General features: G+C 46.1%; 1 protein-coding gene across 1 annotated transcript; it reads left to right on the top strand.

Moving 5' to 3' along the window:
• Window positions 1-142,613: 142,613 nt before the first annotated feature.
• On the top strand, window positions 142,614-274,448 carry LOC138481643 (heat shock transcription factor, Y-linked-like). Its single transcript, XM_069613812.1, has 2 exons — window positions 142,614-143,289; window positions 273,604-274,448. Exons 1-2 carry the CDS (start codon window positions 142,729-142,731, stop codon window positions 274,306-274,308), a joined length of 1,266 nt encoding a protein of 421 aa, XP_069469913.1. The 5' UTR covers window positions 142,614-142,728; the 3' UTR covers window positions 274,309-274,448.
• Window positions 274,449-288,358: the final 13,910 nt, after the last annotated feature.

Below are 288,358 nucleotides of genomic sequence, written 5' to 3'. Positions count from 1 at the left end.
AGAACTGGGTGAGGGACAGAGGGTCTTTTTCAAAGAAAAAGTATAGGGCAAGAAAAGGGAGGGTCCTTGTTATGTGTTGTACGTTAAGTTTTTGTTAGATGTCTATTTTGTGTTAAATATGCTATGCTACTTAGGTTAAGAAAAATTGCACTGCAAACTAATAATGTTGAATTAATGATACAAGGGGTTTCTGTGGTATGGTCATTGTAAGTGTGACCCGGTAAAACCCAAGACAGATGTATTGTGAGGAAGCATTTTAGCATCCGAGAATTGTTAGTGATAAAACACACACATGCACGTGAAGCCACACCAATAGTCACAGATAACACAGGAGGGTGAACAACTAGAATACAACATGGGGGCAGAAACACCCCTAGCCCATATTTTTAAAAATCTACCTGGCTATGCAGAACGCATAACAAAGTACCATGATCAGTGGGTCACAGAATTAAAAGGAGAGGGGGTACCCCAGGTATGGCCACAAGGAGGGTCGTTTGATAAAATTGTCTTGGACATGGTTGCCACATGCATATTCATACAATATAAACAAAAACAATTCCATAATAGAAGAGAGATACTCGATCTGTGGAGGCTGTTTGAAGACGTCCCCCCAATTAAAAGAAAAGACATGCCACCAGAACAGCCCACAACTACCAACACTCCCCTGGTAGCAAACGAGAGTGAAGATGAGGTTAGGGGGAAAGAAGGGTCAATAGAGGTAACACGGCTGTAGCCTCTCCTAAACAAGCCAGTGCCCGCCGAGGGGTATAGTGATCCTGTGTATGTGCCCACCTCTACCCCGACAGCTATCCCATGGCCAACTGCACCGCCACCATATGATTGCCCCAGGACTAGTGGGCAGGTAAGTACTTCTACAGTAGACATTGAAAAACTAACAGAAGACTTAGATTCCCGACTTTCGTTGGCTAGAAATTAGCTATCTAGAATACAAAAAATATGTGAACAGAGTGGAACGAGCATGTCAAGAACAGAACAACCGCCGAGGGTACAGACACTCGACAGGTCCTCCGAGGAAGGGTGGAAAAAGGGGGAAATATTATTTCGGATACAGGAAGAGCCAACTAGAATAATAGAATTGGAACCACATGACCTCGGAGAAAACACAGGGGAGGAAGGGATGGCCACTGGGGGAATGGAAGAGCTGTGGTGTGATATAGAGGAAGATGATCAGGAAGCTGGAAGACTGGGGGTAGCAGCAGGGGGAGGGTCGGGCAGGCTGGATGAGACACCCCTGGGAAGGGCCATGGAAGAAGAGTGGAGAGGGAGGCTAAGAAACAGGGTGCAAATAATGGCCACATTGGGGAGAAAAGGGTTGAAGGTAAGCACTGGAAAAGGAATCAAAAATAAACTACAGCTTCCATTGATACACAGAGGAGGTGGGAGGCCAAACTACATACCCTGGGCTGAGATGGATAGGGCAAATTTATTAAAATGATTGCCCCCGCTGTCGGGAGGGGCAAGTAAGTGGATAAATGCATTGGAGAAGCATACCACGGGAGTGCCATTAGCAGTGGATGATGTCAAAAGTGTGTTGGTACTGGCAGTAGGTGAACAAGCAGATAGGTTCTGGGCAAAGGCCGGTTTTCCGGGAGTGACACTGGATTGTGACCACCATGATGGAGCCTCCTTTAATACAGTAGGTGCAAGAATATGGGATGCCTTAAGAGAAACGTTCCCGGACACGCCAGATTTACAGTCAGTAATGCAATCTACCATGAATGATGGGGAAGAGGCTATAGATTTCATTTTTCGAGTGCAGGAGATGTGGAGAGCGGAGAGAGGTACGGCCTGTGATCAATCAACGTCCCTATTTTACTTTATAATAAAGAGAGTCCTCCCAAAAGAAGTTCAAAAAGCACTCAAAAAAATAGCAGGGATTGAAGTGAAAGGCTGGCCAGAAATTCAAAGTATAATAGTCCACCACTGCAAGAGAATTAAAGAAAGAGAGAAGGAGCAGTACCAGAAAAGGTTGGCAGATGAGGTGAAATTAATACAGACGAAACTGGTGAAGGTCGCCGTAGCCGTAGCAGCACTCCACACAGATAAAGATGCAGAGGGGGAGGAGGGATTAGTAGCGATACAAGGGAGGATGGCAGCAAATTGGGCAGGCACTGGGCAGGCACGGTGGAATGGACAGGAGTAGTACGGAGGACCGCAGTGGCAAGCGTGGAGTCCCCGGGGAGGAAAAGGTGGGTACAGAGGGCGCAGAGGGGGTGGTCAACGGTACAAAGGAAATGGCGGGTACGTAGGGCAAGGACTTAGAGGAGGACAAGGGAACTGTTGGAACTGTGAGAGGTGGGGACACTTCTCATGCGAATGCAGTAACAGGCCAAACAATAATTACCAAGATGATCAACCTTATGGTCACCCGCACCCAGGAAGTCCATATGGGTTACCAATGGGAGGGGGGCAAGGACAGCAGGAACAAAGGTACCCAGAACAACACAGGGAGCAACCACATAACTTCCAGCAGCACCCACAATGCCGAGAACATATACCATACACACAAGGCAATCCTTTCGCCACAACAGCAAACAGTGCACCTGCGCCGTATGGGGGAGTGGCAGTTGCATCGGGCAATGTCTTCATCCAAGGGGGAACCACGAGACATCCAGCATAGGACAGCCCACAGAGAGTACTTGCGTGTCCAGTACTATCGACGACCCTCAATGCAGCCGAGGAACCATTGATAGGGGCAGAGATAGGGAACAAACACTTCATTTTTATGGTGGATTCGGGAGCTGAGAAATCATGTTTGCGTGAAGGCCGGTTTCCGCTATCTAATCGTAAATTGGAGACGCAGGGGTTCTCTGGGGTGGTGGTCGAAGTCCCTTACACAGAAGAATTAGATGTCACGTGGGGGGTAAAACAGTAAGGGCACCCCTATTGTACTATGAACCGTCCCCGATTAACTTATTGGGGAGGGATCTCCTCAGTAACTTAACATGACCATATCCTTTACAGAGAGAGGAATAGTATGCTCAACAACAGGGATCTGCCCTATGCACGTAATGTTGGTGGTGCATGGGCGAGCTACAGCACCAGAAGTGCGCGGCATACCAGTGGACCCCGACATGTTCATTCAAGGGTTGAAAACATTGGCACGGGTGGTCCCAGAATTGAAGAACTTAGAATGGAGGGTGCCCGCAGAGTTTATTTTCCGCCCCATTGCATGCCCGTAGATAGTGCCTGGCACAGTGATGTCCTTGGATATACACGCAGTTCAGATCTCAGCCAAAAGAATAGCAGCCATTGCAATGGACATACACCGCTGTGAGTGGCGCACAGTGTTGTGCATCAACGCTGACATTGCACTGCGAGATGTATCAGATGAAGACCTCTTCACAGATTCAGATAGTGATGGGGAAATAATAATGGAAATAGCCATACCCTGTGATATCATGATACAGGAATGACAAGTGCCAGTGCAACTAATGGCTCTGGTGGGAGCACCACCTTCCTTCTTTGATGATGACATGCAATCAGTGCCGAGTGACCTGTGGACCACCGGCCCCCATGATGTAGGACTATTGCATGAGGTGACATCAGTTAAAATAAAACTCAAACCAGGAGCTATACTGCCCAGAGTGAAACAGTACCCCCTATGCCGGAAAGCAGAAGAAGGGATAAAAGAAACAGTAAGCGCATTATTAGCACAAGGAATAATAGTGCCCTCAAACTCACCATATAATACATGTATCTTCCCTATTCAAAAAGCGAAAGGAGGGGCTTGGAGGATGATCCAGGATCTACGCCCCTCAATGATGTCATCCAAAAAGAGTTCCCTTTGGACCCCAATCCTGCATCTATCCTGTGCAGCATCCCAAAAGACGCATCTCACTTCACAGTGGTGGATTTGAAGAACGCATTTTTCTCAATACCACTTGCAGAAGAGTGCAGATACTTAACAGCATTTACCTTGGGAGGAAAACGATACAAGCATTTCAGACTACCGCAGGGTTACTGCGAAAGCCCCAGCATATTCAACCAAATTCTACATGAAGATCTAGGGAACATGACAGCAGACAGTGCAATTATTCAATACGTTGATGATTTGTTGATCTGTGGAAAAAATAAGGAGTGTAGAAAAGACTCTACTACTCTCCTGACATTGTTGGCCCACAAAGGTTACAAGGTTGACAAAGGGAAGTTGCAGTACTGCCAACGAGAAGTGTTATACCTGGGACAGCTAATTTCAAAAGACGGCAAGAAAATATACCAGGCAGGTTAGCTGCCATTACAGCTGTAGGAAGACCAAAAACAGTGAAGGAAATGCAAACATTTCTCGACATGTTTAACTACTGCCGAGCATGGATACTAGATTACGCAGCATACACAAGGCCCTTATTGCAGGGACTCAAAGAAGCTCAAAGAGAAAACACAGACATACAATGGTCTGCAGAACTAGATGATGCTTTCACATCACTCAAAGAACTGATTTCAAGCGCACCAGTACTCGCGAACCCAGATTATGAGAGCAAGTTTTACTTGTTTTCACATTGTAAGGGATCCCTCATGATAGCAGTACTGACACAAAAGACATTGCTGGGACACAAGCCCCTGGCATATTAAAGTGGCACACTGGATTCAGTAATGCAAGGACACTTCGCTTGCGAGCAATCTCTCGCAGCCGCAGCTTTCGCCATTGAGAAAAGTGCAACGATAGTGATGGGATGCTCTGTTACACTATTCGTGGAGCACTCCCTATTAGCAATCCTGGAAAGATCGAAAAGCACACTGACAACACGAAGAGCCACCGAGTATGAAATTATCCTGTCCAATGCCAACATACACATAGTGAGATGTAAGACAGTAAACCCTGCAAGATTCATTACAAACCCATGAACTGTAGAGGACAAGCAAGCACACGACTGTGCAACATACAAGGGGGAGGAAGGGGAAACAACCATGGTGAGTGAAAATGCACTGAATGAAGGAGAGGTATTCTTCATAGACGGGTCAGAATCAATACATTCAGAGACAGGTGAAAAACACGTGGGAATAGCTGTTGAAAGTTTAGAAGAAGGTGAGTACGAAGTACTAATACAACAGCGCCTACCCGCCCATTACTCAGCACAAGCAGCAGAGTTAAAAGCACTCATTGAAGCATTGCACACAGTGAAGGGGTGTGCAGTCACAATTTACAAAGATTCAGCCTATATGACTACTACCGTGCACGGGGGATTGGCAAGATGGGGACGGAGAGGGTACCATCGAGCAGATGGGTCACCTGTACAGCACGCAGAGTTCCTAAAAGAACTGATGGAGGCATTAAAAGACCCCACCGTGGTAGCCATAGAGAAGTGCCAGGCCCATACAAACAATACAGATGTGATTTCTTTGGGAAACGCGGCAGCGGATGCTGCTGCCAAGGAAGCTTCTTACTTAGTAAAAGAGAGAGCAGGTGAGTACCTGATAAAAAAACAAGTAAAAGAGGATCTTCCAGATGGCTATAACGCCATGCCCGTGTCACAACTGCTAGAACTACAAGAAGGAGCAGCCAAAGAGGAAAAGGAATTGTGTGAAAAAAGGGGATGTAGCCAGTCAGCAACAGATCTCTTATGGCGTAAAAACAACACTGGAAAGGTGGTGATGCCAATCAAACTATTGGAAATAGCCTTCCAACAACTTCATTTTCCAGTGCACAATGCAAAACAGCATATTGCCGCAGAAATACAGGATAATTGGTCCATACCAGGGTTACAGGAGCAACTCTCAAAAATGGCAATGGAATGTACAACGTGCCAGATATATAATTCAGGAATGACATTAAGAACACTGCGGGGAGCAATACCAAAACCAATAGGCCCCTTCAGAGAGCTGCATATTGATTATGCAGATATGGGAGAGAGGTGCAATGGATCAAGGTACCTGATAGTGGTAGTTTGTCCATTTTCAAGGTGGGTTGAGGCAGGGCCCTGTGCACATCCGGATGCCAAATGTGCTTCAAAGTTCTTGGTGAGGGAAGTATTCCCTCGCTGGGGAATTTGCGACGTAATTCGCTGGGATAATGGCACAAATTTTGTCAACGATCTTTTCAAGGAAGTAACAGCATTGCTAGGAATCAAACACAAAGTGTGCTCGATTTATCATCCGCAAAGTAATGGCGTGGTTGAGAAAATCAATGGCCTCCTGAAGGGGAGGTTGTTAAAATTATGTTTTTCACTTAAAAAGAACTGGGTGCACTGTCTGCCCTTGGCCTTGTTCGAGCTGAGAAATCAGCCCAGCAAGGACCACCATTTGTCACCATGCGAAATAGTGACAGGAAGGCGCATGCACACAGCACACTCCCCACTCTGCAGACATTCAGACGCCCATAGAAGCGTCACGGTACTAGGTGAAGAGTTTAATGAATACTTGACGAAGTTCACCAAAGCAGCTCGTATGATAGCAAGACAGCTCGTGCCCCCATTTTGTTTGTTTGTTTATTTATTTATAATGCGCAGCAGACCCAAGGGTATTAGGGCGCAGAAGAAGGAAAAGAGGACGGTTCAGCTTAGGTTACATTGCTGTGCATTGCAGTACAAAAAGTTGATAAACAGTTCTGGCCTATGTCATACAAATGAACATCAGGCAACAGTTATATACAATATATACAATTATATGCAGTAGTGGGCAGTGGTAAGGCAGTGTGGTAGAGGGTCAAGGGTCAAATGTCATGCTCCTTGATCCATTGGATAAGGTTGTATCTGAAGCGTGGGTAGGGCATGTCTTCTCTTAAGGAGGATGGGAGTGAGTTCCAGTTCTGGGCGGCTTTGACCGGGAATCTACTACCACCTGTCTTCATGCGTTTCAATCTAGGCACTTGAAGTAGGTTGGTATTGGCTGTTCTGGAAGGGCGGTTAGTAGATTGTCTCTGGAATTTGGAGGTAAGGTACTACGGGGCGGCCATATGTAAGCATTTATGAGTTAGGGAGGCTGATTTGAGGAGGATTTTATCTTTGGTGGCGAGCCAGTTGTTGGCTCTTCTAAAGTCTGATATGTGGACTTTCTTGGGAATGTTGAGGGCTACTCTCAAAGCATTATTTTGTAAGATCTGGATCTTGTTGGTGATGTATTTGTTGCAGCCTATGTATAGGGCGTTGCAATAATCCAGTTTGGATAATACCAAGGCTCTTGCTAGGGTAATGCAGTTGTTGGGGGTAAGGAATGGCTTTGCTGCTCTAATTAGCTTGCACGTGTAGGCGGTGGCCGAGGCCATGGAGTTGACTTGTAGTTTGAATGTGAGAGTGGAATCTAGGTAGAAACCAAGAGTTGTCACTTCCTTGGCTACTGAGATGTTATTGTTGTCTATGGTGAAGTTAGAGTAGAGATGGCCGAATTTATTGAGGTTTGCCGTAGTGCCCAGAATGAGGAGTTCCATTTTTTCATCATTCAGGCATAGTCCATGAGAGGCCATCCATGCCTGGATGATGAGATATACTCTGTTCACAAAGGCCAAATACTTGTCATAATCTCCCTTCAACGGGATGAGGATCTGTGTATCATCTGCATAGTTAGTGTAGGTGATATTCAGGCCATCTAGATCATCAAAAAGGGGCTTCGTGAAGATGTTGTACAGAGTGGGCGAAACACATGAGCCCTGAGGCACCCCACACGTGATAGGAATAGGGTCTGCGGCTGCTGAAGTTGCGAAGACCCGCATGGTTCTATTATCTAAGGAGGATTGAATCCAGCCTATGGCTTCTTGTGAGAAATGGGTGGAGGACCCATGACTGTTTCAAATTGTTGGGAACGGTACCGGTAGAGAATGAGGCATTTATAAGTTTAGTTATGAAAGGGGAAAGGTCCCTTGCGCCATCCTTTATAATTTGTGCAGGGCAAGGGTCGCCGTGGCAGTTGGAGGGTTTGAGAGTTAGGATGACTTTTTCAACTTCTAGAGTGGATACTTTCTTAAAGTTGAAGAGGGGTTTAGGTGGTTCAGACAGGATGTAAGGTAAGGTGTTCGAGGGTGCAAGGGCCGAGATACTGTTAGAGTTGGAGGCGAGGAGGAGGGATTCTTTTTTATTGTTAATTTTGGCCTGTAAGGTCATTATTTTATTAGCTAGGGGACTCTGAATACTGGTACACCAGGTTTTGTTCTTAAGGCAGGTGTCAGGGGCTTGGATAGGTGTTTCCAATTCTTTAATGATTGTGAATAGTTCTTTTGTATTGGAGTTAGCTTGGGTGATACGCAAGTTGTAGGATTCTTGTTTAGCAAGGATTATTTCTTTTTTGTATAGAGAAGCAAGTTTAGTGAGGTTGTTTTTGTTAGTTTCAGAAGGGTTTGATCTCCATATTTGTTCACATTTACGCTTCTCAAGTCTAATGGCTTTTAAATGGGTAGAGAACCTTGAGTTGACATGTTTTTTCTGTTTGCATTTTCTGATTTTCAAGGGTGCTATGGTATCCAAAGCGGATAACATTACCTTATTATACTCTTCGACCAAAGGTAAGTGTGTCTACAGAGTCAGGGAGAGAATTCAAGGTTGGGACGATCAGAGGAATAAGTTTGTCAGCTGTGATGTTCTTTTTATTCCTTGTAGGAATAGCAGGAGCTATACTGATGGTATGATGGGGGCTGTGACTTCAAGGGAGAAAGAGATCAGGTGGTGGTCATACCAGGGCAAGGGGGTTATGGCGTTGATGGATGTTACACAATGGTGTTCCGCTATCCAATCAAGGGTTCTGCCCTTAGTGTGAGTGGCGCCTGTTACCATTTGGGTGAAGCCTAATTCCTCGATGGACTTGTTGATCTGAGTGGAATTGGGATTGGAGGGGTCTTTGTAGCCACACACACTATAGGAGGAAGGAAATGAAACAATAAAATTCACAGAAGAGAACCCAACAGGTCAGCTAACGCCAGGAGATATGGTGTATGTGAGGAGTTTCGTGCGTAGGTGAAATGCCCCAAGATTTCATGGCCCGTACGAGGTAGACTTTTGTACACCAACGGCAGTGAAGGTAAAGGGCCTGAGATATTGGATACATTTACAGATGTATGAAAAGCCTATGACAATGTCACACAGAGGGAGGACGAAAGGGTACAACAAACAGAAGAAGTGTAACAATAGATGAAGAGAAAGAAATTTAGCTGCATCCTATCATTAAATAGTGGTATAGATTGAAAAGAAATAAACTGAATAAAATGACTGTGTAGCATGGAAAATGTATATAATTTTGAAAATGTGACATGAAGCCCTCACTCTTTCTCTTTCTCTTTCTCTCTCTCTTTCTCTCTCTCTTTCACTTTCTCTTTCTCTTTCTCTCTCTCTTTCTCTCTCTCTTTCTCTCTCTTTCTCTCTCTCTTTCTCTCTTTCTCTCTCTTGAAAATGACATATATATATAATTGTTGTGAGGATGCTTAATGCACTTTTATGTTTTATTGTATAGGAGAAACCATGGCAACAAACGGGCAGGCCGCACAGAATAATGTTAGGGCAGACAGAAATGGCAACAAGAATTTTGATTTGTGCAGATATTCATATGAGCGTTGTCTGTTTGTGTGTGCAGTTATATTTTTTACAATGATGTTCGGACTAATATTCTATTGGGCAATTACATTCATCTCGATAGAGATGAATGAGGGGGGAGGGAATGGAACCAACAATAGAACCAGCATGGGCAATGGGACAAAGATGGTTAAAGAAGGGGCCTATTTAATATGGTACAGCTTCTAGCTCGTATGGGGTTATGACATTCACCCTGATCGTGCACAGCAACCAAACGAAACCAGCAATGGTCTGACCCCACACCCAACTCTCCCGCACAACGCTTCTGAATATAGTATTCATGGTTTAAATGATCAAAACCCCTCTGTTTTATCATGGTTATATGACACCACTGCCACCCCGCCCTCACCAACAATCACTTCATTCTTACAAAATGAATCACCCGTAAGCAGAAAGGAAGAAAATGATGAGACGTCCGAAAGATTTCTGGCCCTATATGATGAGTGGGAAAAGGGAGGGGGCGGGCAAACGGGGCACAACACTGCAAGCAGCAAGAAATGCAAAGAGCTACCTCAAAAGCAACCGAAGGAGGAGGGAAGTTGGGAGGAGAAAATATGAGTATTCTGGCCTGGGGCTAGACACAATAGAAGACCCTAAACTTCCACATCAGTCAAATAGATGGTATGCGGATATGAGCTCCACCGCAAAACAGACAACTAATGAGTGTTATTACGTATGTTCCTTGATTCCCCACGCCTCAGGCACACCTAAGGTACTACTGCCTCAAGAATTACCTCTTGCAGACGCCCAGTGTCTCCTTCATCTCACCCTATGTAGAATTAAGAACACCTTCCAGGCACACACAGTGGGCCTCATTACGACCCGTGCGGAATGGGTTAACGCGTTACGCTAATGTATGCGGACCCGTTAACACCATTCCGCACGATTACGAGGTCCCCTCGCGGGACCCGGTAAGGACGCCTGGCAAAACCAGGCATTGTTACCGGGTCCCGCAAGGGGACCAGGGAGCTAACAACGGGCCGGTCGTAATCGGCCCGTTGTTAGCTCAGTCTCCCATTCCCATTGAGCCCTATGGGGGCTCAATGGAAATGGGGAAGGTCTGGACCCGGGTTCCCTGAGGGAGGAATTACCGGGCCCTCTGAACTCGGAATGGCCCGGTAATTCCCCATTCAGGGAACCCAGTAAAGGAGCCCGGTTTGGCGGCATCCAATTGGCTAATAGCTCCATGGCTGCCGCCAAACTCGTAATGAGGCCCGGTGTATTTTGAAATGCTGCAAAACGTGCTACTTGAGAGCCAAAGAAGTGATATGTTTGAAAGAACCTTTTTTCATGATTAAAGGAACATTGTTTTCAGAAAATAAATGGAAAGACGAAGTAATAAAATGCAAAGCAGAAGCACTACGAGGTTTGCCAGCAGAGAAACTACAATGGATCGAGAAAACCTGCACACCTGTTTGGACGGAGCATATCACAAAGTTAAAATGGGTGACAGCCATAGAAAAACTGTTCAAACTACAAAAAGAAATATCCTACGAACTATGCTTCCACGGTGAGGGGAAAAACAACATGGGTACAAATAATAACTGCAATCGAACACTTACTATCCCAGACATGAAGAAAGGGACAGCAGCACTTATGGACACTTACTGGGTCTGCGGTAAACAGACATACTTGCACCTCCCACAATCTTGGAGGAGCACATTTTCTCTGGCGACGCTGCACTCAGCCCTGATGGTGATCCCGAGAGTCATATCGAAGGAGGAAAAGGATTGCAAGCCGTCCGTCGCCCAGAAAATCCACAACCAGCAGAAGAACCACTTCTGTATGCCCTGTCCACGGACAATGCACAAGGTGTGATATCACGAAAGCAGAGATCGTCCAACTATATATCCAAAGCCTCCTCAGATCTGTTGGCACAGATTCCTGACAAGTACCGGCTGTTCAACACTCCTGAAACATTCTTTGCCTCCCTCGTCCCGAGTATCCAGGCACGAGCCAATGCAAAATGGCTGCAAATAACGCGCTGGGAGCTAATCCAACTGGCCAACGACACTGAAGAGGGGTTCAACATGATCAAGGTGGAGCTAAGGGCTCTAAGGCTAATGACAATGCAGAACAGGTATGTCCTAGACCTGTTAACGGTGATGGATGGAGGTGTTTGCCGAAAAATCGGGAGCGCGTGCTGCACATTCGTGCCTTCTGAAGACGCAGATAATGGAACACTATCACACGTTATCGCGGCAGTGCCCAATTTGGGGGAACGGATGAAGAAAGAAGGTGGAGTGGACCCGAGTTCTTGGTTCGACAACATTTTTTCCTGGATACCATCCTGGCTGGAATTGACTATCAAGATGCTGATACCCATCGTTGTATTTTTACTCCTGATTTTTTGTGTGTGCCAGTTAGGTCTTTGGTGCTGCGCAAACACAGTCCCTAATGGTGCAATGATGATGGTGACAATTATGGAACAGATGTATGTGGGGGAATAGTGCCAAATTGCTTATTAGTCTAACAAATGTTTTAAAAATATTAGTGCAATGTATTTCATTATCAAATGAACTGTGATGAATTGAAATTTCTTTTAGTTGTTTTATCTTAGATTCTTTAAAATGTGTGTGGTATATTTCAGTAATTGTTGTATTTTATGTATTTTTATATTATTAAGAAGCAAAAGAATTTAAATTTTGTATTATATCGTCAACTTTGAATCAAATATAATATATACATATATATTATATTATATGAATATAATATAATATAATATACCTAGAAGTGTTCCCAATAGCCTCGCTGTGAAAAGTAGAATTTAGAAGTGTCCCCAATAGCCTCTCTGTGAAAGTAGAATTTGAAATGTGCTCAATAGCCTCTGTGAAAAGTTGAACCTAGAAGTGTCCCCAATAGCCTTTTGTGAAAACTGTCTTTAGAAGTGTGCCCAATAGCCTCTTTGTGAAAGTAGAATTTAGAAGTGTTCCCAGTAGCCTCTTTAGAACATTTTAGAAAACATTCAAATGACCATTTAACCCACCATATGCTTACTCTCTCCTTACACCACCACTCAACTAGAACACAGAGATACTATGACACCGTTCGGTATAACTGTTCTCATACCAACATCCGTCACATACTCCACATCACTCTATGTAAACACTGCTGGTTACACACCCCCAGCCAGGCGTTCTCCTCAGGCCTAACGCAGCCACATCCGGTCTGAATAAATCCTGCCAGAACGAACACATAATCCTGACCCCTCAACCACCACACCTACCGCTAAGAAGCAGCTATTACACGAATACCGCACAAGCTGCACACATACATGGTGCCCACACGCACCTTTGACTCTCTCTACTCCCTCTACTGATCTGAACTTCAGTTCCCAAGGGCGTTCAACCTACCAGCGCCTTCAGACCATACCAATGGTATATAAGGCGCTATATAAATGCAAAATAACAATAACAATAACAATAAATAATAATACAAATTTTAAAAAAGATGATGTTGACAATGGGCAATGCTAGAGGAACAGCACAGATCATGCAGGAGGCGCAAGTACAGACAGGTGAGGATCCCGAACCCAAGTATAGAATGGTACCGTTATACTATGACGGAGATATAGTGGACAGATTATACCATAACAACAATAAAAGAGCCCCTGGAACGAGAATGGTATAAAGAGGTATGGGTAGACCTGGAGGGAGATGGGGATGCATATACATGACCTGCATGCCAGACGAATATGCTAGGAGGGGGGAAAGTCTCCGAGGGGTGTGCAGAGCGTGGATGCCGATAAAGGGGACACCGGCATGGGATGAAGTGGTTGTAAATGAAAAGGAACGCCAGAGGTTGGGCGAGTTGCAGTATTCGTTACTTAAGTAACGAAAAGGGGGAAATGTATGAGAGCATAGGTCTGAAGGACCCTCCTCCCCTGCACTGCCCGCCTATGCCCGCCTATGTGAGGCTCATGACTCATCGGCAGCCCCCCACGCAACTGGGCCCAGGAGGCAGGGTGGTTGCAGACCGACACGTGAGGCTGCACGGCCAGTAGCCTGGCATAACATAAGACACCATTTTGAAATAAGCAAGACTCCATTTTAAGTGTGCTGAACCCAGGCCTATGCAGAATAGCTGGCGTACAAAGCTGCAGCTTGGCCCCCACTTGACCGCACACAGAGAGGCCTGCACTTCCCCCTGCCTCCACCCCATGGCAGATCCGCTGAAAGCCCGTTCTCACAATCAACTAGACACGAACAAGTAAAAGAACAAAAACTTTATCATTTACCTTCTGCAGTACATCATTGCCCTAGGAGTGACCGGACTTGTAGTTGGAGTCTGGAAAAGAACAAGAACCATCCCTCTCAAACACACCCCGACCCCGCGCCTAACCCCTGCACGAGTAACATATGGTGTCCCTGACACCCCTGCCCAGTTCCCCAGATGAAGTGTTAACCATAAATACTAAACCCTTGAGTCAGCCTTATTCCTGTTGCTAAAGAATGTGTAGTGATTAATGGTAAATGTTTAAACAAACTACTAATATTAAAGCAAAGTGACCCCTACATACTCAAGGTGCCTTCATGTTCGACAGCCCAGTGTATAACTGTAACGCTCACCTGGTATCCATGGGGACGTCACTCAGCCTGTTCTGACCTCTTACGACCTCAAACCCTTCCCTGGAGTCTACTCGACTGATGACTGGGCCTGAAACACAGGATTGGTAGAGTTTAACTCCCTATTGTCTCTGTGTGCTTGAACCCCTTCTTCCCGGGGTCCAACCCTTCCCTTTGATCCACAGCTCACCATGTTTTCTTGGAAAGTGTGTGCTCCGTCCTGCTTTCAGCGCAGGGGCGTGTTGATTGATGTGGGCTTGTTGCTGCCTAGTTACTTCACTGGCAAGAGTCCGACAGGTAAGTATAATGAGTCTTTTGAACAGTTCTCTAACTTCGTTCCTTTCCTTCCTTAGATGATGGCCGGCGTCCGGGGATGGCGACGTGCTGCTGAGATGAGTAGCACTGAAGGTGAGTGAGAGCGCGATGCGACCCTTTCGTATTTGTATTGAACTGAGTTCTTTTTCTGTGTCTTTTGGGTGCCGCGAAGTTTTCAGCATGGATGTCGGTTATGAAGAAGAAATGCGGTGAGTAAGCACATTATGCAGCGCCTCTAGAGGTTTCCACGCTAAGCTGGAGTGTCTTTTCCCTCTTGCAGATGGATCAGATGTTCCGGAGACAGAGTTCCCCCAGAGCGGCTGGGATTCAGGTAAGCGTTGAAGCTCGTACAGTCTTTAACAATAAGCAAAGATTTGCTGAATGCTTACTAATGCCTTTTTTCTGTTCTTTTCCCTTTTCCTTAGGAAGCGGCGTGCCGGGATGGGAATGACACTGCCGAAGATGCCTGCAGAACAGAAGATGCGATGATAATGGGCAGAAGTGACGTAAGGTAAGGCTGTTCCTAACGGTGTTCTTGTTCTTGCAGGAGCTGAGCGCAGAAGAAAGATGCAGGCCTACTGCAGACCGATCTGAACACGGTGAGTGTCACGCTGCAGATGCAGAAAACACAAAGCATGTTTCTCAGCCTGGGCGTGGCTTAAATAGTCTCTGGGTATCCCAGGTGGCTCTGGGCTGAACCACACCCAAGAGACTAGACTGCACATGCAGTTCTGGGAACCAAAATATGTGTGGGCATCCATCTTGTCCCCATCAATGCACTACAAGTCCAATCCCCAATGTTATCCTATGGGAGTGAGTGAGTCTGGTGCCACAAGCACCAGGTTTGACTCCAAGTGGCTCTTTGGAGGGATGGAGAGGCCCTTGAGGGCCATGTAGGTGATCGTGGCCTGGCTCCAGCCTGACATCTTGGAGGGCTGGGCACATGAGGGGGAGGAATCATGACAATAACTACTCAATATATTCACTCTGTGCCAACCAATGTTTGCTGCTACTGCAAAAAGGATATATAAAATGCTTGTGTATGATGTAACGAAATATGTCATATTACATGTAAGCTACACAGGGTATCGAATCAGTTTGTAGTATAATTGAAACGTTAGATAAACATGTTGTTTTCATGCTCCTGAGTGTATGACCCAACCTGATACTACCTCATGTTTTGTTATTCGTTCGCCTTTCTCATGAATTACAAGTATTAAGACCGGCTAATGTTATGTACTGCATGGGATATTGAAAAATCTCCATTGTCATGAACTTAGTACTGTAAACATATGTAAACGGCAGAAATGTGTAATTTCCCTAATGCTCCCAGCTTTAGCATTTGTCCCCTGTAATGGCATATTGTGCAGCCCCGTGAATAGAGAGTTGCCCAGAGTTACAAGGCCATCTCTCCCTCCTCCCGCCAAGGCCCGCAGGGGCTCGCTGGTGTTCAAGCAGCACAGCCTCACCTCCCCACATTCCTGCTGGACCCGCTTCAAGTATTTACCTCCCCCACTGCAGAGACCGCCATGGCCAGGCCAAATGAATTATGAACTACCTGGTCCTAAATCCCACCGCCTTTGAGGTGCCAGCTAGGTGCCCCCTCTGACCCGATTGTATCCCAGTTCATCGCAAATTCAACAGACCCCAAAGGCAGTTATCCGTCCTTGAGCAAACATCACCCAGAGTCATCATTTGCTACATCAAACAGAGTAAAATGATGAAGATAGCCGGACCCATGTCCCCTGACAAGACACCTGGACCCACGAGACTGAATCCCTTGCTACTGACAACTTTATGATGATGTATGGAAACAGCCTCGTATTGCATATTGATTTCCTGTGTCCCCAGCCAGGTATTAGATTAACGTGTTGGAAGTTTAAATAAGAGCTTGATATAGATGAGTGTGATGAATGGGTATGAAAGGCCACAAGGGCAGGTTTCTAGAACTATCGTGGTGAATCTCCATTGACAGCCAGCGCCCAAGAGCTCCACCCCGATGAGCCCAGCTGACCCAAGCACGTCGTGATGCCACCACGTGGATCACCGCCAATCATGGAGCACTGAACCTGTATTCTACATAGTAGCTAGACATCGCCATCCAATCCCCAAGACTGTGTGGCCCCTATATCTTACCTCATGCATGACGTGTATTTGTAATATAACTGACTGTCTTTGCCATTGTCAGACAGAGCGCTCTCTGAGTTTACAGAGTCCTTTGCATGCCCTATTTGATTTAGATAAAAACCTTTTAACTTCACCCGCACTTGGTTGTGGTTTCATTCCCTCCTGGGGTGTGTCCTTTATTGCCTCTCAGTAAAGGGGCTTTCTGCCTTATCGGGGGACCCTTACTTTCACTATCTATCCTTTCTTCTGCCACGGCCAGACCTTGAAATCACTATTGGTTACTACATTAGTCAAGTTTTTCATAGCTAATATGGTTTGCACATTTGAATCAGATTCTCCTGTAACCACATTAGCAAAAGCCAGTACAGATAAGCAGATCAACAGAGGAATGAAACCTACACCACAGGGGTTACCATCCTTTTGGGTTACCATTTTGGGTGCCCCCAAACATTTACTGCAGATTTTGAGACTAGAAGCATAATGAATGCACCTTCCCATCTCAGGCCTGTGCAGCCTAACTCTGGTGGACCTTCATCAGTACACTCTCACCAGGCTTTAGGGAATTACCTGGAGAGTCTGGTTCCTGTGGCAGAGAAGCTTGAATCTGATTATAAATGTTTTCAACAAAAGCAAAGGTGGAGCCCTAGTCACATCGGTGCTAGGTGAGCAAGTGGTTCAATGTGAATTTGATATGGTATCAAGTTATTGACCCTGTCTATGTTGATTATAAAGGTTATTTTCATTCAAATTCCATCCAACACCTGTTTTGACCTTCCTGGGTCTTTGTCAAGGTGTCTGGTCGTCAGTTGTGTTTCATTGGTCAATGCAATTACAATTTCAAGGTGAGATTCTGTTGAATCCCAAGTGAAGCGCAGAACTGGTTGTGCACTAGAACAGCTGATGAGGCCCTGAGCGGGCATGGGTTGATGGCATCCTGGGAAGTTTTCCTGGGAGGATGCAGATCCTTAAAAATTAATCTAAAATTAATCTAAGTGCAATACATTGGCTACCCTTAGAATCTATCCAAATGCAATGCATTGGGTACCCTAACAAATTCTTCTAAATGCAATACATTGCCTACCCACACAATTGTTCTATGTGCAATACATTGGTTACCCTCAAAATTCTTCAAAGTGCCATACATTGGCTACTCTAAGAGGTAATCTAAGTGTACTACATTGGTTACCCTCAATAATTCCTCAAGTTGCAATATATTGGCTACCCTCAGAAATGAATATAAGTGCAATACATTTGCTACCGTAAGACTTAATCTAACTGTAAAGTATTGACTATCCTAAGAAATTCATCTAAGTGCAATACATTGGCTACCTTCAAAATTCTTCTATGTGCAATACATTGATTATCCTCAAAATTCTTCAAAATGCAATACATTGGTTACCCTCAATAATTCCTCTATGAAGTATGTTGGCTACCCTCAGAAAATCATCTAAGTGCAAAAACATTGACTACACTTAAAATTCATTTAAGTGCAATACATTGGCTACTGTGACGATTCATGGGATCTCATTCCTTCTCTCCAGGGGGAGAGCCCTTCCTGTGAGGATAGCGAGGTGAGGCTGCAACCGAATATTCCCTCTAGGGGTGGCAGAAACTAGGTCAGGTGACTGGTGTGGTAAAAATGAAAGTTCAGCGCGGTAAAAAGGCACACACTTATCAGCTGCGGGATTAGCCCAATAAGATGGAAAGGGGCTTTGTTGATATCCACACATTTCTATGTACTAGGCTGGAGAAAGCTCTAAATAATTGTGTTTTAAGCAAATAACATATAGGAGATAAAGATGGGGTACAGGTAAGTATACAGGGTTTAACAGTAGACGAAGGCACTGTAAACAGGCCTCATAGCAAGCTTTACACTAGAAACAAATTCACATTTTATTAACTTGCTTAGTAGCCGCAGAGTATATGTTCTCACGATCATACGGTAAGAAATTAACAGCCTTTGATACTTTTGAGGTAAGGAAGCTCATGGGTGCCGGAGAAAGGCAGTGAATGCACAACCATTTTATAATTCGGCATATTAGTTTCAAAATATCCCACAGCGGTTGCAAATTGCCCCTTTGCACATGTGAGCCTGTGAAGATGATCGAAGAGTTCCCAAAATGCTAAATTAAAACAGTAACTTGTCAATGGTTCGAGGCTCCTCCAGTGTCAGGATCGGTTGTATTCCCATGAAAATGGATGGAGATGGGAGATGACCGGCAGAAGATTAATAAAGATTTGCTGGACTTATCTCAAATGTCTCAATGTTTTGGCACTATGATGTGGGAATTAGGGGTTGGACTGTGACGTCACAGAGGTGGTCGAGGGTGGTGTGGCAAAGTTTGCAGGACCCAGTCATTTCAGGATAATGTATGTCCCACTAAAGGGGAATAACATAGCTCTACCAATTATCCTTACATGGAGGAATAACCTAATGTTGCAATGGGGTTTGCTGCTAATAAGTTTGCATGATTATAAAAGCTCTTGTCTTAAGGGTGTATTTTGGACGGCACCTTCTATGCAGTTCTGTTCCGCATTCTGTGTGAATTTTGCATTCCCAGCAGTGCCTGGGCCCAGAATAAAATGCGTTACTTCCTGCTTCGTGTACAATCCTTTGGAATACTTTTGTAATTTTTATTGGTGAGTTCTGAGGCAACCCGCAATACACTAGCAAATATACCAGGAGCATAGACCTTATGAACAATTAGATTTGTTTTTTGTATAGCCAAGGACCAAAACACATGCAAATGGTTACTCAAATGTATATGTTATATATTTCTGCATTATTTGTGTTCTTTGCACATATTCTGGAATTTAGCAAGTCTCTGTTGAATTTATGTAACTGTTTCACTTTACACACCACATGCTCTGTAAAGTTCACCACACTTCTATGTATTCACCTGGTTTCTGAATCCTAAAGTACATGATTGACTAAAATAGCATGAGACATTCAATGCTCCATTGATGTTTATTAGTAATGTCATTCATGGCATTTGTTTGTCACTATATGTAGAAAGATGTTGAGAAAAATGATTACTCTCATATCTGAAAAATACAAAATACAAAATAAAGAAAATGAAACAGGTGGTCAAATTATAAACCCCCTTTAAGAAAGTTTAAATCACTATGCAAGTTATTGTTGCTGGAAAAGTTGGTAACCAATAGACATTTATTGTGAATGCTATTTAGCAAATGAATGCACACCCTTGTGCACATGGAATTAACCTATTAGGAGACCTAATGTTACATAGTATTCTCAGACACCAGGTCCTATTATAGAGTGCCTCTCCCTTCTGTTACAATAGTGGCAGAAAGCGGGACCTCACAGGAAGAGACTCCCCTCATGGGGACAAGGACTACCATTCCATGATGGAAATCCCTAACCCACTTGCCTGTGAATCTCTGAAATCTATAAAGTTTGCTGAGAAACCATCTGGAAGCACTACTGTATGTTATGGCAATACTTCTTCCTTTCTTCCTATAAATACTGTTACAACCAAGATCAGGAAGACTAAAATGGACATACAGTATGCTCTCAAGTCAACTTCAAGGAGTACTGTGAAGAAGAGGATTATACAAATGTAGAGTAATCCTTCAACGCACACCAGAAAAAATACAACCCACTAGGGAAAAAGGCCCAGCACACCTCTTGCAAGCAGAACAAAGTTTAATCTCACAAAAATACAACTATGTGACAGCAAACCCTGCCGCCACAGAGCGCTCTGACAAAAACAGCATAAGGAATGGGTTTTAAAGATAGACAATGTCACAAGTGACGTACATTACATAGGTTACAAATCCGTGTAGCTGGTTGGTGCAACCCTATACACATATAGCCTGCTCCATATGGGATGCCAGACGATTGGTCCCAGCATCTTCTGTCCATCTCCTTCTTCCATCATCGGGTACAAAGACTGTAATTGGCAATTTAGTTACACAATTCATTATTTCATAGCCCTACGGTGCACCTGGTACTAAGGACATGAGCAAGGCGAATATACTTTCGAGGTCATGATAACTTCCCAGAACTACGCGAACCACCACTCGATCTCGGACATGCTGGTGCCTCTACAACTTTCCCACCCGCAGTCTCAATTTGTTACCTTCTCCCCTGGCACCTTGCAGTACATATCACATGAACCGATGGTGGGGGCAGCCCGTAACCGCTCTCTGATCTTCCAGATTGATTGGCCACTTTACGGGTTTTTGGCAAGGGGTCTTGGGCTGGTCAGTACACTCAAATGCTTGGGGCCTCGGCTCAGGGTCCCTGGCCACTATAACTTAATGATCTGGACTGGCAAAGGCCTAAAGCCCTCACTCCCCCCCCCTTCTTGTGGGATAGCTCTCCAAACATCAATTCAGGCCCTCTCTTGGCCTTGCAGGGCACATTCATTCTGGGTTATATGCACTAATGATAAGACACAATCGAGAACAGTGTGTCTTCAGAGAATTAACCTTCTGCAGGGCTACCAGGACTGCGAGTACAAGACACACACACACCCTTCTAACCCACGGGACAGGATTAGGCATACTGGAATAGCTATGGCAATAGGCCTCAATTTCAAGATGGCGTGTACATTCTAAAATGGAGGCTCATTACACATGTGATATTAATAATAATTAATAATTATATCTGCTTATTTATAATGTGCTTAATACCCAGAGGTTTCTTTGTGCACAACCAGGGGGTTGATCCTGTGTTGCTCCGCATCATCTTGTTTCCATGGTGAGCGCGTTGCCCCAGAGCTATTCTCCTGGCCCATACCAGGATTCACTACGTTACCACTACAATCCAGCTTCTATGGGTGATCCGCTTCTCCCTCCATTCCCACAGCTCCCCTACACTTCTACAATCGCCTCATCCTAAATCGCAGAGAGGCCTGGGACTTCTGCCCCCACTCAGCAACAATCCCCCCTTTCGTTAATTCTATAGTAACAAACTCCCTTGCCATACTCTCAGCATCCTCATACCTCCATGTTCCTTTCTTGGGCACCCACACTCTACTTACTGAACTCAAACTTTCTGCTGCCTGAGCGTACTGCTCCGGGGTGCAAGTAAGATACATACAGACCCCATCTCTTCCTAAATCAACCCACTGCTCCTCATAGTTTCAGGATCAGGTGGTGCTGTAGTATCTGTTCCGGGGAGGAAGGGTCACTTATTTGCTCTATTCTCACCATACGGGGCATATTTGGGTCATCTGTTTGTACCAGCCCATCTTCTTTTGAAAGACAAGGTGCACTGCTTACCCCAATTGGGCCCATCATCATCGCACAATTAGGGAGCACTTTATTACAGCAACGAAGACCCAACTGGCAAGTGTAGACAATCATCAACATGAACACCACCACTGGCACTGGTATCTTCAAAACTGATCCCATCTACGACGGTGCCCATGGGAAGAGATCATCAAACCAATCACTCTTATGAACCCCTGCGTCCGTCTGCATTTGTTCTACGAGGGTGTGTATGGCCTCTATTGTCTGTGTGAAAGACAACTTGCAACATTGTTTGGGGATCTTAAGTGCAGCAGGATTTTACTATTTTTTTCCGACACCCCCTTCCATGCCGGTTCTGCAACATCATTAACCGGGTGGCTCTCAGTTCATCTTGATTGCGTCAAATCCTAGTATCAGTTCCCATCTAACTATCTGTAGCCATTTAGCATTGGCCACTGTTTCGATCACTGGCCCTAACAGAGAAGCAAAAAATGTCTCTTCTTTATTGTACAGTTTATCTTGATTGGGTATTTCTCGAAGCAATTGAGTTTTTTCCTTGGCAAAATTTGGAAGACAGGGGGCTGCGGTAGCAATGCAGAGGCAGTTGGCCCTGGCAGTGGCGTGGGGGTAACCAAGCTCCCTGGTTTCATAGTAAGGTGTGCTTCAGGAAGAGCTGAGTGCAGCATGGCCAGCAAACATATGCTCCTCCATGATGATGGGAGGTGCAGGAACACCTGCTGGCCACAGACATAGTACAAATACATCACTGTTACTGTTCCTTTCTTGAGGTCTGGAATTTGTATTGTCACATTGTACTTGGCATTTGTACCCACTGCGACATCTCCTGCACTATAGAAGCACAGTTGATTTTCTTCTTGTTTCTTCACCTTCACTTGCTTCTCCTTGGCTTCAATCCATGTTAGCTTTGCTACGTGCTTCCCCAAGTACTCTTGATATGACCCTCGTTCACCCTCTGAATCACTTCTTTTTTATATCATATGAGTCCTCCTGCCATATAGCTCATCACAATCTCTTCCCACTGATTGGCCACAAACTTCACTCCTTCCAACAGCATGTATGGTCTTTGTAAGCACTGTGGTCTTTTGGCATTATGGGCATGCCGCTGTTTATATGGGTCCATCATCACAAGGTGTATGCTGTGCACTGGAACGTGCTTCGCAACCTACATAGTGCTAGATGGACAAGGCATTGAGCATCCAAGAGTGGAAACCTCTTGCGGTATTAGTACTTTGGGGACTCCTGTCGTGTGTTGTATTAAGGAGCAAATATAACAACTCCCATTTACCCTCTGTTTCCCCACCGAGCTCAGATCCGCATACCAACTGTTACTCATCTCTGGGTGGTGCACATCCTATATCATGTGAAAACCTAATCATCTGTATTCATCACACTTTTTGTTTTTGGTGTGTCTTCTAAAATGTTTTCATATGCTTGCATAAGGCACATATTTCTTTGCATCTGGTAATATTTTTATATTTATTTTTCGTGTCATCACATTCCCATTTTTTGGTGTATTAGTGTCAATTCCCAGTATTGTGTAATTGTCCCCATTGTGATATGTACACACACCCATGATACACTTCCCTTGGAACCCTGCCGCCCTTTTATATGTTCCAACCATATAAAATGACATACTAAATATACTCCAAAGCCTAACATAAAAATACAAAATGTGTTCAATGTCATAATGCACCACACATATATATGCAGAGAAAAACTCAGTATTATCTGGTCTCTTCTTAGCTTCATGTCGTACATTAGTAATAGGTGCATCGATAAGTAATGGTAATTTCATTATTAGATAAAAAGGGAATGGGAAGAGATGAATTCCCTGAAACAGTGGGAATATACTAGTGCATAGAGTAAAAACAAAAATCAACACTGCATTCAGTTTAAATAGACTATTTGTATGTAGTTCATATACATATGTTCATCTGGGGAATTACTTTGCAAATGTATGCTCATTATTATTAGGCCCTACCCATGTACGACTTGTGTGTTCATGAACGAGGGTCTGTGGCATTTGGAGACTTTCGGACATCAGAAAGGTGTGCCCAGTATCATATCTCCAGGACCTTCACCGCAAACAGAGTGGCATACACAACGTAAAAAGGGGCGTTGTAGCTTGGTTCACTCCACCTGTGGACGAAGTTCCCAATGAATAAATGATCACCCAGAGACAAATGAAGAGGCTGTGGTATCGCCGAAGCAAGTGCGGCAATGGCTGTTTCTTCATATCGCTCTGGAGCTATGTGTTGAGAAATACATTTAATTGATTTAGTCAAAACAGTCAAATAATCCTTAAATTCCTCACCCAGAACAGACGGTGCCCTGTGAGCATCAGAGGCCTTCTGTTACGGAGACCCCCAGACAGGCAGAGCCGTGCTAGGAGTCCGTGGACACTCAGCTCACGGAAGGCCGTAACTACTTCCCTTGTCCCAAAAAAGTCGAGGTCCACACAAGTCGCAAAAATCTCACTGTGGTTTATTACGGACAACAAACACACAGGGGTCATATGCATAGAGGGAGGTCCAGGCACATCTTGCTGCATTCAGGCTTGCAGGCCCGTTTCTTCTTCCATTTTAGCGTGCATCTGGACCAATTGTGCTACTGCTTCTGAGAGTGTCCCGTTGTCCTTGTCGTTGGCTGGAATGAACGTGCAGCGGGTACTTCCTACATTAGCACACACTCCTCCTTCCATGGCAGTGAGCAGATCTAGAACATATCTGTTCTGTAGTGCCACTAAACTGATTGCTCTTATTTCTTCTTTTATTGCGTTAAATCCATTCACTGTCAAATTTATTGTCATCATCGGCTCCCATCAAGTAATTTGGAGCCATTTTGCGTTCGCATATGTCTGTAATCTGGGATGTAATAGTGATGCAAAGAACATTTGTGTCCTGCTAAATAGTCTGTGTGATGCCGGTACTTCATCCAGCGCAACTTATGATCGTCACTATTTTCAGCCCCTCATTCTTACCAGTGTTGTTGTGTAGTTGGCGTGTTGTCTGCTGCAGTGACCTCTTCTTCCTCTTATTTCCTTCTTTCATTTTCGTGAACTTGTGAATCTTAACATCTTTTCTCGGTACGACCAATGCGGGTATGTTGACGTGTGCCAGGGAGCATATTCCTCTCCAGTTTGGCGGAGTTTGTCATATGCCATGGATCCACAGGCCCAATAGTGGTCCATGAGCACTGCGGTTCCTGTTTTCATTTCAGAGATCTTCTCTATTCGTCGTCACCGTCATGTTGGTAACACAAGGCCGGTGTCATTAGTGGAATTATAGTGATATGATATGATTGGTTATTTATACCGCGCTTAATACCCAGTGGTTTCTAAGCGCGGAGCCAGGGATTCAACCTGTGTTGCTCTGTGTCATCTTGCTTCCAAAGCAAGCACATTGCCTCTGAGCTATCCTCCTGAGACATAGTGAGTGATCCTTCTTCCTTATCCACCCAAGTCAGTAGGCCTGCACTCTTGTCCCATTCTTTAAGGCACTTGTCATTTTCTTCTTGCTTGCACCTTATTCACTGCCACTTTCGTTAATGTCAGTGCTTTACTTCCCACTACTCCATCCTCCCATTCATCCTTCGTATACAACTTTCCATATATCAATATCTGTGGTTACTCCCATCAGCCGGGTTCTCTCCCTGTCTCTTTCGCTCTTCACTTGCTTGGCAGGTAGTCTAACGTGCTACTCTTCGTCTCTCCCTTTTCTGGACCTTCTAAAATGTATTGTAGAGATTCTGTGTGCGACCAGTAGTTGTTCATCATTGGTAATGTTTTAATGTAATTATCTTCATAAGGGAAGGTTGCCCTAGACATCCTTGTCTTGGAACCTTCCTCGTTTCTGAAACATTGCAAGGTATAGGAGACATTGTGCTGTTGCTACTGGTACTTCAGTTGATACAAATGTTCTGGAGGTACTCATGGCATAGGCGATCAGTGAGCAGACATAACAGCTCTCCCCTGTAGTGTCCCTACCAATTTTGGACCTGTGCTTATAGCACATGTTGTTTGTTACGTGTGCAGTGTCAGTGAGGTATATGTCAACGCCCTTAATGTCCGTGCCAACACTGCTCTTACCTCTCCTTACCTTGTCAGCATTGTCTTCTGTACCACCTGACACAGTAGGCCTTGCAGCTTGGGTGGGGGAAATGTTAGTGTTGGATATAGCAGAAACATGCAAAGCAAGGTATAACTGCCAGAGGGAAGTAGCTAAGAGGCCAGTGGATAGCAGTAACAACACAGTTGTAAGCAATTTTATGAACAATGCCATTCTTATTTTGTACTTACTCTCCTTTTTAAGCAGCTGATGAGATGGTAAAGTTGCCCACCGGAAAATCGCGATAAGAGAGCGTTATTGTGTCAGTATTTGTAAGTACTCTTAAGCTAAACATACTAAAAAAACACACACTTAGAGGAAGCAACCCTAACACCTCCTCCTCTTGCATAAAGAACAACACACTCTTTCACAACAGCAAGACACACCTCACTCTCAGCAGAATTCCGCTAATCCCAGAGATTGAACAAACAGGCGTAACTAACATCCTATGATAGTCCCAGCGCCACAACTAACATTCCTAACCAATCAAAACATCACAAATCACCTTCCGTTCCCCCCTGCCACAAAGGAACCTCGAACTGCCACTTTCGAGCACTAAACGCCCACCTCGGCAAACAAACCACAACACTACCAAGACCAACCAAACACAAAGCTCCTTCCGTTCCTCTCTGCCACAAAGGAACCTCGAACTGCCACTTCCGAGTACTAACTCCCAAAACCGGGAAAAACCAGGTACTGTCATAACTGCGCAAGATAACAACCCAACAATCTACCCGGGTCACCAAGAAACCACAGTCACAACTCATGCCGCTGTCAAATCCAATCCAAAATTCAAGCAACACAGACACACCTAATCACCAGTCACTCACCTCATCACACCAATAAAGAAACGCAACCAGCTGTCACTAAACAACCACCATCAGCATAACGCTACAAATGTTGGCCAGACAAATGAGCCCTTCAAAACCAAATAAACACCCCAAAGTGAACACAGCTGCAGATGAGACGTTGCCAGGCTTCTGAAATTAATCAAGAGCGGACTCAAGAACAATTCCAAAAGTCACCTAAAGTTGAAAGAAAACACTAAATGCAATGTCACTTGCATCTTCAGAATTCCAAGAAATCCCTGGACCTTAACAACTCCAAGGTCACCAAAAACATCAAACTTCACACAGCTTCAAGTAAACTCTGCAGAGCTACACACCATCAAAAACAACATAGAAGCTTCACACAGCTTCAGGCACTAGTCCCCTGCTAGATTCCTCTGGACTGCTCCACAGAGCCACAATCCAAAACAACATAAAAGCTTCACTAAGTCAGCCACCAAGTACTGCTTTAGTCAGCCCCCAGGGCTGTTGCAGGCGGCCACCCAGGGGTGTCAGAAGCACCATGCCCCATGGAGCCTGGGGCAAGGATGGCCTGTTGGAGTCTGCCAGGAGCAGGCCCCCTGGTACATGAGGAGACATTGGCAGGGTTGCATGAGGCTGCCCAAGTGTGCCACCATTTCCTGAGTGACTATGCCAGCATTATTTAAAAAGGGGAAGTGTAATTTCCATGCCAAGTAAGCGTAATTGTGCCTTTTATGCACCTGGAGGCTAAAGGTTTTAATGAGAATAGACGCTATGCTGATTTGGTCTGAGGTGGGGACCACGCAATGAGAAAATGGTTACTGTTTGGGTTTGGGTATGATAGTAGTTTTTGGGAATGATTAGTTTATGCTTGCAGAAGAAATTTTGGAGTTTCATTTAAAAGTAAAGTGTCATAATGGATTGAGCAATGATGTGGCAAGTAGTGACTGAGGAGTACTGTTGTGCATTAGTAGTGAATTAACATGAGAAGTATTAGTGAGAATGATGTTGCACTGAGAATAGGAGATGCATTTTATTTTAGATGTAACCATTTTGAGGCATTGCAGGTTGGTTTTAGAGTTGGCCCCAGTTGACAACATGGACGTTTAGGTCTCATTTAAAGTCGGTTTCCACATTTGTGTTGTGACAGGGGTTGTGTGTGAGAGGCACATATGACAATCAAAGGGTGTTGATCCTATTATGCTTAGTATAACGTTTTGAGGCATTTTAGCATATTAGGTTGCCTGTTTAATGGCGACATGGACTTTTAGAAAATGTGACTTGGATGTACTATGTTTCATTGTTCTGATCATCCTAACACTATGTTTTGCTTGTGTGTGTGGTGTGAGATTTGTGATCTTAAAGCACAATAAGAGTGATGTTGGTCATTAATGGTTACCACAATCTTTGAGGCATTTCAGCATTTAGAGTTGCCCATGCTCACATCAAGGTCCTCCTTCACCATACCTTGGACCATCCTCGTCGCCAATTGTTATGACCGGCACTTGGTCATAGGGTTCACTCCAAGGGACACTCAGGATACACAGGCCAGGTATGCATAGTGGTTACTTTATTGGGGTTCTTCTGTTACAAGGATCAGATGTCATCATAGTTATTAGGAGATAAAGAAGAAAGGGAAAGGAGCCCACTGGCTCCCACCACCCAGGCTCACATAATCTAACTGCCTGGGTTAGAACCCATTCAACTCCAAACATTCTAATCTCACACTCCAGACTCACAGCCTACATTCTGATGGTGACATCAATCCTGGCTCAGCACACATGCAAGTATAAGACCCAACCCTAACACCTCCTTTCCTACAACAAACAAACACACCTCAAACACACACTTAGAGGAAGCAACCCTAACAGCTCTAAATTGTCTGGGCCTCCTGATGGCATGGACACATTGGTTGGAAAATGCTTGGGGACAGTAAATAGGGGGCAACATTGAGCACCTTAAGGAACTTCAGGTAATGACAAATATCCCTTGCTATTTATATAACAGTGGCAGAACCCTGCATGTGTGAATAAAAATAATGTTAAGACAGTGTTAACACAGTGTGGTGAACAAAAAGAACTGCATGTGCAGAATGGTCAAGTTAACGCTGGGTGCTACACTATTTTTACTATACTTTGTTTGAGGCAGTGAAAAGGATGTTGGATAGGATAATATATTGCCCTTTAAGTATTGAAAGTCCTGGGGACCACATTCTTCTATGGGTCAAGTTACACCAGTGTTGCAGTGGGAATATCAGGGACTTTGGAACGTCTGACCATTGGGTGGCCAGTATTCTTTTGTTCACTTGTACTTGGGATATTATCAAGTTCAGGAGTGATTGGGCACTAGTACTTTCTTGTATGTTGCTTGTTGCTGTACCGTTGGCCCTGTCGATTTCTGTTGTAGCGTGTTGGGATGAGGCTGATGATTTGTAGGGTTTGATGCCTTGGGACTGGTACCAAACCGAATTCCCTTATAGTTTCACTGCTCTCTCTGTGACTGCCTCGGCAGTGTGGGGACCTGTGAAACAAGGTACGTTCCAGCATCTTGTAATTTATTTAGGAGAACCTGGTCCCCTATTGTAATGGGCGGTTCCTTGTGTATTTCTGGAATATTGTCGTCTACTTGTATGCTGTCTTCCGACCTCCCCTGTGTCCGCTGTATCTGGCAAGCAGTAAAAGAAGCACTACAAAAAAGTGAATTCACATATTAATTTCCAAAAACATCAGATAAAGATTCACAATCTTTGATGGCCCTCGGGTGTGGAGCTAAAGGGAGATGCATCCTGCGTTCTGTTACCACCTCGTGGGGGGTTAAATGGTGGTTGGACCCATGTTTGTTTTGTAATTTGAATAGGGCCTAGGGCAGGCAGTCGAGCCAATTCTTTTTGGTGCTCTGCTGAGTTTTGGCTATGCTTTCTTTCAGGAGGCCATTGAGGCATTCACACACCCCATTGTTTTGTGGGTGATATGCACAGGCAAATATGTATTTTAGTCCTAACAGGGCTGTTATGTGTTGGAACATTTCATTGGCGAAGTGAGGTCCGTTGTCAGATCGCAGGACCTCACATACTCCCCATCTTAGAAATACTTCTCGGACCAGGAACTTGGCTGCTCTGAGTGCGTTGGCATGGGAACGTGGCCCAGCCTCTATCCACCTTGAGAAGAGACAGACCACCACAATCATGTAGCGATAACCTTCACATACTTGGTTCATGTCCACGTAGTCAACGTGAAGGTGTAGGAATGGACCTTAGGTTCTGGGGATTGTTTCTCTTACGACTCTTAGTGTGTGCCAAGAAGTGAACTGCTGGCACATCAAACAATTGCTGATGAAATTTGCAACGTGTGCATTTAGGTTGGCACAAAACCATGATTCTCCAATGCGTGTTGCAATGACCTCTTTCCCTGTATGTGGGATGATGCAGTTGTGTCAGTACTGTTTTTAGTAATGTAAGAGGCATCTCTACCTTCCCTGTATTATTTTGTTGCCATAGGGCATCAGTAGGGGACATAGAACACCCTCCTTTTACCCAGAGCCCTTTTTCATTCATTGGCGTAGCTGCCTGTAGCTCCATTATCTGAGTTTCTGGTAGATAATTGTATCCCTCTTTGATCAACATTTGTCTCACCCCTCCCCTTTCTTTTTGTTTTTCTTTTAAATTCCACATTTTTCTAAACTATGATGCACCCTTTGCATGATAGTCTGCTGCTTCATTCCCCTTTGAGATGGGGTCCTCTCCATATTTGCTTGGCACTTTACTAATGCTAGTTCCGTTGGATATGTTACAACCTCTATTAGTTCATCTAACAGTATTGCATGCTGTACAGGTGTCCCATCTGCTCTCCTGAACCCTCTTCTCAGCCATCTTGCTATCCCTGAATGTACTTTTGATGTTACGTAGGCGCTGTCTGAGTAAATTGTTACCCTTGTCCCTTCACACTCCCGTAGGGCTAGTATCAGTGCCACTAATTCTGCTGCCTGTGCTGAATACTGTGGAGGTAATCGGACACTCGTCACTACTTCACTTGTCCAGTCCTCCTTCAATCTGACCACTGCTGCTCCTGTTCTCCTGATGCCATCGCCTTGATCAATTGTTGAAGACCCATCAATGTACAGTACCTCTCCCCTCTCAATCGTATCTTCCTCTACCTTCCGTGTTTCAGTGTAAAACTCTATGCTGTCAGTGCAGACGTGAACCCATTCTCCAGGTTGGTGGATATCTGCCAAGAACTGTGCTGGATTTACATTTTTGCACCTTACTATCTTTAATTCTGGCCTTAATAGGATGATTTCATATCCAGTTGCTCTTTGTGTTGTCAGTGTGCTTTTAGGCTTGTGCAGGATCGCAAAGAGGGCATGTTCAACATGAATGGTGATTGTGTGCCCCATGGTTATTGATGAAGCCTTCTCTACGGCGAAAGCTGCAGCAGCCAGGTGTTGTTCACACGGGAAGTGGCCTTTCATTACTGGATCTAATTTCCCACTGTAATAGGCAATTGGCTTGTGGCCCATGCTTGTTTTTTGTGTCAGTACTGTTAGGGAGAATTCTCTGTTTAGGCTGAATTTCCTAACATAGTGAGTCCCCCAGCAGCTTTGCTGGATTTCTGGAGTTTGTTTTTTCTCCTGCCAAGAGTGAGTCTCTTTTCCTCACACTCTTGGACATGATTTGAGGGGTTCCTTTGACTGTTAATGTGTTTTATGGGCTATGGGGTCCTTTACTCCATATGGTCTCATGTGTTTTTACTATGTGTGTTACACAGCACCCTCAGTGCAGTGACACAGGGGTGTCATAGTGACACCCCACCATAGACTCCATACCCTGGGAATGACTACTGTCTCCCAGGGCATGTAAAGTCACCATTGGCTTTACTAGTCCCAAATTATGAACAGAAACCAGTACAAACCATCATATTGTGGACGTACTGGTCGGGGCAATTCGATTGCCCCGGGGTCTGTTATTCGAGGGGGCACGTCTCCGTCCCCCCTGATCGAGTTTTGGCTGGTGGCAGTGGATACTACTTTTTTTATTCGACCGCAAATATATCTCTATGGGATTTTCCCATTGTTCGAGGCTACCAACTTTAATTATTTAATTCCTATAGCCTCGAACATACTGCCAGGTTATTCATTTAATATTAATTCACCGGTTGGTATTTTTTGCCAGAACTCGATTCTAAAATGGCGTTTGTTTTCTCTTCTATGACTCCAACACAAGTCGAGCCCTTTGTTCCACTTTTTGGCAGGCTTCTCCACAGAAGCCTCCAAAAGTGGTGCCACTCTATCTGGGTACCACAGGGGGTGTGGGAGGGGGTTTAGGCACCCTGGACTGAGTTGCCTTGGCAACTTAAGTCGCACTCTTTGATGGCCCAAGTGGTGAGCCGGCCGGCTCACCACTTAGCATGTGTGATTGACAGCTAGGCTGAATGAATGGGGTTTCTTGCATAAAAGCAGGGCTTTTGGGACTGGAACTTCAGAAGTCGCCACAGGACCTGAGAATCCGAAGAGGGAGAAGCTGAGCCAACCTGCAACGACGACACCACCGGTGGAGCCCTGCTGAACCTTCTCACCACTTCCCGACGACAGAGGAGATCTTCTTGCCGGAGAGTCTCTTCCCCTTGAGCTGGTGGGGACAACCAGTTTGCTTTCCTTTTCGCAAATGTATGGGAGGATTGGTCCAAGAGACCCTCCCTCCCCTGCGTCCTCTTCCCCCTGTGAAGTCCATGGCTCATCAGGGGTTCCCCCTGCCACCAGGGCCCAGGTGGTGGGTGGACCACTGGCTGAAGACATCGACCAAACATGCTGTATTAAGCTAGGCCCTGGAAACCATCTTGTGAAACCAAAATGGCTGAAATCAAAATGGTATGAGCCCTGTGCGCCGCAGCGCGGCCCCCACCCTTGGAGAGTCTCACTTGTCCCCGTGGCCGCAGCTCCCTGGCAGATCCGCTGAGAGCCCGTTCCCACGAACAGACGGACGTGAGCTAGTGTTAGATGCAAACACTGTAACATTTCACCTTCCGCAGTGTATCACTGTTCCCAGTATGACCCGGCCAGCAGGGCCGGGGTGGAAAAGAACTGTAAAATGGTCCCCTGACAAAAGCAGAGCCCCCAAATACTAATGAGCAAACTACCTGTGAGGAAACTCTTCTCTCCATGACCTTTCTGACTAAAAATATGTAACCTCCATGAAGATGGCAGAATGTGTATTTATATGGCAGTCGGGTTGAAGTACCCACATCCCCGTAGCTATGTGCAAATGGTAAAAGTATCCCGGGGCTTTCATGTTATATGTTTCGCCTAGAAGACTGCATCCCAAGGTCCCATGCCATAACTGAACTAATGCTGCTAGAGTGCAAAGGAAGACAAATACAGCCCTATTGGGAGCTCATGTAAGTGGTGCACGAAAATGCACAATATGTATGTCCAAGCTCACCATGTGTCACTGCCATCAGTCTTATTAGCGGTTGTTCCTGCGTGCTCCACCAACCTTACTACTACCTCGCTCACTGCGCATGTATAGAAATGTAACAAAATGTTGTGGTTGTTAAATACTTAACATATAGGCAACGCATTTGAAATGGTCATGTAAAAGGCACTAACAATATTAATAACATAAGCTTTGAAAAGACTCAATGAGTATTGTATATTATATGAATGTTTATGCCTCTCCCACTTAATCTGCAACACACGAGGAAAATACCTTTGTGGGCATATCCAAGGCCATTCCCCCTTCCTCCCCATTGAAGCCTGCCAGACGAAAAAGCAGAGGCCTGTGCTGCTCTGCTCCACCTCCCCCAATTCGGCTGGAGCCGCTTCAAACATTCACATCCCCCCCCCGCAGCACCCAAGGCCACGGCCTGCCACCTGAATTATTTACAACCCAGCAGTAAACCCCGGCCTTAAACACAGATCCAAAGGCGCCCTTTCTTAGGCTCCACGACCCACCGGCTCACCTTAGGTTAATGGCCCCTGTAAAATTAGGACACCCAATATTATAGCAACACTACAAGAACATATTCATAATGACTTCTAACGAGACATGATAGTTCGGGTAGCCCGTCCCTTGCCCTGAGACCCAACCTCGCGACCTATGATACCCGGTCAACAGGACGATGGTAACCATGTATTGATGTATCACTAAAAGACCCCACTCTAGGTGCATTCCTCCTGTGTTGCATTAACCTGTAGAATAACCTATTGGAAGATTTATTGGGGAAGATAATATTGCAATGTTGAATGACTGCGGTGTGCGTGGCCTTAGGGCGGAAAGCCAGGAAAGACGTTCGTCACTGACACTGGTCACGGCTGGCACGACAACACCGTCCGGATGAACCCAGCTGACCTGCCCGGCCCAGCCCAGCCCACGAGGGTAACCAGTGACGTCCACCAACCACGGCAAACCACATCGCAGCAGCACCTATAGTTAGTCGTCGCCACCCAATCCCCAGGAACTTGTGCCCCCTATAGTATGTAGGTTCATATGACGTTTTTTGTAAATATATACGCCTGTCTTTGCTATTGTCAGACAGAGCGCTCTCGGAGTTTGCAGAGTCCTTTGCATGCCCTATTCTGATTGATAAACTCCCATTTTAGCTCACCCGCACTTTGTCTTAGCCTTATTCCCATCGTGGGAGAGTCCATTATTGTCTCTCATTGTGGGGAGGATCGTGCTATCTGGGGGAAGCTCGCCTTCACCTACCAGGACGTCTAGAGGTCGAATTGCCTGTGCCAAGCACCCCGGCAACCGGATAGCCACTTACCACTGAACCGCGAATAAAAGGACCACTTCTTTGAATCGAGAAACTCCGCGGCTGGTTTCTTCCCTGGCAGTACAACGACCCCATGCTTTCCTCCCCGACGAGATCTTCTCTTCTGTCGGACGAAGCACCAACTTCCAACCGCTGCCAGGAACAACTGCCCCCGCTGGAGTGTTCTCACCATTTCAAGGTACTGTGTCCGCCTGGCCTCCCTATAGATTGCTACAAGGTGACAGTAAATCCTTAACCTTCTAAACTGGGCTGGCCTCTTCACCATCTAACTGGTCCCTTTCTTTTGGTCCAACTGCTTCTGAACCTTTTCAAGACTTTTGTGCACTCTTCAACTGTGTGACCTTGGACACATTTCGCTCTGATCCTCTTAAAGTGGATCCGGCTTTCTGAACTCTAACTTCGCGGTTTGATTCTGCCTTCCTCTCTTGCTGTGTTCTTTTGAAAGTGTTGGGATCTGTTTCAATTTATGCTCTGTCTTTCTCTCCCTTTTAAACCGAATTATTAGAGTGCCATCTGCGTTAAGCGCTCACCGCTGTCTGAAAATAAGTGGGGCTTTACTTAAGACTTGTCTAAAATTCTTTTAAGGGAGTGTATATACTTTAGTGACTGTGTTTTTGAACTTGCTTGAGATTAGTGCCAGTGTGTTTTCTTAGATGTGTTTTTAAATAAATAATTATATATCTTTCACACCAAAGCTCTGGTCAGTGTTTGCTTGTTCTACTGTGTGTACCTGCCCTATTGTGTATGCTCTGTATACTGCCTAACTCTTCTTGAGAGAAGTCTGACTGCTCAGCCACAGCTACCAGGTAAATCTGGGTGGTGCAGACTGCTACCAATTGGGTTTACTGCTGACTCCTGTAGTCCTAAACGTTTTGCAGTGATCCCTAAGGGAACTGCACAGGTTTCTGCCTAACACTGGTGGCAGCGGTGGGATTTGTATTGAGTATACACTTTAGTGTGCTTGTAGATACTTTAGGAGAACTAACCACAAAGCTTAGCACTAAAAAGCTGAGTTTCTAAACCTGTCTACTATGGAAAGTTATACCCTAGAATCATTGTCTGCCAAAACTGCTGATTGCTTGAAAGTATTGTGTAGACATAAGAACCTCTCTGGGAAGGGCAAGAAAATCGAACTCATAGAAAGATTGTTAGAAAATCAAAGTCTGGGTGGTACAGAGGAATCTACCCCCCCCCCCAGCAAATTGATAATCTTGATAATGAGTCAGAAGAGGAAAGTGAGCCTAATGCAGGTAGCCACCCTGAACCTCTGTCTGCCTTACCAACTGTACCTACTGGACCTATACCAGGTCCCACATGTAATCCTGAATATTTTGAACTTGAAAAAATTAAGCTGGGATTAGAATACAAACATTTTATTGCTCAATCTGAACGGAATCAAGAGTTAGAGTTCAGGAGAATCAATGCCCAAGCTGAGAAGAAGCAAGCTGAATTGAAGCTCAGAGAAATAGAGCTTAATCATGAACTAGAAATGAAAAAGTTGTCTGTGGGAACTGCTTCTCTCTCTTCTGGTTCCTCTAGGAGTTCCAGTCCCAAAAGACCATGGATGCCTAAGGAATTAGTGGGTATGTATGAACCTAAGTTGGATGTGTTGGATTGGTTGAAAATGTTTGAATATAATCATGGGCTCCAGGACATCACAGGGAATGAGCTACTTCCTTGGTTGTTCTCTAGGGTCCCCCCTGTTGCAACTGATGTGGTAATGGAGTTGGGGGAGGTGGATAAGAAGGATTATGAGTGTGTGAAGCTAGCTTTAATAGCTAGATTTGGGAAGACCCCTTCCCAGTACCTTAAGAGGTTTAGGACCCTCAAAAGCATGATGGTACCCCTTGGGCTACCTGGGTGAGTGAAAGTTTGAAAAACTTAGAGGGATGGATTAAGGGTTACAGGGTTAACACTTACGAGGGAATGACGAATCTTGTAATGTTGGAGTCAATTTATGATGCCTGCTCTCCTGAGCTCAGACAGCACTTGGCTGATTCAAAGGAATTGGATTCTAGCTAAGGCTGCTGACTTGTGGGTTGCCAATAGGGCTACTCACAAAGATTCTGGGGCTACTCAGAAGAAGGATGAGGGGAAACAGCCTAAAAAGGACTCTAAAGAGAATTCGAATAATTCCAATCCCAAAGAGGGCCCCAAACAAAACCATAAGGGTAAACCACAAGGGAAACCGAATCAGGCTAGTGTACCTTCTGGTGCCAAACCAGAAGGAGGTCAGAACAAGCCACCATTCCAAAAAGCATTTGGTAAATGCTTTGTTTCTGGCTCTACTGACCATGTGAAAGGAGATCCGAGATGTAACGGTAAACCTTCAGGGGTCCAGCTTGTCTCCTTAGCCTTCGCTCCAGAGGAGGAAGTACAAATGGTAAGTGAAAACTTTCTATTACTGGCTGACGAACCCATTGGAGTCTCAGCCAGTGTTTCTTTAGTGTCTCTGGGTTTGTGGGAACAACAGAAGTTAGATGTCTATAATTCTATCCCAGATAATACTAAAGAGTATTATAAGGACAGTGTCCAGGTGAATGGTCAGGGGACTCCTGCCATTAGGGACACTGGGGCCAGCATAACTGTGGTGGACAAATTGTTTTTTCAGGCTGAGGATGTTGCTAAGGTACCCAAACGCCTCACCAAGTTAGCGGGAGGGCCTGTGCAGATGCTTCCCCATGTACCAGTTCTCATCCAGTGCAATGACATGACTGTGAAGATACCTGTCAGCATACAAAGTGAGGTACCAGGAAGGGTTCTGTTGGGTAATGACTTGAAAACTCTTGGAGTAGTGTCACATACCCCCAGACCTCCTAGTAAACGGTTACAGGAGCTCACCAGACCTGCAAGGGAGAGAACCATGAGGGGTACTCCCAAGGAGATGATGAAGAAAGAGATCACTCCTACTCCACTGGAGCTGTCAGTTGCTGTATCCAAACAACAAGAAGAAAAGGGGAAACCTAAAACTTCTAAAATGAAACCAGCAGTCAATACTCCAGTGCAGCCAACAAGGACTTCCCCGAGGTTGTCCAAGGTTACACCTGTTACTCCCCCTCCAGCTGAGCCTGAGAGAGTGGTACAAGCCTGTGTGGTTGAACTAGACTCTGAGGAAGAGGTAGTGGAAGGCCAGGAACTCATTGGAGATCTGGATCCTGTTGACCATCCTGAGCTGCAGTCTTTACTGGCAGAAGGTGGACCCAACAGGGCAGACTTCAGTAAGGGACAGAGAGAATGTCCAACTCTGGAAGGTCTTCGCCACCAGGCAGATGCTCAGGCTGAAGAGCAAGAGCCTGGGAAATATAGGTTGCACTGGGAAGATAGCCTCTTCTACAGTGAACCAACAGTGTCTGCCCCTGGGGACTACAAACGACTTGTAGTACCCCAAGAGAACAGACAACAGTTCTTGCAGTTAGCCCATGAGATTCCTTTGGCTGGTCACTTGAGTTTCAAGAAGACTAAGGAAAGGCTCTCACTCTACTTTTATTGGCCAAAGATGGGGGCTGAAGTAGATAAGTACTGCAGGAGCTGCCATACCTGCCAGACTTCTGGTAAGGTTGGCTCCAAGAATGTGGCACCCTTAGTGCCTCTCCCAGTTGTGGGAGTCCCATTTGAGAGAGTAGGGATTGACATTGTTGGTCCCCTTGATCCTCCAACCTCCTCAGGCAACAGGTTTATTCTTGTTGTAGTAGACCATGCTACTAGGTATCCTGAGGCAATTCCTATGAGGACTGTTACAGCTCCGGCTGTGGCTAAGGCCCTCTGTGGCATTTTTACCAAGGTTGGGTTTCCTAAGGAAGTAAACTCTGATAGGGGGTCAAAGTTTGTGTCCAACTACATGAAAGCCATGTGGAAAACCTGCGGAGTTACTTACAAATTCTCAACCGCATACCACCCTCAGACAAATGGGTTGGTTGAAAGGTTCAACAGAACCATGAAGAGCATGATAGGTGCTTTAGAGGACCCCCTTAAAAGAAAGTGGGATCTTCTTCTGCCATGCCTTCTCTTTGCTTATAGAGAAGTCCCTCAGGAGGGAGTAGGTTATTCTCCCTTTGAACTCTATGGCCATCCAGTCAGACGCCCCTTAGCCCTGATTAAGGAGGGGTTGGAGAGTGCTCCTTCCCCCAAGCCAGTCAGAGTGACTGACTATGTGATAGGTCTCCGGCGGAGAATGTCACACATGATGGCAGAAGCTAGTGATAACCTGAAAGCTGGTCAAGCTTTGGTCAAGCACTGGCATGATCAAAAGGCTAACATGGTTGAGTTTACTCAAGACCAGCTAGTTCTAGTTATGATTCCAACAAGGCAGAGGGCCTTGCAAGACAAATGGATGGGACCCTTCAAAGTTGTGGGTAAACTTGGAGAGGTCAACTATCTGGTGGACTTGGGCAATCCCAAGGAGGCTCCCACAGTCTTCCACAGCAACCGACTTAAAGCGTATGTCTCCAGACCTGATGCAGGAGCTTTGCTTCTAGCATCATCAGAGGAAGAAGAGAGTGAAGCTCTTCCTGATCTCCTCAGAGGCTTACCTTTGGACTAAAAGATTGAAGGAGTAAATCTTTCTTCATATCTGACACCTGAGCAACAAGAAGAGTGCAGATCTATGTTGAATCAGTTTGCCTCTCTGTTCTCACTTTCACCAGACTTGGCCCCTTGGGGACATCATGACATACTCACTGGTGACTGTCTGCCAGTCAAAAGCAGAGGATACAGGATGTCAGAGAATGTCAGAACCCACATCAAAGGTGAGGTCAGCAAGATGCTTTATCTCGGGGTAATAGAGCCCTCTACTAGTCCATGGTCTAGCCCAGTTGTGTTAGTACCAAAAGCAGGATCTAAGGAACTTAGATTCTGTGTGGATTATAGAGCTCTTAATGCAGTCACAAAGACTGATGCCCACCCTTTGCCGAGGACAGATGAGTTGGTGGACAGCACATTTGACTTGACGTCAGGCTACTGGCAAATAGCCCTGACAGACCATGCCAAGGAGAAAACTGCATGTTCTACCCCTGTTGGCTTATACCAGTTTAAGGTTATGCCTTTTGGATTGAAAAATGTACCTGCTACATTTCAAAGGATGGTAAATCAGGTTCTGACATGGATGGAGGACTTCCGCATGCCATACTTGGATGACATTGCAGTCTTCAGCCAAACCTGGGAAGAACATGTGGACCACCTGAGCTATGTTTTGCAGGCTCTCGGGAAGGCCAATCTGAGCATAAAGACAAGTAAATGCCAGATTGGACAGAGTAAAGTGGTCTACCTTGGACATGAGGTAGGAGGTGGAGAAATAAGGCCTTTGCTCAGTAAGATTGAAGCTGTGCAAAATTGGACAACACCTACTACTCAGACCCAGGTGAGAGCCTTCTTAGGTCTCACTGGGTACTACAGGAATTTCATAGAGAACTATGGGACCATAGCTTCTCCACTGAATGTCATCTCCTCTCCTAAATTCCCAAAAAAGGTTAGATGGAATGAGGAGTGCAATCAGGCCTTTGAAAACCTGAAAAAGGCTCTTTGCCAAGCCCCAGTACTCAGAGCTCCTGACTGCCACCAAACTTTCATTGTGCAGACAGATGCTTCAAATGTAGGAATAGGTGCAGTCCTCAGTCAACTGGATGGGAAAGGTAGGGAGCACCCCGTTTGCTTCATCAGTAGAAAACTGAAGGATACTGAAACAAGGTGGGCAACCATTGAACGAGAGTGTTTTGCAATTGTGTGGGCTCTGAAGAAGTTTAGGCCATACTTGTATGGTTCTACTTTCGTCATTCAGACTGACCACCAACCCTTGAGATGGTTAATGCAAATGAAAGGGGAAAACCCAAAACTATTGAGATGGTCAATCTGCCTGCAAGGGTTTGATTTCACCATTGAGCACAGGTCAGGGTGTCACCACCAAAATGCTGATGGTCTCTCTAGGATGTATGTCATCGACTAGAGGTATGAGATTCATCCAGGAGTGGATTAAATCCTCCTGTCCCTTAGTGTGGGAGGGGCGAGTGTTAGGGAGAATTCTCTGTTTAGGCTGCATTTCCTAACCTAGTGAGTCCCCCAGCAGCTTTGCTGGATTTCTGGAGTTTGTTTTTTTCTCCTGCCAAGAGCGAGTCTCTTTTCCTCATACTCTTGGACATGATTTGAGGGGTTCCTTTGACTGTTAATGTGTTTTATGGACTATGGGGTCCTTTACTCCATAGGGTCTCATGTGTTTTTACTATGTGTGTTACACAGCACCCTCAGTGCAGTGACACAGGGGTGTCATAGTGACACCCCACCATAGACTCCATACCCTGGGACTGACTACTGTCTCCCAGGGCATATAAAGTCACCATTGGCTTTACTAGTCCCATATTATGAACAGAAACCAGTACAAACCATCATATTGTGGACGTACTGGTCGGGGCAATTTGATTGCCCCAGGGTCTGTTATTCTCCGTCCCCCCTGATCGAGTTTTGGCTGGTGGCAGTGGATACTACTTTTTATATTCAACCGCAAATATATCTCTATGGGATTTTCCCATTGTTCGAGGCTACCAACTTTAATTATTTAATTCCTATAGCCTCGAACATACCGCCGGGTTATTTATTTAATATTAATTCACCGGTTGGTATTTTTTGCCAGAACTCGATTCTGAAATGGCGTTTGTGTTCTCTTCTGTGACTCCAACCCAAGTCGAGCCCTTTGTTCCACTTTTTGGCGGGCTTCTCCACAGAAGCCTCCAAAGGTGGTGCCACTCTGTCTGGCTACCACAGGGGGTGTGGGAGGGGTTTTTGGCACCCTGGACTGAGTTGCCCTGGCAACTCAAGTCGCACTCTTGTGTGATTGGCCCAAGTGGTGAGCCGGCCGGCTTACCACTTAGCATGTTTGATTGACAGCTAGGCTGAATGAATGGGGGTTTCTTGCATAAAGCAGGGCTTTTGGGACTGGAACTTCGGAAGTCGCCACAGGACCTGAGAATCCGAAGTGGGAGAAGCTGAGCCGACCTGCAACAACGACACCACCGGTGGAGCCCTTCTGAACCATCTCACCACTTCCCGACGAAAGAGGAGATCTTCTTGCCGGAGAGTCTCTTCCCCTTGAGCTGGTGGGCACAACCAGTTCGCTTTCCTTTTCGCCTACCAGGACGTCTAGTGGTCGAATTGCCCGTGCCAAGCAGCCCGGCAACCGGATAGCCACTTACCACTGAACCACGAATAAAAGAACCACTCCTTTGAATCGAGAAACTCCGCAGCTGGTTTCTTGCCTGGCAGTACAATGACTCCCTGCTTTCCTCCCCAACGAGATATTCTCTTTTGCCGGACGAAGCACCAACTCGCAACCGCTGCCAGGAACAACTGCCCCCGCTGGAGTGTTCTCACCATTTCAAGCTACTGTGTCCGCCTGGCCTCCCTTTCTATAGATTGCTACAAGGTGACAGTAAATCCTTAATCTTCTAAACTGGGCTGGCCTCTTGACCATCTAACTGGTCTCTTTCTTTTGGTCCAACTTCTTTCTGAACCTTTTCGAGACTTTTGTGCACTCTTCAACCGTGTGACCTTGGACACATTTCGTTCTGATCCTCTTAAAGTGGATCCGGCTTTCTGAACTCTAACTTCACGGTTTGATTCTGCCTTCCTCTCTTGCTGTGTTCTTTTGAAAGTGTTGGGATCTGTTTCAATTTATGCTCTGCCTTTCTCTCCCTTTTAAACCGAATTATTAGAGTGCCATCTGCGTTAAGCGCTCACCGCTGTCTGGAAATAAGTGGGGCTTTACTTAAGACTTGTCTAAAATTCTTTTAAGGGAGTGTATATACTTTAGTGACTGTGTTTTTGAACTTGCTTGAGATTAGTGCCAGTGTGTTTTCTTAGATGTGTTTTTAAATAAATAATTATGTATCTTTTACACCAAAGCTCTGGTCAGTGTTTGCTTGTTCTACTGTGTGTACCTGCCCTATTGTGTATGCTCTGTATACTGCCTAACTCTTCTTGAGAGAAGTCTGACTGCTCAGCCACAGCTACCAGGTAAATCTGGGTGGTGCAGACTGCTACCAATTGGGTTTACTGCTAACTCCTGTAGTCCTAAACGTTTTGCAGTGGTGCCTAAGGGAACTGCACAGGTTTCTGCCTAACAAGTACTGCTTTCATAACCACACTGTTGGATTATGAAAACAGGAAAAATTGCTTTTTATAGTCTGGGGCCCCTAGAACTGGAGCTGCAGATATCGCTTCCTTTAGTTCGTTGAATGCTTCTGTCATTTCCCTAGTCCAAACTAGTGGTTTTCCTTCCCTCTGTGCTTCCTTCAGTGTTGTAAGAAGAGGACATGTGTAGGTGCTGTAGTCAAAGACCCATGCTCTGCAATAATTGCATAACCCGAAGAATCGCTGCAGCTCCCGTATAGTTTTAGGTTGTTGTGTGTTCAGTATAGTCTGTGTTCTTTTTGGCGCTATGTGTCTGCTGTTTTAGGATGTCAACTGCCCAATGTACAGTACTTCCTTTTGGCAGTACTGTAGCTTAGCCTTGTCTACCTTGTACCCTTTTGCCAGTACAGTGAGCATGAGTACCGAGTCTTTCCTACATTCTTCCTCAGTAGGGCTGCATATGAGGATATCACCTACATACTGTAAAACTGTGCTTTCTGTTTGGATAGTGCCTAAATCCATCTGTATTACTCTGTTAAAGATGGATAGTGACTCACAGTACCCTAGTGTGTTTCCATTTCTTGTTGCGATACATAAAACTTGTCAAATCTTGTGAATCTGGATGCAAGGGAATTGAGAAGAACGCATTTTTGAGATCAATAACAGTGAAACATGTTGCTTGAGCTGGGATGCCACGTAGGATCATGGCGGGGTTTGCTGTAATGGGGTACTCTGCTTCTACAATGTGATTAAGGGGGCGTAAATCCTGGATGAAATGCCACGACCCCCCATTCATCTTGCAGACAGGTTACACTGCAGTGTTGCATGGTGATTCTAATGGTAATAGGATGCCTCTGTCAATGAGGGCATTGATAGTTTCATAAATGCCTTCATCTGCTTCCTTAGGCAGAGGGTATTGTTTAACCCTTGGCAGAATTGGTGCAGGGTTTAGATTTATCTTCACTCCCTCTATGCTTTTTATGCACCCCACATCATAGGGACTTATTGTTCATAATGTGTTAGGTACTTTTGCTAGATCCTCCTTGCAGAAGCGAGATGGTGCTTCTAAGGCCATGGCCATTTTCTGTGCCACTTTTCTGTAAGTTATATGCAACCAAAAGCACACGTACATCCCCAACATCATCTCTGCTTCCCTTTTGTTGAAAACAGTTCCTCATCTGATACTTGTTTTAACCTACATTCCTCTGCCACTGCAATGATCACTCTCCATGCCTTACCATTGTCGTAAATTGCATGGACAGCAACCCAAACCTCTCTTGCCATAATTCCCTCTATGTCTATCGATACATGTTCCCCCCTCCTTCTCATCTGCTGGTGTCTCTGGTCCGAATAAGTACTCACCTGGCCTCCACCATACCTTCCCTGAGATGCTGGGCAGCCATGCGAGGGTCATGTCTGTCCTGTACTGGAACATTTGTGGGTCAACTGGCTCCCCCCTCTGTACCATTTTTCCACAATATGCCTGAAGGATTTGTCTAGAAGTCAGCATGTACATTCCTGGTGTGGAGCATTCTATGCCTTTGTTGTGAATGAGATTGTCATGTTTAGTCTGCTGAGTATGTCTCATCCAAATATGTTTATAGGTGCTTGTTTGGAGTAAAGTAGTGGTAAAGATAAATTGTGATCTCCTATAGATAAGGAGATGTTATCGCTAAAGGGAACCACTTCTCGAGCCCCAGAGAATCCTTGAGTGCTCATGGCATCACCTAATGACGCTAATGTCCCCTCCCGTATACATGACCTAGTGGCCCCTGTGTCAACAAGAAAGGAAAGCATTTTGTCATCTATCGCCACCCTTATGCGAGGTTCCTCTGCAGGATTGGGTGTGACAGCATGATTGGACACAACAAGTTTGTCTGTGGGCTGTCCTATTGTGGGTACAGTGACTGTCCATTCCCTGTGTATGGGTTGTGCCCCACTATGGTCACCCCTCCCATCCTTGTCACTGGTACGGTTGTCATTGTGTCCATGGGTTCTGGTGGGTGGTCCTGTATCTGAGTTAGCTATTATTCCGCTTGCAACTGGTGTGGTAGTGGTGCTGCCATATGTGGTGTCGTTTGATGGAGTATTGTCATTTGTGTGCACTGAGGTTGTATCTGTGCTGGGGGCTTCATTTGCTATTGTATGCTCTGTGTCTGTCCTTGTTGCTGCATGTCTTGGGGGTAATACCCATCTTGCCCTCCCTGGTACCCTTGCTGCCATTGTTTCCCCATCCTAGTTGCATCCCCCTATGTATGCATGTATGAGAAATGTGACCTAGCTGCCCGCAAGTTCAGCACTGAGGTGGCTCCCTTGCTTGCCATTGGTGACCTCCTCCTCCCTCCTACTCCCTCCTCCTCTCTCGCCTCGGCCCTGTGACAATTACTTCACGTATCCCATAAACCCTCCTAAACCCCCCCTAAACCCCGCATGGGTTGGTGTCAATGCAGGCCAATACCCGGTCCTCGTTCGAACCCTCCCCTGCCATGATAGTTTTGTTGGTATCCGCCCTTTCCCATGTATCCTCCTCCCATGGGCGGTACATATTGCTGTATGGTGTTGTACTGTTGTTGCTGTTGGACCTGGGGCTGAGGTTGGGAGATCACTGTTTGCGTTTGCGGGCCTAGGCTCGTCAGCAATGCTCTTTCTAATGCATATTTTGACAGTTTCTTTTGAACCAGTTTTGCCTCATCTGCCTTCCTTTCTTCTGCCTTTTGCTTTACCTTTTCTTGCCATAGCCTACAGTGGTGCACTAGGGTGAGTTGTATTTTTGCTCCTATGTCTTACGTGTCGGGGTACTGTGTCTGCAGTGCCTTCCATACTGATGCCCTGCAGTTCGCAAATGATGATCCGTCGTGTTCTGTGTTTTGGGTAGTCACCCCTGGTAACCGTGCCCTCTTCCAAATGTTGCCTGCTGCATCACCCAAGATTGAGACCAGTAAACCCTTTACTCCACCCACGGCCTGCCTGTGTCCCGTCGTCATTTTTTCCATCTCGTAAATCCATTTCCCCACTCCTCCACTTAATGAGGGTAGCCTGCACTTAATATTCTCTTTGTCTGTGTGCTTCCAGTGTGCATGCTGTGGTCATGCTCTCCCCCGCTCTAATATCGGCATCTGCGAGTATGCAGCCTGTTCTTCAGGTGTCCCCCTGTACTGTCTTATCTGAATGGGCCCCCTCTCATCCCCAAGTTCCGTAGCTATGTCTGTAGGCTCTATTGCATGTGACTGTTGTGGTACGTACTGTGCCCCTGCCAGCTCCCCCACCCCTGTGGGCACGAGTGTTCACTGTTTTGTACGATCGCGACCCGTCACTCCTGTGCCCTGGGAGGTCTGTAAGCCTATGGTGTTGTATGGCGTCTGTGGGGCTACCTCTTCTGTTATATTTTGAGTTTGTTTGCCCATGTCCTGTCCTCTGTTCTTGGGGCCTGCACTCCCACGATGTTCCTTCCCTTGTTCATGTTAGATAGAGTTTACTGGGCCCCTCTCTCTCTCCATCACTGCCGCTACCGTCCTCATCCAACTCCTCGTCCATATCGCTACAGAATCCAGTAGAAAAACTTAATTTGCGTGTAATGGGGTAGCGTACCGTAACTGTGTTAAGATCAATGTCCGTTAATTTACACATATTTCCTTCCTCCCGTACTCCCATGTGTGCAATGCAACTTCTTGCTGTACTTACCTTAAGTGTATTTGCACTACCTACGGGGCTTCCCTTAGACGTGTTTGTATTGTCTTGTCTTCCCCTTTCTTCTTCATCTCTCCTTTTCCTTCCTAACTATGCTTTTATTGCTTCAGTAGCCCTTTTATTTTCCCACTCATGCTTCTTGTCCTGATCATGTTCTCTTACCATCCTTGCCAACTCCTTCAACCTCTTCTTCTCATACCTACGTGTTGCATGTAATAATATTTTTTTTTCCATAGTGCCATCTCACTCTCCCTCTCTTCTTCTCCCATTCTCTCTTTTCCTCCCTCTCCTTCTCCATCTCTCCCCTTTGCTTCTCCTCTCTCATGTTTCTCTCCATTAAGTCTCTCCCTTCCCTCTCCAACAGTTGCACACGCTCCTTCTGACCCTGGTCCTGTAATTCTAGTTCCTTCGCTATCTCCCTCTTCTGCTCCCTGTCTGCCTCCTCTAGTCTCATCTCCTCGTCTCTCTGCAATTGCTCCCCCCTGTTGTACCTGCGTTGCCCTCCCTTTGCACCCATGTCCCAGCTCTGAGCCTTCTACGGACCTTGTTGCACCTTCCGCCTCCCCTGTGCTGACCCCTTTTAACTTCAAGAGTATCTGCGCCGCTACCCACTCTTCTGGGCCTATTCCTGCAAATTCTGTCTTTATGCGCCTAAGCCCTTCCTAGTCAAGGCCGGGGCTGTTGGCTACCTCACTCGTGCCTCACTGTTGCTCGCTTTGGGCATATGGGGGCGGTTTATATGGATGGTTTGAGTATCCTTCTGCTGCTTTTAATTCTCTTAACGGATAAATGCCTTGCTCCTCCTCCTCCTCTATGCCATCGGGTGTTACGCTAGGCGGTGTGGAAGGCGGAGTGGGGGTGTCAGTTCCTTCCTCCTTCACCTCCTGTAAACTCATCATCCATGGCCTGTCCTCATGGAACATGCGCCACAGTTCGAATATCTCCATACAGTTAGCTAATTTCTTTCATTTGTATGTGCTCTGCAAGTGGCTCAGTAGTGATTGCAGCACGTCCTTCAGAAACTGCCATTAGACGGACATGGTCTGGCTATTTTTCCTTCCGCACTTTTGGACCATTGCATATTATATTTGATTATTTTATCTTTGTATGGGGGCAGTGTCTTGTACAGGTGCTGGATGAGAGTCACTGCCCGCTGTACATAACCCCCCCGCATTTTACCCAAAATTTGGGGAGGGGGGAAAACCAATTTTGGGTAAGATGTGTGTGTTTGGAGGGGAGTTAGTTCCTGGTCTCCTGAACAAAACATTGTGCCATCACTACAAAGACCAGAATTCCTTGAGACTATAATTAAAAAAGTAATTGGCAACAGCTGAAAAGAAACACAGCCTCCCTGAAGAGAGTTGGAGACTCGAAAGTACTTGGAGGAGCAGAACTACTGTGTATTTGAACTGGCAGTTGGGATTTAACCCTTGTATATGTTTTTAACATTTTGGGAGAAGCAGACCTACTGTGCATTTGAACTGGCAGTTGGGATTTAACCCTGATATATTTTTTTAACATTTTGTGGGATTTAACCCTGTTACCACTCATATTTGGCATTTAACGCTGTTATTTTTGAACATTGCTGGGATTAAACCCTGTTATTACTAGTTTAAGGATTAAAAAGACTGGGAACTAGAGTGCGCGCCTGGCCTTTTCTTTTTCATTTAGCATCTGGATGTGCACAAGGATCTACCTCAATCCACCGAGAGAAGGGACACCCTACGACGATCATATACCAACACCCATTGCACCGCTCTCTCATATCAGCGTAATCTATATGGAGCTCCCGAAATGCCCCAGTAGGGCGAGGTAATGCACCTCGTATCATTCTTAGGGTCTGACCAGTACTGTAGGTCTGGCATGTGATACAATTTGTTTCCATTTTGGTAATAACTTCCTGCAGATTGGGGACAAACCAGTCGTCTTGATTATCTGCAGTGATATGTTGTTTTGACAAATGAAACGGATGATACAACTGGTCGAAGGCGACCAGCAACAGTTTGTGCAGCATGACAATTTGACCTGCACTTCTGTGTCACCATAATAAATCCGTGGGGAATTGTGTGCGCCCTCTTTTTCTGCCATATCCCCTTCTCTTGTGGGACACGTCCTTGCAACTCAATAATTAGTGCTATCGGAAGTGAAGTTTATGTGCTACGCTCACCTGCTCTCTGTGGAAGCATTGGGGCTCGGTTGCAGTCCTCCCTAAACTTGAATCACCCCCTTCAGGCCTCTCCCTCAGTAGAAAAGCTGTAAGTGGTGGTACGTGGTGATACTGCTCCTGCGTGGAGATAACAGTGTGTGAGTGCGCCAATCTGTGAATGTTGTACCTCTCGAACCCTTCCCCCCAAAGCACGGTTTCTGTGAGCATACGCCGGCCCATAAAGCTCACCTGTGAATTATGGAAGATAAGCTCTCCGTCCTGCTACTTCTGGCAGGGGTGCGTCGAATGGGATCTAGTTCCTTCACTGATCCCTGATAAGGATTAGTCCAGTCCAGCTGCAACTATGCTTCTCCTTATGATTGGTAAGTCTTTCTTGAGATCTTGTGATGCTGTTCGTTCTGTTTAATGTCTTTATATGTTGCTCCTATTTATGCACGCAATAATGTCTCTCTTATGTTTTCTTCCCTTAGATGGAAATGCGGCCTCAATGCAGCTGTGAGACACGAGACGCGGCCGGGTGGAAGATGGATGCTACTGCAATATTCGATAGCAGGTAAGTGATGGTTTAAGGAAAAGTGCAAAAGTATGGTGAAGCACAACCTTAAACTGACTTTTTTTCATGTCTAACATTGTCTTCTGTTTTTCCTTGCAGGCGCTGCTGTCGACGATGGAGCATGTCGTGCTGCGGTGCCAAGCTGAAGATTTCGGCATTCCGGAAAGTGTAAATATGAATACTTGATTCGCCTAAGAGATGTACAGGTAAGAACAGCTTCCCCTAGTTGGTAAGTGTGCCAGAAGGAAGCAGGTTGTCCAGGAAGCAAGATCTTTAAAGGTAAGTCTGACCTCAGTCAACGGTGAGCGTTACGCTGCTTGCAAGTGCAGAATAACTCAACGTCCGTCTTGAGGCTCGGGGCAGCTTATATAGCTGAGATCGTTGGCACGCCCATTAGGGCCGGCTTACCAGCCACACTCTGCCACTACTAGAGAGTGAGCACGTGCAAAGGCAATCCATTAGCAGCCACACCCAAGAATACACTTGGGGCTGCTTAATGGATGGAATGTTCCAGGTTAATGCATCCTGCTTAATGAATGGAATGTTCAAGGTTAATGCATCTGAAGTGTTATGTCCATAATAAAAGCTTTTTGGTGTTAAATGGATGTTCTTGTTTACTTTTGTTCATGAGCCTAGCGCCAAAGGCGTCAGAACAGTGTCCACCCAGGTCTCCTGTGCATGCGACCCCTGCATGCCTGTGCCCTTGACTTCATGATCATGACATTATGGTGCTGGCAACTGCTCTCATCCCCATGCTATTACTGGATTCTTAGAGATGTTAGGCACTGGGAGATACGTGGCCTATTTGGCTACCACGTCTGCAGCAGTGTTGCCAAGTGAAACTTTGTAACATTTGTATGGGCGGTGCATTTAAATATCGCCATCATGGAGGACTGGGACAGGGCTTCAATACGTTTATCTAGCAATGTTGCATGTTGGAGTGGGGAACCATCAGTCCTCCTAAACCCTTTCCTTGTCCACCTCACAAGCCCCAAATGCACCATTGTTGTTACGTAGGCCGAATCTGAATCAACGGTCACCAGGTACACCTGGGAGGCTATACATGCTTCAATACGTGCTATGAGCTCTGCTGCCTGGGCTGAATAGTGCATGGGCAGACTTTTTTGTACCAGTACTTCGTACTCACCATCCTCCAGGCGGACAACTGCTGCTCCCGTATGTCTCAGGCCTGTCCCCTGGTCAATAGTCGCTGAACCATCAACAGAAAGTATTTCCTCTCCATTAAGATGGCTATCTTTTGCTTTTGGTATATCTTGCCCCTTCCCCTTAAATGTCACACAGTCATGCCTAGCACTATCTTTCTAAGTAAACAGTTCTGTCAGGAAAGTGGCGGGGTTTACTGTCTTGCACTGCACTACGTGGATATGTGGGCTGGATAAAATGAACTGATATGCGGATGCCCGCTGTGTGGTTAGTATTGATTTAGATAGTTCTAGTGTGGCAAATAATGCATGCTCCACATACAATGTTACCAAACACCCCATGGTAATTGTGGAGCTTTTTTCTATTGCGAACACAGCAGGGGCAAGTGCTTGCTCACAAAGAACTGTCCCTGCATTACTGAGACTAGCACTCCACTGTAATAGGCCAAAGGCTTGTGGCCCATGGTGCTCTTTTGAGCGAGTACTGCCGTATTCATCTGACCATCAAAATGGGAGAACAAATAAAACTCTTTCATATAGTCAGGGGTTGCCAACACCGGGGCTGTGGAAATAACCTCTTTTAGTTTGTTAAAAGTTGTGAGCATGTATGCTGCCCATGTTATATTATTGTCTGTCTTTTGTGCTTCTTTGAGGCCTTACAACAAATGTGTAGTGAATGCAACTTAATCTAGGATCCACACTCTGCAGTAATAACACAGCCCAAGAAACATCTGCATTTCTTTGACCATTTCTGGCTGGGGAGCACTACACACTGATGCAGCGCATTATGGTGTTATTTTCTTCCAATGGACAGATATCAATTGGCCCAAGTAAAGAACCTCCTCGAGGCAATACTATAATTTAGCCTTATCCACTTTGTACCCCTTATGTGGTAACAGCTGAAAGAGCATGATAGATTCCCTTCGACACTGTTTTTCACTGTCACTGCATACTAACAAGTTGTCCACATATTGAATGATTGTGCTGGGTACCTGTATGTTCCCAAATCTGCATGTAGTATTCTGTTGAAGTTACTATGGGATTCACAATACGCCTGAGGTAATCTTGTGTGCTTGTACCGCTTTCCCCTGTGCGTAAACGCGGTGGGATATTTAGAATCTGAGTGTAGGGGTATGGAAGAGAAGGCATTTTTTAAGTCTACAACAGTGAAATGTGTTGCTTGCTTTGGGATGCTAAACAACATGGCTGCAGGGTTAGGAACTACTGGAAATTCTGCCTGCACAATGTCATTCAAGGGGCAGAGATCTTGTATCATTCTCCAACTTGACCCTGTTAATAAGTAAATGACCACACTTCACTGCAATCCTTGTCTTTAGTGAGGATTTATTTAGTTAGTTCATCCAAGAGAAAGGCCCCCAGCTGTGGGCTGTCCTCCTGCTCTCAATCCTCTCTCTGCTGCTCGACTCTGGAACCCTTGCTTAATCATAACAACAAAGATTCTTTGGTAACTATGTTACATGGCAGCAGCTGAAATGATGTAAGTATAAACAAAATGATGTAAGTCTAAACACCTCCTAACACCTCCCTTCCTTTTACCAAAATATAAGTGTTTGCCTAAAGTAGATAAACAAATTCATTGAAAATCAAACAGTTCATTATTTACATAGTATCTGATACAACGCTATGTGGAGGAATAAGTAAAATGCAGTAAATACCGTGCAGTGCAGTTACAAGGTGTTGTTTACCTTTTTGCAAATTGCTATCCTCTCCTTGTTCCAGACCCCACCTCCTTTAACAAGAACCGAAGATCCAAAATCTTTAACAACTTGTTTGGGCTGGGAAAATATGGATGCGCCTTTGCGCACCTTGGTGGGAAGTTTGATCTTGATCCAATCACCTTCCTCAAGACTGAATTCTCTACAAGCATTTTTCCTGTCATATTGCTCCTTGGATCTTACCCCTGATTCAAATATCTTCTCTCTCACTCCCTCCAGATCTATTCCTACAAATTGTGACCTTCCCATCCAGCCTGGACACATGTGTGAGTTAGGTTTCCTCCCTCTTAATAATTCAAATGGAGATACACCCGTAACACTGTGCGGTGCTAGTCTATATTGGAATGTTCTCTCCATTATGGTCCTGACCCAGTCACCGCCTGTGGCTACCGCAATTCTAATGGCATCCATGAGTGTACGGTTGAAGCGTTCTACGCACCCATTGGTCTGGGGATGATATAATGAGGTAGTTACTTGTTCTATGCCATGGTTACTCAAAAACTCTCTAAATTCCTTGGAAACCAATTGGGTGCCATTATCTGATAAACACTTCCTGGGGAATCCCTCTCTCCAAAATAATTGCTCCAAACATTTAATGATGCTACTGCTGGATATATCTCTTAGTGTAAATATTTCAGGCCACTTGGATAATAAATCTATGACAACCAATACATAGGTGTCTCTCCCACCACTGATATTGAAAGGACCTAGTAAGTCTAAAGCAACCTCATCCCAGGGAACCGTGGATGGCATCCTAACAGTCATGGGTACTTTCTGAATTCTGAGACCCTTATTACCTTCAATGCAATCGCAGCAATTGTTGACCACTTCTTCAGTGTCTTTGTCAAGATTGGGCCACCAAAATTCTGCTCTAACTAAGCCTTTGGTTCTAGGCAGTCCCAAATGCCCAACATGAGCTAGCTCAATTATTAATTTTCTCATTTTGATAGGTACAACCATCTGATGTCCCCTATGTAAATATCCTTTATCAATCCAGAGTTCTTCCTTAACTTTGGCAAACCCACCTAAATCACCAAGATAATTTCTTATTCTGTTCTGTGTCACCAATGTTAAAACTCTCTGGTACAATTCATCCTCAGAACATGCATTGTCCCACTCCTCTTTCTTTACTGACTCATGAACTTGAAATATTTCAACACCTTTCTCACGAGTCAGAGAAGACTCCTCAGACACAATTTCTCTCACTACTGATCTAGATAGGGCATCAGCAACTACGTTGATTTCACCACTAACGTGAAGCATGTCATATTGCAGGCCTTGTACGGACGTCACCCACTTCATGATGCGTCTGGAGTCTCCCTCCAGACCACCTTTGGTAAATATTCCTATAAGGGGTTTATGGTCAGTACATACTGTGAATTCTCTGCCCCATTTTTCCACTCCCCAGACACAAGCCAATGCTTCCTTTTCTACCACTGAGTATCTGTTCTCAGGTCCTTTGAGAGATCTAGATGCAAATGCTATGGTGTGTAATCCCTCCTGATCTTCCTGCATCAGGACTGCCCCAATACCATAGTCACTAGCATCCACAAATAGTAATGAATGTCTACTTTCTTCAAACGTTTTCAAAATGGGTGCATTAACTATGGCATCTTTAATCTCTTCCTCACATGATTCATTCCACTTGAACGTAACACCTTTACGAGTCAACATCCTCATATTCCTTGACAAATTTGACAACCCTCTAACGAACTTGCCATAAAATTCAACCAAACCTAGAAAAGACAGTATGTCTGCTTTGGATTTTGGTGCTTCCATCTTGCGAATGGCTTCTATGGCCTTTTCTTTGGGTTTGATCCCTTCACCTGTAATTTCATGACCTAGATATTCAACTTTGTCAGTTTTAAATATGCATTTCTCTAACGATACTGTAAGGCCAGCCTCTTTGAATATGTTCAACACTCTCTCTAACCTTTTATCATGTTCTGCTTCATTTTTCCCACATACTAGCACATCATCCTGGTAGCACATGACACCTCTCTCTCCTCCCAGTAATCTGTACATGATGTTCTGAAATACACTAGCTGCTGAAATCAATCCAAATGGCATTCTTATACATCTGAAAAGGCCAATAGGGGTAATGAACGCTGTGAGATCTCTAGAATCAGGGTGTAATTCTACTTGGTGATATGCAGATTTGAGGTCAATAAGAGAAAATACTTTGGAACCAGACACACCTGCCAATAAATCATCTATTCTGGGTAAAGGAAATTTGTCAGCCACTACATTTTTATTCAGGTGTCTAAGGTCTATGCATATCCGCAGAGATCCATTGCCCTTTCTCACTATTACAATAGGACTAACCCACTCTGAGGAATCAATTCTCTCTATCACTCCTTCACTTTCCATTTTTTTCAATTCACTCTCTACATCTTTTCTCAGGGCCAAGGGAATGGTCCGCAACTTGGCAACTTTGGGAATAGCATCTCTCTTCAAACAAATTTTGTGCACAAATCCCTTCAAGCACCCTAACTTAGTGACACTCATTTGCCCTCTGGCCCCTTCCATAACAGTGCTCGAGACCGATTTTCCACCAGATTTTTCACCTTCCACAGTCAACACCTGTTCTGGGTGGCTTGCTTCAAGTCTTATCTTGAGCTCTGCCTGATCACTCCAGGACAACAGCTCTCCACCTCTGTTGGCCACATGGACAGTCCCTATCGCCTTCCTGTCTTTGAATTGGAGCTCGGCTTTAAAGCACCCTAAAATGTCTATGGGCACATCTCCATAAGCATTTGCTCTGACTACATTCTCCCACAATGTTCAACATCCAAATTTCTCCTTCCACACTTGCACACTTATCAAAGAATAATCTGCTCCACTGTCCATGAGCATTGATACTGGCACCCCTCCAACTAACACAGTTGCATATGGTTTCTTTTTCCTGACCTTCCCATCGATGGCATTGACAGAAAAAATAACTTCCCTACCAGCATCATCAATTGATATAAATTCTTGATCTGCATTGACTTCATGTATTTGACCTGAGGCAGTATAAAAATTCCTACAGCATCTAGCCATGTGTCCCCTGACCCCACATTCATTACATACAATGTGTGTTGCATAACAATCTTTGTCAGATGCTTTGTGAGATAGACTCCCACATCTGAAACACCTCCTAGTTGATGCACCTCTAGGATAACCAGAGTCCCTGCCACCCCTGAATGTAACATTCTCACTGGGCGACCCTCTGGTAGATGATCCTTGTCCCCATGCTCTGGTAGAGGGACCTTGGCGACCCTCAGGTCTCCTACCCATTTGCCAAGGGGGACGCGAAGTTGCCGCACCTCTCTGCATCACTCTCGAAACCTTGTGTATGGCAGCTTCATTGTCATCTGTTTTGGGCTTATCTTGAGATGTATTATCCAACTGAAGCATTTGTATACATTTGTCTGTGTGTTCTATCATTTTCGCTATCTCAATTGCTCTATCAAGAGAAGGATTTCTTTCCTTCCATAACTCCTTCCTGATGTTATCGTTAGAACACTTAATCATGAGTTGATCCCTGACATGCTCATCTCGACAATGATCAAATCTACATTTGATGGCTAAACCTCTGAGAGCAGTTACAAATTCCTCAATACTCTCTCCAGTTTTCTGAGCTCTCGTAGCAAATTTGTACCTTTCAAGAATTATATTCTCTTCAACACAGTAGTGTTTGTCTAATTTTGCTAATGTTTTCTCATATGGCCCCCCATCAGGAATGTCTGGAGGTTCTGGTAGTTTAGAATTGCGGTAGCCACAGGAGGTGACTGGGTCAGGACCATAATGGAGAGAACATTCCAATATAGACTAGCACCGCACAGTGTTACGGGTGTATCTCCATTTGAATTATTAAGAGGGAGGAAACCTAACTCACACATGTGTCCAGGCTGGATGGGAAGGTCAAAATTTGTAGGAATAGATCTGGAGGGAGTGAGAGAGAAGATATTTGAATCAGGGGTAAGATCCAAGGAGCAATATGACAGGAAAAATGCTTGTAGAGAATTCAGTCTTGAGGAAGGTGATTGGATCAAGATCAAACTTCCCACCAAGTTGCGCAAAGGCGCATCCATATTTTCCCAGCCCAAACAAGTTGTTAAAGATTTGGGATCTTCGGTTCTTGTTAAAGGAGGTGGGGTCTGGAACAAGGAGAGGATAGCAATTTGCAAAAAGGTAAACAACACCTTGTAACTGCACTGCACGGTATTTACTGCATATTACTTATTCCTCCACATAGCGTTGTATCAGATACTATGTAAATAATGAACTGTTTGATTTTCAATGAAATTGTTTATCTACTTTAGGCAAACACTTATATTTTGGTAAAAGGAAGGGAGGTGTTAGGAGGTGTTTAGACTTACATCATTGTGTTATACTTACATCATTTCAGCTGCTGCCATGTAACCTAGTTACCAAAGAATCTTTGTTGTTATGATTAAGCAAGGGTTCCAGAGTCGAGCAGCAGAGAGAGGATTGAGAGCAGGAGGACAGCCCACAGCTGGGGGCCTTTCTCTTGGATGAACTAACTAAATAAATCCTCACTAAAGACAAGGATTGCAGTGAAGTGTGGTCATTTACTTATTAACATTTGATGCACCTCTATATGATGCACTCGATATGATGCACCTCTTGTGGTCAATAAGAGAAAATACTTTGGAACCAGACACACCTGCCAATAAATCATCTATTCTGGGTAAAGGAAATTTGTCAGCCACTACATTTTTATTCAGGTGTCTAAGGTCTATGCACATCCGCAGAGATCCATTGCCCTTTCTCACTATTACAATAGGACTAACCCACTCTGAGGAATCAATTCTCTCTATCACTCCTTCACTTTCCATTTTTTTCAATTCACTCTCTACATCTTTTCTCAGGGCCAAGGGAATGGTCCGCAACTTGGCAACTTTGGGAATAGCATCTCTCTTCAAACAAATTTTGTGCACAAATCCCTTCAAGCACCCTAACTTAGTGACACTCATTTGCCCTCTGGCCCCTTCCATAACAATGCTCGAGACCGATTTTCCACCAGATTTTTCACCTTCCACAGTCAACACCTGTTCTGGGTGGCTTGCTTCAAGTCTTATCTTGAGCTCTGCCTGATCACTCCAGGACAACAGCTCTCCACCTCTGTTGGCCACATGGACAGTCCCTATCGCCTTCCTGTCTTTGAAATGGAGCTCGGCTTTAAAGCACCCTAAAATTTCTATGGGCACATCTCCATAAGCATTTGCTCTGACTACATTCTCCCCCATTCTCATATGGCCCCCCATCAGGAATGTCTGGAGGTTCTGGTAGTTTTTTGACCACTTCCTGCCCTGCGGCACCTAAACAGTGAAATAGGAGCGCCTCTTTGCGCTCATTGGAGAAGTTGGGTCCAAATGCTGCCAGTGCATATTTTTGAAATCCCTCCTTCCAGTCTATCCAACGCACTCTAGGCTCACCCGGTGTAGGAAGGAAGAAAACTGGGGCTGGGACATTTGCCATGCTGTGAATTAAAGAATGTCACCCCCAGACAACAAACCCTGCACAGCCACAATGTCACTCAACTGTACTTAATTTTTCAAGGTGTGCACCCACCAGGTAGATTCCTGTGTGATCCACCGTTCCAGGTCCGGCGTCCAACTGCACAACCAGTTGCTGTGTGTCAAAGTACTTGACAGTCTCGCTTGTTCGAAACGTATTATTGACACGACGTAAAAATGGCTGCCACGTTTCCACGTCCCTTAGTCTACTTGCGTGCTGACGTGACCCCAGGCTGCAACATTCCAAGAATTCCTTGCTCGCTTGGTCGACTATTCGTTCACCTGACAGCCGGGTTCCATTCAAAGATAAACAACTGCAAGCCACAGCCGTGTGTGTAACGGCCAGACAGTGAGTAATCAAGGCAATGGCAATCCAAATAGTGAGTGACCTCAGGTGGGACCTCTGCTGGTGTTGTCAGCGCAGTCTCTCGTAGTTGCAAATCACAAACCACAAATCAACCTCCTCAGTATTCGTGCTCTGCTCCAGGATTCCTTCGTGGTTCACTTCACTCCCAGGCACTGACTTCTTCCTCAGAATTCGTACTCCGCTCCAGGATACACCTTACTGGTTTACTCCGCTCCAGGAGAATGGCCGTGTTTCTCGCCTGCTATTACACCTGTAGTGTGCCGCTCCGTCCGGTTGCATCCAAACTGTAATCAATATTGCTGCTGCTGGGGGCCTTTTCTCCTTGGCCCAGTCCTCGTCGCCAATGTTAATAAGTAAATGACCACACTTCACTGCAATCCTTGTCTTTAGTGAGGATTTATTTAGTTAGTTCATCCAAGAGAAAGGCCCCCAGCTGTGGGCTGTCCTCCTGCTCTCAATCCTCTCTCTGCTGCTCGACTCTGGAACCCTTGCTTAATCATAACAACAAAGATTCTTTGGTAACTAGGTTACATGGCAGCAGCTGAAATGATGTAAGTATAAACACAATGATGTAAGTCTAAACACCTCCTAACAGACCCCTTTGCCTTTTTGATTGGGTATGGTGCAAAAATGGTGTCTCTTATCCTCTCCTCTGCTTCTTTGGACAGTGGATATTTTCTCACCTGGGGTAACACTGCACCTTGTTTGAGTGTGATTCAAACGAGTGCCACTCCCTGTAAGATTGTCCATAACCTCCCAGGAACCTGTGTGAGGTCATTTTCAGTGAAAGGGGGTGCTTTTACAAAGATCATCATGGGACACTGTACTATATGGCATTACACCATTATCTCGCACTATTTCTCCATCATCAATCCTGTCGTCAAACAATTCTGCATCTGTTACTTCTTTCAAGGGCACTGTTGGCTCGATGCACAATAAGGTGCACCACTCACACCCATCTGAATCATTCCCAATTACCACAATCCTCTTCTTTGACACCACCAATCCTTCTAAGTCCAATGGAATGACTGTCCCTGCCACAAGCTCCAGGGACACAATGGTTCTAAAGATAAAATCAGATGGTATCCACCAACACACTTTTCTGACCTGAGGTACTGCATTAAGTTAGACTGTAATCCCTTACGGCACATATGATTGTGTATGGAATGTTTCGATTTATCATTGGAAAAAATAAATAAAGAGAAGTTTAAAAAAAAAGGAAGACTGTAATTCCATTCACAAACATATCGGGGTGAACAGGAATGTCGCAAACCACCTCCTCCCCTCCTATGGCATGTATTATCATCATGGCTCTCACAGCACACATTCTCGGGGTAGCACATACTATTCCTCAATCTGTAAAGGAGATGATCATATTAAGTTTGGTCCAGATGTCACGCCCTAACACATTTACTGGTGAGGTTTCTGAATATAATAAAGGTGCACGCACCACTTTTCCTGCTATTTTGATGGGTACTTCTTCTGTAAAAGTGACCGTTGCCACAGCCCAGGAGAAGCCTTGCGTGTCGAGAGTTTCACCTGATATCGGGACGTTTCCTTCACTAATGCATGATTTAATGGCATCGGCGTCAACCATGAAGGTTAATTGTATATTTCCTATCTCAGCGCCCACTAATAGTTCCTTGTCTGGATGGGTAGTCATCGAAAGGACTCGGCACACAATAGATTTCTGTGGGCTTTTCTAATCAGGATATGTATTTGTACCTTGGAACATGAAAGGGTTGCTTTCCATGACACTTGCTCCTCCGTATTGCGTCACTGTCCCATTAGAAATGGCATTGCTACCGGGTATTTGGGCACCATATGATTGGCATGGTGGGGCAGCTTGTGTTGAGATGCCGGGTGGCTAGCTGTCACTGACGGGATAGAGGTGGCAACTGTGTATATGCTTGCTGTATCACATATGGTATTGATGTGGGCATTGGGGGCACTCAGAAGTGTTTCTGCTGTGGTGTTAGGACCACCAGAGTGTACAAATTGTATACCACCCGTATCATGCTCCTGCACTCCCTCACAAAATGATTTTTTTTCTTCTGCATCCCCAACACTGAACTGGTCCTGATCCCCTTCTCAGCCCTGTCCTTCCAAATCCACCTCTGCCCCAGCTTCCCCCTTTGAACCCTCCTCTTCCTTGCTGCAGACCCCCCTTTGTACCACTGATGGTACTGTGACTGTGGCCCACCATTCCATTGCCCTCCGCCTGGCCAGAACACTGCTATTCTTGTGTTCGCTCACACCACTGCCTGCTCTAGTGAGTCCATTTAAGTCACTAACACAACCACTCCTTCAACTGATATCTTTGCTAACTTCTTCTGAACTAGTTTGCTTCCTCAGCCTGCAACCTCTGTGCCATTTCCTTCTCTCTTTCTTTGATCCGCTTACAGTGATGGATAATTATAGTCTGTATTTTGGCCCACCCTTTCGCCTCTATACCCACTATCTTATTGTACTTCCTTGGGCAAGCCCCCTTTTTTTTAACCACTTTTATTTTCCGTAAAGACCATAATATGTGACAGTTGTGCTTTGCACTATCATATATCACTACAATTAGTTTCAATTTTCAGTTTTAACAAAGGCATTGGTAAAGTCTTCAATTTACTATCATTAACTTTCTTTTCTCCCTTAGTCCCTCCACCCTCCCCTACCCCCCTTTCCCCCAATTTTAAACAAGTATTCAATCTCGCTCCAGCTCTATTCTCTGAGCTAGGCTTTTGGGCACAGGTGCTCCATGTCTCTTAGCGAACATGTACATTCTTGAGTAGGCGCGGTTTGAAGAAATGGGCTTCGCTCTTCCCTACGTAGTCCTGGAGTGGTTCGCATATTGCCAGAAATTTCAGGTTATTTCCGGCATGGGTGGCGCAAATGTTTTCCATCGCCATGACCCACCACACTTTGACGCACCACCATGGGGTGGTCGGGCCTTCGGTCGTCTTCCAACATTGGGCAATTGTCATTCTAGCTGCTGTCAGCAGGTCTGTAATCAGGGCCGCCCTATTCCCTGATGGGGCATATTTACCTTCTGCCACCACACCTAGTAGTATTAACTTTGGGGACCATGGCAGTTCGGATCCTGTTATGTCCTTGAAGAGCCCTAAAATTTATTTCCAGAATATAACCAGTTTTGGGAACGTACACCACATGTGAAATAAATTACCCCTATCTCCACATTGACGCCAGTACTCAGGGGGGTATGCAGGATTCATTTTGTGTAGGCGATTAGTGGCCATGTACCACCCGTAGCAGATTTTGTACGTAGATTCTTTGATTGACGTCGATTTAGGTAGTTTATGCACTCTGGCCCATATTTGGCTCCATTCCTCTTCCAGAAGCTCTTCCCCTGTGTCTTTTTCCCAGTCTTTCTTATATTGTAGGGGGTCTGCTGCTTGTGCCTTGTCCAGCAGTCTATATAGTCGAGTGATACCTTTCGTAGATGAACCCTCTCGTATTGTAAGTTCTAGGCCCAGAGGCGTTCGCAGATCAGCCTTCTTTACCTCTGGATGGGAAAGCCAATAGCGCAATTGCAAGTATTTGTATCTGTGGTTTTCTCCTATTCCAAATTTCTGTTTGCATTTCTCAAATGAGATCGATGAGCCTTCTTGATACATGTCCCTTAGCATCAGTGTTTTGGCCTCGCTCCATCCTTCCCAAAATGTTGGGTGCAGTCCAGGGGAAAAGTCTGTATTATGTGCTAGCAGCGAAAGTGGGCTTAGTCCATTATGTATCTTACCCTTGCGGGCTGCCTGATCCCAGCTTCGTAGGCTATGCTTGGTGGTTTCTAATTGCGTTCCCCCATTCTTGCAGGCTCCCAGCTTAAAAAATTGTTAGATTTTTAATGGGGTCGTTGTAGGTGCTTGTTCAATCTTACTCCAACCAGTCGGGGGGTTCTGATCCGCCCACTTCAGCATTGGTGTTAGGTGTGCTGCTAAAATGTACCTCCCTATGTCCGGGACTCCCAGCCCCCCAAGTAGCACTGGACGCATCATGATTCGACATTGGATTCAGGGTTTCTTATTTTGTCATATAAATTTAAAGATTGCACCCTGTAATTCTGTAATTAGTTTTGGTGGAATATCTATCTGGATGGAGCTCATTACATATAGGAGTCTGGGGAATAATGTCATTTTCGTAGCTGCTATTCTTGCAAACCAAGAGAGTTCCTGGATATTCCACTTCTGCAAGTCCTCTTGAAGGCATTTCCAGAGCCGCACGATGCTTGCTTTAAATAGGTTCCCCAGGGTTTTGGTGATGTGAACCCCTAGGTAGCTCAGGGATTGCTTTTCCTATTTTAGGGGGAAGAGGGTCTCCAAAGGTATTAAATCCTCCCTCCTCTCTGTGATGTTTAATGCCTTAGATGTTGCGTAATGTATTGGGAATCCTGATGCCCCTGCAAATCCCTGTAGTTTCACTATTATCCTGGGTAGTGTACTTTTAGTATCTGTCATATAGAGCATGATATCATCTGCATAGAGCACAATCTTATGTTGGGTCTTCCCACTAACCACCCCCTTAATATTTGGGTCATTTCTTATGTGGGTTGCAAATGGTTCCATCACCATTGCGAAAATCAGTGGGGAAAGGGGACAGCCATGGCGTGTGCCTCTTCTAATGTCAATTTGCCTCGAGGTATAGCTGTTAACAAGAAAGTATGTGGACGGGAACTGATAATTTGCCAAGACCATTCTAATGAAGGCAGGTTCACATTCAAACCCCTCCAGCACCAACTTCAGGTAATCCCAGTTCACACTGTCAAAGGCACGCCTGGCATCTAGGGCCGCTATGGAGAGTTTCCGATTCATTCTTGTACCCCAATCAATGACGTCTATTGCCCGCCTAACGTTGTCTTGTGTGTGTCTCCCACTTATGAAAACTGCCTGGTCTTCGTGTATTATACCCGGTAAGGCGGTCATCAGACGGTTTGCTAATATTTTAGCATACACTTTTGCATCTGTGTTAAGGAGGGCAATGGGTCGGTAGCTGGTGCAATCAGTCGGATTCCGTTCTGGTTTTAAGGTTAATATCGTGGGTGACTGTAGTGGAAAGGAAGGTGCATTTTCACCAGTGCATTAGCCTGCTGAGCTAACCATATTACATATTAGGTCCTTAGATGTCTGCATTAACAGCTAAGACTAATAGCTTATTCAAAGTATGTGCTAAATGCTGAAACAGATCTTTATAGATGGATTAGTAATGTGTTAGTAGTGCCTACATTAGCAGTATGAGGAGCTACATTTAATGTACAGGCATCAAAGGGGTGGAAGGTTATATTTATAGCTTGCAAAAGGCAGGGCAGAGGCCCAAGTTTAGTAGCTAATAGAGACCTGTATTTGAGTGCTTAAAGCATTATGGCTCTGAGATAGCCAGTCTTGTAGTATCAAGACACTAGCTAGCAGAGTGCAGGCCCAGTGAAGCTTGCTCACTGGGGGTTAATGCAATGCATAATTTTACAGCTTCTATTGGAATACTCTTTCTTTGCAACTGTGGCACTGCCAGCCTTTGTAAACAAATCCTCTTTCGCATGAGAAGAAATGGCACGGCCTTGCTCGCACTGATAAGAGACATTCCTGTACTTTCGCAGATGAGCTCTGAGTCTCAGGGAGGGGTAAAAGGGAGCGCTTTGGAAGCTGGGTTTTCCCATTGGTAAACTTGTTTTGCTCTGAGCAAGTTCTATAATCGTCACACTGACTGACAGCACAAAGGTACAAGTATGCATGCACACATGACCCAGGGGGGATTCTTCCGTGGACTGCTGTGTGCCCGGAGATGGATGTTGCCCCTATGGCTCCTTGAAGCGCTGTCATCTAAGAGCTGATTAAATGATATGAGGGAAGCCACCTGGTTGATGGGCAGCAGTTCGTTAAGAGGACCAGGGTCCTCCAGCGCTAATTAGATCATGGAACATGAAACTGTGTTCTAATTATTTGTGATCTCGCATTTTCATTATTTCTAAATTGCTGCTAAATGTACTGTACTTTTATAATGTGCTTTCTGTCTAATACATGCTAAATTTATGCTCAATGTGTCATCTCTCCAACCATTGTGTTCATGGCTGTTGCACAGAGTTGGACCTGTATGGGGGCGTTTTATTGCAATCAGGGGTGGTCCCGCGGTGAGCAAATGCCCTTTCTACTACACAGATTTCCCCTTATCGTGTGATACTGTTCCGTTATCTCTAATTACATTGAATAATCGGGTGAGGGGGGTTATTAGTTGTGCGTGGAATGATTTATAATAGCCACTTCCTAAGCCATCTAGACCTGGGGTCTTTCCACTGGGGAGGGCTGCTATCGCATCGCTAACTTCTTGGGCTGTAATCGGGTCCCCTAGCCTAGTTTTGTCTTGTTCATTGATTTGTGGCAACCGAATTGCAGACATATAGGCTATTTGTTTAGCTTTATCTAGGTTTTCATTGGATAGTAGACCCTCATGAAATTGGACCATTAATTCTAATGTTTCCTCATCCCCCATATGCAGCACCCCTACACTATCTTTCAGGCCTGTAATGTTGTTGCATACTCTTTGTTTGCGTAGTTTGGCTGCAAGGAATTTATTTGCCTTCACCCCGTGCGTGTAGTATGATTGTCTGGTTTTTAGTAGTGCCTGCGCTGTTTTGTCTGCTGTGTGGTTCTCTAATTTAGCTCTAATCTTCCTGAGCTCTCGCAGTGTCTTTGTTGTTTGACGGGTCTTATGTATCTTTTCAGCCTCCCTCAGGTCTTCCTCTAGTTTATGCGTGATAAGAGCTTTCTCCCTATAGAATTGTGCCCCTTGAGCAATAAATTCCCCACGGACCACTGCCTTCCCAGCGTCCCATACTACCCTCCAATCTACATCCCCGTTGTCATTCTCTCTGAAATAGTTGTTTATGGTATTTTCCAAGTGTGTTCTGAGGGCAATATCCCTCAAGATTGATTTGTTTAGTCTCCACTGGGGGCGTGCTCTATTTCCGCCACTCATTAGTTATATTGTAATGGACACTGGAGCGTGGTCGGAAATGTACTGTACCCCAATCTCTATGTTCGTGATGCTAGGGATCAATGTGGAAGAGACTAGAATCATGTCTATTCTCGAGTAGCCACCATTCACTGCCGAGAAATGCATATATTCTCTATTTTCCTCCATGATGAACCACCACGTTTCAATCACCCCCAGATCCCAAAAGAGCTTTCCTAGGGCTTGCCTATTCCCCTGGTCTGCCGTTGTTGGGGGGAGCTTCTTATTGAGCTTTGGGTCCATTACACAGTTGAAGTCTCCCCCCATGATTATAAGCCTTCGCACCACCCTGCCACTTTCTGGAGCAGTCTAACTATGTACAGGTCTTGTCTTTCATTAGATACATAGACTGCCAAAAATATGTATATCTGCCCCTTGATTGTGCTTTTAACCCCCACATATCTGCCTTCCTTATCTTTAAACACGTATTGTTTCTGTAACCCCAGGTCGAGACTGCACAGGATGGCCACCCCTTTTGATTTTTTCCCGCTTAAGGAGAAGAATTGCTGCAGGTAAAACCTGTTGCGCATCCTCTTTTCGTCTTTCTGCAGGAGATGTGTCTCCTGAAGGAGTGCTATCCCTGCATGCATCGCTCCTAGTCAACCCAGGATCGCCCTACGTTTAACCATGGAGTTCAGCCCTTGGACATTAATTGAAATTATAGTCACTTCTTCCATCGCGCCGGGATTTACGCCATTGTATTCTTATTCCTTCCTGCTTCTTGTACTGCGACCTTCTATGTCCCCAACCCGATACCCCTCCCTTCCGCTGGACCTCTGACTCGATATTCTTCTGTGTCTCTTTGTTCTTTTCTCCACCGACCTCCCTCCACCAACCCCACTCCCTCCCCCGCGCCCGCCCACCCCTTGTCTTGGGATACATGTGGCCTGGATTCCGAGGAATCCACCCGTCTAACCTCTCTTAGCATTGGGCCTTAGAATGTCCCCAGTCCTTGGTCTGCCAGGATCTAACCTTATCCTGATGCAGCTTCCAAGATGTATTGTCCTCCTTCCTCCGTGCAGACACCTCCTTCCAGATCAATGCAGCGTAGTCCGCAGCAGTTGTTTCAAGACTATTACCACTTTTGTTGGTTGATTATCATGCTGTTCTTTCCCTACCAGTTATTCTTGGCTCTGTTGCAAGTCCTTGGTCACTTCTGCTTTCCTCGATTTCTGCTTTCTTTCAGATGTCCAGTCCCATGGTTTACCCGCTGTGCCGGTGGCATTGCGCGGAGGTCTGTCGTCAGCGCGGGTTTGGTCCTCCTCCAGTCTTAGTAGCGAGCGGCCCTCGTCACAGTTGTTCATTTTCCTCTGCTTGCCCTCCAACGTGAATGATAAGCCGAACGGGTGCATCCACCTATATTGTATCTGTTTCGTAATTGGTTGCATCACCCTTCTCTTGTGTAGGGTGACCAATGCTAGGTCTTGGCATAATTGGATGCGACAGCCGTTGATTGTAAGATCATTATGGGACCATGTCGCTCTCAGGATGTAGGACATTAATGCTATCAGGACATCTCTATGCCTTGCTCCGGGGTCATTCCTTTTGGGGCTTACTCAGTATATTCGGTCGAGCCCGATCAGCTCAGGGTGAGTGTCCGGAAGAAGGCTGCTAAAACATTGTTGCATGGTGTCTCTGTGGTCTTTATCTAGGACCGATTCAGCCAAGCCTTTGACCCTGATATTAGATTTTCTTGAGCGGTTCTCAAGGTCTTCAGCCTCTAGTTCCAGGTTGGTGTTTGCATTAGCTAGCTGGTCCAGTAGGATGCTGTTCTGTTTAGTTTCTTCAGCTACATTTGACAGCCAATTTTTGACAACATACACTCTTCCCCCCAGATCCGCCATTTCTCTGCTTACCTCCTGGAGGGAGGATTTCAGTTCCTCTTTCATCTGTTCCAACTGATTGTGGAACGTATTTGTGAGTCTGGCCTCCATTCCCTTCAAACAATTCAGGAGTTGTTCCTTGTCTGATGCCATTGTGCTTAGGGTAGAGTACCCTGAGTGGTCGGGTAGGTCCTGGAGGTGGGGGGGGTGACTCACTGTCCGTTCGCCGACTCTGTCTCCAATACTTTTCTAGTTGACCTCTTTGGGTTTTGGCCGGTGTTCTCGTTTTTAACTGGCCGGATCCCGCTTTGGTACCTGGCATCTGAATTACTTCTGTTGGGGGTGGTAAGTAGCAATCGGGATAAGAGGAGTTATCTCCAGGACATCAGGGTAAGAACGGTCTTGTTCTCTTGTGCCTCTGATTCCTTCACCACTGCCTTCACCTCTTCCACCCCCCATGGGAAGGCCCAGGTCACAACTCCACTATTTTGGTTCACGCCAGTTCCCTGATGGGTCACTTGTCCTTGCTCTGAACTTTATTGGAATGGGCCTGCTCCCCTTCTCCTCTCTTTCTCCAGCTACAGTTCACTGCCCTATTATCCAGAGACTGTCGTATGGGATCCTGGTCGCCTGTGAGGGGCTTCGGCGCACCTGTGAACAACGAGGTCCAACACTGCTCTTCCCGCTCCTTCCCTCACTCCGTTGGTACTCTGTCCACCTGATCTTGGGAAGCCTGACGTTGGATGTTGTTCCTTACAGACCCTGTAGCTCTGTGGGCCCTCCTTATAGTAACTGGTGTCCTGCGTAGGAGCACAGTACATCCATTATAGCAACCTTCTGCCCCCTCGGTCCAATGAAGACTCCTACCCGGCTGTTTAGTATGGGCCCTGCGCACTTCAGACTTGTTGTGGCAGGCGCCCCTGGTCTCCAGCGCCCCCTCCTCACCCTCCGCCCCAATCTGCTGCTTCATGGACGGATATCAAAAGGGGGGGAGTCCCACCGCGGACTCGACTCCTCTCTTCGGCCGACGGACCTCTGCAATCAGCTACTTGCTGCCACAAGCAACCATATGGGGTGGAGGTGGTTCAGCGGTCTCGGTGGTGGGGCACTCTGTTGTGGGTTGCGGGCCCTCTTCCTAGCTATGCGCCGACGCTCAGCGCCATTGCTCTGGGGTACGCGCTGTCAGCTTACCATGTCTGATGTTCAATGGAGTATTCTGGCTGGAATCATCGCCCTCACCTCCAGGCGGCCCCACTCCGGGGACCCAAGGAAGGAGCCAACAGGTACCTTCAGCTGCCGATGTCCAGGGGGTTCCTCAATACTACCAGCGAATTTGTAGCTTGAAGACCAACACCGACGGCTCTTATCTCTCCGTCCGGGGTGGATTGCACCCTTGCATCCGCTACCAACCACGTTATTGCCGCTGGTGCTATTCTGTAATAGAAGCTGTAAGGGGGGGCCGGTACCTCCGAACTAGGCTCCACTGTGCGCTGCCAGTTACCACCCTCTTTGACGGTGTATCGTCTTTTGCGGCTAATCCTTCTGTCATCAATCAGCCTCCTGGGACGGCAGGGCCCCTGTGCAGGTGACGACTGGCACGGGGCAGATACCCAGCAGTGGCTCCATTTTCCTCCCCCAACCACCTCAGGGTTCTGTGGGGGGATCTTGGGGCAAGTCGGTGATCCTCGCGGTTCTCTCCTGCCGCAATGTTGCTGGGCTATAATGACTGACTTACATCGGTCGTCGCCTGCTCCGTCAGACCCTGTGGTCTCGGGCCCATGTGAAAACCTCCACCGCAGAGAGCTCCAGCTCCGGTGGCACAGATGCTACAGCCGGGACCCTGCACGCTGCCTGGTCTATGCTGGGTCTGCGCACAGTCCCTCCATGTCGACGTCTCGGTGGCCAGAAGCGTAATGGCCAAGAACAGAAATCTCTCCTCCCGCTACACTGCCAGTCGCTAGGCTCCATCAAATCTATCACCATATAATAGTGACAGTTAGGGAGCCAGGGGCATCCACGGGCCCTACAGTTCTCTAGATTTCCAACTTTTCATCTCTGCATGGAATTGCTTAATGTTGCTTTTGTTATCCGCACGGAGGACTTGAGGGGCACGTCCTCACAGTCTGGCGGCCATCTTGGAATCCTTGGGCAATCCCCTTTTAATAACAAAATAGAAAAATGAACTGACCGGTGTGAGGAACTCATGGTGACAAAAAGTAAGACAGACACAAGTGATCACAGTTCAAGGGTGTTTATTGAACAATGAATGCTGCATGCAGGCTGGAAAAATGCCTAATCGTAACCTGTATCTCAGAGGGGATCAAGCGTCGACCATCGAATGAAAAATAAGGCAGGCCACTGGCGTTGTGTCAAAATAAAAGGGGCTTATACTAAGAAACCTATTGCCAAGCCGCACAACTAATACAAAAGGGGTTGTGGATTGGTTCTCAAGAAAAGAAAGAAGTCTTCTCAAAATAATATGTCAGGATGCGGTAGCTTGAGTCTTCCTTCCCCACGTTTTGGACACAGGGTAAGATGGGAGCTTGGAGCACAGTACAGTCTCGGGCTTCTCCCACATGAGACGACAGTTCCAATGGCAGTTCTCAGGACAGTCGATGGCCAAGTCTTGTTTCCTGTGAAAGTCTCTTGCCTTCGAGGCCTGATGTGGTCAAATAACAAAAACAAAAGTTCCTTTAACAAATGAAAGTTCACTTGCAATGTTTGCTGGGTGACAGGATCACCCCTGGTTCCCCTTCTTCTAGGTGTTGACCCGTCACAATTGTCTATCACAGTTTCACGCAGGGTGCTAATTTCACCCCGGGCCGCTGACCCTTTACATATTCTATTCCAAAAATATATCAAAGTTCCATTTTCAATCAACTTTGGGTGATAGCTTCACCCCTGGATCTCCCTCGGTCGTGCTCAGACCCCTCTTGACTTCCTTTTCAGTTTATTCTCAAGTGTTACAGGATTCACTTCCCTTGCTTTCTCTTAATGTGGGATTCACTTCCCTTGCTTTCAAAGTGCTTGTAGATCAAAGTCTTTCAATTGTACAGGGATTTTGCTGGACCCTCTTTATGACCTTCCGGTACTTGTAGTTTCTCTCTTATGGGGCTCGACCAGAGTCTCTCGAATTAGCACCCAGGTGGTGCCGCTTTCCCTTTGCACTGGCTGTGATGAAACGCATAGCTGTTGTCTCCCCTTCCACCTTTTTACAGTGGTTTATAGTCATTGCATCGAATGCCAAAGCATGGAATGCCTTACCATCTAAAAAAAGCATAGAAAAAAAGCATCAAATGCATTTTTTAAATTTTTTTTTAATGGGGGGCTCCCCACCAACCCCCCTTTTTAACCTTTAAAACCCCAATACAATTAAAATAAACCCTTTATCTTAAAACAAAACTGCATTAGATGCTTTCTTTTAACACGTTTTTTTAGATAGTAAGGCATTCGATGCTTTGGCATTCAATGTTATGACTAGATACCTTTTACAGTTCATTCAAAGTTCGCTAAACTTGGTTCAAACTTGCCACTTTGTGCTTTTCATTCAACCTAGTCCGGTTCTTATCGATTCTCCACTTGGCTCACTGGTTGTGATGAACCGCATAGCTGTTGCCTCTTTGGAGTCAAGGCCGGTGCCATGGGCACAGGGGCTTCCCTCGCTGCTGCTTATCGGCATAGGTTTGCCCCATGTGCCGTTGATATCTGCTGCAGGACACTTGTGCTATTGTTCATGTTCTTAGGCTCTCCTCCACAAAGGCTAGGTGGGTCTGGGACAAAAGGGCAAGTTCACTTCTCTTCTCACCACCCTCTCGATTGCTGCCGCCTTTCTCCTTCTCTTGAACTGCTGCGTGTTAGCCTTCTCGTTGTGCTGTCTGCCGTGGTCGCCTTGCTCATACTGTACCCATTGCTTAAGATATTTCCCAATTGTATCCCCATAGAATGGCAATGCACTACACATGTACTCTAAGGCGTAATTACCCCCATGTTGAAAAACCTTACATCTGAAAATGTCACACCATACACAAAATATAGTTTGTCTAAAGCATTCCTACCAGTCATTCGCTCCCTCTCCCCTGTCGCCCCCTACCCACACCCCTTTTTCTCACTCCACTAATTATATGGAGCCCCTACTTCTGTATTCTCTGATCTTCTTTCAAAATATGGTGCCATCTTCTTCCTTGCCTCGGAAAGGATCCCACTTCTCCATTTCTCTTCTCATATACTTATACTAATAATACACATCTATATTACAAGGCCACAGTAGTGGCCGTGTAGTTATGGTTAAGTTGCTGTTTCCATAGGAAGAACACTTTTTGGGCGACTTATAACTCCGCTCCTCCTGGACGAATCCACACCAAACTTTGCAAAAAAAGTGTATGGGCAACTGTGATGTTCTTTTTGCAAATTTTGGTGATGTTTGGTCTGGGGGGGAAAGTTTTAGGGGGGGGGGTCCCAAAACGTCTTTTTTTCCCATAGACTGAATGGGGGAAAAACTTTGCGCACGTCTACAGCCCAAACGGCTGGACGGATTTTCACCAAATTTGCGGCAGGAGCTTGGTCCTGAAAGCATGCTTTTGTAAATTTGGTGCCAATCCGTCCAGTAGTTTTCTTTAAAACGACCAAAAAGTACATCTGAAAAAATGAGTGATATCTATGTCCGCTCCGCGGACACACTTCCCTGTTTGCTCCGCGGACAAGATACCGATTGGCTAATCCATAGCGTCATGTTCGCGGACATGTGGCGCGTTCACTGATTGGATGTTGAACGGCGTGAAGTGCGTCAGATTCTGTCGCTGTGCCCGCCATCTTTCATTTTCACATCGCCGCTAACACATATAAAACAACACACCATTGCACTTGTTAACCGAGGCAGGCACCTGCACTGTTTGATGGAAACAGCGGTTCTGCAAGTGTATGGGAGTAGCTGTTCTCATGTATGCATTCAGATATGTTGTTGCAAAGTCAGAATGTATTTTCATTCTGAGTGAAGGTCACTTGGTTTGCTTTGTTGGTTGCGAACTCAGTAGGCCCAGGCATCCGACTGAACCCATAAGGGTCAATTGGTTTTTGGACTTGAGCGAAAGGGAAAAATTCAGTAAGAATGCAGGGAGTGCAAGTTTGGAAAAAATACCATTTGATAAGGTTATGTATTCAAAACGTTTGTAAGACACATGTAATATCCGGTGAAGAAGATTCTTTGTTGCAAGTACATCGCTGCCTGGGTTTAACTAAGACAATGGAGATGGTAAATATTGTGTAAGTTTACTTTTGATGACTCTACACCAGAACGATTTTTAATTTTTTATTACCAGAACAATAATTTTGGCATTATAACTGAGGTACTATCTTTCTGTGTAGTTGTCGTTTGTAAATGTCATGTATGACCACATCGATTTGTGTATCAGTTTCCACGCTCTTTTTGTCTTTTTTAAAATTGTTTGGTAAAGGTTGGGTATTGATATGTATTTTCTGTTACGTTTTGGCATTGTAACTGAGGTACTATCTTTCTGTGCAGTTGTCACCATGTTGAACGCTATTATTTCTTTAAAATGTCATGTATGACCACATCGATTTGTGTATCAGTTTCCACATTCTTTTTGTCTTTTTTTAAATTGTTTGGTAAAGGTTGGGTATTGATACGTATCTTCTGTTAAGTTTTCCGAACAGCTACATTCTGCCGTACTGTGATTGCCATGGATTCCAGATGCCAAGTGATGGATTCTTTGGACGCTAAATGCACGTACTCGTGACCGGCTGCCTAACCGTCACTGTATTGTGAGATGACCGTCCCGTCCCCATTTGTCCATATGCTGGAGTGGCCATTAGGAGTAACATAACATGTTTTATGGTGGTGTAGGCCAAAGTTCATGCTGACGTCTTGGAAATCACTGTGCGACCGAAGCGGTTGCTTTATCGAAAGCAAATACTTTGTGTATGCGAAAAGATTAACGGGTGCCTCACGATTAACATTTTCGATGACGACCGAACAAAAAAAGTTACTATTTGATTGTAAATGGGATTAGTTTAATGGTCTCGGACAGATTATTGTGAAATTAAAGTACTTTACAGATTTTGAAATTGTTAATGTTTTCCTTTAAAAAACACTTTATTATTTCAAAATGTAACGTGCTACGTTGTACGTCGCTGTGTGTTCATTTGGGTACGCTGGAGAGGAACGTCATCCAAAAAAGTGTACAATATCATTAGGGTTGGTTATGTGACGAGATGTGGGAGTGTTTTCGTATTACATAAGTGTCGTAATGTAGTTAAAAAACGTAGCGGTATATGTTTATTGACTGAGGGGTAGGCTGCAGCCATGGGGAGTGGGCAGAATGTCGGGGTCATTGTATAAGGTCATGATCCGCACAATGTGGCTACTGGCCATAACCAGAAGGGAGAAAAGATAGGATTACAGTGGCCATGTCCACCTGGGACTGGCTTTGTGGTAAAGTTGTTCGACATTATGATACATTTGAAAGGGAGGAAAAAAGTGCTGGTGGTAATATGTTAACAGCGTTTTGTTTTTGCTTTTTGCAGGCTGCCATGGAAAGCGAAAAGGGGCCATGTATGGAACAACCGCCTTCCCTTTCTATGGTGGCCATCTTGGAAAAGGATTTTGTTTTCTAATCCGGGGCGCCACAGGCGTCTGGTGTTAGAACGACAAATCCTCTTTTTCAGTAGCACATGTTACTGCTTTGCAAATCTAGATTGTTAATGGCAAATGTTATTGCGTCCATGTCCTTTACTGAGAAATATAAAGTAGATGGAGTGTATGCGATTTTTTTTTTTGTTAATATTTTTAAACTGTGAAAGGTTGTTCTTAAAGGAACATTTACTTTGTTTACGGATGGCTTTTTTTTAGTAGGACAGCTAAGAAGGAAGGTTGCAGATGGAAATGAGCAGACAGGCACCAAACAGTAATATGGGGGGGTAGGTGGAAGGGGGAAAATGTTGTGCGTGTGTTATTTGTAAGGTAGGGGCAGTGTTTCTCATGCTCCTTGTCATCAAGGATATTTCTGATGTCATCTTTGATATCCTAGGTGTTAGTGTTAGCAGTGCGCAGTGGTGACACGAGTTATGGTTGCTTAGCTCACCATAACTGGCGAATTTCAAGGATTTTTCGGTTTTACTTCGAACCATAACGTCCCGTTAACAAAGTTTTTTTTGTGTGAATTTCATAGGTTTTTAGTATATGTATACATATATATATATATAACTGCCACATGCTATTTACACACTACTCAACTCAGTCACACACCATTCCACCATGCACTCTGTGGTGTCTGGCATGTTTATCTGGCATGGTTGTGTGCTGAGTGAATGATTCCTAGCTCTCTGTGTGGTTGAGCTATCTTAGGAATGTCAGAGGGAATGTAGAATGTTGTGGCCTCTTGGAACACGCGAGGTTTTGCACACCTCTTTAACACAAATTGGCTGGAGGGTTTGACAGTTGCATGTCTGCAGGAGACATGGCTTACTGAAATGCCATTAGTGAATAACTTCGAAGTAGCCATGAATCCAGCAATAAAACTGGCGAAAGGGCGACCAATGGCTGGGTTGCTAACACTGATAAATAGGGCCTCGGGCTTTAGGATTTTGAAGTCCTATAACCATTCTCCATTCATTTAGGAAACCACTATCTTAAACCGGAATTTGGGTTGTTGGGGAGAAGCTGGACCCCCCCCCAGGGCAGTGGGGGGCCAGCAGCCATACCCTCACCAGCTATGGGAGGCCCCAACACCTCCCATATGGCCCCCAGAAATGCAACAGAGTCCCAAGCAGGCAGCAGCATGTTTCAAACTGCATTTATTTCTGGTCAGCAAAAAAAGAAAAAAAAAACACAGAGCATCGTGCACATCACGAGTTCAGGTGCCGTCTCCCCCGGGGCTGGCTTGCAAGCCAGCTTTGTAATCACACTGCAGGCTGACCTCACAGAATTGGATCAGCTCCCAGAAACCTATCTCCTCCTGCTATTGGCTGCTAAGTGATAGGTTACCTATGTAGCCCTTATAGTGAGACTGACAATTGGATATTAACCTTTTGCGTCAGTGGGTTGATTTAGCTGTGCCAGCCCCCATTACCTAATTCTACCTTGTTACAATATGACCTTGTTCCCATAACTTTTTAGCTGAACAAGCAGTTCGCACCTGGGCTCTGGGCGCAGATTGGCTGGGCTGCGCCATTCTTGTTACAATTTATGTTTCAAATGTTGTGCAAGTCCTTGAGAAAATGTCTTTCTTTCCCAGAAAGAAAAAAAAAACACACTGGGTTGCCGTGATTTATTCGCATTTGTGGCAGTCTTATCTTGAATGTGTGGCCTTGGCAGTTCGGGGGTTTTGCGAGGAATGTTTGTCTGCAGAAAGCAATTTTATCTTGAATGTGCGGCCTTGGCAGGTCGGATGTTTTGCTGAAGGCTTCTGCAGCCAGTGTTCAGTGAGGGAAATTAACTTGGCTGTAATTTTCCTGAAACATGGCTTTACACTGTGCAATTAGACCATGTTAATTCATATAGGCATTTGCAAGCCTTTAAACAGGGATTTTTATGTTTGTAGATTCTGATATTGCAGCATTGATTCTAATGTAGCATGGAAGTTGCACTGTTGGTGAAGTGGGTGTGTTTCAGCATATTTGTCACCCATGGGTGCGCTGGGGCCTGGTTCAAATGATAAGTGAGCACCTTGTTCTTCCTGCTGTTCTTCTATATATGCGCTTGGGGTGAGGGGGCATGGGTTTGGTCTCGATTTTCCCTCTTCAGGGTCTTGAGCCTGACGATGAAATAACACTTCTAAATGTGTACTGGAACCATCACAAAGTAGGCAACCGTGAATTTATGGAGAAAATCGCTGAAATTCTGGATACCCTCCTTGAAGGGAAGGTAGGGGCAAACATCTTAATATGTGGGGACCTGAATGTGGACTTCTTTAAATTAGCAACCAAAGACAAAAAGGTGGTAGCCAATGAATGGCTTGAGGAGATGGAAATTAGACAACTGCAAATGCTGAATGGAAATACGATTGGGTATATGCCACTTGCCCCGACGTGGCAGCGGGCCGATTCTGCATCAATAATTGACTATGTCTTCGTATCAACTGATTTTCATGCCAGAATAAAATCATTTGAGATTAAGATTCAACCAAACAGTGATCATAACATGTTAATAACAAAACTCCTTAGTGCTTCAAAGGATGGATCCCTGAAATGGCAACACACTATCTTAGCAGTAGCAAACAGGGTAAGACTGCGTCTTGAGGAACAAGAGGTCACTCAGATATCAACAGCTTATTGTCAGGACAGTATTGAATTGGAATATGACTTCCAATTCAAGATCAAGAACACTGGTTTGAAAAAATCAAATTCGGCTCGAAAACATTGGTTCGATCCCGAAATTCAGAAACAGAAACGGAAGATGCGACTGGCAATTCGTCAGGCTCAACCATTGGATTCGACTACTAGAAAGCTGCAAATGAAAACAGCTAAGCAGTCTTACAAGAACTGGCTGAAGGCCCATGTTCACATGACTTTGCAAAACGATGCTGAGATAATGCTATCCATCCTTAAGAATGAAAACACAAGAGAGTTTTGGAGGATCACAAACAACATGCAGGCCCCACAAAAATCACTGCAAACATGTTTGGTGACGGAAACAGCTTGGATGTCCCACTTTAAGGAACTTTATAGGGATTCCACATTGATGGGTGACAAGACAAAGCTAATATTGCCACCTAGAAGTCTTATATATTGCAAAGATGAGATAGTGGACATAATACATAGGGCTAATAACTCAAGAGCTCCTGGCCCGGATGGCCTAGCGAATTACACCATAAAAGAACAACCTGAGCTTTGGGCTGAGGTATGCATGGTTTTATTCGACAGGATAAATAACTTAGGCAACTCTCCCAAATCATGGAAAACGGCGATCATTGTGCCTATTTTTAAAAAAGGGGATAGGTCAAATCCGAAAAACTACCGACCGGTGGCCCTGTTAGATGTCCTGGGCAAAGTTTATGCGACCACCCTTCAACAAAAACTGGTCCAATGGGCTCCGGAATCGGGCCATGTCGACGCTAGACAGGCAGGATTTGTCAAACAAGTGGGCTGCTCTCTGAATTTACTTCTATTGAACCTGGCAAAGATGGAGGCCATAAAAACCAACTCTGCTGTATATTTAGCGTTTGTAGATTTTTCCAGCACTTTTGATACGGTAGACCGTGTCCTCCTGTGGGCAAAACTGCGGCGGTGGGGCTGCCCTGAAGACCTTGTATCTGCGATCCAAGAACTACATACGGAAACATCAATTAAGATTCGCTTGGATCAAGCTGGAAGGTTGTCAACGGCAGTAGCTACAAGCAACGGCGTAAAGCAAGGTTGCCCGCTCGCTGCAGCCATTTTCAGCTTATTTATATCAGACATTGGCATCTCGATAGATGCAGTAAGTTCTTTTCCGCCGAAAATAAATGGAAAACACATAAATTGGTTGCTTTATGCCGATGATCTTGTTGTGATGGACTTAACGCCAATTGGTGTGCAAGGAAAACTAGACGCCGTCCAGGGTTATGTAAACAAGAACCGGCTGTTGAGCAACTCAAATAAAAGCGAAATCTTAATATTCAAGAATCTGCAAGTAGGTTCCCTGAAAACAGCTAAAAAATTCAGAAGATCCTTGGGTGGAATTCCACTTAGGACTTCGCAAAATGTGAAATACTTGGGAATGACACTAAGTTCTTGTATCAATGACGGTCCTTGGATAGCTGACACCAAGAGGAAATGCGTTCAATTAGCCAGTCAAGCTGTAATTATGAAAAAGAAATTTGGGAAGTTCTCTCTTGAACCACTAAGATTGTTTTATCAACAGAAGGTCATTCCAGTATTGATCTATGGGGCCGAAAATGCGCTGGGCTGTACATACGAACTATGGTCCTCATTAGAGAATCAATTCTGGACGAAAGTTTTGGGACTCCCAAGAGGAACGAATACGGCTTGCATCAGATACGAACTTTCCCTTATTTCACTCCAGGCCAGAATTACCTGGAATCTGTTATCTTTATTTCATAAGACCAGAGCACAAGAAAATATTCTGCAGTTCGAAATTCTCCATAGCGCATCGGAAAATGGTCAGAATTTGGTGGCTATGTGGAAGCGGAGATGCAAAAGCTTATTAACTGAATTCGACATGAAGATTGTCACATTACATGAAAATCCTAACGCTGCAAAAATAAAAATATGGCGCATAGATTGGGAGCGAACATGTGCACAAAGAGCTGCAGCGAAACTGATGATAGATGTCCCAGCTGAGGCTCGTGCATTTAACAAGGCTCAACGATATATCACTCTTTTCCCAGATCCATAGGCACGTAAACGGTTCATGTTGTTTCGCATGAATTTATTTAAAGCCAAAGAGAGATTACAGAAGTGGAAAGGTAACAATAACATGAACCTTATGTGTAGATTTTGCACAAGTAAACCGGAAACACTGAAGCACCTGGTTCTTTTTTGCACCAAACTCCGTAATGAAAGAACTTTACATCTGGGCCCTTGGAGTGACAATCATCCCTCTTTCGATGCGGATGATTGGTGGGGTCACATGTTCAATGGAAATGACTTCAAATTGTTAATTCCTCTGACACTCTTTTTAAGAACAATTGAAGAGCGTCTAAGTCTGGTTGATGTTGTTTAAGAAATAAGATACGGCTAAAGGAGTATTGGGTGGATGATGGAGGGAGGAGGAAGGGAGGAATACGTGTATCCTACAAAATGACTCATGTTACATGTTGTCTTGTTAATGTGTTTGTAAAATTTTAAAGGTTTGTATAAACTGTATAAAATAAAAAATAAATAAAAAAAATAATGTTGTGCAAGGGGTATTCTGATGATGACCTTTGTTGGGGGACTTGGAGATGGGAACCTGTAGTAGAAGGATGGCTAGCCCTATCTCTCCCCTGTAACCTTCTAACTGAGGTCTAAGCAATAAAATACATTTCATGTTTGTACTTACCTGAGTCCTGGGTGGTTCCTGTGTGCCGGCTGACTTACCTGAGGTTCCCAGATGCCACATTTTGGAAATAAGGATGCTTTAAATTTAGGCCAGAGGGAGATTAAAGGAGTCAAGTGGAGTGGTGCAGCCCAATGCCTGTCCAGCCCCTCGAGGAAAGCAGACCATCTGAAGAAGAGTGGTCTGTCCTGCCATCTTGACCCATGGAGGATGGGAAATGCAGTGCCATCCATGGATCATTTGAAACGTCTTGTAGAAGTCATTAAGGACTGGTGGTCCTTCAATGAAGAGTGCCAGGATTGGCCAAGTGCAGTGGTGTGTCCCACAGTTTACAGCCAGAGAATTTGGCACACAGACTGTAACTGTTGCAAGGATGAAGAAGTTGCTGCACGTTGAGTGCTCAGGAAAAGAGACAGGGGATCCTCGGACATGAAATCCAGTCTCTCCTGACATGCCGCACCACTGGTAGTACAGGTAGTGGATGCCCAGAGGGACGATTTGGGTCACTTGGCGAGGGTCCCTGGGGGCCGTGGTTGGCACATGCCGAGCATAGCCCCTGCATTCCAGTGCTTCCATTTGGCAGGAACGCATGCGATCAGGGCCGGTGCCATTGTCCCTTTGTCATGAGCTTGGCAGGAGTGGAACATTAGAGGAAAGGCCCTGCTAACGTCCTTTAGCGTGATTATGTGGAAGGGAATGGTGTCCATCGAGTGATAGAGCATCGAGGTGCAAGCATTGTCCCAGGTGACTCTGCACCGCAGGTATACTGATAAGGTATGGTGGAAGCTACCCAGCATTGACCAGATTTATAATTGCTATGCAGCAACATTTTCTCCCAGTATTTGAAAACACAGGATAATGGCTTGGAATACCAAGGGAATTCCGGCTGTGCAGACTGTGTGAGAATTATGTCGAATCCCAAAAGGCATATTCTTACTAACTGTGCAGCATTAGAAGAGGAATACAAAAAGGTTATATGAAGTTTAGGATTGTGGCATCAGATCAAGTTTGGGGCATGATTTTGGCAGCTGAATCCCTGGTGACAGCCTCAGCCGCTTTCCACATTTGGCAAAACGCACTGATTAAGTTGAACAATTTTAACAATTATAACTGAATGATTTAAACATATTTTAGATTTTAAGTTAATAATTTTAAGCTAACGTCATGTAATGAAGTGATGAATTAAATGCTTAATTTCTTAACAGTCAACGGGGCCGGAGAAATTAATGAGTGATTGTATAATTGGATGCAGTGCTTTAAGTGGGCTGTGGCCTGCCGGGGCTGGGCCCCGGCATTCTGCAGAAAGTGGGCCTGAACTGGGGCCCTACCGGGGCCCCCGGACCCACACAACATTGGAGGGCGCATTATCCCACCGCGGCTGCAGCCGCGACGGGAGATGCTCCTGTCATTATGTCGGGCAAGCTGACAGAAGTGCCAGCCATAAGAAAGGTATATAGAACCTACGGGCACACCTATTTATAGTGATTTCTTAGTCAAGTAGTTGGTGGAAGTGAAGAATTTGAAGATACTTTTGAGGTGTGGGGGGAGAAAGGCTCAACCTTGGCATCTAGGTTGGGTATGAATATGGAAAAAATGTGGTTGTTCCCAAAGAGATTTTGGGAACTCCCGTCCCCTGCACACTATCGAGTATCTGTAAATACAGATCAATAACTAAAGGGGGATTTTAGATACTATTTTTGCATATTAGTTCAAGCGAGATTTAGCAATCAGTTATTCATAGCAAACAGTTTTCACGGTACAAACACCATTTTCATTGAGCATGTAAAGAATATTATGAAGAAACAAAGATTCTGATGAATATCGTTTTGTTTATTGTACATAGTACATGATGGTGCCCAACGCGTTTCGAGTAAATCAACTCTTCTTCAGGGGCAATGGCACAGTTTTTCAAATTTTCTATAGAAATGAATAAAGAGGAAATAGATCATATTTTTAGCCCGTTACATAAATTCATAGCACTTATGTCTGTTATTACACTCACAACAGATGGTGATTGGTTAAAACAAAACATAACGACTTTAGAAAATGTTGTTGGGATACAAATGTCAATTTTCAAGGGAATACTTGAACAACACATTGTAATAGTACTAGCTTACACCTTCTTATTATGTATGTCACTCCGATTATAACCATATTGTCAACTAAAGCCTTAGCTACAATCTCCAGGAAAGTTTAGGGATAATGCACGTATGTGGAACCATTAGATTTTAAACAAATAGTGATGCTAATTCTCCAAGGTAGAGTGGTTTATAAGAAAAAATACTTTCTAGTAGGGGGGTTCAAAGTGTCCTATATTCTAAAGAATAATAACAACGAAATTGGTTAGAAAACCATATCTGGGTAGAGGAAAGGAAAGAAAGAACTTACATGTCGTAAAGTAATCGAAATTGCATTGGATGCAAGGTATTTCTGGCGACTGTCTCCCGATTGGGAAGGCTGCAGAGAATGCTCAATGGCCTCAGATAGCTGTGAACTAAGAAGCAAGGGGTAAAGGTAAGTGTCTAAAAAGGCCTGAGGAGCATGGGTCGAAAGTTCGGTAGTAAGAGGTAGAGGCGTACTTACGTCTATTCTGTAAAAAGTAGCTTCACGGTAGGTCACATCTGCCAAGCTGGAGATGCGACTGTACCGTTGCAAGTCTCCTTTTATACTGGCAGCCTAAGGTATTGTTCGAGCCATGCGCGGCAATCCGATGGAATGCGCATGTGTGAATTAGCATCGTCATGCTTGTTGACGTTGCTGCGTGATGTGCGTCAGGCGAAAAAATGAAATGTAAACAAATAAGTGTCCACCGCGGGCGTGCGCAAGCTCAATGGAGAGTTTACAAGTGGAATCGAATTAAAAAAATAGAATTAAAGAACCTGAAGGCAAACTAACACATAATGCTCGCCACAAAGGGGAGCTCTCAATAGAGGGGTATTCCTGATAAGAGTATTCATGAGAGAAGGAGCGGGTGTGCTCAGAATAGAGAAAATGTTGAGGAAGTCCAAGACAGCGAAACTATGTTGTCATGTCATGGAGACTAGCAAAGGGTGTCCGATTAGTGGTCAAGGATTGCGTAATGTCAAGGGGTATACATCTGTATCAATAAGTACATATGACGATTTACATATTAATGTAAAACAGGCAATGTTGAAAAAGCACAACACCAGGCATTAGTATCAAAAGAAGTTGAGTGGGTGGTCACATATCTCCTGTTCCCAATTGGATGCACATTCTTAAAATTCGAACAAGAGGTAGAGGCTGAAACATGGTGCGGATAAGTTATACAGGCAATACAAGTGTTAGTATGGTAGTCTGTCTTGAGAGTAGATCGTTTTTTTTAAAAAATTAAAAGAAATGACAAATTTAACAGAGGGTGGTAAGTTACAAGTAGGGGCCTAAATAATAAGCTTCATTCATCCCAAACGGGGTAAGTGAGTCAAGGCAATGTATCCAGTAAAATTCTCTTTGTGACAGAACTTTTTGTAGATCACCTCCTCTAGAGAGAGGATGCACAATTTCAAGAATAACAACTCTCATTTGGGCCACAGTGTGTTTGTGGTCTCTGAAGTGTCTGTATACTGGGGATTTTGCGTTTTTGGTACGGATATTAGATTTATGCTCCGTCCAGCGTTCTTTTGCTTTTCTGTTTTACCCACATAATATAGTACACGGACAGCGTATAGCATAAATAACATTTTTCGAATCACAGGTGGCATATTGTCTTAGTGGTATTTTTTTACCTGTGTTGGCATGTCTAATATGGTCTCCCTTTATTACATTTGAACAATGCTGACAATTTAAGCAGGGAAAAGTACCATTTTTTGGTTTGTTTAGAAAGGTCTGATTGGTAATCTTCCGTTTTTTCTGCTTTGATTAGCTTGTCTCGAAAATTTCTACCCCGTTTGTAGGCCAACATTGGTGGTTCCGGGAACAGTTTATTGAGCTGTGGATCTGATTTAATGATATCCCAGTTTTTGTAGATTATCCGTTTTATCTGAAAACTCTGGCTGGAGTATTTCAGTGAATATATCAAGTTGGATTTAGTTTCCTTCGGTTTAGTCTCCAGTAGGTCAGTCCTGCTCTGTGCTTCTGTTCTGAGTATGGCTTTGTCTATGAGTTCAGTTGGAAAATGTCGATCTTCGAATCTGGACTTCATTATTGAGTATTCCTCCTGAAGTCTGTCGGCCTCTGAGGTGATCCTTTTCAGGCGAAGGAGTTGGCTATATGGTAAATTCTCTTTTAGATGTTTCGGGTGAGTGCTGTAAAAGTGTAGGGTGCTGTTGACATCCGTGGGTTTTCTATAGATTTGTGTCTTCAGGCCAGAGTTGGAAATTTCTATAGTTACATCTAGAAAATTCACGGATGGTTTTCCAATTTCAATTGTCAACTTGATTCTGTCATTGCATTGGTTCGGATAGTTCCAGAAGGTCAGTAGTTCAGATTCGGTGCCCTTAAAAATGCCAAAAATATCATCTATGTTTCTGTACCATTTTCTGATGTTACCTTTCCATGTTGGATTCTCCAAGACATAGGTCTATTCGAAAAAGTACATAAAAATGTTGTCATAGGAGAGTGCCACAGGGGACCCCATCGATGTTCCAGAGGTTTGTAGAAAATATTGACCGTTAAATCTGAAGTAGTTATTGAATAAGATGATATTGATTAAGTTGAACAATTTTAACAATTATAACTGAATGATTTAAACATATTTTAGATTTTAAGTTAATACTTTTAAGCTAACGTCATGTAATGAAGTGATGAATTTAATGCTTAATTTCTTAACAGTCAACGGGGCCGGAGAAAGTAATGAGTGATTGTATAATTGTATGCAGTGCTTTAAGTGGGCTGTGGCCTGCTGGGGCTGGGCCCCGGCAGTCTCCAGAAAGTGGGGCTGAGCTGGGGCCCTACCAGGGCCCCCAGTCCCACACAACATTGGCGGGCGCATTATCCCACCGCAGCTGCAGCCGCGACGGGAGATGCGCCCGTCATTATGTCGGGCAAGCTGACAGAAGTGCCAGCCAGCCACAGAGACGCTGAGGCTGGCGGCACTTCTGTCAGTCAGTGTAACTTCCTCTGATGACCCCTCATCAAGGTCATCAGAGGAAGTTACTGTCCCTTTGTTTTCCCTCCCCAGCTCAATGACCCTCGCGAACCCGCGGGCATGGAGCCTGCTCAGAGCAGAGATCACTGAGCCCAAGGCGCCTTTCTCCATCGACAAAGCTTTATAAAAGATTCCTTGAATTGTGTACGTTTCAAGCCATCTTTTATAAACGTAGAAATATTTATATGTTTATTAAAGACGGCTTGAAATGTAAACAATTCAAGGCATCTTTTATAAAGCTTTGTCGACAGACGAAGCCACTGTGGGTTTTGTCCATCATCAACGCTTTATAAAAGATGCCGTGAATTGTTTACGTGTCAAGCCATCTTTTAGAAACATAGAAACGTGTTACAAATGTCTATGTTTATAAAAGATGGCTTGAAAAGTACACAAACTATAGTAGTACGCATACAAACATATAAATGCTCACTTACGTTCATATATATTTTTGCACACCTTACTATGATTTGTGCACTTTTAGGCCACGCCCACAATGAAAGCCACGCCCCCAAACAAGCCCCACCCCCTCAATTTCTTACCCCACTTAAAGCACTGATTGTATGTGTACTGGGAAAAGTGAATAAATGTTTTCTAATGTTGGTACTATATTTTTAATGCGTTACTGTATTAGGAAGTGTGAAAGGTTGACAATGTTCTACCAAATGCACTGATAATAAATAGAAAAATAATTATGGGGGCAGCCTTGTAGCAAAGGGGATCTTCAGATACTGTGGTTATCACTGGCAATGGCACAGGTAAACATTTAGTGCTGCAAAAGTGTCGCCGAGTGATGTAGTATAAAGCCGCCCCAAGGAAGACAGGAGCCAGGCAGGCTTTTCAACAGGGCTTTATTACCAACAGGTCTGCAATCATGAGGCACTGATAATGTCCTGGATTAGCTGGGCCAACGTGGCCAACAAGGGTTTGGGTGCCGTGTCTTTGGAGCACCGTTAAACTAACAAAAGACTCCCGTGCTCGGAGGAGCCGGGAAGACGCTGCTTTCCGCGTCCTCAGCTCGTCCCGTAATGCGCGCGTAGCGCGCGGGGGCGGAGCTGGTCGCGCGGGCGAGATCTCGCGAGAGCGGTGCTCTCGCGATGCCTCTACACACCTCCCTTTTCCCAAAAGCAGAACGAGTTCATTGTAGTGCATAGTCATTGTATCTCACCGGTCTTCTGCATACCCTTCGGGGCCTCTCGCTGATTTCAGGGCATGGTCTCTGCTGTTCTGGTTCAGGACTTTCACATGGTTCTTCCCGTTCCTCTACGCTAGCATCTTTTTCTCCTTCGCTTCCTTCTGCTTCTTGCTCCTCATTTCTCCTAACGTCATTTCCGGTTTCTACGTGGGGTGTCTCTTGGGTCCTCGCTTCTTCTTGTCTTCTCTGGTATACTGCTACCCTTTCCAAGTTCCACGAACGCCCGTCTTCCGTGTGGACGTGATTGGTCCCTTGGTGAGTTACTTTTATGGGCCTACTGTATCGGGATCCCGTGTCTGGGTCCTTTCTTGGCAATTTGATTTTGACCCAGTCCCCTTCTCTTATGTTGGGAGCTTGCTTCGTCCTTCTTCTTTCATCACTCCACACTTTCATGCGTTTCTTGTTTCTCTCCATGCGCCATACTACTTCAGTCATGTCGACTGCTTCATCTTCCCTTACTTTCGCCAGCCATGGAGGAATGAGGGTGGATGCCGCACTCCTCCCTCTCAACATTTTGAATGGGGATATTTGGGTAATCCCATTTGGCGTAAGTCTGTGAGCCGCTATGGCTTCTTTGGCAGTTTTGAGGGGGTTCATTCCTGACGCTGTTGCCAGTTGGATGGCCCCTTTTATGAACCTATTGGCCCTCTCCACCAGTCCATTTGCTTGGGGGTGATACAAGGCCGCCTTCTTTTGTTTGATGTGGTTCTTTCTTAAAAATGCTTCCATATCTTTGGATACTAGTTGCACCCCATTGTCCGTGACGACTTCTTTGGGGAGGCCTTCCCTCTGGAAAATTTCAGTGAGTACCTCTATGACCGTCTCTGTGGTTATATTCGGGACAAACTCGGCTTCGACCCACTTGGATAAGTAGTCGACCAGCACTATGCCGTATTTATGTTCCGTTTCCATCGCCTCCAGGGGCCCTATGAAGTCAATGCCCACTTTGGACCATACCGCTTCTGGTATCTCCGTGGGAATGAGAGGCGCTTGTCGGACCTTAAGTCTTTTGTCACTGTTCAGGCATTCATGGCAGCGCTCTATCATGGCGCGTATTTCCTGGTCCATAGACGGCCACCAGTAAGCTTCTCTCACCCTGCGGCGAGTCATCGTGTTCCCTAGGTGCCCCGCGTGGGCCCTGCAGAGTATGGTGCGCCTCATTCCTGTGGGGGGAATGATCTGATCCATTTTCATGATTATTCCCTCCGTTTCCGACAACTCATCTTGCACCTTCCAGTATGCTCTCATGCCTTCCGGCAGCATTTTCTCATTGGGCCAGCCCTCTTTGATCCAATTGCGTATCTTGGCCATGATTGGGTCCTTCCCATCTTCTTCTTCCCAGTGTCTTTCGCTGAGTTCCAGGTAGTCTGGGGTCCTTATGTCTGATATGGATGCGACTATGCATTCCCCCTGTAGGAATGTGGTAGCCCTTTCCTTGTTCTCGGGCAGTCTCGACATGCAGTCGGCTTGCGAGTTTTTCCAACCCGATATGTGATGAATATCGAATGTGTATTCTTGTAGCTTTGCTGCGATGCGAGCTAGCCTGGGCGTGGATGTTTTGGTGCCTCCCGGGCTGAGCATGTGGATGAGTGGCTTGTGATCTGTCACCAGTTTGAACTTTGTGCCCCACACATATGTTCTGAAATGTTCGACTGCCCATGCGCATGCTAGCATCTCCTTTTCAATCGTTGAGTAATTTTGTTCTGCTTCTGATAGTGCCTTAGACGCGAAGGCCACCACATGTTCGGTGTCACCTCTCCTCTGCGTTAGCACTGCTCCTAATCCGTACGCACTGGCGTCCGTGGTAATGACCGTGTCCCACTCTGGGTTGAAGGGTTGCAGACACGGAGCTTTCATGATGTGGTGCTTTATGGTGTCCATTGCCCTCTTCTGAGGTTCTCTCCACGAAAATTCTGTTCCCTTTTTGAGTAGATCGCGTAGGGGTGACGTGGTTTCCGAAAACTTGGGTATAAATTTCGCGTAATACTCAGCCAATCCCAGAAACAACCTCACCTCTTCTTTGGTGGCTGGTTCGGGAGCTTTGGTGATGGCTTGCATCAGATTTTCTTTCGGGCTGATCCCCTTTTCCGAAATTTTGTATCCCAGATATTCCACTTCTTTTACTCCAAACGAGCATTTCTCGTGACGTAAACGCACTCCTGCGTCTTGTAGTTTGTTAAGAACCGCTTTGAGGGTGGTATCATGCGTCTGCTTGTCCTTTGCATAAACCAATATGTCATCCTGAAAATATACTACATTTTCGACTTTCCTGAGTAGGACGTCCATCATGCGCTGAAAGGCCGACGCAGCTGACGACAACCCAAAAGGCATTTTCGTGAATTGGAACGTGCCAAAGGGCGTGATAAAAGCTGTAAGGGGTTTCGACTCTTCATGGAGCTGTATCTGATGATATGCATTTCTCATATCAAGCTTCGAGAATATTTTGGCCTCCTTCATTAATAATATGAGTTCGTTTATGCTTGGGAGTGGGTAGTTGTCCGCGATGACTTCTAAATTTAGACTGCGCAGGTCTATGCATACCCTTAATTCCTGTGAGTGGGGTTTCTTTATCAGGACGACTGGGCTCAGCCATTCGGACGCTTCAATTTCTTCTATCACTCCTTCCCGCTTCATTTTGTCCAGCTGTTGTCTCAGGGTGTCCCTTGCTGTGGCTGGTACTGGTCTCACCCGATGTTTGACAGGGACGGCATTTCTTTTGAGCACGATCTTGTGAATGAAGCTTTTAATGTGTCCCGGCTCCTCCGAGAAAAGTGTTGGGTAGTCGCCCTTTACCACCGATTCACTCTTCATATTGACTGATAGAACTTGATCTTCTGTGCTGGGATCCAGTCTGATTTTTAACTTGTCTTGATCATCCCAGCCCAATACTGCCGGCCCTTCATGGCTGAAGTAGACCCTGGTGATGGTTTCCCTTCCTTTGAATTCGACTTTTCCGTTGATATACCCTAAGAGTTCGACTGAGGCCCCCCCAAACACTGTGGGCTTGTGTCGTGTGGTGAGCACTTCCACTTTCTCTTTACCCACCATGTCTTTATATGTCTGAAGGGGTAGGATGGTGAGGTCCGACCCGGAATCTGCCATGACCCGAGTCTCTCTTCCGTCGATTCTGATGACGCAGTGAGGCTTCTCTCTCCTGGCTCGGGTGCTGTTCACCATTATGACCGTGGGTCTCCCCTCCTCATCTGACGAGGATTCTCTTTCTTTTGTGTGGTCCGTGGTGAGGCTCGCGACTTTCTTGTTCCTCCATCGACACACTGTCGAGAAGTGTCCTATGCGTCTGCAGATTGAACACTCCTTGTCTCTGGCTGGGCACTCTCTGTCATAGGCCAGGTGTTTGGTGCTGGAGCACCTATGACACTTGAGGGGTTCTCTCTTGCTGTTTCTTGACTCTCTCGTGTCTGGTGCGGATTTCTCCTTTCTTGGACGGAATCCAACTGCTTGTATTTCAGTGGGGACTTGGGCTCCTGTAAACTCTTTCCTTCTCCCCGCGGTTTCTTCTACCGCTCTGGCAATTTCCACAGCTTTTTCTAACTGTAATTCTTTTTCGAGGATGAACTTATCCTGGACTTTGCGACTGTTGGTATGGACGATTAGCATGTCGCATATGCGGTTTTCCGCGTCGGTACCAAAGTTACACAAAGCTGCCAGTTCCCTTAACTTCGTGACGTAGTCATCGACAGGTTCGGACTGTTCCTGTTTCCGAGTGTAAAACCTTATTCTATGGAGTACAGTGTTCTCTTTGCTGGCGAACCTCTTAATGATTCTCCTCACGGCCTCCATGAACACATCGTCATTGACGTCATCTACTGGTATCGGGGTAAGGCCTTCAAATATTCTTTGCCCTTCCACCCCTAAGGCGTTAAGTAACATGGCCCTGCGTCTCACCGCTGAAAATCCAGATCCGCCCATCGCCTCGACGTAGGTCGTGAACAGGGGCTGCCATTGTGGCCAAGGAATGGCAGGCCTACCTGGTGTCTGTAGAAAGGGTGGTGGCGGTGTGGCTCCCTGCATGTTTCTGCGCGGTTTCTTGTGGTGATCCTCGTCGCCAATTTATGTAGTATAAAGCCGCCCCAAGGAAGACAGGAGCCAGGCAGGCTTTTCAACAGGGCTTTATTACCAACAGGTCTGCAATCATGAGGCACTGATAATGTCCTGGATTAGCTGGGCCAACGTGGCCAACAAGGATTTGGGTGCCGTGTCTTTGGAGCACCGTTAAACTAACAAAAGACTCCCGTGCTCGGAGGAGCCGGGAAGACGCTGCTTTCCGTGTCCTCAGCTCGTCCCGTAATGCGCGCGTAGCGCGCGGGGGCGGAGCTGGTCGCGCGGGCGAGATCTCGCGAGAGCGGTGCTCTCGCGATGCCTCTACAAGTGACTGTGTTAAGGTTTTTGTTCGCAATGTTTGGTAGGTGTGGTTTTTATATGGCGTATTTCGCGTTTTCATGTTAACGATCACGGCGCTGGAATAGAGCAAGCACGCAATTTGGTTTATGATTTTATTTGCCGCTTTCTAGCAATACAATGAAGTGAAGATGTTATTCTTAGGGGATTTGTGTGCTTGTGACTTGTTTACGATTTAAGGGCTATCTTGCGGTTGTGTGAAGAGCTGTATGTGTGAAGTGGTGTGTTGGATGTGTTTTGTGCAGATGTATGGCAGTGAGGATTTGAGCCGATTTGCAATAATAATGCTGTTTCTCATAATGTCAGGGCTCAAGTTGAGGGTACACGCTGGGGGACGCAGTCCACCCCCTTTTTTCAGGCGATGGACTCAGCCCCCCACACCACCCCCAGCTTAAACGAGAAACATTGAATGTCCTCTTTAAATTTATGCTAGATGCAGGGATCGAACCACAGTCGTCAGGTTGTAGGCGGACACTTCACCATTGCACTGTAAATAACCTGATGAAAAATGGCAAACAACTGAAGGTGAAATGTGCCATTTCGGTACTGCAAGTTCCAGGGAAAACATTTGTAGTGTTTCTTGGAGTTTAAAACATGCACGCCCTTTAACATTTTCAAAAACACTATTAGAAGAAAATATTCCCTCTTGGTTTCGTGTGTGTGTGTTGATTTTATGAAAGGCAAATGCCATTCGTCCTGGCCAATATTGGTGGTTATGCAAGGCCAATTTAATGAAAGGTGCATATTTTACCTTAATATGCTAATTTCTGGTGACATCGTATCCCATTGCATTTGTTGATAAGTCCCCCCACTTTAATTGTTAGGACTTAACCCCCTGCATAATGATGTTGGTAAAACATGTTCACAGTATTTAGAAAATGGAATGTTTTTCTCAGAATTTGACACGAGAGATGTTCTGTATGGTGAATTTCATGTGACGTATTTGTAGTTCAGTGCACAAGTACAGCTGTGTTTTGTGCACCATGTTGTGTTGTTTTTCGTTATGCTCTGAAAAGAAAAACATAGAAAGTCAATAGATGATGAACTGTTTTACATATTGATTCTCATGTGATGTGTTTGGTGGCGGGTGATAACAGTGTTTTGTGCACCAGGTAGTCGAAATGTTTTTGTGGGTTTCGGGTGTATATGATATGCCATGTTGATGAATAATGTTAACGTTTCGTTGCCATTTTTTAAGATGCTGCTGTGTCATATGTAAGGTAGTGCCTGATCACCACTATTTTTGCATGATGCAGTCGTATTTCGATCTATTGTAAGGTATTGTTGTAGTGTTTTCATTTGGCAGAGTGTTGTAGGTTGTATGCTGTGGATGTTTTCATGGACGTATGTTGCGGTTATCGCTCGAGGAGAGCTGATGTGTGAAGTTGTTGATGAGTGTTGTAGTAGCGTTGCTGTTGTGTAGCACCAGTGGTAGTATTGTCATAGTGGTGCAGTTTTGTAGCGCTTGTCGTGATGTTTGTAGTGATTCTGCAGTTGTGTAGCACCATGGTTGAGGAGGTTGTTGTGCACCAGTTACATGTAGGTGCATCAGATCACTTCTTGAGGGTGTGATGACATCACTTATGAGTAGGGGTCATGAGTATAGCCATTGTAAACTCCCGTCCAGCTGGTGGACTAGCAAAACACTGGTTAGGCCCGTTATGATGTGGTAGTCCTGAGGTGTAGTTTGGTTACCAGGCAAGAGTAGGAGTTGAGTATTTTTAATCCAGCTTGTGGCCTCGCAAACCACTGGTCAGGGTTGAGACATTCCCGAGGTGCAGTTTTGGAGTTTATGCACCGGCTATCAGTAGGGGTTGTTTGAGGAGCTAATGCCAGGGAGGAGGAATTAGTGCACAGTTGTTCCGGAAGATTTTGTTGTTGATGTTGGGGAGCTAATGTCAGGGAGTAGATATTAGTGCATGTGCAGGACGTTTTCATGTAAATAATGTCAGAGAGTAGATGTTATTGCACTGTTGCGCAAATAGCTTGTAGTTGTAGTTGTGTGCTTCTAGTCGTTCATAAGTGTCTTGTGGTAGGTACTAGTGCACTGTTGGGTAGGTAATTCACATTTGGTGTATGCAAGCAGAGATATTCAAATATTAACTTAGTGGAAAGTGACCTGGGCATAGGATTGACTCCCCTCTGTCTAGACAAATAGTTCCAAGGTATCATGGACTAGTCATGGACATGTACTGCGTAGTGTCTTGATGTACTGTTTCTCTGCAGTACATCTGTTTTGATGTGTCCTTTGTCTTGTGAGTGGCTTTTCTTTCTTCGTTCTTTATGTGTTCTTAGGGAGAAGTGTGTGTGGTTGTGTTGGTCTTTTGGTTTGGGAGTGTTAGGTTTGTGACTGGTTGGTTGTGTTGTATTCTCAGGATGTATTTTTGTGTTAGGGACAGGACAGGTTACGGTTTGTGTTGTTGGTTGCTCCGGTTTGTGGAGTGAGGTTTTTCTCATATGTGGCAGATCTGAGTCTCAAACGTGGCAGGTTCTGGCAGAAGGAGGTCTGTTTTCTTTGAGGATTGCATGTGTGTGAGTTACATTTACAGGCAGGAGGATGAATAGTTTATTTGTCTGTAAGTAAGCTGTGTTGCATGACTGGTTGCAGTGTTTGGTCCTGAATGGTTGGTTGTGCTGTGTGTTAGGGTTGTTCTGTTTCTTTAGGAAGGGATGTGTGTGGTGTCTGGCATCCTTACCTGGCATGGTTGTGTGCTGAGTGAATGATTCCTAGCTGTCTGTGTTACCTGACTCCTGCATGGTTCCTGCGAACTGGCTGACTTACCTGAGGTTCCCAGATACCACACACTCTCACCCCCTCCTCTTCAACACACACAAACCCACACACAGTTTCCCCGATTGCCCCAACTTCCCTCTCAGTGTTCTCCCCCATTGTTTTCACCCACAAGAGGTGTACTTAAATCTGGTTGTTCATCCAAGCTCCTTTGTCATGGGGTGCCATTAATGGCTGCACCATCCTAGGAGCTCTGCATCGCTCCAAAGAGCAGACAAGAATTCTGTCAAAACGGCTTCTGTACACCAGTATGGGTTGTGTGCTTGGGGCTGGTCGCTTCAGGTGGGCACGGCCCCTGCAGGTGTGCGGCCAGGAAACATCAGTTGCTGCTGAACCAATTTGTAGAGTAACTCTTCAATGCACACACCAGAAAAAATACAACCCACTAGGGAAAAAGGATCAGCAGACCTCTTGCAAGGAGAACAAGATTCAATCTCACAAAAATATAAGTATGTGCCAGCCAAGAACTCTGCTGCCATGGAGCGCTCTGCCAAAAACAGCATAAGCAGTGGATTTCAAAGATACACAACATCACAAGTGATGTACATTACATAGGTTACAAGGAGTGTAGCTGGTTGGTGCGACTCCATTCACATATATCCTGCTCCATATGGGATGCCAGGCGATTGGCCCCAGCATGTTCTGTTCATCTACTTCCACGTGGAGATCTTCATGGCACATCGCAGCACAAATCACATAAACTGATGTTGGGGGCAGCCTGTCACCGCTATTTGATCTTCCTAATCGATTGGCCAGTTAACAGGTTTTTGGCCAGGGCTCTAGTCTGGTCAGTGCACTCAAATGCTTGGAGCCTTTGGCTCGGGGGCCCATGGCCACTATACCTTAAAGTTCTCGACTGGCGAAGGCCTAAAGCCCTTGCCCCCCTTCTTGTGAGATAGCTCTCCAAAGATCAATTTCGGCCCTCTCTTGGCCTTGCAGGGCACATTCCTTCTGGGTTTCATGCACTAATGATACAACACAATAGAGAACAGTGTGTCTTCAGTGAATTAACTTTCTGCAGGGCTGGGAGCAGAAGCAACATGCACACCCTTCTAACCCACGGGACGGAATTAGGCGTACTTGCATTAGGACTCAATTTCATCTAACTTCTAAAATGGAGTCTCATTACACATGTGATATTAAAACCAAGATTCACTAACTGTCCACTACAATCCAGCTTCTATGGATGACTCCCCTTCTCCCTCTTTTCTCCAAATTCCCCTACAACATCTCCTTCTACAATCACCTTGTTCTAAATCACTGAGGGACCTGGGACTTCTGCCCCTGCTACCCAACACAAACTATGCCTTTGGAAATTACAGAAGGCATTGGGAAGAGGTACCCAATGGACACAAATAAAGGTCTGTGACACTCCACTAGGGAGGAACTAGTTGAAGGAAGAAGCTGGCATAGCAGGCAAAGCAGGTGTGGAGACTGGCAGACCTGGGAAGTTCAAATCTGGGTACAAGAAGCAGCGTGGTGGAAGCAAACCTCCAGTTGGGAGGCCACTGACAGCAGATTGAGGAGTCTTTTTCAGACCAATTCCGAGCAGGCCTGATTGGTAGCTGGAAACCGACCCATCAGAAGTACCGAATGGGAAGAAGACATCAGGAATAATCTCCCTCATTTCAGTAACTGTTTCAAGAGTATTGAACGAAGGGAAACACTCTGGAGAAATCTGCCTCGTCTCAGCACTTGCATCAGAAGGACCGAATGGGAAGAACACATCAGGAGTATTCTCCCTCGTCTCAGTCATTGGATCAAGAATATTGAAAGAAGAGAAAGCCTCTGGAGAAATCTGCCTCATCTCAGTAATTGCACTAGAAGTACCAAATGGAACAAAAGACTCAGGAGTAAGTTCCCTTGTCTCAGCAATTGTAACAAGAGTATTGAAAGTAAAGCAAGCCTCCAGAGTAATCTCCCTCGTCACCAGAGCTGAGACAGAAGTATCAAGTGTGAAGATGACATCATTAGTGATCTTACTTGCCTCAGTTGTGTTAACGAGACTGAAAGAGAAGAACACATTGGGAGTACTCCCCCTCAACACTCTACCTACCACCAAAAGAGACATTTAGGCTAGAGAGTGCCACAAGAATAATCTCCTTTGTCAAAGTGTCAGAAGAAGTCAAGGACACTATGGGAACATTTCCCCTTTTGTCAAGAGGATGGGAAAGAAAGAAGACAAATAACTGTTGGTTGGAAACATCAGGAGTTTTTGACTTTTAAACATGCCCTAAGAGAAGCCTAGAAGAACTGCAAAGGTTGATAAAAACTGTTGCAGGAAAGTGTCCAATGTTAGCCAACGGATGAACCAACTAAACCGGTACAATGGAGCCATTCTCCTGGTTCTATCACCTAAATTGTTGAATCAGAAACTAAGGCAAAGGGTTACTAAACAGAAGCTCAGAGCCTGATCATGTTGACCAGGAGGAGATGGCAGTAACTCTGGGACCAGAGAAGGGAGTCACTCTCCTGGTATTCTCTACAAGTGCAGAACATGAACATTTATCAGAGACTAACAGAAATATGCCCCTAGGTCTTATCCCATTACACCATGAGAAGGGATTTATTCTCCTGGATCTGTTTATTTTAATATTGTTTGTTAGTGGTAGGGCTAGAGTAGGTCAGTTTGGAAAGAGGACAGATATTTTGATTTTGACAACCACCCTGATGACGAGCACCCAAGTTCTTCTTTAGTTAGGTATGGAAAACCCCTCATAGATAGGGGAAGATGGGCCTTTTCATTATTGTTTAAATAAAGATTGTTGTAAACATGCCAACCCTTTGTCCACCTCCTTAATCTAGCATGCCACAATACCCTCAACGATTCCTCTAAGTGCAATACATTGGCTACCCTCAATTAATATTCTAAGCGCAATATGTTGGCTACCTTCAGTCATTCCTCTACATGCAATACATTGGCTACCCTCAAAATTAATTAAAGTGCAATACATTGGCTTTCCTCAACAATTCATCTATGCGCAGTACATTAGCTACCCTCAATTAATATTCTAAGCGCAATACATTGGCTACCCTCAATAATTTTTCTATGTGCAATACACTGGCTTCCCTCAATAATTCCTCTATGCACAGTACATTGGTTACCCTCAAAAATGCTTCTAAATGCAAAAATTCAGAATGAAACTGACAGACAACATTAATGTCGTGACATATTCCAACAGTCGATCATCTGACAATTGCAAGTTATCAGGCACAATTTTCATTGGTGCAATCTCATAGGTCTTCCAAAAAGGATTTCATATGGGATCAAACCAGTTTTCTTAGCAGGAGTACTTCTCATACTAAACAAAACCAGTGGAATGGCTTCTGGCCAGTTCATCCCGGTCACCTGACACAGTTTAGCCAACTAATTGGTTAAAACCCCATTTTGTCTCTCAACTACAAATGGGATTGACTTGGGATGCTGGGGGCAACGTAAATGATGCTTAATTTTCAATGTGAATAACGGTTCTATGTTGAAAAACTGCAAAAACGAGGCCCAAAGGAACATATTTTGTTTTTTTTGCATTTTTATTTATTTAAATTGCGGGGGTCCCCTCTGCCCCCCACCTTATTGTATACCATTACCCAAACCCCCATCTATTTAATGTAAAAAAAGGTGCAAAAATCCAGCATTTCTTTGATGAAAAAAATTAGTTGTTTTTATCCTCATTTTTGTATTCCTTTTTTTCAGGTGATACCTGAATAACAAGGATTTGATGATGTTATTTACAAAATGGGTTCACTGGTCACTATTAATTTCGCACAGGAATTCCAAATCTAGGCACACATTTTCATATAACTATGTTTGCAACTGTCACAGCGTCAGCCTTTCTACAGGGGTAGGATTCAACCCACCCAGAAAATTGATATTGATATTGATATTTTATTTCTATCGCGCTCATACACAAAACACATGCACTATCACTAGCAGAAACTGCCATTGAACTTAGGCAATTGCAGAAAATCTAACTGTAATCCTACAAAAGGGCCATAAGCGGGAGGATGTGCCCCTTGTCTGACTCACACACTTTCCCCATGTTATTCTGAAAACAAATCACACACAGCTGACAATACTGCCATTGTGGTGAATTCTGACTGTTCCACCAACATTGTCATTCCATCCTAACCAGATGGGATACTAAGATGATTTGTGCTACTAAACTCTTCATCTCGCCACAAAGTAGCTTCATGCAACCAGCAAACTTTCCTAGTCCAACTGACCTTTTCACCAGGTGGTGCTCTTTTCTGTATACATTCAATTTCTTCCATTTTTATGTGAAGTCTCTTTCTGCATCATTTGAACCAGCAATACATATACCTTGCTGTCCACTGAGGCAGCCGCTAACTTGGCTGTTCGATCAGCAATGTCATTTCCAATACAGATTGGGTCATTCAGTGCCTGGTGGGCAGCACATTTTATAATAATAATCTGCGCAGGTAACATTATGGCATCCAAAGGGCTAACACATATTGGTTATTTGCAATAGGTGTGGCCAGTTAATGTCATGAAACCCCCCTGCTTTCAGAATTGATCATATTCCTAAGCTACACCAAATGCATATCTCAAATCTGTGTGAATGTTAACTGACTGTTGAGCCACCAGCAGGCAAGCTTGCATAAGGGTCACTAACTCAGCTACCTGGGCTGATGTGACTTGAGGTCATTTACCACTTTCCATTACATTCTCAGGATCACAAACTGCATACCCTGAAACCACCTGCCCCTCTTGATTTCCGAAACTCGATATGTCCATGAAGTATTCGAGGTCCAGAACAGTCAGTGGTACAGCTCAAAGATCTGTACGGGGCATTAAAAGACAATGGGCCTCATTCCGAGGTTGGCGGTAAGTATTGGTTTTTACCGGCATGGCGGAAAGACCGAGTCCGATCTGGTACCACGCTGCTATTTACAGGCTATTCCGACTTTGCGGGCACAAGCTTTCCGCCATGCCGGTAAATCCCCTAGCAAAATAACACCATTGATCCCTAACTGCTATGTATCAAAGTCAACGTGATTAAATTGTTCAGAAAAGTACCAAACTATGGTATCATGCACTTTTGTGAAATTCTCTGAAAACAAAAAGGGCAAATTTCTAGAAAGTTATTTGAAATATTTATTTTTTAAACAAAGAAAATCCTAATAACACAAAAGTTGTAATAACGGAGAAGTATAACAAAAATTATAAAAACACTCAGAATTGTAATTCACAGTGGAAAATTTGGTTTAGTTTTAAGAACAAAAAAACAATCAATTATTCTTTTTGTGAAACAGAAAAAATTTTTTTGTTTTTCAGAATTGTAATTCACAGTAGAAAATTTGGTTTAGTTTTTAATGACAGGTCTGCCTACGTGTAGGTGTCAAAAAAATATTTCAGAAAAAATCAAGGTTGACATCATCACAACAACGTTTCGGCTAACATGCCGCCTGTCTGGCCATAGTTTCTTTGCATAGTTGAAAGTTGCCTTCCTCAGGGCGAAAGAACCTCACAACAGTTTAACCCTGTGGGGAAGCAGACATGAAAGAAAATGAAATTAAATTTAAAAGCATAATAGGAGCGAACTCCAAAGTTTAAGTAAAGTTGCCCTTGTTGTTTAAAAGAGAATAAATTAGGAAATCAATTAACTCAATTTTGCAGGCTGTGGGTAAGTTAGAAATACAGGCGTGAAAAAAGGGGCTCAGGGGCCCACGACAGTAATGCCTGTAAAGCGGAACCGACAGGGCCCTTGGTGTAACTGCATCGAGTAAGGACTCGTATTGGAAAAAACAACAACTGAAATGGAAGGGGGAATTTATCAGAATAAAGATTAAGAAAGGACAAATTGAAGTTATCCAAATGGGGAGAGGAGTAGAGAGGTGTGTACTCACATATGGATTAAATCCTGTAGCTAAATAGCATACACAGATGAAAGGTGGAGTATATAGTGCGGAGAGCACATTCCTCGGGTAGCCTGGTGTGGTCCCTTATCACTGGCATAAAAGGTGTACAACCTCTGAGTGAAAAAAATAAATAATGAATAATATTAGAAGAATGGACAGATGTGTACAATGAACACTAAGTGTGTGTAAGAAGGAACCCGCGAGAAATTGCGTCTTACCTATATCGGCTTGACCAAAATATGATGCAGTCGAGCGAGGGGAACAGCCATTCTTGAAAACCTCTCGCAACACTCTGCAAAGCGAGCACGAATGTTCATATAGCCTGAAGAGGGCAGGAAGCCTAACTCGCCATTTCATTGGGCCTAAAAACGAGATGTGTGGATAGGCTGAGAGCTGCCCCACCTGCATGTCACTCACTAGGGTGGATACAAAAGGACGCCATGACAGCGGCCTCTGTAACATCAACTGAAAGAAGCTGCAGCGCCGGAAAGCAGACACGAGCCTGCGAAGGAGCGCCCGGCAGGGGAGCATAACACATGCTGCTCGAAGGAGGCAGCCGCCTGCAAGGCAGATCCCAGGCAAGGGAAGGAAGCCAAAACATGTTAGATTGGACTGAAATCCTCATTGAGTCCATTGATGTGAGTGGATAGACGGTGGATCCAGCGAGCCTCCTTCTGTAGGAGGCAGTGGGTTGTGTTGGGCGTGTTTTTAACCACATCCAGAATCCACCATAATATGTCATTAGCAGAGTGCTGTAGCTCAATGTAGTGACTTACTAGGGGTGCGGTAAGTATTTTGCACCTGATTCTAGATCGATGTTCTGATATTCTGATATGTACCGGTCGTGAAGTTTGACCAACATACCGAAGGCCACACGACATTGAATGCAGTATACCACATGTGCGGTTTTACAGTTTGTCATAGTGGTGAGTGTCCATGTTTTTGGCCCAATTTTGAACTCCTTCATTTTCCTGGTGAATTGACAGACAGAGCAAGATCCACAAGGGAAATGCCCTGTAGTGGTCCTCAGGTCCCACAGTCCTATTCTAGGGGCAGCTTTCTTAAGGGAAGAGTGCACAAGTTTGTCACGAATATTGCTGCCCCTCTTGAAAGCGAAGCGGGGAGGAGGTGTGTCGGGCATATTTATTTTGACAATGGGCCAGTATTTCGAGATAAGTTTTTTGATCTCGAAGGTCTGAGGCCCATGGGTCAATACACATGTCATCTGTGGATTGTTCTTGTCCAGTACTGAATTGGAATTTTGTTTGGGCGTGAGCAAATTGTCACGGTCAGTAAACCGAGCCCTTTTGTACGCTTGTGTGATCATTCGTTTAGGATAACCTCTGTCTCTAAGGCGACTACTAAGCTTATCTGCTTGTTCATAAAAATCAGATACCTCGGAACAGTTTCGCCGGATCCGGAGAAACTGACCATAGGGTAGATTATCCCTAATATGCCGAGGGTGATTACTAGAGTAATGTAGGAGAGTATTCCGGGCTGTAGTTTTACGGAAAAGCGAACACTTCAATTTTCCAAAATCATCTTTAATTATTAAGTCTAGAAAGGGAATCTGAATATTGCTAGACTCTATGGTGAACTTGATATTGGGATCAACATTATTCAGCCAATTGAAAAAGAGTGTTAGCTCAGCTTTTGTGCCTGTCCAAATAAATATGATGTCATCGATATATCTCTTCCATTTGGTTATAGAATAGCGGAAGGGGTTGGTGGAAGATAAAATGTGACGGGTTTCAAATTTAAACATGAAAAGAATCGCTAGGCTCGGCGCAAAAGCAGCCCCCATAGCCGTACCCTTTACTTGTAAGAAAAACTGGCCATTAAATTCAAAATAATTTTTGTTGAGAGCTATGGCCATAAGTTCCAAGATGAAGTTGTGTGGAACGCGATCCTGAGAATCATATTCCAGGAGAACTTCTCGCATGCATTCTATCGCTTGATCTTGTGGAATGCTGGTATAAAGGGATTGGATATCCATTGTCACCAGTAGTTGGGTAGTGTTGTCAAATTCAAGATTTTCAAAAATAGTAATAGTGTCAGTCGTATCTCTGAGGTATGTCTCAGTTTTTACGCGAATAGGTTTCAGAAATACATCAATAAATTTGCACAGTGGTTCTAAAATCGAACCACAGCCTGACACTATTGGTCTTCCGGGTGGGTTTTCCTGATTTTTATGTATCTTAGGTAAAGAATACATAGTCGGAATACGACTTTGACTGGTAATGAGAAATTTGGATTCTTTTTCCGTAATCCATTTGCGATCTAAAGCAAATTGTACTACGCTTTCAATTTCTGTACGAATGTCTCGGGTGGGATCCTTCCTGAGTTTCTTGTAGCTGACATCATCTTGTAATAACGTGTCCATCATGTTGATATATTGAGCCTCAGACATAACTACAATTCCACCTCCCTTGTCTGCAGGTTTTATGACAATGGAGGGGTTGTTGGATAATTCAGTGAGAGCAGAGTTTTCTAATTTAGAGAGATTATGTCTAAGAGATTTCTGTTTTGAATTACTTTTGAGTTTGTCTAAATCTCGAAGGACACATTTTTCAAAGGTCAAAATTTCTCTTGTGACTTCATTATCTTGGGGCTTGAAAATTGAAGGGGCTCGTAAGCCAGTGTCTAATTCCTGCTCATTTCCTCCATGCTCATTAAAGAAAACTTTGAGGCGCACTGTTCTAAGGAACCGGCGAACCTCAAGTTCTGTTTCAAACCAATCCGTTTTTTGTGAGGGCACAAATGAGAGCCCTTTCGAGAGAACTTTAATCTGAGGAGATGTAAGGTCAATTTTAGCAAGATTAAAAATTGGTATGTCGCTTTGTTCAACTACCTGTTCAGACGACGCCGTCCGCGAAATTGGCGGCGCGGTTGTTGATAGGGGGGAAAAATGTGTCCTTCGAGATTTAGACAAACTCAAAAGTAATTCAAAACAGAAATCTCTTAGACATAATCTCTCTAAATTAGAAAACTCTGCTCTCACTGAATTATCCAACAACCCCTCCATTGTCATAAAACCTGCAGACAAGGGAGGTGGAATTGTAGTTATGTCTAAGGCTCAATATATCAACATGATGGACACGTTATTACAAGATGATGTCAGCTACAAGAAACTCAGGAAGGATCCCACCCGAGACATTCGTACAGAAATTGAAAGCGTAGTACAATTTGCTTTAGATCGCAAATGGATTACGGAAAAAGAATCCAAATTTCTCATTACCAGTCAAAGTCGTATTCCGACTATGTATTCTTTACCTAAGATACATAAAAATCAGGAAAACCCACCCGGAAGACCAATAGTGTCAGGCTGTGGTTCGATTTTAGAACCACTGTGCAAATTTATTGACGTATTTCTGAAACCTATTAGCGTAAAAACTGAGACATACCTCAGAGATACGACTGACACTATTACTATTTTTGAAAATCTTGAATTTGACAACACTACCCAACTACTGGTGACAATGGATATCCAATCCCTTTATACCAGCATTCCACAAGATCAAGCGATAGAATGCATGCGAGAAGTTCTCCTGGAATATGATTCTCAGGATCGCGTTCCACACAACTTCATCTTGGAACTTATGGCCATAGCTCTCAACAAAAATTATTTTGAATTTAATGGCCAGTTTTTCTTACAAGTAAAGGGTACGGCTATGGGGGCTGCTTTTGCGCCGAGCCTAGCGATTCTTTTCATGTTTAAATTTGAAACCCGTCACATTTTATCTTCCACCAACCCCTTCCGCTATTCTATAACCAAATGGAAGAGATATATCGATGACATCATATTTATTTGGACAGGCACAAAAGCTGAGCTAACACTCTTTTTCAATTGGCTGAATAATGTTGATCCCAATATCAAGTTCACCATAGAGTCTAGCAATATTCAGATTCCCTTTCTAGACTTAATAATTAAAGATGATTTTGGAAAATTGAAGTGTTCGCTTTTCCGTAAAACTACAGCCCGGAATACTCTCCTACATTACTCTAGTAATCACCCTCGGCATATTAGGGATAATCTACCCTATGGTCAGTTTCTCCGGATCCGGCGAAACTGTTCCGAGGTATCTGATTTTTATAAACAAGCAGATAAGCTTAGTAGTCGCCTTAGAGACAGAGGTTATCCTAAACGATTGATCACACAAGCGTACAAAAGGGCTCGGTTTACTGACCGTGACAATTTGCTCACGCCCAAACAAAATTCCAATTCAGTACTGGACAAGAACAATCCACAGATGACATGTGTATTGACCCATGGGCCTCAGACCTTCGAGATCAAAAAACTTATCTCGAAATACTGGCCCATTGTCAAAATAAATATGCCCGACACACCTCCTCCCCGCTTCGCTTTCAAGAGGGGCAGCAAAATTCGTGACAAACTTGTGCACTCTTCCCTTAAGAAAGCTGCCCCTAGAATAGGACTGTGGGACCTGAGGACCACTACAGGGCATTTCCCTTGTGGATCTTGCTCTGTCTGTCAATTCACCAGGAAAATGAAGGAGTTCAAAATTGGGCCAAAAACATGGACACTCACCACTATGACAAACTGTAAAACCGCACATGTGGTATACTGCATTCAATGTCCGTGTGGCCTTCGGTATGTTGGTCAAACTTCACGACCGGTACATATCAGAATATCAGAACATCGATCTAGAATCAGGTGCAAAATACTTACCGCACCCCTAGTAAGTCACTACATTGAGCTACAGCACTCTGCTAATGACATATTATGGTGGATTCTGGATGTGGTTAAAAACACGCCCAACACAACCCACTGCCTCCTACAGAAGGAGGCTCGCTGGATCCACCGTCTATCCACTCACATCAATGGACTCAATGAGGATTTCAGTCCAATCTAACATGTTTTGGCTTCCTTCCCTTGCCTGGGTTCTGCCTTGCAGGCGGCTGCCTCCTTCGAGCAGCATGTGTTATGCTCCCCAGCCGGGCGCTCCTTCGCAGGCTCGTGTCTGCTTTCCGGCGCTGCAGCTTCTTTCAGTTGATGTTACAGAGGCCGCTGTCATGGCGTCCTTTTGTATCCACCCTAGTGAGTGACATGCAGGTGGGGCAGCTCTCAGCCTATCCACACATCTCGTTTTTAGGCCCAATGAAATGGCGAGTTAGGCTTCCTGCCCTCTTCAGGCTATATGAACATTCGTGCTCGCTTTGCAGAGTGTTGCGAGAGGTTTTCAAGAATGGCTGTTCCCCTCGCTCGTCTGCATCATATTTTGGTCAAGCCGATATAGGTAAGACGCAATTTCTCGCGGGTTCCTTCTTACACACACTTAGTGTTCATTGTACACATCTGTCCCTTCTTCTAATATTATTCATTATTTATTTTTTTCACTCAGAGGTTGTACACCTTTTATGCCAGTGATAAGGGACCACACCAGGCTACCCGAGGAATGTGCTCTCCGCACTATATACTCCACCTTTCATCTGTGTATGCTATTTAGCTACAGGATTTAATCCATATGTGAGTACACACCTCTCTACTCCTCTCCCCATTTGGATAACTTCAATTTGTCCTTTCTTAATCTTTATTCTGATAAGTTCCCCCTTCCATTTCAGTTGTTGTTTTTTCCAATACGAGTCCTTACTCGATGCAGTTACACCAAGGGCCCTGTCGGTTCCGCTTTACAGGCATTACTGTCGTGGGCCCCTGAGCCCCTTTTTTCACGCCTGTATTTCTAACTTACCCACAGCCTGCAAAATTGAGGTAATTGATTTCCTAATTTATTCTCTTTTAAACAACAAGGGCAACTTTACTTAAACTTTGGAGTTCGCTCCTATTATGCTTTTAAATTTAATTTCATTTTCTTTCATGTCTGCTTCCCCACAGGGTTAAACTGTTGTGAGGTTCTTTCGCCCTGAGGAAGGCAACTTTCAACTATGCAAAGAAACTATGGCCAGACAGGCGGCATGTTAGCCGAAACGTTGTTGTGATGATGTCAACCTTGATTTTTTCTGAAATATTTTTTTGACACCTACACGTAGGCAGACCTGTCATTAAAAACTAAACCAAATTTTCTACTGTGAATTACAATTCTGAAAAACAAAAAAATTTTTTCTGTTTCACAAAAAGAATAATTGATTGTTTTTTTGTTCTTAAAACTAAACCAAATTTTCCACTGTGAATTACAATTCTGAGTGTTTTTATAATTTTTGTTATACTTCTCCGTTATTACAACTTTTGTGTTATTAGGATTTTCTTTGTTTAAAAAATAAATATTTCAAATAACTTTCTAGAAATTTGCCCTTTTTGTTTTCAGAGAATTTCACAAAAGTGCATGATACCATAGTTTGGTACTTTTCTGAACAATTTAATCACGTTGACTTTGATACATAGCAGTTAGGGATCAATGGTGTTATTTTGGTCTTCTGTCCCCTCCCTTTCTGCTCATGGGACAAATCCCCCCCCTCTTCTTTGTATTGGTAAATCCCCTAGCGGCATACCGCTAAAGGGCTCGTTAAACCCCTTAGCGGCATGAAGCGAGACGTTCTTTACAACACCGCCATCGAAGCTTCGCCGTCTGTAATTAGCGGATACGGAAATTACGTCATCGCACAGGAATGGGAACGAGCGCTGCGGCCATCTTTAAAAACACAATCCGTAGCCATCCTTTTCATACAGGACCCGGAGGCATATTTGGATCTGGAAAATAGCCATTAGAGACCAGCATCATGCCGAAAGCACTGAAAAAAGGTGCCGCCCGCATAAGGAAGGAGCGCTTTACGCAGGACGAGCTCCAGGTCCTGGTGGACACTCTGCACGAACATGCTGAGATAGTATTCATCAGTGACATGCGTAGGCCCACCGTTGTCAGGAAGAAGGAGATCTGGGACTTGGTTGCACAGAGGATGAGCACCGTCGGAAACACCCCCCGCACCACGAAGGACTGCAGGAAACAGTGGGATGACCTCCGTCTCAGGGTGCGGGCCATCCTATCGGCCAACCAAACTCAGGCCCTGGAGACAGGAGGAGGCCCAGCTTCTTCCATCAAGATGATGCCCTGGGAGCAAACGTGTGCGGACATGATGGGCACAAAAGCCATAGAAGGGGTTGGCGAAATGGAGTGCGGTGCTCCGTCATCCGCTGATGGAGGTGAGTGTCATGAGTCAAGACAGTAAATGCATTCCCAATGTAAGGCACCGCCAAGGGCTGGGCAAGCTGTCACATCACGTATGGGAAACCCCCCCCAATGAAATCATGCCGTAACAAGTGGGACCCAGGCTGATGTCAGGTGCAAGGCTCCAACCCATATTGGCCATAGCACACAAAGAGGCAGTCAATGTGAGTCAGCACAGTACTCCGCCAACATGAGTGACCCAGACATCTGCATGCATTTTCCATCCAAGCCCAGATCACTGTCCCACTCACCACCCAAATGTCAACAAAACGCTGCAATCCCATTGTTATACCATAGGCTTGAAGAAATGCTGACCCCCAAATCATTGCTCATGCCATCTCTCTCTTCCCCCCCACAGGCAGCGGGCATGAAAGTGAGGACCAGGAAGCCACCCAGCCCTGTACCTCCAGGGGCACAGCCAGGGGACACTGTATACCTGCAAGAAGGAAGAAAACACAGGCAACACCACCTGCCCCATCAACCCCCATGGAGGGTGCACAACCCCCACCTGCACCGCTACCCATGCCTGCAGTGCCGCCGGAGACATGCCCCACGGTGCACTCTGAGGAGTCCAGTGTGGCACGGGAGAATGCTGCCATGTGCCTCCTCGATGTGCCCGATAGCCCCACATTAATTTCCGTTTCCAACGTGGAGGACCCCAATGACATTGGACATAGCCCAGACACTCCATCATGCAGCCAGGGGCACACAGCGACTCCGGGGAGAGTGACACCCCAGGGCTCACAGGCCAAGGAGTACCACCTGCCTGTCCTGGATCCACCTCCCCTGCAGAAAGTCCCAAAAGGGCTGCAGGCTCTACACCAAGCCTGCCAAGCACATCGGCCACACCGGCCATGGATGCATTGCGGTCCCAGCACCTCACAGGCCTGATTGAGGACTTTATCCAGGACAACCGCGAATCTAGGTCGGAGTGGCACAATAACCTTCATGCTCTGGGCGAGGTGATCACTGCCAGCACAAACTGGCTCTGTGAGGTGCTGGGCCGGATCGCAGATGCCCTGGAGGCAGCAGCCCCCAGACCACAGCCCCAGTGGGAGTACCCACCCTCCCAAAGCTCCTCCACACAGACCAGCCCTGTCCGTCGGTCACTGCGTACATTGCGCCGCCACAACATGGATCCCCCTGGCTCTGGAAGTGCACATTCACCATACTGCCACACACATGTGGCCTATGTTGCACTGATGGGACTATTGTGGGGTTGTTGTGGGGGGAGGTGAAGGGGGGTGAGGGTGTGTGTGGGAGTTGGAGGGGAGAGGGGGAGGGTGTGTGTGGGAGTTGGGGGGAGGGGGGTGAGGGTGTGTGTGGGAGTTGGGGGGGAGGGGGGTGAGGGTGTGTGTGGGAGTTGGGGGGGAGAGGGAGGGGGGTGAGGGTGGAGGTTTTGTTGTACACGTTTCTACATTATTGTTCAATACACTGGTTGATCATCCCTAAAAAACAGAGTGGACATTTATCATTGTGCATGTTTCTTTTAATGTCGCACAGTGCATGGTGTACATGTATCCCAACACCCAGTGCCCAATGTCCTGTCATCCTCACACCCTCAGCTGACTTGTGAGTCAGAAATATTGTCCGATCAATGATTGCCGCACTGAACGTCCCTCCTGTGCATCGGCACCGTGATGCTGTCCTGCCATTCCTTCCTCCTCCCCCTCATCATCATCTGGTGGTAGCAGTTCCACGTCAGGGGGCAGTGGCATGTTCCGACGGATGCACATGTTGTGCAGCATTACACATGCCATGGTGATCTTGGACACCTTCTCGTGGCTGTAGATGAGTGCCCCACCCGACCGGCTGAGGCAACAAAATCGTGCCTTCAACAGGCCGAAGGTCTGCTCTATCACCACCCGTGTACGGGTATGGGATCTATTGTAGTCCTCCTCGTGCCTGTTCTGTGGGTTGCGGACCGGGGTCATGAGCCACGTCTTCAAAGGGTAGCCAGCATCACCTGCATGAGAGTGTGCAATTCTCATGGTGGAGAATTGTACTGGTCTTACATGGCCGCCGGTGATTACTGGCCATACACACATGTCCCAGCATACAGTCACCCCATTACTGGACGGGCTATGTGTCATGTGCAATGGAATGATGGAGGGGGTAGCTTCTCACTGATGGGTCATGGTGTGCACTCACGTTGTGTTGCATGTGCATCGTATATGCATGCAGCAGTGCTGGACTGCATTCATTGATGTCTTGCGCGAGACTTGGTGAAAGGGGGTGTTGGCTGTATTTGGTAGCATACTCGTCATTCTGCACGGATCCCTACCATGGTGACTTGCAAAAATCCTATGGGGGTGCAGGACCAGTGACACGCTGTAGGATCCCTGTTAGACTCACTTCTATGCACTCCCAGGGATGACTGTCCTGTGTGTTGAGATGCAGGAGTCAGCGATATTGCACTGCATGGTGCAGGATGCCGCTACGGTGTGTAAGGTCCGCCGATGAGTGGTGCATGTGTTGTGGTATCTGGCCAGGTTTCCTGTTACTCATGTAGTGTTAGGTGTCGGCTCAAATTCATCACTGTGTGGTTATGTGGTCATGTGCCGTGTCACTTGCCTTGGGGCATAGTGTGCTGTGAGGTGAACATTGTGCACTGGCATGGACATTCCCACCCAGGTGGAGTATGCACCCCCCCCCTTTCACACCCAGGTGGAGTATGCACCCCCCCCTTTCCCACCCAGGTGGAGTATGCATCCCCCCCTTTCCCACCCAGGTGGAGTATGCATCCCCCCCCTTCCCACCCAGGTGGAGTATGCAGACAACCTACTCACAGTCCCAATGCACTGCCATGGCCCATTCAAGTTACTCACCAAGCAGCCAGGCACGTCGTCCAGCATGTCGCTCCATGTAGCGTGGTAGTGTTGAGTTCCGTAGGACCAAGGAGTCATGAGTTGATCCGGGGTATCGGGCATTGCAATGTTTGATGGCTTTACTGGCATTACACACCATCTGGACGTTGATGGAGTGGTATTGCTTGCGGTTGCGATACGGCACCTCCATGGCATGCAGGACCACCAATTCAACGTGGGTGCAGTCGAGGGCACCTATGCAATTTGGCATGCCTGCCAGTGCATGGAAGGCAACTTTGGTGTCATATATCTCCTGGGGAGTCTGGGGTAGGGATATGTAGTCCCTTGTGTGGGTGAGGAGGGCATCCAGCACTTGGTTGAGTATCTGGGAAAATATGGGCTGTGAAATGCCATGCATGTGCCCCACTGTATGCTGGTAGGTGCCTGTGGCAAGGAAGTGGAACACAGACACTACCTTCAGTAGAGGGGGGATGGCAGTGCTGATTTCTATGCGGCTCACTATATCGTCATGTATCAGGTCCACTCTGGTGGTAATGGTGTCCCAGTCAAGCCGGTACAGGGTGAAGATCTGCTCTGGTGTGAGGTTGAAGGGGGTGGCTCTGATGCAGGGGATTGGGGGCTGCCGGCGTGGTAATGGTGGCTGCACCGGTAGGGCATGCTGGGCCTGTCTCACCCTCCTTCTCCTTCTGTATATCCTCTGTGGTGGGGGCTGTGGTTGTTGCTGTTGCTGTTGTTGTGGTTGCTGCCTTGCAAGCAGGGCCTCCAGCTCCAGGAATGCTGCTACAATTGGTATTATCTTGGTGTGGGAGGGGGTGTGGTGTGTGGGTGTGCTCCTTTTGTGCTGTGCCAGACTCCATTGCCTCCACCTGTGCTGATTGAGTGCACCCGTTCCTCTTGGAAACACTGCTCAGGGTTCTTTACACCTTCTCGGCGATGCCGGTATTTACTCCATGGCGGTAAGGTCCTTTGCGGTCTTGTGGAGGCCGTTTTTTCCATGTCCGCTTTACTTGGGATCAGCTCCGGTTTACGCCATGCCGCTAATTCCGGCATGGCGTGTCGGGCGCGCGCCACTAAACCGCTATTTTCGGCCTCATACTTTACGGCACCGTAAATAACGGCCTGGTGGGTCAGAATGGGCCGTAACGGGAAACGATGCCGGTAGTTCTTTACCGGCATCGTTTTTCCCTTACCACCCAACTCGGAATGTCCCCCAATCTGTCATCAACACACATGTCGTGTGGCATAATATCATGTGGCTCTCCCTCCAGTGAAGTTGTCAACAATGATGCTGGATTCAACAGAACACCTCGTCAGAGTGGTATTAGACAAGTTTAATAAGAGCATCTCATACTTGTTTCCTCTTGAAACATACACATTCTGAGTCTTGGTCTTCAGCAATAATGACAAAACATTGTGTGACAGCGACACCTCTAAAGGCAATCCTAGCACTATATTCTCACTCTGCTCCACCAGCACCTCAAAAGGCAATCCTTGCACTATATTCTCACTCTGCTCCACCACCAGAGTGGCAGCGGCCACTGATTGCAAGCACGGTGCCATTCCTGCTACAACCAGATTCAATTCCTTGCTATAATAGGCTACAGGTCTATGTTGGATTCCATCATTCTGGGAAAGAACCATCAAAGCAACCCCATTTCTTTCTTCTAATCCAGCAGGACAAATGCAGGGGCTTCGGCCAGTTGTAGTTAAATCTTGATAAAATCCTCTTCGGCATCTTGTGTCCATTGCAGTGGCTCAACTGTGTTTAGTCGAGTATAATTCTGGAGTTGTTTCATTATTTCCACAAATACTGGTATCCATTGCTGGCAGTAGACAACAGCACCGATAAATGCACACAATTTCGGTTACAGTCTGAGGTTTCAGCATATTATAAGCAACCTAATTTTGAGAACTGGATATCATCCGACATCCTTTCAGAATAGCATGTCCCATATAATGTACCTTATGGGAACACAACAGTAGCTTCTTCTTTGAAACATTATGCCCTTTCTCTGACAAGCCAGTCAGTAAAACTCTAGTATCTTCCTTGCAGGCCTTATATGAAGGTGGGGTGATCAACAAATCATCAACATATTGTACTAACCATTATTTTCCTGGAAGTTTAATATCATCCAAGTCTTGTTTGAATTGTTGTGTTGAATTGTTGAGAAAAGAGGGTTGGTACATCTTCATACCCCTAGGGCAAATGGGTCCACGTGTACTGGACCCCCTATGCAAAAATGCAAACAGATTGTGACTATCCTTATGTATAGGAACAGAGAAGAACGCTGAACACAAATCAACTACAGGGAAATGTGTGGCCTCCAGTGGTATACAGGACAAATGGTAGCCGGATATGGCATCACAGGAAAAGAAGGTATCACCACCGCATTGATAGGTCTTAACTCCTGCACAACATGTTAAACCTCCTTCCCAGGCTTCTTCACAGGGAAAATAGGAGTATTGCATATTCTACTGGTCAGTACAATAATTCCCTGACTCAGCAGGGATTCAATGAATGGGGTGCCGCCTGCCTCCACCTCTGGCTTTAAAGGATACTGGGATATATGGCGATCTTTTAAATGGGTCTACGCTTATTTTTACTGGTTCAGCTGTGTGAATATATCACACCTCATTGTTGTGAGTGACAAACAGATACTCAAGTATAGAGTCAATCAATTCCTGTATATCCTCTGACCACTGCTCATCTTTCTCCACTAGATTTCCTCCAGTTTCTTCCCTTAATGCAACCAATCACTGCTCCTATGCTATCTGAGGGCACACTTAAGAATACCCCATTCAGTGTGAAATAGATAGTGCACCTCATTTTGCACAACAGAACTCTCCCCAAAAGATGTACAGGTGATGTAGGGCTTAACGGAAATGCATGTTGCTCTGTAATGGGTCCCAAAGTGACAGTTAAAGGGTCCGTCACAGGATGTAAAATGGCGGTATTTAATATACCCACTGCTTTCACTGTTTCTCCAGATATCAGAACATGGGGGAAAATATTAATTTGCAAAGCAGAACTATTTGTCCCTGTATCCACAAGACATGGCACTGGTATCCCTTTCACACAGCTGTGTACATAGGGGCCCTCCTGACCCACAGGAATCATTAGTGCTTCCAAAGTCACCTCCCCTTCTGGTTGTCAGAATCCGCTCCAGTCACCACTCACCACGAAAGGGTCTCCGGGATGAAAGGATTAGAATTTGGGTTTGGAAACTGAGGCATTGGTCCAGCCGGCACTGGTTGCCTTTGAACCTGTCCTCCCTGTTGTGACACCAGCATATTATTTGGAATGTTATTACCTTGATGTTGTAGCCTCTGTGGTCTGAATGGACACTCATTTTTCCAATGACCTTCCTGTTTACAGTAGTTACAAGTCAAAGAATTTGGTATGATGGCCTGTGCTTTCTGTAGCTTCTGTAATGCTTAACGGATTCTCTTTTACAGAACAAAAAATAAATAAATAAATAAAAATAAACTGTGTGAGGCTGATGTTTCTTTGTCTTGACCCTTCTCTTTATTTTCTCCCCTCAGTTGAGTATGAATTTCCTCTTACTCATATCACTGGTAATCTTCTCTCTGTCACGGTCGGGGATTCTCCCTTTAGCGTTCATACCCCTCAATTTGAATTATTCACCCTCACGTTGAAGACTGAAGGGCTTGTAGGATTTATGCCACACTCTGACCAGCGTAACGTTATTTCAAAACAGTCTCTGTATAACGGTGGCGCAACAGCGCTTACTCTACAACATTTAGCAAACAAACTTAACCACTGTCCCTCTTCGAGCTACCAATAGAAACGCAACAGCGCTGACTTCGGTAGACTTTACAACTGGGTTCAATACGGTTGAACTTCCTTTCTCTTCCGCTCCCTCTCTCTCTCTCATTTCACTCACCTCCGCCCTTGTAGTTCCTGTCGGGTTTCGGCGAAGTCAATTACATGCAACAAAGTCAATTACATTCAACCTTGTAGCGATTCGCCGGCAACGAACGCCTCGCACTTTCACTCGTTCCCTTGTGTTCACGGTAAAGGCAGTCAGGGCACAGCACCTGAGCGGATCATCAAAGCTTCATGCTCGGAAGCCTCTCATTCGTCTGGGCGTAATATTTCTATCATTTACAGTTAGCGTTTCACTCCGCTGGGTGTTTCTCTCTCTCTTCCATCAGTATGCCCAGGACAAACCGTCGATCTCCCTCTCTTCCTCTCGCGGGGCGATCTTCTAGGTAACCAACAAGAACATTACAGGCATTAGAGGAAAGTCCCTACAGTAAAGACTTTCTGATTCTCCTCGTCTTAAACACGGCCTGGATGAACTTCTGTGAGAAGCTTCAGAACGTCACACCCCCTCTACTAAACCCTTACGTTCGGGAAGGGTTTGTGCCCTAGATAAATAGTCGGCTTGTGACAGCAGCTTCCCAGGTTTATGAATGGTTTTGAAGGAGAAGGGCTGAAGGGAAAGAAACCACCTTAGTATTCTTTGATTGGAGTCCTTGTTACGTGCTACCCAAACTAAGGGGGCATGATCTGTTATTATGGTAAACTCACGTCCCAGTAGATAGTATCTAAGAGCATCAATGGCCCAATTAACCGCTAAACACTCCTTTTCTATTGTTGGGTATTTTAGTTCGTGAGGCAACAATTTACGACTGATGAACAATATGGCCCTTTCGCCGTTCCCTTGATTCTGAAGAAGGACTGCCCCAAGTCCCGTTCCTGAAGCATCAGTCTGAAGAATAAATGGAGAGTTAAAGTCAGGGCAATGTAACATTGCTTTCCTTGTGAGAGCGTCTTTTAAAGCAGTAAAGGCTTTCATAGTTTCGGTAGTCTGCCACTCCTTCTTCGGTAACGAGGGCTTCTTCAACAGATTTGTTAGTGGAGTAGCTAAAGTGGAAAAGTGTGGAATAAACCTTCTGTAGTACCCCACAAATCCAAGGAAGGCCCGTACTTGTTTTGGAGTCTCCGGGAATTTCAGCTCTTTGATAGCCTTGACTTTCTCCTCTTGGGGTTTAATCAACCCTTGTCCAACATAATACCCTAAATATTTCGTATGGAATTCAGCTCATGTGTTTTCTTAGGGTTTACATGCAAACCAGCCCCTTTTAGCGTAGCGAATACTTTTCTTAGATGAACCAGATGGTCTTGCCAGGTATGACTATAGATAATGATGTCATCGAGATATGCGCCAACATATCCTTCATGTCCTTTTATCAAGTAATTCATCAACCTTTGAAATGTAGCAGGAGCCCCATGCAAGCCAAAGGGTAATACCGTAAACTGGTAGAGTTCGGTCGGAGTAGTGAAGGCTATTTTCTCTTTGTCGGCTGGTGATAACGGTACCTGCCAATAGCCCTTGATTAGGTCGATGGTGGTCAGGAACTTGGCCTTTACTAGATTATTCAAGAGATCCTCGATCCTTGGCATCGGGTACGCATCAAATTTAAAAATCTCATTCAATTTTCGAAAGTCCATACAGAATCTCACAGTACCATCTGGCTTCGGAACCAGTCCTACTGGAGAACTCCAGTCACTAAACGATGGTTCGATGATCCCCAAATCCAGCATTTCTTGTACCTCCTGATTGATGGCTTTTACCTTTGATTCAGGTATCCGATAAGGTCTAAGTCTTACTATAGACCCTGGTTTAGTATTTATATGGTGGCAAGTTAGGTTAGTTCTTCCTGGAAGTGAAGAGAATATGCCTGCAAAATCTTGTAAGAGATGATCCAGTTCAGATTTCTGTAGCATTGTTAACTCCATGTTGATATTTAACCCTTCCATACCTATTTTCTCTTTTACTTGTGGAAAGTTTCCTTCTAACGATACATCGTTAGTGATCATAGCAACATCCTGTATGGGAGGGATCCATTTTTTAAGCAAATTTACATGATATGTTTGACTCATGAACCTACTACCGGGTTGTTTTACTTTATATGTTAAAGGTCGCAAAACTTCCTGAATCTCAAAAGGTCCCTTCCAGCCGGCCAACATCTTGTTATCTGAGGTGGGCATTAAGATTACGACCTGATCTCCTTTCTTAAAAGTACAAAGTTGAGTCTTTTGGTTGTAATACTTTTCTTGATTTAACTGAGCTTGGAGAAGATTGTCTCTAGCTACAACTCCCAGCTTTTCTATCCACTCCTGTAGCTGAGATGCATATTCAGTTAGTGATAGTTCTTGTTCTGGTTGTTCCTCCCAATTTTCTTTCAACACGTCTAACAACATTCTCACTGGTCTTCCAAACAGTAATTCGAAGGGTGAGAAACCTGTGGAAGATTGTGGAGTATTTCTTAGTGTCATTAAAATCCATGGTAATACCCTGTCCCAGTCTTTGTCTTCTGGTGATGTTGTTTTTCGTATCATCTGCTTTATAGTTTGGTTATAGCGTTCTACTAGCCCATCCGTTTGTGGATGGTATACCTCTGTCTTCAGATGTTCTATCTTCAATGTATCGCATACTTGTTTCATGACATTGGACATAAAATTTGTCCCCCTGTCTGTAACGATTTCTCGTGGGATCCCCACTCGACCAATAAAGGGTATTAACACGTCGCATATCTGTTGTACATTAGTAGCTTTTAAGGGAAAAGCTTCTGGGTAACGAGTGGCATATTCCACCAAAACGAGGATGTATTTATGACCTCTTCTCGTGGGATCAATAGGCCCGACAATATCGATACCAATTCTGCTGAAAGGTTCTCGTACTAGGGGCATTGGTTGTAGAGGGGCTTTCTTTACGTTGGCCCTATTCTTCTTCTGACAATCTTCACAGGCTTGACAAAATCTAACCACATGTTGGTAAACCGCTGGCCAATAAAATCTGTCCAAAATTTTCTTAGTAGTTTTCTCTGTTCCGAGATGTCCCTCTTCAACTTGAACGTGAGCGACTTCTAGTACGGTTGGATAATATTTCTGAGGGACTAAAAGTTGCTTCAATTCATCCCCAGTCCGGGACTTACTCACTCGGTACAACAACACCTTCTCTTTGATGAAACGTGGACCTTGACCCTTGGTATCTTCCAAAGCTCGTTCTCTAGCATACTGAAGCAAGGGATCCAGACTTTGAGCAGTCCTGAAACTATCACCATCCTCTTCTATCTCCCAGTCCACTGCTATTGGAAGCACATTCTTGCTCTTCCATTCTTCTTTTTGAAGTCTCTTTAGCTTTTTAGTCTTAAATGGATTATCGATTGGTGGGTAGATTTCTTCTTCAAAGAAAAGGCAGTTTCCCACCAGCTCTTCTCAATTTCATGAATCAATTTAGGCAATTCAGGTATATCGGACCCAATTAATAATGGTTTTGGTAAACTGGGAAGTACAGCTGCTTTCACGCCCAAGGTCTCCCCGCCCAACTTAATCTGGATGTTCTTTGACGGGTAAGTTTTTACATCCCCATGTACACACCTTATCGGAATTTTCTCATAGGAATGATAAGCTTCACCTACCAACTCCTGTGTTATGGCGGTCTGTAGACTCCCAGAGTCGATCAACGCAGTTGTAGGTTTTCCATCCACCTCTGCTTCGCAAGTGTATAAGTATTGGGGTTGTCTCCCAGGTAGCTGTTCTACATATTCACTTTCTTTTAGAGAGTCGAAAACCCCCACATCCATTGGTTCGGCTTTCGGTTTCTTTGGGCAGAACCTAGCAAGGTGACCCCAGTCACCGCAATCAAAACATTGAGGTCCTCGAACTGTGGAGGTAGACAAACGATAATTGCTAGGGCCCTCACTGTTAGGTCGGGATCGTAAGACTTTCCCTTCAGGTTTCCTCAGCATAGAATGAGGCCACCTCGGTTGAGGTACAGCTTTATTCATAGGTGGGTGTAACTTGTTAGCTGTTGAGTATGCAATCATCCGGCCCTGTCCAGCTTTTTGATAAGCCAAAGCCACATCTACTGCCTCCAGTAGAGATAATCTATGGTGTTGTTTGACCCATCTTTGAACAGGTCCGGGAAGAGCCTCAATGAACTGCTGTGGGATGTATTTACCCATGCATCCGAGCCCTACCTCAAAACTGTGCAGTACTGACATGGAAAACATCATGATGGCCAGAGCTTCCCAGAAAATGCACAGGGAAATGCATGAAGAATAGGCTGCTACCCATTTTTGCCGATGTTATGGGCACATAAGGACACTGCCTAAAACCACCATTGGACTACCCACACAGTAGTCTGAAACCATTGGGAATGGCAATGCTGATTGCCAAAAGCAAACCCATAACGGTTGGGAATTCATTTTCTTAAATCCCAAAAAGGGGTGCAGTACCAGTACTCACCACTATCCAAATGCCGGCGTTTTAAAACAACACCAGATTTTACTTTTTTGTAGAAAACTGAATAAATGAACCCAAAACATGCCAAAGAAAGACATTTTAAGAGGTGGATCCAATGTAAAGTTATATTCTGAAGAGACTTGAAGGTTTATAACAAGACTGGCTGAGCTGTGGATTTCAGCAATTTAAGTAAATTTGGACTGAAAGACACTACAAATCTAAATGTTCAAATTGACTGAGTGACCTACTTTTGAGTGTCACATAGGTTGAAATTGTTTAAATGTCATAGTTTTAAACTTAGAATCAGCATTCTAGCTGCATATGTAAAAATGTTTAGTTTTATTTGAATGCAGAAACTGGGGAACAAAAAGTGACATTTTATCTGAAACTTGGCTTAAGGAACTGGATTCTGCCCACTAGCCACCCCCATCAGGAGTGAAACTTGAGTCACAGCTGTGTTCCCAGGCCTATATGCCTTTTGCTGCTCACACCAAAAGGGATATGACACTTCCCTGATTGAATTACCTGGGCTCTGCAGGAAATTGAACAAAGCCCTGTCCTGACTCAGGCAAATGTTTTATTGCAGATGTCGTAAAACAGCTTCCTCTTGGCAGAAGCTGGGAGTGGCAGGGTCTCTGAGCTTGGCAGAAACTGGAAAGACTGGTTTCTGTACCATGTGACCTGAAAAGACACACCTCTATAGCCAGAATATGGTTTTAGAAAAAGATGAATAACTCATAGTACGGACTTGTGAAAATTATTTAAATGATACCATAATTCTTGTGATTTTTCTGCCCACATTTTAAGAGGTTTTTCGAACCGGTGGCATGTTCAGGGGGTTTTAGCGGAAAAGAGGATATTACTCAAAATGTGTGCATGTGAAAAATCTGACACTTCATCAATTAATGTCCATACTCCTTGCGCACATATGTGTAAATTTGGGGTAATGTCCGGAATTGCAAACCAGTTAAAAAGTGCAAAATATTGCCATTTCTGAATGCAAGCTCCCAGGAAGAGCAGAGTTTGAACAGGAGATACCTCCTGTGATATGTGAGGGGTGCATATGATTTTAAAACAATATGTACCTCTGCAAATATGTATTTGTTTCAAATCTAGATTTGTGTGTAAGTTGACAGGAGGAGTGGACTTTCTGCAGGCTGTAAAATGACATCACTCTGACACAACTTAGCTCCCCCAATCAGGGGAGAAATGAAAGCGTGGCCAATGATAAGTGGAGAGGGGCTGGCTAGCGATGCTGCTCACACACACCCATTTTAAAAACACATAAAAGCAGAGAGACAGGACAGATAGGGACCTTCAAATCCATTTGCAGCTGGAAGCTCTGCCGGGAAAATCCATACTTTACCTCCATCAATCTCCAGAGAAAGCTGTGCAGAAAGATCCAGACTTTAAATCCCTCAATCTTCAGAATCCAGAGAGAGAGCTGATCCAGACCACTGTTAGCAGAACCAGAGAGAGCTGACCCAGATCACTGTGAAGTGCAGAGAGCTGAACCGGAGTCCAGTCCTAAACCTGACCAGATCCGTGGCAAGGCATATTTCTAAATATATTGTGAGTACATAGCAAAACTGTGCAGAACCAATCTCTTAGTTAAAATAATATAATCCAAGCTATTTTAATCTAAGTAGAACTGCCTCCTAACTGTCACCTGTCATTTGTAAAGCTGTCACGTGTCATTTTCTAGTTGCAAGCTGCACTTGTCTTTTTGAACTTTAAAATTTCAAATCTGAAAAACGACCTTTATTTAATCGCTCATATCTCCGTGACCGTTTGTGCTAGAGACTTGCAGTAACTTTCATCTGGAAGCTGAGATCCTAGGCTTTCTTAGGACCCCAAAACGATAGTGATAGTCCTTGCAGTTCCTCTGTAATCGCGCTCGGCGCATTCGCAAATTTAGCCGCAATTTGACATTTTACCGCGATTTGCAAATTTCTCCACGTGTGAAAACAGCAGTTTGTTTTTGCTTTCATTTGCCAAAAATTCGTTTAACCTACCAATTATTCCTAGATGCTTGCTAAAGTGAGCCTGGACTAATATTAACTAAATACCACTCACCCTGAACCTCTAGAGGGAATTAAAAGCATTTTAACATATTTTCACTCCATTGCCAGCACCTATCAAAGCATTTTGCCTGTGTTTTCAACGTCTGTAGTCTAAGTTGCTGGGTGAACTGAATCACATTTAATTGCATTTCTGAGAACTGTGTGCCTTCCTTCTATTTCCTTGCATTGCATAAAAGGGGGGGGTGAATTGTACAAGAAAGTGATTACATTGTCTTTGCTGAAATCCTATCAAGTGATTTTCTGTACTGCATTTCATTCAACATTGCATCCATTTGAACTCTATGAAGCATTCTCTATCACATTATTCTTCTGTCCCTATTTACCAGTGTGCTACCTTATCCATTTCATGTCAACTCCTTAGTGATTATAAAGAAGTGTGCTAGTGCCAGATTCTCCGTTGTTAATCTTTATCATATCAGATTAAGTGTGATATTTAATTATTAATTTATTATAAAGCGTGATATAGATATATATTGCTTTACTTCTCAAATAAACCTTTTAACTTGCAAAACAGAACTACTTCTTGGCTCAGTGGGGTCAGGAGGATTCCAAGAGAGGGGTGTTATATAGGGGTAGTCATCCAGAACGCATGAACTGGACATAAAGATATATCAATAAGGGTTTTCATTCAGTATTCTAGACTAGGCGTTGACTTGGCTGTAGTGCTGAATTGAATCCTCTTACAAATTGGGGGCTCGTGCCGGACGTTTGGGTTAGATCTACCATTTGTGCAGATTAATACAGCGTGCCAGCTGACCAGATACACATATCCGGTCGGATCACCACGCTGTGTTACGCTGTAAAGCACTCCTCATAGGAACGCTCCAAGGAAACGGTCTGTTTTGCAAGAATAAAATACTAACTCTTGTAAGTCAGGAAGGAAATCAAATTTCCAGAATGACGACACTCGTGGACATGAAAATAGCCAGAGAGCACCTCTTACATAAGCTATTTGTGAGAGGTGAATGGACCAAACAGGGCCAGGATGCCTGGTTGCAGGCCATCACGCGACAGGTCACTGAAACAGGGTCAGACCTATGGAGAGATCAGGGTCCATTACATGTGGCCCTGAGTGAACTATATATGGCTCCTAAAGCCAAAGATGAACACAATAAGTTTGCCAGGATAGCAGCATACCTGTACCTATATATGGGAGACATGCAGGATAAATGCACTGAAAGCCAAGATCTGGCAAATAGGCAACAGATAGCAGTAGAGAAGGCCCGATCTGATCTGGCCTCTTCTGAGCAGAGGCTGCACAGAAGCCAGGAGTCAGAAAATGAGACCAGACAGTACATCACTAAAATAAAGGAGGATATGGATGTGCTGCAAAAGGAAAAGTCAGAACAGGATACCAGATTTCGGGCCTTGCAGAAGGAACACCAAGAAGGTTTGGACTCCCTACTGCAAAGCCAGAAAAAGCTGGAGCAACAACTGGACTTCAACAGGGTATGTGCTGAGCAGGTAGTCACCCTGCAAGGCCACCTAGATAGGGAAAAGGCAGAAAGCAATAAACTGATTCTGAAAGACCTGGATACCCAGGCAGAGTTTGATGAAGAGCGCCGGAAAGCTGGTGCCCTTCAAAGGCAGAGGGACGACCTGGCAGCACAGATGCAGGCTCTCAGTCAGGAAAGAGACACTTTAGGCCAGGAAGTCTGCCACTTAAAAAAGGAAATTGAAAAAAATCACCTGGCCCTCCAGGGGCTGGGTGACCTCCAAAAAGGAAACCAGAACTTGGTAGAGCACACCAGAAGGGTGGAAGATGCTCTGGCAAGAAAGGAGCAGGCCGGTAGGGATGGGACTCAGGAGGTAAACCTCCTGCAGCAAAGACTGGCCCAGTTCTCCAGGACCAACCAGGAAGCACAGAGGGAAAATGAGGCCCTCTGTCAACACAATGATAGGCTCCAACAACAGGTAGCGATGCAGGAGAGACTGATAGAGTCTAGTAAGGCCTTGACTGAGGAACTGAAAGCACAAATGCAGGCTCTTGCATTGCAACAGGGAGCAGGGGCGGATAGAGATGAGGTCCGCTGGGAAAGAGAGACTCCTGACCATAACCTCAGGAGCCCTAACACCAGGGGCCTTCATCTCTCCCAGTCCCTGGACTCTACCACCCCCATGTCCCCTGGCGCACATGAGCACAGGGCCACAGGGATGGCAGATTACTATCCAGCTAAAAGTATGGGGCTCATAGGCCAGTACCACTCAGGAATGGAGGGGTGGGCATCCGGGTATGGGCACCCAAGTACAGTACAGTTCAGTGGGGAACCCCAGGAGAGTAGGCCCATTAAGGGCATCCTGAAAACCTCTGCCCAGTTAGGTCAGTGGAGGGGGTACCCATCAAATCCTGGCAGCAAGGAGGAATCTGAAGACTCCTCTGAACTGCGCAGGACACAGGAGACCAGGTCCCCACATTCTGCCAGCCATTCCCAGGCTCGCAGAATCCGGGAAAACCTGGAAGAGCAGACAGGAACCTCTGGGAGCAGTGCCTCTGAGTCAGAGGATGAATGGACAAGGGTTACCCGAACCAAAAAGGCCAATAAGGCAAAAAGGGCCTTGCTTAAGGACCCCTTAAAGCAGACTAAGGCGATCAGGAGCGTCATCACGCCTTACCATAAGAACGGTAAGTATTCTGTTTGGGAGCACTTAGAGTTGTTTGAGCAAATGATGGAGACTTTCCATTTGAAGGACAGCCAAAGCTGTATTCAATATGTAAAGTGGACCTTCTCCCCGGAATACTCCAGTTTCTTTGCGGGGCTGGAGGACCAAAATCATTTAAGATGGTCCACCTATAAGGCGGCCATCTTGAAACATTTTTCCATTCATAGAAATCCTCAAGAGGCTCGCAAGGCAGCCTACAATTTGCAATGTGGGGAGGATCAGGCCCCACAAGAATTTGTGCAAGAACTGAAACGTGCTTTTGCGCAGACCACCAGAAGGGTGCGCACAGACAGTAGAGAATTCATAAATACATTTTTTCATGCCTTGCCCAAATACATAATGACCCAGCTCGTGAGGGATTTTCACGAGAAAAGATCTTTAGACTGGGTCCTTGAACAGGCTACCCGGATCTATGAGGTGCAGAAACCGGTAGATAGCAAAAATAATGCTCAGAAAAACCCCAAAGCCAACAGCACCCCTGCTGCTGCCAAGGTGGCAGAGGTAAAGGTCACCCCCGTTTTAGAGTTGGAGATGGGGGGGCCTAAAAACCTACCTGCACCTAATAATGCTAGGCCCAGAAGGTCCTCGGGCCAGTCACAGACAGGGAGCCAAGGAGGCAGCCCCACAAATGGGGTCCCTCGCTCTCCTGATTATGTAAGTCCCCGTTACAAGGGAAATCGACCCATCCTGGGTTATGTGTGGACTCCTCCAGCCCAAGGGGGGGGATCCAGCCAAGCACCTAACCCAGGGAACTTCCCTCCCAACTTCCCACAGGAGGGCAGAAATTCTCCAAATCCTGGGCAGAACTTTTTCCCCAGGTATCCACCCAATTTCCAACCCCAAAATCATCCATCCTTCTTTCCCCAATTCCCTGAGCCCAGACAACCTAATCCGGGAGAGGGGAGGCCAAGGGTGGAGGGGTACCCAAATCTTCCCAACCCGGGGTATTACCAGAGGAGGGACAGCTACCCTTCCCGGGATCAGCCCAGGGGAGAAAACAGGGCCCCGTATCAGCCTGAGCGGGTTTCCCAGTTAGAGCGCCAGGTTCAAAACATGGCGCGGGATCTGGGTCACATACTGAGGGCTCAGCAGAACCCTCAGATTGGCATGCCGGCGCAAAACGCACCCAACTCTGAACCTGGTGCCCCAGAACAATGACGGGGGCAGCACCCCGATAACTCACCGGTTCCCAGGGAGGAGGCACAAAGGGAAGGGGGGTGTAAAGCCTTGGAGGAAGCTTCCTTCCTCACTTGTAAACAGCTCCTGGAAACCCAGGAACCGGAAACAAAATCTCTTGCCCCTGAAAGTCTGCCTCCTAAGGAGCAGAGGGGGGTAGGAGAAACAAAAGACCCAAACAGACTCAGTTTGAGGAGGAGGTACAGGTCTTCCAATTTGAGGGAGAGGGATCCTCAGAGGATCCTGGGAAAAGGATCTTCTCCTTCAGAGAGGGGGGAACTCCTCCCAAAGAAAAATGGGTCCCTAGGGATGCAAATCCAGACTGGGGAGATGTGGGGACTGAGCTACTGCCGCCCACCATCTCATCCCAGAACCAACAGCAAGAAACTCCCCTGGTTCAAACCCATCCTGGTGACTGCCTCCAAAAAGGGGGGGGCGGCCCAGAACCAGAGCCAGGGGAACCCACAATGGCTCTGATCTCCAGTTGCCAAATTTTTCTTTCAGATTCCCAAGGCTCTCCACAGCATTCTGCCCAAATCTCTTCGCTAGCGATGTCCAAAACCAGAAAATTAGCCCACCAGTTGTCCAAAAATGTACATTATCTGTGCCCCCTTGAGGAGAAGGAGGGAAGATATTATGCCCCGGTACAAGTACAGGGGCAGGGTACAATTTTGGCACTGGTGGACACTGGATCTCAAGCTACCCTTCTGTCCAGAAGGGCCTTTGACGAACTGAATGCAGGAAGGGGAGAGAATTATCGTATTCCTCTCACCTCTCTTCCTGGACAACTCCAGAACTTCGACGGGAAGGAAATTCCCGTTGAGGGGACGGCAGACTTGGACATTAAAATTGGGTGACACAAGTTGAAATACCCGGTCATAGTTGTGACCCCAGAGGGCACCCCTTGTTTACTAGGGAATGACCTCCTGAGAAGGTTGTCACCCCTAATAGATTGTGTAAACAAGGTCCTCTGGACCCAGACTAGCCGACCAATAAAATTAAAACAGAGTGTCAACCATGTTAGTTTAAACGGCACCTGCCACATGGTTGAACAAAAACCTGACCAAGTAGAATTTCACTTCCAGAATAGCCAAATTCCAGACGTGACAGTAATAGCAGTAGGACAACAGACTGGTGATGGAGGGTCCTCTCTATTTCTGAAAATCAACCTTCCTTCCAATCTAAAGTGGTATTCCACGCTGGAAGGAAACACTCTGAAATTCTATACCAATCCACAATCTGAAACTCCCACTCCTATAGTCCAGAAAGATGTGAAATCAGCTCAGAGCATGGCTGATATTCAGCAAATTGGAGAGCAGTTGTTCATCCCTGTCCAATTAAATGATGGGAAGGACTCTGTTCTCGCTCGAGTGTGTGTGAACAACGGTAAGAGCTTCATCAGCGAAGCCATGTTCCGCCAACTCCCAAAAGATCCAGCCATTCCCACATTCAAACTGATAGACAAATGGGAAATGGACCTGGAAGCACCTAATTCCAAACAGCTCCTGCCAAGCAGGTGTATGCTCAAAATCTCCATTGGCAACAAGAGCATAGTCCATAATTGTTGGGTCGTGCGAGACGTCACTGCTGCCTTTTACTTAGGCAGTGACATTCTCAATCGCTTTGCCATTAGTTTGGACCTAATAAACTTCAAAGCTTGGTCCCGATTAGCGGATAATCCCATGGGCTTTGATGATCCAGAAAAAGCATTTAGGTCAGCTCAATTGCTACCTTATGCAGTTGAAATTCAGATCAAAGAGGAAGTCACAATCCCAGAAAGGACCAGACAATTCTCCCTGGAAGTGAAAGTGAAAAGAGGACAACATTTGAAAAACCCTGATGCTTACATACCTCTAAACGCTTCTCTCCAACAGCAAGGGTTGGGGGTAAACCCAACTCCATTAGTCAACATAGAACATGACACCATTCCAATAGAGGTGGATAACAGCGACTTAAAGAGTATTACTCTAGCCGCAGGCACCATTATTGGAATGGCGGTTTATGACCGACATTTTTCCATAGATTTAGGAAATGAACTGTTAGGGCCAATCCCCAAGGACTGCTTTGACAGTGACAGTGATGACAATGCAACACCAGACAGGATTTTTACCCGGCATGGGGGGAACTTCCTGGTGTACACTTCTTGCCCTTATGGTAAGGAAGATGTGACTTGTGACTTCAGGAGGGATGAGGTGATTTTCCAGGTCCATGAGGGCTGCCTTTCCCACCTGAAGCCTCCAGTCCAAATCAGCACTCTGACCAGGGACTTCTCCACCCAGCTGGAGGAGGCCGCGGAGATAGCCAAACCAGAAGTCTTTCCAGGCTTCAGGCAGATGGTGGAAGAGAGAGTCAACCTAGCTGATGCCTGTGTGACTCTGGAACAAAAGCAAAAGCTGAAACAAGTTTTCTTGGATTTCCAAGATCTCTTTGCGGTAGACTCATATGACTGTGGTCGCACCGACATCCACACAACAACAATCCCCACAGACCCTGGCATGACTCCAGTGTTTGTGAAGCAATATCGTTTGCCTCTCGCATCCATGGAGTCCCTTACTGAAATAATTAAGAACCTTGAGTCCAGGGGAATAATCCGTCCAGTCCACAGCACCTTCAATAATCCGGTGCTGGGAATATTGAAGCCAAACGGCCAGTGGAGACTCTGTGCTGACCTCAGGGAGCTCAACAAACGGGTCCATACTTCCCGATGGCCTCTGCCCTACATTGACCAAGGGCTGGCCCAGATCCAGGGGTCACAGGTATTCACAGCAATAGACCTGACCAATGGATACTGGACCGTGCCTGTCAGTAGGGAGGACCAATACAAGCTGGCTTTTACCTTTGGGGGCCAGCAGTATACATGGACCCGGACTCCCTTCGGATACCTCAACTCCGGCAATGAATTCAACATTTTCCTACATAAGGCCATGCCCGACCTGGGTGCGAGGGGTAACCTGGCTTATGTAGATGATGTCCTCATCAAAAGTTCATCTGTGGAGGAACACATAGCGGAGATCCATTATGTTCTGACGCAGTTGAGGGCCGCCGGAGCAAAACTTTCCTTTCAGAAAGCACAGTGGTGTAGAACCCGTGTTAATTTCTTGGGGCATGAGATTACTCTTCAGGGCCTCTGTCCCCAGGAAAAGAAAGTGGAAGCACTTCAGAAACTGAAAGACCCCACAACTCTGCGGGAACTAAGGAGCCTCCTTGGACTGACTAATTACAGCAGAAAGTTCATTGAGGGCTACGCAGAGATCACCAGACCCCTGATTCATCTCCTGAAGGGGGGGGTCAAGTGGGAATGGGGTCCAGAACAAGCCGAGGCAGTAAAACAACTCAAAGGAAGCCTCTCACAAGCGCCTTGCCTAGCTTACCCTGTCAGAAACAAGGAGTTCTTCCTGGAGACGGGGTTCTCTAATACGTGCTTGACGGCAGTATTATACCAAAAGCATGACAAGGTCAATAAAGTAATCTCCTATGCGAGCAAAACTTTATCCTCTGTGGAGGAAAAATTCAACGATTGTGAGAAGGCACTCCTGGCAACGGTGTGGGCATTGAAGAATTACCGCCCGTTTATCCAGGGGGAACACATCATAGTGGAGACTCCACACCAGCCTCTGCAATATCTCCAAAGTGATAGAATCCAGACCGGAAATGTGAGTAGTTCCCGAATTACTTCCTGGATTCTGTCAATGCAAGGCTTTCCTGTGGAGGTCAGATATGGCCAAAACAAGAAGAGTCCCCTCACGCAAGGTCTGGCTGACTTGCATGATTGTGCCAGAGAAAACTGTCTCGAGGACGAAAGTCTAAAAATCAAGGACAACATGGAGGCATACCTTAATTCCCCACACAAAGTCTTTGAAGAGGACAAGTGTGAGGGAATGCCCACTGTCTATGTGGATGGATGCTCTTACCATGTTGACAACAACGGGGAGAAAGAACTGGTGGCCGGCGTAGGGAATGCATGGGTGAATGAGTCCCCAGAACCCTCCGCTGGATACAAAATTGGTCCCCGAAGTAGTCAGGTGGCAGAATTGATGGCTGTGCATCAGGCCATCCTCACTGCTGTCCAGCATCAACTCCACGAACTGGTCATAATCACAGATTCGGATTATGTACGGAACGGGTTCGTGGAGCACCTGGTTAATTGGAAAACCAGAGGCATGTTATGTGCTAACAACAAACCCTTGAAACATGGGAAGTTGATCCAAAACATTGATGATCTGGTCACCTCGAAAGGAATGACCATCTATTGGAAGAAGATCAAGGGTCATTCCAAAGTAGAGGGACCAGACAAAACTGGAAATGACTTAGCTGATCAGCTGGCCAAAACCGGGGCCATCCAAGGGGATCTAATTGAGATTGAGTCCCTGTTGGGGGAAATCCAGGTCACTGCTATCACTAGGTCCCAGACAAATGCTCACAATGACCTTTCAATTGCACAATGGAGTAAGGAGACCCCTGATGCTGATTTGATTACAGCTCAGAAGGGGGATCCAATAATTGGTAAATTTTACCAACACCTTGAGGACCCTGAGAACTTTCCCCTGACGGATACCGATTACATTGGGAAAGAGGACCTAAGAGTGTTGATGAAATGTCCAAAAATGTTCCGAATCCAAGACGGTTTGTTGGTAAGGAAATCCAAAGCTGGCCACGATCAGTGGGTGGTTCCTACCTCATTCCGAAGCCTGATGTTAAGTCACGCCCATGATGCGGCCACCGCCGGTCATAGGGGGTTTCACACAACACTGGAAATCTTAAGAGAGGTTGCATACTGGCCACACATGGGGCAGGACCTCGACCAATACTTGAAGGGGTGTCTTGTGTGTGCACAATTTCAGCCATCATCCCTCACGCACCGTGCGCCTCTCCAAAAGAGGGGGATGACACTGCCATGGTCAGATTTACAAATCGACTTTGTAGGCCCTGTGATTCGCTCTGCTAGGGGGAATAAGTACATGTTGACTGTGACATGCTTGTTTACCAAGTGGGTGGAATGTCTCCCAGCCCCAAATTGCAAGGCAGAAACGGCAGCTGCCTTGATGATTAACCACATCTTTTCTCGTTTTGGTCTACCTCAAAGGATTGAGTCAGACAGGGGTAGCCACTTCACCAGTGAAGTAATGACAAAGATGTGGGAGATACTGGGGGTCAAAAGGAAGTTGCATATTGCTTACAGGCCAGCTTCTTCTGGGGCAGTAGAGAGATATAACCGAACCATTGTGAGCATGTTAAAGAAGTTTGTGGCAGATTCTGGGCCAAGTTGGGATATCCGATTACCTCTGGTCCTAATGGCCATCAGATCTACCCCTTCATCTGCAACCAAAATGTCACCATTTGAGTTGATGACTGGACGCAAGATGGTGCTTCCTCAGCATTTGCTCTACAGGACCCAAGAGCAGACACTGATAAATGCCTCCACTACTCATGAGTATGTGGAGAATTTAAGGAAACACCTCCAACATGCTTTTGCTTACGCTCAGCGGAATCTAGAAAGATCGGCTGATAGCATGAAGACCCACTATGACCTGAAGACTTCCAGGAAGGAATATCAGGTGGGGGACCGGGTCTATTTATACAACTTCCAAAGAAAATAGGCAAAGCAGCGCAAATTTTTGCCTACGTGGAAGGGACCCTTTGAGATCATCGACAGGATCTCCCCTGTGGCCTACAAAATCCACATCCCCAAAGGTCCTTTGGCAGCGGGGGAAGACAAGTGGGTCCACATAAACCAGTTGCAGTGTTGCCATCCCAGGCACGCTCTGCAACAACTGGAGGAATCCTCTGGAATCCTAGCGGGTACTGTCTCAGACTAATTCAGTTCCAACCATAAAACATACCACATCTAGTCTCTAAAATATTGTGATTTGCATGAAACTGTCTCTTAGTTATACTGTTTTTTTTTCAAAATAAGAATGTAATGTTTCGTTATGATGAAATGCATATGCTGCCCCACTATATCAATGGTGGGGGAAAAATGTCTATGGATAGGTATTGCCGCTCTTCCTTTGTCGTCCTAGGAGAAAGAAAACCTGGAAACGGGCCAAGGAGGACGATCCGGAGACCGGGAGCAGAGACGCAATGGGCCCGGGGTACCGCCCAATATTCCCATCAGGACCGGCGAGGAGAACCGATCGATCAGTACCGGATGGAGGAAAAGATGCTGAACTGTGCCATCTACCGGAAGAAGATGAGAACTACATCCCAGATCTTGCGGTTCCCACCAGTGAAGGATCAGATGGCCACCGCAAGAAGGGGGGCTTGTGGGATGTATTTACCCATGCATCCGAGCCCTACCTCAAAACTGTGCAGTACTGACATGGAAAACATCATGATGGCCAGAGCTTCCCAGAAAATGCACAGGGAAATGCATGAAGAATAGGCTGCTACCCATTTTTGCCGATGTTATGGGCACAGAAGGACACTGCCTAAAACCACCACTGGACTACCCACACAGTAGTCTGAAACCATTGGGAATGGCAATTCTGATTGCCAAAAGCAAACCCATAACGGTTGGGAATTCATTTTCTTAAATCCCAAAAAGGGGTGCAGTACCAGTACTCACCACTATCCAAAAGCCGGCGTTTTAAAACAACACCAGATTTTACTTTTTTGTAGAAAACTGAATAAATGAACCCAAAACATGCCAAAGAAAGACATTTTAAGAGGTGGATCCAATGTAAAGTTATATTCTGAAGTGACTTGAGGGTTTATAACAAGACTGGCTGAGCTGTGGATTTCAGCAATTTAAGTAAATTTGGACTGAAAGACACTACAAATCTAAATGTTCAAATTGACTGAGTGACCTACTTTTGAGTGTCACATAGGTTGAAATTGTTTAAATGTCATAGTTTTAAACTTAGAATCAGCATTCTAGCTGCATATGTAAAAATGTTTAGTTTTATTTGAATGCAGAAACTGGGGAACAAAAAGTGACATTTTATCTGAAACTTGGCTTAAGGAACTGGATTCTGCCCACCAGCCACCCCCATCAGGAATGAAACTTGAGTCACAGCTGTGTTCCCAGGCCTATCTGCCTTTTGCTGCTCACACCAAAAGGGATATGACACTTCCCTGATTGAATTACCCGGGCTCTGCAGGAAATTGAACAAAGCCCTGTCCTGACTCAGGCAAATGTTTTATTGCAGATGTCGTAAAACAGCTTCCTCTTGGCAGAAGCTGGGAGTGGCAGGGTCTCTGAGCTTGGCAGAAACTGGAAAGACTGGTTTCTGTACCATGTGACCTGAAAAGACACACCTCTATAGCCAGAATATGGTTTTAGAAAAAGATGAATAACTCATAGTACGGACTTGTGAAAATTATTTAAATGATACCATAATTCTTGTGATTTTTCTGCCCACATTTTAAGAGGTTTTTCGAACCGGTGGCATGTTCAGGGGGTTTTAGCGGAAAAGAGGATATTACTCAAAATGTGTGCATGTGAAAAATCTGACACTTCATCAATTAATGTCCATACTCCTTGCGCACATGTGTGTAAATTTGGGGTAATGTCCGGAATTGCAAACCAGTTAAAAAGTGCAAAATATTGCCATTTCTGAATGCAAGCTCCCAGGAAGAGCAGAGTTTGAACAGGAGATACCTCCTGTGATATGTGAGGGGTGCATATGATTTTAAAACAATATGTACCTCTGCAAATATGTATTTGTTTCAAATCTAGATTTGTGTGTAAATTGACAGGAGGAGTGGACTTTCTGCAGGCTGTAAAATGACATCACTCTGACACAACTTAGCTCCCCCAATCAGGGGAGAAATTAAAGCTTGGCCAATGATAAGTGGAGAGGGGCTGGCTAGCGATGCTGCTCACACACACCCATTTTAAAAACACATAAAAGCAGAGAGACAGGACAGATAGGGACCTTCAAATCCATTTGCAGCTGGAAGCTCTGCCGGGAAAATCCATACTTTACCTCCATCAATCTCCAGAGAAAGCTGTGCAGAAAGATCCAGACTTTAAATCCCTCAATCTTCAGAATCCAGAGAGAGAGCTGATCCAGACCACTGTTAGCAGAACCAGAGAGAGCTGACCCAGATCACTGTGAAGTGCAGAGAGCTGAACCGGAGTCCAGTCCTAAACCTGACCAGATCCGTGGCAAGGCATATTTCTAAATATATTGTGAGTACATAGCAAAACTGTGCAGAACCAATCTCTTAGTTAAAATAATATAATCCAAGCTATTTTAATCTAAGTAGAACTGCCTCCTAACTGTCACCTGTCATTTGTAAAGCTGTCACGTGTCATTTTCTAGTTGCAAGCTGCACTTGTCTTTTTGAACTTTAAAATTTCAAATCTGAAAAACGACCTTTATTTAATCGCTCATATCTCCGTGACCGTTTGTGCTAGAGACTTTCAGTAACTTTCATCTGGAAGCTGAGATCCTAGGCTTTCTTAGGACCCCAAAACGATAGTGATAGTCCTTGTAGTTCCTCTGTAATCGCGCTCGGCGCATTCGCAAATTTAGCCGCGATTTGACATTTTACCGCGATTTGCAAATTTCTCCACGTGTGAAAACAGCAGTTTGTTTTTGCTTTCATTTGCCAAAAATTCGTTTAACCTACCAATTATTCCTAGATCCTTGCTAAAGTGAGCCTGGACTAATATTAACTAAATACCACTCACCCTGAACCTCTAGAGGGAATTAAAAGCATTTTAACATATTTTCACTCCATTGCCAGCACCTATCAAAGCATTTTGCCTGTGTTTTCAACGTCTGTAGTCTAAGTTGCTGGGTGAACTGAATCACATTTAATTGCATTTCTGAGAACTGTGTGCCTTCCTTCTATTTCCTTGCATTGCATAAAAGGGGGGGGGTGAATTGTACAAGAAAGTGATTACATTGTCTTTGCTGAAATCCTATCAAGTGATTTTCTGTACTGCATTTCATTCAACATTGCATCCATTTGAACTCTATGAAGCATTCTCTATCACATTATTCTTCTGTCCCTATTTACCAGTGTGCTACCTTATCCATTTCATGTCAACTCCTTAGTGATTATAAAGAAGTGTGCTAGTGCCAGATTCTCCGTTGTTAATCTTTATCATATCAGATTAAGTGTGATATTTAATTATTAATTTATTATAAAGCGTGATATAGATATATATTGCTTTACTTCTCAAATAAACCTTTTAACTTGCAAAACAGAACTACTTCTTGGCTCAGTGGGGTCAGGAGGATTCCAAGAGAGGGGTGTTATATAGGGGTAGTCATCCAGAACGCATGAACTGGACATAAAGATATATCAATACGGGGTTTTCATTCAGTATTCTAGACTAGGCGTTGACTTGGCTGTAGTGCTGAATTGAATCCTCTTACACTGTTCTAATATCACTTTTTCTGTTATTTCGTTGGGAGAGGATACAGTAGGCTGTAACCATTTCTCTGCCAGTTCTTTAACTCGGTAGAACAACTGCCTAGGAGTTTCCTCTCCACCAAACTTGATATCTCTGAATTTGATACGATACGTTTCCTCATCGTGCCCCATTCTCTCCAATACCACCTTCTTCATATCTCCATATGTAGTATCTCCTGATGGATTAGCGGTTTGATAAGCTGACTGCATTTCCCCGGTCATCAATGGTGCGATGTAATGGCACCATCTCTCGGCTGGCCACTGTGCATTTCGAGCTACTCTCTGGAGTGTTGTTCCTGGTATTGGTGACTTCTAGTAATTGGGCTTGTTGCATTTGTAGCGCTTGTTGAAACGCTAGTCTGTCGGCCTGAGCCTGTTGGGTCTGCAACTGTAAGGCCTGTTGTAATAGTTGTTGTCCCTCGCTTAGGGTCTTGATAAGGTCCTCCATGGCGTTCTCACTATCCCACTTCTGACACCAACTGTGAAATTGTCACTTTTAAATCATGAATGAAACTCAGAGCCACTACGTAGGTTGTTTGGATTACAACGAGAACCCAATTATTTTATTAAAGTAATAACTGTTTTCTTTTCTTTTAGATGAATAAAAGGATACAGTTTTCTCTTGAGGTCATCGAACTCCAGGCTGATGGCGTTTGGACAAAGTTCAGGTAAGTGATTACAGGTTTGTTTCTCAGACTTTCGTCTCTCTTGTTGCTCTAGAGATTTTCTCTATAGTCTCTTTTCTTTATTTACTTCTTTCTTTTGACCTTTCCTTTGAAATATTCTTCCCTCTCTTGGTGGTCTTATTGTCCAACTCCCTACCTTAAGTCTCTTATTCTGAATAGATCAGGTTGATAGGAGCTGACGTACTCTTCAGGTTATGCTTTCTGTAGCTTCTGTAATGCTTAACGGATTCTCTTTTACAGAACAAAAAATAAATAAATAAAAAAAAATAAACTGTGTGAGGCTGATATTTCTTTGTCTTGACCCTTCTCTTTATTTTCTCCCCTCAGTTGAGTACGAATTTCCTCTTACTCATTTCACTGGTAATCTTCTCTCTGTCACGGTCGGGGATTCTCCCTTTAGCGTTCATACCCCTCAATTTGAATTATTCACCCTCACATTGAAGACTGAAGGGCTTGTAGGATTTATGCCACACTCTGACCAGCGTAACGTTATTTCAAAACAGTCTCTGTATAACAGTGGCGCTACGGCGCTTACTCTATAACGTTTAGCAAACAAACCTAACCACTGTCCATCTTCGAGCTACCAATAGAAACGCAACGGCGCTGACTTCGGTAGACTTTACAACTGGGTTCAATACGGTTGAACTTCCTTTCTCTTCCGCTCCCTCTCTCTCTCATTTCACTCACCTCCGCCCTTGTAGTTCCTGTCCGGTTTCGGCGAAGTCAATTACATGCAACGAAGTCAATTACATTCAACCTTGTAGCGATTCGCCGGCAACGAACGCCTCGCCACTTTCACTCGTTCCCTTGTGTTCACGGTAAAGGTAGTCAGGGCACAGCGCCTGAGTGGATCATCAAAGCTTCATGCTCGGAAGCCTCTCATTCGTCTGGGCGTAATATTTCTATCATTTACAGTTAGCGTTTCACTCCGCTGGGTGTTTCTCTCTCTCTTCCCTCAGAATGCCCAGGACAAACCGTCAATCTCCCTCTCTTCCTCTCGCGGGGCGATCTCCTAGGAAACCACCAAGAACATTACAGGCATTAGAGGAAAGTCCCTACAGTAAAGACTTCCTGATTCTCCTCGTCTTAAACACGGCCCGGATGAACTTCTGTGAGAAGCTTCAGAACGTCACATGGCCCCAGGAGCCTGTTGGCTATTACAGTGTCCCTGTGCTCCCCAGGTCTTCTGCTAAGTCTTTTGTCCCTACTATATTTGCTCTTTCGGTTGTCCCACATATCCCCCCTGTTGATTTTGATATCCTGGTGGTCTGCATGAGTCTCTGCCTTTTCCTCTTTGTCTCCCCCCTTTGGGCCTGATTTCCCTGAAAATGTGTAGCTCCCTGAAACTGTCCCTGCATCAGTCCCTGAAGACTCTGCATTTGGAATGATATGAGTTTATTCTCAAATGTCTCCTTCTTTTGTTCCTGGCAAGCAATGCAATGGTTTGCCACTACCACCAGCTCTTCTAACGGCTTGGTCTGCCATTCTATACACACATTCTTAAATTGCATTTGTACCTTCATCAGTAAACCCAAAACAAAAGAGTATGCTACAGCCTCCTGGGCTGTTTTCTCTGGCTTAGTAATGCCAGAATTCTGCGTGAATACCACCTTGTCCAAATAATCAGTGGTAAATTCACCCTTATTCTGCTTGCAGTTCATTATTTTGCCCAATCAGTGATTCTCGGGCACACCTCTGCAACCCCTGTGACTATTCTTTCCTTTGCTTGCACCAGGGCTTTTCCTGTGCCTGTATCAGTGGGGGGCCAGGCTGCCCGCTCTACCAATCGCTGTCTCACCTCCTGTAGCATCGGTATTCTCATAAGCTTTGGGTGATTAGTGCATTGGGCACTTTGAAACACAATTTACTTGCAATATAATGGGTTTACAAATGTGCAATAAATACATAAAATAAATAAAGCTGATTCATATCTACCCATGATGGAGTATTGCAAAGTATTACTGTCTGCAGCTCCTCAACAAACTGTTGGGGTTCTTCCCTTGTAATGGTAAACTCATTTGCCAGTGTCCGAAGGTCCCCCATTGTCCATGGTACATGGACCATCACCAAACCCTGTTGTTGCTCTCCGTCCTCATGACCAGATGATGGTATCTATCTGAAGGGGGCCTGTAAGGTGTGTCAATACCTTCCACATATCATACCTTCCCTTGTCACAGAGGGATCATACGAAGGTGGCGGCCCCCTGGGTGCTTGTGCCTCTGCAGATTCCAACCCATTTGGCCCTTGAGTACCTGTGGCTATTGACCCCAAATGAGTTAACTCTACCATGAGCGTCCCTTCCTCAGCCTCTGCCACCCCTGACTCTATGAATGATCTTATACTGGTGAAAATGTGAGTATGTCCTCCCATGTATCACTGTCATAATCCTCTTTGTCTTGCTCTGTCTTATGTGACTCAGTTGATCCTTTCTTCTCCGTTATTTGGGGGCACAATCGAGCCTCATCTTTTCCTTTCCTACCCCTCAAGAATTTGATTTGTCCCCTCAGTCAGTCATTAATTTCCCTCAATCCTCTGATCTTCCCATCACATTTTCTAGCTGCAGCCTCTTTCAGCCATGTGGCAAATACTCCGCTCTGTACTGCTGATATTTTGGTCTCTTCTGCTTCTAGAGCCCTCCTGAGAGTTCGTAGTTTGTCCAAGTTAAACGTGCCCTCAATGCAAAACTGAATCTGTCTGTTGCATCCAGTCAAATCATGGCAAATAGTTACAAGACTAACTGCTAAACTGCCTGAACATATAATGGGCAGGCAACCCCTTTAGGGGTTCTTCCACCTGTTTTGATTGCCGTTTGCTCATTTTCCTTTCCCTAATTGATTTTGCATTCACCCATAACTTGCCCCATTACCTAGGCACCCCTGCTCCTTTCGCACTTTGACTCCACTCTTTTGCAGTCAGAGGAGGGTTTATGTTTAACAACCAGAGACACAGCAGAGTCCTCTCATTCAGGTTTACCAAATTAATACCGTGCTTCACCCATTTCCCTAACCTAATACCACAACCTGTACGAAGGTCAATCTGTATTCTCAATATTTCACCAAATTGATTTCTAGATAAAAGAAAGACAAAACCACCAAAATCACAGTAATTAAACAAGCAAAAACCAATAACAACACTATTAATCCCACCCAAAATGTCCATCCCATTTCCATATAAGCCTTAATAAAATGTCCAATCCCATCCGGTCCATTCCCTGGTCCCAATTGGGACCCTCAATCCTCCTTGAGGCCTGCATGCTCTCTCACCAGCCTCGTTATCCTCCTACTGAAGCCACCTTTGGAGATTTGTAAGTAGGTCTCCTACCATATTGTCTTGAGCGTTCATGGGGGTGTCTGGATGGAGGCCCTCGGGAGTCGGAGGTGTTTGAATCGTGGTCACCATCTATCAATGCAAAACATCAAATAGAAGACTCATTAGTCTTATAGAGAATGGACAAAGCAAGACATTTTATTCCAAACATTTGCAAACTGAATAAATGGACAGCACCCCACTAGCCTGCCACCCAATCTAACCCAACCCGCCTCTAACTCACCTTCTCTTTATATCCCTACATGGTCTCACCCATTTGATTATACGCCACTTCCATTCGACCTTTCCCACCCCTAATGATGTTACCATTATTCGTATTGTTTATCAATTAGTCTGTCCTCAGTTTCCATTTGGATCCATCTAATCACGTAGTCTTCCTCTTCTGGGTTGGTCATTCTGGTCTGACGATACCCAGCATCCACCTCCTCAAATGATGGGCATTGGGCCACCTCCTCCCAAAGTATTTAGGGCAATGAATAACATCCCATTATTTTGTCCAAACTGGCTGGATCCAAGATTGAGGCCTAAGTAGCCTTCACCCATGAGAGCTTCTGAAAGCGCTGTCTCGGGAGTCCTACAGCACATACTTGGACAGAGGAGCCATCTGGACTGGGACAAGTACAAAAAAAGGCAATAGGTGGGTTTTCCCTATCCAATGTCCGCTATGATTTAAAGAAAAAGTATGAACGCTCAGACCTTATTCACATGACAAATGACACTTCAGATATTCAAATATTTTCCCATGTAAGCTCATATACCTTCTTATATGTTCATTGCCATCAAGCGCCATTATGGTGAATGTCACAACACAAACCATTTTCCCCACCCATGCAGTTCCTCAATGTTCACACATGTGACTCTTTGGATTTTACAGTTGTTACAGCTGGGACATTTACCAAATAAGGTCTGGCTAAAATGTATTGTAAACCGGCATTTCCTGTGGGTTTCTGTGTGTGCATGGGCTCTGTGTCACGTTTTATTTGGCGGGCATATTTGTTTATTCTCCCTTAGATGTGGGAAAGGTACACTTTGGGGAATCACCGTTGTCAGAAGGCAAAAGAAATCATCTACGAGACCAGCTGTCCCTGAGGGCCGATGTGTTTTCAACCAGTGACTGGGACTTGGGTGAAGCCAAGGGAGTGCAGCACCACATCCGTCTGAACGACATCACACACTTTTGAGAAAGATCACTAAGGCTGTCACCTGCGGATGTGGAGGACGTCCAGCATCCCATTGAAGAATTGCTGCATGCAGGTATAATCCAGGAGTCTGGAAGCCTCTATGCTTCCTCCATAGTGCTGGCGTGAAAGAAGAACCATGATGTGCGGCTGTGCGTTGACTAGTGGCGGCTAAACAGCAGAACAGTGCCAGATCAATATTCTACCCCCCGAGTGGATGAGGCCCTTGACTGTCTGGTTGGGAGCCAGTGGTTTTCCGTCTTAGATCTCCGGAGTGGATATTATCAGATTCCCATGTTACCTGAGGATAAGGAGAAGATGGCCTTCATCTGCCCATCAGAATTTTACCAGTTTACTCAAATGCCACAGGGTATATCGGAAGCGCCAGCCACATTGCAATGCTTGATGGAACGAACAGTGGGGGACATGAACTTACTTGAGGTGCTGGTTTACCTAGACGATGTGATTGTGTTTGGGAAGACCCTGAAAGAACATCACCAAAGGTTACTGAAGGTTTTGGATCGACTCCCGCTGCAGGGACTGAAAGTATCCCTAGAAAAAATGCCAGGTTTGCCGCACCAGTGTAAAGTATATTGGCCAAATGGTGTCAGCCAAAGGAGTGAGTGTGGATCCTGCCAAGATGGAAGCCCTCGAGACTTGGCCCCACCCGCAGAACCTGCGAGAGATGAGAAGTTTCCTGGGTTCTGCAATTATTACCGAAGGTTCGTGACAGGATTCGCCAAAATAGCCAGATCGCTCACTGAATTGACCAAGGGTTATCCAGCCACACAGAAGACGACGGCTAGCAGTACAAATCAGTCCACGCTCCAGTACCATCCAAAAGTGAACTTGTCTCCTATGGAGTGAGAAGTGTGAACAAGCCTTTGCCCAGCTAAAAAAAGACTCTTACCAAAGCACCTGTACTGGCGTACACTGATCCACACCTGCCTTATATCCTCCATGTGGATGCCAGCTTTGATGGGCTAGGCGCTGTACTCTATAAAGAACAACAAGGAACTGTCAGTCCTGTGGCGTTCGCCAGCCAGCGTCTGAACCCCTCCAGAATGAACTACCCCACTCACAAGCTGGAGTTTTTGGCCCTGAAGTGGGCAGAGTCTGAAAAGCTGCATGACTATCTATACAGAGCTACGTTCACAGTCAGAACAGACAACAATCCACTAACATACATCCTCAAGTCTGCCAAATTGGATGCTACTGGCCATCGATGGTTAGCAGCTTTGTCTATTTATAACTTCCAGTTGGAATTTCGCCATGGAGTCCACAACATAGATGCTGATACACTGTCCCGAAGGCCCCCCACTGACAACAGCTCCCAGTCCATCCCTCTCAAGAGGGCCTCTGTGGCTGTGATGAAAGCCATCTTCAGGGAAGGAACTTGTCAGACCGATGAATCAGCACGTTTTATCGACTGCCTAGAAAGGACAAAAAAAGGGGTCCCTGTGAGCTATTGTGATGCAACCAGTCTAATGGCTCCAGAACTGCCGCTCATGAACCAGACAGACCTGAGACAAAAGCAGTTGCAAGATTTGAAACTACGAGAAGTGCTGCAAGGTGAAGAGAATGGCGGCAAAGGGCCACCGGAAAGCAGAAACATGCCCAATCACCAGATCTATCGCAAAGAATGGAAATCGCTAGTGACGAAGGGAGGAGTACTGTACAAAGACAGTCAAATCCAAGGGCACCTTATACACCAGCTTGTGTTGGCACGCTCATTACGTCCACTGGCCCTGCGCATTCTGCTTGACCAACATGGACACCTGGGAAGTGAACGGACATTAGAGTTAGTATGCAATCGATTTTACTGGCCTCGCCTAGGCCCAGAAGTAGAAGAGTATTGCCACACCTGTGACCAATGCATAGCCTGAAAAACTCTCAGTCATCCAAATGCAGCACTTCAACATCGAGTTTGTTGTTTGTGTGGACTTCCTGAGCCTTGAAACTGACACCTGTGGGATTCAGAACATCTTGGTAGTGACAGATCACTTCACCCGATATGCCCAAGCATATGCCACCAGATATCAGAAAGCGACCACCATAGCAAAAGTGCTCTGGGACAAATTCTTTGTGCATTATGACTGGCCTGCTTGCCTACATTCCAATCAAGGGTGAGACTTTGAATCCAAACTCATCAAAGAAGTCATGCAGTTGATTGGGGTAAAGAAACCCAGAACCTCCCCTTACCACCCACAAGGGGATGCACAAGCTGAACTTTTCAATTGCACAATGTTGGGTATGCTGGGGACACTGAGTGCCAAAGAGAAACTGAAGTGGAGCCAACATGGGTCCGCTCTAGTTCACGCCTACAACTGTACAAGAAATGACAGCACTGGATTCACCCCGTATCAACTGATGTCCAGCAGGGATTCCAGGCTACCCATAGACTTGATTTTTGGGGTCTCCTCTGATGGAACAAGTGTAGATAACTATTGAAAGTATATGCGGGACCTTCAAGACCAATTGTCCCAAGCCTTCCAACTAGCGCAAGTCGCTGCCAAACTGAATGCGCAGCAAAACAAGAAGAGGTATGATGATAAGGTCTAGTTCCACAACCTGCAACCCAGTGATCTGGTGCTCATTAGGAGTTTAGGGAAGAGAGGGTGAAACAAGCTGGGAGACTGTTGGGAATCACATCCATATCTTTTTGATAGACAGTTGACAGGGTTGCCTGTGTTCAGACTGAGAAGTGAAGGCCCCCGAGGAATGTGAAGACCCTCCACAGGAATCACATCTTTCCCATAGGGGATGGTGGCAAATGGATCCGACTGTTGCTGAAGTTCCTTTTTCCCCTAGTAAGAGGATCACCAGAAGTCATCAACAGGAGTCCATCCACAGGGAAATCCTACAACCTTCAGGCCCAAGTACTGTGCTGTCTGTAGCCTCCAGCTCAAGAGAGAAGAGAAATGCGGAGGATAGAGAGCCTCCAACCACTCAAGTAGCCCAAAGGTCCTCAGACATTCGGACCAGTCAAGAGGAAGAGGAAGGAGATGAATGTTCAGAAGGCTTAACCATAGACTACTTGAATGGAAGTGAGGATACAACTCCAGGTCCTGCAGAACAGTCTGAGACCAGAAGAGAGGTATCAGTTTTTGGGGGCCCGACACATTCTTACCAACCCAAGAGGAAAGAATGCCAAGTCCAGACTCTGTGGGCAGACCACCTGCATCAATAGACCTTCAAGAAACAGCATCTGAAGATCATTCAGAGGCCATTAGTGAGCTCCGGTGATCTCAACGAGAGGTCACGCCGGTCATAATATTGAGCTACGATGCTCCTGGAGCACAAACTGAAGCTATCACAATGGGATTTCCTGGTCAAGCTACCACAGTTACTGATTCATATGCTCATAAGCTAAACTGTGATACTCAACAATGGTGGAATGTGCCGTTGTTATGGGATGGGAAATGTCAGTTTTTGTTGTCTGTGCCCTCGGCATAAAGTAAACCCTTAGGTACAAAGGTTTTTGAAGGAGAAGGGGTGAGTGTAAACCCGCATTTCCTGTGGATTTCCGTGTGTGCCTGGGCTCCGTGTCACATTTTGTTTGGCGAGCGTGTTTGTTTATTTTCCCTTCTCGCTGTTCGTTTCACCTTGCTGCGTATTTCAGGCATGCAGAATTTGACTGACAAACATGGTAGGTTCCACCAGCAGAGGGAGCAGGCCTGTCTGTGAGGTGATTTCACCTCAGGACCGGTGCAAGCCCCCCCTCAGCGGACACAAGTGGAAGACCCCGGGGAGCATAAGAGCCCCGAGGGGATCCTCGGGAGGGAGAGCGCCGGGAGATACGAGCAGAGAAGGAAGCACCAGACCTTCACAGAGGGCAGCCAGGCCCTCTGTTGTGTCAGGGACATCCCCCGAGGCAGTCAGGGACATCCCCCTTGCCTTTCTGGCCAGCATTTGTCTCTCCCCAACCCGGGGTCGAGAGAGTGTGCCGGGTACGTTAATCAGAAGGAGCACTTGGCGTGTGCTGTATCCAGCCCGCCAGCGATCGTGCGGGAGAGAGCTGAGTCATTTTTTCGTGCTGCGTCATAGCCATCAGGTAGGAGAAAGAAAGAGTGAGAAAGGGACACCGGGTCCTGCGTCTGCCGCCATATGGCAAACACGTGGGCCGTGGTTGACCATCCGGAAGGTAATATTCTCCACAACTGTCACAGTGACTCAGAAATGCTGTACGCTACTAGTAGCTCCGCGCAGCGTGGGGATGAGGTAACTCATCTAATAAAGGTGTGTGTTTGGCTGACTCAGGGGACACATTATGACCCTCGTTTTGGAAGTGTCCCTCTAATCTTCGGAGGCCCATTTTGGCCCGTTTTGGCATGTTAGTATTTTTCCACTTCTCTCAGTTAAATCCGCATGGGGCCTGTGATCTATGCATTTCTGAGCTTAGCACTTAGCCAGCACTGTGGGGAAACTGTAGATTCCCGCTAGGACAGATGCAAGGGGCTCGCCTAGCTCCGTGTAGAGGTTGATTACGGCCCGCTGGCCTAGCTGGGTGATTTGTGGATCTGTGCACTACGTGTTGTACATCCTAATGGTAATCTGCAGCTACCAGTAGTGAGGGAACACTGGTCTGGCTTATTGAATTACTATTTTACCAAATGTGAATGCACTTGCTCCCAGGTGACCCCGCTGATCTAGTCAATTATTTCTTTATAAAATGCGAATTGGCCTTTTTCCCAGGTGACTCCACAGATCTATTGAATTATCTATTTACCAAATGTGAATGCACTTGTTCCCAGGTGACCCCAATTATTTGCTCAATAATGTATTGATCAAATGTGAATTGCCCTTGTTCCTAGGTGACGCCACTGATCTATTTAATGATTTATTGACACACTGTGAATGCACTTGCTCCCAGGTGACCCCACTGGATCTCCTTAAATATTGCTGTAGCAAATGAGTGATTATTTAATACCGAAGGTAAAGGAAGGAGGACTTTTAAGTATTGATTTCTTTCATGTACTAGCCGAGAGCGCCTCCACCAGGAGCACAGTGGTGTAATATTACTCATGTATACCGAGGATTGGTTTGACAAATTCAATTGTATAAACAAAAGCAGTTCACACTTGTTATATGAAACCAGACTACGTCTGTTTATTTAGCCATGTGCACCAGTACATCTGTCAGTCATCTGGTCTCACCAACCATAGGCCCTCATGAGGGTCCATCCATAATTCACCTGGGGTTCCTTTTTTTGTACATGTGTGCAGTAAGGTGTTAGACTCCTAATACTCAGGTCTCCTACAAGTTTCTGTACATTCATTCCTACAGACAAAAATGGGAGAAACACCTTACAGTATGTCATGAGTACTCTGACTTACCCCAACAGAGAACCATTTGATTCACAAAGAAGATACTGGTATTAACTTTGACTTACTCCCGACTTACTCTTCTCTCTCCAGGAACAGTCACTCTTAAGCAAACCATGAGTAAGTCAGTTACTGGCAGGAATTTCTTTGTGGCTCAGCCCCAATGTTTCCTTACAATACCTGCATGTACAAAGATGACAAATGACATGAAATCAGAGACAGAGAATGTAAACAGATAGATTTGTTTTCCAAAACTTAATTCCCTTTTTTTGGGAACATCATTGTGATAATGCTTTGTCATTGTATTAGTTCGCCAGTTGTTTTGCATCAAAACAATCTTCCAGGGGTGAACCCCTGATTATTTGAGTAATGCATTTACTTCAAGCTGACCATAAGACCCAAAAAAAAAACATATACTATGATCCTTTATGAGAAGGGTATTTTTGACGCTTTCCTATGTTCAAATATCTGTCATAGCACCAAAGATAATTTTCTATCAATAACATGCAGGTGGTGCTGCTGCCATGTCATCAGCACAGCAACAAACACAATGATGTCACAACCACAGTGTTGCCTTTACCATCACAAGATTCTAGAATTCCACTCCAAGCATCACCTTTTGCTTGAGATTTTTTTCTTGTCTCTTATCCCAGCCTCAGCTTACATCCCATCGTTTGCTTTAAAATATCCATGAATACTATTTACATTCATGGATTCTGGGAATTCTTCAGAAAAAGGAGACAAGCTTAAGGTTAAACTTGACATGTCTATTGCTCTGGCAACAGCTGGTAGCCAAAATATGGCCACAGCAAAATCTGCGAAAATATTTCCTTCCATGCCTTTGACCTTTGCAGAAACAGCGCGGGACTCATCGCTTATGGATTTTTTGGAGGATAATTCGTGTGAGGCTATGCCGGAGAGTCCCGGTTTCCAAAGTGACCTTAGTCCAAGCAGCCAAAATAAAAGTGTGGCAGGAGATGATGGCCTGCTCTGCCTCTCCTTTCCCAAAAAACTTTGGAAGATAGTGGAAAGCGAGGAGTACAAGTCTATCCGTTGGAATGATAATGGAGACGTGGTGATTATCGAGGAGGATTTTTTCAAGGTGGAGATTCTGGAAAGAAGCGGGCCCTTTAGGATTTTTGAGACCGACAGCATGAAAAGTTTCATTCGACAGCTGAACCTATATGGATTTAGCAAAATTCGGCAAAATCAGAAATCTATTTCCGTGTCGTCTCAGTCAGGAAAACACAGACCTAGCACAAGAACAAAGGTAAGGTATTACAACCAGCTGATGGTTATTTTCAGTCAGTTGATCAATACCTATTGCGTTAACAATTTAAATATTTCATGTATACCTTTTGGGGAGAATACATTAATAATATGTGTTTGTAAAAGCGTAAGGTGTATGGAAGTAGGCCTTGTGAGTTGATTCAGAGACCTAAGCTGGAAAGTTAATTTGTGTCTTCCTAGAACTGCACTTTTCTTAAACAGCGCTCTGCAAGTCAAAGAGCCTTGGAGAGACTGAAGGTCTGATTCTGAACTCCGTGTAAAATAAGAAAAGTTATGTTCCAACACGGATTGACACTTTTCTTATTTTGCATGAAGCTCAGAATCAGGATCCCAATGGGCTTAAAATGCCTTTAAAATCTATCTAAATGTTTACTTGAGAAGCAATTAATAAAATTATAAGAACGGCAATACAAACTATTGTGACATTCCTTCCTCAATATTACCAAACATTGCTAAAGCCAAATGTTTTGACTTTCCTTTAGGTAGACCCCCGATTCAGATGTTGATAACATTGTAACTTTGATATGAAATACCTTTATATAAATGATTTGAATACAAGTAATAACTAAATATTACCGGCAGCAGCTTTGGTGTTCTGGGTGGGACAGTGCAGCACCGATAGAGTGTGCAGGGTGGAACCTGCAATGTCGTGTGTTGGAGGCCAGTTCTGTTGAGTATCAGCTGCACGCTGTACTTGTCCTTGACATCATTTACTGTTCGGGACTCCTGCTTCTACTAAGGACCTGAATAGCCTCTGTGCTATCCTTTCCTGCCTTCTGGAATTGAACTCACAGCAAGCTGGAGCAGGAACCGGAAGCTGGATAGCAACGCCTGGGTTTGGTCCTCACGTCTAAGGGCCTTAACCTTTCAAGCGGGGTCACAAGTAGAAGTGAGGCTGTGCAATGCGTGGCCCACAGGTGAGGAGCAGACGGGTGGGCTCGGTCTGGCACTAACATTGGCACAGCTGCGTGGTGGGTCAGTACCCTTCCTGTGTCTGCTGCTGTATGTGTGACCTAGATGCACAGTGGGTGGGACCGTGTCGCCATTTCTGCGGCCAGGCCTCTATGCCACTCGGTCTATGTGAAGTCCTCTAGGAGTAGTGTCACCCTGTTTAAAGGGATGAGAGAGACACCCAGGGCTCACTTCATGCATTGCCACACTGCCTAAAAGAATCTTAGAGCCGCTTGGAGCTTGCTTCGTGAAAGGGAGACGGATTGCCCTTCCTGCGTGTCAACGCACCCCAGACATAAGCACATAATGCAACCCACAGGAAGTGTTCTACAGATATAAGCCCACATACTTATCAACGGCAGCCGCGTACTCCTGAGCGCAGAAGTGCAGGGGCAAAGAGATGTCATCTCGAACCATTGTGCATTGTGGAACATCATTTTGGGTAGAGTTTTTGGACTGTGAATCAGTAAAACACAGGAGACAATAACATCGAACGATGTTTGTGGAGCAAGGACCAATAGTTTGGGAACAATACATTTGCATGTAGTATCTAGAACTGAGCACAAGTTAATTCCTGATGTATTTAGTTTGGGTCTGGAAGGCCTGGGCCCTGCAGCTTCTGGAGAACAAACGTGTCACTCTATCGCAAAGCTTGTGCTTTACTAACAATGCTAGGCACTTTTATATGTGCCGACTCCCTGACTCCTTGCAAGCATACAGAACAAGGAGGAGCCTACGATGGGCTTGGCTACACTGGATGAGCCCCCCATTCCATGGCAGTACTGGGTGCACCCATTTACATTCTATTTTGTTGCATCAGGCAGATCATTTTTTTGTGAGTAGTGCAAATATTCATCCTTAATACACTGTCTGTGGGCAGAGGTGGCGTGCACTTTGAAGCATTTACCAGATGTAGAGGTGTAGCTAGCGGAAGGTGAAGGTGCAGCATGGAACAGGGCAGAGGAGCAGGGCATGCATTCCAAACCATGCAGAAGTTAGACACTACATTTGGGAAGAAAATGTGGGGCCAGCATTCAGGGAGCAAGTAGATGTGTTTGTAACCAATTTAAGGGGGTTCATCACATCAAGTTCACGTGCGGTAAAGGATGAATAGATCCACACCCAGCTAATGTTACACACCTCTAATCATAAAATACAGGAAAGGTTGTGGCTGGAGAGAAACCCTACCCTGAAAACACCTCTAACAATTGTGAGAGGGATAGAATTGACCTGGGGATATGTGAAATATGTCCATGACAAACATAGGGGTGAGAGTGTGCATGAAGTGCGGAACAGCGGAAATGCTGGACCATCCCGAAACAATGCCCAGGAGAATGCATGTGTGGTAAAGCGGAGCGAGCGAAGACAAAGTGAACAGAGCACCACCCCCAAAACATTTAAAACTGATGTGTTTTTGTTGTGGTTTTAGGTGATTCCAAAGGGTGCCTCGCATAAGATGGCAGATATAGTTAAGGTGGGAAAGTGCGCATGCACGTAAGGTCACTGTTACCCTATACTATTGTATGATCCCATGAATCTAAGGAACATGTTTCAAGATAGTGATATAGAGGTCAAACCAAATGGTACAAAGCCACATTGTTGGGAAGATATACGTGGCACAGAAGGTTTGACAGTTGGTTGGGCTCGCACCACTAGTGAAATTTAGGGATGAAGCTACACCCTTTGAAGGCGGTCCAGATTAGACTCATAAGTAAAGATGTTGATGACAGCTTTGCCACTGGAGTGGTGCAATCTTTTCTCAAGATCTTCATGAGCATGCATGGGTAAGTCTAAAGGGTTTTGCTTGTGTCTCTCGCTTTGCCTGTTCGCCTCTCAAGCGCCAAACTCAAGCGGAATTCCAGTGACACACTCAGTGGCCATAAGGATGGCAAAGGGAGTGTGAGCCCAGCACCCCACACTCCTTCTTCCCCTCCTTAGGCAAGACAACCCATTGCAAAGTATTTGAACTTGTCCGGCATCAGGCGCAAGCGGGCTGACAGTTTGATTTACATGCTTAATACTGTTTCAGTCTTACGTTTAGGTCCAACCGGCTCCTTCTGACTTGTAGTCATCAAAGGCACATTCTCACCTGTGTGGTTGGCTGCTGTTGTAATGGTTCGGGATCAAGGTATCAATGCTTTCCTGTCAACTTGTGTTCCACTTGCCACTTGACAATCTTCATTCTGCCTTAGGATTGGTGTTTCAGTTTTGTGGTTACAATTAGGTAACGGTATGTGATTAACATCTTGCGTCTCCATGGGCACTTGGATATAATGGTCTTTGTCCAGGTTAGCTTTGTAGCACTTAACTAACTGATGTTGGCTCAATTTCATACCATCCTCCAAAATCAAAACAGATCCCAGGACCTGTACCCGCTTGTTGTGGCATATAAGAGGAACCCCTTTGCCACAGATGAGGGTGTTCTGGCAACGGATAATTGGAAAGAAAACTGTATGGCCTGACGCAGGAGAGAATCCAATTAACGATGAAACACTGCCTGCTCGGTCTGCTACCTGTCAAAAAAACAGAATAGACATACGATGATGTATAAAGTGATTTCTCTGGGCTTGATACTGGCTAAATGTATGATAGCAATGGCATGCAAGACAGCGGGCGTGCTACCATATACAAGCTGGCTGTGAGATATTAGGAAATGGTTGAGAGCTGAAATGGATAATGTCACACAGAGGTCTGATGCTGGTGGGTAGGTTGGACTTTATAGTATTTCAAAAAAGGTAGCAGGCGCTCCTTTCCAGAAGGAGCATGGCATGATAACCTGTTCTGAGATGAGAGTTTGCAGCACACGCTTTTTGCTCACTGTACCTTTCACAGATGGGAAATATCCATTTGCATATCAGTCTTTGTCCCGCCCACATGGCCAGTCCAGCACTGAAATGCTATGGCAATTCCTCTCTGAACAAGAGTACCAAAAGCAACCCCATGCACGTGTTTCAGCCTTGTTGGGCCTCATCAGTGAGGTGAAGCTTTGTCTCTTTGAGCACAGTGAGCAGGGAGTCCACGTCTGGTTGCCCCCAGGTAACTCAGGGTGACCAACCCCAAGTTCCTTGCAAATATTTCAAAAAAGGTGGCAGGCACTCCTCTCCAGAAAGAACATGGCATGATTACCTGTGTTATGGCATGAGATATGGGACATCCTACAGGACATTTCTGACCTAAGGCTTCTGTGAGCATACATCTTTTCAGGTATCACAGTGGAAGGGGTGAACACCTCGTGGTGGGGAGAGGGTGTATATATGACATGAGAAATGTGAGGGGTCAGAAATGTGAGGCAGACAATTTTGTGAAGGGTTTTCACAAGATGCCATTTTATTAACTCAAAAGGTTTGATAAATGCCAAACTATCCATACCTTGACGAGGATTTCCCTGCATATCAAAATAAACTAAAGGAAACACCCTAACAAAAGGTTTCTGTCCCTCACACTTGTACATACATCAACTTAACAAGGTAATATATGGCAATTCAAATATAACAGAAACAACAGTTATATTGACAACCTGATAACCTTATAATATGGGTGAATTCCCCTTCCACAGATTCAAGTAGGATTCCAATCAACAGTTCAAAGGAATAAGGAAATCCGGCCTTGCAACAAAAGTTCCAATACAGTTCTTTTTGTTCCAACTTGAACTTCCACCAACAGTTCACAATGTTCAACAAGTTTTTCCTCTTTCCACTTGTAATCAAGAGTTCAAAGCAACCTCTTCTCTATAAACCAAGAATGCTTCCAGAGTTCCTTAGGATCAACAAAAAATGTCTTTGTCAGGATAGTTCTGCAACAGTTCACAAAACACTTGTTTCAACAATGTTAGATGATTAAGCAGCACAATATTAATCTGTCATGATCATTCTGTAATGGTTCACAAAAACACCTTGGTGGTTCTGTTACTTCTCCAGGATGATTTGTAACCACACCACAGTCGTTCCATAATTTCCACGTGGTTCATGCACCTGCCAGGTCAATTACTACACAATCCCTTTCCCTGGTGTACTCTTCAGCCAGGACAAAATGAAACTATTAACTACTCCAAGTACTTCTGTGGTAAAGATTTCTTCCAACAAATTAGAAATGCTATTTGTTTCACACCATCAAGTTTAACTACTTCTTCTGGGAAAACAAGATACACATTGGTGCTGTTAGTTACACACTTTTGATTGCCACACGCAATGCAGGTTATGCTCCACTCCTTCTGAATATCTTCTGTCAGTAGGACAGCGTTCCTGCCACTCTTGTTTCCCCACTTCTGCATTAACCAACTTCTCACAATTGTTTTCTTTCACTCCTGCACTTCTTGGGCTTTGGCAATGTGGGTGTAAGCCAGTTACTCGTCGAGCCTCTTTCACACTCTGACAATATGATTTACAAGCACTTAGATTCTTAATGGCCCTCTCTTGGTTTTGGCAATGTCTGTTCTTTTTAATTTGCCTTTGTATTATACTCTTTTGGCTTTGGCAATTGTTATTTGCATTGGGTTCTTGTCCCACATAAATACAATCACACCTTTCTGGTTTGCTTTTCCAGTTATTATGTCACCTTTTCCTCTTAAACTAAAGTCAGCTTGATTTTCAAATGGTTTATTATTATGCTTTACATCAGTTTGGTATTCAAAATATTGTTTGTTTTGGAACTTCGCTCGTTTTATATTAGTTCCAAACTTAAAGCACCGAGACTTGGCCAGTGGGCGATCACGGAGCGATCTGGGGGTGACAATACAGTAGTGTACTCACCGGGTGTAGCATGCACATCCTCTCGCTCTGGTGCCTTCAGGTCTTCTGCTTCTACAGCTGTGCACAGCTTGGCATCCTGCTTCTCTCGGTCCCTGGCGGTACCCACCAGTGAGTAAAGGAGCATTCCTTACACCACAGGCTCTCTGGTGCTCGCCTGCCACTTAAGCCTGACTCACTTTCCGGGAAGCTTTTAAATGTTACACTTCCCGCCGCGTGACCACTGCAGCTTTGGTTCTCTGGGGGAAAGCTTTTAAATCCCACGCTTCCCGCGGCACGACCCCTGCAATCAAGGTATCTGGAGGCAGAGACCCTCTCAGGACCGGCTTCTACTCGACACACATCAGTGGTCTGGAGTTCCTGCTATCCTCCAGCTTCTGCTGAAATGTGAAGGTACCGTGATTATTCCACTTCCTGCTACTGATCTCGATTGCCTGCACCAGAGGGGGTCTTTTATTTATTTATTGGATTTGTATGATGTCTATACACATGTGTTTCCACGCGCCACAAGACAAGCAGGCGGGGCATGGGAACCACAAAAGTAGGACAACCAAATGTTTATATTGGCCTTGTGAGAATCCTACCATGCAAGTGCATGACAAGGTGGTAAGTGCGGGGGATGAGGTGGTAGAGGGAGAAGTACAGGAGTGGGGTGCCCCAAGGGTGGGGGCGGGCAAGTACTAGGTGGACCAAGGCGGCAAGCGCAAGGGAAGAGGGGGAGGGAGGATGAGCACGGTGGGCAGGGAGGGCCAGGTTGGGCTAGTCTGGATAAGGGAGCCCCAAGGCAAGTGCAGGCAAAGGATGCTGCCGGGACTGGCATGCCTTGGTCTGGTCCCTGTATGACTCTGAAGGGACCAAGCCCTAGTCACAGCGACAGAGGGAGAGTTAGCACGGGAGGGGGAGAGGGAAACAAGAGAAGAAAAGGAAAGTCTTGAGAAGTTTCCAGATTTTAAGAAGATCCGGCTCAAGTCTGAGGGAGGCTGGAAGTCTGTTCCAGAGGGAGGAACCAATCAAGGAAAGAGATCTACCTCCCACTCTCTGCTTGGAGAAAAGTTTGGCCTTCAGGGAGTTGGAGCCAGATGCCGCTCAGTCTCTCTCAGGTGTGGGTCATTAACACCATTAGTCTGAAGTGTGTAGTCTTGTGCCTCTGCAGCCCTATTCTTCGTCCCAGTACTTTGTGCATTGTGGGACTTGAAGTCCACAATGTCTGAATTATCTTTTCCCATAGCTTCAATTTTACAACAAGTTATTAGGGTGGTAGAGTCTTTGGGGAAGTTAAAAAAAGGGTTTTCCCATTCTTCCTGACCTGCCCCCCCATTTGATCATACCGCAGAACACGACCTCCAGGGTCAGGATCAGGAAGCATCTGCCTTTTGAAGGTTACTACCCAACATGCACGTATATCCAATAGACCAGAATAAAGGACACACCCCACTAGGGAATGAGACCCAGAGAGTAACTGCAAGTAAAACAAATTTATATAAGATATGAAATGCAAGCAGAGAACTCTGCTACCTGAGAGCACTCTGCCAAACAATACACAGGCTGCATATTATGAACCAAAATAACGTCACAAGTGATATCACCACATACAGTATGAAATAACAGTTTCAATTGGTAGACTCACATGGCGCATCATACACTATAGGTGATGTCAGGCTGCCATTGGCTGCTGTGTCTGGGTTGATCAGCTGGCACGTGGGTCAGCTGGGCTCATCTGCACGGTGTAAAGGTCGAACTTAGTTCATGAAGAGTTACATTTCTAACTAATCTAAGCTAAACAACCATCATTGGCATACAGAGAATAATGGTGGTCATAAATTATTATGTGGATGGGGGGCCTTTGCAAAGCATAGACATATATATGGGTGTCTTGACCCTTGCATTTATGGGGGTATGGTGGCACTGGGCCCTTCTCCCAGGTGCCTTATCCGTGGGGTTTGATCCGTGATCTTTGCTCCCTAGTGCCTCACGATTCAGACAAATATATATAGATAGATGTTAGTTTTGGGGAGGATATACTGCTGCACGGGATTCAGTATATGGTGGGTACTCTGGTGTGATTGTTAGGAGGGGTAATGCAGGCAGTTACCTTCAAAGAGAGAGAGAGTGAAGGACAGAGGGCTAGTGAACCATGGCCTGTCAGGGAGGGTGTAGAGAGGGTATGATCAGGTCAACTAAGATGAATGGGCCCATGATTTGGAGCTTGCCCCGGTGTCACACTTAAAAGTGAGCGCATTCTGTCGGCATTTGATACTAGCTAATTGCAACAATAAATGGCTGGACTTCTGTGAGAAAAAGGCTTGCGTGGAGCTGGCAGGGGGTAGAGGTGTTGTGGGCTGTCTGTACGCAGTGCTGGGAAAGGGAGAGCTGACATCTCAGTGGAGTGGATGTGGGCCTTGTAAAAGATGGGAGTTGACAGGACACAAAATGGAGTCTCTAAACACATGCATACATTAGGTTATTGGCATACAGAATAATGTTATGTTGTGTGAATATTTACGGAGGGGGTGGGGGTGACTCCCCCTTAGCTTACATGTGGTCTACCTGCTGCAGAATGCTAAAGGGGCATGGTATGATGCCACCTCTCCCACAACATTCCCCCCTTCATTACTACTAATGTAACAAATACTTTGTTCCATTCCATCTACGTTCCTCTGCCATTCTTACTGCCTCATCCAGGTGGGGGTACCTTTTATTGGCATCCACGCTCTGCACACATTGCGTAGGCTTTCCCCGCAGTGGGCATATTCTTCAGGAGTGCATTGCATTAATATATAATCCTCAGTCCAGTCTATGTCCACCCACACCTCCCTGTGATTTTCAAGATCTTGGGGCTGTTTGATTGTGGTGTGGTAATATTTGTCTACTACATCTCCTGTTTGGTATATTGCCACCATATGCTATTTGGGCTCATCACTTTCTCCTGTTTGTACTTGGGCTTCTCCAGTATCGTGAGGCACCTTACCAGTACTATTTTTGCTACCAATAGTCACCTCATCATCGCACTACTAGGAATCGCTTTAGCACAGAAACAAACCCCTAACTGGCACACACAAAAAATCAGCAGGAGGAAGACGATGATGGGTGCTAGAATATTTATCAGTGTCCCCAGCCATGATGACACCCACTAGAATACTGCACTGAACCAGTTGTTCTGCTGCACGCCACCTTCTTTCTTCATTCTCACTCCGAGTTCATGAACTGCTGTTATCGTATGTGAAAGTGTCCCGTTGTCAGCATCTGAAGAAGGCATGAACGTGCAACATGCACTCCCGGTTTTTCGGCAAACACCACCCTCCATAGCTGTGAGGAGGTTGAGGACGTAGCAGTTTTGCATTGTCATTAGTCTCAGTGCTCTTAGTTCCACCTTAATGACATTGAACCCCTCCTCAGTGTCGTTTGCCAGCTGGACCAGCTCCCAGAACATGATCTGGAGCCACTTGGCATTCGCTCGGGTCTGGATACTGGGAATCAGTGATGCAAAAAAATGTCTCTGCTGAGTTGAAAAGTTTATATTCATTGGGGATCTGTGCCAACAGGTCCGATGAGTCTTTAGAGAGGTAGTTGGATGCTCTCTTTTTGTGTGACACTATATCCTTTAGTTTGTCTTTCGGACAGTATGGCGAATATGGTGGGTACTTCATTCGTCGGTTGAGGTGCCTGTGGCTGTCTGCTGGGCACCCCTTCCCCCAAGACATGCTCTTCCGGAATCAACAGCAGTACAGAGTGCAGCATTGCCAGAGCACAGTAGCCCCTCCATGATGACGGGAGGTGCAAGTATGCCTGTTTGCCACACACCCAGTAGTGGTCCATTAGTGCAGCAGTTCCTTTTCGCATATCCGGGATCATGAGGGTTCTGTTTCAGCGGGTGTTTGAACCCATGGGTAGTCTTCCTTCCCCGTGGAAAAACAGTTAATATTTTTCTTCATGCTGGATCTTGATTGGTTTTTCGAGTGCAGTGACCCATGTCAGCTTTGTGATGCGCTGCGACCATGTCTGGGTATATGTGTCATCAATCCATTTCAACCTTTTATCTGAAACGCTATGCAATGCTTCAGCTTTGCACATGACGTTTGCATCTTGCCATTTAGTTTCTGCAAACATTGTTCCTTTTATTTGAAAAAATGGCTCCTTGAAACACATTGCACTTTGAGGCTTGTTTTTGATTATTTTCTCATCTGGAGGTAGCAGTTGTAGTTTTACTGTGTGTGCCTGGAAGGTGCTCCTGATTCTGCACAGTGTGAGATGAATGAGACATTGGGCTTCTACTATTGGGGTCTCCTAAGGCACTAAAACCTTAGGCATACCTGACACATGAGGTATCAGTGAACATACATAGCAGCTACCATTTGTGGCCTGTCTCCCATTGGTACTCATGTCGGAGTAGCACTTGTTAGATTGGTCCAGATGGCGGAGGTCCTCTACTTTATCTAACCCTAGTCTGTGATACTCATCATACTTTTGCTGTTGGACTTGTCTTCTTTTCCTACATTTTGATAGACGAGATTGGTGTCTAGTGAAAGACCTTTTACATAACTTGTTTGTAGTACAAGGTGACTTTTGTGCATTAGAGGGTGGGGTGGTGATACATTGGGAATGACTTGGTATCTATATCTACAGTGGGATCAGGATTTTGTTGCCAATATGGGGTATCCAATAAGACATTTGGAACAGTAGTAGGGAACATATCATACAATTCAGTAAGCCATTAGGTAGTTATGCTATCCGGTTGTGAGGTAGCTTGTAGTGTAAACAAGGTGGGCATTTGCCCCATAACTATTTCTATGTTAGAAACACTCTTATGTTCATTATATACAAATATTTCAGTCTATGCAGTTACTTTGGTTATGTTCTTGTGCAAAGTTGTGAGGTTAGGCAGCATTGTGCTATCCCAAATCAACTTTAACCCATCCCATATTAAGCTTCCTCCTTCTCATATTAGTTTTTCCCCCACCCCCCTTCTTTATGTCTCCCATAATAAAATATGTTCCCCATAAAATCATCAATCCTAACATAACAGTGCTAAATACAAATATTCCTACTGTTATCTATCTGAGGTAGTTGAGTTGTAAGTGGCGCTGTCTCCTCCATCATGGCACCTATAGAAAATAATAGATAGTGACTGGGGTAAATAAAAGATAGATGTTGAATAAGATGTAAGATCAGATAGGCAGAACGAGAGAGAAACATGGAAAAACAGGAGAGAAGAGATATTTTCACATAACAGTATAATAATTTATTTAAGTAGATATCATTGTACTCCTGTATTTTACACCTGTGTTTGTGTCAGTATCCTTTTGACAATTACTGATGGCCTATCTATTACTCCGTTGTGTCCTTTTCATTTTCCTGTGGTGCTTCTGTGATAACACTGTCATGGGCTTTCCTCACATCTGAGGGGTGCACCCAATACTTCAACGCCTTTACTTTCACTGCTAAGGGGGTGCAATAGATTACCTCGTAGGGACCGTGGAACATTGGTGAGTTCCACCTTCTTACCAACCTCCGGACATATACTAGGTCCACAGGCATTAGAGTTTTTGTTGGACTGTCAGGTGCTGCAGTGGTTGTATCTGTTCCATTCTCTCCTGTGAAGGGCGGGCAATTTGTTTAGCAACATCATATTGCTCTCATTAGTTGTGTAAGGTACTCCTTCAACTCTTCTCCCAATACTGTTGCTGTTATATGCTCGTCTGACAAACTCCTCACTGGTGACAGTGGCGTTTGCATGCATCTACCAGTTACTATTTCATGGGGGGACAAGTGTGGTCCTTGGCAAACAATACACCCAATTATTTTTTAGAGTGTGGCATAGTTTAGATAATCTTCTTTTGATAATCTACTTTGAGGAGGCCATTCATTTTCTCGACCACTCCGTTCACTTGCAGGTTGTAAATGGAGCACATTTTGGCCCTCATTCCGAGGTTGATGCTAGTCATGGCGCTATTAGCCATGACTAGCACCAATACTGGTACCGCCACCGACTTGGTGGTATGGGGACTTACCGGCCTATTCTGACCTTTGCGGGAGCAGTAAGTCCCCATTTGAAAAGCCATTCCCCATTCCCATTTGAGCCCCCATAGGGCTCAATGGGAAGGGGAAGGCGTCAATAACGGTACCGCAAATTGTGGTACCGTTATTGACCCCGGTATCCCTTTGCGGGTCCCGTCCATAATGCCTGGTAAAACCAGGCGTTAAGGGAGGGACCCGCAAAGTGACCTCGGAATAGGGCGCAAAGGGATTACCGGCACCAGTGTCATTACCGGTGCCCAGTATCCCTTTGCGCCCAGGTCGTAATGACCCCCTTTGTGTTTTATTCCCAGTAAGGTTGTTACCTCTTTGACGATATCATTTACAAAATGTGTCCCGTTGTTGGAGTGTATGACATCACATATTCCCCAACGTGGGAACACCTCTCTCACTAAAAATGTTGCTGCGCATTTCGCGTCTGGGTGGGCACAGGGCCCTGCTTTCATCCAGCGTGAAAAAGGACAGACCACCACAATCAAGTGTCTTGCTCCATTGCACCTTTCTCCCATGTCTGCATAGTCTATGTGCAGCTGTGCACTCTATTGTCATTTTGTTAAGATATTCCTGGAGGGTTAGTACAAACCAATCTTCCTGGATATCTGCTGGAATGTGCCGTTTTGACATGTGGGCTGGAAAGTGTATTTGTTGGAATGCTACTAGTCACAACTCTGCTGTCGTCACTACTTTTCCTGTGGTATTTTCTCTCCATAGGAGGTCAGTGGGGGATTGGGTGCACACTCTTTTTACCCATAATTCCTGTTCTTCCAGGGGCACTCTCTTTTGCATTTCTATAGTCTGGGCTGTGGGTAGTGCATTATATCCCTCCCACATGGGCTCTTGTTGTTTCCCTTTTATCACACATTCTGTTGTTGTTGAGTCTTGGAATTAATCTGCCTGTATGGCTGTGGCGTCTGCCGCTGCGTTCCCAAGCAATATTTCATCATTGTTGTTTGTATGGGCTTGGCATTTTACCAGGGCCACTACTGATGGCTCTGCAAGTGCTTCAATTCATATTGTTTAATAATTCTGCGTGTTGTACTGGGGACCCATCTGCTCTCTTGAATCCCCTTCTTCTCCATTAGGACAACCCAGCATGTACCATGGTGGTGACATATACTGAGTCAGAATATATTGTTACTGCACATCCCTTTGCTGCATGTAGTGCTTAAATTAGGGCTACTAATTCTGCTGCCTGTGCAGAATAGTAAATTGGCAAGCATTTTTGTCCCAAGAGCTCATACTCCCCTTCCTCCAACCTCACTACGGCAGCCCCAACATGCTTTTCTCCTGTTCTGAGTAAATAGATATTGAACCATCTACAAAGAATACATCCCCCTCCTCCAGTGCATTTTCATTTGCTGTAGGGATGTCATCTCCCTCTCCCCTATAAGTGGCACAATCACGATTCTGCATGTCTTCCACTGTACATGGCTCTGTGAGGAACGTGGCCGGGTTTACTGTTTTGCAGCGTACGATATGGACATTTGGGCTTGAAATGATAATTTCATAAGCCGATGCTCTCTGTGTGGTAAGGGTAGATTTGGATCATTCAAGGATGGCAAACAATGAGTGTTTGACGTACAATGTGATGAAACATCCCATCACAGTTGTGGAGCCTTTTTCTAATGCAAAGGCGGTGGCTTTGAGAGCTTGTCTGCACGCAAAGTGTCCCTGCATTACTGAATCAAGTGTACTGCTGTAATAATCCAGTGGCTTGTGGCCCAAAGATGTCTTTTGTGTCAATACTGCAGTCTTTATTGTTCCGTTTGAGTGTGAAAACAGGAAAAATTCTCGTTCATAATCAGGGGTTGCTAGGACAGGTGCTGTGCTTATTAATTCCTTTACTGTTGTGAATGCAGTGTGCATTTCAGGTGACCATTTTATTGGAACCTTGTCCATCTGTGCCTCTTATAGCCCTTGCAATAGAGGTCGGGTATAGACAGCATAATCTACTATCCATGCTCGAGATGCTGAGAAACTTCTATATTTGTTTTACAGTATGTGGTGTGGCTGAGGCACCTACTGCTGCTGCTCTGTCAGGTATTATCCTTTTGCCGTTCTTTGAGATCAGTTGGCTAGACAATACTGCAATTTGCTTTTGTCTACCTTGTACCCCTTATGGGCCAACAATGTTAGTAAGGTAATGGAATCTTTTCTGCATGCCTCTTCCCCTTCACTACATACTAGAAGGTCCTCCATGTCGTACTGAATGACTGTGCTTTGGACATCAATATTGCTGAGGTCTTCGTGAAATATTCTGTCAAAGATACTTGGGCTCTCGCAGTACCCTTGTGGCAGCTTCCAGTTTCCGTACCTCCTCCCTCCTATTGTGAAGGCAGTGAGGTATTGAGATTCTGGGTCAAGTGGCACTGGTATTTTTCAGGTCCACCATCATGAAGTGGGTGGCCTGTTTCGGGATGCTCCACAAGATGGATGCCGGGTTTGGAACTAGAGGGGACTCTTTCTGAACAATATCATTTAGGGGGCAGAGGTCCTGGATCATACACCACGCCCCCATCACTCTCTTAATCGGATAAATGGCCATGTTGCATGGGGAGCTGGAGGGGACAGTGAGACCTTGTTGCAATAGTGCGTGTATTGTATTTTGTTATTCCTTCCTCTGCTTCCCTAGACAAGGGGTATTGTCTTACCCTGGGCAAGACGGCACCTGATTTCAATTTCATTTTTTACTGGGGTGGCTTCCCTTAATAAACCTACATCATGGGGGTTCGTTGTTCACAAATATGGCGGTACTTGTTGTAAAACCATGTCACAGAAAGAAGACGGTGCACTGACAGCAGCCATGAGGGGGTCTGCCACCCGTCTTTTCTGAATCATTATAACATAGGGCATGCAAATCTCTAACATAATCTCCCCATCAGTGTTGTTGTCAGTAAACAGCTCTTCATCTGTTAATTCTCGCAGTGGGATATTTTGGTCAATACACAACACTCTTTGCCACTCACACCCATGTATGTCTATGTCAATCGCTACAATCCACTTTGCTGACACCTGCACTCTGTGTAGGATGAGAGAAATCACTATACCAGGCACTATTTCGGGTGTTGGCACAGGGCGGAAAACAAAATCAGAGGGTACTCATCATTCCTTTCATGTTAGTTCGGGTACTGCCCTTGCTAGTACTTGTATTCCGTATATGAACATATCTGCATTTGTGGGTACTCTACGCACAGCTGTCTCATTTGCTAAAGTTTGTATCAGTAATATTGCTCTGAGTGAGCACATGCCTTGGGTTGGACATTCTATCCCACTGTCTGTGAATGCTATTGTCATGTAGAGCTTGCTGAGTAAGTCCCAACCCAATAGGTTTATTGGGGACTCCTAATGATACAGTAGGGGTTCTGAGACTGAGTTTCCCCCTATTTTAACATCCAAATGTTCTGTATAAGGGACCGTGACCACAGCCCCAGAGAATCCCTGCGTCTCGAGATTTTTGCCATATAACGGAAAATCACCTTTACAACAACATTATTTCTCCAACCCTGAGTCCACCATAAAGATGAACTGTCTGTTTCCTATCTCTGCCCCCACCAGTGGTTCATCATCTGGCCGTAAGGTGGTGAATAGGACTGGACATACAAGTGCTCTCTGTGGGCTTCCCTAGTTGGGTTGGGTATCTGTTCCAGGGTAAGTGAAAATATTCTCATTGAGCACACATGTCCCCTGATAGGGTGCTGGTGCTTCATTGGCCATAATAACAAATGGATTTGCATGTGTATGTGTCATTTGATTTTGATGGGTTGGACGCAACTGCATACATTGCGGGGGTGTCTGAGCGTATTGTACCCTGGGATAGGCCTGCTATCAGGCTTCCCATCTGGTTCATAATTTCCTATGGCAAGCTGTACGGACTAGCCAGGTATGTGTGGCCATACTGCTGTTCATTACCATACATCTTGTTGTTTTGGTAATTAGCTACTGGCCTAATTTGGCATTCTCTTGAAAAATGACCCCACCTCCCACATGACCAGCATGGTCCGGGTCCACCAACTCTTGGTCCTTGTCCTCCATATCCCCCTCCTCCTCCCCGTGGTCCTCAGTACCCACCTCTCCCTCTTGCGGGTCTTCCTTGCCATTGGGGTCCCCCATATCATCCTAGCCTGTATAGTCACTGGCCCCTCTCCTTCCTCTCCCTGTTGCTTTGGGGGTGGCACTGCGGTTACTGCCGTAACCTTCACTAACTTGCTCTGTACCAGCTTCACTTCTTCTGCTAATCGCCTTTGGGCCATTTCTTTTTCCCTTTCTTTGATCCTCCTGCAATTGTGTACTATGATGCTTTGTATTTCCGGCCATTCCTTGGCTTCTATCCCAGCTATTTTATCAAGGGCCTTCTGCTCCTCCTTCGGGAAACCTCTTTTGATGATAAAGTAAAATAGGGAGGTGGATTGGTCCCAGGTCATGCCCGTCTCTGCCTGCACATTTCCTGCACCCAAGAATGAACTGTGCAGTATTTCCCTCATCCCCCATAGTGCATTGCATTATTGAGTGGACAGTGGGGGTGTCAGGGAAGTTCCTTCGCAGTACATCCCATACTTGTGTGCGCACATTGTTAAAAGACGCTCCATCATGTGTATCATTTCTTCTCTTTCTGCTTTCATCCACACTGTGTCGGCTTGTTCACCCACCACTGATACTAAAAGGCTTTTGATATCTCCTATAGCTAGAGGTACCCCTGCATTGTTCTTTTCAAATGCATAAATCCATTTCCCCGGACCCGCTGTTAGCGGGGGGAGGGATTTCAGGAGGTGGTTTTTATCCATCAGTGCCAAAGGCACATAATGCAGTCGCCCTGCTCCCTTGTGGATGAGGGGCATTTGTAATGTTGATCTCACTTTCCCCCTACTTACCTTCACTCCTTTTTTTGCCAGGGTTATTCTCCATATTCGGTTTCTAAGCCTTCCCTCCCATCCTTCTTCCTCCTCTGTTACTCGTGGGGTGACCCATTGTATTTGGGGTAGCCCTCCCACAGCCCCTTCCTTGCCCTCCTCAAAGTCGCTCCAGGATTCCTCGTCTCTTTCTGAGGCCACGGTATTGTATCTCACACTTTATATCTCACCTTCACTTTCTTCTCGTACGGTTTTCATTGAGGCACTGTCTATCCTAAAAAGGAAGTCACCTGATTTCCATTCATCTTCCGGCAACAGGGAAGAGCTTTTCAATGGAGGTTATAATGGTGGTTGCCCTCCCCCAGGTTGTGGCAGTGTTGTCTCGCATAAGGTATGTATTCGGGCTTATTCTGCCTGAGTTGATGTTAGTACAATTTCTAAGTCCCGCGTAGTTGGCATTGCGGGGACAGGGGTAGTTGTTAGTTGTACATAAGGAGGGTGTCGGGGTGATTCTCCCGGGGTCGGCTGGGCCGTCCGCGGACCTCCGGGCTGGGAGGCCCCAACTCCTCCAGTGCTTCCCAAAAATGAGTATGAGACACACACAAGGAGCAAGGTGGTTCTGCTGTTTATTATAACAACGGCAGGGATGGGTCTTGGATCGTACGCGTCCATCCAGACTGTCAAACTTAGTAGGGCTCGCAGGTCCTTTTTACAGCAGTATGACGTGCTACTTGCGTCACCTGGGAAAGTTAGCGAAAAACCTATTGCCACTTCGGATTGGTTCCTCGAGTGGTAGGGTTAGTATAGGATACATATAGAGAAGAATATTAGTGGTTAAGTATGCGTCAGGTGGTATACTTGGGCTGTCCCTTCTATTAGATACTTGAAAATTGTTAGACAAAGACCCCTGATGATTGGCTAATGTTAGTGGCGTCAGTAATGAGTCCCCCATGTTCTGATTGGTCCTCTCGCGAGCCCCCAAGCCTGGGACCATCGTCGTTCCCAGCTTGCGGTGTACCTCTTACTAGCAACAATGTGTAACTATGTGTTTGTGCAGACAATGTGCGGGCTTGCTCATAGGCTTGAGAGCAGGCCATTCCCATCGCCGTAGGTGTCCATCTTGCCATTTCGCTGTTGCAACCTGTGTCCCAGACGTGGGACCCAGGCGACTTCTGTCTCATGGGTCTGGCACCTTGTCAGATCGGTTTGGTCACGTGTGGAGAGACCGTAGCTGGAGCGGAATTCTGCACATTTAAAGTTGTATTTCGCTTCTGTGTGCTTGGCTTTGCTTACAGGTGTGACCTTGGCGCTGGCTGGTAGCATACGAGTTGCAACATCGCGCCCTTGGCTACGAGCTCTCGCTGGGCTCGTTCTGCGTGATTAGCACTTGTATTCTTGCTCATTGTCATGATCTCTGCTTCCAAAAGATCAGGACTTGCCCGACTCCCTTGGAAGCAGACCCATAACCCCGGTTCCGAGTGCCAGCCAGTCCCAATTGGGACCTTTTGGACCCTGTCCTGGCGCCAGTGGCACCAGGCTCATAAAGATGCCCAGTCCCAGCGCTGGAAGCGCCGGGCTCATAATGCTTGGGTGGACTTACCTGCAGCAGACCATGCTGCTTACTTACCTGCCAGTTGAACCCCTGATCCTCTTCTGTTTGGGACTACTTTTCCTGTTGGGTGGGGCAGGAGCCACTCCCTAGGTTCAGAACACTGGAACTCTTCTGGAAAGCAAGAACTCTTTTCTTACCTAGGCGTGGCTGTGGAAGGAGACACCTAAGCACTACAGGAGGCTATTTAAACCACACCCGATGGATGAATCTTGTGTTAAGAGTGACTCCCTGTCCTCTTGGAGTATGAATGATGAGTGCCTGAGTAGTGATGTCATGAATGGAGTGTTTGGATATGATTAGGTGGAATGCTGTGTGGTGAGTGTTCTACCCAGGGACAGTTGAGATTATGTAGCCTGGGTGGTGGGAGCCAGTGGGCTCCAATCTGATCCTGTAACTACTAAAGAATCTCCTGATGACACCTGATTAAAGTAGTACTTCTGGCCTCCAGCGTATCCTTTACCCAGCTGACCCCGCCTAGGGTCATAACATATATTGGCGAAGAGGCATGGTCTTGATCAAGGCGGACCCTGAGAAGAAGCTGGATAAGACAGGTACCTGCATGAATGGGGCCAGACATTGGGAGAAAAGGATGAGAGAGAGGAGAAAGGACTGCTGCGAGGGGTGCAGCACAGGATCACAGAGACTGAGAAAAAGGAGGGGGCCCACTGCCCCCATGATGAGTCCCACCACCCAGGGGAAAAGAGGGCGTCCCTAGTGGCTTTCAAAAGATGGTAACAGAGAATGGCACCCGGTAACATGACAGGTGGTGTTTTAGTTTCCACACAAGGTAACCCAAGAGACTGTTCCTGTTGGCACTACAGGGTTAAAATGTTTGTACCAGAAGTCGCTCTTGTTGTACCAGGGAGAGGCGCCAGAGACACATCTGTCACTGCTGGTGTAGAGCTGACGTGGAGCTGGGAAATGCAAGCTCTAAGGAGTGAAGTGAGTGCCATTCCTTGAGAGCCGTTAAGTCGATAGTATGCTGAGACTGTCTAAACGAACCTGCGTCCGTGGAAAAACACCCATTGCTGTAGGATGGCAGTAAGAGTGTGCTGCAGTGAAGGGTTGTTGTGCTGCAGTGAAGGGTTGTCAGCTTGCCAGCCGCCTAATAGATCACGATGTTATGTGAGTGAGGAGCCGTGGTACTGGGCACGTCCCACTCATGGGGATAACATGTCTTAGTCTCAGACGTCCCGTAACGCGCAGGGTGACAGTTGGAGCCCTGGAGCTCCATGCGGCCTCTTCTCCCATCCTGTAGTGATGATGTCATCAACCCAGCAGGGGGACTCAGCGATTGTGTGGAATGATGGATCATGAAGATTCTTTACTGTCAGAGAATGCCCGGTGCTTAGAAGTTCGTGTCTATCCAGTGAGCTGTATCAGGGTTTCGAATAAAGGACCCTGCAACGTCATTCAGCGTGTCCAGGAAATGAGTTTCCTTTCCGTGTACGGGGTTCCTAAATAAGCTGCGTCGTAGTGGAGACTGACACATGAATTCACTACCATTGCCTTTCAAGGGGAAGGAAGGAGTGCTGCGTGAAATGATGGGGCAGTGTTGCGAGCCTGCCTCTACTAGAGTGGCATTAAATTGAACTTTGACTCGAAGCAAGTAAGGTTCTCATCGTAATGCAGCTGAGCCTTGTTAATACCGTTACTGTTTTTCATGTCCCAAGCAGAGTCAGTCATTGCAAAGTATTTTATGGACGAGATACTGATTTAACGGAATGTTCCACAGCCAAGAAAATGCAATGTTGGATTTTGTGAGGTTGTACATTATTGTTGGAAATACCAAAGAGGGATTGTTTCGCTAGTTCAGTAGACTGAACTATAGTTTTGTGTGAATGGAGTGTGTGGACGGTTTCGTATGTTGCAGATTTTAAAAGCTTCGACCAGAGTGATTCTGTGCGGAGAGTGCAGCAATATAGCGAGCTATTAATAGTGGTTCACTGCATATTAGAATAACAGTTTGAGGATTTGCAGGAGGTTACGTTTCATCATGGAACCATGCAAAGTGGACTTTATAATGCGGCAGAGTTTGCCTTTGCACTTCTTGGAATTTACATTTGCATGAAGTGTGAATGGGTAGGTTAGCTTGTGTCAGTTTAACAACTATTTGAGGAATTGCAGGTTGTTTACGTTGCAGTTTCAGGCAACATGGACTTTTAGTGTTTCTTTTACTAAAAGAAGATGTTTAAAAGTGCAGACTTAGGAAATGTCAAAGTGAGTAAAGTTTAGGAAATGTTAAGATATTTGTCTACTTCCGAGAAATTTTCTGTAGTTATGATGTGCATCTTGTACATGTCATTAGCATGGGTCTGTGTGACCCATTCATGAGTATGTTGAGCATGGGTGAGTGTTGTCCATTCATGTGTGTTATGAGTATGTGTGTGTGTGTGTGGCCCATTGAGGTGTATTACAAGTATGGGTGTGTATGGCCCTCTGATGGGTGTTTCGAGCATGAGTGTGCGTTGCACACTGGAGCTTGTAGTGAGCAGGTGTGTGTGTTGTTCATTAAAGAGTATTATGAGCATGGGTGAGTGTAGCCCATTGAAGTGTATTGCAAGTACGGGTGAGTATGGCCCATTGATGTGAGTTACACTTGGTGTTCTCAGAGGTAACTGGTTTTAGGAATGGTTGTTTGGGTGTGTGTAGCCCATTGAAGTGTATTTCGAGTATGGGTGTGTATGGCCCATTGATGTGAGTTACACTTGGTGTTCTCAGTGGTAACTGGTTTTAGGAATAGTTGTTTGGCAGGACGCTGCCTGCATGCTGTTCGTGGCGCGAGAGTGAGGGGACGCCTTCATGTCTTGTGTCTGATGGTGAGTTAAAGGGTGTGTGTGTGTTTCACCCCAAGGTCACCTGGTGGCATTTTGTCCAAGTTGTGAGTTGGCTTGGGTAGGTTTTCTTGTTTCTTAAATTGAGTTGCAGAGAGTGTCATTTTTTCGGTGGCACTTCCCTGTAATTTTTGGGCTAATTTGACTTTTCCATCTAGTTGCCGGAGGTTTTCGTTGTTGTTAGATGTGTTGGGTTGAGACCTGACTGCTGATGGCTCAGATTGGAACGGCCGCCAATCTGGGATCGGTGTTTGGGTACTTGTTGTGGAATTCCTCTGGTGGGAGTGGCCCTAGTGTGTATGAGTTGTGAGTGAGTTGCTGACTGTCCGGTATCGTGTGTGTGGTATATGGGATCTGGTGCCCTTCTAAGATCGCCCTGTGGTGACTGTGCATAGTTAGTTATTGTTTGCTTTGTCAGAGCATGACCTGGTTTATCCCGAGCTAGGGAGTTTGCGCGTGGGTGTGGCAGCCCCATGATTTTGCCCGTGGCAGGGGTCAAATAAAAGGAGTCAAGAGTTCTTTGAGGGTCTGTGGATTTGCTTTGGCTTGTATGCCCACGGTGGGCCGATTTGCGCTCGCAGGTGGCAGCTGCGAAGTTCCCTGGTGGCGGTGGGGAATGGAAGGTGATCAGTGTTTTCTGATGGATTGTGAGAGTAGTTGAGGCGGCTGGGTCTTGTGCTTGTTTGGTTTGTCATGTTGGAGACATTCCCCCAGGAGCCTGGTACTGGCCATGGTGTGCTTGTGTGTGTGTTGCGCCCTCCCCTGCGAGTGTTGTGCATTTTAAGGAGGAAAGGTGTTGGTGTCGATTGAAGGAAGGGAGGTGTCAGGATAGTTAGGCTTTGAAGGAAGGGAGGTATTAAGAGTGACTCCCTGTCCTCTTGGAGTATGAATGATGAGTGCCTGAGTAGTGATGTCATGAATGGAGTGTTTGGGTATGATTAGGTGGAATGCTGTGTGGTGAGTGTTCTACCCAGGGACAGTTGAGATTATGTAGCCTGGGTGGTGGGAGCCAGTGGGCTCCAATCTGATCCTGTAACTACTAAAGAATCTCCTGATGACACCTGATTAAAGTAACAATAAGTACTTCTGGCCTCCAGCGTATCCTTTACCCAGCTGACCCCGCCTAGGGTCATAACATCTTGCTTTGTGTTATTCTGCATTCTCTGCAGCAGAACGCTCATCGTGTCTTCTGCTTCTGATCCTGGGCCTAAGGGAACAAAGGCTTACCATCCTGGAATCCAGTCTTCAGCAGCACCTGTAAAGACAAAGAAAGAACAGGTTAGCACTACGGTCTTCAGTGGCAGCGCATTTCTTACCTGGCCCATCGGCTGTCACCAACGCCTCGCGCTGCATTCCGGCATCTGAAAGACAAAGGCTTACCTACTCTTCGCATGCTCCGGAGGTCTTCGCACTGCATTCCGGCATCTGAAAGACAAAAACTTACCAGCTCTTGGCACGCTCCGGAGGCCTTCGGCGCTGCATCCCGCATCTGAAAGACAAAAGAAGGTGCGTTCAAAGACATTGGTCAACTTTATTACTCACGTGCCATTACTCCTTCCCACGCCGAATCCAGTGGGTATTCCAGCACCCTTCAGCTTCTCTAAAGCTCCGAACTTGTACCTGCAAGATAAAAGGGACAGTTAGTGCGCATCGTGAAGCAGGCTACAAGCGCTTACTTACGTGCTTCCAGGCGCTTCTATTCCTCACGCGGGTTCGATCCTCAACTCTCATCAGCCTGCCATCCGCCATCGCCGGAACCCTGCAAAACAAGAGATATCATTACAAAAGACTTTTAAGACATTTGAAGTGCCCAGAACTTACCGTTCGTGCAGTTAACGACGGACAGCAGTCCTCTGAGGTCAAGAGGCCTGCACCCTTATCCAGTGAAGAAACTGGTTACGGCACCCTGCCCCGAGGCAGATGGAGAGCTCTGCGTTCACTTACCTAAGGTGAGGGCGTTAACCTTTGGGGGTTCTACAGGAGAAGAGAAAGGGAAGAGGAGAGAGGCACCCAATAACCTCAGTTCATTAATCCCATATTTTCTATCTGCAGACATCTTACTCTTCGAGTCAGACATACAGTGCACAGAGGTCCAGCCCAAAGAGCCAACCGTGTGTTACACATCACCTTTGAAGATACGGCATTCACCCAGTCAAGACCGGCGCCTCTGCGGGAATCAGGTGAGCGTTACAGAACGCAGAGCCTACCGCAAAACTCCCACCCAGGCGCTATGGAAACCTCGGATACCGACCAGCTAGCCCAGTTACTTGGGGAACTAAGAGCAGAAGTGCATGCAGCCCGTCAGGAAACAAATGCTCTAAGAAGGGAACTGATTATTTCCAAGGAGCGAATAGACGATCTCGCTAGACAATTGCTACAGTCACAAGCCGGACAAACTCTGTTACCCGCATCAGGGGCAAATCTTCCTTCAACATCCTCTACGAACCCAGTGCAGATCAACCTACCTGGGAATGTACCTCTGGCTCCGCCCGAACGATTTTCTGGTGACCCAAAGAGGTTTGCAGTATTTATTAATCAGTGCCGGTTGCACTTCTTATGCCGGCCAGCAGCCTTTCCAACTGATCAAGCTAAGGTAGCTTTCGTGCTTTCGTACCTTAGTGGCAATGCGGCAGACTGGTCGATCCCTCTAGTTAATCAAGATGATCCGGTTCTCCATGATTTTCAAGCTTTTCAGCTCAGTATGGAAAAACTGTTTGCAAGACATTCACAGGGGCAGGCCTTGGACAATGAGCTCCTTTCATTGCAACAGGGTAATCAAGACCTTTTGGCTTATATTGCGTCTTTCAACAGACTGATAGTGGAAACTCGATGGCCTGAGGACAAAAGGATTACGCTGTTTTATAGAGGTCTACGTGGAGAGCTCAAAGATGTGTTAGCCCAAGTAGTGAATCCCCCGCAAGACTGTTCGGACTATATTGACTTAGTCGTTCAAATTGACCACAGACTGCAGAACAGGAAGGCCGATTGTTCCAAGTTTGATGCTCGAGTATTTTCCAAACCACCAACTCCTACCAAAGGAGTAGACTCCGGGGAAACCATGCAAATAGGGGGCCTGAAAGGACCACTAACACAAAAGGAGCGGGAAAGGAGAAAACAGCTGCAATTATGCCTCTATTGCGGAAACTCGGGGCACTTTCTTCGAGACTGTCCGGTGAAACCAGCCAAGAAGGCAGTAGGAGCTGCAGTTACCAGGGTCACAAACTCTGAGCAGGGAAACGACCTTGCCCGACAAGAATAGAGGTCCTCTTGCCGAGCGTTAAAACCAGTTCCGTGACCTCGCATTTTGTGATACCTATGGTCCTCATTAGCCCTGAACATCCGGATCGATTACATGCGATTGAAGCTTACATCGACAGCGGTGCCATCGGCAATTATGTGGATCATGAAATGGTTTTGAGGATGAATCTGACTCTTTGTCCAAAGGCTGTAAAGGACGTCATTACTACGGTGGATGGTACGGAGATAGCCTCCGGACCAGTAACGCATACCACCCAAGAAGTGACGCTAGTAAGTCAAGATGGACACCATGAGAAGATCGTGTTCGATGTGATCAAGGCCCCTCAGTTCCAGATTATTCTAGGAATTCCTTGGTTAGAGAAGCACAATCCTCAGATCGATTGGCGAGCAAGAACGGTTCAGTTTCCAGAATGTGTCTCTACTTGTCACCCTCGACCTGGTGTTGCACTGGCAGCAATTTCCTCGGAGGCTCCCCAGTTACCTCCTGAATACCTAGAATTCCAAGATGTTTTCCGGAAGGATCAGGCTAACTCTCTACCTCCTCATAGGTCTTATGACTGCCAGATAGACCGGATACCTGGATCTACTCCTCCTTGTAGTAGAATTTATGCCCTCACCGAGCCTGAGAATCTTCACCTCCGACAATACCTGGATCAATACCTAGCGAATGGGTTTATTCGTCCTTCCAAGTCCCCTGCTTCCTCAGCTTTGTTCTTCGTTCCAAAAAAAGAAGGGGACCTTAGAACTTGTATAGATTATCGCGCCCTGAACCAGATCACCGTTAAGAATAGATATCCGTTATCTTTGATCCCTGAACTCCTGGACCAAGTCAGAAAAGCATGCATATATACAAAGCTGGATCTTAGAGGAGCCTACCACTTGGTACGAGTAAAAGAGGGCGATGAATGGAAGACGGCCTTCCGCACCAAGTATGGGCTATTTGAATATCAGGTCATGCCCTTCGGACTTTGCAATGCCCCGGCCGCCTTTCAATATTTTATGAACGATGTCCTCAGAGAGCTCATAGATGTGTGTGTTGTTGTTTACATTGACAACCTCCTCGTTTATTCTTCATCGGAAACTGAACATCGGAAACACGTGAAAATGGTCCTCGGGAGATTGCGTCAACACAAACTTTTCGCTAAGTTGGAAAAATGTGTTTTCAACGTGACTGAAGTTGAATTCTTGGGATTCATATTATCACCTAGCAGAGTGCGTATGGATCCAAAGAAGGTCGATGCAATTCTCAAATGGCCATCGCCATCCTCCGTAAAAGGTGTTCAAAGCATGTTAGGCTTCGCTAACTTTTACCGCAGGTTTATCCCCGAATTCTCTCGAATAGTCCAGCCCATCACCGCCTTGTTAAAGAAAAACAAACGTTTTGAATAGTCTACCGAGGCGGAACAAGCATTCCAGGATTTGAAGACTAGATTTATCTCTGCACCGATCTTAAAACATCCTCGCCCAGAACTCCCCTACATCGTTGAAACTGATGCTTCGAGCCTTGCCATGGGGGCAGTTCTATCACAAAAGGACCCAGTAACCAATCAGTTGCATCCCGTGGCATTTTGGTCCCGCAAATTCTCGCCTCCTGAAATCAATTACACTATTACTGATAAGGAACTTCTAGCTATCAAGTCCGCCTTTAAGGCTTGGCCGCATTATCTTCTGGGGGCCCGACACACCGCTACGGTGATTACAGATCACCGAAACCTGCAATATTTGAAAACCGCAAAAGCTCAATCATCTAGGCAACTCCGTTGGGCACTATTCTTTGCCGAGTTTGACTTCATAATTACCTATCGACCTGGTACAAAAAACGGTAAAGCTGATGCCCTTTCTCGGATGGGAGTGGAAGAACATTTGATCAATCCTAAACCTGTACCTATCATTCCCGAACAAAGAATTCTAGGTGTAATCGCCACACAATCCATAGAGGAAGTTAAGGATAAAGCCAGGCTACTGGTAACTCCAGCAGACATACAGAATTGGCATCTGCAGGGAAAGGACTTTACGGTGAAGGACAACCTATTATATTTCCAAGAACGGTTATACCTGCCCAGCACAGATTTACAGAAAAAGGTAATCTCTTGTTATCACGATTCTTTAATGGAAGGACATCCCGGTATGACCAAGACCTCGGAAAAGATCAAGCGCTACTTCTGGTGGCCGTCTTGGAAAAAAGATATCAGAGACTTTATAATGTCCTGTGGAGTATGCGCCCAAAACAAGAGTCAAAAGGAAAAACCAGCCGGCCTCTTACGCCCTATTGACATCCCGCCTCGCCCTTGGCATACGCTTTCTATGGACTTCATCACCGATCTACCTCCATGCTCCGGATACAATACGATCCTAGTAATCGTGGACCTATTCTCCAAGATGGCGCATTTCATTCCACTCAAAGGCTTACCAACAGCAGCAACTCTGGCCCGAGAATTTCTCGAAAACATCGTCCGACTGCACGGTTTTCCTTCAGTTCTAATTTCGGATCGAGGTAGTCAATTTATTTCTCATTTTTGGCGAAGTTGCTGTCGGTCGCCTCAAATTGATGTGAGACTTTCGACCAGCCACCACCCTCAAACCGACGGACAAACTGAGAGGACCAATCAAACTCTGGAACAGTATTTGCGCTGCATGCTACAACAAACTGAAAAAACTTGGAAAGATATCCTTTGGATAGCCGAATATGCCTACAATAACTCTGTCCAATCGGGAACTGGGAAGACCCCGTTTTTTCTTTTATACGGTAGTCACCCTCGAACCTCGGAGTTGGATCCACTCCAAGATCTTGGAACACCAGCAGTAGACCACCTGCATTCTACAATCACCCAAGCCTTTAAGGAAGCCGTTTCTCACCTTCAAAGGGCTAAAGAACAATACAAGAAAGGAGCAGACCAACATCGGAAGGAAGCCCCCCAATATTAAGTAGGAGATCAAGTCTGGTTATCCACCAAATATCTACCTTTAAAAGGACCACGCACATTCAACCCAAGATACCTTGGTCCCTATTCCATCACTACCATAGTAAATCCAGTAGCGGTCAAGTTGGACTTGCCCCCTCACATGAAGATACATCCGGTCTTCCACGTCTCTCTATTAAAACCTGTGCAACCTCAAACCCGACTAACTACATCTCCAAAACCTATTCTAGTTGATGGAGAACTCGAGTTTGAAGTCAAAAGCATCCTGGATTCCAAGATCTCCAAATCTAAACTATTTTACCTGATTGACTGGAAAGGCTACGGTCCCCAAGAAAGATCCTGGGAACCTGCAGAATATGTCCACGCGCCTCGTCTAATCAAAAGATTTCATCAAACATTTCCTAACAAGCCCAAACCCCCAGAGAAGCCCGGTTTGGGAGGGGCCTTGAGGGGGGGTGCTGTCATGATCTCTGCTTCCAAAAGATCAGGACTTGCCCGACTCCCTTGGAAGCAGACCCATAACCCCGGTTCCGAGTGCCAGCCAGTCCCAATTGGGACCTTTGGGACCCTGTCCTGGCGCCAGTGGCACCAGGCTCATAAAGATGCCCAGTCCCAGCGCTGGAAGCGCTGGGCTCATAATGCTTGGGTGGACTTACCTGCAGCAGACCATGCTGCTTACTTACCTGCCAGTTGAACCCCTGATCCTCTTCTGTTTGGGACTACTTTTCCTGTTGGGTGGGGCAGGAGCCACTCCCTAGGTTCAGAACACTGGAACTTTCTGGAAAGCAGGAACTCTTTTCTTACCTAGGCGTGGCTGTGGAAGGAGACACCTAAGCACTACAGGAGGCTATTTAAACCACACCCGATGGATGAATCTTGCTTTGCGTTATTCTGCATTCTCTGCAGCAGAATGCTCATCGTGTCTTCTGCTTCTGATCCTGGGCCTAAGGTAACAAAGGCTTACCATCCTGGAATCCAGTCTTCAGCAGCACCTGTAAAGACAAAGAAAGAACAGGTTAGCACTACGGTCTTCAGTGGCAGCGCATCTCTTACCTGGTCCATCGGCTGTCACCAACGCCTCGCGCTGCATTCCGGCATCTGAAAGACAAAGGCTTACCTACTCTTCGCATGCTCCGGAGGTCTTCGCACTGCATTCCGGCGTCTGAAAGACAAAAGCTTACCAGCTCTTCGCACGCTCCGGAGGCCTTCGGCGCTGCATCCCGCATCTGAAAGACAAAAGAAGGTGCGTTCAAAGACATTGGGCAACTTTATTACTCACGTGCCATTACTCCTTCCCACGCCGAATCCAGTGGGTATTCCAGCACCCTTCAGCTTCTCTAAAGCTCCGAACTTGTACCTGCAAGATAAAAGGGACAGTTAGTGCGCATCGTGAAGCAGGCTACAAGCGCTTACTTACGTGCTTCCAGGCGCTTCTATTCCTCACGCGGGTTCGATCCTCAACTCTCATCAGCCCGCCATCCGCCATCGCCGGAACCCTGCATAACAAGAGATATCATTACAAAAGACTTTTAAGACATTTGAAGTGCCCAGAACTTACCGTTCGTGCAGTTAACGACGGACAGCAGTCCTCTGAGGTCAAGAGGCCTGCACCCTTATCCAGTGAAGAAACTGGTTACGGCACCCTGCCCCGAGGCAGATGGAGAGCTCGGCGTTCACTTACCTAAGGTGAGGGCGTTAACCTTTGGGGGTTCTACAGGAGAAGAGAAAGGGAAGAGGAGAGAGGCACCCAATAACCCCAGTTCATTAATCCCATATTTTCTATCTGCAGACATCTTACTCTTCGAGTCAGACATACAGTGCACAGATCTCCAGCCCAAAGAGCCAACCGTGTGTTACACATCACCTTTGAAGATACGGCATTCACCCAGTCAAGACCGGCGCCTCTGCGGGAATCAGGTGAGCGTTACACTCATACAGTGTTCATGGTGGCTCTTGCTTGCGGCCTACTTGGGCCTAGTTCATGGGTAGGGATGCATAATCCATGGTACCTATGTTGCGGTTTGACATGGCTTCATAAGCAATATTATGTCTACATTATAGTGTCATCACGAGGCGAGAGGTGGGAGAAGCTTCAGCAAGCGTATACGCGAGTTCTTCAGGCGTCTTGAGTTTCTGCATTACTATAAAGGGGCCTATGTGAAAAATAAGAAAGATGCGCGTCAGTGGGTGTGTCTGTCACCTATGTCATAGCACTGAATATGTTCTTTGTGTAGGCAGGTGCGTGAGTGACCAGTGTGCATGGTGGCACGTGTGTTCTTGGCAGTTGGCTAGGTCATTGTGGCATCTCTAATGATGTGGGTGCTCGTTGCTTTTGTCTTAGTCGAGTTCATCCATGCCGCAGGTGTCGGCTTGAGTCGGTCAGGCTGGTGGGCATATCCTTATGTTCTTGAACCAGGGTATTTTGTCATCTGGTAGATAGGCAAACTCATCTCGTGGTGGGTGCCTGGGCCGCGATCCTCTAGGCCATGGTCGCGATGAGATTGGGGGGAGCTTGTTCTCCCATTTTCCCACTTCAGTCCCCCCTCTGGTCGACTTGTCGACCACAAACATATCCTTTTCTTTATCTCCTCTTACTCTCCATATTTTAGTTATTCCACCCAAGTGTCCATAGAGGTTGTGTTCTAACTCGATGGGTCCGACTTGATGGTCGTGCAGTTATGTAATGCCTCCGTCCCCAAGTACTGCTCGAGCAGAATGTAAACACTGCCTAGCAATCCTTGAGGCCACAGGAGTGGAGTGTCGTCGTCAGCCTGGTACCGGGAACGCCGGAAGGACCCCTGAGTGCTGTAAGGCAAAGGGTTATAACCAAGGAAACACCCAAAAGGCAATTGGCATAGGGACCAAACAAGATACAGTGACACCAGCTTACCTAAAGGGGTGGAGCATAGGTAATAGACCTATACAGACAGCAGGGGAACCCACGGCAGGCTGAGATGATGTACTTGGCACTCCTGAAAACACCTGGTGGAGCAAGAACTTGATCCGTGGCAAAACTTGAAGCAATCCGAGGTTTGCAGAAACAGAAGGGTAATCCAAAGGCAAGTCCAGAGTACAAACAGGTGTCAGGTGTCCGGCGATCAGAGAGCACACCAGAGTCCAAGGGTAATCCGAGAGCAGGTCCAAGTGAAACATTCCAAGGTCGAGGTAAGGAGAGTAACAGGAAGCAAAAGGTAACGCCTGGCAGTCCTCTGGAGAAGTAGCTGTGAAGCAAAGTGTTGTGTTTGCTGGCTTCTTTTGAAGCGGCGAGCGGTGTCACGTGACCGCTCGCACACGTTACGTGGAGCGCAACGCAGCCAGCAATTGGTGCTGCCGGTACTTCCTGGTATACTGGCGTCGCCGGCTGTGCAGGAGGCACCATGGCAACCGCCAACGCGGAAAAGGACGAAAAGAGGCGGGTCCGCCCAACATGGTATCCCGCCTGCCGTGCTTCCCCAGCTGATGTGAATGGAGAACACGACGGCGAGAAGCGCCTGGTGGGAGAGACAGGTGTGAGGGGGGAAGTCCAAGATGGGGTGTGTGTGGGGGCGTGACAGGTTGACATGGTCTTCAAATGACCAGTACATACAAACGCAGCTCCCTCCTGGTTGCAGTATACCCATCTTCCAACATAGCTCCTCGGGTTTCTTGGGTTCTCCAACTTTACAGATGGTGGATCCAAGTGGTTGGTAATGATCTGTTTACGCAGTTTCTCTCTTTCCTTTATTATCACGTCTGTGTGCTGGTCATCATCAGTTGGCATCAAGGGATGCATGCCAACCATTTCGATCATTTCGTCTGTAGTGCGTGCCTTCCTGGCCTTCCAGAACCTTATTACAATCAACACTGCTGCAGCTAATATTATGCATCCAACTATCACTTTCAGCCTATCTGACAGCCATGATGGCATCCATGACCATAACAATGAAAACCAGCTAGTATTCTTCTTCACTCCTTTCTTCCATCATTTTGGAGTGAATCTTGGCCAGTTGTGATACTGCTTCAGTAAGTGTTCCATTATCTGCATCGTTAGCAGGAATAAATGTGCAGCATGATTGTCCTATTTTTGCACAAACTCCTCCTTCCATGGCTGTGAGAAGATCCAACACATATCTGTTCTGTAGTGCTGCCATTCTTACGGCTCGCAGCTCCTCTTTTATGGCGTTGAATCCGTTTACTGTTGAATTATTCGTCATCATTAGTTCCCATCGGGTGATCTGAAGCCATTTTGCATTTGCATATGCTTGTAGTCCTGGGTGTATTATTGACGAGAAGAACATTGCAGCCCTGCTGAATAATCTATGTTCTGGTGGGATGGAGGTGAGTGCTGTTTCCGACCTTACCCACAGGTAGTTTACCTGTCAGGGGTTCTCCTTGTCTTTTCATTCTCGTTAGGATGTTATTGTTGTTGTTCTCTCCCCCTTGTGATTGTACAGACCTTCTCATCCTCGTGTTTCCTTCGTCCATTTTGGGGAAATTGGCCATGTTCACATGTTTTTTGGGCACCACTAGTGATGGTACATTGATGTGTACCATGGTGCATATACCATTCCACAACAGAGGCAGGGTGTGGTATGCCTTATCTCTGCAGGCCCAATAGTGATCCATTATTACTGCCGTTCCAGCACCCCCCTCTGGTAGTTCTAACACGCTTCCGCAGTTGGTGTTGTATCCCACCTCCACATCTCATTTGTGTTGGTAGCATAGCTTGGGTGCGGTCAGCGGTAGTATGCTTATTGGTTCTTCATCCTTCTCCATCCATGTCAGCATCGGTACATATTTGCCCCATGTCGTCCAGCATCTGTCGTTGTGTTCCTGTATGGTGGTACTATTTTCTCTTGTTATCATGTTGCTCCCAACCACTCCTATTTCCCATTTATTGTTCATGTATATCTTCCCTGATATTGCTATCAGTGGCCTTTCCCAACATCCCTATACACCAGGAACTTCAGTGGCGTACCAAGCACATGGCAGGTATTCTAGCGTTACTTTCTTCGTTTCTCCTTTATCAGGGCCACTCGTCATGTATCTGAATGCCTCAGCGTGTAAGATGCTCTTATGGTAGCTCAAATATGACTTGAGGAAGTTGTTTTCGTATGGGTACGTGTCCCTTCTCTCCCACTGCATCCTCACCACCGTTCCTTGGAATCGTCCTCTCGTTTGGAACAGTGCCAGATATACTATGCATCGCGCTGTCTTTTCCTGTATTTCTGTGGCAACGAATGTCCTTGAAGCACTCATGGCGTATGGGATCAATGAGCACACATAACAGCTATCTTCTGTTGTCTGCTTACCAATTTGGGTCATGTGCTGGTACCACATGTTGTTTGAGACGTGTGCTGAATCTGTTATGTAATTATCGATATCTTTGTTGTCAGTATATGTGCTGCGTTTAACTCTACTTCCCTTTCCCTTAGGGTTGCTAGTACCACCTGACGTCATACCTGTTGCAGCCGTAGGAGGGGGCATGTTAGTTTTGGGTGCAGCCATAATATTGATAGCATAACTTTTCTGCCATACAGAGGCAGCGAACAGACCAGTGATGACCAACACTCCTATCAGTTTTATTACAAGAGCTAGTCTCACCAGCATTTTGCTCTTACCTTGCTGCAGTCCGGCAGCTTATTCTTGCGACGTTAAAGGTGCCCACCGGAAAATTCTCAATATGCTGGTTATTATTGTTAGCTGTTGTTATTAAGCTCTTCCTATCAAGTAATCGTTCAGTGCCCAGGCAAAGAGCTGTTCCCACGGTAATCGTAGAGATCTATCTCTTAGAGCCGGTAAGTGCTTGTGAAGATGGAGAAATGAGTGTTCTATGGCCAAAACAAATGCTGTGTAATATACACGTACCCTTCTTCTTTTTAGGTACTTCGGCCTTCTTATATGATATACAAATTGGTGTGATAGGGATGCAGGCTTGTTATCATCCGTGGGCAGCATCTACTCCTGGGCAGACCACACTGTTAGTTACTTGATTTTCTAAACAGTACAATTATATGTGGTACCTGCATGTGCAAGAGAAAAAATAGAGAAAACATACAAGTGTTTTATGTGTGTGTAACATCAGAGTTTGTTATATAATGTCATTCAATCGTTGGTGGCTTTGGAGGGGGAGGGCTGGGGCTGGATTGGGCAGAAGTTTGTTTACTTTGTGATCTCATGACGATGGGGTGGGCTGTGGGCAAGCATCCGATATCTATGGCAGTGGTTGTGTCTGGGGAATCTGGGGGATGTCAAGTGTAGTGATACTATTGTCCTCAGCAGTGGTCGATGTATCCTTCCCTGTAGCAGACGCTGTTGATGTCGTTGTTCTTCTGATGGCCCTGTCGTGAATGCTAGGGCGGGTCTGGAGTTTGTAGATCTTTACGTCGTGTAGGTGATTCCAGGCGCGCTTATCCTGCAGTTTCACTGCTCTGGGAGCCACCTCCTCTACCAAGTGTGGTCCGGTAAAGTGTGGGCCGTTCCACTTTCTATTGAAGTTGCGGAGAAGCACATGGTCACCTTCAGCAATAGTGCATAGTCCTTCCTTTTCCAGTTCCTTGCTGGTGTCTTCTTGTTGAGAACTCTTTGACCCGCCCCACGTGCGCTCGAGCTGTTGAGATACAAAGGCTACACTAGTAATCAAAGAAGACTCATATTGATACATTTCGTACCAAGAACAGTTGCAGTGTTTTCATAGTCCGTAAATGCTCTTGATGCTGGCGTTAAAGGAAGGCGCATTTGACGTCCTGTCACCACCTCGTGGGGAGTGAGGTGGTGATCAGACCCTGGCCTATTCCTCAGCTCAAAAAGAGCCAGCGGAAGGCAGTACAACCAGCTATTCTTAGTTGTCTGCTGAATTTTTGCGATCTCTTCTTTCAATAGGCCGTTCAGGCGTTCACATAGACCGTTGGCCTGCGGGTGGTATGCACATGCAAATTTATGTTTAATACCCAGCAAGGATGTGATGTGTTGAAACATTTCATTAGCAAAGTGTGGGCAGTTGTCCGACTGCAGCACTTCGCAAACACCCCACCTGGGAAGACCTCTCTCACTAAAAATTTAGCTGCTCCAAACGCATCCGCGTGTGAGCAGGGTCCGGCCTCAATTCACCTGGAGAATGGACATACCACTACAATCATATACCTAAGTCCTTGACATACATTGATCATATCAACTTAGTCAATGTGAAGGTGTAGGAAGGGTCCCTCGGGCCGGGATATAGTACCTTTTATCACTTGCAGCGTGTGACCAGCTGTGAACTGTTGGCATGTGAGGCAGTTGCTGATGAAATTGGTGACATGAGAATTTTACTCGGGGCAGAACCAATCTTCCCTAATTTGTGCTGCAATCACTTCCTTTCCTGTATGTGCTGGATGATGGAGCTGGGCCAGGGCGGTGTTCAACAGTGCCGATGGCATGACCACTTTTCCGGTATTATTTTGACGCCACAGTGCGTCTGTTGGGGACATCGTACATCCTCTTTTTACCCATAGTTCCTTTTCTGTCATTGGTGCGGCTGCCTGTAATTCCATTATCTGTATTGCAGGGAGATGAGTGTACCCTTCCTTCATCATCATCTGTCTTGCCATTCCCCTCCCTCTCCCTCTCTCTGATTCTGGGGGTTCCATAGTTCACCAAAGTATGCCGCATGCTTGGCATGCGCGTCTGCTATTTCATTTCCTTTTGAGATATAGTCATCTCCATTAACCAAAGCTATCTCTTGAGGGTCATTAATTACTTCAATTAATTCTGCTAGTGAGAGGGCATGTTGCACTGGGGTGCCATCAGCTCTTCTAAACCCTCTTCTCTGCCATTTTATCAGCCCCGAGTGGACGGTTGATGTGACATATGCGCTATCAGAATATATGGTAGCTCTTTTGTCAACACTTTCCTTCAACGCCAAAATCAGCGCAACCAATTCCGCTGCTTGAGCCGAATAATGCTGTGGTAATTGCACGCATTTCACCGGGACATACATCAAATCTTCTGTCATTTTTACAACTGCTGCCCCAGTTCTCCTTATCCCATCACTTTGGTCTATTGTTGATGAACCATCAATGTACAAAATCTCCTCCCCTTTAAGTGCATCCGCCTCAACTTTTCTTGTGCATGAGTATGTTTCAATAGTCTGTGTGCAATCGTGAGCATAATCACCTTCCTCAACAACTTCCACTATGAATCTGGCCGGGTTTACGGTACTGCATCTGACAATTGACAACTCGGTTCTAGATAAAATGATCTCATAACCTGCCCCCTGTGTGGTTAGTGTGGACTTGGGCTTATTCAAAATTGCAAATAGCGCATGCTCCACAAATAGTGTGGTGGGGCACCCCATTGTAATCGATGATGATTTCTCCACCGCAAATGCAGCTGCGGCGAGACCCTGTTCGCAAGGGAAATGTCCTAGCATAACAGGGTCCAAGTGACCGCTGTAGAACGCTATTGGCTTGTGTCCCATGCTAGTTTTCTGAGTCAATACTGCTTTCATTACTGCTGAGTCGCAATGTGAAAAGATGAAAAATTGCCGTTCGTAATCTGGGGTGGCTAGTACGGGAGCTGTGGATATGGCATGTTTCAACTCATCAAACGCCTCCTTCATTTCTCTTGTCCATCCCAATGTTTTGTCCCCTTTGTGTGCTTCTCTCAATGCCTCGAGCAGGGGTCCTATGTATGAGCTGTAGTCAAAAACCCATGCTCTGCAGTAGTTGCATAAGCCCAGGAACTGCTGCAGTTCCCTCACCGTTTGTGGTTGTGGCGTGTTGGATATGGATTGTGCTCTTTGTGGTGCAATCTTTCTTCAGTGCTGGGACATTAGTTGACCAATGTATAGTACCTGTTCCTGACAGTACTGTAACTTTTTGTTGTCTACCTTGTACCCATTTTCAGCCAACACTGTTAGCATTTTCAATGAGTCCTCCCTGCACCTCTCCTCAGTTGTGCTGCAAATTATTATATCGTCAACATATTGCAGCACCATACTTTCCAATTCAATGTTCCCCAAATCCATCTGTATTACTCTGTTGAAAATTTAGGGTGACTCGCAGTACCCTTGTGGTAACCTTGTATGTTTCCATTTTGTGTTCCTGTATGTGAAGCTTGTCAAGTCTTGTGAATCTGGGTGCAGAGGTATTGAGAAAAAGGCATTTTTGAGGTCAATCACGGTGAACCTTGATGCCTCTGCAGGTATTCCACATAGTATTGTGGGTATTGTGGCTGGGTTTGCTGCTATGGGGTATTCTGCCTCTACAATGTGATTCAAGGGCCTGAGGTCCTGGATAAAACGCCAAGACCCTCCTTAGCCTTACGCACTGTGTACACGGCCGTGTTACATGGTGATTCTGATGGTACCAATATGCCATTATTTATCAGGGCCGTTATGGTTTCGTATATGCCCTCATCTGCCTCTTTTGATAGCGGGTATTGCTTCACTCTAGGTAGTATTGCACCCTTTTTCAGATTTATTTTTACTCCTCACATACTCTTTATGCAGCCCAAGTCATAGGGACTGGTGGTCCACAGTGATGCTGGAACCTTAGCCATATCTTCCTCGTAAAATGGTACTGGGGTAGATGCAGGTGCCTCGAGTGCTATGGCCATTTTCTGTGCCACTTGCTTGTATGTCACTCTTAGCCGGATGTCTACACTCATCATAAATACCACCTCTCCTTCTTCCCTGTCTTCTGAAAAGAGCTCTTCATCAGACACCTGGATGAGCCTGCATCCCTCAGCCAGGGCTATCACTGCTCTTCATGCTCTCCCTTCCCTGTCTTGGGCATGTACTGCAATGTAAACAGCAGTTGCTATGATACTCTCGATGCTCACCGAAACCACCTTTCCCTCTGGTTCACTAGCTGGTGTCTCAGGCCTGAACAAATATGCTGCTGGCCTCCTTCAAATCTTTCCTTCTATTCCTGGCATCCATGCAAATGCCATGTCTGTTCCGTACTGGAACAGCTCGCCATCCACAGGCTCAGCTCGAGCTACTGTCTGGCCACAGTACGCTTGTAGTATTTGTCGTGCAGTAAGCATCTTTATTCCTGGTGTGGAGAAAATGATGCCGTTCTCCGTGAAGGAGATTGTCATATTTAACCTGCTCATTATGTCCCTTCCAAGTATGTTCACTGGCAACTCCCTTGAATACAGGAGTGGGACAGACATGTCATAATCTCCTATAGATAAGGAGATGCTATCAGTAAAGGGAACCAACCCTCTAGCCCCAGAAAATCCTTGGGTGTTCATGGCCTCACCTGACAGTTTAAATCTATCCTCCCTTATGCCAGACCTGGTTGCCCCAGTGTCAACAAGGAAGAAGAATTTTTTGTCACCTATCTCTACCTCAATGCGTGGTTCCTCCGCACTATTAGGTGTTATCGACAGGATGGGACACACCAAGGACGTCTGTGGGCTGTCCTATTGTGGGTACAGTGAGTGACCGCTTCCTCTGTAAGGGTTGTTTCCCAAGATAGTCACCCTCCCCAACTGTGTTTGTTGTAGCTGTGTATCGATGGGGGTTAATTTATGGTCCTGTATTTGAGTGAGCTGTTGCACTGGTTGTACTTGGTGTTGTTGTGTTATTGCCACCTGTTGCTGCGGTGGTGAGTATGTCTGCAACTGTTGTTGTGTTGCTAATTGCTGCTGTGTGCTGCTCTGTTGTGTTCCCTGCAGTTGTTGGTAACCTTGCTGCTCCCTCATAGGCCCTTGTGGTCCTTGTTCCCCCCATGCTGGTGGGGAGGGTCTCATTCTACATGTACGCGACATGTGTCCTAACATTCCACAAACCCAACATGCAGGTGGTTCCCTGGTCTGCCATGGGAAACTCCCTGCATTGTCTTGGTACCCTGGTTGCCCATTGGGGTAGTAACTCCGAAATCCTCCCCCTTGCTGTTGTGCAGGTTGGCCATATCCCCTCCCTCTCATCATTCCGCCCCTTCCCCTGGTGTTGTTATAATATCCATTTCTCGGTAGCATGTACCCTCCTCTTATGGGAGCCGTGTATGGTGGGGGTGGTGGCATCTGTTGTGTTATAAGTCGTGGTGGTTGTGGTAGTGGTGCTATTTGTAGTTTTGAGGGATCATGTGCAGCCACTACTTGCGTGGGGTTTGGTGTCATTGTTGTTGGTGTAGTTATTAGTGCTCCTTCCATTGTATACTTGGTTAGTTTTTTCTGCACTAATTTTGCCTCTTCTGCTTTCCTATCTTCTTCCTTTTGTTTCATCTTTTCTTGCCACATCCTACAATGGTGTACTATTGTTAATTGTATTTCCGGCCAGGCCTTAGCTTCCATCCCCACTATCTTCTTCAGTTGTTTTTGTACTGCCTCCGGAAGCCCTTGTATTAGTATGTGGTAAAAGATTGCCGATGTCTTGTCCCACTGCTCTCTAGTTTCCATGCGCCACTTCTCCTGAATCTCCTGGATATAATCAACAGGATGTTCATTATCACGCATCTTGCGTGATGTAATTGCTCCTATATCTGATGTGTCTGGATACTGTACCCTCAGGGCTTGCCATAATGCATGCCTGCAGTTCGCAAATGGTGCCCTGTCATGTGATGTGTTCATTATTGTAACTCCGGGGAATCCTTCCCTCCTCCAGATGTTGTCTGCAGTGTCCCCTAATATTGATATTAATAGGCCCTTCATGTCTCCTACTGCTAGTTTCTGTCCTGCGGTGTGTTTTTCCATCTCGTATATCCATTTTCCCGCTCCTCCACTTAGTGATGGGAGCCTGCACTTTATATTCTCCTTATCAGCATTGTTTCCAAGGGATGTATTGTGGTCTAACCCCTCCCCTATCCAATAGTGGCATTAAATTGTGCCCCATCTGTCCCCCTAGTTGTTGTGGGGTAGAGTCCGTATACTCCTCCTCTTCCTCTGTGTCAACTAGATCATCTGCCATGTCCATATTACCGCTGCTTGTTGTAGCTTCTCCTTCATTTCTCCCCCTTCTCCTATTGCTTTCTTTGTTTACTGCAGGTGTGTGTGTATCCGTTCTTCCTGCCTGCATCCCGGGAGGTCTCTAAGCCTGCCGGCGTATGGGGTGTGTTCAGGAGCAGGTGTGGGTGGGCATGTTGGGCGGAATGATGTGGGTGTAACGGCCCGTGTTTGCCCTCCCGCCACTTCTCGTTCTTGCTCCTCACTTCCCTTCACTTCTTCCTTCTTTCTGCATGCCTATGGTGATTCCCTATTTGTGCGTGTGATGTACAATTTGTCTAAGCTTTCCCTACTGCCGCTTCTTCCTTCTCCTTCCACTCCCTCTTCTTCTTCGGTACAAAATTCATCCAGGAGCGACAACCCCCAATATGTCCTTTTCCCCCTGATCGTCACCGTTTTTAAGTCTATTAAATCCGTTCCTTCCTGTTCTCCTTTACCAATTGCTCCCCTTTGCGCTGATGTTGTAGCTACTTCTGCATCCCGACGTACATATGTTCTTACCCCACTCCCCCCTTTCCTTTCTCTTCTTTCCTCTTCCCTCTTCTCCACTATTTCACCACCTATTTCCTCTCTTTTCTTTTTCAATTCCTCCATCGCCTCATTACTTACCTTCTCTAATATCCTTTCTTCCTCTTTCCTCCTTGCCCATCTCTCCCTTTCTCTCTCCAATATACTTTCTATTAATTTACCTTCTTCGTATTTCCTGGTGCTCTCTGAGAGTATTTTCTTCTTCCATAGTTCCTTTTCCTTTTCTTTCTCTTCTTCCTCTCTTTCCTGTCACGCTGTGCTGCTCGGGATACCCTTTCTGCTATTGCCTTCATTCTCTCAGCTTCCCTTTTCCTTTCTTCAGTTCGCTCCTTCATTCTCTCTAACTCATCCCTACTTTCCTTCCTTTCCCTCCTTCTTCCTCGTGCCTCTTTCTCGAGCTGTTTAATATGTGCATTCCGATCATCCCTTAATTCAGCCAATCGTTCCTCCAACATCTCCTCCTCTTCTTGTGACAGCTCCCCTTCTCTCGTGTTACCTTCCTCGCCTCTTATTCCAGTGCTACCCTCGTCGTCCTTGTTCATTCTCCTTACCACCTCTTTTTCTTCTCCCGTTAATGTCCCCCGCAACTTTAAGAGCACCTGCGCTGCTACCCACTCGTCGTGTCCTATATTTGGGATGGGTTCTTCGCTGTTTTTCCCTTCCCTTGCGCGCACCTTCGTGCAAGATGGGCCTACCATGCTTGTCACCTCCTCCCCCCCGGGTAGCTACCTGTAGCTGTATATGGTGGTGGGCTGTACGTGGGGTTGGAATATCCCTCAGCTGCCGTTAGTTGTTGCCTTGCTGCTTCTCGTAGCTCCGTCACAGGATATAACCCACCTTCCTCCTTCTTCACTACTTTCGCTAGGGGCATGTCGTCGGTCCCTTCCTTCTTTACTTCTACTTCATGTACAGTGCCAGGCCTTTCGTCCCCCTTTTTGTCTCTTCCCGTGCACTGTGCGCTACTGGTCTCCTTTTCCCCGTTTCCCTCTTCCTCTTTAATCTTCTTCCCCTCCTTTGTTTCCTCGCTCCCCTTTTCTTCTGTCGTCCCTTCCACAGCGAACATCCCGGTTGGCCCTGGTCAGGACCCCTGGAACATCCTCCATAAGTTAAACACCTCCACGTGATGCGCCAACTTCTTCCCTTTGTACGTGTTATGTATGTGTGTCAGTAGTGAGTGTTGGAAGTATGGGTCGAAACTGCCGTTAGGCGGCTAGGGTGTTGTCATTTTGTTGTCTGTCCCTTGTGTCCATTCTATGCTATATTTGATGAGTTTTTCCCTATGGGGTGATAGTGTTTTACAAATATGCTGGAGGGGGGTAGTCAGGGTATTCCCCCACCCTCCCGATCCTAACCCATATGACATGGTTACACTGTGTTTTTAGCTCCCTTCACTACAGCTGTCATTACCTGGCTCCGTAGATTGGGGACTTTCGACCGTCCGCAAAAAGAAAAACAGCCAAATGTAACAATTACAAATATACAGTCTTTTTCCTGTGTTGGTTTTCTTCCTTAATACCGTTATGACCCCCTGTGGCCACGGAGCACGAAGCCCCCTGCGGCTGCATGCCCTGTGTGACATGCTTATACAGCCGTCCCACTTTGTCTCCTCCCCTCCTCCTTCCACCTCACTCAGTGTGCCGACGTTCTCCATGCGCGGTCACTTCCCCCTTTCCACCTGTCCCGTATTTGGGGTAGCCGGCGGTCTCCGCGCGCACCCCTCCGTCCACTTCCCTCAACTCCGTTTTACTGCCCTTGTCCTCGGTTTACTTCCCCACCACCCTTCAACAACGCGATGTGGTCAAGGTGTCCTATGAAGGCCCTACGGGTGACGTCACCAACCTCTTTCAACAACTACCGGTAAGATCTTTTACACTTCAAGAGAGCGCGCACTAAGTTTTAACTGCTTGTCCCCGTTATTGTCATGATCTCTGCTTCCAAAAGATCAGGACTTGCCCGACTCCCTTGGAAGCAGACCCATAACCCCGGTTCCGAGTGCCAGCCAGTCCCAATTGGGACCTTTTGGACCCTGTCCTGGCGCCAGTGGCACCAGGCTCATAAAGATGCCCAGTCCCAGCGCTGGAAGCGCCGGGCTCATAATGCTTGGGTGGACTTACCTGCAGCAGACCATACTGCTTACTTATCTGCCAGTTGAACCCCTGATCCTCTTCTGTTTGGGACTACTTTTCCTGTTGGGTGGGGCAGGAGCCACTCCCTAGGTTCAGAACACTGGAACTCTTCTGGAAAGCAGGAACTCTTTTCTTACCTAGGCGTGGCTGTGGAAGGAGACACCTAAGCACTACAGGAGGCTATTTAAACCACACCCGATGGATGAATCTTGCTTTGCGTTATTCTGCATTCTCTGCAGCAGAACGCTCATCGTGTCTTCTGCTTCTGATCCTGGGCCTAAGGGAACAAAGGCTTACCATCCTGGAATCCAGTCTTCAGCAGCACCTGTAAAGACAAAGAAAGAACAGGTTAGCACTACGGTCTTCAGTGGCAGCGCATCTCTTGCCTGGTCCATCGGCTGTCACCAACGCCTCGCGCTGCATTCCGGCATCTGAAAGACAAAGGCTTACCTACTCTTCGCATGCTCCGGAGGTCTTCGCACTGCATTTCGGCATCTGAAAGACAAAAGCTTACCAGCTCTTTGCACGCTCCGGAGGCCTTCGGCGCTGCATCCCGCATCTGAAAGACAAAAGAAGGTGCGTTTAAAGACATTGGGCAACTTTATTACTCACGTGCCATTACTCCTTCCCACGCCGAATCCAGTGGGTATTCCAGCACCCTTCAGCTTCTCTAAAGCTCCGAACTTGTACCTGCAAGATAAAAGGGATAGTTTGTGCGCATCGTGAAGCAGGCTACAAGCGCTTACTTACGTGCTTCCAGGCGCTGCTATTCCTCACGCGGGTTCGATCCTCAACTCTCATCAGCCCGCCATCCGCCATCGCCGGAACCCAGCAAAACAAGAGATATCATTACAAAAGACTTTTAAGACATTTGAAGTGCCCAGAACTTACCGTTCGTGCAGTTAACGACGGACAGCAGTCCTCTGAGGTCAAGAGGCCTGCACCCTTATCCAGTGAAGAAACTGGTTACGGCACCCTGCCCCGAGGCAGATGGAGAGCTCGGCGTTCACTTACCTAAGGTGAGGGTGTTAACCTTTGGGGTTCTACAGGAGAAGAGAAAGGGAAGAGGAGAGAGGCACCCAATAACCCCAGTTCATTAATCCCATATTTTCTATCTGCAGACATCTTACTCTTCGAGTCAGACATACAGTGCACAGAGGTCCAGCCCAAAGAGCCAACCGTGTGTTACACATCACCTTTGAAGATACGGCATTCACCCAGTCAAGACCGGCGCCTCTGCGGGAATCAGGTGAGCGTTACAGTTATCCCCACAGCTGTCCTCTTGTTACGCCCGGAACAAGGTAACCAACAATACACTCTTATAATCGGATTGCGCATGCTGCGTTGCTTCGCGTGTGACACGCCCCTCGCCGGGAGGGCTTAACCAGCCAATTATCTTCCGTACTTGGCAACAATCTAGCTACCTCCTACAGGAAAACGTCATCTATCTATCGAGTTTCACTGCTTGATCAATAGGGATCCTCATCTATTAATTGATCGAAAACGCCAATTCGTAGGAAAGCCACACACACACACACACACACCCTTTACAGGTGGCCACGACCTAGGCCAATCAGTGTCTACGAGCAACCGCAGGTGGTGCCTTCTGGCTCCACCCACCCTTCTTCCGTGACGTGCTAGCGGACGGCTCTCGTGCCTGTCCCGTTACCACTCACTTGTCCATCAACACTAATTGATCAATCGTCGCCGCACACCTTAATAACGCCTCCCGCCGCCCTTATTACAACTCCTCCCCCCTCCCTCACAATCTCACATTGCTTGTTGGGTGTGACATAATCACCAAGTTCTCTTGATGCGGGGCTGCTCGACTGCGTGCACCCCTCCAAGCAGCTTGCCACCTCCCCTCGTCTGGACCACATCTGGACACTCGCCAACCGCAGGCAGGATACTTCTCAACCGGCTCCCGAGGGCCAATATCCGGATTGCGCTGTCCAGTCTTCTCGCAGTTCCGCGATCGTCCTGTAGTCCTCAAAAAGGGGGTAGTGGCAGAGGGGGCCGCGCCGCCGGGCCTCCTCGCAACAAGAGGCCTTGGAAAAATAAAAACTGAAAAGGTAGACCTTAAACAGATCTCAGCAGTGCCTCCAACTTGTCGGGGTGATTCTCCCGGGGTTGGCTCGGCCGTCCGCGGAGCTCCGGGCTGGGAGGCCCCAACTCCTCCGGTGCTTCCCAAAAATGAGTATGAGACACACACAAGGAGCAAGGTGATTCTGCTGTTTATTATAACAACGGCAGGGATGGGTCTTGGATCGTACGTGTCCGTCCAGACTCTCAAACTTAGTGGGGCTCGCAGGCCCTTTTTACAGCAGTATGACGCGCTACTTGCGTCACCTGGGAAAGTTAGCGAAAAACCTATTGCCACTTTGGATTGGTTCCTCGAGTGGTAGGGTTAGTATAGGATACATATAGAGAAGAATACTAGTGGTTAAGGGTGAGTCAGGTGGTATACTTGGGCTATCCGAAACCCTTTCAGTTATCCACCCTATCCCACTCATAATCGGGCGGCCTTCTGGTATCGAGTTGAATTCTTTATGTATTTTAGGTAGGAAATACATTGTGGGAAATACTTGAAAATTGTTACACGAAGACCCCTGATGATTGGCTAATGTTAGTGGCGTCAGTGATGAGTCCCCCCATGTTCTGATTGGTCCTCTCACGAGCCCCCAAGCCTGGGACCATCGTAGTTCCCAGCTCGCGGTGTACCTGTTACTAGCAACAATGTGTAACTATGTGTTTGTGCAGACAATGTGCCTGCTTGCTCATAGGCTTGGGAGCAGGCCATTCCCATCGCCGTAAGTGTCCATCTTGTCATTTTGCTGTTGCAACCTGTGTCCCAGACATGGGACCCAGGCGACTTCTGCCTCGTGGGTCTGGCACCTTGTCAGATCGGCTTGGTCACGTGTGGAGAGACCGTAGCTGGAGCGTAATTCTGCACATTTAAAGTTGTATTTCGCTTCTGTGTGCTAGGCTTTGCTTACATGTGTGACCTTGGCGCCGGCTGGTAGCATACGAGTTGCAACATCGCGCCCTTGGCTACGAGCTCTCGCTGGGCTCGTTCTGCGTGATTAGCACTTGTATTCTTGCTCATACAGTGTTCATGGTGGCTCTTGCTTGCGGCCTACGTGGGCCTAGTTCATGGGTAGGGATGCATAATCCACGGTACCTATGTTGCGGTTTGACATGGCGTCATAAGCAATATTATGTCTACATTATAGTATCATCACGAGGCGAGAGGTGGGAGAAGCGTCAGCAAGCGTATACGCGAGTTCTTCAGGCGTCTTGTGTTTCTGCATTACTATAAAGGGGCATATGTGAAAAATAAGAAAGATGCGCGCCAGTGGGTGTGTCCTTCACCTACGTCATAGCACTGAATATGTTCTTCGTGTAGGCTGTTGCGTGAGTGACCAGTGTGCATGGTGGCACGTGTGTTCTTGGCAGTTGGCTAGGCCGTTGTGGCATCTCTAACGATGTGGGTGCTCGTTGCTTTTGTCTTAGTCGAGTTTATCCATGCCACAGGTGTCGGCTTGAGTCGGACAGGCTGGTGGGCATATCCTTATGTTCTTGAACCAGGGTATTTTGTCATCTGGTAGATAGGCAAACTCGTCTCGTGGTGGGTGCCTGGGCCGCAATCCTCTAGGGCATGGTCGCGATGAGATTGGGGGGAGCTTGTTCTCCCATTCTCCCACTTCAACGGGGTGGTGATGTAGCGGGTGTGGCAGGAGCACTCCCCCCAGGGATGTACAATGGTGCGGTGTACCCTTCGGTGGGTCTCATGACCAATGGGTATAGTTTCTTTGGCTCCTTATTCAATTTTTAACCCTTCTACTCACCGTCTTGTATCTCCCCACTCACTCCCTCTTCCCTTCCTTTCTTATACGTGATTGGTGTTTCCTCAAACGTTTTCCACAAGTCTAGCACTTGTCGTCTATTTTGGAGCTGTTTCCCTTTGTATTTTGCTGTTAAATAGGTTGCCACATGGTCTAATGTCCCCTCATAAAAAGACCCTTCTTCTGGCCAGACATAGGGCGATCCCTCCCCCTTCATTTCTGTTACCCATTGACCATGGAACTTTTTTTTATCTTGTCTTGGTATAAAGGGATGTTCTTACAAATATGGGACAGTGGGGTATCCATCCCCATGTTCTACAAGGGGCCACTTTCTCCCACTTTCCCCTTTAGGTCTTACTTTCTAGTATCTCCAGCAATAACAATCTATATATATTTATTTTTGTTTTTCACTTCAAAACAATACTTTTTTCATGACAGACACATAAAACATAAACCATTGAACAATTTGGACAAAACACAACCAATAAAAATGTTTGACAATACCAAACATAAACCTTGGACCTTTGCTTTTATCCTGGACCCCCTTCTGTTAAACCCTACTCCGCTTCTCACAAATTCAACATTCACATCACCTTTGCCCCCTCTGGGCCTTCCTCCACAAAACATAAGAAAAATCACTAAAATAATAAACTACTACTTATTCCCGAGCCTACCAATATTACGAGGCTCCTACTTTTATTCTCGTTTCCATTTAATATCCACACTGGTCGGGACAGTGCCACGCGGTGCCACCTTCTACTCATTTGCAGAGCTACGTTCCCGTTTGTTAGGAAAGATTTCATTTTATATGTAATTTTCCCTCCAGTTGTACACCCCAAACTTTTTGTTGCTGTTTAAACACCTTAGTCTGACTTTGCTAGTAGAGCACAGCCTTCTGCTGAACTCCTCTGGGCTTTCGTTCACTTTTTATGGGGAAACTGACATGCCCTTAAAACAGTGAGTGCTGGGAGACTTGTTTCCCTTAGTCCTTTTCCAATGTTGCAACTTTTCAGCAACATGTAACAAATGCACAATGTACCTTACAGTACAGTGCACTTGGGTCTCATAGTCATTTCCAAAGACCCTAGATACTCTCGTAGGACTTTTTGGGAGATTTGCAGATGTGTAATGGACAGGGCTGGTGGAGCTTATCTTTTCATATAATTTTAACCCTTTCCTGCCATTTAAACCGCGCTAACCGCTGTTTGCGCCCTCCCTGACTTACACGTGTGAAATGAATAAAACAGACACTCCCTGGGCAGGGAATAAGGCACAAAGGAGCAGGCTGCGAGAGTTCAAGGAAAAGTTTATCTAGATCTCTGAGAGCGCTCTGACCACATCAAGGTTACAACACATTTATATAGTACATTGACATCTTTAACATATGATGCTACGTTGGACCTGGATTGGTCAGCCAGGGTGGTGTCTTAGTTGTGGGCATCATTTCTCCGGGTTGGTTGCTTGGTTGGCGGGAGGATTGACGTCAGACGTCTGTGCTCCGGATGGGTGAAGGTCAGGTCACTGTGAGTCACAGTGGTCACTATCTAAGCTAAGAAATACATTCTGAGTAATGCATGCACTAAATAATAGTTTGATCAAAAGACCCTCAGTAGTGTATCATGTCATTATACAAATCACTCAAGAGTTTATATCATTTACAACATTTGGGTCATACAGGTCACAGGTTTATGGGCCTTGACCACTATAATACTGTCATTGAACTATAGGTTTAGTCTCACAAGAATCTCAGGTATGTGGCACTTGTTAGTATTGGGCACGATATACTGCAGCAGGGGTCTAATGTTAGTTGGGGGTCTGTTGGGTGGGCTTCATAGCATGGTTTGCAGTCTGGCACATGAAAGGAATGCCTTGCAAGGACACAGGGCTAGAATAGCAATAGGTTTCAACTGGCGAGGGTAAGAGGGCAAGGACACTTTTGTGGAGATGGACGAGCTATGTGCTTGGCTCATGTTGGTTCACATGTAGGACAGTGATCTCAGAGGAAAAGGGATGTGTTACATTTATTATTTGTTGCAAGCAGCTCCGGCTTCAGCGTGAGAATGGAGCTGCAGAGTTTTCCAGTTGGAGTGCGGACGAGGGTGGGGGCCATGTGCTCCGAGCTACTGCGGCAGGCAAAAGGGAGAGATGCATTTTGTACTATCGCAGTGAGGCCTGGTTACCAAGATGGAGTCGAAAGGGGGTACAAAAACAATTTGCTCTGTTTAATCTTTTGGATGAACTGAGGGTGAAATCCAGTAGTATTCCCATTCAATCTTTGAAACCAACATCAAAATTTTTGCCACAGTTACCGGCAGACAACTTAATTGATACCTTCTACAAAGCAGTGTCTCAGGACCTGTATGAGATGGATGCACGGAGAAACAAACATCGTAATTCAAACAAGGATAAATCTGTCAATCTAACCCAAGGGGAATTAACAGCACTCAAAGGCCTAATGGCCGATGGACATATTGTAATTAAGGAAGCTGACAAAGGGGGGAACATTGTTGTTATGGACAGGGTGGATTATCCCAAGATGGCCAATAATCATTTGTCAACCCCCGACTGTTATCAAATAAGAACTGACAATGTAAAGAAAAAGGCTGTTGAGCAACTCGGAGAAAACATTCTGATTTGGCACAGGAAAGGCCTCATCACTGATGAGGAGAGATCCTTCCTAACAGTGAAAGAACCAGTATTTCCCACAATGTATTTCCTACCTAAAATACATAAAGAATTCAACTCGATACCAGAAGGCCGCCCGATTATGAGTGGGATAGGGTGGATAACTGAAAGGGTTTCGGAGTACCTGGATACCATCCTCAGACCTAGAGCAGCGGTACTCAAGTCTTATCTTCAAGATTCTACTAGTCTCATACGCAAACTGCACGACTTTGAATGGCAAAGCACCTACTATCTTGCCACTTTAGATGTAAAGGCCCTCTATACCTCTATTCATCATAAATGGGCAACTGCCTCCATCAATTATACCTATAGGAATGACTCAGCATCATACTATAACCAGATTCAAATGCTCAAGGAAATGTTGCAATTGACTTTTGATTTAAACTTTTTCATGTTCAATAATCAAATATACCAACAAACGAAAGGGGTGGCTATGGGCACCAAATATGCTCCAGCACTAGCCAACCTTGTTATGGGCATGCTAGAAGACAAAATAGTGTATACAGCCCCATTCTTCATTGATAAGGTTAAAATGTGGACACGATACATTGACGATGTATTTTGCATAGTTGATGGAAGTACTGATGAGTTTCAAGATTTTGTGAATCATTTGAACCACAATTGTTTTGACATCCAGTTTGTGGGAGAATGTAATGAATGGAGCATAGACTTTCCCGATCTAACGATACTAATAGAAGAAAATCAGCTATTTACTAGAACTTTTAGAAAAAAGACAGAGGTCAACTCCACGCTTCATGCAAGTAGTTGACATTATCACTCCACAATTCGAAACATACCGTTAGGCGAGTACATCCGCGCCAGACGGAATTGTCAACGGAACATGGATTTTGAAAAAGAATGCTTACTCTTAAGACATTGTTTCAAGAATAGAGGTTACTCTGAAAAATGTATTAAATTGGCTTATAAGAGAACAAAGGACATGCACCAACAAGATACTCTTCAACCTAAAATGGGTAAGGTTACCGATGAAAAATTTGGACCTAGTTTCATTACACAGTATTGTAAAGACCACCAGCAGATTCGGCGAATACTAGGGAAACACTGGTATCTGCTGAAACTAGATGACCACATCAGCAAATTGATAGATGAGAAACCACAAATGATCTTCAAGAGAGCAGGAACTCTCAAAACAATGCTCAGTCCATCTTTGTTGCCGGAGATCGAGCAAATTAATCGCACAACCTGGCTGTCTAACAATTCAATTGGTTTCAGGAAATGTGGTGGGTCCACCCAATGCAAATATGCGCACAACTCTACGAACAAGTTCATTGACTCTAATGGCAAACAATGGCTCATACAACAAGGGATCAATTGTAAAACTAAATTTGTAGTGTACTGTATTATTTGTATATGTAAGAAGATTTATGTTGGTAGCACCAAAAGAGAGTTACAAGTCCGTATTCGTGAGCACCTGGCAAAGATTGGCAGCCAAGATACTTCGTTGCCACTATCGGATCATTGGCAGAACTGTCATCAGTTGCACAATAAATCTGATATTAGATTCATTGGTTTAAAAAAAGTTACCTTGAGCAAACGAGGAGGAGATAGATTGAAGGCATTGCGGCAGTCAGATGCACGCATCATTTGTTTTTTTAATTCTACCAAAACAGGTTTGAACAATGACAATGAGATGGCCTCATTCCTATAGAATTCTGGTTACTCAGTGTTTTAGTGTTTTTTTACTGTTTGGAATCATGTCCAGTATCTTTGGCCAATGTATTTTGGGATATAGAAGGCCAAGGGGTTTTCTGTTACATGTATTTACGAATAATGTGTCTTCAATCATTCCAGTGTTTTTTAGGGATGGTTTCTTGTCTTATACATGGTTTCCGCTCTTTAGTTATAATGTAAATAATTCTTTTTCTCTCGATATTGATATCTTAGGATGTCATTCTAGCAATATATGTACTTAATAAAAGGAGTAATGCATTTCCCCAATTTTTCGAGCTGAAAGGCATTAGAATTAATTTGTATAAAGGCATTTCTTTGCTGTCTAAGCGTTTTAGGGTAACTTCCCCTTTAATTTGGATCATTGCAAGGCACTGAGCCAGGTTGCCGCAGCAACGGGTGCTAACGTTGCCGTGACAACGATGAATACTATTTAGATCTTTCAAGATGGCGCCTGCTGCATCTAACATTCGAGCAGCCGACGCGAGAGACTACAGAGCAGAACAGTGAGTTTCTTCTTACTCTAAAACACTCGCATATGCGAGGAGTGCTTTATAATGAGCACGGTTTCTTTGTGAGAATGTTTGTGATAAATTGAGCATAGTTTGTGTTTTACCCCCAAGAGTGATGCCACTTCCTTAAAGAGGTCATTCACAAAGTGCGTACCATTGTCTGATCTAATGACATTGCATATTCCCCATTGTGAAAACACTTCCCGCACAAGGAACTTGGCTGCACATTTTGCATCTGGGTGGGGACATGGGCCCGCTTCCACCCACCTTGAAAAGGGGCACACCACCACAATCAAATATCTTGATCCATTACACCGCTCTCCCTTATCAGCATAGTCTATGTGGAGCTCTCTAAATGGTCCTGTTCTTAGGGGCAGGGTACGGCGCAGTGTTCTTAATGTCATTCCTGAATTATATGTTTGGCATGTTATACATTCTACAATTAATTTTGACAGGTGCTCTTGCAAACTGGGGACGAACCAGTGTTCCTGGATATCTGCAGCAATGTGTTGTTTTGCTACATGGCCAGGGAAATGCAGCTGTTGGAATGCTATTTCTAATAGTTCTATGGTCATTACAACCTTTCCTGTTGTCTCTTGCCTCCAAATGAGATCTGTGGCTGATTGTTTACATCCCTATTTGCTCCACAGTTCTTGCTCTTCTGTGGGCGCTCTTATTTGTAACTCTATTATCTGCGCTATTGGAGTATTATTGTATGCTTCCTCTTGTGGATCTGTGGTGGTTGCTTTTGCAATGCAATCGAGTGTTGGTGTCAAACTGAAATACGAGGCCTCCTTTGCTGCCGCGTCGGCTGCCGCGTTTCCCAATGAGATTGCATCTGTGTTGTTGGTATGGGCCTGGCATTTCACCACTGCCACTACAGATGGTACTGCTAATGCATCTATTAGCTCATTCAACAATGTTGCATGCTGTACTGGAGAACCATCTGCCCTCCTGAATCCTCATCGACGCCACCGGGACAGCCCTGAGTGCACCGTGGTAGTTGCATATGCTGAGTCTATTGTCACCGCACAGCCTGTCTGCAGTGCTTCAATCAGGGCAGTTAATTCTGCTGCCTGTGCTGAATTATGGGATGGGAGGCACTTTTGCACAATCGTCTCATATTCATCTTCCTCCATGCGCACTACCGCCATTCCGACGTGTTTTTCCCCTGTTCCGGGGTTTATTGATGCTGACCCATCTATGAAATATATTTCTCCCTCCTGTAGGGCATTTTTGCTTGCTTTCGGGATGTCATCACCTTCCCCCTCATAGGTGGCACAATCGTGTTCCTGTATGTCCTCTGTCGTGCATGGCTCTGTAATAAATGTTGCTGGGTTCACTGTTTTGCACCTCACAACGTGTACGTTGGGGCTTGAAATTATTACTTCATATGCTGTTGCTCTTTGTGTCGTTAGTGTTGATTTTGATCGCTCAAGGATGGCGAACAGGGAGTGCTCCGCATATAGCGTCACTGAACATCCCATGACAATGGTGGCGCTCTTTTCAATCGTGAAGGCTGCAGCTGCGAGAGCCTGTTCGCACGCAAAATGCCCTTGCATTACTGGATCTGGTGTCCCACTGTAGTAAGCCAATGGTTTGTGACCTAGTGATGTTTTCTGTGTCAGTACTGCTGTCATCAGTGTCCCATTGCAGTGTGAGAACAAGAAAAATTCCCTCTCATAATCTGGGTTCGCAAGGACTGGGGCGTCAGCAATGAGGTCTTTTAATTTCAAATACTGTGTTATCATTTCCTGCGTCCATTTTAGTGTCGCTCTATTTCTCTGTGCCTCTTTTAACGCTTGTAGTAAGGGACGTGTGTATGCGCGTAATCAAGGATCCATGCTCGGCAATAGTTACAAATGCCAAGAAACTTTTGCATGTCTTTCACAGTTTTTGGGATTATTATGTTCCGTATAGCAGCTGCTCTGTCTGGGAGTATTCGCTTCCCATCTTTTGATATTAGCTGTCCGAGGTATACAACCTCGGCGAGACAGTATTGCAATTTCCCTTTGTCTACCTTGTTTCCTTTGGTGGCTAGCACATTCAGTAGTGCTATCAAGTCTTCTCAGAACTTTTCTTCTGTATGGCTACAGACGAGTAAATCGTCTACGTACTGAATGATGGTGCTCTCTACATCTATGTTTCCAATGTCTTCCCGTAACACCCTGTTAAAAATGCTGGGGCTTTCACAATACCCTCGCGGGAGTCTGCAATGTTCATTCCTGTTGTTCCCTAATGTGAATGCTGTCAGGTACTGGGATCCTGGGTCGAGTGGTATGGAGAAGAAAGCATTCTTCAAGTCAATTACAGTAAAACATGTTGATTCTTTTGGTACACTGCACAATATCGATGCCGGGTTAGGCACTAATGGGAACTCTTTTTGAATGACGTCATTGAGTGGGCGGAGATCCTGGATCATCCTCCACACCCCTCCCTTTGCTTTTCTGATCGGGAAAATCGCTGCATTGCATGGGGAGTTTGATGGCACTATGATGCCTTGTTTCAGGGGTGCATTTATCGTTTCCCTAATTCCCTCCTCCGCTTCTCTTGATATGGGATATTGTTTTACCCTCGGCAGTATTGCACCTGGCTTGAGTTTTATTTTTATTGGTGTCACCTCATGTAGTAGCCCTACATCATGGGGCCCTGTGGTCCAAATTTCAGGTGCTACTTTTGCCATCTTCCTCAAACGTAGTCAGTGGGGCCTTAATCCTAGCCATCAGTGGGTTATGTACCTCTCTGTACTGGATCATAATATCACATGGTATGCTTATTTCCATTATTATTTCTCCATCATTCTCACCATCAGTGAATAATTCCTCGTCTGTCATATCTCGTAGCATTATGTTTGGATCTATGCATAACACAGTTCTCCACTCGCACCCATGCGTGTCCAGTCCTATGACCACAATACGTTTGCTGGATACTTGAACTGCCTCGATGTCTATGGACATTATCGTGCCTGGCACAATGTCTGTGTGTGATTGGACGGAATATGAAATCTGATGGTGTTCTCCATTCTTTTCTCGTTATCTCTGGCACCGCTCGTGCTAACACATTGATACCATAAATAAACATGCTTATATCAATGGGTTTTCCTCGCACCACAACTTCGTTCATTACTGTGCTGATCATCAACATGGCTCGTACTGGGCATACTCCTGGTGTTGAACACACTATTCCTCGTTCTGTAAACGAGATCGTCATATTTAATTTGCTTAACAAATCTCTCCCCAGCAAATTGATTGGCGCGTCTTCGTGGTACAGTAAGGGTGCGCGCACGGTTTTTCCCCCCACCGTTATATCAAGGTCTTCAGTGTAAGGAACTTTTAAAATAGCCCCAGAGAACCCCCGCGTCTCTAAATTCCTGCCGCCCTTCCGCCCTTCATTAAGACATGATTTCTCCGCTCCTGAGTCTACCATAAAGATAAACTGCTTATTTCCTATCTCTGCCCCCACTAGTGGTTCCTCTTCTGCACATAGGGTGGTGGATAGGACTGGACACGCAAGTGTTCCCTGTGGGCTGTCCTAATCTGAATGTCTTTCTTGCCCAGGCACTGAGAAGACATTGGGCCTAATTACAACTGCTCCGGTCCGGAATTAACGCAGCCAGTATAACCATACCGGCACTGTTTCTGCGTCCGCCTAATCATGACCAGCAAACCCAGAAATAGCACCACTTCCAACCGCCACCGCGGAGTTAAAGCACCCATAAACTCCGCCTGCACGGAAACTCCTCCGTTGCCGGCAATACGAAACACCGCGAGCATCACAACTAGCGCGGACATGGAAACACCGGCAACAAAATGGCGTTAAAACCGTGATCACGGTGGCGGTACTGCCACCACAGCGAACATGACGTTAAACTGTGCCTGGTGTCCTGAATCAGGCCACAGGTGCACCAAATCAGCCCAGCTGGACCCAGCAGGCCACTGGGTACGTACAAAAAGGCCACACCCAGCCCAACTCAAAACAGAATCATGCAGGCAGCAGCTCTAGTAGCATTGGGACTGGGCCTTCTCAACCAACAGGCAGCACTGCACATGATGGCAGTAATGTTGCAAAGGAGGAGGAGGAGCCGGAGGCGTAGGAGGTGCAGGCGGCAACCAGCTAACCCTGTACCCATGGCAAACCCCATTGTCCCGCCGGCAGCACCCCGCAGGCAGCCTGCAATACCACGCATCAGGGCCTCACCCTGGAACCTCACCCCAGGACAGATCCACACATAATACCGGCTGGACCGTCCAACAATCCTGTACATCACTGGCCTGATAGAGGACGACATCAGCAGCCACATAGACACCCCCACCGCCATTCCCCCCCCTCCTCCTCAAGGTCGTGTCTGTACTGCACTTTCTTGGCACCGGTACCTATCAACACACAGTCGGTGAGCTGCACGGCCTATCACAACCCTGTTTCTCAATAATCCTGGTTCAGGTACTGGATGCCCTGTTGCGCCATGTGTCTGAACAGATTGCCCTACCCCGTACCCTCCCCCAGGTAATTGTCACCAAGTTGGCCTTCCATGCCATAGCAGGCATGCCAAATTCCATAGGTGCAGTCGACTGCACCCACATTGAGCTGACAGTACCACGTGCAATTGAAATGGTGTTCCGCAATAGGAAACAGTACCACTCACTGAATGTACAGATGGTATGTGATGTGATGCAAGTGATTACACATTGCTGCGCACGTTTCCCGGGCTCAACCCATGACTCAATGGTACTGCGGAATTCAACATTGCCACGGTACATGGAACGCTATGCTGGACAAAGCACATGGCTATTGGGTGAGTACAGCTGCCAATGCTCCGCACCTGTGGAAGTGGGGTGTGTGTGTGTGACCAGGGCAATGAGCCACGTGAGTGGGCTGCTGCGACTGCACATGCATCACCCCCGCCCATCCACTGAATAGACAGCAGAACCCAAACTTCACAAAGCAACACATGGCAGGTAGCCACAGTGTGGCCGTACACACCCTGCTATCTGACACACACAGCCTGAACTCCCGCTGGCGCACACACACCTAGAGCCACAGCAACCCCCCCATAATATGCAACACAGCACTCACAATGCACATGATGGCTGTACATGAGACGTCCTGCATCACTATATCATCACTGTGGAGTGACCCTGCCATGTGTGCACATCACAGCACAATGCCATACTCACAAGTCACATGCACACCAATGCATTGGTCAATGTCCAGCTGCCAACCCCCACTATGATGGCCATAGAAGATTAACACCCATCAGTGAAAACACTGCATGACACATACGCATGAATGAACAATGACACAAGATTGCACTGCATCTGATGAAGACATGATACTACCAACACTGACATGTCTCCCACATCTACATCCCATGTAGGAGATGCCGGATATGCACTCACGCCATGGCTGATGACGCATGTACGGAGGCCAAGGAACAGGCATGGGATGCGTACAACAGGGCACATGTCCGCACACGTGGCATGATTGAGAGGACATTTGGACTACTGAAGGCCCGGTTCTGCTGTTTAAGCAGATCTGGTGGATCACTGCTGTACAGCCCAGTGAAGACGGATAAAATTACGCTTGTTTGTGCCCTGCTGCACAATCTGTGCCTGCGCAGGAACATTCCAATGCCCCCAGACGGAGATGAAGAAGATGGGGATGGTGACGGAGACGGAGATGAGGATGGGGATGGGATGGCACAACCACCTCCTGGGGGTCCACTAGATGGACAACGAGCACGGGATGCACTGATTCGCATTTACTTTTGAGAGGCAGCACATCCACAGCATTTCAGAGCTATGGTGGTGCCACTAAATGAATAAAGGGTATTTCCGTGGCCATATTGTAATTGTCCCTACGGGTCGGCCATGTATTTTCAGGCATGGATTTGTCGATCGTAGAAAAATTTACTAGGGACCTTACCCGAATTTTCGTCCACTAAACAATCGATAAATCAGGCTGCTGTGCGCCGACATTAGATGATAATCCTATCACTTGCCCCATCGCCCTGGCTGACCTGCTTTTGCGGCACTAAATCATATCCCCCGCCCCAGAGCCTGACATCAACAAAGCATTCATATTCCCCGCCTCTCTCCGTGACGTTACTGGGCTGTGTAGCCAAACGCGCCGAGTCGACTTCTGCGCGACTTCACACAGAACCCGTAAAACAACCCAGATCATCTCACAACACAGCGCGCCACCATTTGGAATATGAAACTGTGGTTTAAAAGCAAACAGCAAGATTGTACAATTGGTAAAGTACATTTATTTGACGTCAAATGTTTAGAGAATATTCAGCGATTCGCATTTGTCTTTGCTCTCGATCCGCAAAAGTTCATCTTGAGTCACGCGCTGTTCCTTTCCGGTACACAGGGTGTTGGTTTACGATAAAAGAAGCACTATGGTCGCACTGATAATCACAGGCTGTTCCAACAGCGAGGCACTACACTACCGTAACGGTTGGTATGTTGCTTCTAGCCGCTAGTACCTCGTAAGGGCATATTGGTCCTTGCCGATTGTCCCATAAAATGGTCAGGGTGATGAAGAACCCGTCGGCCGGGGTCTGGAAATGTTGGCATTGGCAGTATGGAAGGATGTACCTGTATTAAAAACATAAATTAGTCTCTCCAGCCGATCTTCATTTAAATTATTATTTTTTTTTGGAGCCTGAAACTATTTGCTAGCGACGATAGTGCAACGGAGTATGTTACGTTATTCCCACTAACCCACCCCCTCTCCTCTGCCTTATTCAGAGCCGCCTGAGCGCCAGCCGTTGATAGTGCGCGGTACAAAATGCCACATTGAACGAACAAGTAAAACTTAACCGGCCTTTAACGCTACGCTATTGTTAATATATTCCGGTATAAAATCATCTAAAGGGTTACTTACATTAGATTTGCATTTTCCATTGTCTAGGCTTAGTGCAGTCTCTAAATACCACTCCGTCTGTGCCAATGATCTAACTTATAGTGAACAAACATGAAAATCGGTCTCGTTTCTGAATTTTCATCCTTATCATCTCTTACGTTATTGCACCCCTCCTTCAAAAGAAGTCTTTAGGCACGGTGCCTGTCTGTCAAGGTCAAAAAACAATAGAACCTTATACTGCGAGTCGTGGGCCACTCCGGGCCACGAGCAATTAATCGAAGCAGCTGACCTTCACTGTGAACGTGCATACATTCTTACTTTGCAACATTCTGTGTAAAGCCATCCCTGAGACCTTGATTTTTACACTCCATCTTTGTATATTGTCCGCGTGCTTTGCAGCCCTAGAGAACCACAAATATGGAGATAATTGTCTATTTATATAAAAGTGAGATTTATCGTTTGTTTAGTGGACGAAAGGTCGGGTAAGGTCCATATCAAATTTTACTACGATCGACCGATTAATGTTTAAAAACACATGGCCGACCCGTAGGGACAATAGAAATTTAGGACCGGAAATACCATTTAATTGTACTGGATATGAAATGACAGATGTCCACTCATTATGGTACTTTTCAAAGGTGTTGTATTTTCGATAAACCAGGTAAGAAAGTGCATTGGGTAGGTAAGCTGTACACCCGTGCCCACCCACCACCCAAACATACCCACCCCCCTGCACCCATGGTGTCCCCAAATGTCATGTTGACTGGCATCCCCACATGCCACTATTTGCGGTGGCGCTTATGCGGTGCCGTGTCCTTGCTGGCGGCTCCAGTCACCCCACTAGAACGCCTCCGTGTCCTGGCAGTGGCCGAGCTGGATGGGGTGGTGCTGGCTGAGGTGACTGTCGGTGTGACTGTGGGCAAGCGCCCTTGAAACGCCTGCTGGGCTACCAACATTGACTGAGCAATGCTGGATTGTACACTGTTCCCTTCCCTGACATGGCATGCCAGGGTGACAATGGTGGCCGCAAATCGTCCAATCGACCTTGAGAGCCGCCGCACCGACGTAGCATTGCTCTCACGCTGCAGCCTGGCCTCCTCCCGCTGATGCACGGCCTCCTCGTGCTGCAGCCTGGCCTCCTCCAGCTGACTTTCCACCAGCTGCGTCAGGGTGGCCTGTTGTTGCTCAAAGTGCTGCAAGCGTGTACTGAGCTCAGCCATGGAGGGAGTTGGGGAGCGCATGGGGCTGTGCAGTTCTTGGGGGCTGAACTGTAGGCCATGGGTGGGTGACACCTCATCCATGTTGTCCCCCTCACCCTGTTGTACTGCTTCGGCCTGCATGGCTGGGGCACTTCCATCACTTGATGCAGCCTCCTCAGCTGTGCAGATGGGCTGCGAATCATCATCCGGGGCTAGGGTGGGTGCCTGCATGGGGATGGTGGCGTATGCTGGTGTGCCTGATGTAGCCGGTGTGCCTGATGTAGCCGGTGTGCCTGATGCAGCCGGTGGTTGTGTGCTGGAGCAGCTAGCATCATCCTCCTGGGCAGAAGTGCTGAGTTGGGCACGTGCAGGTGGCCGCTGCGTTGCCTCTTGGCCGTCGCTGTCACTTGTCTCAACTGTGGGGATACAGAGGGCATGCTGTTAGTTGTGTGATGTTACTAGATGTGCCCATCACATGTATCCAACATGATAATCCATGACCACTTGCATGTACACACTTGTGACTATTGATGCACTCAGGTGTGTGTGTCTGCTTCCAGTCAGGCACGCACTGTGTGCATTTCCAGGGTTCATGCTTTGGGGATGTGTTATTTGTCATCTGGCCAGTCAGTGGGTCCATTGGGTCACTCCTGCCCTGTTGGGGGAAGGCATTGTGAGAGGGTCCATTGGGTCACTCCGGCCATGTTGGGGGGGCATTGTGAGTGGGTCCATTGGGTCACTCCTGCCCTGTTGGGGGGGCATTGTGAGTGGGTCCATTGGGTCACTCCGGCCCTGTTGCAGGGGGCACTGTGAGTGGGTCCATTGGGTCACTCCGGCCCTGTTGGGGGGGGCATTGTGAGTGGGTCCATTGGATCACTCCCATTCACACTTATGGCTTTGTACTATGTGCACTTACCAGTATGTGCAGATGGGCTCACTCCTGCCTCTGCCTCTCCTATGCTGTGGATGCCTTCGAGGTGCATGACACTGCTGCAGCGCTCCTCCCTCGGTTGCAGGGCCTCCACCAGTGCCAGTGCTGTGTTGGCGGTGTGCAGTCATGAGGTTGCGCACCCGGAGCCTGAGGTCATCCCACCTCTTATGGCAGTCTTTCACAGAGCGTGTGGTCACACCGACCGCTGTGCACTTGCGTGCTGCCTCCGCCCACACCTGCTTGCACCGTTGCTGAGTAGCGTGCCGCTGATCTGCACTAAAGAGCATTTCCGCATGCTCAACAATGTGGTCCACCAGAACTGTGAGCTCAGCCTCACTGAAACGTGGCTATCGCTGTCTGCGTGCTGGTATCCTGGATGCCATTCGATGAGTTGTCAGTATCAGGGAGGTAATCTGACCTGTGGTGTCTGAGGATGGCAGTGGATTGTGCTTTATATAATGGCCGCCTCTCTGTTTCCGTTTTTTTCCCGCGGTCATGCTGTTTCCGCTTCTGGTATTGGTGTTTCCGCTTCCGGTGTTTCCGTTTCGGCGGGGGCGGACACGGGTTTAGCCCCGTTTTCTGTGGCGTAAAGTCCATGTGCGTGGGTGTTTACATGACGGCGGTCACTCCGTTTCCGCCTCAGTGTGTTGCGCGCGACCCAAGTGCCATAATCGGCCCTTCTTTCCGCAACCTTGCGGTCACGGAAGTGGAGTAACAGTCGGCATGGAATTACCGGATTCCGGCACAGCCGACTCGTAATGAGGCCCATTGTCTCCAATCACGGTTATGCCATGGTATGGTGCGGGCGCATCGTTCGCAGATGTTGCATAGCAATTATTATTTGCGCTTCCCACTGCATTTTGTCTTGCCATAGGTTGTGGTGGTGGTTGCTGTCCTTGCTGCACCTGAGGTTCGTTATAGCATTGATCTTGTTGTCTCCCACTTCCCATCGGTAGTCCATAGGGGCTACCTGGGTGTGGGCACCCCCAACCTTGTTCGTTCTCCATGGGCTGTTGCCCTTGGGAATACCCTCAAGGCCACATTCTACAATCTCTGGAGTAGTGGCTCCATCTCCCACAGTTCCAGCATGACCCTTGTGGTCCACCTCTCATTCCCTGACCGCCAAATCCTCTGTTTCCCATACCTCCAAACCCCCCTCTGTGGCTACGGTACCCACCTCTTCCTCTTGCTGGTCTTTCTTGCCACTGTTGTCCACCGTATTGCTCTTCTCCGTTCCACTGCCCTTGTCCTCCTGTGGCCCGCAGTGCTGCTATTGTTGCTGGTCTGTTTCCCACTCCTTCGTCCCCCTCGTTTTCTCGGTCTGTGGTTGCGCTGGCATTGACGGCGGCGACCTTCACTAATTTGTTCTGTACCAGCTTTGCTTCGCCTGCCAGCCTTTTTTGTGCTATCTCCTTTTCTCTCTCTTTGATCCTCCTGCAGTGGTGCACAATTATACTCTGTATTTCAGGCCAGCCCTTGGCTTCTTTCCCAGCTATTTTGTCCAAGGCCTTCTGCACCTCTTCGGGAGCCCCTTTTTGATGATAAAATAAAACAAGGCGGTGGACTGGTTCCACGGCGTGCCAGTTTCGCTTCTCCATAAATCCTGCACCCGCAGTATGAATTGCGTAGGATCCTCGTTCTCCTCCATTGTGCACTGCATCACTAAATGTAAATCTGGAATATCTGGAAACGTGCGCCTCAATGCATCCCATACTTGTGCTAGAACGTTATTGAACGCCGATCCATCGTGGCGGTCACAACTCATCATGACTCCGGGGAATCCAGCCTTTTCCCACACGGCGTCTGCTTGGTCACCAATTGCTGACACTAATAAGCTCTTCACATCCCCTATCGCTAGCGGCACTCCTGCTGTGTTTTTCTCAAAGGCGTGTATCCATTTCCCAGCTCCTCCCGACAATGGGGGGAGGACCTATATCAAGTTGTTTTTATCCATTTGAGCCCATGGAATGTAATGTGGCCTACCTGCTGCTTTATGTATCAATGCCATTTGTAACTTGTGTTTCTTCCCTACCTTACTTACCGCACCTTTCTTTATTTTACTTACCATCATATTTCCCCCTCGCTGTCTTAGTCTACCCTGCCATAGTGGTGGCGATGGTGTATCTGGGTACCGGCGATTTTGGCAATGGGGACCCGGTCTCAGCAGCTGCCTCTTCATATTCGTCTAAGTCACTCCACACCTCTTCTAGTTCTGATTCTTGCTCATTGTTCCCTTTACATCCTTCTCCTCTCTCACTGTCTGGGGTGGGTGGGCGTATAATCCTCATGGGTTTGTCATTTAGATGGAACTGGGAATTCCCCTGACCGCCACTCTTTCTCTTGCCCTTGTGGTATGCGTGTTCCTTGTGATGATAATGACCACGCGGGCTCTGAGATCACTTGCGCCACTGCCCCTGCTGTGCTCAATGTTGGCGTTAGATCCGCTATAGATAATGGTGGCACCTCTCCTCCCCCTGGCAGCATTTGGCCCCTATCGCACAATGCTCTTAGCCGCATTATTTCCATCTGCGTATGCGCTAGCTGGCGGTCTAACTCTCCAGTGAAGTGTGCCAAATTCACGGGGGGTGCGCTTGTTGGGCCATACAAACCTCCTTTATCATAGGGTGGTGGTGCTGTAGCAACTGCTCCGGTTGTGGGTGCGGGAGTGGGACATGCTGGTATGTACAGGGGCTCACTATATCCTACTGCTGGTCTTGACATTAAAGGATATATTTTACTTGTATCACCTTCAGCTGTAGTGGTTGTGCACTCGCCCTTTGGCGTTCCGCTTACCTCTTCCTGTGTTTTCTGTGTTTCGTTCGTTCTTTCTTTATTTACCTCTGCGGTAGGCGTACCTTCTTTAAACATTCGCCACAATTCTAGTACTTCCCTTCTGTTTTGCAGTTGTTTCCCCTTATACCTTGCTAACAAGTGTGTGGATACTAAATCTAATACTCTTTTGTCGAATGACCCACCTTCTGGCCAAATTGGCGTCACACTGTCCCCTTTTATCTCCGTCAACCATTGGTCGTGGTATTTTTGTATTTTCTCACTGTATAACGGAAGGTGCTGACAAATATGTGCTAGTGTTGTTATTCCCCCCATGACAATGTGTTTCCTTTCCTCCCTTTGTCTGTACTTACCTTTCGACCTCCCTTTCCCCTTAATCACTTTATCACTAGTTGGATAATACACCACGAGTCTTCTCAATTACTTGTAATTTGTATGCACATATATCTATTAAGATAAATATATCAATCTCTTTTCAACGTTACCCTTATAGTTATTGCATGTTCAAATTCAACAGTTCATTGTTGCATATTTTGCCACTTTAACCACAAATTAATCACAGTACTTGGATATCCTTGACGAAAAATGGACAGAACACAAAAGCACATATAACACTTATCATGCACATGCACTACTTGCGCGCGTTTTCTCCTTGTTGCTCTTTTTTTCCACCCCTTTCCCGTTTTGCCTACTCTTCTCATTCACTCCCCACCTCTTACACCCCAGTCAGGCTCGCACCCCAACCAAGCCGTAGTCTGCCTCGGCGAGCAGCTTTTCAGTCTGATATTCGTCAACCGGGAACCCTTGACCCTTCTTCGTAGTGCGCACAGGCTGGTCGGCCGCGGAGGCGATGGTTTTGCTGGGGGCGTCCCGGATCTCGCCGCTTGATGCCGGCCTCGAGGCACCTCTCCGATCACGTCGCAGGGGGTCATCAAATGTTTGTGCCCTCCCTGACTTACACGTGTGAAATGAATAAAACAGACACTCCCTTTGCAGGTAATAAAGCACAAAAGAGCAGGCTGCGAGAGTTCAAGGAAACGTTTATCTAGATCTCTGAGAGCGCTCTGACCACATCAAGGTTACAACACATTTATATAGTACATTGACATCTTTAACATATGATGCTATGTTGGACCTGGATTGGTCAGCCAGGGTGGTGTCTTAGGTGTGGACATCATCTCTTCCTCCGGGTTGGTTGCTTGGTTGGCGGGAGGATTGACGTCAGACGTCTGTGCTCCGGATGGGTGAAGGTCAGGTTGCTGTGAGACATGGTGATCACTATCTAAGCTAAGAAAATACATTTACTTAGCATGCACTAAATAATAGTTTGATCAAAAGACCCTCAGTAGTGTATCATGTCATTATACAAATCACTCAAGAGTTTATATCATTTACAACATTTGGGTCATACAGGTCACAGGCTTATGGGCCTTGACCACTATAATACTGTCATTGAACTATAGGGTTAGTCTCACAACAATCTCAGGTTTGTGGCACTTGTTAGTATTGGGCACGTTATACTGCAGCAGGGGTCTAATGTTAGTTGGGGGTCTGTTGGGTGGGCTTCATAGCATGGTCTGGCACATGAAAGGAATGCCTTGCAAGAACACATGGTTAGAATGGCAATAAGTTTCAACTGGCGAGGGTAAGAGAGCAAGGACACTTTTGTGGAGATGGACGAGCTATGTGCTTGGCTCATGTTGGTTTACATGCAGAACAGTGATCTCAAAGGAAAAGGGATGTGTTACATTTATTATTTGTTGCAAGCAGCTCCGGCTTCAGCGTGAGAATGGAGCTGCAGAGTTTTCTAGTTGGAGTGGGGACGAGGGTGGGGGCCATCTGCTCCGAGCTACTGCGGCGGGCAAAAGGGAGAGATGCATTTTGTACTATCGCAGTGAGGCCTGGTTACCAAGATGGAGTCGAAAGGGGGTACAAAAAATGGATGCCCTGTGTCCTGCTTGGTGGTCCCATCTACGCGAATGTAACCCAAAGTTAACATTGCATAAGGGCGAGGGCCGTACCCACCACTAGAGGCACTTGGTCCGAGTCTTGTACTGAGAAGTGATGACATTGAGGGGCCCATTGGCCCCTCGCTCCCACACACCGCGTTTGGCTCGAATATGTGGCCTGGCTCCAAAATGGCCATGCCACAAGGTTCTTTGTCCTGTCCTTTGGCCATCTTGCCTCTTTGCCTTCCCCAGGTCGAGCCGACCTGGGTCTGTCCTTATTTGGTCATGCAGTTTCCCACGAAACGCCAAGCATTCACGGACTTCTGCATGTCTTGTGTGTTGCATGTCTTGTGTGTGTCTCTCCAGGATGTGGGTTGGGGTGTATGTACCCAATACACATCCTGGGTGCCAGAGAGTCTGGAGTGCTGTGAATGCCTGTGACCACTGCCGTCCATAATTGGTCCACGTATGGAGTGTGTTTGTGAGCAGATCTCCCATTGGGTCCTCTCCGTTTTGGCACAAAGGGAACTTTGGATAAGAGGAGGCTGAAGACACCCATACCATGTCGATCTCTGGAGTTCTCACTGAACGAAGGATAGGATCCAAGTATCCTGAAACTAGTAAGCCGAGTCGAGGAACCACTGGTGAACCGCTGGAAGGTTTGGCACCCTGAGCCCGCTGTTGTCCCGTGTGACCCCTCTGCATCTAGTCATTCTAGAAGGTCCGAGAAGACGCTCCACCCATTAGAATAGTGTGACCTCCTGTTCTCGGCACCTTCAACAAAACATGCAAGTAAGTCTTCTCGGAGGTGTCCCTGGGCCAACCAGTGGGCTGACCAGCTTATGCAGGACCTTTGCTCTGTTTCCACCATTGTTTCGAGGAGACCCTCGAAACTTGGTATACTGCTAGCTCTGTGTCCCCGGCACCCTCACACCAAATTTCAAACACTTGGCATTCCCAGGTCTGAAGTGAGACGAGTGCGCCAGGACCGGAGTAAACACGGTTACTGTGTTGCCCAGCCGCGGCAACAATCTTTGCAGGTGAAATGTATTTATGACCCTCTTGCCCCTGAATCCTGCTGCAGTGAAACTGGCTTGATCCATCCATCAGGAGCGCAGAAATCACCACTGTCCCGTTTGGGAATCATCACTGAATCTTCGGAACTGAAAGCCGCAGAGCCGTCATATTGCTGCAGTTGAACCTGCAACCGAAGTGGAAACGACTGGTGAAGTTTGGTCCAGAGTGCAACTGGGGCCAGTGAGTAACCCTAACCCTAACCGGTGGCCCCTAGAGCCTCCATCCATTATTACACACGAGTGGCCCCTGGGGGTCCCTCTCCTTTCCACTGCTAGTGCGAACTATTACGAACCTTGGAATCACCTCTGCCTTCAAGTGGAGGACCTTCTCAAATAGTGGGAATCTATTCTTCATCGCCTCACCCACCTTCCTGAGCTGCTAGAGACCCCTGAAGAGACCCCATTTTGCCAAGTGGAACAACCGCATGCGCCTGCACTGCATGTACTATGGAGCATAAGGCTCCTCTCTTCTTAGGGTTTGGACTGCCTCTAAATTAGGTGTGTGCTTGATGTTGAAGGGGACTAAAGACGATCTGCACTGTCTATTTTCCTTCCCCTCAAGGTTGTGAACATATTTAGTGCCTTTAACCCTTTAGAACCCAATGGTCTTATATATATCTTGTATTGATTGTGTTGTGTTGGTTTGATAGTATTGCTGTGTGTTAAGTTACAAAGGCCTTATAATAAATGTGTTTATATATACACCTGTCTGGGGGTAATTTGTAAGTGTCCTTGCTCTGTGTGCTCATTGAGGTCCTTCATCACCCTCACCTTTCCTGAAACTTAGTCTTGAGCGCAGACCATGGCTACATTGATTGGTCTGGCTTGTCCAGAGGTTACTCTGTTCCAAGAAACTCAGCTGGCCTTCTGAACATCTTCCCACCAGGTCAGAGTTTAGAAATCTGTCTTAACACTGTTTCTCCTCTATTCTTCACCTGATTCTTCTATATAAAAAACAATGGCCATAAAAAGAAAATACTTATTTTGATACACTCATTCATACCCTACCCTTGCGTGTTCCCTTCCCTTATTAAAAGACCTCATAAACAAATTCTCCCACTTATCCCTTTATTATTTCTCCCTTGCAATTACTCACATGCCTGCGTTCTTCCAAGAGCCTCTGTTCATGGTCTATCCACAAGTTGGGGCCTCCCCGCCGTGGCAATTGGGTATTCGCAAAGTCGGGAATGTGTTTTTGTGTATGTGTTCTTTTGGGGACTGGTCAGCCGTAGGTGGGGTGCAGCCTTTCTGTGGAAGCTGATCTCGACGCAAGTACAGGGGTGTCTCAAGGAATACCACGCAAGAGGGGTCACCACATGAAGGTTACTACCCAACATGCACGTATATCCAATAGACCAGAATAAAGGACTCAACCCACTAGGGAATGAGACCCAGGGAGAAATTGCAAGTAAAACAAATTTATATAAGTTATGAAATGCAAGCAGATAACTCTGCTGCCCGAGAGCGCTCTGACAAACAATACACAGGCAGCACATTATGAACCAAAATAACGTCACAAGTGATATCACTACGTAAAGTATGAAATAACAGTTTCAATTGGTAGGCCCACATGGTGCAGCATACACTATAGGTGATGTTTGGCTGCTGTGTCTGGGTTGATCGGCTGGCACGTGGGTCAGCTGGGCTCATCTCTGCGGTGTGAAGTCGAACTTAGTTCATGAAGAGTTACATTTCTAACTAATCTAAGCTAAACAACAATCATTGGCATACAGAGAATAATGGTGGTCATAAACTATTATGTGGTTGGGGGCCTTTGTAAAGCATAGACAGATATATGGACACCCTGGCGCTTGCATTTATGGGGGTATGGTGGCACTGGGCCCTTCTCTCATGTGCCTTTTCTGTGGGGTTTGATCTGTAATGGACGCTCCTTGGTGCCTCACGATTCAAACGAATAGACAGACAGATGTTAGTTTTGGGGAGAATATACCGCTGCACGGGATTAAATATATAGTGGGTACTCTGGTGTGGTTGTTGGGAGGGGTCATGCAGGCAGCTACCTTCAAAGTGAGAGTGGAGGACAGAGGGCCAGTGAACCATGGCCTGGCAGGGAGGCGGTCGAGAGGGTATGAGCAGGTCAACTGAGATGTATGGGCACAGGGTTTGGAGCTTGCCCCGTTCTCACACTCTGCAGTGAGCCCATTCTGTCATCATTTAATACTCATTAATTGGAACAATGAATGGCTGGACTTTTGTAAAAAACAAGGATCGCGCGGAGATGGCACGGGGTGGATGGGTTCTTGGCTGTCTGTACACGGTGCTGGGGAAGGGAGCGCTGACATCTCAGTGGAGTGGATTTGGGCCTAGCAAAAGATGGGAGTTGGCAGGACACAAAATAGAGTCTCTAAACACATGCATACAGTAGGTTATTGGCATACAGATTAATGTTATGTTATGCAAATATGTATGGAAGGGGTGGGGGTGACTCCCCCTTTAGCTTACATGTGGTGCACCTGCTGTGGGAATGCTAAAGGGGGTGGGACGATGCTACCTCTCCCCCAACACTTTCCCTGGCCACATGAGAGGAGTGCCAAGCCAGGTTTTCTGGGGGAATCATCTCTGATTCATCACAGAAGTGTAGGTGGGCGCGCATGGGGCAGGATACACCAGGAAGTGGAATTAGTAGGATTGGTGTGTTTGAGCCGTGAATAAGGATGGAGGAAAGGAATGGATGAATATGTACTTGCCTGTATGGAGATAGTGTGATTAAGGGACCACAAAGAAGTGAAGGTGGAATTATGCTACTTGTCCAATGGCTGATCATTGGTCATCCTTCATGTGCTTTTCCAGCTCCTCTAGTGAAAGATGTCCTAAACAGTCTGTCACTCATTTCTTTGGGACCTTGGGTGTATCCCACTGTAAACGTATACTCCTGGAGCGCTAAAGCCCACCTGCTTATTCATTGGGGACATGCAACTGTTTTTTAATGTACATACTAGTTGTTTATAGTGAGGCTTGATAGTGAATGGTATCCGCCACAAAAAGCTTAAATGTTTAACTGCCTATTGGAATGCAAGGGCCTCCCTCTCTCCAGCATAATAGTTTCTCTCCACTGCCTGTAGGTTATGTGATGCAAATGCTTCTATCACTTCTTGTTCTTGGCTTATCCGGGTGAGGGATGCCCATAGGCCTACATTGCTTGCGTCAGTAAAGAGCATAGTCTGGTCACTTGGGACAAATCTGCCCAGAGTGGGTGCTTGAGCAATACATTCTTTGTCATGATTTGGTATCTCCACGTGCTCCCTTGACCACTCAAATGTGGTATGATTCTTGAGTTGATACTATAGAGAGACGCATTTAGTTGCAAAGTTTTACACCCTTAAAGCATCCTAGTCCTCGAGGGTTGGAGATCTTTTTGCAGCTTCTGCCAGACTGGGTTTTGGGCAAATTCCCTTGTCACTCTGAATGGTATCCTCATGTGTGGTTGAGGATGGAATGATATCCTTGTTTGTGCTGGAGGATGGAATGGTATCCTCATGTGTGATTGAGGATGGAATGGTTCCCTCATGTGTTGTTTAATACGGAATGGTATCCTCATGTATGGTTGAAGATGGACTGGTAACCTCGTGTGTGACTGAGGATGGAATGGTATCATTGTATGTGGTTGAGGATAGATTGGTATCCTAGTGTGTGGTAGAGGATGGAATGTATCCTTGTGTGGCACATATTATACAGAGGTACTTGGTGAGAGTGGAATAGTATCCTCACAGACTTCCCACATACATCTATACAAGCACAGCCTTCACTTACAGACAGACAATAGGGTAGACAAATTATAAATCAGAAACATTCAAATCACTTGCCACACAAGAATACCATTCTTTCCTCAACCATTGTTACTAAATAGCATGCACTTCAAAAGATGCACCACATGAGGATGCGATTCCATTCTCTACCACACAAGAGGATACCATTCTGTCCCCACCTACCCATGTGCATACCATCACGTCCTCTTCCAGAAATGAGGCTACTTTATTGTCCCCTATCTTGCAAATACAAGGTACGTTTATTGAATATTTAGAAGGCACCCTCACAGATGGGCTGCTTTTTGCCTCTTGATATGCCCGTCCTCCCCGTACACACTGAGCGCAACACGCATCAATTCCATTGATGCATTGGTGGTCATGGGGACAGCATGTGGAGTACAAGCTCAGGTCCCCACATGAGGCTAGTAGTCCAACAGGTGAGGCAAGTAACCATGGGCATGCATGAGTAATTCAGGATGGATGTTAACATGTTACATACAGGGAGATAATTGAACCCATTTAAAGTAGCAAGCCACCCCCACCCAGTGCTTTTACCCAGCGTCCCATATGGTGAATATGCATGTGTGTGTAGACAGGCATTCTATTCCAAAAGTCGATGCATTACTCACCACTGTGGGAAAAAGAATTGGTTTACTACACTCAGCCTGTTGTCTGCCTTTCACTAGGTTGATCACCATGTACATTTTTCATAATTTATGCCCCATGGATTAGCATTGGTATCCTCTGTCTTCTAGCAAGTAATGGAGAACTTTTTCATGGTAAATTCTGGTGTCCACTGTTTCCAGGATGACATCATGGTGCATATTTAAAGCAAAAGAGGAGCATGATGAACTGTGCTCTACAGGGTTCGAAGCACTGCGAGAGAAGTGTCCTATAGGAGGGAGAGGAAAGGTTTTTCATTATTGAGAATTTTTTTCCAAACATACTTGTGTGAAATCCCATGAGTAGGAATGACTGACCACAAGACCTTGCAACATTGATTTACAACTCAGGGGTTGGCCTTAGCCACCTAGGGATCACATGTTGGTTGACAGGGGTGAAGGAGTGCAACTTACACTCCATTGGGGGGCATAGGAAACTGGTGGATTGGGTCTTGGTGTGGAAGAGGATTGGTAGAATGGATGGCATGGTCGAGAAGTGTGTGAAGGAGTGCATGAGAAAGGCAAGATGCACAGATATGTTCTCAGGTGGTGGTAGATAGCGACCCTTGATTCTCCATAGGAATGGTTTGTCTTCATATGTTTAGGCGAGATTTGTAGATGTGATCACAACTGCCAAATTGATTTGCCTCCTCAAGGATGTGTTCATGAGGGAGGAATGCCCAGCCTTCATAGAGTCGGGCAGTGGGGTTCTGCTCAACTCCTGAGTGCTACCACCTTACTTACCTGTCGGAGGGGGCGCGCCTATGGGTCCCGACGTGCCCCATCCTGGCGCTGTTATCCCCGATACCGGCTGGGGGGACCACGGTCATCCACGGCACTTGGCGCTTCCGGGGTTTCTGTATGCCGAGGTTTGCGCATGCGCGGAAGGCCGCGTCTCGGTCTTCGCGCATGCGCGGTCCTCAAGACGCTTGGGAAGCCACAAGCTTGCTTCCCAAGCCTCGTTTCGGGCACGGCAGCACTCGGGGATAGCACGGCTTGCGTTTCAAGCCTCCTGAGTGCTGCCGGTCCTATTTAAGGAGCGAGATCCCGAAACTCACCGCGTCTCAACGCGATTTGTTATTCGGATCGTGTTTTCGCTCCTGTAGCCTCCTGCGGCTCCAGTCCCCTGTGGATTCCTGCTACAGCCTTGCCCTTCAGCCTTGCCTGCTTCAGCCTTGCCCTTCAGCCTTGCCTGCTTCAGCCTTGCCCTTCAGCCTTGCCTGCTACAGCCTTGCCCTTCAGCCTTGCCTGCTTCTGCCTTACCCCTCAGCCTTACCTGCTACTGCCTTGCCCCTCGGCCTCAACATCTACGACCTGCCAGCTTCTGTCTTCCTGCATCCCAGCCACTTCCAGTTTCAAACTTTCTACTCAGCTCTACTATTGGGTTTCCAGTTGTTTCTCCTGGAATCTGGCATCATATATTTTGTGGACATTCACCTCACTCATCAGTCTACCTTTGAGTTCCTCTCTGAAGTATACCACAGCATACAGTTCGCAATACAACCTTGCAGACTGCTCCGGCGCCACAAGACTCAGGAAGGAGCACACTTGTGGCGTTGGGAGCTGGTCCATCCCTAACCCTGTTGACTTCAGGGAGAGGGCTGCACCGGTTTCTCGCGTTACATCATCTACAGTAACCTGTCGGACAGCCTGGCGACCTCACCACGAACAACTACCGGAAGCCCAGGTACTCTGCGCCCTAGAGACGCCATCTTTAACAGATTGTGACGCCTACCTTCCGACTCCGAGATGGACGAGGCTCAAGAACTCCGGGAGGAGATGCGTGTTCTTCGGGCCGAAATGACAGCACTCCGTCAAGAGAACATTGGTCTAAGACAGATGGTGCCAAAATCCTCTGGGGCAACATCTCAGGGAGAAGGGGCTATGTCCCAGACTACGCCCATCAAGTTTGACGTGTGGCAGAGTTTTGCAACCATTGCAGAATACATTTCCTCTTTAGAGCCTCTCATTTCAATTCCGATAAGGCCAAGATAGGATATATTTTGGGAAATTTGACTGGAAATGCCCTGGCTTGGGCCGCTCCATTGGTGTCCGCCAATAGCCCCATACTCAATGACTTCGCAGCTTTTGAAAAAGCATTTCTGGAGGTTTTTCAATCACCTAATTTGGCCTCCACAGCCCAGAATCAATTGATGGATCTGAAACAGGGTGTTATGGATATCATAGCCTACATTGGCCGTTTCCGTCAATTGGCAACCGACTCCCAGTGGCCTGAGATAACTCAAAGGACTTTGTTCCGAAGAGGTCTAAGAGAGGAGTACAAGGACGAATTACTACATATTCCTGAGCCAGACACCCTACAGCAATTAATTGAACAAGTGTTGCGTATAGACCACAGATTGGCAGAACGGAAGGGTGAGAGACGACGAGCTGAACGGATGTTCACAAGACCACCCAACGCTCAGGCTGGAAATTCCGGGCCTTCGGACTCCGGCCCCCGAACCCATGCAGTTGGGAGCCGTTAGGGGTCCGCTCTCGGAAGCTGAACGGAAACGCAGAAGAAATTTAAGACTTTGCTTATACTGTGGGGCCGCTGGGCATTTCTTGAGTACTTGTCCTCTACGTCCACAAAGGAAGTCGGAAAACTAGTAGGCCTGTCGTCAGTAGGAAGGGCAACGACAGGTCCAGATTCGTATTCAGTCCTTTCCAGTTCCGCCTCTCTATTTCAGCCCATGCAACCGGCAGTTTTACTGGTGGTAAGGATCAAGTTATCATGGTTAAACAAAGAGACAGAGGTGCTAGGCTTATTGGATTGTGGGGCCTCCGGAAACTATATAGACGAGACATTTGCAATCTGCCATGAAATACCCTTGTTCACCCGGAGAAGCGTCTTGCCCGTCGAGGTTATCGATGGAACCCCATTATCTTCTGGTCCAATTCGTCAACAAACCATGTGCCTACATATGCAGATTAAAGAACATGGGGAAAGAATCGCCTTGGATGTCATCAGATCACCCTCCTATCCCGTGGTCTTGGGTTTACCTTGGCTTCTTCACCATAATCCTACCATCGATTGGGGAGCTCGCATTTTGGATTTCACCTCTGCTCACTGCCTCCAAGATTGCTGTTTGCCCGGTGTGTCAAGAAATGAGATCTCCTCCATACCCCTCACGAGGGGTACTGGCTCTCCTGAGTTTTGTGCTCTATTGTCTGTCCCTCAGGAATATGCCGAATTCCAGCCAGTGTTTTCTGAACCCGAAGACATACCACTGCCACCTCATCGAATATTTGACTGTTCTATTGAATTGGTACCTGGTTCTGTGATACCTCATGGGAAGGTATACGCCTTATCCCTTACTGAGAAGGCGGTTCTTCAAGAATACTTGTCAGACTGTATCAGGAAGGGATACATCACTCCCTCGAAATCACCTGCTGGATTCCCGCTATTTTTTGTGAAAAAAAAGGAAGGAACCCTACGACCCTGTATTGACTATCGTCAATTAAACGATATCACACGAAAGGATAGATACCCATTGCCTTTAATTCGGAGCATCATGGAGTCCCTTCGAACTGCCCAGGTTTTTACTAAGTTGGATCTACGAGGCGCTTACCATTTAATTCGAATTAAAGACGGAGACGAATGGAAGACGGCTTTTAAGACCCCTTTTGGGCATTACGAATACCGGGTCATGCCATTTGGGTTATGCAATGCCCCGGCTGTCTTTCAGCGTTTTATGGATAACATTTTTTGTGACCTAATCGGGATATCAGTTTGGGTGTACCTTGATGATATCCTCATTTTTTCTGTCTCCCTGAAGCAACATGTGAAACATGTTCGAGAGGTGCTTCGACGTTTGTCCCAGAACCAACTGTATGTTAAGGTTGAGAAGTGTTCTTTTCATCAGACAAGAATGGAATTTCTGGGCTATGTGATCAGTGGCACAGGAATCTTCATGGATCCAGCCAAGGTACAAGCCATTCAGGATTGGACTCAACCTTCTGATGTAAAGTCCCTTCAACGATTCTTGGGATTTGCTAATTTTTATCGGCAATTTATTCCCCATTTTTCTCAACTCACGGCTCCCTTGACTCAACTAACTAGCAGTAAAGTACCCTTTCTTTGGAATTCACAGGCCACCAAGGCTTTCAACGTCTTGAAACAAGCCTTTAGTACTGCTCCCATTTTGCGTCATCCAAATGACGAGATGCCGTACATTGTAGAAGCCGACGCCTCAGATTTTGCTGTCGGTGCAGTCCTGTTGCAAAAGGAACCAGAGACTGATGTGGAACATCCCGTGGCATACTTTTCTCGCAAGCTCACGCCTAGCGAACGAAATTACGCAGTAATCGAGAAGGAATTGTTGGCAATAAAGGCTGCATTTGAAGAGTGGAGGCATCATCTCCTTGGAGGCCGGCATTCTGTGGAAGTACGTACTGACCACCGAAATTTGCAGTATTTGAAGTCTCTACAGTGCCGAACCTCTCGTCAAGCCCGGTGGGCCTTCTTTTTCTCTCACTATGACTTCCATATCACATACATCCCCAGTGCTCGGAATCTAAAGGCTGATGCTTTGTCTCGATCCTTGGAGGTAGAAGCAAGAAGGCAGTACAGGGATGAGCCAATAATATCCCCAAGGCATTTCCTGTTCGCTCTATCACCTTATCTTCAGAAGATTCTACAAGACACAAATTCCGATCCTGATCGGGAAGGCCTCATGAGGCATCCACAGATTACTGAAGATAATGGGCTGCTTTTCTTCCGGAACAGGCTATATGTCCCCGCAACCACTCTTCGGACTCTTGTGCTTCAGGGGTTTCACGACTCCCGAGTGGGAGGCCATCGTGGAATAGGAGCAACTCGAGAAGTAATATCCAGACAGTTCTGGTGGCCTGGTTGGGCCGATGATGTTGAACGTTATGTAAAGAGTTGTCCAGTGTGTGCTCAGGTGAAGACTCCTAGGAGGAGGCCCCTGGGGTTGCTTCATCCCACCGAGATTCCTCCTTACCCTTGGCACACCATTGCGGTTGATTTCATCGTGGAACTTCCTCCATCTGAAGGATATACCTGTATCATGGTCGTTGTAGACTGTTTTTCCAAAGCGGCTCATTTTGTTCCGTTCTTTAAGATACCTACTGCTTCACAGATGGCATTGGCATTTCTTCAGGAGATATACAGGTTACACGGATTACCGGAAAAGATCATATCCGACCGAGGGTCTCAATTTTTGTCATCTTTCTGGCGTCAATTGTGCAGTCATCTCGACATTCATCGCGCACTCAGTTCTGGTTATCATCCTCACACCAACGGCCAGACAGAAAGGACTAACCAGACTCTAGAACAGTATCTTCGCTGTTTTGCCAATGCCACTCAATCTAACTGGAAGTCGCATCTAGTTTTTGCTGAAATCTCCTACAACAACACGATTCATTCTGCTACAGGCCTGAGTCCGTTTTTTTGTTTGTCTGGCTTGCATCCTAGACTGGTACCCTTTTGTCCTGTACCTTCAAGTGCAGTTCCCTCTGCTGATCGGCTTGTCGCTTCCATCCAGGATCAACACTCCTTGGCACGCAGTACTTTGGCGGAGGTACAGGCACGGATGAAGCAACAGGCTGATAAGGGGAGGACCCCGGAACCTGCTTTCCAGGTGGGGGATCTGGTTTGGTTGTCCTCCAAGCATCTTCACATACGTAATTTGCCCACCAAGTTGGCTCCCCGATATTTTGGTCCTTTCAAGATTGCTAAGCGCCTGTCTGCTTTGGCTTTTCGCTTGCAGTTACCTCAGACATGGCGGGTGCATCCGGTTTTCCATGTCTCCCTGTTGAAGCCATACGTGGTTGACACGTTTGGCCGATCTGCCCCTCGTCCCACACCTGTTATTGTCCGGGGGTCCCCGGAATTTGAGGTGCAGGAAATTTGCGATTCTCGCATCAGGCGTGGGGTTCTCCAGTATTTAGTGGATTGGAAAGGCTACCCAGCCTGTGATAGAACTTGGGAACCACGTAGTTATGTACATGCTCCCCGCCTGATCCATGATTTGTATCGCCGCTTTCCTTGGAAACCCGGGGCTCCTGGCCTTTCTGGGAGGGGGCAAAGTGTTACCACCTCACTTACCTGTTGGAGGGGGCGCGCCTATGGGTCCCGACGCGCCCCATCGTGGCGCTGTTATCCCCGATACCGGCTGGGGGGACCACGGTCATCCACGGCACTTGGCGCTTCCGGGGTTTCTGTATCCCGAGGTTTGCGCATGCGCGGAAGGCCGCGTCTCGGTCTTCGCGCATGCGCGGTCCTCAAGACGCTTGGGAAGCCACAAGCTTGCTTCCCAAGCCTCGTTTCGGGCACGGCAGCACTCGGGGATAGCACGGCTTGCGTTTCAAGCCTCCTGAGTGCTGCCGGTCCTATTTAAGGAGCGAGATCCCGAAACTCACCGCGTCTCAACGCGATTTGTTATTCGGATCGTGTTTTCGCTCCTGTAGCCTCCTGTGGCTCCAGTCCCCTGTTGATTCCTGCTACAGCCTTGCCCTTCAGCCTTGCCTGCTTCAGCCTTGCCCTTCAGCCTTGCCTGCTTCAGCCTTGCCCTTCAGCCTTGCCTGCTACAGCCTTGCCCTTCAGCCTTGCCTGCTTCTGCCTTACCCCTCAGCCTTACCTGCTTCTGCCTTACCCCTCAGCCTTACCTGCTTCTGCCTTACCCCTCAGCCTTACCTGCTACTGCCTTGCCCCTCGGCCTCAACATCTACGACCTGCCAGCTTCTGTCTTCCTGCATCCCAGCCACTTCCAGTTTAAAACTTTCTACTCAGCTCTACTATTGGGTTTCCAGTTGTTTCTCCTGGAATCTGGCATCATATATTTTGTGGACATTCACCTCACTCATCAGTCTACCTTTGAGTTCCTCTCTGAAGTATACCACAGCATACAGTCCGCAATACAACCTTGCAGACTGCTCCGGCGCCACAAGACTCAGGAAGGAGCACACTTGTGGCGTTGGGAGCTGGTCCATCCCTAACCCTGTTGACTTCAGGGAGAGGGCTGCACCGGTTTCTCGCGTTACATCATCTACAGTAACCTGTCGGACAGCCTGGCGACCTCACCACGAACAACTACCGGAAGCCCAGGTACTCTACGCCCTAGAGACGCCATCTTTAACACTGAGAAATTCAGATAAATGCAATGAGTAAAGTAATAAAGATTTGCAGGACTGTCCTGTAAAATCTGAAAACCAAATGGTTTATTAGTACCTGGAGCAGGTTTTTTTTTTTTTATGCGTACAAACGAACCGATTGGTTCGTTTGCAAGCCTTACCTGATGGTAAGCTTATTTTCTTCAGTCCAACATAGAAAGTGAGAAGGGACTACACGTAGTCCTTTCTCCCTGTCCATGGCGGGCATTTCTTTTTAAAATGTACTTGAATGGCTGCCATGGTGGCCATTTTCTTTGTGTACTATGGCCACCACCGAAAGAGAAAATGGACTACATTTTCCTGTCTGCAGCAGCCTTTCTTTCTTTTTTTTCCGGCTGCAAAATGCAACTCGTCTCACAGCTGAAATAAACCCCACCATTAGTACCCTGGTCTAACGGGCTGGGTTGCTAATGGCATTAAGTCCCTCGCATGCGGGCATATACTGTATAAGGTAATGCCCCCAGGGCCTTCGTTACAGCCTTCGCTACACTCAGGTCTGTAACTGTAACTATGGGCCCCGGGGAATTACCTTATGTGGTAATGGCACGCAGGCTCAGGCCTTATTGATAATTAATGAGGATACTTCCTCTTGCAGACAAGGGGTTTCAGGTACCATGAGGAGCAGGCAAAAAGTATCAGAGCAGGCAACAAGAGTCCCGAACAGGACAACAGCCACTTGCAGGCCACTTCCGGGTACGCGCGCAGGTGCTGGTTAGTAGGCTGGCTGGGCGTAGAGGGGGGCAGAGTCATGGCATCACTAGAACGTTGCAATGAGATGTCAGCAAGTTCCTCCGTGTTATGGTACAGCAATATGCAGATGCTTCCTCTTGCAGACATGGGTCTCAGGTCCCACGAGGAGCAGGCAAAAAGTATCAGAGCAGGCAACAAGAGTCCCGAACAGCACAACAGCCACTTGCAGGCCACTTCCGGGTGTGCGCGCGGGTGCATAGTATACCTGAATCAGTGCAGCCACCTTTGCCAGAAACATTTCGCGTATAGTGCACACCATCTTTTTCTATGAAAATTAAATTGTGGCATTCAATTTGCTGAGCAGAACCCTCCCCAGAATGTTGATGGGAGTGTATTTTGAAAACAGTAATGGTGCTACGATATGCTTTGTCCCTATGGTCAGTGGTAAATCTTTTGTCAAAACTGTCCCCGAAAAGCCTTGTGTGTCCAAACATTTGGTAGATAATGGAAATCCTTCTTCCTTGATGCACGATCTGGTTGCCCCAGTATCTATAAGAAAGGAAAGTCCCCTCTGTCCTATCTGAACTGCTTCCTCTGGTTCCTCCTCTGGGTCCTCAGTTACTGCTAGAACAGGACACACTTGCACTCCCTGTGGGCATCCCTATTGGGAAAATGTGTTTGCGGATGATGTGGTTACCGTTCACCATTGTTGTTCCTGTGTATTGGGGCATGGTATTCTGTCCCAGTATTGTTACCATGTCTAGTATCTGTGTCTGAGCCGGCGTCTGAAGTACGCTCCCTGTACCTTAAGTTCCTGTCATTTTCCCACCTTGTAACTGTACTTGTGCCTGAATAGGCGCACACAGTGTTTGTGCAAGCTGTTTCTGTAGTTGCTTTTGCTGCAGCATTACCTGCACCTGTTATGGAGTCTGCTGCATGTATGTCTGCTGTTGTGTCCATGCCTGTGCAAGTGGGCATGTTTGTGCAAAATGTACAAAATTCCCAAATGCAAAGTACTGTTCTCTGAAACGTGGAGTCATTCCCCTGTATCCCATTTCCCTACCACGTGCATAGTATCCTCTCCCGGTCTGATACTGCCCCATGTACCCATTGCCTCTGCATGTCTGCATGACCCCTGACTGCTGCTCATTTATGAATGCGGGTTGCTGCTGCATTTGTACCATTCCCTACTGCTTGTTGGGTGGCACCTGAATTAAACCTCCCAGCTGCATTACCACAGCCAATGGAAGCCCTCCTTGCTGAGCTTGTGGAATGACAACTGGCCCTGTGAGTACTGCTCCTTCCTTATGTATTTATTTTCTGAACTAATTTGTTTCCTGCCTTGGGTGCATTATCAACAGTCTCCTTATCCTTCTCTTGCTTCCTTTTGCAATAGTGTACAATTGTCGGCTGTATGTCAGGCCATCCTTTTGCCTCAATTCTCACTATCTTTTCTAAATAGACCTGCACTTCTGCTGGGAGCGTCCTTACTAAAATGTGGTTAAACAAAGGTATTCTTTCATCCCATGACTGTTTATTTTCCTGCGTCCACATTTCTCGGGATCCTAATCAGGCTTCATTTTGCAAGCCAATATAGAACCCATGTCCGACGCATCTGGATACAGCTCCCTTAGAGCCTTCCAAACATGTGCTCGATAGTTGTTAAAGGGTGCTCCATCATGTATATTAGAGCTTAATTTTACTCCTGTGTAACCAGCCTGTTGCCATATGTTGTCACTTCTCTCCCCAACCAATACTGACAATAAACATTTTATGACCCCTTTGGCCAATGGGATTCCTGCTGTCTCTTTCTCAAAAACATAGATCCACTTGCTCGCCCCCACCATTAATGAAGGTACACTGTAAACTAAATTGGCCCTGTCAATAGTCTGCCATGGTATGTAGTGAACCTCGCCCGTGCTTTTTGTAAAACGGGCATCTGTGTGCAAGCTCTGTGTTTATTGCCGTGTTGTGGTCTCTTCACTACCGCTATTCTAGTTTTCCTACTCTGAAGCCTATATCCACAGTCACCCAGAGACTGTTCTCTTTCCTCCTCTTCTATCTCATTTCTTCTCCTTTCCCCTCTCCTGTCTGTCAAATTGTGTGTGTCTGTTTTGTCATCCCCTGATTGCTGTCAGTACTGTCTTCCCAGTCCGACATGGTGTGCCTTTCTTCTGCCCCATCAGTTTTGCTATTGTCCATGTCTTGTCCCCAATTATCTATTTTAAATTGTATGCGTCCTGCTGTCCACCGGCACCCTTTTTGTGTTAATTTCCTTTTTCTCTATCTGCCTTTACATGACTTTTTCTGCCTCCTTCAACACATTCTCAAGTTGCTGCTGCATGCTCTTTTTAATGCCATTCAAACATTTCCTCCTCCTGTTCTCGTCCTTGCTAATGGTGCTTGTGTCACCCTCCTCTTTCTTTTTATGTGTTTCCTCCTTGTCTTGAGGCACTCGCTTTGGATTTTGTATACCCTGCAGCTGGTTTTAGTAATGGGTATATCATGTAGGAAGGGGGCGGTGCATTTCCTTGCTCCTTCTCCTTTTTCCGTTTCTCCATACAGTTTCCAAAGCCCCAAAATATCTTGTCTCTTTTCTAGCTTTGCAGCCTTGTATGTAGCCAACAGGTATGAATGCATACTGTCTATAATATCTTTATCAAACGTTCCCTCCCTGGGACACTCTCTATAACACTTTCCCAGTGTGTCATGTGCCCACTAATAATGGTACCTTGTTATTTTCTGACGATATTGGGGCAATTTTATACACATGTCATTGATTGGTTCATCCATCCAATAGGATTTCATCGTCCCGCCTTAATCCCTATCCTTCTCTCCCCTCTTCCTCTTTTCCTTTATGATTTTATACCTTTAACCGCCTTTTTCAATCGATCCCACTCACTCGATATTATACTCACCACTTCACTTGATCACCCTATTTTCATTCGCTTCGGCCTTCTCCACTGGCCCCACCCTTTCACACCTCGCACTCAATACTTGCACACACTGGCGTTCTCCATAGGCACGCCTTGTTATATCAAGGCCCACCGCCTTAACAAAGATGCCCTATGTTAGTACATTAGAAAAATCGGTTAATCTCCCCTCAATCGACTGCATCATTTACTCGCACTATGCAGCTCTGCAGCTATTTACAAGTTATTTTGGCTCTGACCTTTCCATTTATTCCACAGCCACATAAAACAAATACTAATATCACTTCTCACAAAACAAAAACAGGCCATTGCTTCTGTAAGGGAGGAAGGTTCCGTATCCCCCCCTGTACATTCTACATGAAATAAGTCTATTTGCTCGTCCCATCGTGGGGAGACGCCCCCCTTGTCTTTCCCTGATGACAGTGGAAAAAAGCCATGGGACGATACACTAAGACTCCATTTTGTGCCTAGGCCTCACAATGATCTCTAAAAAGCCTCCTCCGCCCTAACCCAGCGCTGCGCACAGCCAGCTCCAACAGCCCCCACCACCTCCTCCCCTGTGTGCATGGCACCAACCCTGTTCTCACGGAAGCCAAGGCGCGAATTGTTGCAAACTGAAAACTGTGTTCTTTCTCTTCCTCTGAACTCACTGCTGTGTGTGTGACCGGGGCAAATCTTGACTTGTGTATTCATCCGACTCCACAAACCTACTCCTACCCCTTGGACCCCCACTTTTAGGAATTATTGCCTGCACAACCTTTTCCCCCTCTATTCTCCTTTCATGTAGCAGTGGTGAGACCCTTCCCCACTGACCACCCTAGATTGTCACCATATAACTAATCTCATGTGATCATATATTCTCCATGGGCTAACACCTATCAATCCATTGGTTTGAACCATGTGGCACCAGGATGAATAAATCTCAGATCAAAACCTTTAGAGAAGCCACCTGGCAAACAAGACCACTGCACCCCTGCCCCACAAGGGCCCATCTTCAGAATGTGCATAGTTTTTCTCACAATTTATAGGCGACCCCACATTCTGGTATAAGTTTTATGTTTTAAATTATTCTTAGCATGTCAAGGATTACTGTGTAGTTTAGATTAGTTAGGACAATCACACCTTGTGGATCCAGCCTGACCTCCACCCCTCCCAGATGAGCCCAGCTGACCCACGTGCTGCAAGAAGCAACAGCTCTGTACCAACCAATCAAGGTGCACCACCCCAGTTTGGAACATACTGCAACACTGTAGTACACCAATGGGCTTGCACTATGCATCCCCTATACTGTTTGTCACCGATGACCAGATTTTTTTAATAAAGATATGTTGTTTCTGTATTGTTGGCAGAGCGCTTTCAGAGCAACAGAGTCCTCTGCGTGCATCATTTATTTTATAAAACTTTACTTAACTTGCAATTTTTCTCCTGGTCTCATTCCCTACTGGGATTTGTATTTTGGGGGAATGACCGCCATCACTACTTACAAAAAACTTACGCACATGACCCTCGAAACAATTCCCAGAGAAAATAATATGATGCAACTATCACCTGCAATATGTGCAACTCTTGTCTAACAAGGTCCTTCACTTACTACGCAAACCTCTGCTCTAGCACAGATGTGCCACTGTCCACTTGCTCCCTATCGGAGCAGCAGATCTAACATCTAAGACTACTACGGTCACTAATGAGGTTCCGTCCTATATATCATAAAAAGAATCCCTCCCAACCTTGCGCTTTCATGCACGGGTATGCTCACGTATCCTTTAGGGAGATTCTTCACTTCTCTCGACCTCAGAGTCTCCCTTTAAAGGCCTGCGTTTTAGTCGGAGTGAAGACAGTGCCGAACCAGGCGATTCTTTATGAAGTGGCATCCCGGGACCTCTTTTGGCTCAAGCTCTTTGGACTGGCCAACGGACGGTGTCCCGCACTTCTCTGGGAGTAAGGCTGGAATGGCTGAGATATCTCACTGGGGCCTCCAAAAATGTGTCTGGTCGACTTGAAAAACTCACCAGGAAATTAAAAAAGTATTCAAAAGGAGTGAACGTCGGTGCAAGAAGTAATGCAGTTTTATTCAGGGTCCCAGGCACAAATGGGACAGCAAATTCAAACAGATCACGGAACAGAACTGCATGAAAAGGCGCTGTTAAAGAAATGCCCCTAAAGTCAGAACTTTTATACAATGCAAAGTAATTAGCATTCCTGATGGTACGACATGAAAAAATCTCCCCACACAAAGCTGATTGGACTTCGCACTTGAACCCTTATAGAAAAACCTACATTGCGATCAATAATTGGGTCCATGAACCTTCCCACACCACCCTCAAGTACAGCTTGTGACATCACAATCTACCCCCATTTGCCACAGCGCAAAGTCATTGAAACTTTTAAGACGACCAAAGGAACTTTAATAAACTTCCCTTGTTGCCTTATCCTGATTCTCATGAGAAGAGCTGCTCACCATTTCACCATCAGAGCCTTGAACCACGGACGCACTGTTACATAAATTTAGCATATCGGGGATGTCCTAACCCTTTTCCCAGGCAAAATGTTGTACGGGGTAATTTGAAATATAAAAAATTGCATGCATTCATAGCTTGTTGGTGGAACCTGGGAGCTGCAATCTGTGATCTCGAAAAATAACCATTATGAACTTTTCTCAGCACTGGCCTGGGATCACAGACTGTACTAAATCACCAGCCACAGGGGCGTGTGACGCACATAATATGTTATCACACGTTTTCAGAAAAAGCAAGCTTTTAAGGCCTTTTTACAGCATTTCGCTCTACCACTAAGTTTTTGATTATACTTTCCTGTGCCACTGTATTCACAGATCACTTTTAGTATAGGTCTTATTTTATCATTTTGTAAGCATCAGGATGAGCCCCTTCCCCCTTTAGTGCTATTTTTGCAGCTGGAAAGTGTGTTCCTTTTTACTGCATTGGACTTGCATCCTTATTAGACTTTCATCCCACATTGCCATGACATTCTCACTAACTTTATTACTCATATCAGAAAGTCTATGGCCATACCATGCAAAAAAATGCATCCACTGGATGGTCCTTATGACCTTATGATTGGCTTACCATGAGCTTCAATAATATCTTGACTGTCGGTGGTTTTTCCTCGTCTGTTTGGGATATATTGCATATATCTATTGGTCTGCTTTTAAATGCCTAGACAAGAAAACTGTTAATACATTGACGGTTCATGAACAGTTGTTTTTGATGAAGAGATGTATAGAAATGACATTGACCTGTTTGAACTGTATTTGTATTTCATTTTGTATTGTATTTTATTTGCATAGCGCCATAAAAGGGCCTGTAGACATTACTCAGAATGTTTAAACGTGTGAGAATAGTAGTGTTCAGTCTCAAATGGGAAGATTGAAGAAGAAAAAAACAGATGAAATGAGGAGCGAAAAGAATGCTAAATTGTATTTTCAAGAGAATTCTGATAAAAAAGGGAAAATGTGCACAGATTTAAGAAGGCTTGTGCCTGTAATCCATGCGCCAGCCTAGTACAGTTAGAGAAAACCCAATGTTTAAATATGTATGCTTGTTGACAGGATGAGTTCTGCTTTGGCACAAAAAAAGCAAGAATTATCCACATGCTTGCTAACTGCCATACAAGTTGCAAGCATACCTCACTTCAAACAAACTACTGACAAGTATGTGCAAGTTTAATTGAGATGCTAGCACACAACTGCCCTGACATCTTTTGGGGGTGTAGGGAGTGTTTTCTGGAATGTCCGAAGTTTAACTGCTTTCACATAGAGAATCACTATATTCATTGGAAGGTGTGGAAAGACCTCCCTAATGAAGTCATGAATTCTTTTGCATTGCTCATAGGCCACAATGTATTCAACGTCTATCCAAACGATACACTGGTTGGTGTACTTTCTTGTGTTCACCTCACAGCTGATGCTATTAAATATCTACTGAACTAACCTGACCTAAACTGGAGGCCTGAGTGCAATTCTTCCTTCGACAAAGGGCTTCTGAACCTGCACATTTCTTACAGCATGCACAAATGCTAATAATGAACAGAAAAGAGAGAGAGAGACAGAGACAGAGAGACAGAGAGAGAGAGAGAGAGAGAGAGAGAGAGAGAGAGAGCGAGAGAGAGAGAGAGAGAGAGAGATTTGCTTATTTCTCTCGCAAACTACATTTCTGGCAGTAGTGAATGCATCACTCATTGTCATTTCTTAAGGGACAGTGGCAGTTGTTTGGCTTTCACAGTGTTTGGGGCTACCTCATTCTGTGCTTTCCTGGCATCTGAAAGATGGATCCAATACCGCAGACCCTTTACTTTTACAGCAAGTGGAGTGCAGTATATTACTTCTTACGGATCATGCACCCTTGGGGTGTTCCATTTCTAGACAAAGCTTCAGACATATACCAATTCTCTGGGAAGTAAAGGTTGTGCAGGGCTATTTTGTACTGGTGCCCCTGTGGCTGTCTCAAATCTGCTGTTTACGTGTGGGCAATTTGCATCTTACGGCTTGTGTGAGTTGTGCGAGGTGTTCTTTTAACTTTTCCCCGAGCACTGTGGCTGTTATATGAGCGTCAGAGGCCCTTCTCACTGGCAACAATGGCGTTTGCATGCGTCGACCAGTTACTATTTTGTGGGGGGACAGGTGATGGTCCTTGCTAGGTGGTGTGCACAGTTGGAACAGTGCCAGGGGCAGGCAGTACACCCACATTTTTTTCAGGAAGTACACAGTTTTTATGACCTGCTTTTGAGCAGGCCGTTTATTTTCTCCACCATCCCATTGCGGGTGGTAAATCAAGCACATTTTGTGTTTTATTCCCAACTTCGATGTGGCCTCCTTGAATAGCTCATTAAAGAAATGTGTTCTGTTATCTAATAGTATGACCTCACATACCCCCCACCAGGAGAAGACTTCTCTCAATAAGAACTTGGCTGCACACTTCGCATCAGGCTGTGCAGAGGCCCCTGCTCCCACCCATTGAGAGAAGGGACACACCACCACAATCAAATATCTTGCTCTGTTACATCTTTCCCCCATGTCTGTATAGTCAATGTTCAGCTCACGGATATCAGCAGCTATGTGTTGTTTCGAACTGTGAGCTGGAAAGTGTAGCTGTTTGAATGCAATATATAATAATTGAACCGGCATGACCACTTAGTATCTTGTCTCCATAGCAGATCAGTGGGTGATTGGGAACAACCAAGTTTAAGCTATAGCTCTTGTTCCGCTTGTGGCACTCTGCGTTGCAGCTCTATCACTTGTGCTATTGGTAGCGTATTGCAAGCGTCTGCTTTGGGCATTTCACCTTTGCTCGTTATGATGCATACACTGCGCATGGATACTGGGAGATGCGTTGCTTCTTTTGCTGCCACATCTGTGGCTGCTTTACCGAAGGATATTTTATCTGTATTTTATGTGGGCTTGGTACTTTACTATTGCCACTACAGAGGGTTCTGCAAGGGCCTCAACCAATTTATTTAGCAAATCTGCATGTTGGACAAAGGGAAGGCAGCCAAGAATAGGGTCTGCGTGAGTGACGGTGAGGCTTTTCTGATCTATCCTTTATATGGCCATTAGGCGTTGTAAGAAGTGAGAAGAAGAAGAGAAGTGGTATCCTAGCCCGTAGGGGGTAGAAGGTGGAGCCGCGTAGCATTTGTCCCGACCAAGTGCAGAATAGAGATAAAGAGAAAAATAGTAGGGGTCTATTGCAAGCGTCTGCTTTGGGCATTTCACCTTTGCTCGTTATGATGCATACACTGCGCATGGATACTGGGAGATGCGTTGCTTCTTTTGCTGCCACATCTGTGGCTGCTTTACCGAAGGATATTTTATCTGTATTTTATGTGGGCTTGGTACTTTACTATTGCCACTACAGAGGGTTCTGCAAGGGCCTCAACCAATTTATTTAGCAATTCTGCATGTTGGACTGGGGACCCATCAGCTCTCTTAAATCCCCTCCTTCTCCATCTCGATAGCCCAGTATGCACTGTTGTGGTTATAATACGCTGAATCAGAATACATTGTCACAGAGCACCCTCTTGCTGCATGAAGTAATCCAATCAGTGCTATGAGTTCTGCTGCGTGTGTGGAATAGTGCATGGGCGAGCGTTTCATATTCTCTTTCCTTCATCCTCACTACTGCAGCCCTTACATGTTTTTCACCTGTTTCTTGTTCAATAGACACTGACCCATCAACGAAGAACACTTCCCCCTCCTCTAGGGCATATTCTCTGGCCTTTGGAATGTCATCCCCCTCTCCCTAGTATGTTCTTGCATGTCTTTTTTGATGCATGGTTCTGTAAGGAACGTGGCAGGGTTTACTGTCTTACACCTTACCACATGGATAAGCAGCCAAGGACAGAGACACACATACACAAGGCGCGCAGGCAGCTGGCTGGCCCCCACCCTTGCACTCCCCCTGCGAAGGAAAGCTCTGCGCTTCCATTCTCACGCTGAAGATGGAGAAATTTGCAACAATCAATATGCTACAGTTTTCTTCCTCTGAGATCACTGTTTGCCTGAAAACCGGCATGTGAACCAGGATGAGCTAAGCACTTTCTGCTCGATTCGTCCTCATAAACGTGCAAGCCACCCACCCCCATTAGAACAATTTATTGCCATCCTGACCCTGCACCCCCTGTAAGGTATTTCTTTCAAGTGCCAGACCCTCGCCTGTGCTGCGAAACCCACCCAACACACCCACTACTAACCTTAAGCATTTCTATTATTATATATGCTTTTACTTGCACTAATGAATTTGAAACCTAGAAAGAGATGCGAAACATAGCCTGATTCTTTTACATGCACAATAAAGGTCAAGGCCTTCAATTAAAGCCACAAATGACCCAATTGTACTCACAATAATGATTGTGTGTAACTTATGTAGAAATGTGACAAGTAGCATAAAATGTTTTAAATAATTTGTCATTTAGTATGCAACAATACTAGCTTAGGTAGTGACCACAGTGACCGGACCCTGACCTGCATGGAGCGCAAGATGTTTGACGTCCGTCAGCTACTCAGCCAACCAGGAGGAAGAAATGCTACCCACACCTACAGCACCACACCGACAGGCCAATCGGGTCCCTTTAGTATTTTTTGTTAGAGTTACTTTAACTAATATAAATGTTGTCACTGATGTAATGAGGTGGAGTTTTTTGGGTTATTTCCTATCTGGAGAAATAAACCATCCTTTGAACTCTTGCAGCCGGGTCTCAGTGCCTCTTTCCCCGACAAGGGGTTTTGCCTGATATCTTATTTTTTCTCTCACACGTAGTAAGACGGGGAAAGGCACCTACATTTTTGGTGACCCCCGCGACGTGATTTAGTGAGGTGCCTTGAGGCCTGCGCCGCCCGGCAGCGAGATCCAGGGCGCCCCCCAGCAGAACCATCGCCTCCGCGGTTGACCAGACTGTGCACACCAAGAAGAAAGGGTCAAGGGTTCCCGGTTGACGAATACCCAATCGAAAGCTGCTTGCCAAGGCAGAGCGGCGACCCTCGGAGTACCTGACTGAACACGTGGAGTCCCGGTTGCAAAGACCCCAAAGGAAGGTAAGGGGAAAATACGGGAAGAAGGGAATTAGCAACAAAGGGAAGGCAGCCAAGAATAGGGTCTGCGTGAGTGACGGTGAGGCTTTTCTGATCTATCCTTTATATGGCCATTAGGCGTTGTAAGAAGTGAGAAGAAGAAGAGAAGTGGTATCCTAGCCCGTAGGGGGTAGAAGGTGGAGCCGCATAGCATTTGTCCCGACCAAGTGCAGAATAGAGATAAAGAGAAAAATAGTAGGGGTCTCGTGTAGGCTCAGAGTAGTTTTTAAAATATTCTTTTTCCGTGGAAGTAAGAAATCTTGAGACATAATAAAGGTGAAAGAGGTGGGGAGTGAATGCGAAATAGTGGGTAGTATAGGGACGACGAAAAAACAGGGACAGTAATGGGAATAGGGAAAGAACAAATGCGCGCAGGCAGTGCATGTGTATGTTGCATGATTATATGTTTGTTGGTCTGCTTTTATGTATATGTCTTGTTGAACACGCTAAAGTATTTTAACACAAGTAATCTGTGATTGATATAAGGTAAAGCAGAAGAAATAAACTGTGAGGGGTGATCAGGTAACACCTCTCAGAAAGCTAATGTGACATATGGTAATTGTGAGCATTGATAAAGAACGTATTATTTCTACATATTTTAACTGATATACCAAGTAAGAGGTGGGAAGAGATTCAAAGGTACTAGAATACACAAGAAAGGAAAATAAACATTGCCATGGGGGGAGTAACACCACTAGCACATATTTGCCAGCACCTTCCACTTTATAGCGACAGGATACAGAAGTATCACGATCAGTGGATCACTGAGATAAAGGGAGACGGGGTTACACCAATTTGGCCAGAAGGAGGATCATTTGACAAAAGAGTGTTGGACCTAGTATCAACACATTTGCTAGCGCGATACAAAGGGAAACAGTTACAGAACCGGAGAGAAGTGTTAATTTATGGCGAATGTTTGAGGAAGTTTCCCCCACGGCAGAGGTATGTACAAGCCGAATGACAGAAAAGCAGAAAAACCGAGAAGAAGTGGGTGGGACACCAAAAGGGGAATGCTCAACAACTACAACCGAAAACGAAGTAACAAAAATATATCCCTTAATGATTAAGCCAGCGGTGGGGTTTAGTGAACCCCTGTATATACCACCCACCACCACTGCCCAGAGCGGGGCAACAGCCCCCGAACCTCCACCATATGACAAAGGAGGCCTGTATGGCCCCACAAGTGCGCCTCCTGTGGACATAGCACGTTTAACAGGTGATTTAGACCGCCAGTTAGCACACACACAAATGGAAATAAAACGGTTAAGAGCTTTATGTGACAAAGGGCAAATGTTGCCAAGTGGAGGGAGGTACCCCCGCTGTCACTGGCAGATCTCACACCCCTGATAGGGGCAGCAAGCAATGCAACCCCAGCAGCCTCGGTATCAGGGCAGTCTATAGTATCGCAAGGGACGTCATCGCAGCAGAGGCAAGAACAAGAGTAGCAGTCAGGACAGTTCCTGTTCCAATTGAATAACAAGCCAGTGAGAATTATACGCCCAGATACACCAGAGAGTCAACAAAGTGGAGACCAGAGGGGAAGACAAGGAAGTGAACCCAAGGAAAATTGGGAGGATAATAATGAGCTAGAGTCAGAAATAGAAGAAATATGGGACGATTTAGATGAATACGAAGAGGCAGCTGCCGCGGAGGGTTCCCCACTGCCAAACCACCGTTCCCCAGACACATTATCGCCACCATTATGGCAAGGTAGATTAAGACAATGAACAGGGAGGATAGGAAACATATTGGTAAGTAAAGCGAAAAAAGGGAAGACAAGCAGAACGGGAAAGAAACAACAAATACAAATGCCACTAATACATAAAGGAGCAGGTAGGCCAAATTACATTCCATGGGCCCAAATGGACAAAACCAACCTGTTAAAACTCCTCCCCCCGCTGACAGGAGGGGCAGGTAAGTGGATACATGTATTTGAGAAGAACACGGCAGGCGTGCCGTTAGCTATAGGTGATGTAAAAAGTTTATTAGTTTCAGCAATCGGAGACCAAGCAGACACAATCTGGGAAAGGGAAGGGTTCCCAGGAGTAACGATGAGCTGTGACCGACACGATGAATCACCATTTAACAATGTTCGAGCACAAGTGTGGGATGCATTGCGGCGTGCATTTCCAGACGTTCCAGATTTACATGCAGTGATGCAGTGCACGATGGAGGAGAACGAGGATCCTGCGCAATTCATTTTGCGAGTGCAAGATTTATGGAGAAGCGAAACTGGTACGGCATGGAATCAATCAACAGCTTTATTCTATTTTATCATTGAAAAGGGGTTGCTGAAAGAGGTGAAGAAGGCCTTGGACAAAATAGCTGGGATCGAAGCCAAAGGGTGGCCTGAAATTCAGAGCATAATTGTACACCACTGGAGGAGGATCAAAGAGAAGGAAAAGGAGGTCACGCAAAAGAGGCTGGCTGACGAAGCAAAATTAGTACAGACAAAATTAGTGAAGGTCGCCGCCATTACTGCCAGTGCAACAGCAGACAAAGGAAACGAAGGAGAGGAAAACGCGGGAGGAAGGCCCATCGGGATAGCAGCGCAGTGGGTTGGAGAGGATCAGGGACAGTAGAACGGAGAAGAACAGCCATGCCAAGGATCGCAGTGGCAGAACAGGCCGGCCAAGGAAGAGGTGGGTACCGTGGGCAAAGGGGAGGATACGGAGGAATGGGAAACAGAGGGTATGGTGGGCAAGGACCAAGGGGAGGACAACAGGGGTCATGTTGGAATTGTGGAAGATGGGGACATAATTCACGAGATTGTAGAATGCGACCATCAGGGTATTTTCAACAGCAACAACAGCCCATGAACAATAAACAGGGGTGGGGCTGCCCACACCCAGGTAGCCCGTGTGGAGCTCCAATGGGGAGGGGGGGACAACAGGATCAATACTGCTATGACCCCCAAATGCAACAAAGACAGCCAGCCCCACCACAGCAGCCGCAACAGCAGCAGCAGCCACAACAGCAAAACGCACTACAGCCCATGGCGAGACAAAACCCAGTAGGGAGCATAAACAATAACCCTTTTGCAGCGCCCGCAAACGGTGCCCCTGCACCATACCGCGGCGTAACGGTCGTGGGCGACAATGTTTTTTCAATGCCAGCTCAGCAAAGATACCAAGACTAGGACAGCCCACAGGGAGCACTTGCGTGTCCTGTCCTATCCACCACACAAAGTGCAAATGAGCAACCACTAGTGGCGGCAGAGATAGGAAACAAGCAGTTTATCTTTTAGGTAGACTCTGGGCAGAAAAATCATGCCTCACAGAAGGGTGGTTTCAGCTCTCTGGAAGAAATTTGGAGACGCCGGGGTTCTCTGGGGCTATTTTAAAAGTTCCTAATACAAAAGCGCTTGATGTAACAGTGGGGGAAAAAACAGTGCGTGCACCCTTATTGTATTACGAAGACGCGCCAATCAATTTGATGGGACGAGACCTACTCAGTAAGCTAAACATGACCATAGCCTTTACTGAAAGAGGAATAGTGTGCTCAACGCCAGGGGTATGCCCCATACGGGCACTCTTGCTAATAAGTATGATTACAAAGGAAGTTGCAGTAAGAGGGATTCCCATTGACATGGACATGTTCGTCTATGGAATACAGGTATTAGCCCGAGTAGTGCCTGAAATAACACAAACAGAGTGGAGATTACCATCCAATTATATATTGCGACCAATCACACCAACAGATGTAGTGCCAGGCACAATTATGTCTATAGACATTGAGGCAGTTCAAGTTTCCAACAAACGCATTGTGGTCATAGGCCTGGACACGCAAGGACGCGAGTGGAGAAGTGTGCTATGCATAGAGCCAAACTGTAACGCTCACCTGAATCCCTCGAAGGCGCGGTCTGGTCTGGGCGTTCTCCGAACCTTCCAGAGTCACTCGCAGGTCTTTGGCACCACCCTGGAAGGGCCCCCTCCTTACTGTGATCTTAATCCGGAGAGTGAGATGTCTGCGGGCAGAGAGGAAACAGGGGTTAACGTGTGCCTGACGGGGTTTCGGCCCTTTCCCCTTCCTGACACTCCTACGACTCCCCTAGGCCGCACGTGCTCACCTTAGGTAAGTAAATGCGGCGCTCTCCATCCTGCGTCTGTGCAGGGGCGCTGTAGCCAGTTACTTCACTGGACGATAGTTCAGCCTTTTATTGCGGAGGTAGAGTCCAGAAGGCAAGACCGTCGTTAGCTGCACGAACGGTAAGTGCCTTATTTGAGTCTTTTATTGTCCTTTCAGAATCTTGCCTCTTTGCAGGTCCGGTATGTTGATCCGGTAAGTGGAAAAGTCCGGAGTTTTTTGCAGGCAAGCAAAAGGTTCATCTGAAGTTAAATGCACTTTTAAATGTCTTTTTCCCCTTTTCTTTCAGGTCGCGGTGCAACCGGCGATGAAGACTGATGCCGAAGGATCGTGCCGGAGGACCACTTGAGGCACGTGAGTAGAAATGGAGTCCTGAGCTCTAATAATGTCCTTCTTGTATTTTACAGGTGCGGAAAAATGGCGCAGAACGGAGCTCGCGGAGACCGTGGCACAGGTAAGCAGATATCATGGAGTTATCGCTAACCTGTATTCTTTGTTGTTCAGATGGCTGGAGAACGAAGAATCGCGGCACGGGGCCTTGGAAGGCACCGACGGGTGGTAAGAGCAGCTCTGGTATTTTCTCGTGCTACTCTTATGTTCTCGTTTTCCTTTTCAGACGTCACGGAAGGCTGGAGCTGGATTTCAGGAAGGTAAGTTGAAGATTGTCCTGTTTTCAGGTGCAGAAGAAGAAGATCAGCTGGAGCCGACACGGTGAGCGTCCTGCTGCTATTGCAGAATAACGCGAAGCACATGAAACCAATCGGGTGTGGTTTAAATAGCCTTCAGTAGTGCTTAGGCGTCTTCTTCCACAGCCTCCAGAGGTAAGAAAGGAGTTCCAGTATGTGGTTCTTGGGAGTGGTGCTGGCCCCACCCAGCAGTTAAAGTAGTCCCAGCAGGATTGGATGAAGAGTTCATCCTGCAGGTAGGAAGGCAGCATGGTCTGCAGCAGGTAAGTCCACCCAAGCACCAATCCCTTTTATATGAGCCTGGCGCTTCCAGTGCCGGGACTGGGTCCCTTTATGAGCATGAGCCTGGCGCCACTGGCGCCAGGACAAGGTCCAAAAGGCCCCTACGGGGGCCGGCTGGTGCCTGGAATGAGGATCATGACCCTGCTTCCAAGGATGTTGGGCTAGGTCTGACACCTTGGGGTCAGTGGTCATGACAGCACCCCCCCTCAAGGCCCCTCCAAAATTGGTCTTCCATGGAGGCTTTGGTTTGTTGGGGAAGGTCCGATGAAATTTTCTGATTAGACGAGGAGCATGGACATTTTCTGAAGGTTCCCAAGATCTCTCCTGGGGGCCATACCCTTTCCAATCAATCAGGTAATACAGTTTTGACTTGAAAAATTTAGAATCCAAGATGTTCTGAACCTCGTATTCGGTTTCTCCGTCTACTTGGATTGGCTCTGGAGGTTTAGTCAGACGGGTTCCGGGTTGCATAGGTTTCAGGAGTGAAACATGGAATACAGGGTGTATTTTCATTCGAGTGGGCAATTCTAATTTAACTGCCACAGGATTTATCACAGCCGTGATCGCGTAGGGTCTTAAGTACTTTGGGTTAAAGGTGCGTGGTCCTTTTAGAGATAGATGTTTAGTAGACAGCCAGACTTGGTCTACTACTTGGTACTGAGGGGCCTCTTTCCGATGTTGATCAGCACCTTTCTTATAAGATTCTTTGGCTCGTTGAAGGTGTGCGATGGCTTCCTTAAATGTTTGAGTTATGGTCGCATGAAGATGGTCCACAGCGGGTGTTCCTAGATCTTGAGGCGGATCTAATTTAGAGGTCCGAGGATGAACCCCATACAACAGGAAGAAAGGGGTTTTACCTGTTGCGGTATGTATTGAGTTGTTGTACGCATATTCAGCAATCCAAAGAATGTCCCTCCAAGTACCCTCTGATTGTTGTAACATGCAACGAAGATACTGTTCCAGAGTTTGGTTAGTCCTCTCAGTCTGTCCGTCAGTTTGAGGGTGGTGGCTGGTAGAGAGTCGCACGTCAATTTGTGCAGGACGACAACAACTCCTCCAGAAATGGGAAATGAATTGGCTCCCTCGATCAGAGATTAGGACTGAAGGGAACCCGTGCAAGCGAACAATGTTTTCAAGGAATTCTCGGGTTAGAATGGAAGCTGTGGGTAATCCTTTCAGTGGAACAAAATGAGCCATCTTTGAAAAGAGATCGACAATTACTAGAATTGTATTATATCCGGAACAAGGGGGTAAATCCGTGATAAAATCCATTGAGAGGGTGTGCCAAGGGCACGGTGGAATGTCTATCGGATGCAGTAGCCCGGCTGGTTTTTCTCTCTGGCTCTTGTTTTGTGCACAAATGCTGCATGAGGCCACAAAGTCTTTGATATCCTTTCTCCAGGACGGCCACCAGAAATGTCTTTTAATTTTTTCGGAGGTTTTGGCTACACCCGGATGTCCCTCTATTAAGGAATCATGATAGCAGGTGATGACCTGTTTCTGTAAGTCATCACACGGTAAATAAAGTCTGCCTTGGAAGTATAATAGATCTTGTTCTATCGTAAAATCCTTTCCTTTCTGCAGCCAAGTCAAGGAATCTTCGGGAGTTATTACTTGCTTGATCTTCTTTTTTATGTCGTCAAGAGACATTGTGTTGATGACTCCCAAAATCTTTTGTTCGGGGATTATGGGTACTGGTTCTGGATTAGCTGCGAAATTCACCTATTCGTGAAAGGGCATCCGCTTTTCCGTTTTTGACGCCCGGCCGAAACGTTATCACAAAATCATATCCAGCGAAAAATAAAGCCCAACGGAGTTGTCTTGAAGATTGGGCCTTGGCTGACTTCAAATATTGGAGATTACGATGATCAGTAATTACAGTGACAATGTGCCGGGCTCCTAGGCGATAATGCTGCCAGGCCTTAATGGCGGACTTGATTGCCAGAAGTTCCTTGTCCGTGATTGTGTAATTGATTTCCGGGGCCGAAAATTTGCGGGACCAAAACGCCACAGGGTGTAATTGGTGTGTTTCAGGATCTCTTTGTGACAAAACTGCCCCCATTGCAAGGCTAGATGCGTCGGTCTCGACGATATAAGGAAGGTCTGGACGAGGATGTTTCAGGACTGGAGCAGAAATAAATTTGGCTTTCAAATCTTGGAAGGCTTGTTCGGCCTCTGGAGTCCACTCGAATTTTTTGTTCTTTTTTAGGAGAGCCGTGATAGGTTGGACTGTTCGAGAGAATTTGGGGATAAATCTTCGGTAAAAATTAGCGAAGCCCAACATGCTCTGTACTCCTTTTACCGAAGTCGGAGACGGCCATTTGGTGATAGTATCCACTTTTCTTGTGTCCATGTGAACACCGTTGGGTGATAAAATGAACCCCAAAAATTCGACTTCCTTTACATGAAAGGTACACTTTTCCAACTTAGCAAATAAACCATGGTGGCGAAGCCTCTGCAAAACTGCGGTGACATGTCGTCGGTGTTCAGCTTCTGAGGAGGAGTATACCAAGATGTCATCAATGTAGAGGACTACACAAACATCAATAATCTCTCGGAGAACGTCATTCATAAAGAACTGGAAGGCGGCCGGTGCATTACATAGTCCAAAAGGCATTACTTGATACTCGAATAATCCGTATTTTGTGCGAAAGGCCGTCTTCCATTCGTCCCCCTCCCTGATTCGTACCAAGTGGTAGGCTCCTCTGAGATCTAGTTTTGTGTAAATGCAGGCACCCTTTACTTGGTCCAATAGTTCGGGAATCAGAGGCAGCGGGTACCTGTTGTTGACTGTAATCTGGTTCAGGGCGCGATAATCTATACACGTTAGCAGGTCACCTTCCTTTTTCGGGACGAAGAACAAAGCTGAAGAAGCTGGAGATTTTGAGGGACAAATAAATCCGTTAGCCAGGTACTGGTCCAAGTATTGTCTGAGGTGAAGATTTTCTGGCTCAGTAAGAGCATATATTCTACTGCACGGTGGAGTGGATCCGGGTATCAGGTCTATCTGGCAGTCGTATGACCTGTGCGGAGGCAAGGTGTTGGCCTGATCTTTCTGGAAGACATCACTAAACTCTTGATATTCAGGAGGCAATTGGAGGTTCTCGGAAGCGATGACTGCCAGCCTGATGTCGGGCCGAGAATAACAAGTTTGGGCGCACTCTGGAAACCGGATTACCTTGGCTCGCCAGTCTATCTGAGGATTGTGTTTTTCCAACCAAGGAACTCCTAGAATTACTTGAAACTGCGGGGCCTTGTTTTACATCAAACACGATTCCTTCCCGATGTCCGTCCTGGCAGAGCAGCGTCACTTCCACGGTGGTGTGAGAGACTGGTCCGGAAACTATTTCTGTACCATCCACTGTAGTGATTACATCTTTTACCAATTTAGGACACAAAGGAAGATTTATCCTAGCTGCCATATCTTGATCCACGTAGTTACCGATTGATCCGCTATCAATGAATGCCTTAATAGCATGCATACGATCTGGTTGGCTCGGGGCTTATGAGGACCATAGGCAGTACGAAATGCGAGGTCAAGGAACTGGTTTTTACGCTCGGCAAGCGGACCTCTACGCTTGCCGGGCAAGGTCGTTTCCCGATTCTTGTTGTTTTGCATCCTTTTCGGAAGCTCCCAAGGCTTTCTTGACCGGTTTCACTGAACAATCTCGAAGGAAGTGTCCAGACTTCCCACAGTAGAGGCATAGCTGTAACTGTCTTCGCCTTTCTCGTTCCTTTTGAGTTAAAGGTCCTTTCACGATGCCTATCTGCATGGGTTCCACGGAATCATTTCCTTTAGCAGGGTTTTGAGTCTTTGAGAACGCCCTGGTTTCAAATCTGGACCGATCGGCCTTTCTATTCTGTAGTTGATACTCTAATTGAACTACTAAGTCGATATAATCGGAGCACTCTTGCGGAGGATTTACCACCTGTGCTAAGACATCTTTAAGTTCTCCACGTAGCCCCCTGTGGAAAAGCGTGATCCTCTTGTCTTCAGGCCACCTGGTTTCAACCACCAGTCTGTTAAAAGATGATATGTACGCCAGGAGATCTTGGTTACCTTGTCTTAGCGATAGGAGTTCATTGTCCAAGGCCTGCCCTTGTGAATGCCGTGCGAACAACTTTTCCATACTGGCCTGAAAGTCTTGGAAGTTTTGGAGGATCGGATCATCCTGTGTCACTAAAGGAATGGACCAATCAGCCGCATTGCCACTAAGATAAGAAAGTACGAACACTACTTTAGCTTGGTCGGTTGGGAATGCAGCGGGTCTACACAAAAAGTGCAAGCGGCATTGGTTGATGAATACTGCGTAGCATCTAGGATCACCTGAGAAACGTTCTGGTGGAGCCAGGGGCATGTTCCCTGGCAGATTAATCTGCACCGGATTGCTTGAGGTTGTATGTGGATAATTCCCTCCCGAGGTAGGCAAAGGTGCTTGCCCAGCTTGAATTTGTAGCAATTGCCTTGCCAGGTCGTCCGCTCGCTCTTTGGAAACGATCAATTCCCTTTGTAAGGCATTTGTTTCTTGACGAGATGCATGTACCTCGGCCCTCAGCTCCCCAAGCAATTGGGCCAATTGGTCTGTATCCGAGGTTTCCATTGCACCTGGGTGGGATATTTGTGGTAGGCTTCGCGTTCTGTAACGCTCACCTGAATCCCTCGGAGGCGCGGGTCTGGTCTGGGCGTTCTCCGAACCTTCCAGAGTCACTTGCAGGTCTTTGGCACCACCCTGGAAGGGCCCCCTCCTTACTGTGATCTTAATCCAGAGAGTGAGATGTCTGCGGGCAGAGAGGAAACAGGGGTTAACGTCTGCCTGACGGGGTTTCGGCCCTTTCCCCTTCCTGACACTCCTACGACTCCCCTAGGCCGCACGTGCTCACCTTAGGTAAGTAAATGCGGCGCTCTCCATCCTGCGTCTGTGCAGGGGCACTGTAGCCAGTTACTTCACTGGACGATAGTTCAGCCTTTTATTGCGGAGGTAGAGTCCAGAAGGCAAGACCGTCGTTAGCTGCACAAACGGTAAGTGCCTTATTTGAGTCTTTTATTGTCCTTTCAGAATCTTGCCTCTTTGCAGGTCCGGTATGTTGATCCGGTAAGTGGAAAGGTCCGGAGTTTTTTGCAGGCAAGCAAAAGGTTCATCTGAAGTTAAATGCACTTTTAAATGTCTTTTTCCCCTTTTCTTTCAGGTCGCGGTGCAACCGGCGATGAAGACTGATGCCGAAGGATCGTGCCGGAGAACCACTTGAGGCACGTGAGTAGAAATGGAGTCCTGAGCTCTAATAATGTCCTTCTTGTATTTTACAGGTGCGGAAAAATGGCGCAGAACGGAGCTCGCGGAGACCGTGGCACAGGTAAGCAGATATCATGGAGTTATCGCTAACCTGTATTCTTTGTTGTTGCAGATGGCTGGAGAACGAAGAATCGCGGCACAGGGCCTTGGAAGGCGCCGACGGGTGGTAAGAGCAGCTCTGGTATTTTCTCGTGCTACTCTAATGTTCTCGTTTTCCTTTTCAGATGTCACGGAAGGCTGGAGCTGGATTTCAGGAAGGTAAGTTGAAGATTGTCCTGTTTTCAGGTGCAGAAGAAGAAGATCAGCTGGAGCTGACACGGTGAGCGTCCTGCTGCTATTGCAGAATAACGCGAAGCACGTGAAACCAATCGGGTGTGGTTTAACTAGCCTTCAGTAGTGCTTAGGCGTCTTCTTCCACAGCCTCCAGAGGTAAGAAAAGAGTTCCAGTATGTGGTTCTTGGGAGTGGTGCTGGCCCCACCCAGCAGTTAAAGTAGTCCCAGCAGGATTGGATGAAGAGTTCATCCTGCAGGTAGGAGGGCAGCATGGTCTGCAGCAGGTAAGTCCACCCAAGCACCAAACCCTTTTATATGAGCCCGGCGCTTCCAGTGCCGGGACTGGGTCCCTTTATGAGCATGAGCCTGGCGCCACTGGCGCCAGGACAAGGTCCAAAAGGCCCCTACGGGGGCCGGCTGGTGCCTGGAATGAGGATCATGACCCTGCTTCCAAGGATGTTGGGCTAGGTCTGACACCTTGGGGCCAGTGGTCATGACACAAACATAATGCTAAAAGATATTACTGATGAAGAATTGTTTACTGACTACGAAGGGGATGGAGAAATAATAATGGAAATAAGCATACCATCTGACATTATGATTCAATACAGAGAAATACAAAACCCACTCATAGCTAACATAAAGGCCCCCACTGACAATATTTGAAGAAGACATGGCCAGGGTAGCACCTGAAATTTGGACTATGGGACCACACGATGTAGGATTGTTGCATGAGGTAACTCCCATAAAAATAAAACTGAAACCAGGTGCCCTCCCACCCAGAGTGAAACAATACCCAATATCCAAAGAAACAGAGGAAGGTATTAGAGAAACAGTGAATGCACTCCTAAGCCAAGGTATCTTAGTGCCATCAACTTCCCCATGCAACACAGCGATTTAACCGATTAAGAAAGCAAAAGGAGGGGCGTGGAGAATGGTCCAAGACCTCCGCCCACTCAATGACGTCATCCAAAAAGAGTTCCCTTTAGTGCCTAACCCGTCATCAATATTGTGCAGTATACCAAAAGAGGCAACTTGCTTCACTGTCATTGATCTGAAAAATTCCTTTTTCTCTGTGCCACTGGCACCAGAGTCGCAGTACCTTACAGCTTTTACATTAGGAAACAACAGATATGAACATCGCAGACTCCCACAGGGGTATTGCGAGAGGCCAAGCATTTTTAACAGAGTACTACGAGAAGACATTGGCAACATAGATGTAGGGAGCACCATTATACAGTACGTAGACGATTTACTCGTCTGCAGCAAAACAGAAGAGTGTAGAGAAGACTCGATAACACTGCTTAACGTATTGGCTGCCAAAGGATACAAGGTGGACAAAGGAAAGTTACAATACTGCCTTGCTGATGTTGTGTATCTTGGCCAGCAAATACCTAAAGACGGAAAAAGAATATTACCAGACAGAGCAGCAGCCATTCGACACATTATCATACCAAAAACAGTGAAGGACATGCAGAAATTCCTTGGCATATGTAACTATTGCCGAGCGTGGATCCTCGATTATGCAGCATGCACACGGCCAATGCTACAAGCACTAAAAGAAGCACAAAAGAACAGAGCCCCAATAAAATGGACACAGGAGACAATTGCTCAATTCTCTCGATTAAAAGATCCTATTTCAGACGCCCCAGTCCTTGCAAATCCAGATTATGAAAGGGAATTTTTCCTGTTTTCACACAGCAATGGAACATTAATGACAGCAGTATTGACACAAAAGACATCACTAGGCCACAAACCATTAGCGTACTGCAGTGGAATATTAGACCCAGTAATGCAGGGACATTTCGCTTGCGAACAGGCCCTCGCTGCAGCGGCCTTCGCCATTGAGAAAAGTACCACGATTGTAATGGGATGTTCAGTGACGCTATATGTGGAACATTCGTTATTTGCTATCTTGGAAAGATCAAAATCTACCCTCACAACACAGAGAGCCTCTGCTTATGAAATAATAATATCAAGTCCAAATGTACATGTGGTCAGATGCAAAACAGTGAACCCAGCTACCTTCATTACAGAGCCATGCACAACTGAGGATTTACAGGAACACGATTGTAGCACATACGAGGGAGAGGGCGATGACATTCCCAAAGCAAGTGAAAATGCCCTTACAGAAGGAGAAATGTATTTCATAGACGGGTCAGCATCTATAAATTCAGAGACAGGAGAGAAACATCTGGGGATGGCAGTAGTGTGCATGGAAGAAGACACATACGAAGTGATTGTGCAAAAAAGCTGTCATGATCTCTGCTTCCAAAAGGTCAGGGTTTTCCCAACTCCCTTGGAAGCAGATCCATAACCCAGGTTCCGAGTGCCAACCAGTCCCAATTGGGACCTTTTGGATCCAGTCCTGGCGCCAGTGGCAGCAGGCTCATAAATATGCCCAGTCCCAGCGCTGGAAGCTCCGGGCTCATAATGCTTGGGTGGACTTACCTGCAGCAGACCATGCTGCTTACTTGCCTGCCAGTTGAGCCTCTGATCCTCTTCTGTTTGGAACTACTTTTCCTGTTGGGTGGGGCAGGAGCCACTCCCTAGATTCAGAACACTGGAACTCTTCTGGAAAGCAGGAACTCTTTTCTTACCTATGCGTTGCTGTGGAAGGAGACTACTAAGCACTACAGGAGGCTATTTAAACCACACCCGATGGATGAATCTTGCTTTGCGTTATTCTGCATCCTCTGCAGCAGAACGCTCATCGTGTCTTCTGCATCTGATCTTGGGCCTAAGGAAAAAGGCTTACCATCCTGAATCCAGTCTTCAGCAACACCTATAAAGACAAGAAAGAACAGGTTAGCATTACGGTCTTCAGTGACAGCTCTTCACTTACCTGGTCCATCGGCTGTCAGCAACGCCTCGCGCTGCATTCCGGCATCTGAAAGACAAAGGCTTACCTACTCTTCGTGCGCTCCGGAGGTCTTCACACTGCATTCCGGCATCTGAAAGACAAAAGCTTACCAACTCTTCGCACGCTCCGGAGGCCTTCGGCGCTGCATCCCGCATCTGAAAGACAAAACAAGGTGCGTTTAAAGACATTGGGGTACTTTAATACTCACGTGCCATTACTCCTTTCCACATCTAACCCAGTGGGTATTCCGGCACCCTGCAGCTGCTCCAAACTTGTACATGCAAAATAAAAAGACAGTTAGAGCGCATCGTGAAGCAGGCAACAAGCGCTTACTTACGTGCTTCCAGGCGCTTCTATTCATCACACGGGCTCCATCTTCAACTCACTTCAGCCCGTCATCCGCCATCGCCGGAACCCTGCAAAACAAGAAACATCATTACTAAAGACTTTAAAGACATTAGAATTACTCGAAACTTACCGTTCGTGCAGTAAACGACGGACAGCAGTCCTCGGAAGTCAAGAGGCCTGCTCCCCTTATCCAGTGAAGAAACTGGTTCCAGCACCCTGCCCCGAGGCAGATGGAGAGCACAGCGTTCACTTACCTAAGGTGAGAGCGTTAACCTTTGGGGTTCTACAGGAGAAGAGAAAGGGAAGAAGAGAGAGACATTCAATAACCCAGTTCCTTAATCCCATATTTTCTATCTGCAGACATCTTACCCTTCGAGTCAGACATACAGTGCACAAAGGTCCAGCCCAAAGAGCCAGCCGTGTGTTACACATCACCTTTGAAGATAGGGTATACGCCCAGTCAAGACCGGCGCCTCTACGGGAATCAGGTGAGCGTTACAGAACACAAAACCTACCACAAATCTCCCGTCCAGGCGCTATGGAAACCTCGGATACCAACCAGCTAGCCCAGTTACTTGGGGAACTAAGGGCAGAAGTGCATGCAGCCCGTCAGGAAACGAACGCTCTAAGAAGGGAACTGATTATTTCCAAGGAGCGAACAGATGATCTCGCTAGACAATTGCTACAGTCACAAGCCGGACAGACCCCGTTACCTGCATCTGGGGGAAATCTTCCTTCTACATCCTCTATGAATCCAGTGCAGATCAACCTACCTGGGAATGTACCTCTGGGTCCGCCCGAACGATTTTCTGGTGACCCAAAGAGGTTTGCAGTATTTATCAATCAGTGCCGGTTGCATTTCTTATGCCGGCCAGCAGCCTTTCCAACTGATCAAGCTAAAGTAGCTTTCGTGCTTTCGTACCTTAGTGGCAATGCGGCAGACTGGTCGATCCCTCTAGTAAATCAAGATGATCCGGTCCTCCATGATTTTCAAGCTTTCCAGCTCAGTATGGAAAAACTGTTCGCAAGACATTCACAGGGGCAGGCCTTGGACAGTGAGCTTCTTTCGTTGCGACAAGGTAATCAAGACCTTTTGGCTTATGTTGCGTCTTTCAACAGACTGATAGTGGAAACTCAATGGCCTGAGGACAAAAGGATTACGCTGTTTTATAGAGGTCTACGTGGAGAGCTCAAAGATGTGTTAGCCCAAGTAGTGAATCCCCCACAAGATTGTTCGGACTATATAGACTTAGTCGTTCAAATAGATCACAGACTGCAGAACAGGAAGGCCGATCGTTCCAAGTTTGATGCTCGAGTATTTTCCAAACCGCCAACTCCTTCCAAAGGAGTAGACTCTGGGGAACCCATGCAAATAGGGGGTCTGAAAGGTCCTCTAACACAAAAGGAGCGGGAAAGGAGAAAACAGTTGCAATTATGCCTCTATTGCGGAAACTCAGGGCACTTTCTTCGAGACTGTCCGGTGAAACCTGCCAAGAAGGCAGTAGGAGCTGCAGTTACCAAAGTTACAAACTCTGAGCAGGGAAACAACCTTGCCCGACAAGCATAGAGGTCCTCTTGCCGAGCGTGAAAACCAGTTCCGTGACCTCGCATTTCGTGATACCTATGGTCCTCATTAGCCCTGATAATCCGGATCGATTAAATGCAATTGAAGCTTACGTCGACAGCGGTGCCATCGGCAATTATGTGGATCATGAAATGGTTTTGAGGATGAATCTAACTCTTTGTCCCAAGGCTGTAAAGGACGTCATTACTACGGTGGATGGTACGGAGATAGCCTCCGGGCCAGTAACGCATACCACTCAAGAGGTGACGCTAGTAAGTCAAGATGGTCACCATGAGAAGATCGTGTTCGATGTGATCAAGGCCCCTCAGTTTCAGATTATTCTAGGAATACCTTGGTTAGAGAAACACAATCCTCTGATCAATTGGCGAGCAAGAACGGTCCAGTTTCCAGAATGTGTCTCTACTTGTCACCCTCCACCTGGTGTTGCACTGGCAGCAATTTCTTCAGAGACTCCCCAGTTACCTCCCGAATATCTAGAATACCAAGATGTTTTCCGGAAGGATCAGGCTAACTCTCTACCTCCTCATAGGTCTTATGACTGCCAGATAGACCTGATACCTGGATCTACTCCTCCTTGTAGTAGAATTTATGCCCTCACCGAGCCTGAGAACCTTCACCTTCGACAATACCTGGATCAATACCTGGCAAATGGATTTATTCGTCCTTCCAAGTCCCCTGCTTCTTCAGCTTTGTTCTTCGTTCCAAAAAAGGAAGGAGACCTTAGAACTTGTATAGATTATCGCTCCCTGAACCAGATCACCGTTAAGAATAGATATCCGTTACCTTTGATCCCTGAACTCCTGGACCAAGTCAGAAAAGCATGCATATATACAAAGCTGGATCTTAGAGGAGCTTACCACTTGGTACGAGTAAAAGAGGCCGATGAATGGAAGACGGCCTTCCGCACCAAGTATGGGCTATTTGAATATCAGGTCATGCCCTTCGGACTTTGCAATGCCCCGGCCGCCTTTCAATATTTTATGAACGATGTCCTCAGAGAGCTCATAGATGTGTGTGTTGTTGTTTACATTGACGACATCCTCGTTTATTCTTCATCGGAATCTGAACATCGCAAACACGTGAAAATGGTCCTCGAAAGATTGCGTCAACACAAACTTTTCGCTAAGTTGGAAAAATGTGTTTTCAACGTGACTGAAGTTGAATTCTTGGGATTCATATTATCACCTGGCGGAGTGCGTATGGATTCAAAGAAGGGCGATGCAGTTCTCAAATGGCCATCACCATCCTCCGTAAAAGGTGTGCAAAGCATGTTAGGCTTCGCTAACTTTTAGCGCAGGTTTATCCCCGAATTCTCTCGAATAGTCCAGCCCATCACTGCCTTGTTAAAGAAAAACAAACGTTTTGAATGGTCTACCGAGGCGGAACAAGCTTTCCAGGATTTGAAGACTAAATTTATCTCTGCACCAATCTTAAAACACCCTCGCCCCGAACTCCCCTACATCGTGGAAACTGATGCTTCAAGCCTTGCCATGGGGGCAGTTCTATCACAAAAGGACCCGGTAACCAATCAGTTGCATCCCGTGGCATTTTGGTCCCGCAAATTCTCACCTCCTGAAATCAATTACACGATTACTGACAAGGAACTTCTGGCTATCAAGTCTGCCTTTAAGGCGTGGCGGCATTATCTGCTGGGGACCCGACACACCGTTACTGTGATTACGGATCACCGAAACCTGCAATATTTGAAAACCGCAAAAGCCCAATCCTCTAGACAACTCCGTTGGGCATTATTCTTTGCCGAGTTTGACTTCATAATTACCTATCGACCTGGTACAAAGAACGGTAAAGCTGATGCCCTTTCTCGGATGGGAGTGGAAGAACACTTGATCAACCCTAAACCTGTACCAATCATTCCCGAACAAAGAATTCTGGGTGTAATCGCCACAGAATCCATAGAGGAAGTTAAGGATAAAGCCAGGCAACTTGTAACTCCAGCAGACATACAGAATTGGCATCTGCAGGGAAAGGACTTTGCAGTAAAGGACAACTTATTGTATTTCCAAGAACGATTATACCTACCCAGCACAGATTTACAGAAAAAAGTAATCTCTTGTTATCACGATTCTTTAATGGAAGGACATCCCGGTATGGCCAAGACTTCAGAAAAGATCAAGCGCTACTTCTGGTGGCCGTCTTGGAAAAAAGATATCAGAGACTTTATAATGTCCTGTGGAGTATGCGCCCAAAACAAGAGTCAAAAGGAAAGACCAGCAGGCCTCTTACGCCCTATTGACATCCCACCTCGCCCTTGGCATACGCTTTCTATGGACTTCATCACCGATCTACCTCCATGCTCCGGATACAATACGATTCTAGTAATCGTGGACCTATTCTCCAAGATGGCGCATTTCATTCCGCTCAAAGGCTTGCCAACAGCAGCAACTCTGGCCCGAGAATTTCTCGAAAACATTGTCCGACTGCACGGTTTTCCTTCGGTTCTAATTTCGGATCGAGGTAGTCAATTTATTTCTCATTTTTGGCGAAGTTGCTGTCGGTCGGCTCAAATTGATGTGAGACTATCGACCAGTCACCACCCTCAGACCGACGGACAAACCGAGAAGACCAATCAAACTCTGGAACAGTATTTACGCTGCATGCTGCAACAAACTGAAAAAACTTGGAAAGACATCCTTTGGATAGCCGAATATGCCTACAATAACTCTGTCCATTCGGGAACTGGGAAAACCCCGTTTTTTCTTTTGTACGGCAGTCACCCTCGAACCTCGGAGTTGGATACCCTCCAAGATCTTGAAACACCAGCAGTAGACTACCTGCATTCTACAATCACCCAAGCCTTTAAGGAAGCTGTTTCTCACCTTCAAAGGGCTAAAGAACAATACAAGAAAGGAGCAGATCAACATCGGAAGGAAGCCCCTCAATATCAAGTAGGGGATCAAGTCTGGTTATCCACCAAATATCTACCTCTAAAAGGGCCACGCACATTCAACCCAAGATACCTTGGTCCCTATTCCATCACTACCATAGTAAACCCAGTAGAGGTCAAGTTGGTCTTGCCCCCGCACATGAAGATACATCCGGTCTTCCACGTCTCTCTATTAAAACCCGTGCAACCTCAAACCCGACTAACTAAATCTCCAAAACCTATCCTAGTTGATTGAGAACTCGAGTTTGAAGTCAAAAGCATTCTGGACTCCAAGATCTCCAAATCTAAACTATTTTACCTAATTGACTGGAAAGGCTACGGCCCCCAAGAGAGATCCTGGGAACCTGCTGAATATGTCCACGCTCCTCGCCTAATCAAAAGATTTCACCGAACATTTCCTGACAAGCCAAAACCCCCGGAGAAGCCCGGTTTGGGAGGGGCCTTGAGGGGGGGTACTGTCATGATCTCTGCTTCCAAAAGGTCAGGGTTTTCCCAACTCCCTTGGAAGCAGATCCATAACCCAGGTTCCGAGTGCCAACCAGTCCCAATTGGGACCTTTTGGACCCAGTCCTGGCGCCAGTGGCACCAGGCTCATAAATATGCCCAGTCCCAGCGCTGGAAGCGCCGGGCTCATAATGCTTGGGTGGACTTACCTGCAGCAGACCATGCTGCTTACTTGCCTGCCAGTTGAGCCTCTGATCCTCTTCTGTTTGGAACTACTTTTCCTGTTGGGTGGGGCAGGAGCCACTCCCTAGATTCAGAACACTGGAACTCTTCTGGAAAGCAGGAACTCTTTTCTTACCTAGGCGTGGCTGTGGAAGGAGACACCTAAGCACTACAGGAGGCTATTTAAACCACACCCGATGGATGAATCTTGCTTTGCGTTATTCTGCATCCTCTGCAGCAGAACGCTCATCGTGTCTTCTGCATCTGATCTTGGGCCTAAGGAAAAAGGCTTACCATCCTGAATCCAGTCTTCAGCAACACCTATAAAGACAAGAAAGAACAGGTTAGCATTACGGTCTTCAGTGACAGCTCTTCACTTACCTGGTCCATCGGCTGTCACCAAAGCCTCGCGCTGCATTCCGGCATCTGAAAGACAAAGGCTTACCTACTCTTCGTGCGCTCCGGAGGTCTTCACACTGCATTCCGGTATCTGAAAGACAAAAGCTTACCAACTCTTCGCACGCTCCGGAGGCCTTCGGCGCTGCATCCCGCATCTGAAAGACAAAACAAGGTGCGTTTAAAGACATTGGGGAACTTTAATACTCACGTGCCATTACTCCTTTCCACATCTAACCCAGTGGGTATTCCGGCACCCTGCAGCCGCTCCGAACTTGTACCTGCAAAATAAAAAGACAGTTAGAGCGAATCGTGAAGCAGGCAACAAGCGCTTACTTACGTGCTTCCAGGCGCTTCTATTCATCACACGGGCTCCATCTTCAACTCACTTCAGCCCGTCATCTGCCATCGCCGGAACCCTGCAAAACAAGAAACATCATTACTAAAGACTTTAAAGACATTAGAATTACTCGAAACTTACCGTTCGTGCAGTAAACGACGGACAGCAGTCCTCTGAAGTCAAGAGGCCTGCTCCCCTTATCCAGTGAAGAAACTGGTTACAGCACCCTGCCCCGAAGTAGATGGAGAGCACAGCGTTCACTTACCTAAGGTGAGAGCGTTAACCTTTGGGGTTCTACAGGAGAAGAGAAAGGGAAGAAGAGAGAGACATTCAATAACCCAGTTCCTTAATCCCATATTTTCTATCTGCAGACATCTTACCCTTCGAGTCAGACATACAGTGCACAGAGGTCCAGCCCAAAGAGCCAGCCGTGTGTTACACATCACCTTTGAAGATACGGTATACGCCCAGTCAAGACCGGCGCCTCTACGGGAATCAGGTGAGCGTTACAAAAGCCTCCCCTCACATTACTCTGCACAAGCAGCCGAACTAACTGCGCTAATCAGTGCATTACACACAGCCAAAGATTGTGCCGTGACCATATATTCAGATTCAGCATATGTTACCACCACAGTTCACTCAGGGCTATCACGTTGGTGAAGGAGAGGGTTCAGAAGAGCAGACAGGTCCCCTGTACAACATGCCATGTTGCTAAATGAACTAATAGAAGCTTTAGCAGAACCATCGGTAGTAGTGGTGGTTAAATGCCAAGCCCATACCCATAACACAGACGCTGTCTCATTGGGGAACGCGACAGCCAACGCGGCAGCGAAAGAAGCCTCGTACTTCAATAAGACACCAACATCAGAGTACATTGTAAAAACAACCACAGCAGAACAACCAGTAGATGCATACAACAACACGCCCATAGCACACTTGATAGAACTTCAGAGAAGAGCCCCATGGGAAGAGCAGGAGTTGTGGGGCAAACAAGGGTGTAAGCAATCAGCCACAGATCTCATTTGGAGACAGGAAACGACAGGCAAGGTAGTGATGCCCGTAGAATTATTAGAAGTAGCATTCCAACAACTGCATTTTCCAGCTCACGTTGCAAAACACCACATTGCCTCAGATATTCAAGAGGATTGGTTTGTTCCTAATCTACATGAATACTTAACTAAATTTGTGATTGAATGTACTACATGCCAAACTTACAATTCAGGAATGACATTGCGAACTCTGCGTGGCACTTTGCCACGCCCTACAGTTCCATTTAGAGAACTACATATCGACTATGCCAATATGGGAGAAAGATGTAATGGAGCAAGATACTTGATTGTGGTGGTATGCCCTTTTTCACGGTGGGTGGAAGCAGGCCCCTCTCCCCATCCTGATGCAAAATGTGCTGCCAAGTTCCTTGTGCGAGAAGTATTCTCACGGTGGGGAATCTGTGACGTGATCCGTTCAGACAACGGCACACACTTTGTAAATGACCTCTTCAAAGAAGTTACCTCCCTTCTGGGGGTGAAACACAAATTATGTTCGATTTATCATCCAATGGCCAATGGAGTTGTGGAGAGGATCAACAGGCTGCTCAAAAGCAATTTATCAAAATTATGCAGCACGTTGAAAAGAAAATTGGGTATATTGTCTGCCCCTAGCACTGTTCCAACTCAGAAACCAACCATGCAAGGATCACCATTTAAGCCCGCACGAAATCGTGACGGGAAGGAGAATGCACACACCGCTCTCCCCTGTTAGGAGGGAGTCTGATGCGCACAGGGCTGCCACAGTGCTGGGAGAAGAATTTAAGGAATACCTAACACAGCTAACACGCGCAGTACGCAGCATAGCAAAACAAATTGTTTCACCATTTACTGAAGATGTAGCAACAGACACCTCCATGCCGACAGCAGAAAGCCCAGAGGGGCCTTTAATGCCAGGGGAACAAATTCTTGTCAGAAACTTTGTAAGAAAGTGGAATTCACCAAGATTTCATGGCCCATGCACAGTGGTGTACAGCACCTCAACTGCAGTTAAGGTCACAGGGTTAAAGTACTGGGTGCACCTCTCAGACGTAAGAAGGGCACACAGTGTTACACCTCCCCAAAATGAAACTGACTGTGTGGATGCCACCACTGGCACAGGTTGACATGATGACAATTGCAACTTAGACAGGGAAAGTATAGGGAAAAAACAAAGGTTTTTATATTTTCTCTCTCTCTCTCTCTCTCTCTCTCTCTCTCTCTCTCTCTCTCTCTTTCTTTTCTTTTCATATAAATCGTGTTGTTTTTTTCTATTTTTTCCTAATTTATTCCATGACAAAATGAAAAGGAATTGTTACATGCCTAACTGAGTAAGAAATGAAAAAGAAATGAATAATTGCCCACATAGGTTCAACATGAGCCAATGCGACGAAATGGCTGAGCAAGCTGAAATGTTAGATAGAAATAGGGATGCCACTAGGGCCAGTAGATTAAATAATTTGGAATGTGTTATAAAATATGCTGCCATATTATTTGCAATAACGATGTTTTATCTTATTTGGTATAATGTTGTTTTATATGTGGCAAATGAAATGAACAAAGGGGAGAGCGGAACTGATATGACAAAACCAGGGTCTAAACTAACATGGACTGAAGCAACGGCTATTTTGAAGGACACTTATAAGATTGAATTGAATGATAAAAACATAACATTGCCCCTTGTACAACTGCACATAAACGAAACTGCTATTCCATTATTGAATAATACTGGAGCCAAGGAAACAGAGCTTGGATGGAATGTAAATGATGATTACCATTGGTTAACTGATTCCAGAAATACAAGCATGCGTACACACACTGCACCAGAAACCACTACTGAATACACGCATGTCACAATGAACAACATAGATGAAGCATGGTCTAGAATATTCCCGCTGCAATATTCACTAGTTGGTACCCAATTAAAAAACAGAAGGATGAGAAAAAGGGGGGTGGGAAAAAACAGATACGATATTTATCATAACTTGGGTTAGATGAAATAGAGGACCCCTGACACCCTGACCAATAAAACAAATGGTATTCAGACATGAGCACCGCAGCAAAGCAAGCAAGTAACGAAAGTGGTTACGTGTGCTCACTTATTCCTCACGCAACTGGAACCCCAAAAATGTTAATCCCACAGGAAGTACCCTTGTCTGAGGCCCAATGTTTGATTCATCCGATGCTGTGTAGAATAAAAAAGACATTTCAAGCACACACAGTCACTATGGCAAAATTGGAAAACGGACAAACTTGCACCAGCAGACGACAAGGAGTAATCTGCCTCCAGGAGCCATTTTTCGTTATAAAAGGCATAAGATATGCAGATGACAAGTGGCATGATGAAACGATTGAATGCAAAGCTGAGGGGCTTCGAGGGCTGCCAGATGAAACATACGAATGGGCAAAAAAAAAGTGCATCCCCATCTGGACACAGCATATCACCAAGCTGACATGGGTCACACCCCTGGAGAGACTCATAAACATTCAAAAGGAAATACTGCACGAACTTTGCTTCCATGGAGAAGGGAAGGTGAACATGGGAATGGTGCGGCAGTGCAATAAGACTTTAATAATGCCAGTCATGAAAAAAGGCACTGCTGCATTAATGGACATATACTGGATCTGTGGCAAACGAGCTTACCTGCATCTCCCAACATCCTGGAGGGGTACTTGTGCCCTAGCCACACTTCACTCAGCACTAATGGTGATACCAGAGAGCCACGTCCAGTTTACAGCAAGGCCTTCGGCTGACACATCGACAGCAGGCCAATCGACTGACACATCGGCAGCAGGGCAATCGGCTGAACCATCGACAGCGCCCGATGAGACAATCACAGAGCCCCCAGCATACAAACTATTGTCAGAAGAAACTTTGAAAACCAAGTTGTCACGCAGCAAAAGATCCAATTATATTTTGTCCAAATCGTCAGAACTCCTTGCTAAAATCCCACAACAGTATAAGCTTTTCTCATATGCAGAAACATTCTTTGCATCGTTCCTAGCACCAGGCGTTCAAGCAAGGGCAAACGCGAAATGGCTGCAGATAACACGCTGCGAGCTCAGCCAGCTGGCCAACGACACTGAAGAAGGATTCAACATCATAAAAATAGAGCTCCGTGCACTGCGCCTGATGACGATGCAAAACAGATATCTCTTAGATCTTATCACAGCGATGGACGGTGGTGTTTGCAAAAAAATTGGGGGGGCGTGTTGCACGTTCGTACCAACTTCCGATGCTGATAACGGGACACTGTCACATGTGATAACAGCAGTGCATAATTTAGGAGAAAGAATGAGAGCAGAAGGCAGAGTAGACAACAACACATGGTTTGACAACCTGTTCAGCTGGATACCTTCGTGGGTGAACATCGCAGCAAAGATACTCATTCCCATCATAGTCTTTCTTCTTTTAATATTCTGTGTGTGCCAACTGGGACTAAGATGCTGTGAAAATAATATGCCTAATTCAGCAATGATGATGGTAACAGTGGGCCGACAGACAACGGTGGATACCATGATAGATGCCCAAGTACAAACAGGAGAATACATCACACCACAGTATAGGATGACTGCCATCTATAGACAGTATGGGGACATGGTTGATAATCTACATTACACTACCATTAGCGAATGAAGTATGGATAGATTTAGATGGGGATAACAGGATAAACTTAATGGTCACCCCCGAAGAATATGCAAGAAGGGGTAACAGCTTAAGAAGTGTGTGTAAAGCATGGATGCCAATAAAGGGTACACCTGCTTGGGATGAGGCTGTGGCTGAAGCTGAGCGCTACTGAAGGGAGAACGGAAAGAACGAGATAAAGTAGTTTGTTACTTTAGATGTAACGAGAGGGGGGAATGTATGGGAGCGAGGGGTCCTCAGGCCCCCTCGCGTCGTAAGCTCCTCAGTAGAAGGCTTGGACCGCGTGCCTCCGGTAGTGGTATTGCCCCTTGCCCTTATGTAAAGTTACCCACAGTTGACTGCTGCATAGATGGACTACTGAGCAGGACACGGGGCATCCATCTTTTGTGCCCACTTTCGACTCCATCTTTGGTAAACAGGTCTCACTGCGATAGTACAGCAATGCTCAGCTCCCCTTTCCACCGCAGCAGCCAGGGACAGAGACACACATACACAAGGCGCGCAGGCAGCTGGCTGGCCCCCACCCTTGTGCTCCCTCTGCGAAGGAAAGCTCTGCGCTGCCATTCTCATGCTGAAGTTGGAGAAAGTTGCAACAATCAATATGCTACAGTTTTCTTCCTCTGAGATCACTGTTTGCCTGAAAACCGGCATGTGAACCAGGATGAGCTAAGCACTTTCTGCTCGATTCGTCCTCATAAACGTGCAAGCCACCCACCCCCATTAGAACAATTTATTGCCATCCTGACCCTTCACCCCCTGTAAGGTATTTCTTTCAAGTGCCAGACCCTCGCCTGTGCTGCGAAACCCACCCAACACACCAACTACTAACCTTAAGCATTTTTATTATTATATATGCTTTTACTTGCACTAATGAATTTGAAACCTAGAAAGAGATGTGAAACAAAGCCTGATTCGTTTACATGCACAATAATGGTCAAGGCCTTCAATTAAAGCCACAAATGACCCAATTGTACAGACAATAATCATTGTGTGTAACTTATGTAGAAATGTGACAAGTAGCATAAAATGGTTTAAATAATTTGTCATTTAGTATGCAACGATACTAGCTTAGGTACTGACCACAGTGACCGGACCCTGACCTGCATGGAGCGCAAGATGTTTGACATCCGTCAGCTACTCAGCCAACCAGGAGGAAGAGATGCTACCCACACCTACAGGACCACACTGACTGGCCAATCGGGTCCCTTTAGTATTTTTTGTTAGAGTTACTTTAACTAATATAAATGTTGGCACTGATGTAATGAGGTGGAGTTTTTTGGGTTATTTCCTAGCTGGAGAAATAAACCATCCTTTGAACTCTTGCAGCCGGGTCTCAGTGCCTCTTTATAAGGGGTTTTGCCTGTTATCTTATTTTTTCTCTCACACGTAGTAAGACGGGGAAAGGCACCTACAGTAGTCAGGGTGGATTTTGATCGTTCCAATATTGCAAACTGTGAAGATGTGTTCTGTTATCTGATAGTATGACCTCACATACCCCCCACCGGTAGAAGACTTCTCTCACTAAGAACTTGGCTGCACACTTCGCATCAGGGTGTGCAGAGGCCCCTGCTCCCACCCATTGAGAGAAGGGACACACCACCACAATCAAATATCTGGCTCTGTTACATATTTCCCCCATGTCTGCATCGGCAATGTGCACCTCACAAAAGGGGCCCACAGAGTCACAAAGTGACTGAGCAACCAATGACAATAGTAGTGCTTTTCTCAATGGCAAAGCCTTCCACTGCACGTGCCTGTTCGCACACAAATTGACCTTGCATCACTGAATTGAGTGTGCCACTATAATAGCCAAGTGGCTTGTGCTCCATGGAACTCTTCGGTGTCAATACATCTGTCATGAGGGAGCCATTAGAGTGTGAAAAGAGATAGAATTCCTGATCATAATCGGGGGTTGCTAATACTGTGGCTGTTGAAATTAAACCCTTTACATCATTGAACGTTGTTATCCTTTCTGTTGTCCATGTAAGACATGTCTTTTCTTTCTGTGCTTCCTTCAAGCCTTGCAAAAGAGGCCTTGAGTATGCTGCATAATCCAGAATCCAGACCCTGCAGTAATTGCAGAGTCCTAGAAACATTTGTATTTCTTCTTTTACTGTGTTTGGTTTGACAGTGGCTCGTACTGTAGCCGTGCGGTCAGGAATTATTCTTTTGCCATCTTTTGAAATAAGTTGGCCAAAGTATAGGACCTCTGCCAAACGGTACCCCTTCTGTGCTAGGAGTTGGAGGAGGGCCAATACAATTTTTTTGGCAACTGTCTTCACTCTCACTGCAGACCAGTAAGTCATCCACATACTGAATAATGGTCCTCGGAACTTGAATATTGCCAAGATCTTCGTGCAATATTCTATTGAATATGCTGGTGCTTTTGCAATGCCCTTGTGGCATGCGACCGTGTTCATATCTCCTCCACCCCTAGAGTAAATGCTGTGAGATACTGTGACTCGGGGTCGAGGGGCACTGAGAAAAATGCATATTTCAAATCCACTACAGTGAAGTGAGTTGTTGTTTTGGGATGCTGCACAAGATGGAGGCAGGATTAGGAACAAGAGGAAACTCCTTCTGTACAGTATCATTAAGGGGGCAAAGGTCCAGGATCATAACGCCAACTCCCCCCTGTCGCTTTCTTAATGGGGCACACAGCCATGTTGCATGGGGAGATAGAGGGGACATTTATACCTTTCTCTCGGAGCGCTCGTACTGTCTCTTGAATCCCTTCCTCAGCCTCTCTAGACAGGGGGTATTGCTTCACTCTGGGTAGTATGGCTTTACAGGGGTCCCTTCTCTTAGCTATCCCACATCTTGAGGCTTGGTGGTCCACAGATGGGGCAGGACCTGCTGCATGTCTGTCTCATAAAAGGGTGGTGGTCCGCTGACGACAGCCATGAGGGGGCTTCACACTTTTCTGTAATGTACCATAATATCATACAGGATACTGATTTGTAGCACAATCTCCCCGTCAATGTTGTCATCAGCGAACAATTCATACAATGGTATATTGGGTCAATGCAGAGCACTGTGCACCACTCGCTTTCATGAATGTCAGTACCAATTACACACTTCTTTTAGCAGATGCTTGCACCTCCTCCAGATCTAGGAACAGGATGGTACCAGCAACCATCTCAAGGGTGGCCACGGGACGAAAGACAAAATCTGACAGTACACTCCATTCCTTCCAGGTAAGTTCAGGTACTGCTCTTACTAGCACTCTGATCCCATACACAAACATGTCGGGATTCACTGGTATCCCTCTCACTTTTATTTCATTTGCTGCAGCATGGATCATCAACATTGCTCTAAGGTAGCACATGCCGGGGGTGGAGCAGACAATCCCTCTCGCAGTGAATGACATGGTCATGCTCAGCTTGCTGAGCAAGTCTCTTCCCAGTAAATTGACAGGGGAACTTTCATGATAAAGTGAGGGTGCTCGCACTACTTTTCCCCCTATCTTAACATCCAAATCTTCGGTGTAAGGAACCATGACCACAATTCCAGAGAATCCTTGCGTATCAAGAGTTTGGCCAGATAATGGAAAATCACTTTCGCAGATATATGACTTTTCCACCGCCGAGTCCACCATGAAGATGAAGCTTGTTTCGTATCTCCGCCCCCACCGGTGGTTCCTCTTCTGGGTTCAAGGTAGTAAATAGTGGACGTGCTAGTGCTCTCTGTGGGCTGTCCTAGTTGGGATAGGTGTCCTTCCCTGAGCAACAAAAGGTGTCTCCCCCCAGCATACAGGCTCTTTGGTACGGCATTGGTGCACCGTTCGGTGCAGTGGCGAAAGGGTTATTGTTTATGATCGTGTGTTGGTTGGGGCGATTCTGGGGTGCCTGCATCGTATGATGGGGTGGCAGTAAGTACTGAGACTGGGTATCTGTGGCGGTAATTGGGGGTAGGGCATGGGTGTCTCATATGTTCCCTGGGTCGGCCCGTGTGGGCTACCATGGTGGGGGCATCGTAGTGTTGTTGATTATAATAGGGTTGGATATATTGGTAGTTTCCTCCCTGTCTGCTTCGGTATTCCTGCGCTAAGTGCCCCCTAAGCGCAGGAATGCCCCACCTGGCGCAGGACCAACACTGCCCTTGGCTCCCCCCGCTAGGGCCTTGTCCTCTGAATCCTTCTCCCCACTGTCACCCGGACCCATCTTGTCCTCTCACAGGTCTTCCTTGCCACTGTGGTCCCATATACTGTTGATCTCCTCCTCACTGTTCCTGCCCGTTGTCTGCTCACACTGCAGCCATCCTTGCCTGTATTGTGACAGAGACACCCCCCTCCTCTCCCGTCTGCTCAGGGGGCAGCACTACTGTTACGGCAGCCACCTTCACTAGTTTTGTTCGTACGAGTTTTGCTTCCTCTGCTTACCTCCTTTGAATGGTTTCCTTTTCTCTCTTCTTGTTCCTCCTACAGTGATGCACTATTATGCTTTGTATTTCGGGCCAACCTTTTGCCTCTATCCCAGCTATCTTATCCAAAGCCTTTTGTACATCCTTAAGGAGTCCACACTTTATTATGAAATAAAATAGGGATGTTAACTGATCCCACGTGGTGCCCGTCTCCACCCTCCACATCTCTTGGACCTGAAGAATGAACTATGCAGCGTCTTTCCCATCTCCCATTGTGCATTGCATTATGGAGTGTAATCGGGAATGTCGGGTAAGGCCCTCCGCAGTGCATACCACACCCGTGCCAGAACATTGTTAAATGATGCCCCATCATGCGTGTCATTGCTTATGGTCACTCCCGGGTACCCTGCTTTCATCGACACCGATTCTGCTTGATCATCCACTGCGGATGCTAATAGGCTTTTGATATCCCCTATGGCGAGGGGCAACCCTGCCGAGTTTTTCTCGAATGCAAAGATCCATTTTCCCATGCCTGCTGTGAGTTGGGGGGAGGGATTTAAGGAGGTTGTTCTTATCCATTTGTGCACAAGGGACATAATGGGGCCGCCCAGCTCCCTTGGGGATGAGGGGCATCTGTAGTTTCAATTTCACCTTCCCACCTTTTACTCCTGTTCCTTTCTTTTTTGCTAGGGCCATACTCCGAAGCCTGTTTCTCAACCTCCCTTTCCATGTATCCTTCTCTCTAGGAGTGGTCCACTGTACCTGTTGTACTCCTCCTACCATACCCTCTCCTACTTTGTCAAAGTCATTCCAATACTCTTCATCCCTTACCAACCCCACGTTCTCGTATCCCAAACTATCAGTTTCTCCTTCTCGTTCTACCCTCACGGTCCATATGGGCATGCTGTCAATCGTGAAGAGAAAATATCCCGATTTGCATTCATCTTCCGGTGGGGCAGGGGTGGCACTCTGGGGTCAGGGCACACTTTCTGGTGCACTCGCTGCCTCACATGCTGCTCGTAATCGAGCCGATTCCGGATAGGTGGAAGTTTATGCCACCTCAATATCCCTGGCACTCACCCCTGTGTGGGTGGGGGTGTTGGTCAGTGGGTCGTATGGCAGGAGTGGGGCTGTACTCTGTGTTTCTTGAGCACTACCCCTGACATATAAGTTGAATTTGAGTACCCCTCTGCTAGTTGTGTGAGCAATGGATAGATTTTCTTTGGTTCCCCCTCCCTTTTCTGATTTCTCCCAAGCTGCTCCCCATTAATCTTAGAGCTTCTCGTGCTGTCTCTGTTTTCTGCGTGGTGGGGGTTTCTTCAAACATCTGCCACAAATCTAAGATCTCCCTCCTATTTTGTAGCTGTTTCCTCTTATATTTGGCTGTCATATAGGTGCACAGGTGGTCTAACATTCCCTTATCAAAAGACCCATCCTCTGGCCAAGAGGTGGACAGTCCCTCCCCCTTCGTCTCTGTTACCCACTGTCCATGATACTTTTAATTTTGTCATTATACAGGGGTAGGTGTTTGTCACTATATAGCGGAGTGTCTATCCCCATGACTAGTCACGTTGGTCTCAGGGGTAGGTTCCAATGAAAATAATCGTGTGTACTATTTTCCTTTTATTCCCTCTAAGTACCTCCCATCTATACCCTTGGGGCTTACTCTTGTCATTCAATGAATATATCTCACATATAGCTCAATATTGTTTGTCAAATGGTCTGTGGGTGTCGCTCCACACTCCAAGGAAAGACAACGGGAGGATTGTGGTGTACTGCTCCCTGGTGGAAGAAGGACTCCACCCGATGAACCCTACTTTGCCCTACTGTGGGATACATTGACCAGCCCTGCAGAATTCCCCTACTTCAGCAATCTGCACTTCAGCAGTTACCAGCAAAATGGCTGCGCTGGCACTGTTGAGCACTAACGCGTGGCCTGAAAAACTGCATTTTGCAGTCACCAAAATAATGGCTGCCTGGTCTTTGCCAATCACCTATGGGGCAAGATGAAACAAGGAACACACAAAGAAAGGATGCAAGTGTGTTTCCTTTTGCGGACCAAAGGAGAGAACTGAAAAGAAGCGCTGCTTTGCTGCAAGCTCAGAATGTCCCATTGAAAAGGGAAATATTTTACATTTAAAATGATGCCGCCATGATGCCCTTTTTCATCTGTTCAACACTTCACAGTCCTAATCCAGTGAGACCCAACTATGCCCAGCCATATTGAGGTTGTTCCCCAGCAAAATAAAGCATTTTTGACTGAATGACAGTCTGTGTCAGGAAAAATCTGTGAAATCACAAACAACTTTACTCCCAGCTGTACGGAAAAATGCTTGACTTTTCACTACAAATTATGCCAGATAAACTCTTCAAAAGAAACCCTATTTCTCTGTTCATGTGTCAGTTTCAATGGATCTTTATTTTGACAGATGCTTGTGCATTGGAAACATTAATGGGGCTTTGGAAAGATTCAGAAACTGGATGTAAGAAGGCTGAATTTGAAAGTGACATCCCAGCAGAAATAACCAATGGTTGCTTTTGCAAACAGGAAAAATGTCTGTTTTAAAAGTGTAATATTGAATAAGGCCTTGTCCTTGCCTAGAAATGTGAGGAGGGTTTTGTTTGAAATCTAATATAATGTTTTATTCCAACAGCCTCGCTTTTGACTCAGAAAAAAAATGCATTTGCTGTACTGGGGAAGCCACAGAACAGGTTTTGCTGCTTGGCTTCAAAGGACATTTGCATGCTGGCAACAAGAGGAGCCTTCCCCCAAAAGGGGTCACCCCTTGGAAACTCTGAATGGACCAAGAGGAAGCCTATCACATGCTCGTCAGACTTTGTTTCTTGGCTCTAGCCTGTTACAATAGATTCTGGGAAACATACGTGTGAAATTCCAAGTAACACCTCCCCTCAACATTAACCTGGTGTGCCTCAAAGGCCATTCCAGAGCAACATTTGGATGTATGTCCTTATATGGGAGACAAAAGCTAGACCAACTGGCTCAAAAGACTATTTTATTAATAAGCTTTTAAGACTTTTATCTCTGCAACCGGACCACGCAGGAATGTAAACATTTAACAGTTTAAATGTAATTTTTGTGGCTTTAAAACAAGGTATTTTGGCTGTCCATAGCATGTTGGGGACGGAAATGGCAGAACATTGGATACTCTGAGGAAAGTGTATATGGTGCCACTTTGAAATTCAATACTAACATGCCTTATGATAATATGTACACATGTATAAAGTTATAGAATTTTAGGTAAAATATTTCTCACTGAAAATGATGAAAAATTATTAGACAGACAAAACAAAGTCCTACAGACTTGGGAGTTGGACTGCCATCCTCTGTGTGAAATATGCAATCTGCTTATGTAAGTTTCAAAAGTGCCACAATTGTAAAAAGGTGCAATTTATGTCAAAACTGATTTTTGGCTAAATTAACTGTGGGAGGGCCGGGGCATAGTAAACACACACCAAAAAACTGATGTCATGTCCTTGAAGTCCAACCGGCTGACATGAAGGTGGTAACAATCATCATTGACCAATCCAGTTGTTAGAGGCATGCCCAGCCTAAGCCTGCCCCACCGTATAATCCTGTGGTGTCATCCGCCTTATAAAAAGGGGGGGAGCTCACAGAGACAGGACACACTCCAGCTCCTGTGCATCCTGCGTATCCAGACATTCCAGATCTACCCTGCAGATTCCAGACTCCACTGTCAGAAAAGGGATAGTTGATCCAGGCCCTTCTATCCAGGCAGAACCACCCTTCAGTACTAAACCGCATAACAAAATCCCACTAAATTCAGGGAGAAAGGGGAAAGATGGCTGAGCCCACTTTGGATTGTCCAGTGCAGCCTGCTTTCCCTGCTTACCCGCTCCATCCAGCTGAGGTGCTGCTGTGCCGTGACCAGATCTTTGCCCAGCTGTCTTCTGTCAGGAAAGTCTGCCGCATTACCAGATCCTTTGAGTCCACCAGAAACCCGGTTGGCTGTCCCAAATCCCAAACTTAAGCGCTGAGTGTGAGTATTACCCCATCCCATAGCAACACCCAGTATACCCTATCTTTATCTTGTTCCACCTTCCAATTAATCCCATCCATACCTTGTATTCTGTTCCTTGATTTTCTAGTGTTAGCGCAATTCTTCCATTAATTTCTGTCTTGCATAAGTCCTTCGTCACATTTTGAAGAATTTAATTAATTTCCACATAGAGAGATGCGGCGTGAAGGGGGTTAAGACGGCCGCCTAACCTGTTTCATGGGCAGCGCTATCTTCTTGATAAACTAGTTTAAGTAAAACTTGTCCTTTCTTTCCAAACCTATTTTCTCTGTTAACTGCTTTTATTTTCCCCAAACCGAATCTTTTTCAACATTGAAAATCTCATCCAGTTATTCAGCTAGAGTCACTCTTTCACTTCTATATTATCCCTGTGATGTGCATCTACCACCCAGCCTAACAATCGCATTCCGATTGTGTCTATTTCACCCATTTTTTTTGTAAAACCGTTTTGACATTTAAACTTTCCAGCATGTGATTTTGGCTGCATTGTGTTCTTACTTTCAAGTTGATTTTTGAACTGTTTGCCCTTTGTTCATACCTTCCCTTATAGTTGCTACATCGCTGATACTGTTAGAAATCATAGTTACCTCATTTATTTAACCGCACACATAAATTAATTATTTAGCAATTCCAAGTGTCATTTATGCAAATGCAAAGGTTTGCCTCCCATTTCGTAAGGGAAGGTCGGATTTTAGTTCCATTTGCTGCCTAGTATCCCTGGGGTTTGAGGGAGAATTGCAGGAGGAAATCTTAACTCGGGTGCTATCTACCCAAACAGTAAAATTGCTCCTATTTATCTGTGCTTTGGATATGTTCTAATAGAAGGTCAACCAAGTGTATTTCATCAGTTTACATTGTAATTATCACTCCATTGGTGATTGCTGCCAAATATTAAAATTGTGTGGTTTTCTTTGAATTTAAAATAAATAAATATTGTATTCCCACCAACCGACCTGGTTCATGGTCCATTGTGACCCGGGGTATTTGTAAAGGGGGGTGTGAGACGGGTTGGGTGTCAGCTCAATCTGAATTCTAGGAAATAAAGAAAAAGTATTCTAATTGAGCGCTACATCCTAGGCTTAGGGCAAGGGTCCTGGTCCGATGTGTGACGCCCGATTAGAATCCTTAAAAGGTAACATGCTACATCTTTTTCTTCAAGTTTGGTCCAGGGTTATGTTGGATCCCCGGGGACCGACTACTAGCTCATATTTGGCTAGAACAGACAATTTGGCTCTGCCCATTCTTGAAATCACTTGTAAGGTGGCCGGTGCTACCCCAAGCTCTTTTGATTATCTACGGCACCTTTATTTACAGTCACGTCTTCCTAAAGGCAGAGTACTTTCCATGCCTGAAGGACTTGATAGCAGAGTGAAATTACCAACACTTCGTCATTCAATTGGCAGGAGACCATATAGGGAAGACTTTCTTCCTATGCAGTCTCTGACGAATCCTTCATGGGGAGCCTTTGTTGCCTTAAAGTTGAACAGACAGGTGTGTTTGTTCTTTAGATAGCACACTGACCTGGACCTCATGCTATGGATGCCTTCACCAGAATTCAGGGGTCTTACACTTTCAGTCCTTTCATTCATTTCCTCAAATCCTCTCTAATGTGAGGAGGTGCTCAAGCCTCCTTGTACGAATTACTCCTGTTCTTTGCATTATTTCCAATACTTTTCTTTGACCCACTTGGTGCCTGACATCCCTTTTTCTGGTAGGGCCATCTCACGCTAGCAGCATGGATGGTTTCCAGGACCAATGTGGTACTTTTGATATTTTATCTGAAGCTCAAGAATTTATTTGAAGCTCATCAAGCACATGGACTGTCAAGATACACAAGACTTTATGGAATGCTAAGCTTCAATGTTTTGTGGAATGGGATCTCACAACAGTTTTACCATCTGGCATGGAAATCGTTAATTACCTATATTCATATGGGGCTCCTACGAGATAATGAAAACCTATTGTAAGGGAGCAGAAGGAGAAGAGTGACACAAACACGGCATGGTGGTTGGTACAGACTTTTATTCTTTGTGAAAAGAAAGAGAAAGCCTATTTTTCCCTTTTTCTATGCAGGGTTTCCCTGCCTCAACCAAAGACTAAAATATATCTATCAGAATGTCCATGTTACTTAAGTGCTACATCCTGTGTCAAAATCCCTAATTCTGTCTCTCACACTTATAACTAAAGTAGATAAGGCTAAACTGTTTGTTGCCCAGGAGAATGGCTCCCTTCTCCTGGTTTTGTGATCACAGTTCAGTTCGGGAATTGTAATAGTTCTCACAATGAGGAAATAACTCCTTTCCCCTGGTTAGTGTAGGCTTAACATATCAAAGTTCAAACAATGCTCACCAGGGGGGAATGACTCCCTTCCCCTAGTTTAAAGTGTCCTCAAAAAAACAAACAAACAAACAAACAAACAAACAAGTTCAACAACCCTTCTCCTCTGGGAGCGTTGCGGTTTCAGGGGGAATGTTTCCCTTCCCTGGCTTTAAATGTTCATTTTAAACTTTGTAGTCAAATACCAGTGTAAATGGCTCCCTTTGGCTGGAAGCTTTGTCTTACTTCTGCCACTTGATATCAGGTGGATGGCTCCCTCCTCCTGTTGCTTCTTGCCACTTGATGTGAGGAGGATGACTCTCTCCTCCTGATGCTTCTCAATATAACGTTCCAGTTACACTAGACCCAGGGGGAATGCCTCCCTTCCCCAGGACACTCCAGTGTCTCCTTTTTCTTTTGTAATACCATATGAAGTTCCAACTGTGATTGGGTCCCAGACGGAGGTTCTTCTTATTTGAGTCGACAGACCTGGTTCACTAACCTGCCAAGTACTGCAACAAGGAAGATGACTTGTGTCTCTCTCTGGACTTGGATCCTCGACCTTGGACTCGGCCTACTTGGTAAACTAACCCTGCCAAGTGAGGAAGATTAATCGAATTGTACTTTCCATTAGAGTTGTTGACCTTAGTTTCCCTCTTGGGTATGGGTCCTTGACCCTTCTCTGGTGGTCAGTGGAATTTCCCATCCACTGACATGAAGAAGAGGAGCTTTCAGGTAGGTCTAACACACATGAGAGCCAATCTGGCTGTCCCAACTATTAGGCCAATGGAGAGTATTTAATGCCTGCCTCCCTTCTAACACCAAGTCCCCACTTGGTCTCCTGTACCTCCCTTTGGCATCACAGGGATGTCAGTATGTTGCTGGGGCTTCCAGGGACAAGGGTTCGCCTCTCTCCTGCTTCTGGCTTTTCTCTGTTTCTGTGATGACAGTGTGGCTGCCCCCTGGGTGGCTCTGGGTGGCTCTGCTTCTCAGCGGTTCTCACTAGACCACTGGTTACAGGATCGCAAGGCCGACCGAACAGATCAGAGCATAGACCAGTGTATGTCCGACCAAAGGAAGCGTCCCATTGACAGGCCTCAGAAATACACTCAGAGCCCATGCAATTGGGTGTTCTCAGGGGGCCACTCACCAAGTCAGAGAAAGAACGGAGGAGTCAGGAAAAACTTTGCTTATATTGCAGCCAATCTGGTCACTTCCTCCGGAACTGCATGATTAAACCCCCACGGAAGACAATGGGGGTACTAGATAACATAGGGGAAGACACAGGTGCGGTACCGGAAAACTCCAACGTCCGGCAGATGTAGAGGTCGGTCTGTCGAGCCAGGAACGGAGCACTCAGATCTCACATTTCAGTATTCCTGTGGTTTTGGTAGACCCTTCACAGCATGCCCTCAAGGCTTTCATAGAAAGTGGGGCTATTAGGAACTACCTGGACATAAACACCGGAAAGACCTTGGGATTAGCATTTCACCGTAAGGACACTGCAGAAAGCGTAACAGCTGTGGATGGCACACAACTCCTTTCGGGACCAGTAACACAGTGTACTTCCACCATCACCATAATCTGCCAAAATGGCCACAGAGAAAGTATTAGATTCGACCTTATCGCTGCACCCCAATTCCAGCTGATACTTGGGATACCGTGGCTAGAGACACACAACCCAAAGATAGATTGGCGAGCTTGAACCTTACTCTTTTCCACAGAATGCGCCTCTTGTTACGACAAAGGGATCAAAGGAAGCCCATTGTTAGCTTCACAGGAAAAGACAGCAGGTTTAGGCTTGGTGGGCACTTTACCAGAGGAATACCAGGAGTTCCAAGATGTGTTAGCGAAGGAGCAAGCTAATACTCTACCACCACATCGAGTTTACGACTGCCAGATCGACCTGCAACCAGGGGCACAAGTACCGTTCAGCTGCATTTATGCATTAAGTGAGGAAGAAAACACTCATCCACGGACCTACTTGGATCAATACCCGGCCAATGGCTTCATTAGACCATCTAAGTCACCAGCCGCCTCCCCACTCTTCTTTGATCCAAAGAAAGAGGGGGACTTAAGAACGTGTATTGATTACCGGGCCCTAAATCAAGTCACCATAAAAAATAAGTACCTGTTACCTCTGATACCAGTACTCATAGACCAGGTGAGACAAGCGAAGATTTTCACCAAGCTAGACTTACGCAGCGCATATCACCTGGTACCCATGAAGAAAGGGGACGAGTGGAAAACTGTGTTCTGTACCCACTATGGCTTGTATGAATACCAGGTCATGCCCCCTAACTCAGGTTATAATACCATCCTCGTAGTAGTGGACCTCTTCTCCAAAATGGTCCATTTCATAGCTCTAAATGGTATTCCCTCAGCTCAGACCCTGGCGCAGGTTTTTCTAGACCGAATCGTTAAGTTACATGGATCCCCTCCCATAATCGTTTCTGACAGAGGCAGCCAATTTGTATCTCATTTTTGGAGAAAATGTTGTGCCCTGGCAAGAGTAGAAGTCTGTCTGTCTTCTAGTCACCACCCTCAAACGGATGGCCAAACCGAGCGCACAAACCAGACCATGGAACAGTATTTGCGCTGTCTATTACACCAAACAAGCCAAAGCTGGACAGAAATTCTATGGATGGCAGAATATGCCTACAACAACTCAACACATTCATCAACCCAAGCAACACCCTTCTTTACTATATATTACTATATATGGTTGAAACCCCAGAATGTCGGTCTACAATCCGCCAGAAAAGATTGAAATGCCCGCAGTAAAGAATATACATGCCAGCATCATGAAAGCAGCCAGAAAAGCCAGCAGGAACCTATAGCAAGCCAAAGAAACACAGAATAACGCTGATCGCCATCGACGAAAAGCCCCAGATTATCAAGTGGGAGACTCGGTCTGGCTGGCAACTAAACACATTGCTTTAAAGAGTCCCAAGAAATTTCATCCTATATACATCGGCCTGTATACAATAGAAAAAGTAATTAATCCAGCAGCCATGAGACTGGCGTTACCTCAACATATGCGTATACATCCACGTGTCTATTTCACGTGTCACTATTAAAACCAGCACACCCAGGAACCCGAACTTCCACACCTCCCGCACCCATACAAGTGGGTGAAGTAGCACCAGAATATGAAGTAAAGAACATATTAGATTGCAAACAAGAACGAAAGACCCTGTATCATTTGATTGACTGGAAGGCGTACGGACCCCAGGAAAGATCATGGGAAACCAGCACGCACGTGCATGCCCCCCGATTGGTGCGGAAATTCCATCGGGACCATCCTGAAAAACCAAAGCCCTCATACACACCATTGGCAGGGGTCTTGAGGGGGAAGACTGTCATGGGTATCAGGCAGGTAGTTGGGGCAAGCTGGGTGGAGCTTGGCAGGCCTGGCATAGGGACACAAAGAACCCATAACAAATCCCTCCCTTCATTCCTTCCTAGTGTTTGTAGTAACTTCCTGGTTACCACTTCCTGTTGCCAAACAGGAAGTGCATGATAACTCATGAGCTCTCTAGTGTTTGGGTGTGGTTGGCTATATAAGCCACACCCAAGATTCTTCCAGTGCTTCGTGTTGCTTACTGTGAGCTGTATCAGCAACAGACTTGCCGTGCTCTGGATCAGCCAGCATCTGCTTACCTGCTCCGGATCATCCTGTTTCAGCTTACCTGCTACGGATCATCCTACTTCTGCTTACCCTCTCTGGATCATTCAGCTTTAGCTTACCTGGTTCTTACTCTACGCCGCAGCTATCTCCAGTCAACAGGGGACTTCTACACCAGCAGCTGTATGAGCAAAGAAGAACAGCGTTAACACGCACACATCAGTAACGCTGCGCATACTCACTGAATCTTCCCGCGATGCTGGAATCCAGGTTAGTTGCATGAGCGCAAAAACCCCTGTAAGAAAGAAGAGACATTATTCATTGCGCTCGCTCCAATAAAGTGGACACTTATTTCACTGCTCTCTCTCTACGCAGTGCATACTTACCCAAAGCCTCCGTGCAAACTTACCTAACCACCAAGTCTCCAGTAGCGCTGAACCCGGACTCGAGGCACTAATACCACATAATTTCTCCTGCAAGTGAAAGGGAAAGCCATCTCCAGGCACACTCGAATTGAAGGCGCTGTGCAAACCTACCAGCAGCTAACAAAGACAATACAGACAATTTTGGACACTCAACATTCTCCGCGCAACGATCACTTGTGGGAAGGACTTTCTAGCCAGTGAAGAAGCTGGTGCCTTGAACTCTCGGCCTCGCTGTGAAGGCATAAAACAGCGTTTGGCATCTGAACTCAGCCTACAGACATTGGCACCAATCACATGTGTGAATCGCGCCCCTGCAAATGCAGGAAGGAGTTCACACCCTACTAAAGATCAAGGTAAGCCCATAGGGGGACATCACAGCACACAGTAAAGAGAAGGGAAGGGCCTAGGGGAATCGGGTGAATTCAGGTCTGAGTGTACACCTTGTATTTGAAAGGTATTGCTCCGGGTGAAACAGGGGAAGTGAAGACACGGGTCAAGGGAGGCTCGTCCATCGCTCCTGCAGAGACACAGGTGAGTGCGACATAGTCTAAGCGGGATAAGATGATTGACCTCGCGTTGGTAGCAAAATTGTTCTCTCTTAGGAGTGGACGAGTGGCTCTCAGCAGCCGTAGGTAATAGAATTCTTTTTATGCAGATAGTTCACCTGGGCCTTGTGCCCCAGGGACACCTCCATCATCATCCCTATGGTTTTAACCTGAGCGTCGACTTTAATGCATGAGTCTTTGATGTTGGAAGACTCGTAGTCTGCTCCTAACTTAGCTAGTGCTTGGCACGAGCCGAAGATCATCAGCTCAGCTCTGCCTTTTTACTATTCCGGCACATCCAGTTGCACTCCATACATTTTCTATGATGCCATATACCTCAGTGACCTTTGCATTATCTAGTAGGAAGTTTCCCTCCAGCTCCAGCACCAGCAAGGTATCGTATGCATAATTAGTAAAGAATACGCTGACGCTTTCTAGTAACTCGCACAGATATTTCTTGTAGAGATTAAAAAGTAGAGGGGACTGACTAGCTCCCTGAGTAACCCTGAAATGTATGCCGCCTTAGAAAACGTATCTCCCGAGTGGACTTTTGCTTTGCAGCCTGCCAGGAATGATGTCAGCCAAGCCAGTGCTGCCGGAGAGCACCCTGCTCTTTTGTCCAAGACCTGCTTTATTAAATGTTGGTCGACCAGGTCGAAGAGCATTTAACGCACTTATAGCATTAAAAGCCCTGTCTTGCCCTTGTCAAGGATGGCTAGCATGCAGTTCGGAAGGTCTAACATAGCCCTCTCCGTGCTGTGTGCAGCACGGAAACACGTATCCTGCTCATGGAGAATGTCATTGGCTTCGACGTGTGCTTGAAGTTGTGTTGTTGCTATTTTGTCAATGACTTTGAGAATAAAATTAGAGTTGGTAATTTGGAGCAAGTTACCGGGTCCTTGGGATCTAGGCCCGGCTTCATAATCAGGGGCGTGATAGTGACTTCCTTGATACCTTGAGGTACTTTGCCATCTTGAAATGAGGCAATGACTATTTTAGTCAGGACTGGGGCAAACAATTGCTTATTATCCCGAATTACTTTAGGAGGGATTATATTTTCAGAGCACGAGTAAGGTTTCATTTCTGCCAACATTTTGACGATCTCCTTTTCTGAGATCGGGTGAAAGTTAAAACTTGCCCTTTCTCTCTGTCTCGGATCTGCAACTATGGGGGGAGACTCCTTACTGGATGCTTCTCTGGCCTTAATAATGGCATCTCTGGCTTTTCTCAGTGAATGCCCTTTGCAATAGTTTGCAGTCCTCATTCGAAGGAGCAACCGGGGGGGACAGTGCCTTTGGTCTTTCTACAGAGTTAAGGATCCTTTGTGGAGCGGCTTCTATTTGCTCATTGTAATAGTTAGATTTGACTTCTCTGATGTTCTTTCTGTACTTCGCGTTAATGCAGCACCAACGTTCTTTGTTGGCTACCGACGGGTCTTTTTGCCACTTCCTTTCCAGGTTTCTTTTCTCAAACTTGAGCTTACGGAGCTCGCTATGAAACCAAGAGTTGTGATCTCATAATTAATGAGAGTTGCTTGCCTGGTATTATTGGAGCTGCAGACAGGACTAGGACACCTTCATCTGAATACATTAATGTTGCATTAGGTTTTTCTGTGTAAACATTTTACTGTAAGCCTGTTGAAAGAGTAGATATTTGGTGGTTGCAAGGTAATAAACTTGTGTTGCTAGTTTCTTTGTAATGATAACCAGCAATTAGTCAAAGATATCCTTGTGATAAAACTGTAAACCTTGACTTAACCAGTCGGTAATGTGATCAGAGAACCTGGATTGACAGCCTAGTCAATAACTGGTACTAATTAAGCCTGCAACCTGTACTTTCTCACTAACAAATTCCAAAATGGCAACAAATATCTCTGACATGGTAATTATGGAGGGGCATTCTGCATGGAAGCCATCTATCATAGCTTTGGTGGTCTAGGGCGTGGATGTGGATGTTGATGAGGTGGAGACACATGAGTGCAAAGCGGGAAAGAGAGAAGTCGTGGCAGGCAGAAACAACAATGGCAATGGTTGATGGGCCGAGAAGCCAAACAGCCAGTTAGGGTTCTAGAAATGCAGGCCTGTTGATAAGGCCTGGAAATCATTCCTTATTCTGCAGTTCACTGAATGCAAATCATATGGTGTACCCCTTTAACTATTTGAAGCTACCAAACTCCTTTTACCATCTGGGCACTCTGTCAATTAACCATGAATTTAATGTCTATTACAAATAGTAAAGAATGTAAAATTTAAATATTGTGATGTGGGTTAGAGGAAACGCCCCAACATTCAGAGGATTTCTGTTTGAATATTAATTTAAGGGTTTGGGATTCAAATAAATAACCAGGAAAACCAGGCGTATAGCCTGACGGTTCTATCTACCAGATTCTCTGTGCTTCAGAAGGACATCTTTTTAGGACACTTGTAGTTTTTTTATTGTATGTTTTACTTTGGACCATTATCATAATCATAGTGCTTTGTCTTTCTTTTCAGTTTTACCACAACCCAAATTTTAGAAGAGACTACCCATACTTGGTGCAGAGGATGAAGAGAAGAGTGGGCATCAAAAGCAGCACAGTAGAGTGTGGTTCGGTGCAGCTGGATTCTGCGACAGCAGGTACAAAGCGAAGAAAATCATCCGCCACAAAGGAATTTATTTCTCGCTTGGATTCAAGCAACCAACCTAGCTTGTCTCAGCCGTCTTTCACGAAAGAAAAAAAGCAGAAACCGATCCAAAAGAAACCAGCCACTGAAGTGAGCACCAGAATGAACCATGCCTACCCAGTGTCGCCAGCATGTCCACAGGAAAGCAACAGTTGCACAGAGCACAGTCTAGCAAATTGTACCCCTAGCAGTCTTAGTGATCATAGCATGGATTTCTGTGCCACTAACTGTGCTTATCAATATCCCACAGCATCCGGGGTCGCCTTTGAGCACATGATGGGCCTACAACAATTACATTCGACGTGCCCTCACTTTGCATCTATCAATGCACAGCTTACTACTATGATGTCCTTTTTCAATCCCTGGCTCTCAATGTCCCTTTTAGCAGCAGCTTCCTCTGTCCACATGACTGCATCAGCTCACCAGCACCTTCCTCAATCTGGTCAATTTTGCTCAACATGTACCTGCAATACTGGCAACGAGACGCCCGCCAACTATGACCTACTGGTCTCCGAATCACCCGAAACACCATAGGCTCACTTAACAAATCAGAACCATGAGATGTGTTTGAGGCTTAGGAAATACAATGGAATAGTTGCATGAATATAATTAAAAATATACGCCATTAGCTTCCTTTTTTTGCTGCATTAAATCATCCTTCAAAAGGAAATGAATTGAAGCCAAGGTAGCTTATTATTTCAATGTTACCAATCCGAGTGCCGCTGATAGCAGCATTCACTGGTGTGTGCTGGGGGATGCTGTTGCTCTTATATGCCATGCCTCCTGCCTTGAGTTGGAGAGCTGAGCATTTTGGCAGTTGAGGTGTGCATCTATGTGTTGCCAGTCTAGCCAACTTATTTGTCACCAGAAGAAGTAAATTGAACCCTGGGCACGATTCCCAAGGAGCTCAGATGGTGGATTTATCATTCTTCCCAAATATTATAGCATGAGCACAGGTTTAATGAGTCCTGGTCCCAAGTTGTGGGCATGTTTAAAAAATAAAATAAAAAGCAGGATAATGAGCATTTCTCCAGTTCCTTAATCGGTCAGTTTAAAAGGATTTAGTAAAACATGTAGGAAGAGTAATGCCCCTTTGAAGTGTCAGTAATATGTATGATACAAGGGATGGTCCATAGGCATATTGTCTACATCACAGTGCCCGTAGATCTAGGTGCTGTAATACTGCCAGTGTGACTGCCTCACGAGTTTGAAACACTGGCAAAACAGTGGCAAAACCAATTAAGAAACAGATACATGTGCGTTACTCTTTAGTTTTTAGAACTGTTTTCAACAGAAAGGTAATTCTTCACAAGGTTCCTGAGATAGGAAGCTTATAAGAACACAAATGGTGCCCCACGGCTCTCTTTCAGCACTTGAGGCATGGGAAGTGATATTTGTTGGCAATATGACTTTCTGAGACTCATCAACAAAGAGTCTTGTCTCTCCATTCCATATACTAGGCCAAAAAATGAACCTCAAGGAAATCACTTTCAACACTGTCATCAGTTCAGACCAAAGGGTTTTTGAACGTTAAGGTTCTGGGGCATGGGAGGAAGAAAGTTGATGTGCATAATTCTGGCAAACCGTCTCCAAAAGCTATGTTGGTCATGGTCGCCCCATGAGAGATGACACAGAGACTATGGGTCTCATTCCGAGTTTGGCGGTAGCCATGGCGCAATTAACGCCATGGCTGCCTCCAAACCCGGGTCCGGTCTGGCAGAATGGGGACTTACTGGGATATTCAGACCTGTGCAGACCCGGTAAGTCCCCATTCATTTTACCATTCCCCATTCCCATGGGGAAGGCGCAAATAACGGGCCCGCAAATTGTGGGCACGTTATTAGCTCGAATGGAAAAAAGAGAAGAAATCCCTACACACCAACTCTGGGTTTACTGAAGAACTGTACTCAATGCGATCCCACAAAAGAGCAGCACTAAAAAACTGGCAATCTGACCCCTGCACCAATACCAAAAACAAATTCAATTTAATCTCCCACCAATACAAGATAGCTATCACCAATGCCAAAGCCAATGCCTTCAACACACGAATCTCCAATGCCAAATCGCACTCCAAAGAGATCTTCGCAATTTTTAATGAGCTCATCTCCCCCCCTAATACATCAGACGAAATAATCAAAGATGAAGCTTGGTGTACCACCATTCAAGCTGCCATTCTACACAAAATAGCCCTTCTCCAAAAGAAAATCAAAGACCACTGCAAAGCACTTCCTCATCAGACAGGAACTAAAACTACTAACACCCCACCCACCTCATCCAAGCCCACCATACCTGACTTCTCCTTCAGAGATGTCACTGAATCAGAAGTTATTAAACTACTAAAAAATCTCAAACCCTCCCCCTGTAAAGGCGATATTTGCCCACCTAAACTCATTAAAGACTGCGCAGACTGCCTTGCGCCGCTCTTCACCGCATTCATCAACGCGTCCTTTAAAACAGGCATCATCCCAGCTAACCTCAAAGAGGCCTGGGTCCGGATCCTCCTAAAAAAAACTACTCTCGACCCATCACAACCAAACAACTACAGACCAATAACCACGGTGCCTTTCCTGCTGAAATTACTGGACAAAGCCGCACACTGCCAAATCCAACACTTTCTGCAAACCCACTCCATCCTCGGGACTAGGCAATCAGGCTTCCGGACAGAACATGGCACAGAAACAGCCCCGGTAGATCTGAAGAGTCAGATCACCCAAATCATGGACAAAGGCAAGCCTGCTCTTCTGCTCCTTTTAGATCTCTCAGCCGCTTTCGATCTGGTTGATCATAAGACTCTCACCTCACACCTCACCAACTCTGCCAACTTCTCCAAAGAAGCAGCCCTCTGGATCACTTCCTTCCTAGAGGGAAGAGCCATGAAAGTCTTCTCGGACATCGCCAACGCCACTCCCACGACAATCCACTGCGGGGACCCTCAAGGATCCTGCACTGCACCCACACTCTATAACTTGTTCACCAAGCCCCTCTTTGACAAACTTGACTCATACAGCATCACATACACGAACTACGCGGATGACACACAAGTACTTCTACCCCGTTCAGGATCCTACAACGAAGACGCCAAGGCACTCCACAAAATCTACTCCGTCATTAAGGCATGGATGGCAGTTAATGGCCTCTGCCTCAATGGTGGCAAGACTGAAATCATGATATTAGGTCAACAGAACACCCTAGACAAACTTGACAAACTTTACGCTAACTTCTCCATTGACAACTCCATCATCCCCGTATCCACAGCCGTAAAGACACTGGGAGCATACCTTGACTCTTCACTTTCGATGACCAGACAAGTCAGCACAATCACTTCCGCATCCGCACACACCACCAAACTCATAAACGCCATCAAGCCCTACCTCTCTAAACCCAACTGCCTCTCTATAGCGAGGGCAACCATTGGAGCCAAACTGGACTACTGCAATGCACTCCTAGCAGGCACTTCAGCAAAAAACATAAACAGGTTACAAGTCACGCAAAACAATGCTCTCCGGGCTGCTCTTAGTATCCCAAGAAGAGAGCATATCACTCAGGCCAGGCACTCAGCCCAATGGCTCCCAGTCAAAGAACGGATCACTCTCAAAATCCTGACCCTCACCCACAAATGCCTCGTCCTATCTATCAGAAACCATCCTCAAACCTTCGTCCTCCCGTCCCACCAGGACGCAATACCCCAACCTTATCTGCATCCCACGCATCAAAAAAGCCAAAGCCGGAGGTCTGAGCTTCCCCTACATTGCAGCCGAAAACCTGGAACGCGCTCCCTGCAGATATTAGAGCGGAAAACTCACTCCACATTTTTTGCAGGAAACTAAAAACTTCATTCCTTGCAAAATAATTAGGAAACTCTCAGGAATCCATGTAAATATTCTGCATTGCTAATGTATTCATGTCTCCTGTAAATTCTGTATTATATGTAATTACTGTATCCTATGTAACTAAGATTTTGTCTGTAACAAGCGCCTCGAATCCCTCGGGCTGAAGTGTGCTCTATAAATCTGAATAAATAAATAGCTCCAAGGTCCATTAACGGGTCCCGTAAAGAACGGCTGGTCAGACCAGCCGTTCCTGCTGGGTCCCGCTAAGGGACCTCGGAATAGGGTGGTAAGAGTTTTCCGGCACCAGTCTCCTTACCGGTGACCGTTAACCTTTACCGCCCAACTCGTAATGACCCCCGATATATGTTAAGGCAACCCCCTAGAAGCAACCAATAGAAAGACCTTTTTCTTCTGGCAGCTATGACTGATTGAGAAAATGACGAGACCACCTACCAAAAGGCCCCTCGGTGCTTCGTTATATGGTAGAATGGAGGTTATGCTCTGTGTCTGCTCTGTGGGAGCTTGTTTAAACTCCTGCAAGGTGACATTCATTGGCGGCTGGCGACGTTTTTAACAGGAGAGGCGTAAGTATTTGTCCCGATATACCAGAGGGGCCGAGTGTAGAGAGGGAGCCCACACCACCCATGAGGGGATTGGGAAGGTTCTCCCCCCGAGAAATGTTTTCAAATAATGGGCGAAAATGGTGCATTTTAGACCACACGTTTTACAAAAATTGGATCAAAAGCCAAACAGTTTGCAACTGGGTCTTGTAGGGTAACTCATGAAAATAATCCAATAGATGCAAATCACCAGGATGCACAGGGTTTTCATGATGCTTTTGCCAACACTATGTGCAAGTATAAAAAGATGTTCATGCTGGCTGTACCCATACATTTCCATACTGGCTGCACCAATATATGCCAGTATTCGCATATAAGAACATACTCATGTTTGCTTTGCGCATATTGGCAATACTGATACTATAAGACAATGGGCCTCATTACACGGATGGCGGAGAACCATGGCGCTATTAGCGCCATGGTTCATGCCGGTAAAATACCGGCACCGCCTTGGCGGAAAGGGGAATTACCGCCCCATTCCAAGGTTGGCGGGACGGTAATTCCCCCTTCCACCATTGCCCTTCCCCATTCCCATTTTTGGCCCACAGGGCTCAATGGGAATGGGGAAGGCGCTAATTACGGTACCGCAAATTGCGGTACCGTAATTAGCTCCCTAGGTCCCTTTGCGGGTTGGTTTTTAACGCCTGCAAAAAGCAGGCGTTAAATCCCCCAACCCGCAAAGGGACCTCGTAGTAAGGCGGTAAGGATTTACCGGTACCGGTATTTAAATCCTTACCGCCATCCGTGTAATGAGGCCCAATATGTCCACGCTTGTTCTGCCAATTTATGCCAGTACCCTCAAAACATACTGCCGTTGGCTTTACCAAAATACATGCCGCAATGCAAAAATATATCCAAACTGGCTGCACCAAAATGCTAATCTAGCCGAGTGTCCCCAATCTTTTTTGTCAAACCAATCAACATTAAACCAATATTGCATCTACAAAATAAAATTAATGCTTCCAATGTATTATAACATATTTCATTAACAAAATATGCACAATCAAAATGCTACACAACGTTTTAGCCCAGGTCAAACTGTAGCACATAAATGTACTCCAGACACCTTCCGGTAGTCTCTTTCCTTTTAGGAAGTACAAATGCACTGGGCCTCATTACACGGTAGGCGGTAAGGATTTACCAGTATCGGTATTTTACCGGTACCGGTAAATCCTTACCGCCTTACTACGAGGTCCCTTTGCGGCTTGGAGAATTTAACGCCTGCTTTTTGCAGGCGTTAAAAACCAACCCGCAAAGGGACCAGGGAGCTTATTACGGTACCGCAATTTGCGGTGCCGTAATTAGCACCTTCCCCATTCACATTATGCCCTATGGGGAGAAAATGGGAATGGGGAAGGGCAATGGTGGAAGGGGGAATTACCGGCCCCCCAACCTTGGAATGAGGCGGTAATTCCCCTTTCCACCAAGGCGGTGCCGGTATTTTACCAGCATGAACCATGGCGCTAATAGCGCCATGGTTCTCCGCCTACCGTGTAATGAGGCACACCGATCTGACTTGGTGAATACTTTTTTCCATGCACTTCCACCCAGCATCACCATTAGTGGCAAAAACTATTTTGAAGGGAACATTCTTTCTGGAAGGAAAGAATATATGAAGCATTAGTTGTCTCTAGTCTCCACGTTGTTCACGTGTACCGGACAGAACAGGACGCAGATGATAAACGGCGCAGACAATTACTAACGTGAGCATTTCATTGTTAGCATGTGCATTCATATGCATAGATTTCTAGGCAATCGAAATTGTGAAGTTGGGTTAGTATTTTCAAGTCAGGGGAGTGAGTAGAATGGTGGATAGGGGACAGGAGACATCTCATTCTCACAGCAGTCCTTAAGTGGATGCTTTCAGACTTGGAGTGAGTAAGCTGCTTGTAACATTGAAGCTGCACTAGAATAGTCTCAACAGAATGCATAAAGAAGTTAGATGCCCCCACACAAATAGGTTTGCCCATCCCCCACTGTCTCTGAAGGTAACATCTCTCCCAGCATTTGAAGGCTTACCTGGGAACCATCTTGGAGGCGGCGTTCACTACCTACACTCAGGACACTAGAAAAGAAGACATGTTGGACATGGTTTAACCTCACACATGGCTGGTGCAGTTTGTGTCTAGCGCTTCATCAAGCAAGATAAGTGTGGCGAGGGTGGTGTGAATGCCAGTTTGTATTTGAAGATGAGGAAAAACAATTCTGTTTTGGAGCTTTGGATTTTAAGGACAATTTTCACAATCTGCATGAATTGATTTCCGCTTTAAGAGCTCAACTTTAGGGTTGTGTAGTTGAGTAGCATGTGCTTCACTTTCTAGTGACTTTGAAGCAGAGAGGAGCCTCTTTCATTAACACATCAAAAGACAAAGTCACAAAAAGGTAGGCAAAATCAGAATATACAACAAGCACTTTTTAAGATCAGAAATGTACCACTAACAAATAAGACTATAGGAAACAACTAATTAATTGTTAGCCATTTGAATGTTGTTTCCTGGCAGGCCTCTGGCCCTTGCACGTTTATTCTGATGTTTGGACAATGACCAGAACATCAGTCAGTCACTGCTCTTCCCTAGTCACTCCCTGGCCTCAATCACACATGCAGTGGTGACTCCTAGATGTGCCCTTCCTGCTCCCACCCACGCCTCATTTATCCTCAGCCACACGTTTTGCATACTCAGGTAGCTCATCTACAAACTAGGGTGGCATACAACAGCAGGACCAGACCAGTTCATTACTGTGGAAGGACATATTTGGGCTTGCAGAGGAATTGGCGGCACACCACAGGTCCTCGAGAACTGAGACCCACAGCGGAGGGAGTGAAATGGGCCTGGGAGTTCATAACGAGAGAAAATAAACTCTATAATGTACCTTTCACTTTGCTTCTAGCAGCCACTGTTTATGGCTAGACACTGTTTGCAAGCTGATTTACACTCTATGAATCTCTGTTGCATAAAGTAATCATCAAGGGTTCATTATACATATGTGGGAGCAGTTCAAAGCTGTATAAACTGTGACCCAATACTTACCCTGCAATGGTTTTATTTCACTAACAAATGGAATATGCAAAAGCATGGATCTCCAGAGGTAATGCTAACACTGCGGCTCAGACCCGTAATTACTATGGGGCTCCAGGAATACAGCCAATTCCAAAACCTGTCCTGTAATTTACATAAATGATCGCACATTTCTGGAAGATATAAAGATGTAGAAGAGGCTAGCCCAGTTCTACTGCAAGCCCGAGTACCTGCAAACAACAATCATTGTTTGGCTGCTGCCAGATGTGCCAAGATGTCTGTGTAACCACTTTGGAGTCATTTCTGTGAAAACGCTGTTTGATTGGGGTAACCTGCTGGGACCAGGCTGCTGGGGATGCAGGGGGAACAGATAGGGAAAGATGTACTCCTTTGTAATATGAAACCTCCTCGGACAGATAGGAACGTTTAGTTTCGTCTTCCACAGGCAGGCTGCCTTGAGTGAGGAAGCCCTATTTCGGTACCAAACAGGTGGAGAGTAGGAAACCACAGGAATTGGGTTTCACTTTGGGTATGGATTAGTCAAGGATAAAAACTCTGCTTGGGTTTAGAGTGACCCAAGAAAGATTTCAAGAAACTGGGGCATCTGTGGGTGGAGGTGGATTCTGGGAAACAGCACCTTTTCCAAAACGTGGTTGTTTCTTGCATTTCCAGAAACATGTGGCAACTGTGTTGAAGGAAGATTACACCTACAGGTTGCGCAGGGAGTCTTAATTCTATTAAAGACACGGAGGTGAGCATTATGCTTCAACTTCTTTATTGCTACTCTTCAGCAGTTTCAAAAAAAATAACAGATATAACTGAAAATGACCTCTTTTAAACATTGCCTCTCTTTACTTTCTGTTTACTGTTCCTTAAACTACATTTCCCTCTGTCCATACTACTCCTGTAGGCCTTTGTCTTCCTGCCCTGTCCATATATAATTTCCTGCCCGTCCTTCCTTCTCTTCTTTGGATGCTCTGAACTGATCCTCAACGGTAACCTTAAACCAAACGAAACAATCTCAACAGCATCATGTCCTCCCAACTTCTTTGGGTACGATGCTAGTTACCCGTGCATATCCACTCCCGCCGCGCTTCGTAGCTGTCCCTTCTCGTCTCATGCGCAACCTGTCTTCTGGTCATCTCCTGCGGAGGAGAGAAAGAAATTATCAGTGGTGTGGGAGCTATTGCACTGTTCAGTGTACCACAATTTACCATTCTTTGTGATGCGCCGGGTGGGAAAGTAATGTTCGCCTCTCTGTCTTTAATAGCATCAAAACTCCCTGTGCAACCTGCAGGGGTAATCTTCATTCTATGTCAAGACCGGAGGCAAGCATTATGCTTGTTCAAAGCTGCCACTATTGCTGTCGCCAATGATTGAATCAGCATAAAGGAGAAAGTCTTAAATGAACTATTGCTGGCCCAGTCTGCTGCCTGTAGGATTTCCTGCAGCATCACTCCAGCTGCAAATGCCTTAGAGGCAATGATGCCTCTTACTAAATGTGCGCCAAACTTCCTCAGGTCAATCCCTGCTAGCTGCACGATCTTGCGTACCCATCTGGCAATGGTGTCTGTTGCCACCGCTTTGTAAGGCTTCCTACGCACTATTAGGAGCTGATTAACGCCTGCTGGACACATTTCCACTATACTATTCTCATACTCTTGTATACAAGCTGCTACTCACCATTTTGTGTGCTCTGGTAGAAAGGGGTAAGAGATGGATGCAGAGTTAGTTTGTGTCCTCCTAGGGAGTGTTAAAGTAACTCTGTCTGGTCCAAATACTTTCCTGTTCAAATCTAGGGCCTTGATGTCTGACACATGTCTGCATGACACTAGGGATAGCAGCATAGCTAGTTTACCTGAAAATTGTTTCAAGGATAGGTATCTGTTGATAGGCCAGCTCGCTAAGAAACACAACACTATTGTGACATCCCATAACTGTAAATATTTTGGCTCTGGTGGTGCTCGAAATCGGCCACCTTTTATGAGTCTTATTACCGCCGGGTATTCTCCTCTCAGTATTCCATTCACGTGCAGGTGGCCCGCTGAGATCGCTGATCTGTAAACTCCTACGGTCCTGAAGGCTTTCCCGTCTTGTAACAGATAGGCTAGGGAATTGAGGACTGCTACTACAGGGGCATATACAGAATGAACATTTCTCCTTCTGCACCAACTCGACCACTTACTCCAAGCTGTGTCGTAGCTCTTCTGTGTAGATGGTGCCCAGGACTCTGCAATGACCTCTGCAGCTTGTTTCAAAATGCCTGGCAGTGCCCAACGTCTCCCGATATCCTGCACACCATCAGCAGGAGAGTCCCTTTCACTCTCAGAGGATGACACGTCCCAGTTGGGTCTGTGAGTAGGTATTCTCTGACGGGAGAATCTGTGGAAAATCCATGGCCAGCTCCATTAGATTCGGGAACCACACTTGCGATTTCCACACCGGGGTCAATAAAATCAGTGTCGCCGTCTCTCAACGCTTCTTTGCCAGGACTCTGCTCAGCATTATGAATGGGGGAAAGGCATAATGCAGTTCCCCTCTCCAGTCTTGGAGAAAAGCATCTGGGCCCGGGCTGTTGGAACTAATCTCCAGCTAAAATAGCTGCTCTTCTGCAAGTGTAACTTGGACGCGAACAGGTCTGTGTGTACTGGCCCCCATAGCCATTCCAGCTGCTGATACACTTGTTCTTCAGTTTCCAATCGCTGGTCTTCTAGGTACCAGGAATTCCAGTCTGCCACTACATTGAGTAAACCCGGAAGGTACTCAGCTGTCACCGAAGTCCTTGAATGCAGGCAGTAATGCCAAAAGTCCTTCACTAGTTCTGCCAGGAGTTTGAACTTCATACCTCCTAAGTGATTGATGTATGTGACTGCTGAAATGTTGTCCATTTTCAGCAGAATGCACAAGTTCACCTTCCCTTTTGTAAATGCGTTGATTGCAAAGGATCCAGCTAGTAGTTCTAAACAATTTATGTTCAGCTCTCTCCATTGGCTCCCGGTGGCTGCAAGGATTAATTTCAAAACCCTTTGCATTGTCCACAAGGCTTTCTGGGGCAAGGGTCCAAAATACCTTCAGCTGTCCCTCCGTAAATATCTCCCCTCTCAAACGCTTCCATCCTCGACTTCTAACTGCCTGAGGGTCAGTTGTTTTTCAAATGAACAAGCTGGAGGTAGATCTCGGTTTTTGACTGGGGCCTCCCTCTGGAACAGCATCCCTGCCACTCTGAACCTTGAGGAGAACCATCTGCAGTTCCAGAAGCACCTCAAGACCTTCCTCTTTGCTTCTGCCATTGCCCCTCTTCTCCCCTGCTGATCTGCTCTCTATCTTGGCATCGTGCACCTGGCCTATCCCCAGACTTCCAGGCCCAGGTACCTGCTCACCCTGCCACCCACTTGCACTGCCTCCTGGCAATCCCTTGCACTCGGGTGTGTATCTGTAAACATACAGTCCCCCCTTTTTTTCTGCACTTACTGGACACACCCTGTCTGTTGCCTTAAACCCAGTACTTGCCACTTGCTGGATGCACTACCACTGTTTGTTGATTTTGTATTTATTTATTTATTTATCTGTATTCCTTTGCTCAGCACTTTTCACTTCTCCCCCCTTCCATGCACCGTTTCCCCCTTTCCCTCTCCCATCAACCTGTGCGTTCTCAATGTCACTGGGCCTAGTAAGATCGTTGTTTTGTTCTCCCTTGTTCCCCTCCCTTGCCTCGTCGTGCTCTGAAACACTTGAGTATAAGCGCGATACCAATAAAATATCAATAGCAATATCAATAGATGTAACTCTTCTGCAGTCCATGTTCCTCCTGTCTCTGGCGAGTTGCAACGTTCTCCCCATCTTAGTGAGCTGGCATCTGACTCTATCACTAGCTCAGAGTGGTCTCTGAAAATAGCTCACCCATTCCAAGCGTCCATGTTTTGCAACCAGCATTCTAGCTCTGTTTATGGATTCACGGTCTAAAGGGAATATCAGATGTATCTCAGCCCTTGCTGGAGGTGTCTGAACTTCAGTTTCTGAAGGGCCCGAAAATGTGGCTTGAATTGACGACGCTAGGAGTCCTACTCTCGCTAGGGCTCTCAAAGATCTCACTTGTTTGTTGAGACATGCTTCAATCTCTCTCTTGATGTTTCAGATCATCCTGGTCAGCAGCTCCACCGTCGCTTTTTTGGTGTCTACAATAAAACCTAGGAAGTCTATCCTCCTGGTCGCCGTTGTGTCTGATTTCTCTTGGTTCACTAGGAACCCTAAGGATGCGAGTAGATTCTTCACCCACCTCGTCTGGTATATCAGAGTTTCTCTGTCCTCTGCCAAGAGCAGTATGTCATCTAAATATATGATCATGCATATTTCTTTCTCTCTGATTGCTGCTGTTACTGGTTTCATGAGCTTAGTGAAAGCCCATGGCGCTGACGCTAGACTGAATGGTCCTTTAGGTCATTCCTTGTTAGCCAATCTCTTTCTCTGATGGTGTCACTCAGCTGGTGAATACCCTCCATTTTGAAGTAGCGGTATACCACCCAGCCGTTCAATTCTTTCAGATTTATAACTGGTATCACTTTCTCTTTTCTGTGAACCAGAAACATATTGCTTATAAATCCTGGAGTGGCTGTGCATAGTTCAATGGCCTCTTTTTGCTCGAGCTGTCTCAGCTCATTGTGCAGACTCTCCCTCTCTGCTAGTGTCAGTTGCTTGTGGTCTGCTTCCTTTCTTCGGCTCTTGAATGAGTTCCAACGGCAGCCCCTCGACTGTCTGTAGTACCCAAGCATTGCTGGAAAGCGTGCGCCCATTCTGCCAAAATGGTAGCGTTCTTCCTCCCACTGGTGGATATTGAACGGGTCTCACCTGTGGCCGGGACTTGAGCTTTTCCTGTACATCTGCTCCTGCGATATCTGGGAAATCATCATCTGGAAGGGAAGAAGGAGTCTTGCTTTTTGTTCTCCCAGTATTGGGCTCTGTTGTTCTGAAGTCTCCTCGATGTTTGGAATCAACCGGCTGCTCAAACTCTACAGCGGTCGGTCCCAGCAAAAAAACTCTGGATTTTCCTGATGGAGGCTTGTGCTTTTTCAAGGGAGGTGTAGGTCCCTACAAACCTCCCCATCTCCTTAGCAAAGGTCTCTCCGGAGAGGAGACACTGTGCTGTTTCGCCTGCCTCATATGTGGCTAGATCACCTAGCTTTGAGTCTATTTTCAGTAGGAGCCCTCTCCTTCTCTCTGATGATATCACACAGTTTGCGTTACCGAGCAGGCAAGCTGCTCTCTCCACCCAATTTGCTAAAGGGTCTGCATCTACCTCTTCTCAGGTGTCTTTGGCTCGTTCCGTTAGGTCCATGATTTTTGATAATGGACCTGCGAGGTCTAGTACTTTCTGTTGTTAGCTTCGGCAAGACCTGTCTATACCCTTGCAAGGGACTTTAGCTGTCTTGGTGATGGCTAGAATTTTGCGATCTAGCTCAGGTGCATCTGCCACTTTACCTGGCAGGTCTGGACACAGGCATTCCACCTTCTTGTGCTGACTTGTGTCCTTGTCTAGCGCTTTCCTAAGCCTTTGCGCCATGTACTTGGATACTCTGGGAGATGGCTGCCAGTCTGACGATCTGGGTTTTCTGATATTCTCTGGGTTAAACATGTCTGGCATCTCTTCCCCATCACCTTCTAGGTATTTCTCCTTCCGGGCTCTTTTGCCCCTGGACGGGTTTGTCCAATCTTCTTCTAGTTTGCTCTCTTCCTCTTGTGAGGAGAATGTGGCTTCTGGTGACTCTTCTTCTAGTCTAGGGGCCTCATTACGACTCAGGCGGTAAGGGTTTTACGGCGGCGTAAACAGCGCCGACCCTTACCGCCTGAGTACGAGGTCCCTTAGCGCCATGGCGGACTTAACACCTGCTTTTAGCAGGTGTTAAAATCCATGGCGCTAAGGGACCATGGAGTTAATTACGCCACCGTAATTTACGGTGGCGTAATTAACGCCTTCCCCACTCCCATTATGCCCTATGGGGCAAAAATGGGAATGGGGAAGGGTAAATGGGGATTGGAGACTTACCGCCCCGCCAAGGTCGGAATGGGGCGGTAAGTCCGCCAACCACCATGGCGTAAACGTAGTTTACGCCATGGTGGTAAAGTCACGGCCCAGGCGGTAACTTACCGCCTGGGTCGTAATGAGGCCCTAGGTCTCCTTCTCCCATATTGTCTTCCCTTGGGGTGGGGGTCTTGAGGCTTGGCACCACTGATAAGCGTCTCACAGCTTTACGAAAACATCAGCAGCCTCCAGGGCTTCGTTACATACCGTGTAGTTGTTACCCGGGGGTCGTTAGAGGCCTTCCTCTTACGGGTCTTGTTACTCCCCTTAAGATCTCTCTTCGAGATCCTGGTGGAAGTGCTTTATTTCCTCTCGGTGCTCTTATGTGTCTGACTTAGAATGCTTTCTAACGTAGACAGTCTATCTTGTAAGGGTTTAACCCCTTGTGCCACTGCATCTACTATCTTTGATGCTGTATACCAGGTCCTGTGCTTGCTCTTCCATCGCTCCATTCATACTCTGACATTCTTTAAATGTCTTTATGCTCTGTGCCAAATACCTGAACTAAGATGCTTCTTTTATAATTGTTATCATATAACCAATTTGTTTTTATTAATTTTTTGGCTACCAACTTTTCTCTGTGTCAACAGGGCTTTCTATTGTGAGTTTCTTGCTCTCTCTCCACTCCTTTATCGTAGTCTTGCTTGCTGGCACCTCGTGCTTGGCTTGTGACGCCGTTGGCACGTTCCACTGTTGTCGTTGTCCCAGCGTTATTTCATTGCTTGTGTTTATTAAGCTGTTCACCGTGTTCTTCAACTGGTCCCGGCATGTGCATTGCTCTGCGTGACATTCACATGCTAGCTCCACCCCCAGGAGGCAGGGAGCCACTCTGTGCAGGCGTTGGAACAGGCCCACGGGAGTGCCGGTAATGTGGCACAGGATCCGGTCTACCTCTGCTTCTCCATTCAAGCACAGGTTGCTCCTAACGCTGCACTCTGCCTGTGTCCACTCCGCCATGTGGTGGCCAGGTAAGGGGATTATTACTGTATTTCTCATCTCCTGCCCGCATTTCGTTTCCTAAAGAAAACTAGCTTCAAGCTC

Source organism: Ambystoma mexicanum, chromosome 5p (assembly GCF_040938575.1).
Source record: "Ambystoma mexicanum isolate Mex_15411 chromosome 5p, UKY_AmexF1_1, whole genome shotgun sequence".
Lineage (NCBI taxonomy): Eukaryota > Metazoa > Chordata > Amphibia > Caudata > Ambystomatidae > Ambystoma > Ambystoma mexicanum.
Note: the sequence above shows the minus strand (reverse complement) of the source record. Positions and strands in the feature narration are given on the sequence as shown.

What these genes read in the sequence shown, in the direction of transcription:
- LOC138481643 (XM_069613812.1), top strand. Translation starts at nt 142,729, where the DNA reads ATGGATTCTGGGAATTCTTCAGAAAAAGGAGACAAGCTTAAGGTTAAA. An exon ending in GACCTAGCACAAGAACAAAG is followed by an intron (nt 143,290 to 273,603) that starts GTAAGGTATTAC and finishes CTTTCTTTTCAG; the next exon opens with TTTTACCACAACCCAAATTT.